Below are 216,919 nucleotides of genomic sequence, written 5' to 3' on the forward strand. Positions count from 1 at the left end.
GAGATGGTAGCTGATTTTTTTAAAGATTTATTTATTTATTATTTGAGAGAGAGAGAGCACAAGTGGGAGGGGCAGTGAGAATCTCAAGCAGACTCCACACTGAGTACAGAGCCCAAGCTGGGGCTCGATCTCACAACCCTGAAAACACCGCCTGAGCCAAAACCAAGAGTCAGATGCTTAACCAACTGTGTCACCCAGTAGCTTATTTTTATTGGACTAGTGCCAACTGAGGAAAGCATAGGCACATCATAACTTGCATAAAAATTTGATTTTTTTTTTTACTAAGAAAATTTTAGTCAAAATCAAAAATTTTGATTTTTTTAATTTTTATTGGACTATTGCAAACTGAGGAAAGCATAGGCACACCATAATTTGTATAAAAAGCAAAACCAACTGAGAAAATTATTTGTAATCAATATGGAAAATGTAACACTAATATACTTAACATATAATTACAATCCAGTCATATCATCAAAAATGATGTTGCAAAAAAACATTTAGAGGCATGGAAAGATATTCAGGATTGGTTTTAACATCAAAAGGCAGATTTCAAATAATATATAGAGTGTGAAATTATTTGATTAAAATAAAGGTGATCTATATTTTAGAATACTAGAGGAATAAACATCAAAATGTTAACAGTGAATTATCTGAGTGGTGGATTATAATAGATACTTGTTTTCAAAAAAAAAATAGATACTTGTTTTCTTCTCTTATCTGTATTTTCAAAATCTCTACAATAAACTTGCATTATATTTTAAACAGAAAAAAGAAATAAGACTTTTGAATGTTTTAAAAGCTACCACAGACATCTGCCCCATCTCTGCCAAACTAGCCTCTCCTTATTCTCTATGTTCCTTGACCCAGGACCATTTATTTTGCTTATTTACTTCATTCCTCAGTGGTGACTGGCACCCTCACTTCATGATCCTTTGAAACTTAGGTGACTTTTTACATTTCAGATATTGTGCTTTATACTTTTGGAATTTCCATTTGGTTCTTTCTTCTAGTTCTATTTCTTTGTTAAGGTTTCTTATCTTTTCCTTCACTATGAACATATTTTACTTTAGAGCAAAGAGAATAACTATAATAGCTGCTTTAAAATCATTATCTGGGGGTACCTGGGTGGCTCAGTCGTTAAGCGTCTGCCTTCGGCTCAGGTCATGGTCCCGGGGTCCTAGGATTGAGCCCCGCATCAGGCTCCCTGCTCCGCGGGAAGCCTGCTTCTCCCTCTCCCACTCCTCCTGCTTGTGTTCCCTCTCTAGCTGTCTCTCTCTCTCTGTCAAATAAATAAATAAAATCTTTTTAAAAAATCATTATCTGTTTATTTCAGGGTCAATCTTGGTTGATTATCTTTTCTCTTGAAAATGGATCACATTTCCTCTTCTTTGCATGTCAAATAATTTTGGATTGCCCTGTGAATGTTATGCAAAGGACACTCTGGATTCTGTTATATTCCTCTAAAGAGTGCTGATTTTTGTGATTGTTGTTTTGCCAGGTAATTAACTTGGTTGAGTTCAAAGCACATTGTCTTTGGAAAAGCAGATCAAATATCAGTTTCCTTCTTGTATCCTTAGCTGATCTACTTGTAGTCTTTCCTATATACGTGCGATTTACTGGTCAGCCAGAGATTTGGAAAGAGTTTATAAAGAACTTGTGGCTCCTCTTCTCTCTGACTCTTACCTTTCCAGGATTTCTCTCTCACTTTCCAGTGGCTGTGGATGCCCTCAACTCTGCCGTCTGGATTTCAGGCCAGAAATACTGTAGATTTTCTATTGGGATGTTAGACACCCTCAAATGGTACTGACTGCAGTGTGCTAAAAGCCATAAAATATTAGAAACTCATCCTGTGCCATTCTTTTCTTCCAAGTATTAACTTCTTTCCAGGATCTGCCTGCTTTTGTTTATTCTCCAGTGCTTCAGGTAAAATTCTGGGGGGTGGGGGGTACAGAGCAGAGGTTAATAGCTGCAGTCTGCAAGAGGATCAGTCTAGTTAGAGCCTACTTGGGCATGCCATAAGTGCAACTCCTCATTGTGATTTAGTGTCCTTGCTTCAATCTTCAATAGCCCCTTCTAGATAAGGAACCCACATGGCCAAGAAGACATGCCTTTCAGAGCAGCCCTTCCTTCTGGGAAATGCCCCAGGGATTTCTGGCATCTGCCTTTAGCTCTATAACATGGATTTTCGATAGGGTTGGGCACCCTTTGCCTTGGCACTGCAGAGACTGCCTAGCAGGTCTGACCCTTAAGTGGCTACCCACAACTGTACAGTAAGAACTTAAGGTACATTCTTTTGAATCATTTCAGTGGACTGGTAGCAAATCACTGAGCTTTGAGGACGGGTTTATTTTCAAAAACTGTTTAAAACCTCTTGGAGAAAACAGCATTGGCCTTAGACCCAGGGAAGAGGGTCTTCTTCCCTGGGCCCCATGCTTTTAGTGGGTACTCTGACCTTCTGCTGACCACACGCCCCTCGATGGGTCAAGGAGTCCATGGAGCCAAGGGAACATGGCCACACAGAATCTATGACATCCCCCCTTTATAAACTACACACCCAGTACCCAGAAATCACAATTCCCTGACCAAAATGTCCAAACTCACTTCCAGGATCTACACGGACCTCTCCCACAGGTGCAGAAAGCAGAATAATGGACTCCCAAAGATGTCCATTTAGAATAAATTATAGGGGCGCCTGGGTGGCTCAGTCGTTAGGCATCTGCCTTCGGCTCAGGTCACGATCCCAGGGTCCTGGGATCGAGTCCCACATCGGGCTCCCTGCTCCGCGGGAAGCCCGCTTCTCCCTCTCCCCCTCCCCCTGCTTGTGTTCCTGCTCTCGCTGTGTCTCTCTCTGTCAAATAAATAAATAAAATCTTTTAAAAAGTAAATAAATAAAATAAATTATAATCATTGGACAAGAAAGACATGGTCTAAATGCAAAGAAACCAATCTAAATTAGAACAAGGAAGCAAGACACGGAATGAGTGGGGATGAGAATGAATTGGGGATATGATGACGAGGGCACATGTTCCTTGGGAAGAGCCCAGTGGTTATAGGCAAATAAAGCCAGGCCATCTGCATTAAATGCCAGCTCCACCACTTCACCTCTTTGTGGTTCAATTTCCTCGCCTGTAAAATGGGGATACTCTTGTACCTTCCTCTTTAGGTACCTGCAAGGATTAAATTATTATGTGTAGAGCACTTAGTAATGTACCCAGCATGTGGCAATTGCTCAGAAAAGATGAGCAATTTTTATTAGCTACTCCCAACAAGAAAACAGAGACTCAGAAATGCCAGCAGGAAGGGATTGTATGGGATAGACATAATCCAAAAATAAAACAGGTCATGATTTTAAACAATTGGTGATGGGTATGAAAGAAGAATCCAATCGAAATTGACTCTGGGGGCATTCTCCTCTAGCGGCATTAAATGAGTAGAGCAGGAAATGCCATGTCAGCCCATTACTTGGTTCTACTTAAGTGACACTCATATGTAAATTCTGTTTATTGGAAGCCAAAGATAACTGCAGAAAGCTGAGGGAAAAGGAAAGAGGTTTATGCAGCTTGAATGCATGTAACATCAAAACAAGAAGAGAGGAAAGGAGGTTGTATAACCCATGACAAGAAGTCACACATCTAAAATTAATACATTGAGAAATAACCACACAACCCATACACTACATCTAAAATTAATACATTGAGAAATAACCACACAACCCTGTCTTTAGAGATGTAGGGGTAGCCACTAGAAGAACTAAAAACAGAACCATTTAAAGTGCTGCCTCCAGATTGCCTTCTAAGGAAGGGAAGCAACTAACTGCATTCAGTTTATTGAGTATGTCTCTAATACTCAGTCTCTGGGTACTCAATGCTCAATTCTCTAATCTCTGGTCCCTAAAGCAGCCTGAGGGTCAGGCTACCTGGATTCAACTCTCAGCTCATTTATTTTGGCCTAATCACTGAACCTTTCCAGAACTCAGTATTTTCATCGGCCAGGTGGTGATAAAAACATGCCTACGTACCTGGGTAACTAGTGCTCTCCATTATCAGAGAATAGCTTGCAGCAGGGCTTTGAGGCAGCTCAGCTCCCAGCAGAGCTTTCCCCATCTAACTCTGAATCCTAAATTTCAGGGAGTGTGTTTACATAGCAGATTACAAGAGCATGCAGCTTGCTGGCCCTAGAGCTCAGATCTCCCTGACAGTGGTAATTCCGCAGGCTGTCAGCTGGGGTTGGGCCAAGTAGGCAAACAGACTGGAGGGCTCAGAGAGATTTGTACCTCCCAACTTTGACCAGACGAACTGGTCAGAGCTGACCAGATGAGCTCAACATCCTGGGACATCCTTAGTTGCTCCCCACTTGCTTTTGTACTGATTTCACAGGATACTAAAGATGCTTGATAAAGTTGTTTCATTATCCATCTGGTGCTCACCACAGGACAACCTTCCAAAATCGTTTGTATTCTAGGGAAATGAAAAGAACCCTCTGAGCACCGGATGCTCTACTAGCAAATCATGTTCCTGCAGACACATGGATTTACATATATGTGCATACACACATGTATATTTCATATAAGCTGCTCAACAGATCTTTACAATTGCCCTTTGATGCATATAAACCAATTAGGGAAAGGGAGACTGGCAGTGATCTGCCAATCTACACAGCTACTAAACGGTTGAATCAAGATCCAAACCCCAGGTTGCCAGCTTTAAGACTCTTTGTCAGTGTACCATGATGTCTATATAACACCTTTCACATTCTTCAGTATTTCCCCAGAGAATTCGATACATCAATCGTTAAACTCAAATAGCTAGGTGGGGCTGGTCAATACAACAGCCACTAACATGTGGCTATAGTTCACTGGACACGTGGCCTGTCCAAATCAAGATGTGCTGAAGGATAAAACATATACCAACCTCTCAGACTTAGTACAATGGAAAGATTATAAAATAGCTCATTTAATAATTCTACATTGGTTACATGAGGAAATGATAAGATTTTAAATACATTGGGTTAAATAAAATGTTATTAAAATCAATTTCACCTGTTTCTTTGTATTTTTTTAACGTGGCTACTAGAAATTTTTTAATTCTACATATGACTCATGTTACAGAACCTGGACAGAGCCACACTAGACTGTTCAATTAACAGAGATACCTGTGGTTTAACAGAAAAAACTGTGGCAGAGAAGTTGGGGGACCGAGTTTGAGGCTTATCTTTGACAGCATTTAGCTGTGTGGCCTTAAGCAAATCACTTACCCTCTCTGAGCCTCAGACTCCCCCCCCACCTCTGAAATGAGGGACTAGCTCATACTTCAGTGAGCCCTTCCATCTTGGCAGTCTAAGTTTGTACCAGCAACCCCCTGATCTCTCAGCACTTACTTACATCTCTGTTTTGTGGGGGTTTCTCAGCCAGGAGTTCCATCTGCCCCTTCCTGATCATAAACTCCGTGAGGATAAAACAACAGTATATTCACTCCCCTCTGCCCCCACCCCTATTCTCACCGAGCCATAAGAAGCACACAATTGGCACTTAATAAGAACTCCCTGGTGGTTTGATGATACTGGTTTGGAGTCTATTACTAAAAGCTCCTGCTTCTTTTTCATCCATCTTTCCATCTTTCCCCAGGATTTCCCCCAAAGATTCACATATTACAGTTCCAAGAAGCGTGAAATGAGAATATAGGTTGGCAAAAGTCAAAGCAGCTTCTTGCCACCTGATAACGCAACAGGTGAAGCGAAAAGCTGAAAGGCGGGCGCCACCTTCTAGCCCAGGACTTGGCGTCCTCCTTGGATCATCGGAAGTGGCAGAAGCATACAAACTAGGGGGAGACTTTCCATGATCAGTTTCTTTTCACCCACTTTGAATAGGACTCCCAAGTCACACTGTCAATTATGAAATGAATTTGACTCAAATTAGAACACAAGCTAACTCCCTCCAGGAACTGTTCTTCTAGTGTCTGCTTTTAGGACAACATTCTGAATTTAATTTGATTATGAGCTGCTTGAGGACAGGTGCGGGGTCTTGATCATTTTGATATCTGGTGCCTTCATGGCACTGGGCAAACGAGAACGTCAAAAAATCTATGCTGGCGACAGAAAGGTAAACAGAAGCCAAGATAGCAGTTATGAAGGTCAGGAACCTGGGCTGTGAAGTGTTCATTGACCGCCACCACAAACAGAACTGTGATGAAAAGCTGGGGCCCCATACTAGGATGTGAGTGGCTGCATTTCATCCTCTTAACAGCCCTACGAGGTAGGTGATGAGTATGACACCCTGTTCAGTTTACCTGAGAAATGTGTTCCTTTTGAAAATACGTATTGAGCTCCTACTGTGGGTCAGACTGTTGTGGGCACTGGAGTCTGTATTCTAGGGGAAGGCAGATAATAACCATATGAATAAATAAACAATTATACCATCAATTCCATTCCTAAGTATGTACCCAAGACAACAGAAACCAAGGACTCAAACGGATCCTTTTTTTTTAAGATTTTATTTATTAATCTGAGAGAAAGTGAGCAAGAGAGAGAGAGCGCACGAGCACAGAGGGAGAGGGAGAAGCAGACTTCCTGCTGAGCAAAGACACACCCCCCTCCCCTAGCACCCCCCGCCCCGCCAACACAGGGCTTGATCCCAGGACCCTGAGAACATGACCTGAGCCGAAGGCAGATGTTTAACCAACTGAGCCACCCAGGCCCCCTCAGACAGATCCTGGTACACCTCATGGAAGCATTCTTCACAATAGCCAAAAGGTAGAATCAACCTGAGTGCCCATCAACAGGTGAATGGATAAGCAAAATGTAGTGTATCCATACAAGGGAATATTATCCAGCCTTTGGAAGGAAGGAAAGTCTGACACCTGCTATAACACAGATGAATCTTGCAAGCCAAACTCAGAAGGACAAGTATTGTATGATTCCACTTACAGGAGGAACCCAGAATAGGCAAATTCATAAAACCAAAAAGTAGGATAGAGGTTACCAAAAGTAGGATAGAGAATGGGAGGAGAAAGGAATGGGAAGCTATTGTTTACGGGTGTAGAGTTTCTGTTTGCGATGATGAAAAAGTTCCAGAAATAGTGGCGATGGTTATATATAACATCGTGAATGTAGAATGCTACTGAACTATACACTTAAAAGTGGTGGAAGTGGTAAATTTTATGTCATGTAGATTTTACCACAATAAAAAAAATCAATTAAAAACCCAACCATTTCAGATAGCAGCATGTGAACAGGGTGAAGCCATAAGAGACCAGGACAGAGAAGGGAGCTATTTTAGGTTGCATATCAAGGCAAGTCTCGAGAGGGTGACATTTGAACTGAGACTTGAAACATGAGAGGGGCCAGCCATGTAGAGAATGTCCCAGTGGAAGGATCCTGCAGGCAGAGGCAACAGCAGAGACAGGTGCTCTGGCAGCTGAACAAGCCAAGGGTAGCAGGGACACTGGCAAACGAGGGGTGAGTACTAGGAGCTGTGGAGAGGTCAAGAGCCCTGAGGCCAGGAGACCAGGTAGGAGGCTACTCCACTGTCCAAAATCTCCTCTTTCTTATCCATGCCCTCAGCCCAGATTATTCTCCCAAGTTCCATGGCCTTAAGGTGCATTTAGCTGCTGATGTTATCCAACTTATATCTCCCCATTAGTAAATCAAATTTGCACGCATCATAGATCATACTCAGGACCAAACACTACTATTTCAAAGGATACAGCAATTGAAAGACATAGGCAAAACATTCCTTCCTTGGAGAAGTCTGAGACCATCAATGTAGCTCCCCATAAACACTTCCTCTCCCACATAGGATACATTGTGATTTGGATTTAACATGTAAGTCTTAAGCAATTATACATGCCATCACTTACATGAGGGAGTCATAGTGGTTAGGGAGCATCTTCTTTTCATTGCTTCCAACAAGCAATGCCCCATAAATTCATAAATTCTGAGTTTATTTATAATAAACAATCTAGGCAGGTCAAATATATACTGATAAATGCATTTTACAGATAAAGCCTATTATCTTTCTACCAGTAAATACCATTTATTTGCTTACCAGAGCTCTGGTTACTAGAATATTTGCAAGGGGATCTGAATGGAGATCCTTTTTTGTCTCCCCAAAGGTCCTTGGTAAAAAGGAATAGGTTACAGGCCTGCTGCTATAACTGTAAATGGAAAGTAACTATGTTCTCACTGTAAAAAAAAAAAAATGCAAACAGAACAAAAATACCTAAAGTAAAAAGCAGAAGTCTCCCCTTCCATCCCCTTCTCCAGTGTCACACACTCAAGACCTCCCTTCCCAGAGGTAACTACTGTTAGCAGTTTGGAGTGTATCCTTCCAGTCCCTTTTCATACATTTGTATACATATATGTATATATAAAAATATACCCACCTGTACATTTTTTATATAAATAGAATCATACTTTGCATATTCTTCTACTTGCTTTTTGAACGTAAGTGTTGAAGATTTTTAATGACCATTCCTCGTCCTTTTTAACTGATGTATATAGTGTTTTATTTTATACCCTGAACTAAACAGTGTTTAGCCATTCTTCTATCAATAGACATTTAGGCAGTTTCCTATTTTTTCATCGTTATAAACAATGACAGTAGACATTGTATGTGACCCTTATTCACACACCATTGGGCTCATGTGCCATATTTCTAAGGAATAGAGTATGTCTGCAGGATGAAGTATTTCTGTGGGATAAGTAACTAGAAGTGGAACTACTATGTTGAATGGTAGGCATATTTAAATTTTTGATAGATATTGCCACATTGCCTCCAAGAAAGGCTATGCTGATTTATGTCCCACTGCAGGGCAAACTGTACCTATAGCCCAACACCAATAACCAATCCTTGTTATTACCAAACTCTATTAATAGTTTAGTAGTCTAATGGGTTTAAAATGACATCTCAATCATTAATGCATTTGTCTTACAAATATTTTTCATACCTACTACGTGCTAGTCTCTGGGGAGCTGTGTCCAGCAGGACAGAGAAGAGAGTGACTGGCAGGTGATTAAAAGGCATCCCTCAGGGGATAAGAGAAAGCCCTGGCACAGAGATGGCATATGCACAGCATGGGTAGGGATCAGTGGCTGAACTAAAGAATGGGGTGGGGGAGAGTTGGGAGCAACATCAGGTGGCCAAGTACAAATAGCATCCAACACCAAGGAGCAGAGTTTGGACTCCACTCAGTGGATGGCAAGGAGCCAATGCAGCTTCTTGAGTGGCAGAATGAAAAGACCAAAATGGTGTTTGTCTTAGTTTGGGTTCCCCCAAAGGCAGTCCCCAAGACTAGGATTTGAGGATGAGCAGTTTATTTGAGAGGTGATCACAGGAAGCCCCAGTAGGGGAGTGGAAAAGTGAGACAGGGAAGGGAGGAACACAAGAAAGGGTGTGTTAATGAGCAGGCTAGAGCTGTGGCTAGGTGGGCCCCAATCCCACTGGAGATCCTCTGAGAGACTGGGTGGGACAGAGAGTTGTCCACCCAAAGGGCAAGGAGGCTTGGGTATTTATCCCCAACTCCATCCCTTATTAACTGGGGCATCCATCATCTCGGGCACTAACTCCCCAACATTTCTAGTATTCCTGTGTACAAGCCCAGCAAATTCCTGCAGCTTGAGGACACCTTCAGGCAGGGAGAAACAGAAGCCATTGGTCATACAGTGACGGTCTACAAGTCATCTCCAGGGTGGGCCTAGGGAATATAAGCTGGGCACTCGTGGTATCTATGACCAAGTTCTAGGACAACTGATTGGCCCTAGTACCATGAGCACAGAAGAGCCTTGAGTGAGAGCGTGTCTTGTGCTAAAGGAAATATACTGAGAATGTGTTGTAACTTAACCTACCAGCACTTTTACATCCAAAGTCTAACCTAATAATCATAAACTGCAGTAGTTAAGACACAAATGGAAAAGTAACTCAGATGATCTTTCCAAAAAACACAATGAACTACAAATAATTAGCCATTTCCAAAAATTCACTTAACAATTGTACCTTAATTAATAATTTTCCATGTGCCTCATGAGATCCCACGTATGTAAATAACTTCGGATTCTCTATGAAGACATAAAGTTTCTTCCTGACTTCACCAACTGCCTTCTACCAACTACCAACTACCTTCTAGTTCCAAAGTGGATTTCAATGAAATATAGCAAGCATATAGGCAAGAAAACCTTGACAATCATCTACAGGTTCATGGTAAGCTTAGTATCATTGTTCCTAAGGCTAGACTGGTTTTTTTGTTTTTGTTTTTGTTTTTGTTTTTGTATTATCTCTTCTTTATTTACTTTTAGCAAAAGTTAAATTATAATAGTTTATGTGTGCCCTGTTAGATTGGTTTAAATGCTTATTTAAATGCTGAAGTATTTTTTTTCTTCTTTTTTTTAATTTTTTTATTCTTATGTTAATCCCCATACATTACATCATTAGTTTTAGATGTAATGTTCCATGATTCATTGTTTGTGCATAACACCCAGTGCTCCATGCAGAACGTGCCCTCTTTAATACCCATCACCAGGCTAACCCATCCTCCCACCCCCCTCCCCTCTAGAACCCTCAGTTTGTTTTTCAGAGTCCATTGTCTCTCATGGTTCGTCAAGACTGGTTTTTGAGTAGAGTATTAAGACCATGTTAGAAAGTCATCAGGCCGGGGCACCTGGGTGACTCAGTCAGTTAAGGGTCTGCCTTTGGCTCAGGTCATGATCTCAGCAAGGAGTCTACCTCTCCCTCTCCCTCTACCCCTCCCCCCACCCCCTCACCCCCGGGACTCATGCTCTCGCACTCAATTTCTCTCTCTCTCTTCCTCTCTCTCTCCCTCTCAAATATATAAATAAAATCTTTAAAAAGAAAAGAAAAAGAAAGTCACCTGGCCTTTGCAGTTTCCTGGAAAATTTTCCCGAGCTAGGAGGTTGATATGAGGGCCTCAGGACAAATCATAGTGACAGGGGTAAGGGTTGTAAAAACTATATTGGGACGAAAAGTCTGAAGCCCTAGATCTTAAGGCTCCATTACTTACTTGTTGCAAGTCCCCCAATTTATTTAGCTAGTATTTAATTACTTCATTCAAAAATCGTTTTTCTGAGCATCTATTCTGTGCCAGGCCCTCTACTAGGCACTAAAAATACAAAAAGTAACAAGTTTGGGGGGGAATCATATGATCATCGCAACAGATGCAGGAAATGCATTTGGTAAAAGTCAATATCCTTTCACAGTAAAAATTCTTTTTTTTTTAAGATTTTATTTATTTATTTGAGAGAGAGAATGAGATAGAGAGCATGAGAGGGGGGAGGGTCAGAGAGAGAGGCAGACTCCCTGCTGAGCAGGGAGCCCGACGTGGGACTCGATCCCAGGACTCCAGGATCATGACCTGAGCTGAAGGCAGTCGCTTAACCAACTGAGCCACCCAGGCGCCCCACAGTAAAAATTCTTAGCACACTATGATAGAAGACAAATTATTTAATCTGATCATGGATATCTATTTTAAAATAAAACCCACAGCATACATCATATGCAATGGTGAAATGTTTGAGATCAGGAATAAGACCAAGATGCCCAGTATCACCATTTCCTCTCAACATTGAACTGAAGGTCCTCGTTAACGTAAAAGGCCAATTGAAAACAGAGAAATAAGAGTTATAAGGACTGGAAATTGTCAACTCTGTCATATATTCAAGGGCCATAGAAGTTTAGGTCTGTTTCTGGGATCTCTAATCTGTTCCGTTGGTCTATTTGTCTACATATTGTATACATCAAAAATTCAAAATGACTTCTAATAAACCATTAAAGTTAATCAGAAAGTTTAGCAAGGCTGCTGGATATAAAATACATATACAAAAATCCATTTCATTCCTTTGTACAGTTACAAATAGAAAATGAAAATTTGGGGCGCCTGGCAGGCTCAGTCAGTAGAGCATGGGACTCTCAGTCTTGGGGTTGTGAGTTCAAGCCCCATGTAGGGGGTAGAGCATACTTTAAAAAAAAAAAAGATAAGAAAATGAAAATTTTAAAAAGACACCACATGAATAAACAAACAGACCACCAGAACAGATTATAGAGCCTGGAAACATACTTGAACTTCTATATAGTCTTAATAGATGACAGAGTGACATTACCCAACAGTCGGAGGACAGTATTTCAGTAAATGGTGCTAAACACTTGGCTATCCATTCAGCATTCATCAAAAACCTAAATATGAAAAACAAAAAGTATAAAGATTTTAGAAAGAGGGTGCCTGGTTGGCTCAGTCAGTACAGAACAGGACTCTTGATCTCAGGGTCGTGAGTTCAAGCCCCACACTGGGCGTAGAGATTGCTTTAAAAAAAAAAAAAGATTTTAGAAAGAATATCTTCATGACCTCAGGGTAGGGAAGGATTTTTTCAAACAATACACAAAGAGCAATAATCATAAAGAAAAAGATTGGTAAATTGATAACACTAAAATTTAAAGCTTCTGTGTATCAAATGGTATAATATAGAGAGTGAAAAAATAAGGCACAGAGTGAAGAAGGTATTTGAAATACAAAAAACCCACCAAAGACAACTAGGACATAGAATAAATTAAGGCCTCCTATAAATCAATGTGAAAATGACAGACAATCCCAGTAGAAAAGTAGGTAAGAGATTTTAATATAAGGTCACAAAAAAAGGCAATACCAATGGTCAATAAACATATTAATATGTTTATTTTAAATGCCAGTTAAAATCATGAGATACAGGGGCACCTGGGTGGCTCATTCGTTAAGCGTCTGCCTTCGGCTCAGGTCATGGTCCCAGGGTCCTGGGCTCGAGCCCCGCATCGGGCTCCCTGCTCCACGGGAAGCCTGCTTCTCCTTCTCCCACCCCCCCTGCTTGTGTTCCCTCTCTCTCTGTCTCTCTCTCTGTCAAAAAATAAATAAAATCTTAAAAAAAAAAAAAATCATGAGATACAATTACACATCCTCCAAACTGGCCAAAAATATAACCATAATAATAGTAATAAATTTTAATCTGATAATAACAAGTATTGGTGTGATTGTAGAGCAAGAGGAATGCCATCCTTTTTTGGGTGGAAATGTAAATTGATGCAACTACTGTGGGAAACAGTTAGAAATTATCTTGTGAGGTTGAAGATATCTAAATCCTTTGACCTAGCAATTCCACTTCTAAGTATGTACTGTAGAAAATCTTTCCCAGTCATACCTGGAGACCTGTTCAAAACTATTCATAGTTGCATGGTTCCTAATAGCCAAAAATTGTGGACAACCCTATTGTCCACCACCAGTAAAATGGAAACGCTCTGTGTTATGTATGAAATGAAATACTATACAACAATCTAACAAATCAGATAGAGCTATACACAATGACGTGGATGACTCTCACAAACGTGTTATAAAAGAAAACATCCAGTAAGACTGTGTTCATATGGAATTAAAAATAGACATAATTACATTGTTTGAGGGTGCAAGCATATGTACTAAAATTATTAAAAAACATGATCCTGGAATCCCAGGATCGCGTCCCACATCGGGCTCCCTGCTCGGCAGGGAGTCTGCTTCTCCCTCTGACCCTCCTCCCTCTCATGCTCTCTGTCTCTCGTTCTCTCTCTCGCAAATAAATAAAATCTTAAAAAAAAATAAAATAAAATAAAATTATTAAAAAAGAAAGAAAGAAAAGCAAGGGTAGTATCATTATAAAAGCCAGGCTAGTAGTTATCTGGAGTGGGAAGAAGGGAGCTGAAAATAGAATTGTCAATGGAGTGGGGGTATGCTGAGGAATTTCAGGATGCTTGCAATACTGTACTTCTTGACTTAGGGTGGAAAGATATGTAAATGTTGTTCTTTATCATTAAAAATTAGGGGCATCTAGGTGGCTCAGTTGGTTAAACATCTGCCTTTGGCTAAGGTCATGATCTCAGGGTCTTGGGATAGAGCCCCAAGTCGGGCTTCCCACTCAGGGAGGAGTCTGTTCATCCCTTTCCCTCTGCCCCTGCCCCCCACTCACGCGTATTCTCTCCTATCTCTCTCAAATAAATAAAATCTTTTAAAAAATTAAATTATACACATGTGGGGGTGCCTAGGTGGCTCAGTCGGTTAAGTGTCTTGCTTCAGCTAAGGTCATGATCCCAGGGTCCTGGGATCGAGCCCCGCATCCTGGCTCCCTGCTCAGAGGGGAGCCTGCTTCTCCTCTCCCGCTGCCCCTCCCCCTGCTTGTTCTCTGTCTGTCTCTCTCTCTCTGTCAAATAAATAAATAAAATCTTTAAAAAAAATTACACGTGTGTATTTTTTATATAAGTGAGAGTCTGGGGAAAGATATGTGACAAATACATAACATAGTATTAAGATTCAGAACATATGGGCGCCTGGGTGGCTCAGTTGGTTGGGCGACTGCCTTCGGCTCAGGTCATGATCCTGGAGTTCCTGGATCGAGTCCCACATCGGGCTCCCTGCTCGGCAGGGAGTCTGCTTCTGCCTCTGACCCTCCCCCCTCTCATGTGCTCTCTCTCATTCTCTCTCTCTCAGATAAATAAATAAAATCTTTAAAAAAAAAAAAAGATTCAGAACATATGAAAAATTACTAAAAATCAATAGGAAAAAGACAAATGTATTAGTCAGGGTCTAGTCAGGAGACAGAAACCGCACGGTAATTTGAACAGGGAAAGCTCATGAACTAAGAACAGGCGGCTAACTAGCCAGCGGTGAAGAGAACGTGAAACAATGGAGCAGTAGATGGCCTTGGGCCCCGGCTTTTCCCAGAGCATGCGGGCAGAGCACCCACGGAAAGAACAAATTTGAGAGCGTCAGACCTCATTGCAGAGGTGTGTCTCGGCCCACTAGATGGCAGAGAAGTTCACTCAGATGACACAGGCCAGGGCTGGCAAGCAGAAAACTGTCCCCTTGAGCACCAACCAAACTTGCTAGGAGACTACTTGTCAGAGAGGAGCAGCTGGGAAGCCAACCACTGGGTGCCAGGAGAACTCACTTAAGAAGATGCGCACAGGGGCGCCTGGGTGGCTCAGTTGGTTGAGCGACTGCCTTCGGCTCAGGTCATGATCCTGGAGTCCCAGGATCGAGTCCCGCATCGGGCTCCCTGCTCAGTGGGGAGTCTGCTTCTTCCTCTGACCCTCCCCTCTCTCATGTGCTCTCTCTCATTCTCTCTGTCTCAAATAAATAAATAAATTCTTTAAATAAATAAATAAATAAATAAATGAAATGGAACAGGAAAGATCACACTAAATCATGTAAAATAAGTGAAAGTACAGTTCTGGGGCGCCTGGGTGGCTCAGTTGGTTAAGCGACTGCCTTCAGCTCAGGTCATGATCCCGGAGTCCCGGGATCGAGTCCCGCATCGGGCTCCCTGCTCGGCAGGGAGTCTGCTTCTCCCTCTGACCCTCCCCCCTCTCATGCTCTCTGTCTCTCACTGTCTCTCTCGCAAATAAATAAAATCTTAAAAAAAAAAAAAAGAAGAAGATGCACACAGGATGCCCCTAAAACTCACCAGGAAGCCCACGGGGGTGACTTTAAGACTCACTAGGCATAAGCAGCACTGGTTGTCCCACATGCTAGTGGCCACTAGGCATCACAGGAGCAAGAAAAGAAGAACACAGGAATCAGGCAGAGAAGCGGCCCCCTTCCTCCGGCCAGTGTCCCTCCAGTGTGCTTGACACAAGGCTTAACATCATGGCTGCCGCACAGGAGAAGTATTTGCAGGGTTCCAGCTTCGACAGCACAAAGCAGGGCATTAAAGGGTGGCTTTAGTGCTGAGACGCAAGGAATTGTTAACTGGCATGACAAATAGTAACACAGACTGTCCTCAGAGGGATAGAAAAGAAGCTGGGAATTTAACCTACAGCAGGGTAAAGGCGTGTGCTTTCCACCGGCAGACCCCAAGGGAACTGCCGGGTATGAGAGGCCCAAGAGGAAATCTGACAGAGAATGTTTTCCTTCCAGAAGCCAGGTGCCATCAGCAGAAAGAGCCTGGATATTGGACCATCAAACCCAGAAGCCAAGCTGGGGTGACCAGCTGGAAGAGGCATTCTCCTCTCCATGGAACTGTAAGTGGAGGTCCTCAAAAAAAATGTGAAAGAACCTCAAAAAGAATCCACAAAATCACTTCACAAGACAGTTATCCTTGGACTTCCACCCAGAGGCACCAACACCAGATTATTACTGAAACCACCGAGAAAACCCTTTCCCTCCCCCCTACTCCCACCCTCAAGGGACCCAAACCAGCAGCTGGTGAGTGGGGAGGAAGTGGAAGAAGAAAGGAGAAGATGCCCACTAGACATTCTGACCACCCTGCAACATTCCAAGCCTGGGGAAAGAGAAACTTTTTTCCCCCCAGAGAGAAAGAGAGAGCGAGCATGCTCACACGTGCACATGAGCAAGCAGGTGCGTGAGCAGGCTGGGGGGTGAGGGGCAGAGGGAGAGGGAAAGAGAGAATCTCAAGCAGGCTCCACACCCAGCACAAAGCGTGACTCAGGGATCGATCTCACAACCTTGAGACCATGACCTGAGCCGAAATCAAGAGTCGGACACTTAACTGACTGAGCCACCCAGGTGCCCTGGAACGAGAAACTTTAAACTGGACAAGAGTCTGCAGTTTTTATATCAGATTGGACTGGACTTTTATTACCCCATCTGCCAAACCCACAATGAGGGTAAGCCCATAGAGATGGTGCCTCTTGATCCCTTCCTGCACTTCCAAATGACATTTATTCAATTTCCTAAGGTTGATTCCTATCAATCTCTTTCATAATTAAATGAGGTGGGTCTTTTTTTCCCCTCCTATGCGCAAATATTGTCTCCATCTTTGTTGCTAAGAAACTTTTTTAAGATATTAATCCCCACTGGAGACCAACCCTCTCCATTTCAAGCAATGGAGGTGCTCATTTCACTTGAGAGATCATTTTTAAAAATCTCAAAATTCTTTCTGATTCAACATAGTATATATTGTCCCTGTGCTTCTCGGAGTTAAGAAATTGAAAACTTTTTCCCAAAACACCAGTTTAGCTAAAACATGTGCCACGACAAATATTAAGTGGCCTGAGTCATTCTGCTTTGGCTAATAAACATTGCAGAAACTCCAACATGTAAATTAATCTGAGTTCGTGACATCTTGTCAGAAGACATGGAAAAAATAATCCTGGTTTACCCCTATTATTCTGAAAGAAAGAAAGAACACAAACCAAAAAAAAAGACCTTCAAAAGCACTCCTAAAGTTGTAAGCTCCTGCCAAGCTCTTATGGGTTTTGTGAAATATTATTCATAGCACCACAAAACATTTCCACATATCCCTCCTACTTCTGCCATCAGTTTATACCCTGGTTGATAGATCCATTTTCAAGACTACCAAAGGAAAACTTTAGACTCATGTCAGAAAAGACCATACCCTGCTCTCCTGAGCCCATAAACTGCAGTCAGGCACCAGGGCTTTATGGCACGGCTATATGAGTCACTCTATAAAAAGATACCTACCCCATGCAAAAACCCAGCAGACCAGACTCTATTCTTAAAGCATTTAATGGACATACTAATAATAACAGACAATGCACCAAACATGTATCTATGCGATCTCCCTATAAGTTGAAACTTCACCCTACCCCCCAAAAAAACCTGACCCAAATTTACTCAATAATCCCAATTTTCCCTGGGAAGCCAAAACTTAAGGAAATAACTCTGTGATCTGTGCTGCTAAGTAATGCATTTTCAGACTAAACTGTCCCTGAGGTCTGTGACAGTATTTACAACGCTGTAAAAGTAGACAATAAAATCGTAAAAAGAATTTTTGGAGGTCCAAACCAAAGCTCAGACTCTGAGACTAGCGAAAAGACTAGTGAAAAAATTATTTCAATGAACAGTGACTTTTTTTTTTCCTTAAAGATTTTATTTATTTATTTGACAGAGAGAGACACCGCGAGAGAGGGAACACAAGCAGGGGGAGTGGGAGAGGGAGAAGCAGGCTTCCCGCGGAGCAGGGAGCCCGACGTGGGGCTCGAGCCCAGGACCCTGGGATCATGACCCAAGCCGAAGGCAGACGCTTAACAACTGAGCCACCCAGGCGCCCCAACAGTGACTTTCTGAGCGTCCCTTCAGGATACCGTTGGATCCCAACCACTCACTTGTTCTCTGATCCCAAGGAAGACCACTGCAATCATTCTGTTGATTGGACTAAGTGCCACCGTGACTTCATGCGGTCTTGGTGTTTCTTGCTGGAGAGATTGTTCTCTCTCTATTCCTGTCCCCCGTCCCTGAGGCTTCCAACAGTGATCTTGCCCTGACTTTAAAACACTAGAGTATCCAAAGTTTGCCTCAAATATATTTTGTTAAATGTATTGATGTCCTGAGCGGACAACTGACCAGAGTAATATTCGGTGTCCCTGTTGTTAGCAGCCTTATCCTGCTTTTCTTTCTCCCGATCTAGGGGGGCTCCGCAAAACTTCGCTAGATGAAATGTAGGTCGAAATACTCGGGTTCTGGAGACTGCTTCTATCTCCAAAAAGAACATGCCACTCTATCCTATTTAAACCTCATTTTACAGTTAATATTGGCTCAGCCCTAACAAAAACCTAAATAGAAAACCCCGTCAAACAAATAATTCAAATAAAATCGTAAACCAACAACCATTCATGCAGCCCATTAACAGTGACTGAACACTTACAAAGTGTCAGGCAGTTTATTAGGGGCTTAGAATAGCTCAGCAAACACAAAGACAAAATCCCTGCCCTTATGAAGCTGCCCTCACAGTGGGGGGGAGAGGGGGGACGGACAGACAATAAACAATATACTGAATTGTTTCACAGAAACCACACCAGAGATTTGAAGAGAGAACTTAATATAAAGAATTGTTAACTAGGTACAAGGCTGTTTACCAGGTAAGTAAAGGGTTAAAATGCTAAGAGAATTTCAAGATATCCCTGAGGTTACCCCTGCAAGAAGTAGCTCCCACCCCTAGGGCAGGGGGGTGGGGGTGCACGGGGAGGAGGTTGGGACCACCACACTTGAGAGGCTCACAGGGGGCCCCCGCAGAACTACAACTCAGACCTCTAAGGAGGAGGTGCTGCCTGGCTGGGGCTGGGGTCTCAGAGGGGGTGCGGTGAAGCTGCTTCTGGAAGGGTTACAAACACTACAAAGCCTGCCCCATGAAGGACCTGCCACGCTGGGGTGATGAGCTGTTGCTGGGGAGAAGCTCAGCAAGAAGGAAACTGGAGGCAGCCAGTCCCTCCTCCTTGGCTGCCCCCGCCCTCCAGCTTCCGCAGAGTCTAACTGGGACCAGCTGGCAAAGCTGGAAGGTCCTAATTCAGGGTCCCAGCACCAGCTGCGGAAAGAATACGGGGAAGGTGAGTTAAGCACAATAATATATAGATAAATTATGTTACAAGATGGTAAGGGCTGTGGGGGAAAATAGAAAAGTTAAAAGGGTCAGGAATGGTGGGGTGGGGGAGGATGTTACATTTTAAATAGGGTAATCAGGGTGGGCCTCGTTGAGAAGGTGATGTTTGAAGTGTAATTTAGAGTAATGAGATTTACAACTAATCTAACAATGAAGCCCTCAAAGCGGCTACTGCACTGTCAGTAACTGTCCACGCCCATGAAATTCACTCCTTCAGGTTTTTCTTACCTAGATTTATATTTGAATCAGAGCTGCTCCAATTTCTCACTTGTCCCTGCTCCGTCCTATCTAACAGGATCTGGACTGAGTGTGGGATGTGAGCTTACAAAGGCCTTTCCTGAAACTGAAAAGATACCTGATCTGAGGAGTTTATTACAGGTGAAATCACCTGGCATGACTCCATCTGCCAAGAACATTCTAGAGAAAGCTTGTTCTCAGAAACAGAGACCTAGGAGGTATAAACACACACACACACACACACACACACATTCTTCAGGCTATGAGAATAGTGATGTCAAGGCTGGGAATAATCAAATTGGTAAAAGGAGTCTAATCATCTCAGAAACCGTCTTAAACAATTGGCATATTCCACTATACAAAATGTAAGGGCTTTTCAGATAAAAAGTAAAACCCTGAGTAGAGTGACCCACAGAATCAAATAGCCTTGAAGGACAAATGAAAACCACAAGGGTATACCACAACATACCCATCAGAATGGATACATTAAAAAGACTGACAATGACAAGTGTCAGCAAGGACCTAGAGCAACCGGAATGCTCATACCTTACTGGTAGGAATATAAAATGCTACCACCTCTTTGGGAACCTGTTTAGCAGATTTGTCTAAAGCTAAATACATGCCTACCTTCACATTCCACAATTCTAGCACTAAGTATACACCCAAGGGAAGTGACTGCACAGAAAGACATGCAAAAGAATGTTCCTAGCAGCCTGCACGGTAATAGCCAATGACCAGAAACAATGCAAATGCATCAAGAGATAAATGGATAAGAAACTGCTGTAGTCACATGGTGGATACTACTCAACAGCAACAAACAGCCATGTGCACACTCAACAACATGGATGAATCTCAAAAACATAGACTATTAAGCAAAAAGGAGCCACACACAAGAGCACATACCGATATACGCAAGAACAGGCGAAACAGAGGACAGAAGTCAGAATTGTAATTACCGGGCGCCTGGGTGGCTCAGTTGGTTAAGCGACTGCCTTCGGCTCAGGTCATGATCCTGGAGTCCCTGGATCGAGTCCCGCATTGGGCTCCCTGCTCGTCAGGGAGTCTGCTTCTCCCTCCGACCCTCCCCCCTCTCATGTGCTCTCTCTCATTCTCTCTCTCTCAAATAAATAAAAATCTTTAAAAAAAAAAATTTTTTTTTTTTTTTAAAGAATTGTAGTTACCTCCAGGAGGGGGCTGGCATAGACTGGGAAAGAACACAGGAAGCTGAGTGGGTTGCTGGAAACTTTCTCCATTTTCGTGTGGGTGCTGGTCACATGGATGTGTCCATATGTAAAAATCCACTAAGCACTTAGGCCATGAACTTTGTCACCTGTATGCTATTCCTCAACAGCAAACAGAGGGGAAGGGAGATAGGCCGGCATCCTTAGGAGGCATGCTAAAAAATCAAATGGTCTATAATCATCTGCTGACTACTCATAGAGGGGTACGTGCTTAAATCTATCAAATATGATGTGGCTTCATAAATCCAGATGGACACATGATAACCACATGAAAACCAATGATAAAGAGAAATTTCAAGCTGCCGTAAAACCTCTAAAGGTTATTTGAGGCAGTGCACAAACTGGACAGTTGCCCCTGAGGAACACTAAGAAAAATCCTTAGAGTACTAAAAAGGGTACAATTAGTTTTATGTCTGTTTCCTCTTTTATGACAAATAGTGATGCCCTGAATCTTCCTATGCTTCCTAAAACTGCTCCTAATCAAAAAGGCAGTTAGCCAAACATATACATAAATCCAGAAAACGGGGGTGGAAATGGTTCTGATATAATGCTTATCCAACTATAATCTGATAATTATTCTTTGGAATAATGGAGGAGAATGAACTAAGGTTCTGGGGCGCCTGGGTGACTCAGTCATTAAGCATCTGCCTTTGGCTCAGGTCATGATCCCAGGATCCTGGGATTGAGCCCTGCATCGGGCTCCCTGCTCAGTGGGAAGCCTGCTTCTCCCTCTCTCCCTGCTTGTGTTCCCTCTCTCGCTGTGTCTCTCTCTGTCAAACAAATCTTTAAAAAAAAAAAAAAAAGATAATATTCTTGCCTGATGCCATGATAACCAAAAGTTAATTTAATTGTTTTGCAGGAAATCAAGATTTCATCAAGAAGCTACACACTAGGGGCCACCTGGCTGGCTCAGTCGGTAGAGCATGTGTCTCTTGATTTCAGGGTCGTGAGTTCCAAGCCCCATCTTGGGGGTAGAGCATACTTGAAAAAAAAAGAAGAAGGAAGAAGAAGAAGAAGAAGGAGAAGAAGAAGAAGAAGAAGAAGGAGAAGAAGAAGAAGGAGGAGAAGAAGAAGAAGGAGAAGAAGGAGAAGGAGAAGAAGGAGAAGGAGAAGAAGGAGAAGAGAAGAAGGAGAAGAAGAAGAAGAAGAAAAAGCCAGGCTGAATTGAACCAGTCAGGACCAGTGACCTCCTCTTTAAGTTCAACAAGAGGAGATCAACCCTCCTTTACTTAGTGACTTCTTTTATCTGATTTTGAATCAAGTAGCTCCTCTCCCCTTCACCCAGACCCTTTTCCACTTGCCCTTAAAAAAAATCTCTGACTCTGCCCTTTGGGGAGGTGGATTTGAGGCTTGTGCCGCCCTCCCCCATCTGTTCTCCTTTTTCGGCTTTTAAAATAAACTTTTTCCTTGCTGCACCTTCAACATCTCTGCAGTGGGCTTTGCTGCATGTCCGGCACACATGAACGTGGACTAGCAACCCAAACTAGTCTATCATTTAAAATTTGGGAGCTCACGGTGTCTTTTAAGGTTTTTAAAAAATTATTGTTTAAGTATAATTTGCACACAGAAAAATGCACAGGTCTTAAGTGTACAGTTTGATGAGTTTTGATGAATATATAAAACACTAATACCAACATCTAAAACAAGTAGAAAGAGTTAGGAGTCCCCGGAAAAAGAAAGATGAGACATAGTTCTCTTGCCATAAGAAAAGTCCTGTTAGGCCCCTGGACATCTTGCATGATCTACGCCTAACCCGCACTACTTGCCCAAAGCACATTTCTTGACGACGTTCCTGGGATATGTTGAGATTGCAAAAGAATCGACCCCAGTAGTCGGTGATTTTAAGGGAACAAAAGAATATAAAAACAGCCACTATCGGGCCAGGAGATAACTTAATCATATCAAGGACAATAAATCAGTGGTAAAACTCCCAGTGCTGATGCAAAAGTAAAGATTGACCTGATACACATTCTTGAGTTATCTTTGCAGGATTTAAATCCCTTTGAATACTCAGATACCAAACCAACGAAAGCCAGGGAATTGATGGTGCTGACCCTCGCGGGCTTCATGACTTCGATCCAGTAAGACCTGGACTCTGTCACGTGAAGATGACTTTGGCCCCTACACCACACTGCATTCTCCATTGTGCACCCCCTTCATGAATCTGTGCGCACCCTTGGCTTCCAGCTTCCCCAGCTTTATTGTTGGAGGAGACACCACTTTGGGAAATATCCCCAGTGTTCTCCTTTACACATTTCAAGTAAAACCCCTCCTTTTCCTCTTCTTTGGCTCAGTTGTGTCTTTGGCTCAACATCCACCAAGAGGCAAACCCAGGTTTGGGTAACAGTAGGAACTTTTTATCAACCATGAACCTTCGTGAAGCTTTGCTGGTCGAGCCCCTTCAGAGGTGACCCCTGTTCCGACTTTTACAGCCATATATTAGTTTCTACCTGCTCTTGAACTTCAAATCAAGTGCAATATTATGTGTATCTCAGTCAACCCTAAATATATATTTAAATCTAAAAAAAAAAAGTTTAATTTTGAGTATAGGTTGGGAGGGTGGCTAAATCTGGCAGAAGCCCTTGTGTCAGCTAAGTACCATTTACTTTGGGGTACCCCACTTCACTTAGCATGTGCCTGGCTCCACTTGTCTGGGGAAAAAAATCTGGAACACCAAATCATCTTAACACAAAAATACAGAAGGAAAGATAGTTGACTGCAAATAATATCACAAACATTAAGTCCACATATAAATATTGAACATTACTCGAAATCCAGGTTTGAAATTATTACTCTTGGGGTGACTGGGTGTTAAGTCGGTTAAGCTTCTGACTCTTGATTTCGGCTCAGGTCATGATATCAGGATGGTGAGATTGAGCCCCGCATTGGGCTCTGTGCTCAGCAGAGAGTCTGCTTGGGATTCTCTCTCTCCCTCTCCCACTGCCCACCCCTAAGATAAATAAATCTTTTTTTTTTTTTTAGATTTTATTTATTTATATGACAGAGAGAGAGACAGCGAGAGAGGGAACACAAGCAGGGGGAGTGGGAGAGGAACACAAGCAGGCTTCCCGCTGAGCAGAGAGCCCGATGTGGGGCTCAATCCCAGGACCCTGAAATCATGACCCAAGCTGAAGGCAGTTGCTTAATTGAGCCAAGGCAACCCAATAAATAAATCTTAATTAAAAAAAGAAAAGAAAAAGAAATTATCACTCTTGGTCCCCATGAGGCAGGCAGGAACCTCTCCTGTCTGTAGAGCAAGGCAAAAGGGCCCACAGTGACCAAAGAGCTGAATGCAAACAGGTTCATTAAGTGACCCACTTCAAAATAGCCATAGGTCCTAACTGACCAATTACAACCAAGAACAGGTCCTAAGATTACCAAAAAAGGGAAAATTCCAGACATCCTCATACTCCCTCACTGCACCCTGTTAACTGTGGCTCCTCACCACCGCCTAGGGGCAGACAGTCTCTCCTTTGCGGTCCTACCAGCCACTCCCTGATGGTGTTTTCAGTGAACTTCCGTATCTTTTGTTCTGCCTGGGGTGAATTCTTTCACCGCCCGTGGAGCCACCTCCACCTGATCCAAGCGCCCCACATTTGGTGGACCTCATCCCAGACAAGCCCCCACATTGTCCTGGGTTCTCAGCTTCATACCCTGTTTCCAGCTCTCTTCCCCCGACCCCCATGGTGCTTCCTTAATTTCCCAAAATTCTGACCTCACCCTGAGAGCCCCCTTATATTTGCCAAGTGCAGGCAAAGCCTTCCAAATCATTTCCCATTTACTAGCATTTTCTTCTCACCATATTTTTTTCTCCACAAAAGGAAGTTTTCTCTCCTGCTGGAAAAAAGAAAAAAAAATTCTTCCAGTCAAAAGTTTAGTGACCATGACCCTCAGAAATGATACCCAACAAAGATTCACAGGTGAACAGGTATGTCCCAGAATTGCCACAGAGACACGCGGCGGGGGGCGGGGGTGGGGGTTGCTTCTGTGGTTTGTGTGCACAGATGAAATCCCATCAACAGATAGAAAGGTTGCAGGTTGGGGCGCCTGGGTGGCTCAGTTGGTTGAGCGGTTGCCTTCGGCGCAGGTCATGGTCCTGGAGTCCCTGGATCGAGTCCCGCATCGGGCTCCCTGCTTGGCGAGGAGCCTGCTTCTCCCTCTAACCCTCCCCCCTCTCATGTACTCTTTCTCGCTCTCATTCTCGCTCTCTCAAATAAATAAAGAAATCTTTAAAAAAAAAAAAAAAGAAAGGTTGTGGGTTTCACCAGCTAACACGTGTGGAAGGGCAGGATGCCAGCTGCCTCCTCTCTGGGGCTCCTGGCCCCCTACTGGATCTCTCCAGGGGCTGCCAGGGGGCGTCTCCCATGTCCTCTGCCCACGCCGACCCGCTCCGACTACACATCTTGCGGTCCCTCTTGGACCAAAGCCCCCGCATACCGTTGGAATGACCTCTAACGTAACTGCTAACGCTGCCCAAACCACTCCTGCCCTAAGGCCCCGATCCCAGTGGCCACCTCTCTGGTGCCACTACGATCACACTGACTTGTCCACCCAGCTCGGCTCTGATTGCCCCGCATCTGGTCTGCAGCTTTGAGTTCCCAGAAGCCGTTTCCACCTCCTTAGCAACTGTCAAACAAAGCTGGACGTGAGTGAGAGCGGCAGAAACAGATTCTATTCCGTAACTACTGACAGTTGGGAAAATTGCGGGGCTCTGTTCCAATTTGTGCAGAGGTGACTGGGTGTTTTAAAAGCAAGATGAAGCAGAGGGAGGGGAGAGACTGGGAGATTATCCTTTCTGACAATTACTCTTCAAAGGAATGGCTCGTAGGACCTTGGGAAAGCCACTCCTGACTTGTAGGAGATACTTAATACATCTCAAAAGGACAGAAGAAGGAATTCTAAGCCCCTTTTAGTAAATGGCCTAAGAAAGAGAGGTCAGAGTCTATGCCAGGTTGTGGCTAGAACAGTGAGTTCTTTTGACAGCCCTGAGTTTTTCCAGGCAGGACCTCAAAAGGGGGCTGGGTCAACCCAGAGACTTAGGCTTCTAGAAGCCCTGCTAGGGTTGGTCTGGACTCTTAGTGTGGGGGTTGGGACAGAGTCATCATGTCCAAAACTTCTTGCAATTCTCACTACCCATCACCCTGATCCTCCACCTTAAGCTAGTGACTAGTGACCTTGCCTTTGCTACTTGCCTACCTGCCTCCAACCTCTGTTCCTGCCCACAAACTGCCAACACCACCACCGATGGCCACTTATCTGTCTCTGCTATTGCCTGTCCGCTGCTGGCAGGGGAAGAACTCCACTTTCTCTGTGGCTTGGTCTCCTGTTCTGCAACCCTCTCACCTTTTCCACCCAGAGCGCTCTCCTTGCCCAGTGTAACCAGGAGCCACCACCAACGGGTTCCAGCTACAGCCTCACCCTGGGCAGAAAGCCACAGTTCGCATCCCACCCAAAGCCCCATGCCTGAGCTCAGAGGGGGCCAGATTCCTTCTTCCCCATTGTCGCCTCTCTCCCTGGAACATAATCCACCTACAGCTGGTATTAAGAGGATCCATCCACCCCACTACCACTCCACCCCACCCCACCCCCATCAAATATGCTCAAATAAATTCTATCCCAAGTGAGAGCGAAGTTCAAATTATTTCCCCCCAGGCTTATGTAGATAAACAGCTCTAACCACACAGCAGGTACTGGTTTTTTTTTTTTTTTCTATTTTACAATGTAATCCCATGTGGATTTTATCTTTTAATCCTTCCCCTCATCAAGACGAAGCTAGGGCATTTGAAACTCTCCCTCTGGGAAGTGATGGAGGATGTAGCAGAACAAAGAATCCATTCTTAGCTTTTGAGTTTCAAAATATACCTTGAAATTCATGGCCAAGGCCATATTTGAGGGGGGGAAAAAAACAGGGAGTAAGGCAAGGGAAGGAGGATGCTGAATTTTAAAATCTAAGTCATGGAAGATTCAACCCATAAAATTTATGTCTCAATAAATTCCGAAGAATGTGCAATAAAGTAAGAGCAGTTTTTCTAGCCCCAGGATTGCAGGAGAGCAGGGAAGCTTAGGGTTGGTATGGCACTGAGAAGGGGCCCTTCTCCCTGCCACCCTCATTCCCTGGTCCCTTCCCAAGAACGGGAATAACAATGGAATCCCATAAAGGCTCACTGAGGGTGCAAGAGCAGAGAAGACTAGGAGTGGATGCCCTAGGGGGCTCATGAAACTCAAGCTCTGGGCCCCTGACTTCCAAGGCCCTACACCTGATTTTATAGTAGTAATATTTTATTTTCTTGAGAGGGCCCCCAGAACTGCATAAACTCCAGGATCTGCCCCTGAAGGGCCTTGAGCTCGCTTCTGAGCAGAGCCAGGGAAAGCAGCAGGCCTTAGAGGACCCAAGCCTGCCATCCTAAGAAACCCAGGCAGCCTATTTGAAGATAAAACCACAAGGAGCAGTGACTCATCCTCATTGAGGCCCCAAGCAACCCACCAGCCGACTGCAGTTGTAGAGCAATCCCAGCCAAGACCAACAGAAGAAGCACCCCGCCCTGGCCCACATAGCTGACCCATAGAAGCCTGAGCCAATAAAATGATGGTTGTTATAAGACACAAAGCTTGAGAGTGGTTCATTACACAGCAATAGATAGCTGATAAAGTTCATTTGGACAAAACATTTATTGGTAAAATGAAATAAAAAACACAATCATTTCTATAGCGTGAGCCTTCTATTTTTAAAGACGTGTATACCTATGTATTCTGAGTATATGCAGAGAAAATGTCTGGAAAATCACACAAGAGACTGAACAGTGGTTGGAGAAGGGGGCTGTGGGAGAAGAAAAGACACTTTCCATAGGTTTGGGTGTTTACAAATGTTCATTACATTTAAATAAAAGGAAATTCACTGAGTACTTACTTGTCTATGTACCAGGTACTCTGCTAGGCATTAGGGTCCAAAAATCAGCTAGACATTGTCCCTGCCCTCAGGAAGTTCCCAGCTTGAGTGTGACAACATGCAAACAGACCAGTGGAGCCATGCAGACACTATGATCGTGATTGGGGGGGGGGGGAGGCAGGCAAAAGAAGCCATGGGGCAGGGAAGGAAATGAGCACCCCGAGACATATTGAAAAAGTTCACAGGGGAGACTAAAAAATGGGTAAATTCTGGTTGAGCAAGACTCAGAGAGGGCCTGAGAGTCGGGGCAGGGGGCAGGGGTGGCACTTCCCTCTCTGGGCTTCAGATCTTCATTCCAAAATGAGGGAATCAGGCTAAATTATCTCAGGGCCACTTCTAGTTCTGAAGCTCTAGATCTTCACCTTCTTTCTCTCTGCTCAGGTGGCATTCTCCTGATACAGTGTAAATTACAAAACTAATATCATTTTTAGTGGGGGCTCAACATGTGGACAGAGCTAGCAATCAGGCCTCAGGGATGTGAGCTTCTTAAACAGACTTCTGCAGGCAAATACTATTTTGTGCTTCTGTGATTCAGATGCCACATGTGTGGATTTCAGATTTCAGGTATAGTCCAGGAAACATTTTCCCTCTGCCATCTCAAGTTCTCAGCTAGGACTCTGGAACAAAAGACAGATCAACAAGAGAAAAACAAACAGAACTTTATGAACATGCATATCTCAGGTGTACATGGGAGAAACTCAGGGCTGAGTAACTCGAAGAGGTTGCTTAGAACTCACGCTTATGTAGCATCTTCAACAAAGAACAAAGGATTTCTAGAGAAATGGCAGGACACAGAACAGTGGTTTCAGGCTTCCAAGGGTAGCAAACTGTGTGAAGATAAATAAATGAAGGAAATTAATGGAGTAAGGTTTGTTTGCAGATTCCTCTGGTGCCATCTCTGGGCTGGTAAGAGTCTAAAGTAAAGGAAAACTTATATCCTGTCTTTAGACAGAAAGGGGGAAGGTATAGAGACCTTTTCCTGCATTTCCATTTTCTTAATTGCCTTCAGCTCAAAATAATTCTTATGTTAAAGAGGCATATTTTAGGATGACATATTCTGGTGTCCATCACAAGTTATGTGGACCAGGCATCCATCTGCAGATGGAATCGTTGAAAAAGTTGGAACTTACAAAACAAAAGATGATGTCTTATCCTGGCACCCAAGACAAGTTCCTAGAACTTCAGTAGGACTGAGCAATGAAATGGGAAAACACACTGAACTCAGAAAACTGAGTTCAAATCTGGATCCAGGGGCACCTGGTTGGCTCAGTCAGTAGAACATGTGATTCTTGATCTCAGGGTCATAAGTTTGAACCCCACATTGGGCATAAAATTTACTTATAAAAACTGTTTAAAATAAAATCTTTTTAAAAAATAATCTCAGGGCACCTGGGTAGCTCAGTCAGCTAGGTGTCCAACTCTTGAATTCAGCTCAGGTCACGGTCTCAGGGTCATGAGATCAAGCTCTGTGTTGGGCTCTGTGCTCAGCAGGGAATCTGCTTGAGTTTCTCTCCCTCTCCCTCTTCCACCTCCCACCCTGCTCTCACTCACTCTCTCTCTAAAAAAACAGATAAATAAAAAATGAATTAAAAAATTTTAAAAATCTGGATCCAGGTGTGTGGGATCTTAGGCAAATTATTCTCTCTCAAATCAATTATTCTCTGTTTCTCCATTTACATGTAACTCAAATGTAACTAAGCTTCCTTGGACCTACCAAGACTTAAAGTCAATCTCACACATAATCACATTAAAATATGAGCGCATGCACACACACACACACACACACATCTAACTGCAAAGGCAAAGATGAATAATGTGTGTTTTTCTTTAAAGTTTGGAGGAGGGAATCATAGTGCATATCACATAGAAAACTTCCCCAAAATCTTGGCTCTGTAGGGGAGGAAAAATAATTTTCCCTTTATACTTCTGAGTTCTTGGCTGAGATCCCTGAATGCAAGATTAACAAGAGAAAAAAGCTACCAAAGAGTTAGCTTTAGACTTCAGGATTAAATACCATCTTAATAGGGAAAGGGGAGAGGGGATGTAGGCCTCTTAGGGGAGAGTGAGTGATTTTCAGGAAAGCTGAATGGGCCCTTAGAGGGATACAGGGAGATGTGATAGCTTTCCAAGTGTGGTGTCACTTCCAGTCTCCTCTCCTGTGATAAGAGTCCGGTTCATCTTCTCTGGCTGATGAAGCTCCCAGGGAAGGGATCTATGACAATTGAGTTCCTTTTGGAAGACTTATATTTAGGCAGATAAGGGAAGTTCAGAGAAAGCCTCTCCCTGCATTTGCTGTTTTTCAAGTGCGTATAGTTCAAAATAATCACTATGCCAAAGCAGCATATTTGGGGGTGGCAGGTCCTGAACTCCCACAGTCATATATTGGGGTAGCATGTTATGCTGGCCTTCAGCTCTTTCCTCAAATTTCTCCCCTTTGGCAGTGGCCACAGTTTTTCCTCTCTCCGTCTCTGTCTTTCTCTGTCTCTATCTCTGTCTCTCTGTCTCTCTCTCTGTGTCTCTCTCTCTGTGTGTCTCTCTCTATCTCTATCTCTATCTCTCTGTCTCATCTCCCAGCCTCTCTCCATCCTCTCAGCTACTGATATCCCTCAAGCCTTACCCCCAGGCCCGGCTATCCCTTTGCTCTGAATAACAGTGACTCCACCTGGCACCCTCCTTGGAGGATTCTCTATAACAAATTATTGAAATACTTCTGGTCTCAAAAACTGGAGGAAGAACACAGATCCTACCAAGTCATTGAGAGGATTAAATGAGATAAGTATGTCAAGCACCCAGCACAGAGTGGCAAATGCATGTTGCGCTTTTTGCCTTCCTTTCTCCTGGACAGTAACTGAGAGATCAAAGTGGAAAATGGGACAGTAAAGCAAGTTGCCGTAAAGAGAACTGTTGATCACTGAAAACCAGACTTGGTGCTGAGATTTTGGTGTATGTGACCTTGAGCCCCCTTCCCTCTAGCACATCTTTCTAAAGTCCCCACGATCCCCCTTCACCCAGTCATCCCATTGTCTTCAGACATTACTTCTTGGCCACTTTCCTACCTGACTCTTACCCTGTTCTCAGCTACCTACCAGTAGGTGTTCATGGACTTCCCTAAATAAGCAGGTAGGGTAAAGGACCCACTCTCCCTTCTTGCTGCCTTGGAAACCCTTCTACATTCTACTCAGGAGCCATAGATTGTTCCAGTCCCTGGCTGCAAAACCCAACTGCCCTCCGGTCTACCTTCAAACATGCGGTTTGGCAACTTTTTAAAAAATGAAGCACGCATCTACCACCATGTGACCCAGCCATTCCACTCGGAGTATTACCCAAGAGAAATGAGAGGATATGTTCGCACAAAGACTTATATACAAATGTACATAGCAACTTGATTTGTAGTAACCAAAATGTGAGAACAACCTGAATGCCTATCAACAAGAGAAGGGACAAACTACAGTCACTCCACACAATGGAACTAGCAATGGAAAGGAATGAAGGGTCAGTCCGAGAAGCCACTCAGATGAATCTCAAAAACATCATGCAGACAAAAGAAGGCCACCGCCAAAGTGTACATGCTAGATGAGTTCATTTATATGAACTTCTAGAAAAGGCAAAACCAATCTGAGGTGACAGACAAGGGATCAGCAGTGGCCGGGGACCAGAGCTGGGGGACGGGGTCTGGGGGAGGGAGAATAACTGCAAAGCAACAGGAAGAGACTTTGGGGGTTGATGGAAAAGTTTCATAACTTGATCGTAGTGGTTATTCCTCACATGTATATATTATTAAAACTCATCAAACTGTACACTTGAATTGGGTGCATTTTGTCACAGTGAGGTTGAGCTCTTAAAAAAGTTTCTGTTTCAGCAGGGCTCTCAGTGGCAGGCTCTGAATATAACAACTGGAATGTAACAACAGGAAGAAGGCGCTGTCCCAGTAACCTAAGGAAAGCCTTTCCCCCTTCTAAATCTGGGAGGCCGTGCAGCACACTCCCCAGAGGGCTTTGTCACCTAGGGTCCAGTTTCCTAATTCAGTTCACCTTGCCAAAGTTCCTCATGCTGTGGGCTGAGAGCAGGCCCGAACTATTTCAGGCCCAAGGGCAACATCCTTGAGAAGCTCTATCTGCAAAGAGTGGGAGATCACCATGGCAACCTGTCCCGGGGCCCAGCCCTGGCAGGACTCCAAAGCACACAAATAAAGCCATAGGAATGTGGTGCGGGGCTGGGGCAGGGCAACTAGGCAGTTGCCAAGTTTCCATGAAAATCAACTGTGGGAGGCCTCAGCCTCTAGAAGGTGTCAGTAGGGAATACTGGGTCCCAATAGGATCAGCCCAGGGAAATGTAACACATTCATACATACATGTTATGCTGGCCTTCAGCTCTTTCCACACACACACACACACACACACACACACACACACACACACACCCTGCTTTCAAGACAGTACTGTTTCGTGAAAAAGAGACCTGATAAATAAGAGCACTGGCTTCTGAGCCTGACAATAGTGATTCTGGTGCCCTAGGTCATAATCTCGGCGAGTTTCTGAACTAGTTATCCACATGGCCCACTCCCTCCCCCACTCCCCCTCGGCTCACCTTCTCCATGAATCCTTCCCTGATGGCCTTAAATCAAATTGCAGCCTCCCCTCCACCAACTCCTGCTCTGCTTTATTTTTCTCCAGGGCACTAAGCACCACATGACATACCATGGTTTACTTATTTATCCGGTTTGTTGCCTTGTTAATGTCAGCTCCACGAGGGTGGGGAATGTTGTCTGTTTTGTGTATGGCATCTCCAATGCCTAGAACAGTGCCTGGCACATGGAAGGTGCACAAGGAATATTACAGGGTGAATGTGTGGACTTCTCTGAAGATGCATTTTCTCTTCAGCAAAATGGGGATAATTCTACCCCCATGGGGTTCATGTGAAGGTTAAAGGGTTTAAGACTGTAGGTCAAGAACCCAGCCCTTAGTGGGGGCACTAGTGTGATTCACAGTTATAGCTTTCCTTTGGTGAGATATAATCATGAACACGCTTCTCATTATTACCCCTTAGCACTTTGGTCCTTATTTAAAAACACCTTTCATTGGATCTTACCTTGCCTCCCCAAACCCTGAGCCCAAGAGCGTACCTGTGTCCTAGTTCTGCAAAACCACTCATTGGTAAAGACAATGGAACCAGAGATTGGGTCCTGTCTCCAAGTATTTGTTAGGAAACTGAGTGAATGAACTAATCCATTCTTAGGAAAGCAAGCTCCTAAAAACGTAAAGGCGATTTGAACAGGCAATGTTTCACCTGTAAAATAAGAGAATAGGTATTTCTCGTATCCGTTAACACATGCCAGATGGAGAGCTAGGCACCTGACATGTCTTATGTTGTTTTACCCTTGTGTCAACCTGACCAGGAAGGTATCTAAGAAGGAAGAAATTGAGGCCAAGAGGCTATGACACCAGCCTGAGACCTCACAGCACTAGGCAGTGGGGCAGGAATTGAAGCCAGAGTTGCTCAAGCCCCAAAGCCTGTGTTCTTCCTACAACCTACCCCACCTTCTCTGGAACTTCACTTGGTAAAAGGTCTCTCTGCCAAGCTAGGGAGTTTGGATATATTTTGTAGACAATTCTAAAAATAAAAAAGCTAATGAGTAGAGATAATACGGGAACTCCTAGGAAGGAAGAATTATTTTTGCCTACGATAAATCAGAAAAGAGACAGAGAGGAGCTACAAGGGACTTGTATTTCTGGGTTCATTAACTCCTCTTTGGGGGGGTTATCACCGGCTTTGGGTTCCAACACATGACAATGAACAGCAGTCTCTCTTCATACGAGTTTTCCATCGTGTCATATTTTCAGCAGGTCATTCCTTTGGGATCTTTTATTTTTATTTATAGCCTTGTGCATCATTTCAGTGCCAGCATTTAGCGTGTTCAGCTACTTTCTGAGGGGCTGGAGCCTCCCTCACTACAAACCTGTAAGAAAAAGCAGAAAGCATGGAATTTGAAGCCTGCTGGAACCAGCTCTTCATGTTCAACAACTTCATGTAGGTAGCTTGAAATTGGCCAAGGTGAAAGTCTTTACACCCCAGAAACTGACAAATGCTACAAATCAAGGTTTTTCCCCCCTTCTAGAGAGCCAGTGGTGAAACTTGGCACCAACATAGAGCTGACCCAGCTATTGTAAAAGGAGTCTGAAAACTTGAGTTTTAGCTTCATGTCTTTACTAACTCACTGTAAACCTTACAAAGTCATTTCATTTCTCTCGACCTCAATTTCTTTATCAATTAAATGTAGGGAGATTGAGTAGATTTAAAAACCAGGACAGCTTGGCAATTCGTCAAGCAATTTTCAGTAATTTAAAAAAAGGGCGGGGGGGACGACTGGGTGGCTCAATCGGTTAAGCATCTGCCTTCAGCTCCAGTCATGATCCAGGTCCTGGGATTGAGCCCTGCATCGGGCTCCCTGCTCAGTGGGGAGCCTGCTCCTCCCTCTGCCTCTGCCCCTCCCCCCTGCCCACATGCACACTCTCTCTCAGTGTCTCTCAAATAAATATATAAACAAATAAAATCCTTTTAAAAAAGAAAAGAAAACCATTCATTAATCCCCTGAGAAGCCCAAACAAGTTAACGTAATAAATAAATTGTGTCTAGTGGTGAAAATCTTTCAAAGTCTGAAACCTGAGGGAAGAGCAATTAAAGCAGTCAGCCACCTGTTGCCTTCAGCCCAATGTGCTGAGCACCTGAAATGGGGCAATCACTGCTAAACACTGATGCTATCATACTGAAGAAGACCCAGTCTGCCCCCCGGGAGCTTATAGGTGAGGGAGGCAGACAGACAAGCAGGCATGCATCGTAATAAATAGAATCTGGGCTCTGAAGGGGTAGGAACCAGGCTTTAAGATGGCATACAGCAGGGGCACTATTCAAGTTGGGGAGCTGAGCATGACTTGGGAGAAGGGACATCTAATGGGAATTAGGTCCAGAGGTCGAATACTGTAGGAACATTGGGGAGTTGCAAGTCATCAAGAGTAGGTGCAAAGCATGGTGCAAGTCAATGCTGGAATGTTGCATAGGGCCTTCGGTATCAGGTAGAAGAGTTCGGAAGTTATCTTTGCGGGCAGTAATTTGAGCTTTAAGAAAGCTCATTCAGGCTGTTATATGGAGAATGAATGGAAAGGAAGCAACACTGGAAGCTGGGAGACCCCTTCAGTGGTCTTGTAGCAAATGAGTCTGGTGACCTGAGGCAGAGCGTGGGGCCTCGTGATACTGTGATTTATAATAAGAAATTCATATTTGGTCTTCGTCCCCAATCCCTGACACAGGGCTCCTGAAACCCTTGTAAATTCCTAAGTGAGAAGAGCACTAGGAGCATCTTTTGTTTTATTGAAGGGACTCTAAGTGATCTCCCGATGGTTCTGGATAGGGGCTGCTCACCAAAAAGACCAAGCCATCATTCAAAGCTTAGAATCTGCAGCCACCTACCCCCAGCACCACTTCTCCAGATAGAGGAGAGGGGCTGGAAATGAAGTTAGTAACTGATCATGCCCATGTGAAAAAGCCTCCATAAGACCCCGATAGCACAGGGTTTGGAGAGCTTCCAGGTGGGTGAACACATCCACATACAGGGAGGGTGACACTCCCCACCTCCACCGGGACAGAAGCTCCTGTGCTCAGGACCCTCCCAGACCCCAGACTCTTTTCATCTGGCTATTCATCTGTATCTTTTATCATATCCTTTAATAAATCGGTAAGTGTTTCCTTAACTTCTGTGAGCTCTTCTAGCAAATAATCAAATCCAAGGGGAAGAAGTCATGGAAACATCCAATTTGTAGCCAAGTCAGAAGATGTGGATGACTTGGGGACCTATACTTTTGAGTGGCATTTGAAGTGGGGGGGTAGTCTCTTGGGACTGAACTCTTAACCTGTGGGATCTGACACTATCTCTAGATAGATAGTATCAAAAGTGAGTTAAATTGTAGGATACCCAGCTCGTGTCACAGAATTGCTTGGTGTTGGAAAAACCCCCACACATTCTTTTTTTTTTTTTTAAAGATTTATTTATTTATTTATTTATTTGACAGAGACACAGCAAGAGAGGGAACACAAGCAGGGGGAGTGGGAGAGGGAGAAGCAGGCTTCCTGCTGAGCAGGGAGCCCGATGTGGGGCTCGATCCCAGGACCCTGGGATCACGACCTGAGCCGAAGGCAGACGCTTAATGACTGAGCCACCCAGGCGCCCCCCCACACACATTCTTGACCAGAAGTGTCAGAAGTATTTTCTGCGAAAGCAAAGAAGACCCTTAGGTTTTTCCAATACAGGCCTTTCTGCTTTTTGGATCTTCATTTTCTTCTGGGGACTCCCGTGTCCACGTAAACAACCGTGTGCTTTTCTTGTTCATCTGTCTTGGTCAATTTAATTCTCAGGTCCAGTCGGAAACTGGGTAAATGGGGTAAAGCTTTGTCTCCCCTACAGAGCCTTTAGGGCTCCAGACCTGATTTTTATTTTATTTATTTATTTATTTATTTTTAAAAGATTTTATTTATTTATTTGAGAGAGAGCATGAGAGGGAGGAGGGTCAGAGGGAGAAGCAGACTCCCTGCTGAGCAGAGAGCCTGATGCGGGACTCGATCCCGGGACTCCAGGATCATGACCTGAGCCGAAGGCAGTCGCTTAACCAACTGAGCCACCCAGGCGCCCCTATTTTATTTTTTTAAGTAGGTTCCACACCCAATGTGGGGCTCAAACTCACGACCCTGAGATCAAGAGTCAGATGCTATATCCCCCGAGCTAGCCAGAGGCACCACTGATTTTTACCTCTGTATTCTGCCAATCCTCTTCTCAATTTAAAGGTCCTTGTCTTGATACAATCCAAAATAATAGGTGGGGGAGGGTTGGGGTAGGGAAGGAAATGCCCTTAATGCCCTCCTTGCTGGTAGACTTACTTCCTTGAACTGGCAGGTAATTCTTACAGAAAGTCCTCTTGAAAGGCCTGACCCTCTTTTTGGAGGACTTTGCTAAAAGGGACAAGAAATCACCAGTACACAGAAACTTTCTAATTTTTTTTTCTACCATTTCCTCTACTTTTGATTGTCATGACTCTGTCCCAGTGTATAGCAGAAAATTGTTTGACTAAATGCCACTAACAAGGGTCCCCAGCTTTCCCGTCTGCAGTGGTTAGGACCTCATTAACTACTACCCTGCCTCCTCCAAGTCAGTCAATTCTACAACGCAGGGTCTGGAATTTCCAGAAACTACCTTAAAATACTAAAATCTAGAGATTCCCTACTGTATGCAACAGAAACTGACTCTGGCTGATTAAGCAGAAAATGAAAGCATTAAAATGACATCAAGAGCCCATAGAATTTGTGCGAAACTAAAAAAAGAAAAAAAAAATTGGGGGTTCCAGATTAAGCTTCCAAGGAAAATATCTAAAACCAAAACCCTGGCCTCAGGAAGAAACTGCTGCTTCAGGGGCGCCTGGGTGGCTCAGTCGTTGAGCGTCTGCCTTCGGCTCAGGTCATGATCCCAGGGTCCTGGGATCCAGCCCCGCATCGGGCTCCCTGCTCCGCGGGAAGCCTGCTTCTCCCTCTACCACTCCCTCTGCTTGTGTTCCCTCTCTCGCTATGTCTCTCTCTGTCAAATAAATAAATAAAATCTTAAAAAAAAAAAAAAAGAAACTGCTGCTTCTGTCACTGCCATGATGCCCTTTTGGCCATCATTGGTGCTGCGGCCGGCATGTGCCTGACTCCAACCGTCACTGTGCCAATAATGCTGTCCCTTCCATGTCAAGAACTCAAGTCAACTTGCAACTACCGCATCCCTGAAAGCCACTCACCTCTGCCACCACCCTGGCCAGGAAAAAGGCATCCACTCCAAGCCTCCTTCCTCAGATTGCTCCCTCCTGAATCGAAGCCTCACATGGCTGGGTCCCACTGGCACAGAATAGTTCACCGACCTGAAGCCTGACCACAAAAGACACTGGGAAATACCTTTCTGGGTTCCTTGGTAAATGGGACTCATGTGGCTGGAAATTCCCCAAACAATAAAAAATGCTGAGAAGCCAGAAAACAAAGTGTCTAAAACAAGGTTTATGTGGGTCACTCAAGTGGAGCAATCCTGTAGATGATAAACATGCATATCTGTAGTTCAGGAGAGCGAGGGAGCATAGAGATGGTGTTATGGGTTCAATTGTGTCCCCTGCCCCCATATTCATATGTTGCTGTCCTAACCTCTAGTACCTCCTTACAAATGTGTCCTTATTTGAAGATAGGGTCTTGGGGCGCCTGGGTGGCTCAGTTGGTTAAGCGACTGCCTTCGGCTCAGGTCATGATCCTGGAGTCCCTGGATCGAGTCCCGCATCAGGCTACCTGCTCAGCGGGAAGCCTGCTTCTCCTCTCCCTCTCCCACTCTCCCTGCTTGTGTTCCCTCTCTGTCAAATAAATAAAATCTTAAAAAAAAAAAAAAAAAGCTATTAAAACTGTTGAATTCAAGTGAGTATATTATAAATTTTATAAAGAAAAGTTTGGGGGTAAAAGTAAATTTGGTGAGCTGGCCAGTAATAGACCTGTTTGCTGAAAATCTCTCTGAGCCTTTTATTTATTAAAAAAAAATAGAGGGGCGCCTGGGTGGCTCAGTTGGTTAAGTGACTGCCTTCGGCTCAGGTCATGATCCTGGAGTCCCTGGATCGAGTCCCGCATCGGGCTCCCTGCTCGGCAGGGAGCCTGCTTCTGCCTCTGACCCTGCCCCCTCTCGTGTGCTCTCTCTCTCTCTCATTCTGTCTCAAATAAATAAATAAAATCTTAAAAAAAAAAAAGATAGGGTCTTTCCACAGGTAATCAAGTTAAAATGAGATCATTAGGGTAGCCCTAATCTAATATGACTGGTGTCCTTATAAAAAGGGGAAATTTTGACACGGGAAGAAGGCCATATAAAATGAAGGCAGAGATCTACAAGCCAAGGAGCAACAGAGATTGCCAGCAAACCACCAGAAGCTAGGAGAGAAGGACAGAACAGATTTTTCCTCACAGCCCTCAGAAGGAAACAATCCCTTGATCTTAGACTTCGAGCTTCCAGAATATGAGACAATAAATTTCTGTTGTTTGAGCCACCCAGTCTGGTGTTTTGTTACAGCAGCCCTAGGAAACTAATAATAGATTGTGACAATGCAAGAGCATAGAGCGGGAAGGCAAGGGAGGACCAATATCTGGTGGACATAGTGAGGAGAAACCATCTCTTCCTTTGTGATAAGAGGAGGAAAAGCTGGGCGTGGATTGTCTGAGACTGGATTCCCCAGAAGCCACCCCTGAGATGAGGACGCCTGTGCAGGGATTTACTAGGAAGCATTCCCAGGAATAACCTGAAGGGAAGGGGGAAGAAGGAGCAGGAAGGAAAGGGGGGAGCAAGAATGCAATGACAGCAAAGGGTACTGAAGGGCAACCTGACGTGGGCTCACCCCATAGGGGAGCTCTTACACCTTAGCGTTGTCCCAGTCTGAGGGTAAGTTTGCTGGAGTAGCTAGCTATACTCCCAAGCCACCAGTCAGAGGTTAAGGGCTGCCCTTTGGAAGTGGGAGTGGGGTTAAATTCCCAGCCACTTCTAGTTCTCTGCAGCAAAGCGCTTCAGGCAGCCCGAGGGCAGTCCTCAGAGACAGAGGTGCAGGCTGGGCAGTGAAAGCACAGGGGGAATTGGTGTGCCCCCAGATGATCAAAGAATCCAAAGCCACACAGATATGGATTGGGAGACCATTAAGACATTAACACATGAAAGGTTCTAGATCCCCTTCTGTTCTATATAATGAAGGGGGGTTAAAGTATAAAAGAGAAAGCTGACAGGAAACCACAGAAAGATCACCAGACAACACTGAAGACCCAGCTGAGAGAGACCATGACCTTGTTATAGCACCAAACACCAACAGCAAGCAGGTGTGACGGGATAATGGGGGAAAGAGGAACTTAGAACAGAGAAAGCGAATAGAGACAACAGAGAGGCCAGGTGGCTGGCAGTTTTAGTTTTAACAAATTTGAAGAACGGGTCTAATGGGAACAAGTGGGTGGGAAAATGGGGAAGGGTGAGAGGGAGTGGCCAGAGGGAGCTGTGTGTTTTTGAAAGTTAAGAAAGGAGTCCTGGGTGATGGAAGGCCCAGGGTGTGGCCATGGCAGTGGGTACCTTAGGTGGAGCAGAGGTGAAGGTCACTGGAATTGAGGAGGTCAAAGAACTAACAGGCCACCCTTGCTGCATTGCTGCCTGCCTATGCCGCCCACTCCTCCTCACCTCTCCTCCCCCTGCAGAAGCCCAGAGGACCAGAGCGAGAAGCCAGGACCGTGTCACAACCATGTCACAACCAATTGTCAGCTTCATTTGCAGCAAAGATGACACATAATTTAGAAACTTTATTATTTAACTCAAAGACTTTATTATTTAGCTCATAGGAAATCAGACTCTACAAGACTGAAGACAGAAGTAATTTAAGAAACATCCACAGCAGTGATGGGTCCAGTTTCTTTGAAAAGTATCCCAGAGATGTTAACTGTCCTTTCAAGATTCAAGATGGCCAAGAAGCAACAGACTACCTTCTTGGTTTAGCTGTTAGACTTGAGTATGGAGATAATGCTGAAAACTACAAGGACTTGGTACCAGATAATGCAAAACATATTGACGGTGCAACTAAAAACGTGGAGCCATCTGTCAGTCTGGATGTAAAGAACCCTGGTTTTAAGGCTGATGTGCTGGTTTTGGCTAACCATCTTCGGGAAGTCACGGTGAGGACCTGGTAATGCTTCAGGCAATTTGCATTTTTGTCCAAGAGCTCCTGGAAGCAGGATGCAGTTGCCAAAGCAAATCAAACAAAAGAGGTCTTTGCCTGGTGCCTTAGTCAAAAACATCTCAGAACAGGAGATGCAGTTCTTAATGAAGTGGCTCAAATTCTGCTATTGCCGCACATAGAGGAGCTCAGAGAGCTACAGACAAAATGCATGAAGTCATAGCAGCTGCTCAGGTGATTCTTGCTGATCCAAAGACAGACCAAGGACAGGGGCGGGGGGACAGACCAAGACTGGGGAGACTGGGGAAAGTTGGAGGACGAACATTGTAGGATTTCAGCTTCTCACCTACTTCGTACAATTGGGAACCACGTACGCTCTGGCATGTGTCTGGAAATCAAATGCCACACTTTCAAGGGAAGGATCCAGAAGATTGATGAAGTTCTAGTGATTTGCCATCATTGCTTTTTCTTTAATAAAGTTCAGGAAAGCGGGGAGAAGAAAAAGGAACAGGGGCACCTGGGTGGCTCAGCTGGTTAAGTGTCTGACTCTTGATTTAGGCTCAGGTCATGATCTCAGGGTCCTGGAGCCAAGCTCCACATCTCCCTCTCCCTCTGCCCGCTCCCCCCCAGCTCACACTCTCGTGCTCTCTCTCTAAAAGAAAGAAAAAGGAACTAACAGGGTGGATTTGGAATGGATCATCTGCATGGACACTAAAGACTCAGAGGAAGGTTGAGAGCCAGGTGCAGAACACAGCAACACTGACCCTAATAATAATCACTAACATTTTCTGAGTGCTCACCATGGGCCAACGCTGTGCTGAGTGCCCCCATATATCTGTATCCCATAGAGTCTTTCTTCTCTTCCTTCGGGTCTCAGCTTAAGTGGCACCTCCCTCCCCAACATAGCCCCTCTTTATTCTCCACCTCAAGCCCTTCACAGAATATACATCAATTTATAATTATTTTAGGCTGTTTACTTTCTAGCTGAATGAGTGTTGGGTGCCAATAACTACTCTACAAGGTGGTTACTATTACTATTCCATTGTACACCTAAGAAAATTGAAGCCCAGATATTAAGTAAGTTGCCCAAGATCACATAGCTACATAGTGGCACACCTGAGTCTGGACCCAGGAATACGTGACTCCTAAAGCCTACGTTCTTGATGATACCAGCTCCAAAAAAGTCTTCAGTGAGTGAGAGGAGATAACCAGGAAGTTGGGAGAGGACGGGGCAGAGATGGGCATATTGGGTGATACAACAGTTGTAGGAACAAGGCCTTTGTGCTAGAAATGGTTCAGAAGTAGCACTGGGAAGGAAGCAGGTCTCCTAACCCACCTCCTGCCCCCAGGTGTTGGAGAAGTGGACAATGAGGACCATCCTTTTGAAAGAGCTGCAGAGAAAACTTTTAGAGGAGCAGTCAAAACCTCACAGCTTAGAGTTTAAGGACCTGCCAAGCTAGACCAAACTTCCTTTCATGATTTCACAATATTCCATTTGGATCAATCCATATTTTATGTCCCAAATGCATCTTGTATGTTTCTCCCACCAACTTTGAAGCTTGTCATTCCTCCCACCCCAAATACATTCCCCATCTCTTCTTCACTCCCTCCTCTGCTGCAAGCCTACCTAATTTCCAAGTCACGGCTGAGGTTCAATTCCTCCACTAGCCCTCTCCTAAAGGCACCAGCTTCAACCAGCCTCGTGATTCTTTCTATTCTCAGAACTCCGCTAGCCTATGCCACCGACAAAGACCAACTAGCCTTCCTGGCGTCCCTGCAGCACTGACTGGCATGTTGCTTCCCACATATCCATCTCCTGGCTGATACCTGGCTGTGGAGGAAAGGGAAAACGAATTGGCAATGCATAGCTGGCTATTAACTGGAAGTCCAAGGCACTTACTGCCCAGTATCAGCTCCCAGCAGCGTCCGATAGGCCCCACGAAGTTTCTGCCTATTTGATTCTGAATTATAATTTGAAGCAGTTTATCAATTCTTTTTTTTTTAATTTTATTTATTTATTTGACAGAGAGAGAGAGCACAGGTAGGCAGAACAGCAGGCAGAGGGAGAGGGAGAAGCAGACTCCCCGCTGAGCAAGGAGCCCGATGTGGGGCTCGATCCCAGGACCCTGGGATCATGACCTGAGCCGAAGGCAGACGCTTAACGACTGAGCCATCCAGGTGCCCAGTTTATCAATTCTGCTCAGCAAACTTCAAAGGAGTTCAGTTGGCCTCCAGAGACACTGTTCTCAGATTAATACCAAGCTAACAACCTAGTTGGGTGTATTAGTAAACTACATAGCTGGCCAACTAACATCAAGTCAAAAACAGAAGCAAGCAAGATGCTTTCACGAGCTGTTGCTCAACAGGGATTGTTTCCCGAGAAAACTTTCAAGACACTGAAGTGCAAAGACCCAGAACTAAATAAATTTCTGCTTACCTATCCTGAGTCTGTTCCTGGCAAAATTTAGAAGAAGCAAAGCAGCTACAAATCTTCTTTCTCTATGGAAGTTTTAAGATATGGTACAGCATGACAACTCCTATCAACAAAGAAAATTATTCATAAACACAAAGGGCAATTAGTAAAGAACCTGGAGACATGATTCTTGTCCCAGTTCTGCCCTGGATGATGCCTGTCCCTTTCCCTCTCTGGATCTGTTTCCCCACCTGAAAAGTGAGGAAGTTGAACCATATGATCTCCAAGGGACCTTCCAACCACAAAATTCTTTAACTGCTTTCTGCTTTCCTTATTACAAAACATCCAATTATTCATTGAAAACCATTAAACATATGTTATCCTCAAGGCCACCAAATATGACTGTTCAAGTTGTACATTGAATGAATCCAGAGGTCCACCATTCACATTACAGTCTGTGTAAACTATACCCACATATTGGGTGGTGCACAACCTAAATATCTGTACATCGCAACCTTGATTATGCTCTTCAATCTTGTAAATATTTAATGTTTCACTTTTTATTTTCTTAATACCCATTGTTTCCCAACCTTGGGTTCCTACCAGCAGGGATAAAACTACATTAATATCTGGTACTGAGCAAAGTACTCTCTTATGGATTAACTCTTACTTATGGACAGGAACTGAGGATAACAGCACTAATACACTCAGTTTATTGATCACCTACCATGTGCAATACACTTTACATGTATTACTACATATACATATTTAATCTTTATGAAATCCTATGAAGTATAAATTATCATCTTTATCCTTGGATTAAGTAAGGGAGATTAAGTAAACTGCCTAGGGTTCATAACCATAGCTAGAAAGGGGCTGGGACAAGGATGCAAATCCACCTCTGACTCCAAAGTTCATCCTTTTTTTTTTTTTTTAAAGATTTTTATTTATTTATTTGAGAGAGAGAGTGAGAGAGAGAAAGAGCACAAGAGGGGGGAGCGGGAGAGGGAGAAGCAGACTCCCTGCTGAGCAGGTAGCCCGATGCGGGACTCCATCCAGGGACTCCAGGATCATGACCTGAGCCGAAGGCAGTCGCTTAACCAACTGAGCCACCCAGGCGCCCGCAAAGTTCATCCTCTTTTAACTCCACTATCCATTTCACCTGTCATATGCTCCAGAATCCCCCTACAAACCTGATGGTCTTGTGACATCAGTGAACAAGTGCAAGTAATTAGAACATTCGGTTAACTGGAAACAGCAGTAACAGAGCATAATCACACTGGAAAGAAAGCCAGCACTCACCAAATTTCCACCTTGATGTCACTAACTAGAGATGTATTCACCTCTCTGTGGGTCTCAGTGTTCTCATCTGCCAAATAGGGGTGATGGCTTGGGTCCTTTTTAGGATATTCAAGTATCAGCAATTCCTATAGCAACAACTATTTAATTATTTGCATTCTCTGACTTTTAAAGTTTATTAGTTTTTTGGCCCCAATTAAACTCTTGTGCCACTCTTATGACCACTTTAGCCACCACGGAGAATTCCTTGTAGTCCCTGCTTCTTTGAGCCTCCCTAAGGGCATTCATTCCTGTACTTTCCCCCTTGCTCTCAAGACCCCAGATTTGAGAGTTTGTTCCATATAATTTGTAGCCTTTGAGACACTTGCTTATTATTATCAGCATCCTTGTTTCCTTCCCTCTCACGTCTCTAGGTTTTGGGAGATCTTCCCAGTGAGTCATGCACTGCATTCCTATAGAGGGTTGACGTGAGAGTTGTGGTCAAGCAGGGGTGAACTGGAAGAATGGAAACTGTTTGCTCTTCACAGACCCTGTCTTTTGACTCAACATCACTCAACAGAACTAGAAGACATCTGAATGAGCAAATGCACAAATTTCAGATCCAGACCAGGATCTGAGGTTCCTGGTTAGGATCTGAGGTTCTGAATAGTCAAGTCACTGTGACTCTGATTAGGAGGGTGGACGCAAACAGAGATCTAAATAAAATTAAAACCTGTGCATTATTTCCCAGGTATAGCTAATATTTTATGTTCCATAATACTTAGATGCAAGATATAATCCTTTCCTTTTTTCTTTTTTTAAAGATTTTATTTATTTATTTGAAGAGAGAGACACAGCGAGAGAGGGAACACAAGCAGGGGGAGTGGCAGAGGGAGAAGCAGGCTTCCCGCAGAGCAGGGAGTCCAATGCGGGACTCGATCCCAGGACCCTGGGATCATGACCTGAGCCCAAGGCAGACGCTTAATGACTGAGCCACCCAGGCGCCCCCTTTCCTTGTTTTTCTACACCAAATTATATCTAGCTCTGAACTCTTACCTATCTGGATGGAAAAATGTAATCCTTGTTGCAGGGAGGCCTGCATCCTTCCCAGAATTATACTTGGGTATCAGGGCATTCAGGCAATCCTGAAATTTGGGGGAAGATTCTCTGATCTCATTACCCAAAACCATATGGCCCATTAAAAGATGTCAGCCCAGGGCGTCTGGGTGGCTCAGTTGGTTAAGCGACTGCCTTCGGCTCAGGTCATGATCCTGGAGTCCCGGGATCGAGTCCCGCATCGGGCTCCCTGCTCAGCAGGGGGTCTGCTTCTCCCTCTGACCCTCCCCCTTCTCATGTTCTATCTCATTCTCTCTCTCAAATAAATAAATAAAATCTTTAAAAAAAAAAAAAAGATGTCAGCCCAGGGGGGTGGGGGGATGGGTTAGCCTGGTGATGGGTATTAAGGAGGGCACATATTGAATGGAGCACTGGGTATTATAAGCAAACAATGAATCATGGAACTCTACATCAAAAACTAATGATGTAATGTATGGTGATTAACATAATAAATAAAATAAAATAAAATAAAATAAAATAAAATAAAATAAAATAAAATAAAATAGGGGCACCTGGGTGGCTCAGTTGGTTAAGCGACTGCCTTCGGCTCAGGTCATGATCTTGGAGTCCCTGGATCGAGTCCCGCATCGGGCTCCCTGCTCGGCAGGGAGTCTGCTTCTCCCTCTGACCCTCTCCCCTCTCATGTGCTCTCTTTCTCATTCTCTCTCTCTCTCAAATAAATAAATAAATAAATTAATTAATTAATTAAATAAAATAAAAAGATGTCAGCCCATAGCATCCACTCCCTCCATGCCCAGCCCAGCCATGGAATGGAGACCCCACTCACTCCCAAAACTCCCATGATGCTTAGGGTTTGAACCTCGGGGCTCCATGCAGCACTTACAGCAGAGTTGCTCTCCGTCCTGGAGTGCTGAATGGTGACTGGCCAGGCACTGGTTTCTGCCACTCTTGAGACCTCAACAGCCACGCGGGAGAGTTCTCTGTGGTCCCTGCTTCTTTGTGGCTCCAGCCTATGCTGTCCAAGTCCTGAAAAGAGGTGTGTGGTGGGTGAAGCCTAGATCACAGGTTCATACCTTAGCTGCAAGTGATGCTGGGAAAACAAGCGTCAGGCTCTGTAGTATCTAAACCATGAGGCAGGCTTTGCCTCTCGCCAAGACACAGGAAGTGGGGAATCCCCCGAACAGGGCATGGGCAGGAAATAAGAACAGCAAATGTCTACACAGCTTCAACCTGTGGATCCTGGGAAAACCCCTGTCCTCTTTAAGCCTTCGCTCCCTCCACCAGAAATAAGGATAACAGCACCTACTTCCCAGGGCAAAAGTCCAGGAGACAAGGCAAACCTGGGGGTTCTGGCCTCACTGTCTCATGGGTATGGCAAGATTGGGGAAAAGGAGATTGGATCCCAGGAGGGGGATGAGCCAGCTGTAAGGAGCATAACTAGAGGTGATTATGTTTTTATCATCAGGGCGAGGAACTAAGACGAAATGCCCATTAAAAGTGGATATGGTCCAGGAGTGCCTGGCTGGCTCAGTTGGTAGAATATGCAACTCTTTATCTAGGGGTTGTGAGTTCAACCCCCATGCTGGGTGTAGAACCTACTAAAAAAAATTAATTTTTTTAAAGATTTTTTTATTTATTTGAGAGAGTGAAAGAGAGAACATGAGCAGGGGGAGGGGCAGAGGGAGAGGAAGAAGCAGACTCCCTGCTGAGCAGGGAGCCCAACTTGACTTGGGGCTCCATCCCAGGACCCGGGGATCATGACCTAAGCCGAAGGCAGATGCCCAACCGACTGCCACCCAGGCGCCCCCCCAAAAAAATTTTTAAATAAATAAAAGTGGGAGTGGTCCAGAAGTCATTCCTTTCCAACAGTTATCAGTGAGCAAAGAGCATTCTAGAAAGAGTCAGACTTAAAGAAAGGAAAAAGAGAAAGAAAAAGATCCTCTAAAGTGGGACACACTATGCATAGGAGTCAGGACAGAGAGGAAAGTCGAAAGATGGGGCAGAGGTCATCTTGCCCTAAATCAGAACCAGGTAACACCTTCAACTTCTCACCAAGGACTCCAAGTCACCTGATCATCCCACATGCCAGCAGGCTGTGCGGTAACCAAGTCATGCAGCTGTGAGTACAGTGAGAGTAAATCATTAAATCTCTGTGTCTTTGCTTTTCATGCCTAAGTTCTCTCTGTGTGGAGAAAAAAAAAAAACCTAATGCAATTTTTCCCCGTAACAGTGTGCCTCCTCTCGTGTTTCAGGCACCAACATAAATAATAATTGATTATGAAATATGGTTCCAAAAAGAATGTTAACAAACTTGTTTACTGGTATTTTTTTTAATCTCTCCATAGTTTAAGCCTAAAAATAACAAGAAAACTATGATTACTCACAATGAGTGTATACGTGTGTGTGTATATTTAAAAAAAAACTCTGCACAATACTCTGCTGCCATATATTTATATGCCATAATCAGAATATATGTAAATATATACAAATTCTATATTACATATGCATATATGTATACATACATAAGTACATGTGCATACATATACACATACATGCATATGTATACAAACTATACATTTTATTTTAAATCACTGAATTGTATATTTATGAGCATTATTTTATAGTATGTAAATTAAACCTCAATAAAGCTGTTTTTAAAAACCACCCTGCATGAGATTTGAATGCAAACTACAAACTAGCTAAATATATTTGCCACAAAAATAACTGAATAGAGGCATCCTTACAATAAAAAACCCCTCAGGGGTGCCTGGGTGGCTCAGACAGTTAAGTGTCTGCCTTCGGCTCAGGTCTTGATCTCGGAGTCCTGGGATCAAGTCCCACATCAGGGTCCCCGCTCAGCAAGGAGCCTGCTTCTCCCTCTCCCTCTGCCTGCTGTTCCCCCTGCTTGTACACTCTCTCTCTCTGTCAAATAAATAAATAAAATCCTTAAAAAAAAAGAACCCCTCAAAATACTAGGAAAAAACCTTTACATCCCAACAGGGAAATGGGCCAAAGAAGAAATACAAATGATCAATAAATATGAGAAAAACCATCTTCTCTAGCAATCAAATATTTTTTTAAAAGATTTATTTATTTATTTTAGACAGAGAGAGAGAGAGCACTTGAGTGCACACACTAGCACCAAGTGTGAGTGGGGGGAGGGCCAGAAGGAAAGAATTTCAAGCAGACTCCTCGCTGAGCTCGAGCCAGATGCGAGGCCCCATATGGGGCCCGATCCCACGACTCATAAGATCATGACCTGAGCTGAAAGCACCAGTCAGATGCTTAACTGACTGAGCCACCCAGGTGCCCCTCAAATAAACATGGTTTTAAGAAGTAAAAATTTGGGGACACCTGGCTGGCTCAGTGGGAAGAGCATGCTACTCTTGATCTCAGGATTGTGAGTTCAAGCTCCACATTGGGGGTAGAGATTACTTAAATAAGTAAATAAACTTTTTAAAATATTTTATTTATTTGAGAGAGAGAGAGAGAGAGCATGAGTGGCAGGTAGGGGTAGAGGGAGAGGGAGAAGCAGGCTCCCCGCTCAGCAGGGAGCCTGACGTGGGGCTCAATCCCAGGACCCTGGGATCATCACCTGAGCCGAAGGCAAATGCTTAATTGACTGAGCCACCCAGGCGCCCCATTAAACTCTTTTTTTTAATGTTAAAAAAAATAAGTAAAAGTTTTAATTTATAAAAATGGCAACTTCCTTTTTAAGGTTCTATCCAGAACTGGGGAGGGTGACTGGCCCAGCCTGAGAAAACTCCTGGGTCTCCCAGATATCATCTCCTTTCCCAACCAAGACTGAATTAAGTTCTCCTGCTCACATTTCCGGGTCACCCTAAATTTATATCTATTATACCTTCTCATTACTGGCTGTTACATGACTGCATCACCGAGTTAGATTTCAAACCCCTGAGACTGTGGCTTATTCTTCAGTTTATCCCCATGGCAGAGTATAAAACCCCACACATATTCGCTGTATGTTTATTGAATGAATAAGGAGGGTGAACTGATACAAACTTTGCAAAAGGTATTTCGATCAAATATATTAAGTCCTTAAATTCAAATTCTTTGACTCACCAATTCAACACTTAGGAATGTGTACTAACCAAAATGTATAGAACGTTGGATATACAGTGATGTTCCTCTCAGGGTTTTAATAATGGAAATTTGGAAAAATGCAAATATCCAGCATTCAGCAATGGATTAAATTTTTTTCTATCTTTATAGTCTGTTTTTTTAATTGTGGTAAAATATACATAACAATTTGTCATTTTAACCATTTTAAAGCATATTCAGTGACATTTAGCACATTCACAATGTACCACCATCACCACTATTTAGTTCCAGAATATTTTTATCACCCCAAAAAATCTTGGATCTGTTGAGTAGTCACTCCCCATTTCCCCTTCCCCATCCCCCGGCAACCACTATCTCCTTTCTGTATAGATTTACCTATTCTGGATATTTCATATAAATGGAATCATACAACATGTGGTCTTTTGTGTCTGGCTTCTTTCCCTTAGCATCGTTTTCAAGGTTCACCAATGTGAAAGCATGGATTGGTACTACACTTCTTTTTATGGCTGAATAATATCCCACTGTATGAATATACCATTTTATTTATCCATTCATCAGCTGGTGGACATTTGGGTTGTTTCCACTGGTCCTGGGAATAGTGCCGCTATGAACATTCACGTCCAAGTTTTTGGTTGAACACCTGTTTCCAGTGCTTTGGGGTATATACCCAGGAGTGGAATTACTGGATCATATGGTAATTCTGTGTTTAATTTGTTGAGAAATTTCCATATGGTTTTCCCCAGCAGCTGCACTATTTTACATTCCCATCAGCTATGCACAAGGATTCCATAGATTAAAATTTTAATCCACAGTTTTGCAGTGCAAGCCATCCTGGCATGAATAAAACAAAGTCCCTGCTTTTAAGAAACTGACATTTGGCCTAGGGAGTCAGGGAATAAACAAGTAAATATATATTAATCTTCTTCTGATTTTTTTCAACCATTTAAAAATGTAAAACCCGGGCGCCTGGGTGGCTCAGTTGGTTAAGCGACTGCCTTCGGCTCAGGTCATGATCCTGGAGTCCCGGGATCGAGTCCCACATCGGGCTCCCTGTTTGGCGGGGAGTCTGCTTCTCCCTCTGACCCTCCTCCCTCTCATGCTCTCTGTCTCTCATTCTCTCTCTCTCAAATAAATAAATAAAATATTTTTAAAAAATAAAAAATAAAAAATAAATAAAATGTAAAACCCATTCTTAGTATGCAGATCACACAAAAACAGGCTGCAAGCCCAGTCTGGCCCAAGGTGCTATGGTTTTCTGACCCCTGGCAGATTCCCACATCAAAGCTGACCCCTGATATGATTCCTCACAGTTGGTCACAATCTACCCTATCCGTAGGAAGAGGTAGGGTTATTATTCCACCACTGGGGGTTGGGAGGAACATGTATGGAACCCAGATGATCCAGTTAGATCCCTCTGGATATCCCTGGACAGTTGTACTGTGAAGGGGCAAGTGCTGTAACCCTGACCTGAGAAGGGCATGGTGACCAGGGGCTCAGATCACCACTGGGTAAGCCATCAGGATTTGAAGAAGCACTAGTGAGGATGAGGATAGAGGAGGAGGGAGAGGATGAGTACCAGCTGTGGCTACAGGGGCCCTGGTTCATCCCAAAAGCCTCCCTCTTCTAAGTTTTCCCCTTAGTAAGAGACACCCCTGGGACTTATGAAGGAGCTGCTATGCAATAATGTACAGAGAAGGGGATCTGCATAAGGCTTGAACTTTGACCACCACGGAAGTGTGCCACTCAGATCTCCCATCAGGGGTGACCCTACCCCAAAGGGTATAGTTAGCGGGCAGTCTCAGGCACTGTGGCTGAGATCCACTGCAACGTTTGATCCGAGGCCGTGCTCTTCCCAGGCAAACCCAACCAAAGACTGAGCACAGTGGGGATTCTAGGGCCAGGCCATTTCTCTCCAACAAAGGACTCCTCCATGGGCGATGAGTTGATAAAACTTTCTCTGAGCTGTACTTCAGTATGAGGTGCTTCCTAGTCCTTCTCTTCCTTCCCCCTTTCTTTTCACAGGGTCAGATCTGGTCTGAAGACCTTCCCTGCCCTCTCCGGCTCCCTTTCCCCTTTTTATTTCACAGGCATTAGCCCCAGGAAATCTCTTGCATTTCTCACCCCATCTTGGTAACTGCTTCCTGGAGGACATAACGTATAACCCAGCAATTGCCTTTCTAGATATTTACTCACGAGAACTGAAAACATATATCCAAAAAAAGACTTGTGCACAAATGTTCATGGAAGTTTCACTCATAATGGCCCCAAACCAGAAACAACCCAAATGTCCAGCAACAGGTGAATGGATAAACAAATTATAGTACAGCCATATGTGTTAGTCAGGGTACTCCAGAGAAATAGAACCAATAGAACGTGTGCATGTGTATTTATCCATTCATTCATGTATTCATTCATATAAAGAGATTTATTATAACAAATTGACTCACCTGATTGTGGAGGCTGAGAAGTTTCAAAATCTGCAGTTAGTAAACTGGAGACCTATGAGAGCCAATGGTGTAAGTTCCAGTCTCAGAGCAGAAGACCAATGTCCTAGCTCAATCAGACAGGCAGGCAAAATTCCCTCTTATCCAACTTTTTGTTCTATTCAGTCTTCCACTGAGTGGATGAAAGCCCACCCACATTAGGGAGGATAATCTGTTTTACTCAGTCTACCAATTCAAATGTTGGATGGGATCGTCCAAAAATACTTTCACAGACACAACCAGAGTAATGTTTGACCAAACGTCTGGCATCCCATGGCCCAGGCAAGTTGACTGTGTTTGCTTACTTCATGTGTTTCAAAGAGTGCCTGACTACAGCTCAGTGATACTCAGTGCGGAGTCTCCTTGAGATTCTCTCCCTCTCCCTCCCCCTCTGCCCCGCCCCCTGCTTGCTTGCAAGCTCTCTCTCTCTGACAAATAAATCTTAAAAAAAAAAACAACTATATTTACTAAAACTAATGGCCAGGGAAGATATTCTTTTTTTTTTTTAAGATTTTATTTATTTGACAGAGAGAGACACAGCGAGAGAGGGAACACAAGCAGGGGAAGTGGGAGAGGGAGAAAGAGGCTTCCCACTGAGCAGGGAGCCTGATGCAGGGCTCAATCCCAGGACCCTGGGATCATGACCTGAGCCGAAGGCAGACGCTTAACCGCTGAGCCACCCAGGCGCCCCGGAAGATATTCTTTATAAAATATTTGGTGGGGAAAAAAACACATTATAAAACTGTATATACGGTATGACTCCAGTTTTAACAACTACATAAATGCATAGAAATGCATAAAGGTTTAATAGTAATTAGTCCTGGGGTGCCTGCGTGGCTCAGTCGTTAAGCATCTGCCTTTGGCTCAGGTCATGATCTCAGGGTCCGAGGATCAAGCCCCGAGTCCGACTCCCCGCTCCACGGTAAGCCTGCTTCTTCCTCTCCCACTCCCCCTGCTTGTGTTCCCTCTCTCACTGTTTCTCTCTCTGTCAAATAAATAAATAAAATCTTAAAAAAAAATAGTAATTAGTCCTGAGTGGTAGGATCGCAGGTGATATTTGTTTCCTTTACAGTTTTATTTCTGAAATTTTAAAAAAATAAACACTGGACATTGATAAGTAAGGAAAATGTTATTTTAAGACATTAAAATGAGGCCAAGATAGAACAAGTGATTTTACCTTAAGCAAATTCAAGGTAGCAATCTACATGCTAATAGATCATCTAAGGAATATAATGAACAAATGCGTGTATTCACAGTGAATTCACCCACAGAGAAGAACTAGTGAAAGCCAGAGGTTAAAAGAACCTCAACTCAAGTAAATTGATAGTGTATTATGTTTGTGCTGCAAAGTTTCCAACACACAAGTAAGGAAATGTCTAAGCTGTGTCCTCCTCAGTCCAGGGAACTTGGCCTGTTGCCTACTCATTAGTGAAAAGCCTTATAGGAAACATCAGGAATGTCTTATTAAATAAATTTAAAAAGCATGCTCCTAATTGTTTGCCCATGGAGACAGAGACCCAGTGCTGAGTACTGTCTGTGACAATTGCCTGAACTGAACGGTTGTACCAGTAAAATTAATCTTGATATATGGCTCAAGGTTTTGGTTCTGCTTAGGGAGACAGGCTCAGAATTCCAAGGTTTTAACACACAGAATTTGCACCAGTGAGTCTCCCTCTAGCAAGTAGCACAACTCACTCAGGCATGATGTCTGTGCTACGGCGCATAAATTTTTAAAAAAAGCTGTTTCAGGATCAAGGAAATTCATAGTTGTTTATTTTACATTTTGGTCTTATTTGCGTGTTTCTGAGAATACTATCCAAGGCAAGTCGTTTTCTGACATAAATGCCAATGAAACATAATTTCTCCAAGAGGTGCAGTACCAACAGACCGTTTTCAGAGATTAACATTTGGCCTTGGGAAAAATTACCAGCCCTGGTATTGTGCTCAGAGTGAAATGTGGCACTCTTAACCACACCAGGCAGCACTTTGATGAGGGAGTGTTGTACTTCCACAGTTCCTCGGTGTAGCTTTCTTCTCCCCCACCTGCAGCACATCTATAGTTTGGTCAACTGCCCAACTCAAGCTCCAGCTGGCCAAAAGATGCTTGCTGTTTCTACTTTTCCCAATATCATCTTTTTCAAGGCTCTGGGATCCTCAAGCACAAGAAATCAAAGGGGCATTTGGTATGTGAAGCAGAAAGCAATTCCAGTTAGTAAATATTTGTGCGTCCCTTGTTCCTATTATTTCTCAATCATTATGAGTAATAACAGTAATTGCTAACATCTAGAACAGACTTCATGGGCATGCCACCTGTGCGGGTTACACGGGGCACCACACTCCAAACAACCCTGCATTTGGCTTAGTGCTCTGCTACTGCCATCTTCATAATTTTTGAAATTTTTCATTCTGCACTGGGCCCCAGAGATTATGTAGCCAATCCTATTAACATTGAGGGTAGACTCTGTTTATAAACCTTTACACATACTAAACTGAGTGGTTGGAGTACCACCTGTGTAAATTTCCCTCATCTCTTAAGGTAATCTACAGAAGGCTGTTTTCCAGGTACTAAAAAATGTCTAACTCAAGAGGGGGGAGTGCTCAGCAAGACCTTCCTACACAACCTACACAACCTTCTGTTTAAAAAAAAAAAATTTTTTTTTAACTTTTACACTACTGTCTTATATCACAAATCTGCAATTACTTCCGTTATTTGCTTATTTTCTATGAAAACCTAAGTTCCATGTTTTTCATCACTGAATTTCCAGCATCTAGCACAATGTCTGACACATAATGGGTAATGAATAAATGTTTTAATAGTGTCCAAAGCTTCTTGGAAAACATAAATATAGAAAAACAATAGCTCTGCCATCACCACCCATGTCAAGTCATGTAATTGCTTTGGATGCTGACTGATGCAAAAATACTGCTTTTATGGCCTTTTGTAAAATAAAAGCTCATTTAATTAAACAGTACTTGAGTCCCTGCTATCTGCTTGGCATTGTGCTACATGCCAGAGACATTTTAATAGGTGATCCCTCATCTCCCAAAAGTTGAATCTGATAGAGCACGGAACGATTCTTAATCTGTGGTCTGGTAAGGGTCCCTAGGACCCTTTCAAGGGGTCAAAATTACAGTAAACATGATTTGCCTTTTTCATGAGCAGTCTCTCCCAAATACAGAGTGGAGCTTCCCAGAGGCTACATGATGTGTGATTAAGGATAGTGGAATGTGTGCTTGTGTGTTATTACGACCTAAAACTTTCTTCATTTTAAATTCTAGTTCACCAAATATTAACAGCTATAACCCACATAAGCAGAACTCTTTGGCGTCTTCCATAATTTGTAAGAGAGTTAAGAGGTTCTGAGACCCAAAAGTTGGAAGGACCGTTAGCAACAAAGAATACCTGTGGATGACTATGGAGACTAAGATGTGAGGTCTGGGTTCCAATCAAAAGGTTGAGAGTGGCCTTTAATCAGGAGGAATAGGATGGACTGGTGGAGAAAATGACCGAGAAGGGTGTGAGCACGGGCAGCCCCGGCACGGGTCCTCCGGGAGTGCTTCCACGACGTGCAGAAAGCCCTGGGGAGGCAGGCCCACCCCTCCGCAAGGACTCATGCCTCCTTCCCTTTCACACCCAATACGAGAGGATGTAAAATTCTTCCCTTGCTAGTCAGCGATCTAATAAAAGCCAGGGCATAAGTTGGACGAGACAGGAAATCATACGGCGGTCTCTCAGATTTCTAATGTTTAAAACTCTGGTTAGCAATAACTGTAAATTTTAGCGTAGGGGTTAAAACGTCTGCTTCCTGTCTTGGAGGGGGAGGTAGGGGAAAACCGGTGCAAGGCAGAAAAGGGCGGGAAAATAAAGCACTAAAGAAAGAAAGAGCGGGCTTGGGGGAGGGGGAAGAGGCCGCGCAAGAAGCCAATGAATGAGACCGAGGCTGCGGCACGTAGCCCAGCAGCCCGCCTGCGCAGGCGCACGCCCTGTAATCTCGCGGGAAATAACCGTTGCCGGTCCCGGCGTTGAGCCCAGGTAGGAGGGGGGTGGAGGCGGGAGTGAAGTCTCGCGAGAAGAGGCGGTTTCGTAGCGGAGCCCTCTGGCTGAGTGTCTGAGGATCCGCCGCCGGATCCACGGACGGTTTCTGAGCCCGTTAGTACCCCTGCCGAGACTCACGTCGCCGTCATGTCCCGCTACCTGCGCCCCCCCAACACATCTCTGTTCGTAAGGAACGTGGCCGACGATACCAGGTGTGTACAGAGGAGGGACTCCAGGCCTACCCGGGGAGGCCGCAAGCGCTTGGGGAGGACCCGTGTGGCGGCGGCGGCGGCGGCGCGCTGGGCCGGGGGAGGGGAAGGCGAAGATGGCGGGTCCCGCGCGGGCTTTCGGGCCCCAGCTAGGCCGCGCCGCCGGCTCAACCGCCGCGTGGGAGCGAGGGCGGCTCCCCTGGTCCTTGCGCGGGGGAACGCGGGCCGCGTGGCGGGGTTTCGGCCCCCCTCCCCCTCCGCACTTCGGAGCCCCTTCCTCCCCGCTTCCTCTCGGCAAGCCCAGCCCCCGCCGCGGCCGAACATCCGCTCCCCATTGATTTGAAGTTCACGTTCTTTGGGGTACACGCCCCCTCGGCCCCGAGATTTTTTTTGGTTTTGGTAGTTAAAAAATTGGGAAATAACGGGATCGGGGGAGGGGCATGTATGGCAAAACATTCGCAACCCTTTTTTTGTCGTGTTATAGTTCTGATTTTTAAAATGTTGGGAGATGTTTGGGGCGCCTGGGTGGCTCAGTCGTTAAGCGTCTGCCTTCTGCTCAGGTCATGATCCCAGGATCCTGGGATCGGGCTCCCTGCCCCGCGGGAAGCCTGCTTCTCCCTCTCCCATTCCCCCTGATTGTGTTCCCTCTCTCGCTGTGTCTCTCTCTGTCAAATAAATGATAATAAAAATAAAATGTTGGAGATGTTTGGAGAGAGGGAATGTCGAAAATTGAAAGATAAAATTATTCCAGTTAGACGGTGCGAACTAGTTCTTCCCATTTCCCGGAAATAACTGGTAACCCTTTCAGAAGTGAGGTTTAGGAATTCTCTACCATTTGGATGTTGATAAGCTAAATTGATTAATCCAGACCTGCCTTTGTTCTCACCAATTGCCTTAATTGCTTGTAGTTGCCGTCAGAATTTTTTGGAAGAGATCGTATCACTAGGAGAGACGTTACGTTTCACAATCACTCTAACCCCCCAAAAGTCAAATTGTATTTTTGTAGCCTTGTGTTATTTACATTTTTCCGTCCTAACTATAAGTAGGAAAGTAAACATCTAGAAAATTTTTCCCTTGTCATTTTGACTTTTTATTATTTAAGGAGTTACATATATTTGTGACTTCTATTTTTCAAACCTTTATCTACCTCCTACTAAGTGTCAAACCCTGTCGCTAAAATTTTAGGATGAAAGTGCTAGGTATTTTTCAGAGTACTAATCTTGGTTTGATACTATAAAAGCAAAACATTAGTAATACTTATTCTGTGGAACCTAATGATACCATGCCTTTTATGAAAAATTAAAGATGTGGTTAGAAACAATAGATAAATTTATGACCAAGTTTCCTTAGATGTCTTTTCCTGTTGTTAATGTAAAATAGTAATAGATTTTTATTACAAACTGCATTATCTCCCAGAAATCTTGGATCTTAGCATTCCTTTTTCAAAAAGATAGATTGCCGGCATATTTTTCGTATGTTCTTACAGTTGGCTCTTGATGTTGAGATTTAGAAAGCTTGTCTGTTTCAGGTCACCGGGGGATACACAGTCCCTTTCATTAATTGATAGATTTCAGAAAGATACCTATTTCTTACAAAGAAATTATTTTAAAAGAAGTGAACATAAAAATTGGGGGTCTTTTTATGATGTTTTAGGTCCGAAGATTTACGAAGAGAATTTGGTCGTTATGGTCCTATAGTTGATGTGTATGTTCCACTTGATTTCTACACACGCCGTCCAAGAGGATTTGCTTATGTTCAATATCCTTTCTTCAGATGGCTGATTAGTGAGGGGTGTTGAAGTTTGAAATTCAAGTTTATGTAAGAGGTAACATCTAAAAAGTAGTTTACTTTTGTCCTCTAATAAATGTTTAATGTCTTCAAATTTTTGAAAATTAATTCTGACTCACACATTGCTCTTAACTATTTCTTAAAGTTAATCCAAAAATAGTAAAATATTTCAATTCCCATTCATGCTGCTGAAACTCAAATCAGTTGATTATAAAATGTGATTTAAATTTGAATACACTCTGGTTGCTACCACTTTTAATGTAAGTCAAATTAAAAGTTAATATGTTCTTGTGCTTAGCAATTAAAGTTTGGTATTGTCTGTTAATTTGAATCACTTGATCAAAAACAAATTGTATAACAATGAGGTAAACTTCTTTAATATTGTCCCCTAATTTGCTGTCCTCTGTTGTTACCTCAGAGAATGTAAAGCTGTACAGTTATGGCGACCCCAAAGAGAAAGCATGAAAGAACCTTTAGAGTAGAGTTCAACACTTAAGGCAAGTAGACAAGCCAAAGACCTCTTAAGGATCAGGCTTGAAGAGAAGGGAGAGTTTGGGAAAAGAAAAAATAAAGAAAAGCTGGAAGAAGGACAAGCCTAATGGGAGACAAAGCCTCGCTTTATCTACAAAAGGGGGAAAAGGTTGTTTTTCAAAGTTAAAGATAAAGCCATCTGTCATATTTGGCCAAGCATCTCATGACAAGTCCTTCTGACAAGCACTTAAAGAGTTAAAGGTCAAGATGAAGTTGAATGATGGCCAAGATTAAAGGAGTCATACCTGATGTATCCTACAGAATAACTATTTTCCTTTTTGTTTTTTTTTAATGTTTTGTAAGCAGTTAATTTTCAAAACTATTCTGGTTTGGTCTAGTGACAAAACCTGTAACTTAATTTATGTGGGCCTTTGATGTTGTGATTGTGGTCTTGTATAAATGCACTCTCTCTTAGCTTGTCAAGTTAAAGTGTACCAGGATATAATGTTGTTAAGCTTAAACTCAGCATATTTCTGTTTTGGACCAGATGGTCAGATCCCATAGATAGTAGGCAGTGCTCTTTGGAGTAGCATGAGGTTCTGGGGTCAAGCTGACTCCACAGAGCCTTGCTTAAAGTGGGGACAGGTGCTAGCACTGGGAACTACTTAGGAACAACTCTGGTGGTCTTGTAAGGTCAAATCCACTGGAGATACTACCTGTTTATAGATTTTAAAGTGGCTGTGGTGGGGGGGTGGCCACACACATATTCCAGACTTCTAAACTTAGCTCTGTGAAGCCTGCTGGTCCTGCACTGCTTTAGCACATACCATTAGTTTGCCCTGAGTGGATTGCAGAAGGCCTTATCCCTTGTATGGGTACCTAATCAGGATCTACGGGAAGTCATTTCGTGACCCAGAGTTTGAGGTGACATCTTCAGTGAGACAGCAAAGGTTTGGGCTGTTGGCGTCGGCCTAGGAAAAATTGTTACTGCTTAAATTCAGTGGGTCTCTTGAAACTTAGCAGGGGTCCTAGTGAGACTTAGGGAGAATGTTGAAAGCTGCTACTTCAGCAAAGCTAGTTATCAAGGACAGTTGGGGGAATTGGTTGCAAAGCTCTGTTACAGAGAGGATAAGAGCAATAGATGGCTTGGTTTAAAAAAAAAAAAAAAACGATGCTTTCTGGCTTACAATGTTGACCTGATTTTACTGGTTTGGGGTGGCCTGGGAATCAAGATCAACAGTAGTTTGACTCAAGAGTATGTGATAGTTGGGCCAGAAGAGAGTCGTCATCTAAAGGCGATCTATACTTCTTATATATATATAGTCTTTCTATGGTCTTAAAATAGTTAAAAAGAAGTAGGTCTCAGGATTTTGCAAAGATCCCGAGTACAAACTTCTCCATAACTAGCATCTGAGTGATATTTGACCCTGTTCCCAATTAGCCTTCTCTTGACATGTATAGAACTTTGCCATGGTTCATCCAGCCCAGGATTCTGTTTTTGAGGGTAGATCCAGAGAATGAGTTAATCTCAATAGTTTTTATACCTTTTAGTTTTAATCCTCTAAAAAGTAAATTATATTTTGCCTCTTGGCATAGTAAGTAGTATACCCATTAAGTGAACTTTTTCTTTAATATTTTAGAGCCCAACTACATTACCCTTGAGGGGTATTCAGTTTATAGCACTCAAGGTTCTAAACTCCCTATCAGCCTTGGCCTTTTCATGTTGAAAGCCCCATGATTTAGGACTTGGGGAAACCTGTCTTTCATTAACATACATATAATAGCTTCAGGAAGAGAGAGCTAGGAGCTTGCTGTGGTCCCTAATTCCTTTCAAAACAAAAAATAGGAAATCTGGTGAGGCAGACCTTTTAATATCTGGAATAAACAGTAGTATCAGTCTTAAATGGAGTGTGTCTCTTCAGGGGTGTTGTTTAATCAGCTCAAGATCGGCACTCTTGTCTCTCAAATTTGAGAAATATAAATGGACAAGTTAGAAGAGTGATTTTTAGGATAGAATGAAAATCTACACCCAGACTTAACCCAGTCCCCTTTCCAAAACTTTTATGTCAAACACTGCTCTGAATATTTGCTTGGCTTCCATCAGAATGGTGGATTTAGGAAAGGAGCTAAATTTGGGCAGAGTAACTTTGTAAAGCCAAGAGTTCTCATAGTATTACACTGACCGTGAAGGAAGAGGGCAGGCAAGGCAACAGCCTCTCCAATCAAAAACCAGTACCAGCAGTTCCTTTGTCAGGTTTATAAATGTTATCTTGAAATTCTCAAGTTGGAAACGAGTCCCAGACCCACTTCTTTGCAGGGAGCTGAATGTTTAGTATTAGGATAGGGCTTTCCAGTCCAGGAATATTTAGAAATGGTCTGTTATTTCTTGACCGCATGCTTTTATAGTCTGTGCATGGGTGTAATACGCTTTTGGTATAGTGATATCTTCAGTATTTATTGCTTGATTCTATCTTGATATCCTCAAGTGGATAGCATACCAGTCTTCCCCGTATGGTAAAAGGAAGACAACTACATAAAATAAAAGTGTTAGATATATCGGAGAAAAACAGCAAAATAAATTTGAAGTTAATGCTTTATCTCTTGTAAGGTAAGGTATATTCTGCTTGCTTACACAAGAACTATTGGCATTTTCTTTTTTTCCTTTGAAACAAAAATATGAGAAACAGTTTTGGTTTTATTTTAAGAAATTTTTGTTTTAGTATACAACATAGAACTGACATGTTTTTCTTTTTTGTTTTGTAAAACTTAAAACTCAGGAAAATTTTTTGATAGGATTACTTGGTAGTTCAGCTATAACAGATCTTATTTTAATAACTTTATAATATGTAATCACATGTGTTTTCAAATGTATGCTGAGGAAATCACAAGTGATTTAATGCTGTGAAGTGTCTATAGCTGAATCAACCAACCTAAGTAAGTGAGGTCTGGATGATTTTCTAGAATAATACTGAGAGACTGGATTGTTCCAGACTTACCAACTGAATGTTCATTCATTATCAAAGTATGCAAAACTTCCCAAGCCCCTTAACATTTAGCACATTTGAGGATGTCCGTGATGCCGAAGACGCTTTACATAATTTGGACAGAAAATGGATTTGTGGACGCCAAATTGAAATACAGTTTGCACAGGGGGATCGGAAGAGTAAGTACCCTTATGCTTAATATATGTATATGTATGTCATTTTTAAACAGTGCTTTGATACCTCTTTTTGGAAGTATTTGCAATTTGTCCAAAATCTAAAAAGAGTTTTTGAAAAGATAGAGTATCTCACATGCTTTGCAAAAACGTAGAACGTGAAGATTAGAATGCCTGAAATGTGTTGGACTTTTTAAGAAAGTGGTTCGATACTATCTGCTGTGACATGTTTAATATACTGGGGGTGAAATGAAAAGGGAAATAATTTGGAAAGTATGGGGGTCTTTTCAGCCATTTCTTTTCATACAGAGATCTTCAAGGTATAATTGGGTATTTGGATGCTTGGCTGTGGAAATGAACAGATAGAATTAAACTGAGAAGGATTATGGGTGAAACCTAGAATCGGTTTTATATTAGTCTGTGGTTTTTATTATGCAGGCAAGCACCAGGTGTTAGCCGCTAATGAGGCAGGAGTACAAGCTTTGGAGTCAGGTAGACCTGGGTTTGAATTTGGGCTCAACCATTTTGTTACCTTAGGCAAGATACTAAAAGATAGAGGTGAAAATAGCTGCTGAAGAGAGGAGGAGCATAGAGGTAGACACTAGCTACCAGTAATTCTCTGGTTCTTGGGTTGGGTGATGGGTTCTTGGATATTTGCTGTGGTATTTATATAAACACACACACTTCCAGTATCTGCTTCATAGAATCGAATGAGATAACAGGAATTGAGGACTGTCCAGGGATGCTGGTATGTCTAAGGCATCCAATAAGTGCTCTTTTCTACTTTTGTTGTGATCTCTCAGACCTGTATAACCATATATCACTGCATTTTGATACTAAAACATTGTTCGTAGGCTACCAGTGTTTTGTCATTGTTAATTGTGTTCCTAAAAAATGAAAACCAAGCAGAATAATTCCAAGTTAGCATATGGTTCATTCATATTTTAATTTGGAAATTTTAATGTAGTAAATTTTCTTAATGTTGAAGTAGTTGGCTTATTTTTGGACAACAAGCTAGACGGTGAAAAGGTCTCTGAAAAAAATATTTGGGAAGATAATTGAGAGTATCATTTTTAACATAAAACGGTATTCTCATAGACATCCTCAAAAACAAATACCTTTTCCAAGATTTAGTCACCTTGACACAATTTGGGGGTATAAGGGAAGAGAATACAGAAATTTTTCCTATAATTTGAAGACTTAAAATAGGTTTTAATGTTTCTAAATATTTCTGTTCTATGTATTTCATTAGCTCCAAATCAAATGAAAGCCAAGGAGGGGAGGAATGTATACAGCTCTTCACGCTATGATGATTATGACAGATACAGACGTTCTAGAAGCCGGAGTTATGAAAGAAGAAGATCAAGAAGCCGGTCCTTTGATTACAACTATAGAAGATCTTATAGTCCTAGAAAGTAAGTGTGATGTGTAGTACAGTAATCTGTCAGAAAAGATTTATGTTTGTTAGCTTTTAATTTTTTTAATCTTTTTGTACACTTTAATTACATACGTTGTATGCTTCATTGAAACTAAAAATACTTTAGTGCTTCATTTAAAAAGCATTATGGCTCACTTTTTTTAATTAGAAACTTTAGAAGACTGTAAATAGACATTTGTCACTGTTTGCTCTTTCTGATGTACTTTTTAGCAGTAGACCGGCTGGAAGACCACGGCGTAGCAGAAGCCATTCCGACAATGATAGGTAAATAATTTTGCTTTGAAAAAGACTTAAACGTTTTTCAATTTCAGAGTGAACTTTTGCTCTAAAAATAACAAATTTGATTAATATAGAATCTAATTTTTACTCTAATTGTATTTCTCCTCTGTTTTGAAAGATTCAAACACCGAAATCGATCTTTTTCAAGATCTAAATCCAATTCAAGATCACGGTCCAAGTCCCAGCCCAAGAAAGAAATGAAGGCTAAATCACGTTCTAGGTCTGCATCTCACACCAAAACTAGAGGCACCTCTAAAACAGATTCCAAAACACATTATAAGTCTGGCTCAAGATATGAAAAGGAATCAAGGAAAAAAGAACCACCTAGATCCAAATCTCAGTCAAGATCACAATCTAGGTCTAGGTCAAAATCTAGATCAAGGTCTTGGACTAGTCCTAAGTCCAGTGGCCACTGATAGTATAAACCTTGATATTTTTAGGCATGTATCATTCATTTACTCATAGTTTGGTTTACTTAAATTATCAGGAATACAATGTTGCAATGATGCTTAAAAAACACTTGTCAGTTTTCCCTGTACCAGGCAAATGGTTATAATTAAAATGATATGCTGTTGAGAAGCCACTCTTAAGAGTCCAGTTTGTTTAATGTTATGGGCAGCTACCAATTTGTGGTGTCTCTGTATATTTTTGTAAAGATTCTCATTTTTTATGCTTGAAGTATTGGTGAAAAGATGTTGGTTGACCATAATTTGCAACATTGTCTTATTAAAAATAAACTTTCATATCCATATTTGGTAGAACTGTTAACTAGAAATGTAGCTTGCTAATAAGATAGAATGATACAAAAGTGAAGTTGTAGCCACAGTACAACACTGACTGATCAGACACATTTAGGTTCAGGGTGGACCTTTTTGTCTTGTTAAGATGTCTAGGCCCGTGATAATAGTTAATTTATAACAGAGCGTGGAATAGTTCTTTTGTTAACCCCACTGTCTTGGGGAATGATGCCAGCTGGGTTAAGTAGGATTTGGGGGAAGATTGAGTTTTTGACTGAAACATGGAGCCTTCACTGCTTTTTTCTGGTTTCTTTGAAGATTTGGAACATATAAACATCAGAAGATCTCACCTTAAAATTTGAGCAGGTCAATGATGGCAGAAATAATTTTAAGGGGGGAAAAAAATGCTCTCATGTAGTTACTCTCAACTTTAAGGAGCATTGTTGGTCATATTGCTTAGTTTTCTTACTGCTGTTAAAAAGCAGCAAGTAAATTGTTTCAAAGTAGATTTTGTTTATGCATATGCATAGTGTAAAAGAACTGAATTTTGATGCTTGTAGCACTCGGTCTGTGCATTTGTATCAAAATTTGCCTACCACTTTATGAAGGAGGCTTGTTCTTCACACCTCAGCTTATTTCACGTGAGGCAAGTTGAAAGAGAACACTCCCATTCTAGGTGATTCTGTGGTGCCATGAAATTTAAAATATTTTGGAAAAAGATTAATTAAGAGTCACATCTCTGAGTTTGATTATCAATGTATAGTACCTGGCAGTACCTAACTAAAAAAGAAAACAAGACCCTAACCATTTATAATTCCTAGCATTTCTCTGAGAGATCGTTTGGGGGGAGCAATAAAAGGGAAACGTCCAATCTCATTTCAGAATAAAAGCTAGCATCTTTAAAATTTTTAGATTGCTTGCTTGCAGGTATAAGTAAGAAATATTGTGGGGAAACGATTCCTTTTAGAGGATTACTTTTTTTCAATTTTGGTTTTAGTAGGCCTTGCCTGTAAAGAACAAAAAGATGGTTTTTAAATACTGTTTGTGGAATGTGTTTAAAGGATTGATTCTAGAACCTTTGTATATTTGATAGTATTTCTAACTTTCATTTCTTTACTGTTTGCAGTTAATGTTCATGTTCTGCTATGCAATCATTTATATGCACGTTTCTTTAATTTTTTAGATTTTCCTGGATGTATAGTTTAAACAACAAAAAGTCTATTTAAAACTGTAGCAGTAGTTTGCAGTTCTAGCAAAGAGGAAAGTTGTGGGGTTAAACTTTGTATTTTCTTTCTTATAGAAGCTTCTAAAAAGGTATTTTTATATGTTCTTTTTAACAAATATTGTGTACAACCTTTAAAACATCAATGTTTGGATCAAAACAAGACCCAGCTTATTTTCTGCTTGCTGTAAATTAAGCAAACATGCTATAATAAAAACAAAATGAAGGAAATAATGATTAACTGGAATTATTATAGTTTTGAATGAGATTCTAAAATAACAATGGAAACAATTCTTTGTAGATTTAGGAATATTTTTAATCAGTGTTGCACTAGGCACAACTAACTTTTCTTTGGAAGCGATAGAACTTGCCAGAAAGGTACATCTTTTATATACTACTTAAAAATTCCTTATGTAATGTCAGAGTTGTTTCATGATTGCTTATTAAGCCCCTTGGGTTAAATAACATAGAGATTATTGGTAGTATTAAGATAAGTATTAGAATGAAATTTGAGTCAGCTAATTGTAAATTTATATTTTCATTATTGGATGGACCAGTAATTCTGCTCTTCCTGTCCTAAACAAGATGCATTGGGCCTTATATTTATGGCTTGATTTAAAATACTTTTGCATTGAATGTCAGTGAGCAGTTAATACACTAAGTGATAACCACTTTGGGGAACTGGTTTAGGTATTTTATGGTTTGCATTCTAGCCACTTTATAATGACAACAATTATAGCTAATACTTCCTGAGTATTTATGATGTGCCAGACACAGTCCTAAAACTTGATGTGTTAACTCATTTACTTTTCACAAAACCCTAGGAGAAAGATACTTTGGTTTACCCCATATCACAGAAAAGGAAATTGAGATACAAAGAAAAGGCTATAAAAGGCAGATCTAAGTTTTGAGCCCAGGCCTGGTCCTTATTGATTTTTTTCTTTTAATGGACTATAATTTGAGGAAAGTAGATTGAGGAGATAGCCCATTGAAATTGTTCTCAGTCTTTGTGTAGAAACAGAAGGCCTGATGACTTCATTTTTATTTATGTCACTTAATATGACTCACCCTGTTTCCTTGAGAACTTTATAGGTTACTTCTAAAGTGACATACCCAACAGCTTCAAAAGAACTAAATGATAGTTGAACCCGTGATCGATAGGATCCTGCTCATACTTGATGAGGATCCTTATACAGTGCTTTAATTTTGGGCTGCATAGTTCACAATTACGGAGTATCTACTGTGTGTCTGGCACTGTTGTCAATATTAGAGTAGATCATATGAAGACTCAAGTGAGGACTGACACTTCACCTCTATTTTTACTTAAGATCTCTGCATTTTGTTTTGTTTTGTTTTGAAGCCAAGTAAGCAAGAAGAAAAATGACAGATAATGCTTCAGTGAGAAAGGAAAGGTGCTACATAGAGTATGAGCTGTTAAGTTTACAACCCGGGGAAAAGACCTGGGAACTATTGTACTATTTTCTTGAAAATTTGGCCCAGTAAGCTGCTACATCCAGTTCAACTAACAAAATCCTGTATACCACAGAGAAGAATAAAGAAAACCAAACTGACAAACATCCTTCTTTTATTTAAGACCAAACTGCAGCTGGAATACCCAGTACAGTTCTGCTTACTACACTTCAAGAAAGATCTGAGAAAGCGGAAAAAGAACCAAAGAAGGGCAGTTCAAGCGACCAAAGGGTGGGTGGAAGGTGCTGCAGTATGAATACTGTACGAATATTTTGACTCTGGTCTGAAAAGATAAAAGAATGTTATCGAAACTACATGGAATAATTGAAGTCCCTTCAAGTTTGAAAGTAAGCATTTTAGGACAAATAAAAGGAAATTCAACTTTGTACTTGTGGAAACTAATCCCTAAATCTGAATAGGTTTATATTGATTCATGGGTAACAGGTCCATAATAAATGAATGGAAACTAGGATGTCTGAATATCAAGGAAGACAGCCATAGTCTCTTACAGTGCCTCTCTTGGTCTGTCTCAAACGGAAGTGGGTGAGAAAAGGCATGGTCCAATATAAACTTTTTCTTGGTTGTCTCTTAAAGTCAGTTCCATTTTTGCTATTGGCAAATCTTGCCTTTGTTTATTCCAGTGCCAGTGTTTTTCTGCTTAATGATTTGCTTTGTTGGCATCTAAGTTTATTTACTTGTATGCCATGTGCAGTTTACATCTTCCTTATGTTCTCTTTCCCAGGTAAATTCCAGTTATAATACTTGACATCTAGCTAAGAGGGTCCATCTTGTCTCACCTCTGTCCTAAGTCAGTATATTCAGCAAACATTTATTTACTGAGCCCTTACTGTGGGCAAAAATTTTACTGGGTAATTGGGGAGAAAATTCACTTACTTAATGTCTACTGAGCACAATCTAGTGAATCATTACAGTATGGCCTCATTGTTTTGAGGTGTATTCGTAACTGTTTTACACCATTCATATCTTAATGTAATTATAAAACCCAGAATACTATCAAAGATAATTTTGTGATTATCTGCCATTTAAAAGTATCCAGTATTTCTGTTTGCATCCCATTAATACAAATAATGAAAAAATGTTTTAATCTGTAATAAACTGATTTATTGTGCAGTGACTGTAATATACTAGAGTTATATTAAATTGTTAACTCTGCCTCCTCAAACACATATTAGGAAATAATCCCCAAAATAAGTATTTAACTTTGCATTAGATATAAAGGAGACTCTGGGTGCTATAATTAGATTATTTTGAGGCAGACAGAGAGCTGTTATCCCAACTGATTTAGTATGTTCTGTAATTGAGAAAATGTTCACCAGATTATACTTTTTAGTGATTTACATGTACATTTTATAGGGGACATGTTCTGTGTATAGTGAATAAATAACTTTTATAGTATCACGAAAATGTTTTGGATTCCTTAGTTCCTTATTAGGATATGAAGTTTATCTATACGTTGACTCTTCCATCACTCACACTTGATTTTTGTCCTATTTCTGCCACATATTTTAAGCTTTTCGTGTAAAGTTATTCATCTAAAAGTACGGAAGTGTTTAAGCCTTTGTTAAAAATGTTGAAAATATTGCAGAATACACATAACTATGGGAGATACGAAATGGAGGCATTTTTACCCCCGTTTGATTAAAAAATTTTTTTCAAACCTGCCTAAGATCAACAGCAAATAAGTGGCAGATGCAGGTTAGAGTTCATGGTTTTTTTCATTTGGTGGTTCCTGTTTACTGTTTTGTGCCTTTTTTTTTTTTAATCAAATGGGAAATTTTTTATAACAAAAGTAATATAATGGACTATAGAGTTCACGACGAAGGAAGATTTAATAGATTTATGAAAAATTTAATACCAAAAATTGTTTGTAATCTTTCTGGATGAAAAAGAGGATAAATAGAACACGAGATCTCACAGCTATTGTGACTCAGGCTCTCCATCCTGGCTTTCCAAATTTCAATCTCCTTGTATTGCTTTTTGGCCATATGGTTTACAAAATCCTGAGATACTTTGAAAAAGGGAGGCTATGATTTAAGACAGCGCAGTGAAAGCTGAGGAATAATCTTAACCGCATTTCTGCCAGAAGGTCAGAGCTTTTTAGGAGTAAACGTTTTCATTGATAAATGAAGTAAGCAGCCTATTTTCATTCAACTATTGACATCTGTAAGATGGAAGTAGTTGCTATAGAAAAGTTTCCTTCTCTCGGGTTTTTTTCCTCTGCCCCTCTCCTCCAACAGTGTTGGTTATGTTTATTGCATTCTGTTTCTATGTATCCCTAACACTTGTTTCACCCTATTGAAGTCGGGACTCTTATTTGGAATAAAAAGCAAGGCATGTAAAAATTCCTTTCATTGATAACTGACAGAGTAGTTTGTAAAGAAGTGAAAAAAAGGCCTTTGTGTCTAGTTTTTTGTAGATCCCACCTCTTTGAATGCTAGAGTGAAATAAACTTGGTCTAGGAGCCAAAAAATTTGTTTTTTTTTTTTGTTTTGTTTTTCTTCCCTTAGTTTAGCTCTGCCTTCCATGTTTGTGGCTGGGTAGGCTTTCCTCATTTGTGTTAAGAGGCTTTTGAGATGTACTCTCCCTCCTGTTTTACAGTGAATTGCCAATGAGAATGCAATTAAAGAAACTAGAAAACCAAAACCCTTCAGTTTTTTTTCCACCTTGTGCTTGCTTTTGGGAAGAACAGAACTTAACCAGAAATTAAATCTAGGATAGGTCATGGACCCAGATTCCATCATACTATACACTGCCATCAGAAAGATAATGACAAATTAAAATTCTAACACTGAAGACTCACGCTTTGACTTCACCTTAGGTTCTCTAATAACTTTGGTTCTCACAAGTACAATAGTTTGGGAAATTCCTGTAGGCTAACCAAAACTATTAGTACCTCTCCAAGGAATGAGATGTTGATCTGATGGTTGACCTTTTCTTTAGGTTATCCCTAGGTATTGAAAACTTTATGGTTAGTTAGCTTTTTGTACTCCCATCCTCAAGTCTGAACACTTTTATCACTTGAGTCAATCCCAAACCAAAAACCTAATATATATTGTGTCAGTCCAAAACTAACACACATGGGCTGCAAACTTAAATCCAGTGAAATTCCAGTGCAGTTACAGAAAAGAATTTAACAGTCCTTGGCACTGTTCATAGACCTTACACTGGGAATAGGACAGGGAAAAGACTCAAATTTTGGTTTCCTCCAAATTATTTCCTATGGTTTGCATGATAATGTAATGGCCTTGCCTTGGGGTTCACCACCTATTGAACAAGTTGGAACGTCTTAGCAGGTGTGGTTCTTGTTACACGTTTTTTCCCCCCAAAGCCCCCTGGTGGAAATTATGCTTTTATATATAACATACAAACATCAATCAAGGGTTCTTGTCAATTTGAGGAATTCTTTTGTTTTCTATAAACCTCAGTCACCTTAGAATGTAGAAAAAGGGAGGAGAGGCAGGTAATTAAACCTGCTTTATTTGACTTGATAATGAATCAGAAGCTTAGTTTCCAAAGTATTCTGTGGCCTTTTACTGTTAAACCTGCTGGGGGTGGGGGGGATCATGATAGAATGTCTCTTATCAGGCACATTGGTTGCCTCGTAAAAACCAACAGTCCTTCCATTTTTCAGTTGGGTTAAGTATGCGCATTCTAAGAATAAGATAGTCATAAGTTTTTTATAAAATACAAATAAGCCACTGGGGGGGAAGAAGCAATTTTATTTTAATTTCATGCTTGAAATTCACATGTGTACATTAAGTACTATGTAAACTTGAATTTAGGATAGCATTATTTGACTTGAGCAATATTATTACCTCATCTAAGTTTACTTGGAGAAATACAACTTGGCCATTCTGCTTTAAAATGTCAAAAAGCTGCCAAATTAGAATAGGGCACTTATAATCAGAAACTTTAAATTGACTCGCCCACACACATTTGCAATTTACTGTTGGGTTAGCTGTTATACTTAGGTAAAACATGGTATCAACAAGGTATTATGCAAGAAATTACATCTTTTGCATAAACGGTCCCCTGGGTTGCACTTTGACTAGTAACAAAAAATATATATACTGACGTACACTATATTCGTTATAGATTACAAAAGTTATTGAAAGCCAAAATGAATCTTTAAGGTTGGAGGGACCCTTTAATAGTTAATCTTTGGGCTTAAGGAAGAAAAATTAAAACAGTCCCATACTGCATTTCACATCTCTTAAAAATAGGAAGTGTTTTAGCAGCTTAAAACCTTTACAGTTATATAAACTTATTACACTAGGATTTACTTTGAAATATAGTTTACAACCAGATCAATTATACATACACTGGCACTTTAGCACAAGGGCAAACTTTAAAAACAAATTATTTTGGACCTTTAAAATCAGGCCATAGTATAAAAGCAGAGTCCATGGTCTTACATTCAGCAAATTCATACTAAAATATTCTATTTTTGTAGGATAAATGCCAACAAAACTTTACATATGCTACAAGTTTATTACATATATTTACATGGCTCTTTCCTAGGTACTTAAAACTTTCACATTATATAGCTCCCCACTTTTAAGCAAGCTTTGCGGGGAATGATTTGAGACCAGATCACTGTCAGAATAGCTTATGCAGTGCTGTAATACAAAAATGTATTTTGAAAGCTACTCAGTGACCACCAAATACTGTCTCTGTAAAAAATGGTTTTGGTGCTTTAGTTGGCGGATACCCACTGCATGAAAGAAAACGGCCATTGGGGTATATGGTCTCCTTCTAAATGAGATAGCCCCTCGTGCCCTTTCCACATTCACCAGCACACAGTTTACTAAAATGCAACCGTTCTCTAAGAAAAATTCACATTTTCTTTTTGGCAGTGCATCAGGTTGTTGGCATTATTACTGGTTTGGGTGGTTCTAGGGCTTTAAACTGTCAAATATTCAACTACTTTTCAATCCCTGTATGTCTTTTAACTGGATGCTTATAATCAGATTGACTAGCTTTCAACAAGTAAATCTGATCCATGAATGATATTCTTAAATTAGTACTTTTGCCCAACAAATAGGAAAAGCTGATTACCATTCCCCAAATCTAAACTTGACAGGTTTCATTTAAGAGTTACTCCATTGAGAACACGATATCAAGTACAATTACCAATAATTTAGTTAATTTTAAGTTGCACTGATACTATCATTACAACACAGTGCACACAACATGTAAAACAGGTAAAGATGAAGTCTATATTTTCTACATTAATTAGCAGTTTTACAGATTAATACCCTAGTGAATTTGGTCTGGAACAATGGACAACTACCCTTAAATATAACTAAATTTAAACATTAGTATTTTATCTTATTTTATACCTGTACTTTAAGTAAGGTTTTAAGTTGAAATGTCATTATTTCCTTATCAGAAGGATTAAAGGAAACTGGAACCCAGTGGCTTGGTGGTTTAGGAAGAACACTTGGTGATGGTGGCTCACTAAACTTGGCTCCAGCGTAGTTCTGATTAGTTTGAGACTTAAAAAGTAAGCTAGGACTTGATAAGCTAGAGTTCCAGTTTTGACTATTTGAAAAATTTTTGTTCTTCCCCCCATTTTGCATGGCCTGCCGTGCAGCTGCTGATGAGGTATAAGTATGTCCTCTTTCTTTTTTCTTATGAACAATCTTCATTTGGGAATTCTGATCCTTGGTCTTCTGTCTGTTAAGCTGTTGCTGGTTCTTACTAACGTTTCTTGATTGAGGGGCTGGAATGTTATACCTCTCTCCGCCACCCATCTTCAGCTTCTTTGTCACCTATAAGTAAGTGGGAGTGAAATACTGAGGAAAAAACCAGTAAGAAAAGTTCAAAACTTTAAGAAGGTTCTGCAGCCCCAACTTGTAACTCCAGAATCGTTTTTGAAAAGACTCAAAACTGCTATTCAACTGCTTTAACTTCACTGTACGTTCACAATTCTATGCACAACCTTTATTACCTTCTTTAAAACGCTTATCTGCAAATTTGAATAATCACCTTAAAAATAAAAACAATTAGTTTAGGATGTTTGCCCCATAACATGAATTTTATACCTTTCAGTCTGCTTTTCGGATTGCAGGATTTCCACTACCTGTCCCCTTCCTTGCCGCCAAGCCCAGGATAATAGATGTTGCTTTCTGCCGGATCCTTTCCTTTGTCTCAAAACAGAAGTTTTCATGGGCCGATCTGCTGAGTTCAGCCTAGGAGCTGAGGCCAACATCTGAGTCTCCTCAGCACACAAGTTTGAGAGAAGTCCTAGCTAGAAAAGTGAAGATTATTTCATTACTTCAATTAAAATAAAATTTTAAAAAAACGGGGAAAAGCGATCATTTATATATATTTACTACAGAAATAGTTTAGAATGGCTACTTCCTGAACGAAGACAGAAAATAATCTTGTAACTGTCATCATTTAAGAACTCTTCTCAGCCTTGCGATCCGGGAGCTGGGGAACTGGGGGACGGGGGTTTGCAAGTGCCACAACGAGTTACCTTTTTCCCGGGGGAGGTTTTCAGAATTTCACGCAGATTTTGTCCCCAAAATGTTCAAACCAGGGAAGCACAGCTTTCACAGCCATGCCAAGAGACACTTAAAATGAGTTTCCTAAGGAGACCACGTTTTAAAAATCTTACTCGAAGTTTCCAAACTTGCGACACATTACATATCCTTTTTCAAAAAGCCTCCTCTCCCAACACGTCTACGTCATGAAAAGTGTCTCCTTTAGTTACTCTCGACTCCTCCGCATCTTAAAAGTTTTCACAGGCCATAACCTAAGCCGATTTTCCATCTAAAATATACCCAAAAATGCCTCCTTTGAGAGAGGATTAAACATTCCAGGTTTCATTTACTATCCCAAGAAATCGGTTTACCAAACAAATAAGCCGCCTTCTTTTCGGAAGGGTAAGGGCCTTGCAGACTTGTTTTAACAGCCCTGGAGTCCTCCACCGCGCGAGCCCAGAAAGTTCGGGGCTTCCGACGGGGCCTGGCTTCCGAGCGGCTCACCGTTCTCGAGCCCGGCCGGGGCCCGGGGCCCGGGTGCCCCCCGGCCGCCCACGCCCGACCCGGTTTCCGGATCTCGCCTCCCCTCGCCTCCTTCCAACAATGGGGAGCGCGGCCGCCAATATGGCCGCACCCGCGGCGCCGCCGCCACTCACCGACTTCAAGCTCGGACGGCGGCGGCGGCGGCGGCTCCTGCTCGGCGTCGAAGCCCCCCTCCCCTTCCAGGGAGAGACGAGGCACGGAACGAACAAAGCCCACGGGCACCGATGAGCTAGCTGCTGACCACCTCGGCGTCCCGACCCGACCTCCTCCTTCCGCCTCTACCGACAAAATGGAGGTGGCGACGAGGGCCGAAGCAGGGCCGGGAGGCACGGCGGCCAATCAACACACGCCGACGCGCCGCCCAGCCAATGATACGCGCGCCACCGCCTGTTGCTGGGGCCGGCCGGGGCGAGGGAGGCGAGCTTGTGGCCTAGGGTTTGAAATCCTCCCCCGAGAGGAGCATGTCGGGAACAACTGCTGCGGCGCTGGCGGCCGCCCGCCGGTCCGCGGACGCGCCCGCCCCGGGGCTCCCGGCCCCGCAGGGTGCGGCGGCGCCCGCGACCCCCGGGGCCCGCCTGGCCCGCGCGCGCTCGGCGCCCCGGAAGGGGCGTCAGCCGCCCTCCCGGCCCCAGCTCTAGCCCGGGCGCCCGGCGCGCGGGCCCTGCGGCCCTAAGAGCCCGACTGGTCCCCAGCCCCCCGGGGGCATTACCGAAGCAGCCTTGGTTCCCCAAGTGGGTTCGCTGGGCCGCGTGACCAGTTTTTACAGCCAGAAGATCCTCAACAAAGTTGCCTCCCGAGGCCTGGCCCCTGCGCACTTTGCTCCTGGCGCCCCGCTCATTCTCCTCGGTCGCGAGAACTTCTTTGCTGCCCCCAAAGCTTGCGGTTCCCCCGCGGTTCCCTCTTGAGTCCCCGACCCCCGCCAGAAACTTTCCGAAGTGGCCTCTCCTGTGAAGGCGTTTCCCACACATGCGCGGATCAAGCCAGTCAGTTCCCCCTTTGTGTCCCCACTGGTCCTTAACTTCAGTTAGAGCCCGTCGTCGTCCCGCCTGGTGACTGCTGGTGTCCGTATCTGTCACCACCCCCCGCATCACCACACTCTCGAGGGGCGAGGCCGGGTTTTATTTTTCTGAACACAGTATGCCGTACATTGTCAAGTGCGCAAGAAAAGTTTGTTGAGAGAACGGGGGCTCCCTTACTCCCCTTTCTGCCCAGTTCTAGGTGGAAAGGGGGAGTAAAAGCGATAGTTCCGTTGATTATGCCAGCGAGGTGCAGGGAAGAGGGAAAGGGCAACTTCTTTTTTTTAATTTTATTATGTTATGTTAATGACCATATAATACATTGTTGGTTTTTCATGTGATCCACGATCCATTGTTTTCGTATAACACCCAGTGCTCCATGCAGTATGTACCCTCGTTAATACCCATCACCGGGCTAACCCATCCCCCCACCCCCTCCCCTCTAAAACCCTCAGTTTGTTTCTCAGAGTCCATAGTCTCTCATGGTTCATCTCTCTCCGATTTTCCCCCCTTCATTTTTCCCTTTCTTCTCCCAATGTCCTCCATGCTATTCCTTATGTCCCACAAATAAGTGAAACCATATAATTGACTCTCTCTCCTTATTTCACTTAGCATAATCTCCTCCAGTCCCATCCATGTTGATGTAAAAGTTGGGTATTCATCCTTTCTGATGCCTGAGTAATATTCCATTGTATATATGGACCACATCTTCTTTATCCATTCATCTGTTGAGGGGCATCTCGGCTCTTTCCACAGTTTGGCTATTGCGGACATTGCTGCTATGAACATTGGGGTGCATATGGCCCTTCTTTTCACTACATCTGTGTCTTTGGGGTAAATACCCTGGAGTGCAATTGCTAGGTCATAGGGTAGCTCTATTTTTAAATTTTTGAGGAACCTCCACACTGTTTTCCAAAGTGGCTGTACCAACTTGCATTCCCACCAACAGTGTAAGAGGGTTGGGGAAAGGGCAACTTCTTTGGGGTAAATGGATAAGCCGCCCAAAATGAGTGTTTTAAAAGAGACGCCAAATTCTATGAACATAGGAACATGTTCAGTGCAGGATTTATATATACTTTTTATGGGTCCCACATAATTCGTTTTTTAATCTTCAGTTTTTTGCTACCATCATCCCCCACCCCTATGTCTTTCTAGCCACGGACCTTAAGTTTTCTTAAGAAACCTTCCTTAAGCTACTGCATTTTTAAAAGAGAAGTTTGTTAATCAAATTAATTTGGTAAAATATATAGAAGAGATATTTTTGAGCATGGGGCTTTCTGGTGCTAATCATATTGTAGTCAAATAAGATGTGTATAATAAGCAACTGCCAGCTTACTGAAAGTGTAATCTGTTTCCTAAAACTCAAGAAGCTGGCTTAGACATCTGGCCAGATAATAGCCAGGCTGTATTTAATGAGTTCAAGACTTTAACTTCAGAAAAGACCCTTACTATGACTTTTTTTTTTTTTTTAAGATTTTACCTATTTATTTGACAGAAATAGAGAGAGCACAAGTAGGCAGAGCGGCAGGCAGAGGGAGAGGGAGTAGCAGACTCCCCCCTGAGCAGGGAGCTGACTCGGAACTCGATCCCAGGACACTGGGATCGTGACCCGAGCTAAAGGCAGACGCTTAACCGACTGAGCTACCCAGGTGCCCTGCTATGACATTTTTTTAAATATAAGGGCTTGTAAAGTGAACAGTCTGGTTTCAGTCTGAGCACTTTCTTTTTCTAATTCTTTTTTTAATAGCAAAGATTTATGAAATGCTAAGGGCTTATCACTGCATTTTACATATTCTATCTCATTGAATACTTACATGAAAGTGTATTTTATATTTCTAAATGTGTTCTTTTTTAATTTAAATTCAATTAGCCAACATATAGTACATCATTAGTTTCAGATGTAGAGTTCAGTTATTCATCAGTTGCATATAATATCCAGTGCTCATCACATGCCCTCCTGAATGCCCATCACCCAGTTACCGCATCCCCCCACCCACCTCCCCTCCAGCAACCCTCAGTTTGTTTCCTATAGTTAAGAGTCTCTCATGGTTTGTCTCCCTCTCTGATTTCTTCCCATTCAGTTTTGTCTCCCCTCCCCTATGATCCTCTGTGCTGTTTCTTATATTCCACATATGAGTGAAATCATATGAAATTGTCTTTCTCTGACTGACTTACTTCGCTCAGCATAATACCCTCCAGTTCCATCCAAATCAATGTAAATGGTAAGATTCTATCCTTTTTGATGGCTGAGTAATATTCCATAGTATATATATGCCACATCTTTTTTATCCATTTACCCATCGATGGAGATATGGGCTCTTTCCATATTTTGGCAATTGTGGACATTGCTGTTATAAACATCAGGGTGCAGGTGCCCCTTCGAATCACTATGTTTCTATCCTTTGGATAAATACCTAGTAGTGCAATTGCTGGGTTGTAGGATAGTTCTATTTTCAACTTTTTGAGGAACCTCCACAGTTTTCCAGAGTGGCTATACAGCTTGCATTCCCACCAGCAGTGTAAGAGGGTTTCCCTTTCTCCGCATCCTCGCCAATACTTGTTTCCTGACTTGTTAATTTTAGCCATTCTGACCGGTGTGAGGTGGTATCTCACTGTGGTTTTGATTTGTATTTCCCGGATGATGAGTGATGTTGAGCATTTTTTTTCATGTGTCTGTTGGCCATTTGTATGTCTTCTTTGGAGAAATGTCTGTTCGTGTCTTCTGCCCATTTTTGAACTAGATTATTTGTTTTTTGGGTGTTGAGTTTGACAAGTTCTTTTTAGATCTTGGGCACTAGCCCTTTATCTGATACGTCATTTGCAAATATCTTCTCCCATTCAGTAGGTCTAATTCTTTTTTATTTGTATCATCCAAATATCTTTCAAATTCATCCCCATCACACTCCCACTCCTTTCTCTCTACACCAATTTGATTGTGTTACTATTTATTTGTTTGTTTGTTTTAGAGGGGGGTGGAGGGGCAAAGGGAGAGGGAGAGAGCATTTTAAGCAGCCTCCACACCCAGTGTGAGCCCCACGCAGGGCTCGATTTCACAACCCTCAGATCATGACCTGAGCCAAAATCAGGAGGCTGACACTTAACCAACTGAGCCACCCAGGCACCCCTGTGTTACTTAAAAAAAAAAAAAAAAAAAAAAAAAAAAAAAAATCATTGGCTCCAAATTGTATTACAGAATTCAGTCACCTGTTCTCTGACTCTTACCTGTGTAAGACACTTAAAACACACACAATGTTTTGGATAGTTTCTCTGCCTTCCCCTTCCCTGGGCTAACATTGCTTTTTGCTTATCTGCACAAATTACAGGGTAGGTGCTATTTTGATCTCTACTGTGCAGATGGAAAATGTGAGGCCCACAAAATTTAAAGCAGACAGCCACATGCTAAGACTCCAGAGCCCAGGCTCTGTGTCTCCTGCGGTATTTGTGTCTGAGTCGCCTCTGTCTTCCCGTGCCTGAAAGGCGCTCTGCCCATAGCAGACACTGAGTGGCTGTTGACGGACTGGCAGGGCTGCTAGGGCAGTATGAAGCCTCCGTTCCTGCCCGGTCAGAGTCAGGCTGCTCTCAGGAGAGCACTGTTAAAGCCTTTACCATGTCCCAGACTCCCAGCAACTTTTCAATATAGCTCCAGCCTCATCCTTCATTAATATTTACCAAGTGCTGGTAACAGCTCAGAACTGGAGAGCAGGAGCCAAAAACATACCCTCTTCAGGACATCTGATGCAGCCTCTGCCTATCCCCTGCCAGTCTTTAAAGTCGATGCCACCAACACACTCCAATTAGTGGTTCTCAGTTCAAATAGGAAAGTGGTGGTACAGAGAAACAGCGCTCAGGATGTAAATCAGCCACCAAAACTGGGAGCCAAATGCATAATAAATACGTGGGTGTTTAATACAAAACATTTATTTAACCAAGATTTATCTGGTACCTTCTTTGAGGCAGGCACTCTGCCAAGCCCTGAGGATACAACAGTGAATGAGGCTCCATCCCAGCCGTAAAAGACTCAAAGGCTCTTCCCCTGACAATTTATCAGGGAAGAAACCTGGGTGTCTGGGAAGATTCATTTCCTCAGTTCTTCCCCTGAGAGTCAAGGACAGACTGCCAATTGTAAACACAAAAATTGACCTGCTAACATTGCTACAGAGTTCAGGTTACAAACATTGAACCTGGGCTCCCGGGAATGGAGGGGAAAAGGAAAGGGATCTGCACACTCTGAAATCCTTTCCCAAGGAGGATACATTTTGAATTCCATACCAGTGGGAGCCAAAATCAACAGAATCTGTTACGTAACGTTTACCTACCTGATCTGTAAGTACAAGTGGGGCAAAAAGGTGTTTCAGAAAGTCTGGCTTTGCAGGATCGGCAAGTTGCAGGCTGATACTCGTATTTTAAACCCCACGAGTGGCCAGGCAGTGAGGCAATCATACAGGTTTGCCACACCTTCCAAGCACGTCTCTAGTCTGACCCACTGGCTTTCAGGCTGGATCATGCACCTCCCAGTTTGTCTAACTCAAAGCAAGCAAGTTCTTGGAACTTGCCAAGAAAGCAAAGTAGAACACCTGTCTGATGTTTTGATGTGCCTTAGGGCTTTAATCTTGTTGCCAGACTGGTATCAAAACACACACCCCACCACACACCGTGAATGTGTTTCCTGGGGAAGCATCTGCCTCGCATTCCCCAGTTGCTCACCCATTCCCGAGCCATTGCAAATCAGTTCTCGGCCATTACAGCCAATTCGGTGTAATCACTAAATGGGGTACAGGAAGTCATACTAAACTCCCACACTTCCTGTGACTCTGACTCAGGGCTCCTCAACCTCTGGGACCTTTACAGGATTCTGATGCATGGACTCCCACCCCAGAATCAGAATCTTTGAGGATGGCTACTTGGGTGCTCCAGCTCCAGCTAAAGGGTGGCAGAATCTGCCATGGTGGCATAATAATCCTTATTTGGAACTAAAAGTACTTGAAAAACAACAGGTGCAGAAGGTCACTCTGACCTCCCCTCCCTTTTTCTTCCTGAAAACAAAAAAGAACATTTCCCATGTGAAAGATGTCCTCCTACACCAGGAGGAGAGAAACATTATTATCACCAGAGATGGAGACGGAGGCTGAGAGAATTCTGTACAAACAGACCTGGTCAAAATAACTCTTACCTTCCTTTAGATTCCCCATATATTTTAGTTACTTTCCCACAATTGTACCTCTTGTTCAACCTATTATAAAAGCATTTAGGCTTTGCCATATCTTTGGGTCCTCATGTCCTTATCACTTAAAATTTACATGAAATTAATCTGTGTGCTTTTCTCCTGTTAATGTCTTCTGTCAATTTAATTCTCAGGCCAGAGACCCTAAGAAGAAGGTTTTGCTTCCCCTACAGAACTACTGCTCTTAAGTTTTTCTTTTTCTTTTTTTTTTTTAATTTTATTTATTTATTTGAGAGAGAGAATGAGATAGAGAGAGAGAGCATGAGACAGGGGAGGGTCAGAGGGAGAAGCAGACTCCCTGCTGAGCAGGGAGCCCGATGCGGGACTCGATCCTGGGACTCCGGGATCATGACCTGAGCCGAAGGCAGTCGCTCAAACAACTGAGCCACCCAGGCGCCCTGCTCTTAAGTTTTTCTAAGAGGAATCCCCGATGTGGGAGTGTATGCATGAAGGGGACCCCCTTTATCCTCTGTAATCCTCAAAGGTGGTGATTATACCAAACAACCACAAAAAAAAAAAAAAATGAGCGCCCAGAGTTACTTTAGATCAGCTTTGTAAAGTGTTCATCACACAGGTGGGCTCCTGGGGTGTACCCTCAGTTTCCTTGCTAGTCTGTTCCAAGCTTTCCATTTCCTGGCCTGCTCCAAGGTCTGAGCTCTCAGTACTTCAGGCCAGCAGCTGTGTGAACAGAAAGATGGGTGGCAACCTTGAGAAGAACAACCCAAACAGGCTGAGGCTGGCAACCGGATTGATAAAGAAAGGAAATCTGGGACACCCAATACTCACTGAAAAAAAGTAGTGGAACATGGGAGCCATCTACTTCTATGTAAGACCGTGACTGTCCCTGTCTCCCAACTACTCACACCCATGGCACGAAGAAGAGGCACACTATCCTTAGGTTTCATGGAAGGCTCTAAAGTGAATCCAGTGAGATATGAAGCCACTCAAACTCCCACCATGTTCTCTCAGCTTGACAGTCGTTGAATTCCTATAGACATTTTTCTCTTACGCTGCCTTCTTTTGCAGCATCTTGCATTTTTAACATATTCCACATCTACAATAGCAGAGTTTTTTCACATCCATTATCTCACTCAATCTTGGCATTCGCTCTCCGGGATAAGGCATTATTACCATTCTATAGGGGAAGAAACAGACTCAGAGAGACTTGTTCGGGGTCTGCAACAAATCTCTTCTATCTTAAACATTTTTATTGGAGTTTGTCTTGTTACATAAGTGACATGTATCAACTGCAGCAAATGCAGGTCAACAACAACCCCAACAACCAAAAACCACTCCACGTCTTACCTCCCAGAGATAACCACTGCTGAGGTTCTGAGGGAATGTCCTTCCAATCTTTTTTCCATACTGAGAGGCAGTGTGAAGTGGGAAGAGCACAGACCCCGGAGCCTGCCCACAGGCTCAGCTCCGCAGCTCACTAGCATACGATATCGGCAGGCTTTCCAACCCTCTGCGTGGTAGTTTCTTCATCTGTAAAATAGGGATAATAACCGCACCTAACAGCGTAAGGACTAAACAAATCAACATCTTTGAAGTACTTAGAACAAGTACTTAGAAAGCCCTCAATTACTGAGCTTTGGGTTTTGTTTTGGGGTTTTTTGTTTGGTTTTTCTAAAAAATGGTAATGGTAAAAATGGTACATATTCTTTTGTTACCTGACTCTTATTTTTCATGTTTTAAACTCAATATATTGTGAGCCTGGTTCTGTATATATATGCCTACATACCTACATCACCAACCGTATTTTATGTTACGGCTTATCTGTCATTAATTTTACCATCCCTGACTGCTGTTTCCAATTCTTTGCTATTATATGCTGAGCTGAATATCCTTACAGATAAATCTCCCTTTTCTCAAAAAAAAAATTTCCCTTCAATAAATTCCTAGAGGTGAAACTACTATGGTAAATATATAGTTAAGACTTCTGACTTACCCCACCCCCACCCCCACCATCAGGTGTAAAAGTCAAATCTCAGGCCTCTGGCTCTACTGTTCTCCCTCCTGATTACTTGTAGCTGCTTCTCTAACATCGGCTTTGTCAGAGGAGTGGGTGAATTAACGTAGAAAAGAATTAGTCAAAAGAATTTCTGAAAAGTTTGGTTTTATGGACCACAAGTTATGTATTGCCCCCACTTCTAAGAAATATGCCTTTGGGCAGCTCTTTCTTCAGGGAAGCCTGATGCTAGTAAGATCCACTTATTCAAAAAAAAAAAAAAAGATCCACTTATTCATCGCAGCTGACAACCTCCGTAGCTGTCAACTTGACAAACGTCTGGATTTTTCCATTGACTCAGGCAGGCCAATGTTTGTCCTCTGGCTGACTGGGTTTGGGCAGACTGCAAGTTGAGCTTCTGTGGCACAAGAGACTACGTTTGGCCACAACTGACAAAAACGCGCAGCTTGACATAGTTTTAATAGATGATTAAAAGCGCTTGGTCTAGTTGACTCCATGGGGTGACTCCCACTCGTGAGAAGAGCAGGCACGAAGGGTGTCTCTGTTAAACCCACAGCTTCTAAGGCATGGGGACAAACAACCTGCCCAGGGACAGCCTGATCTCTTGACTCCAGTTCATCATGGCTGAATTTTTATATCATCTCCTTACCTTTAACTGATATATCTTTATTTTATTTTGTTATAACTGTCACCTTGTAGGATTCAAAGGTATGATCTTTTGCATATTCTAAATGCGCCCCTCATTAGATAATAATATTAAGTATTGAGCACTTTGTTATGAGCAAGACACTGTGCTAAGCAATTTATATGCATTATCTTATTAAATTTTCACCATAACCCTACCGAGGTCAGTAGTATTTCTATCCCCATTTAACAGATGAGAAAACTGAGGCTCAGAGAAATAGGTTAAGTGATTTGCCCAAAGTCACACACAGAGAACACAAACCTGGGTCAGGGTGATACCAAAACCTCTGCTCGTGGCCCTGTTACTGCACTGCATAGTCTCCAGGGCCCATATTCCTAGGAAGGGCTCAGAACAGAGTTTGCTGTGGGATGGGAGCCTTTCTGAGTCCAGGCTATCAGCAGCCCAATAAACTTGCATATATATTCTTAACGCCTTTTAGAAAAAAGAAAAAAGGGCAAAGAAAAACCAGAACATTTATATTCCTCCATATATGGGGTTATTTTCAAAGGCATCCTGCCCACGAAGGTACATCCTGCTACGAGAGTATATCCTGCCATGAAAGGATACTGCGAAGAGACAGCTTAAGGAGCTTCTGCAGCAGTGAGCTTGAGGGGAAACACCACCCACTGCAAAGAAATTGTAACCAGGTGAACTCATGAAGAGGAGTTGCTGAAGAACCCCCAAAGGTGCCCATGATAGAAAGAGGCAGCTTTAGGTATCCATCAAGCAAGGAAAACACAAAGCCATCTGACAAGATTTTTGGTCCAGAAAGAATTTCTTGCTCTCCTTTACCCTTCTTCCCTGACTGCAATCCCAGAGATGTCAAAAACTAGCCAGCTGCGGAAGGCAGAATAAGGAAGCGCAGAGCATCCAACTGTCAATCAAGCTTAGAGTTCTGATTATTACCTGGGCTGACCAATTTTAATTACTGAATCAAAATTGAATTTAAAATTTAAAGTGACATGGGGCGCCTGGGTGGCTCGGTCAGTTAAGCATCTGTCTTCGGCTCAGGTCATGATCCCAGGGTCCTGGGATGGAGCCCTGCATGGGCTCCCTGCTCAGCAGGGATCTTGCTTCTCCCTCTCCCTCTGCCCCTCCCCCTCTGCTCATGCTCTGTCTCTCATTTCCTCAAATAAATAAAATCTTTTTTAAAAATAATAAAATAAAAAATAAAATTTAAAGTGGCATATCCAAAATCTATAAAGAACTTATCAAACTCAACACCCAAAAAACAAATAATCTAGTCAAGAAATAGGCAGAAGACATGAACAGACATTTCTCCAAAGAAGACATACAAATGGCAGACAGACACATGAAAAAAATATTCAACATCACTCATCATCTGGGAAATACAAATCAAAACCACAGTGAGATACCACCTCACACCGGTCAGAATGGCTAAAATTAACAAGTCAGGAAACAAGTATTGGCGAGGATGCGGAGAAAGGGAAACCCTCTTACACTGCTGGTGGGAATGCAAGCTGTACAGCCACCCTGGAAAACTGTGGAGGTTCCTCAAAAAGTTAAAAATAGAACTATCCTACAACCCAGCAATTGCACTACTAGGTATTTATCCAAAGGATAGAAACATAGTGATTCGAAGGGGCACCTGCACCCTGATGTTTATAGCAGCAATGTCCACAATTGCCAAAATATGGGAAGAGCCCAGATCTCCATCGATGGGTAAATGGATAAAAAAGATGTGGCATATATATACTATGGAATATTACTCAGCCATCAAAAAAGGAATGAAATCTTGGGGCACCTGGGTGGCTCAGTCAGTTAAGCATCTGTCTTTGGCTCAGGTCATGATCCCAGGGTCTTGGGATTGAGCCCCGCATCAGGCTCCCTGCTTAGCAGAGAGCCTGCTTCTCACTCTTCCTCTGCTGCTCCCTGTGCTGTGCTCTCTCTCTCTGTCAAGTAAATAAATAAAATCTTTAAAAAAAAAAAAATGAAATCTTGCCATTTGCAATGACCTGGATGGAACTAGAGGTATAATGCTAAGTGAAATAAATCAGAGAAAGACAAATACCATATAATTTCACTCATATGTGGAATTTAAGAAACAAAACAGATGAACAAAGGGGAAAGGAAGGAAAAATAAAATAAGAGAGGGAGACAAACCATAAGCGACTCTTAACTCCAGGGAACAAACTGAGGGTTGCTGGAGGTGGGGGTGGGAGGATGGGGAAATTGGGTGATGGGGATTAAGGAGGGCACTTGATGTAATGAGCACTGGGTGTTATATGCAACTGATGAATCACTAAATTCTATCCCTGAAACTAATACTAGACTGCTAACTAACTTGAATTTAAATAAAAATTTTTTAAAAATTTTAAGTGACCACAGGATTTTATTACCCAAAAGAAAGGGTGGTAATGAAAATATCAACTAGTGGGGCGCCTGGGTGGCTAGTTGGTTAAGCGACTGCCTTCGGCTCAGGTCATGATCCTGGAGTCCTGGGATGGAGTCCCACATCGGGCTCCCTGCTCGGCGGGGAGTCTGCTTCTCCCTCTGACCCTCCTCCCTCTCCTGCTTTCTGTCTCTCATTCTCTCTCTCTCAAATAAATAAATAAAATCTTAAAAAAAAAAAGAAAAGAAAAGAAAATATCAACTAGTTTAGTACACACAAAATCCAATCAGACATTTGATTAGTCAACATTAAACAGCCAGTAGGGCCATCAGGAACATACTGGTTAAATGTCAGCCCTCCCTAGGAGTAAGCAAAAAAGTCACCTGGCCATGAAAATGGATGTTTTGTCCATTGGCTGGAGAAGAATTATCAACCTTGAGCATATTTAAAAGAAAAATAGGGGTGCCTGGGTGGTTCAGTCAGTTAAACATCTGACTCTTGGTTTCAGCTCAAGTCATGATCTCATGGGTTGTGAGATTGAGCCCCCCTCAGTGCAGAGTCTGTTTGAGATTCTCTCCCTCTGCCCCTCCTCCCACTCACACTCTCTCACTCTCTCTCTAAAATAAATAAATAAATCTTTAAAAAGAAGAAGAAATTTGTGGCACCTGGCTGGCTCAGTCAGTAAAGCATGTAACTCTTTTTTTTTTTTTTTAAGATTTTATTTATTTATTTATTTGCGAGAGAGAGAATGAGAGACAGAGAGCATGAGAGGGAGGAGGGTCAGAGGGAGAAGCAGACTCCCCGCTGAGCAGGGAGCCCGATGCGGGACTCAATCCGGGGACTCCAGGATCATTACCTGAGCCGAAGGCAGTCGCTTAACCGACTGAGCCACCCAGGCGCCCAAGCATGTAACTCTTGATGTCCGGGTTGTGAGTTAAAGCCCCATACTGGGTATAGAGATTACTTAAAAAATAAAATCTTGAAGAAGAAGGAAACGGAGGAGGAGGAGAAGTTGTTTATGAAACTAGTGACAGATCATTAAATGTATGAACCAAAAATTGATAGAACTGAAGGGAAAAGACATTTCCACAATAATCATTTGAGACTTCAATACCACACTCTCAATGATGGATAGAACAACCAGATGGAAGGTGAGTAAGGAAATAGAGGATTTGAACAATATAATAAAAGAACCAGATCTAACAAATATGTAGAGGACACTCTACCCAACTACAGCGTATACTTTCTTCTCACATGCACATGGGACATTCTCCAGGATAGACCATCTTTTAGGTCACAAGTTAAATCTCAATAAATTTAATAGTACCACTGAAAGTATCTTCTCTGACCACAGCAGGATGAGGTTAGAAGTCAGTAACAGAAGGAAAACTGAAAAATTCTCAAAACTGTAGAAATTAAACAACATACTTCTTTCAGAAAGTGCAAAATTTATTTCAACTGTACATAACAGATTTTTTTAAATAAAACAAACTCTTCATTGCCATAAGCAACCACTAACAATAATATGCATACTGTACAACATGATGCAAGATTCAGGTATACACCCAACTGAGTCTTCAAATGGTAGTCACCCACTAAAAAACGGCTCTCCCTTTCACAGAGGAAAAGCACAATATATAGATTTTTTTCAAGGAAGGTCTTATACCACTATATACCATTACTGTATTTTGGCCATTTTATGCGAAGCACATAATTAATATAGCTTATATACTATGGCAAGCTTAAATTCAGTGTTAACACCATGTAGGCCCCCTGCAAAAGGCCTGGAGATGGTTTACACCTACCTTCTGGCTCAGGGTCTTCACCCTCGCACTACAACACTAACTGTACACATGGCCACGATAGATAAACAACACACTCTTAAACAACTAATGGGTCAAAGAATATATCATGAAACAAATTTAAAAAATACTTAAAGTTGAATGAATATGAAAGTACAAGCTACCAAAACTTCTGGGACTCGGTGAAAGCAGTGCTAAGGGGGAAATGTTTAGATACATTGTTAAAAAAACAAGACAGATCTTAAACCAACCATCCAACTTTACAACTTAAGGAAATAAAGAAGAACAAACTAAACCCACACCTAGCAGAAGAAAGGAAATAATAGAGATTAGAGCAGAAAAAAAGAGAGAGAGAAAATCAATGAAACCAAAAGTCGTTTCTTTGAAAAAAAAAATCAATAAAACTGATAAGCTTTAACTAGATTGACTAAAAAAAAGAATACTCAAATTACTAAAATCAGGAATGAAAGTGGGGACCTCACTACCAATTTTACAAAAATAAAAAGATTATGAGAGAACTATGAACACTTGTACTCCAAGAAATTGTATTACTTAGATGAAGTGGAAACATTCCTAGAAACAGAAAACCTACCAAGACTAAATCATGAAGAAACAGAAAATCTGATTGGACCTACAACTAGTAAGATTTAATCAGGAGATTGAATCTCCTGAGAAAGAAAAGCCCTCCACCTAATGGCTTCACTGGTAAATTCTACCAATATTCAAGAACTAACACCAATCATTCTCAAACTCAAAAAAAATTGAAGAGGGGGGAGCAAATCCAAACTCATTCTTTAATATCCTGATATCAAATCCAAAGACACTACAGGAAAGGAAAACTGCAGACCAATTTCTTTTATGAACATTTCTACAAAGCCCTCAACAAAATACTATCAAACTGAATCCAGTAACATAGTGAAGCAATTATACACCATGACCAAGCAGAATTTATTCTGGGAATACAAGGATGGTTCAACATACAAAAATCAATCAATGTAATACACCACATTAACAGAATGAAGGAAAAACACATGATCATCTCAATTGATGCAGAACAAGCATTTGACAAAATTCAACCCTTTTTCATGATAAAAACACTCAACAAACTAGGAATAGAAGTAAACTATTTTTAACATAATAAAAGTTATATCTGAAAAACCCACAGCAAACATCATACTCAATGTGAAAGACTAAAAACTTTTCCTCTAAGAGCAAGAACAAGGTAAGGATGCTCACTTTCACCATTTCTAGTAAACATAGTCCCGGGAGTTCTAGACAGCCTGGGAGTTCTAGACAGAGCAATTAGAAAAAAAAAAATTAAAAATAAAAGGTATCTAAATTGAAAAGGAACGAGTAAAATTACCTCTGCTCACAGATGATATGATCTTATACATAGAAAACCTTAGGGTTTCCACCAAAAGACTATTAGAACTAACAGATAAATTTGGAAAAGTAGCAGAATACAAAGTCAACACTCAAAAATCAATTGCATTTCTATACAGTAATAATGAAAATATGAAAAGGAAATTAAGAAAACAACTCTATTTACAATAGCATTAAAAAGAATGAAATACTAAAAAAAAAAAAGAATGAAATACTTAGTAATTAAGTTAACCAAGGAAGTGAAAGACTTGTATAATGAAAACTACAAAACATTGCTTGAGGAAATTAAAGAAGACATAAATGAATGAAAAGATATCAATGTTCATAGATTGAAAGATTTAATATTGTTAATTTAGTATTGTTAAGATGTTAATACTGCCAAAGTGATTCAATGCAATTGTTATCAAACTCCCAATGACATTTTTTTTCAGAAATAGAAAAATCCATCCTAAAACTTATATGGAATTTCAAAAAACCCGGAATATCAGCTAAAATAATCTTTCAAGAAAAGCAGAAGAATGAAGCTGGAGATCTCACACTTTCTGATTTCAGAACTTAACTATAAATCTATAGGATTCAAACAATATGATAGCAGCATAAAGATAGATCTGCAGATCAATGAAATAGAATAGAGAGCCCAGAAATAAATCTTCACGTATATGGTCAAATGATTTTCAACAAGGGTGCCAAGACCACTCAGCAGGGGACAATCTTTTCCACACCTGGTGCTGGGAAAACTGGAGATCCACATGCAGGAGAATGAAGTTGGACTCTCCTCTTATACCATAGACAAAAAATAACCCCATAGATAGATAGAGTTAAACAAAAGAGCTAAAATTCTTAGTAAAACTTGGAATAAAAGCTTCACCATATTAGATTTGGCAATAATTTGTTGGATTCTGACATCAAAGCCTCAGTTGGTTGAACTTCTGTCTCCTGATTTCAACTCGGGTCATGATCTCTGAGTCATGGGATTGAGCCCCATGTGGGGCTCCACGCTCAGCTCGGAATCTGCTTGAGATTCTCTTTCCCTCTGCCCCTTCCCCGCGCACTCTCTCTAAATAAATGAATAAAATCTTCAGAAAAAATAGCACAGATAACAAAAGAAAAAATAGGGAAACTGAACTTCATGAAAACTAAAAACCTCTGTGCATCAAAGGACACTATCAGTAGAGTGAAAAGGCAACCTATGCAATAGGAGAAAATATTTGCAAATCATATATCTGACAAGGGCTTCATATCCAGAATATATAAAGAACCCCTAAAAATCAACAACAGAACAACCTAGTTCAAAAATGGACAAAGAGGGGCGCCTGGGTGGCTCAGTTGGTTAAGCAACTGCCTTCGGCTCAGGTCATGATCCCGGAGTCCCGGGATCGAGTCCCGCATCAGGCTCCCTGCTCAGCAGGGAGTCTGCTTCTCCCTCTGACCCTCCTCCCTCTCATGCTCTCTGTCTCCCATTCTCTCTCTCGCAAATAAATAAAATCTTAAAAAAAAAAATTAAAAAAAAAATGGACAAAGGGCTTGAATAGATATTTCTCCAAAGAATGCAGATGGCCAATAAACACATGAAAAGATGCTTATAATAACTGATCATTAGGGAACTACACATCAAAACCACAATGAGATACCCCTTGACAACCATTAGGATGACTATTATTAAAACAGAAACACAAGCAGAAAATAACAAGTTTTGGCAAGGATGTGGTGACATTGGAACCTTTGTGCATTGCTGGTGGGAAAGTAAATTGGTATGGCCACTGTGGAAAACAATACAGTGGTCCCGGAAAAAATTAAAAATAGAATTACCATATGAACCATCAATGCCACTGCTGGGTACACACCCAAACGAATTGAAAGTGGGGTCTTGAACAGATATTTGTTCTCAGCAGCATTATTCACAACAGCTTATTTGTGGAAACAACCAAGTATACATTGACAAATCAATGGATAAGCAAAATGTGGTATATACATACAATGTAATATTATTCAGCCTTAAAAAGGCAGGAAGTTTTGATATATGCTACAACATGGAGAAAACTTGAGGGCATGATGCTAAGTGAAATAAGCCAATCACCAGAAGATACATGCTGTTTGATTCCATTTACATGAAGTTCCATAAGTAGTCAACATCAGAGAGAGAAAATAGAATGGTGGTTACCAGGGACTCAGAGGCTGTGGGGGGTTTGGGGAAAGGGCAGGAATGGGAAGTTATTATTTAATGGGTATAGAGTTTCAGTTCTACCAGATGAAAAAGTTCTGGAGGTGGGTGGTGCTGATAGTTGTATTTAAAAATGTACTTAGGGCGCCTGGGTGGCTCAGTTGGTTAAGCGACTGCCTTCGGCTCAGGTCATGATCCTGGAGTCCCTGGATCGAGTCCCGCATGGGGCTCCCTGCTAGGCGAGGAGCCTGCTTCTCCCTCTAACCCTCCCCCCTCTCATGTACTCTCTCTCTCTCTCATTCTCGCTCTCTCAAATAAATAAATAAATCTTTAAAAAAATAAAAAATTAAAAATTAAATAAATAAATAAATAAATAAATAAATAAATAAATAAATAAATAAAAATGTACTTAATCAGGTTGCCTGAGTGGCTCAGTCAGTTAAGCAACTGACTCTTGGTCTTGACTCCAGTCTTGATCTCCAGGTTGTAAGTTCAAGCCCCGAGTTGGGCTCCATACTGGGCATGGAGCGAATCTTTTTAAAATACAATACAATGCAATACAATACAATACAATACAATACAATACAATACAATACAATACAATAAAATACTTAATCACTGAACTGCACACCTAAAAATGGTTATGCAGGTAAACTCTATGCTATATGTATTTTGCCACAATAAAAAAAATTGAAAAAAAAGTAAAATAAAGATACGTTTTCTTTTTTTTTTTTAAGTTTTATTTATTTAAGTAATCTCTACACCCAACGTGGGGCTCAAACTCATGACCCAGAAATCAAGAGTCGCAGGTTCCACCGACTGAGCCTGCCAGGTACCCCAATACTCCTTTATGCCATGGATCTTCTTTCTCAACATACCATTACACATGCTTGACATATATGGGGTCCGAGGTAAAGGTACAAATGGAGACCCACATATCATTTGTCTAAATATTTAAATGGGACAAGCTAAATTAAAGCTATTCTATATTCCTACCTCGTCAAATGGACGTTTATAACAACAAAATCAACCTCAAACCTTCATACCATTGGGATGAAGTTGCCTTCTGTTTCAAGGCGATGGGGCTGTGGAGAAGCATTTCCCTGGGTCCTGCACAGTGCTCATCTGAAGAGTGGATGCTGAGGTTTGGCTTGTCCTGAGTCCTGAGTACCAGAAGTGCCCACGTGCTGTTTTCACGTGGAGCAACCCATGTGGCCACACAGCCATTCAACCCCTGGCCGACAGAAAGGTTTACTCAGATTTCCTGGTTTGCATTCCTGTATTCATTTCAGAAAAGGGTGATAATGACCTGCTTGTGTACTTCATTGTTAACGATTATTTTGTGTAATTTGACTTTGAGGGGTGCCTGGGTGGCTCAGTCGGTAAAGTGTCTGCCTTTGGCTCAGGTCATGATCCTGGGGTCCTGGGATCGAGCCCCACATCTGGCTCCCTGCTCAGTGGGGAGCCTGCTTCTCCCTCTCCCTGCCCCCAGCTCGTGCTCTCTCTTGCTATCTCTCTCTCTCTCTCTCTCAAATAAATAAAATCTTTTTAAGATTTTGATTTTGATATTTCAGTTTTACCTCTTATTCAATAAATGTATTTTATGCATGGTTGTGATACAGGGCCTTCTAAATTGTGGGGCCCAGAGAAAGGGTCTCTCTTGCCTGAAATAGGAGGTGATGTATCTGCTTATATATCCCTAAAATCTAGTAGAAAGGCAATCGAGATCTACGGGGATATCCGATAGTCCTGTGGCCGCTATGTCCATCAGAAGGGCCCTGGAGCAGGCAGTGGGCACCTAAGGGCCTTGGGTTGCCTTTTCACTCTGTTGATAATGTCGTTTGATGCACAGAAGTTTTTAGTTTTCATGAATTCCGATTTGCCTCTTTTTTCTTTTGTTGTCTGTGCCTTTCGTCTCAGAATCCAAAAAATCATTGCCAAATCTAATGTGGTGAAGCTCTTATTCCAAGTTTTCCTAAGAGTTTTAGCTTTTATGTTTAGATCTTTATCCATTTGTGGTTCTTTTTTGTCTATGGTATAGGATGACAGTCCAACTTCATTCTCCTGCAGGTGGATCTCCAGTTTTCCCAGCACCGTGTGTGGAAAAGATTGTCCGTCCCCTGTTGAGTGGTCTTGGCAGCACCCTTGTTGAAAATCATTTGACTGAGGTGCCTGGGTGGCTCAGTCAGTTAAGCAGCTGCCCTCGGCTCAGGTCATGATCCCAGGGTCCTGGGATTGAGGGGAGCCTGCTTCTCCCTCTGCTTGCCGCTCCCCCTGCTTATGCTCTCTCTCTGTCAAATAAATAAAGTCTTAAAAAGAAAAAAAAGCAAGAAAGCAAGAAAGCAAGAAAGCAAGAAAGCAAGAAAGCAAGAAAGCAAGAAAGCAAGAAAGAAAGAAAGAAAGAAAGAAAGAAAGAAAGAAAGAAAGAAAAAATCATTTGACCTTACACGTGAGGATTTATTCCTGGGCTCTCTATTCTATTCCACTGATCTGCAAATCTGCCTTTATGCTGGTATCATATTGTTTTGAATCCTGTAGTTTTGTAGTAAGTGTTGAAATCAGGAAGTGTGAGACCTCTGACTCTGCTCTTCTATTTTCAAGTTTGTTTTGGTCCTTCTGAGTCCCTAACACCTAATCCCTTTCGCTATATTCTGTTTGTTAGAAGCTAGTCACTGAGTCTGGCCCACAATCAAGAGGAGATTACACAAAGGTTGGGAATACCAGGAGGCAAAGATTACTGGGAGCCATTTTAGGGGCTGCCTACCACAATAGCTAACATTTATTGAGGACTTAATACTTAAGCAATATGTATATCTACTCATTTCATCCTGACAATAACCCTGGGAATCCGGAACTCTTATTATACCTAATTTTTACTAGAAAGAATTGAGGTTTGGGCGCCTGGGTGGCTCAGTCGGTTAAGCGACTGCCTTCGGCTCAGGTCATGATCCTGGAGTCCCGGGATCGAGTCCCGCATCAGGCTCCCTGCTCGGCGGGGAGTCTGCTTCTCCCTCTGACCCTACCCCCCTCATGCTCTCTCTATCTCATTCTCTCTCAAATGAATAAATAAAATCTTTAAAAAAAAAAAAAGAATTGAGGTTTAAAGCGATTAAATCATTTTACATGTGGCCCCATGGTTACAAATGATGGAGTTGGGATTCAGACCCAACCTGTCCAAATCCAAAGCTATACTTCTAAGTGTTGTACTTACTATCCACACACACTTGGCCGCCTCAGTATTTCAGATGAGTGTAAAATGTTATTAGTTCTAACTTAGAGCTTACATTTACAATTGGCTAAATCTCAGATGACCGCTCATGAGTAGAATGAACTCTTTTAGCTCTATTTAGCACTAGTCAAATGAATTTGAGAAATAGTTCTATTTTGGTTCAGTGTCAGCGTGTTATGGAAATTTGCTACCCACTGTGGAAAAGGAAGGACAAACTCGCTAACACAGACATGCTGAAGAATTTCCCTTCTTGCTACCCTGGAAACTAGATTCCCCAGGCTTCTGGAAGCAGGACCTCAGCTTAAGGGAAGCTTCTGGACCTGACTTCATGGGCAGCTGCTTGAAAACATCAAATTTCTCTTGAACTTCCCCAGAATTTCTGGGTCAGGCCACACACAAGAGAACTCTGTGAAAACAAGTTTCCACAGAACTTCTTGGCCTAAGAGAATTCTGCTTTCAAATAATCCCACACCCCCCACCTCCCCAGTCAGATGCCGCCGCCTGCGATGGAAGACCTCCTTCCCAGCCTGGGGAATGTGTTGGGGAGTGTCTGATGGAGTCACGAAGACCCTTGGCTTCTCGCTCTCCCCTTCTTTTGTGACCACATCTGAGAACTCTCAGAAGGAAAACACTGGGTTGTGTTTTAAAGCCCAGGATAGAAAGCTTGAGTTAAAAATGTTTCAGGGAGGGGCGCCTGGGTGGCTCGGCTGGTTAAGCGACTGCCTTCGGCTCAGGTCATGATCCCGGAGTCCCGGGATCGAGTCCCGCATCGGGCTCCCTGCTCGGCAGGGAGTCTGCTTCTCCCTCTGACCCTCCTCCCTCTCATGCTCTCTGTCTCTCATTCTCTCTGTCTCAAATAAATAAATAAAATCTTAAAAAAAAAAAAATGTTTCAGGGTGGGACGCCTGGGTGGCTCAGTCGGTTAAGCGTCTGCCTTCGGCTCAGGTCATGACCCCAGGGTCCTGGGATCAAGTCCCGCATCGGGCTCCCTGCTCCACGGGGAGCCTGCTTCTCCCTCTGCCTCTGTCTCCCTCTCTGTCTCTCATGAATAAATAAATAAAATCTTAAAAAAAAAAAAGTTTCAGGGGAAAAAAGAAAAAAGTGTTGCAGAAATGTTGAGAATGTTTTTAAACTTGTTTTTAAAAGGTGTTCTTGTTTTCATTGTGTTTTGGGGAGCAGGTGTAATTGCCTTCATGCTTCAGCTTAAAAGGGGATCCACGTTGTCCCCATTTTTATCCCAGAGGCCCAGTTCAGTCCCTGGAGCTGGGTTGGATGCTGTGCAGGAACAGAGACAAGTTAAGACATCGGTCTTGCATTTAAGGAGCTTTGACAGTAGTATCCAGACCTTGATCGACTAGTCCTGTCTACCACTGACATGTCACTAGGAGACTTGGGCCTTGCGTGCACCTTCCCAACCTCAAGTCACACCTCTTTTCACATGGGAGGATATCTGGATGCGAGCTGGGTGAGGATTTTTGTCTATTTTGGTCACTGTTATATCCCCAGCACCTAAAACAGTGCCCAACAGGAATTAGGATCTCAGTAATGAATGAGGCAGTTATGGGATACAGGTTAAGTGGGCTCAGTCCAAGGGCGTCACCATTCTGGGTTTGAATTTCAGTGCTGCCCCTTGCTGGCTGGATAACATCGGGTAAATTATTTAACCTCCCTCTGGCTCAGCTAATTCACTCATTCATTTCTTCATTCAGCAAATATTAGCTGAACAACTAATGTGTACCAAACACTGTTCTTGGCACCAGGTAGGTAGAAGTGACCAAAACAGACACGGATCCCTGTCCTGGGGGTAGTTTCTATTTCAAGGAGGAAAAACAGACAAATGCACTAATAAATGCAATACATAGTGGTTTCAGATGATAAGTGCTCTGGAAAAACCGGGAGACGGGGACTTCTGGGGTGAGGTGGGAGGAGCTTTGCCTCCTGGCCTATGGGACCATGAGAAGGTGAGAGTGCAGGGCACAAAGGACTTACCAAAGCACCTGGAGCTTGTCCTACCTCCTTCCTGGGGAATACTATGCTACGTTTCCATATATAACATCGCATGGGTAAAAAAATCCTGACTGCTAAGTGTTGTGAGGATGAGATGAGAAAACATCTGTGGTGAGTCTAGCTCTGTGCCTGGTACAAGCTCACCACATGGCGATTACTATCATTTTCCTCTCATGCACTCCATGAACTCCATGCACATTTCAGTAACAGGAGAAAGTCAGACCTGGATAGCCCATCCCATTCTCTAATTTTACGGAAGAGGGAGCTAAGGCCTAGACTTGTTCAAGATCACATGGCCACGACGAGGCCAGAACTAGAACTTGGTCCCTCATCCCTGCACTGGGATTCCCCACCCCACCCCCCACCCCCGTTTGTTGATTGTCTCCTATGTCCACTCGTGGGTCTTGCAAGCTATTGTTAAAGAAAATTATTCACAACACTTATTGAAGGTGATAAGGGGCAGCAGGGTTGGGGTCCATGGGTAAAAAATGGCAGAGAAGAGGGGCGCCTGGGTGGTTCAGTCAGTTAAGCATCTGCCTTCAGCTCAGGTCATGATCTCAGGGTCCTGGGATCGAGCCCTGCATTGGGCTCCCTGCTCAGTGGGGAGCCTGCTTCTCCCTCCGCATCTGCCTGCCGCTCCCCCTGCTTGTGCTCTCTCTCTCTCTCTCACTCTCGCTCTCACTCTCTATCTCAAATAAATTTTTAAAAAATCTTTAAAAAAAAAAATGACAGAGAAGAAACAGCAGGAGTAAGGAGGGATTCTGGTTAACCTGGCCTAATGAGATTCTTACTGCAACTGGACAATGCAGGAATGAGCACAGAAACCCAAAAGTCAAGGCCTGAGAAGTTCAGGGGAGCCTGAATAGAGTTTGGTCAAGGGGAGGGTGTTTGTCACTATTCAGTTGATGATTTAATACTATGAAATAACTTTGTTTTCCTGGAAGGCTCAAGATAAACCAATCCATACTTCTCGAGCCAACTCGGGGTCAGGAGTATTCAGCCGACTGGACACTTTGGCCTCTGCCCAGAGTGGAAACGGCAGCTGCTGACCTCAGGGTTGCTTAATCACCAGGGGCCCAGCCAGCCAGGCGGCAGGAAGCGCCTCCCTCTGACCCATTTCCTTTGACCCCTGCACTGGGACCTTGGATGTAGGCCCCTCTTTGTTCAGGGGACAGTTCTTCCTGCTCCTCCTCCAGCCTAGCGGCTCATTTTGTCCCCAACCCTTTGTTTCCCCTTCCTCCACTCCCCTGAATTCTTTCAGGCAGGGGTGCAGCTGGGGAGTGAAATGAGGGCTTCCTCCACCTCCAGGAGGTTGTCACCCCCTCATAAGCTGCCTTCTCACCGTCCCTATTCACTGAGTCTTGCTCACTCCAACTCAACACCTGGACCCTGAATGTGTCTTTGGCCTTTTTAACTCCTCCACTGTCCCAAGAACAGGTGGAGACACCTGAGCACAGAAATGGTAGATAGGACCCTTTACGAAAAACAAGCCAGACTGAGAACTGGGACTGGTGCTGTGATAGAGAAGACCCCCTGTGGGAGGAAGGACTTGGATTAGGCCTGGAAGAGTCAAGATCAAAGAGGTAAGCAGGAGTGATGGGCCTGCAGGCTGGCAGAAGGGCAGAACCCAGACTCGGAGGCAGGAATACGTGGGCAGCCTCGAATTCAGATGGAGACCTGAGGCCCTCTAACGAATGGTTTGCAAATTTCAGATCGTGACCCTGCAGTGGGTGATCAGAATTGTTTCTTTGGCTACAAAGAGCATTTTTTAAAAATGAAATAGAGTAGAAGTAAAGAAGATAGAAATGAAAATGTCAGAGGGTATCCCACATCATAAGGATTATTACCATTTCCTGAAATTGACCTTGCAATTTTAGATACAGTATGTAAGTAATAGAGGTGGACTGGGTCATGATGTAAAACGAATTTGTCATGGATTACACGTAAAAAGAATTTAAAAAAAAAACAAACCTCTTACCAACCCCTCCTCATTTTACAACTGAGAAGACTGGGGCTCAGAGAGGCAGCTCAGGCAGAACAGGGACCTGGACACCGACCTCCTGCCCACAGGGCTCCTTCTCTACACTCCGTCCCACCTTCCCCCGCTGACGGAGCAGACCGAACTCGGTTCTTCAACACTCTGGCCCCTATTAGTTTTACCATCCCAAGGACACTCCACTTTTTTTTTTTTAAGTTTTTATTTAAATTCCGGTTAGTTACCAGACAGCATAATATTATTTCAGATGTACAATATAGTGATTGCACACTTCCCTGCATCGGCCTGCGCTCACCACAAGTGCACTCCTTCATCCCCATCACCTATTTCCCCCATCCCTCACCCACCTCCCCTCTGGTACCCATGAGTTTGTTCTCTAGAGTTCCGAGTCTGTTTCTTGGTTTGCCTCTCTCTCTCTCTCTTTTTTTTTTACCTCTGCTTTTTTGTTTTGTTTCTTAAATTCCACATATGAGTGAAATGGCATTTGTCTTCCTCTTACTGACTTATTTCACTTAGCATAATACTCTAGCTCCATCCACATCACTGTACATGGCAAGATTTCATTCTTTTTTGTGGCTGAGTAATATTCCATTGTGTGTGTGTGCGTGTGTGTGTGTGTGTGTGTGTGTCACATCTTCTTTATCCATTCATCAGTCGGACACTTGCGCTGTTCCCATAGTTTGGCTACTGTAGATAATGCTGCTAGAAACATTGGGGTGCATGTATCCCTTTGAATTAGTATCTTTGTATTCTTTGGATAAACATCCCCTAGTGCAATTGCTGGATCACGTGGCAGTCCTATGTTTAACTTTTTGAGGAAACTCCATACTGTTCTCCAGAGCGGCTGCACCAGCTTGTGTTCCCACCAACAGTGCAAGAGGGTTCCCCTTTCTCTGCATCCTCGCCGACACCAGTTGTTCTTGATTTTATCCATTCTGACAGGTGTGAGGTGGCATCTTATCGTAGTTTTAAATTGCATGTCCCTGGTGATCAGTGACATTGAGCGTCTTTTCATGAGGGACACTTCACTTTTATTCATTCCATGAACCCTTGCTGAGGGCCTACCCTGGTTTGGGTCTTTGTGCCAGGTACCGGAATAGTATGGAGTTTACAATGCAAGTGTAGGATTTACTGACTGATACCAGTTTTCTCCTGAGTTAACTTTTAAATTTTTGGTTTCAGATTGGGGATGTTAAAAAGTATTCTGATAGGGGCGCCTGGGTGGCTCAGTCGGTTAAGCATCTGCCTTCAGCTCAGGTCATGATCCCAGAGTCCTGGGATCGAGCCCCGCATCGGGCTCCCTGCTCGGCGGGGAGCCTGCTTCTCCCTCTCCCTCTGCCTGCCTCTCTGCCTACTTGTTCTTTCTCTCTATCTCTCTGTCAAATAAATAAATAAATAAATCTTTTAAAAAAAAAAAGTATTCTGATAATTGTTTAAATAGTAGGGAAGGGCGCCTGGGTGGCTCAGTCAGTTAAGCGTCTGCCTTTGGCTCAGGTCATGATCTCAGGGTCCTGGGATCGAGCCCTGCATTGGGCTCCCTGCTCAGCAGAAAGTCTGCTTTTCCCTCTGCCTCTGTCCCTCCCCACCTCCTGCTTTCTCTTGCTCATGTGCTCTCACTCTTTCTCTCAAACATAAATAGTCTTTTTAAAAAATAAAAAAGAGTAGCGAAGACTTGATTGAAGAATACTGCGTTAGGGGTGGGAGATGGGGCTCTACTCCCAGTACAGGACAGACAGCTGGGGATTCACAGCCAAGGAGCAAGGTGAGGGGTCGGTTACAGGAGACCTCCAGCGTAGGGGCACTCTAAACCACCTAACAGGGTTCTTGCTGAAGGCAGGCCAAGGACTTGGACATCAAAGGTGAGAGATGAGGAACTTAATGAGCATCAGGGGTGGGGGGATGATTTAGCAGGATTCTTTGCTAAGACCTGGCTGGGCAGACTTAATACAAGACAGGGGCCAACATCAAGGCCAACTTGGAAAAAGGGTTCAGAGGAGCCCAACTACAGTTCCATCAGAGTCTTTGTCAGTGACAAGATCTCTCTCTACCTTATGTATCTTGTGTTTCCACTCGTCCCTGGTCCCTGATATTTATATGCTATATACCTAGCATGTAAATGCTAGGTAGTATCAGTAGGTGGGAAAACTGAGATTTAAGGAAATCAAGTCCCTTGACCAAGGTCACACAGCTGTTCGCCGGGAGAACTGGGAATAGAGGCCCAGGTCCATCTGTGCTTAGAGCCCAGATGTTTAACCGGTGTGCTATCCTGCTTCTCAAAAATCCATACCCAGCGTTCTGTTACTGAAGATGCCGGGGTGTTACCCGCCTATGCTTGAACCGCTGTCTGAGCCCGTGATGAGCGCCCAGGCTATTAATGAATGCTTTGAGAGTCTCGAGGCTCAGATCTGCACTCACCCCAGCCCACGCTGGTTATTTATAGCATGGGTTGTTTACTGCTAGGGCTGGGCTGGCCACAAGGGCAAAGAACAGACTGAAATACCCCCCTGCGGGGGCTGAGCACCCAAGCCCAAAGTTTGGCTCCAAAGTCCAGTTCTGTTGATCACCGCTGTAAGGTATCTCTTCAACTGTCCTCTCTCCTCTGTCCCCAGGGCCCCCCTGGGCATGCTGAGTCCCTCAACACCCCTGGCCTGGATGCATGGCAGCTTAGAAAGAAACACAGTTAAGAGTTAGTGATGGCCACCTCCTCCCCTGTGGCAGGTTCTGGGGGCATTTTTGTCTTCTTCCTTATATTTTTCTAAATTTCAAAAAATGTCTGCCTTGAAAATTATTACTTGTTCTGGGGGACCCTTGGGCGAGTTTACTGTCTGAAGCAGGCCCCTTCGGTCTGTAGCTCACCATCATTGCACTCTGGGCAAGGGCCCTCTGCTGTATCAATTTTACTGATGTACTGAATTTCTTTTGTCTCCTTTCCTCCCTCCCCTGTCACAGGTAACCCCTCTGCGTTACCTCCTGGGTCCCTAAGTCTCCTTGACTTTAATGTATCCTTGTAAACTGTGCTGCACTGCTTTGTAGGAGCAGGTGTTTTCTAATCTACAAAAATAGTCCTGTCCTACCTGTCTTACTCTGCGTCTTCTCTTTTGTAACTTGACAACTCTGTGGACATTGTTTGTTACTGTTTACTTTCATAATCAGGAAAAAAAAAAAAACCCTCACAACTAACCAAGGTTGAGTCTGAGGGATGTCAGGGGGAGCTGTGAAGGGATGTGAAGTCACATGTTTCCTTCTTCTGAAACACAAAGGCAACGCCTTGGAAAAGAGGAGGTACCCCTGGGGAGGGGAGGTATGTGTATTCATCTAGAAGTTTCCAGCTATCCTCGCTGGGAGGGGCAGGAGGGGGAGCAAATGGGCCCAACAGGAAACGCCAGAGCCGGCAGGGCGCATAGGACAGATCCAGCCCCACGGACGGACGTGTGCTGTTTGCCCCTCACCGTGTTCGATTACAAAATCAAGGAATTCCACTTCTTTTGAGAAATCCTATAGTCTGGCCACTCCACTCTGAAGTTACAACCAGCTCTCCACCTGCCCTTGCACCAAGCTGCGTTTGCCATACTGGCCTTAAATTTTATCAGATCCTTAAACCTCTTTAAGGGTTTAAACCCTGACCCCCTGGACACCTTAAGAATTACATCCCAAGGATGACAAAACCTGGCCTGCGGACTACTGTGACCCCTCTTACGCCACTGCAGACCTCATTAATTGATTAATTGATCAGACACATTTTCCTACTGAGCTTGTACTCAGCTTCAGAATCCTTCTCAACACTATGGTTGGGTAACAACCACCAACGTACCAGACTTGGCGCTGAAGCTAAAATCTATCTGTCGTTCCTGGAAACCCTATCATTTCATCTTTTAGAGGAGACTAAGACCCAGAGAGAGAAAAGGACTTGCCCAAGGTCTGCAGAGCTTGAGGACAGCATTGCCTAAGGATTAACATGATGCCCACCAAGTCTTCCAACTTGCCTCCCAAATAAAACTTGAGTGACCTCATCAAAGTCTACTTGGTCACAATATTTTATTGAGCACGTACTAGGTGCCAGGCACCACAGCCAATTGCAAAGGATACAGCAGTGAATACGATAGGGAGACCTGTGCTGTGATGGGGTGGACAGCCATGTGAGAGGGAAGGACAAGAATTATAGTGTAAGAAGTGCTTATGACAGTGGGGCTTAACCTTGCCTCGGTAGTCAGGGAGGGCTTCCCAGGGGAGGCAATGGCATTGCAGTTCACATCTGAATGATGGGGGGAAGCCATTTCTAGTCGAGAGAACAGCAAACGGTCCTGAGGATGGAGAAAGTGGGGCATCTTTAAGAAACTGAAATAAGGCCCCAGACCCCAGTGGCTCAAATATAGAAGGGAGAGGGGAAAGGACCTGACCCCCTACCCCAAATCCCTACCTCCCACCCCTGCCCCTGTTGAGCACCTCTTCATATATTTAACATGTAGATATCATCTCATAATATCCAAGCTTTTGCTGTTTTCTCTTAATATTATATTGTGAGCATTTTCCAAAGTGATTGTGATTTTTTTAAAAACAATTTCTAATAGCTGCATTACATTTCAGCACAGGACGTACCATAATTTATTAAATAATTCTTCTATTATGGAATGCTTAGAATGGCTCCTGGTTCTCACTATCATAAATAATACCAATGTAACCATCTTTGATCATATGATTAATTTCTTAAAATAGATTTCTATAAGTTAATTACTATTTCAAATGCTATGAGCATGTTTAAGATTCATGAGAGCGGGTGCCTGGGTGGCTCAGATGGTTAAGCGTCTGCCTTCGGCTCAGGTCATGATCCCAGGGTCCTGGGATCGAGTCCCGCATCGGGCTCCCTGCTCAGCGGGGAGCCTGCCTCTCTCTCTCTCTCTCTCTCTCTGTCTCTTATGAATAAATAAACAAAATCTTAAAAAAAAAAAAAAGATACATGAGAGCAACGACAGCTTTGTGCGGGGCTGTCTCACATAATACCTGCAATCACCCTTTGAAGGTTCCCAGGTGAGGAAGCTAAGGCTTGGAGGGGCACACGACCCAGGTGTCACATAGGTGACAAGGGAGCTGATTAAGAAATGTGGACTGTGAGGCCCATCTGGACCTGTCAAATCAGCATCTCTGTACTTTGAGCGCTTGAAGCTCTCCTGCTGATTCCGATGAAGTTAAAGTTTGAGAAACATCGGGCGCCTGGGTGGCTCAGTTGGTTAAGCGTCTGACTTTGGCTCAGGTCATGATCTTGGGGTCCTGGGATCGAGCTTCTTCGCGCTCCGGGCTCAGCAGGAAGTCTGCTTGTCCCTCTCCCTCTACCCTTCCCCCCACTCATGCTCATGCTCTCATTCTCTCTTTCTCTTTCTCAAATAAGTAAAAATCTTTAGAAGAATAAAAATTAAATTAAAAAAATAAAGTCTGAGAAACACCGACCATCTTCAAGCTCCTTGTTTCCAGTTGAAGAAATTAAGACCAGAAAAAGAAAGTGCTTTGACACACAGAACATAGGTTCTCCCCGGGCCAGCAATGAAACCTAGGTCTAGACCAGTTCCAGAGGCTCCACTCAAACCACCAGCCCTCACTGTAAAACCTGCTGTCGGCTTACTTTCAGGTCACGCTCCCACTAAGTGTCCGAGCGTGTCTGTCTCAGCACATGCTTGCCGACGGTGCTATTGGTTTGGGTTCTTTTCTTAGCTTGATAAGTGAATCACCACGTTTTAAACATGCCTTAGGCAACCACCTAAAAGAGTACCTGTAGTAGAACTTTGTAAAGATACACAATCCTTTTCCATATACGCATCACCACCAGCATTTGCCTTTAGTAAATTCAAATAGCTGGACATCGGGTTTTTAAAAGTTAAAAAGAGTAACAGTTTGGTCAAAACTTATCCCACGTGCTTGCAAGTGCACATTGTTTTCATGTTCCTAGGTTAATTCAGGCACCAACATGCATATGGGAAACTGAGTCATCTGAAGGGGTCAGATGGCCCAGATTTTAACAAAGGCTGCTTCCCCGGGGCCTGCTGGGAGAGACGCCACCCTGAATGTTCCTCCCTCCCTCAGGAGCTAAATATAGCACAGCCTGAGGCCCAGCATGGGATAGATGCATCCAGTAGGTGGCAGAGTCTCACAGGGCATGGGCTGGTGAAGCTGGCTGTCCACACTGGAAAAACCAGCTTGAGAAAATCAGCTCCGGGGCGCCTGGGTGGCTCAGTTGGTTAAGCGACTGCCTTCGGCTCAGGTCATGATCCTGGAGTCCCGGGATCGAGTCCCCCATCGAGTCCCCCATCGAGTCCCCCATCGAGTCCCCCATCGAGTCCCCCATCGGGCTCCCTGCTCGGCAGGGAGTCTGCTTCTCCCTCTGACCCTCCTCCCTCTCATGCTCTCTGTCTCTCATTCTCTCTCTCGCAAATAAATAAAATCTTAAAAAAAAGAAAAAAAAGGAAAAAAAAGAAAATCAGCTCCTGGGCCCTCCTGTGCAGATGCACCTAGCCCTGTCTGGGGAAAAAGAGAACAGACTTCCTGAGCCACCGGCCGGGCTACCCAAGGTGTGTCCAAGGACCAACAGCATCCCCTGGGAACTTGTTAGGAATGCAGATTCTCAGGCCTCCCGGAGCTGACTTCAGCCAGGAATCTAGGGTGGGAGAGGCAGCAATTTATGTGTTAATGAGCCCTCTGGGTGATTCCAATGCATGCAGAAGTTATAGAAACACCAATTAACTCCAACTTCCTCATTTTAGGAATGGGGAAATACAGGTGAGACAAAGGAAGTGACGTCACAGCCGGACAGGAGCCGAGACCCCACTAGAACCCAGATTCCTGGTGTTTGTTCCCCCTTAGTCTTAAAGTATCTTCTTTGTTCCCTTCATTCATTCGTTCATTCGAGCATCATTCATGCATTCAGCCCGCCATTCCCCACCGCCGGCTGCGGTGGGGCCTCGGCATCCAGCACTGTGGACACTGAGCCTGAGCACACCCTTGCATGTTTTCTAGCATTCTCTGCCGCCACTCCCTGGATGTCAGTAGAACCCTCCCAGCGGTGCCGCTTCGGATGGTGCCGGACGTCGCCTCTGTGTAAGTTTGCCAGAGAAAATACAGAATGCCCAGTTAAATTTCAATTTCAGAGAAACAACAATTAATTTTTTAGTTTGTGTGTGTCCGGTATTGTCATCCTATATTGTTACTTGCTGAATCTGGCAGCTCTGCCTCAGGGGCAAAATCTCCCTTCCTGAGAACCACTGGCCCAGGTCCATCCCTTGGGGTCTGGGATAGGGGGGCAGTAAGTAAAAAGATCTGACGAAATAATCAAATGCCATTCACCAGGGAGGGCAGGAACCTTATCATACTCATCTCTGTACCCCTAGGAAGAAGTAGGTTTTCATGTTACCTATCTGATAAACCATAAAACAGACTCTTAACTATAGAGGACATACTGAGGGCTGCTGGAGGGGAGGTGGGCGGGGGGATGGGTTAAATGGGGGATGGGCAGCAAGGAGGGCACTTGTAGTGATGAGCACTGGGTGTTGTATGTAAGTGAGGGATCGCTAAATCCTACACCTGAAACTAATATTACACTGTATGTTAGCTAACCGGAATTTAAATAAAAACTTGAAAATATGTATTCTATCTGATAACAGGTCTGAAAACACTTTTATGTGGACCAGGTACCTGTGTATTTACTAAGCCCAGGACTGGGCATGAGGGACAAGATCCCTGCCTTCAGGGAGCCCGTGGTCTAGCAAATATAAATGAAAAATGGGATTGGTTTTGACCCACATAGCCTTTTTAAAAGATCTGACTTTGTGGTCAACATTCTAAAATTGGAAGCCATTACATAAAAGTCGGGATTTCTATTCTCTCTTGGAAAATGGGGCACATGTTCCAAATGCTCGGAAACTGGCACTTGGGTCTGCATTCCCATGCAGCAAGTCTGGCTGTCCTTGAGAGATGCCAGCGCCTTTGACTGGGTCACGTGTCCCCGTCCCCCCACAGTCCCCACCGCTCTCTGTTGCACCATACCAGCACCCTTCACCCATCTCTGTTATCTGGCGGGCGCCTATAGGCATTGGATTTCAAAGCTCTGATCTGATAGGCAAGAGGGATCGGAATGGAATGTCCTTCCAGGTGGTCTGCGTAAGGCTGATGCAGTACCTCCATTTTGCAGATGAAGAAACTAAGGTTTAGGAAGATGAAATGAATTGCTCAGGGTCACAACAGCTCCGCTGGAGTAGAACCCAGGTCCCTTGACTCCAGGACCTATACCTATGCCCTGCCCTGGCCAGAGTTCCTTGTGAGAAAGAGCTCAATTACAGGCACAAGAAGCCTGTGGCACTGGGGCGACCCAGAGGGGAAGTGGTGACAGGGACGGAAGGCCAGACGTCCTCATGCTCACTCATCTGTGAGAAAGAGTAAAAGCGAGAGAAAGCTGCCTTGGGGTGGCTGTTGAACAGGAGCTCTGACCGGGACCCAGGGCCAGCTCCTAGACACACAACCACCAGGACTCCTCAGCGCCCGGCAGGGTCAGGGAGCTCAGCCACAGACTACCGTGAGTAGCTTTCTGTTGTTGCTTTATTTGGGGCCTCTTCCTCATTTCAGAAAACCTGTGTTGTATGAAACCTGTGTTCCTACTTTACCCCGTCCCCCTGCCGGGATGTAAGAAGCTGGGGGGCCTGTCTGGGACCAGGAAAGTGATACCATATGAGGAGGACTCCTAAGGTGTATGAGGACAACTCACAGGATGGCTCGGGGCTGGTGCGGTCCTCGCCCTCGGACAGGACCATGAATCAGCACGCACAGAAGGAGGTAGTCACCGACATGCAGACAGCCTGATGGGGCAGCTTGGCATTAGCACCACGCTAGACCCAGGAGGCCAGGGCTCCGCTCCATGGAGGTTCTGCTCAGCAAGCCAGTAATGTTTACGAGCGTGCCCTGCACCAGCACCCAGGGGAATCGCAGCACTGGTAACCCCATGGCCTCAAGAAAATCAGTCCCCCTCTTTCCCATTCAGCTCCCTCTTCTGAGAACCTTGGGCCCGAGACCAGCACTCACGGGCCCGTGGTGAGGGCTGGCTGGATAATGCTGGGGCCAGATGGGCTCCCGGGCTCGGCAAACGGCTACGGTGGAGATTCTGATCCTCACACCGTCTGCCGCTGCTGGCGAGTAGAGATAAGGATGACAAGGCTGCAAGCTGTTTTTCCCTCAAATGGGTGGCAGGTAGACACCTTGAGGACACAAAGGCCAGGACTGAGGCAGAGGAGGGGCTCGAGAGGAATCTGGGTAGGCCTTGGGAGGCAGTGCCCCAACGACCCTGGCCCCAGCATTAATTTCTACCAGTGAACCACATTTTGGTGGGTTAAGACCAGATGGTTAAGGTGGGCAAAATGGTAGCACGGCTCAGCTGAGCAGAGCCCTCCAGTGGGTCTCTTCTCTTCCCTCCACATCTCGTTGCACCTGTTACTCTTACCCTGTGCTCTCAGATGTACACAGAATGTTCTTTCGTTCATTCTTATTACAGCACCTTCAATGGGACTCAGAGCTCTCACCCTACTGGGCTGGTCAGAAATGGAGTCTCAGTGTGTAGTGAGCTTCTCTCACTCTCCAGCATTGCACATCGAATCCTAGGGTCTCATACAGAGCACAGAACAAGGGAACGCACCTGGCCTTCGTGCCACCCTGGCTCCCCCTATAAGGGATGCCCATTGTCCAAAGGGATTTGACCCCTAAAGTCCAGCCCTGTCCACTTCCCTAATGTGCCTAGAGTCCAGATTCTTTGCCAAGATTTGAAATCACTGTGCCTTGGGTTTAAGCTCAGGATTGGGTTACCAGCCGGTAACTTCACCCAGAGGCCCCACCACCTCCTCAAGGCAGCAGAGCCCAGGATGTCAAAACTCAAGGGACCTGTGACCCTGGGACCCTCTCTCCTGCATCCTTGGCTTTGGATCACTCTTCTCCCCAGCCACCTGAGATTCTGGCTTTAACCTTCTCACTGAACTCAGGTTTTCACAAAGAACCGAAAAAAAGGGCGGTCTTCAGATAGCTTCTGCTTTCAACCCCTGCAAAATGTCCCTGGGCCAGGAGACACCAAGGCTGCTCTTGGAAGGGAGACAGGCAGCCGTATCTTACAGAGAGGAAAATCAAGGCTCAGAGGCAATGGTGACTCATTCAAGGTCGCCTGGCCAAGGAAGAGTGCATCCAGTGTCAAGTCCAGCTCTGTGGACTCCAAAACTTGTGCTATTGATCACGGGATCCTGTGGAAAACCCAAGTCTCCCTCACCAAGGCATCAGGTGAACCTTGGATGAGCCACATCACCTTTTTTTTTTTTTAGATTTTATTTATTTATTTGAGAGAGAGAGAGAGCACGAGCAAGGTGAGGGGCAGAGGGAGAAGCAGACTCCCCGCCAAGCAAGGAGCCCGATGCGGGACTCGATCCCGGGAATCTGGGTAGGCCTTGGGAGGCAGTGCCCCAACTGCCCAAGGCAGGCGCTGAACCGACTGAGCCACCCAGGCATCCCTCACATCTAACCCGTAGTTTCTCCAACTCCAAAAATGAAGCAAAACATTACCAACCTGCCTCAAAGGGGAGCTCATTTATTTTCTTAAGTTCACGTTTACGGCGCATTCACTACGTGCTGGAGCTCAGTTAGCACTGCTGCCTTGTCCAGTGCTCTCAACAGCCCTGAGAGAGACACACTGTCACCACCCACATCTGAGAGGTGAGAAGATGAAGCTCACGCAGGATTAAGACCTTGCCCAAGGTCACACAGCTGGTGGTAAATGGCAAAGCCAAGAGTCAAACCCGGGGCTGTCTGAATGCAGAATTGGCTATACTGCAGTGAGAACCAGCTAGGGACATGGGCGTGCAGAGCTCCTCGAAAGGGCTGTGGTGCAATGCACGCTCCAGGAACCATCAGCCCTCTTCCAGCTGAGCTCAGGAAAGAATTTAAGACCATTATTCCCTCTTCCCTCCATCTCCTCTGGAGAGATAGGGTCCACAGAGCATGGGGTGTATCCTGCCCCACCCCCAGGCAGTGAAGACCCCAAATGCCAAGGAAAGAAAAGGACAGATCAGTGGGGTAGACCAGAAGGGGAGGATCCCCCCGTCTCATTAAAGCCAAGTGTGGGAAAGGAGGCTCCATCCAAATCAGGAGAGTGTTGGTGAGACTTCTGGGCAGAAATGAGTTGGTTTGGGCGTCCTGTGGGCTTTGCTGCCTCTCTTCTCCTCCCCTACCTGCTCCTACTCTTACAGATGAGGCCTCCAATCTTCTGCTCACACAGTGACTCAGAGGCAGCCCCTCACACCACAGCTCCCCCCTCCCCTCTGCCCTTCTCTCCCTGGGGGGTTGGGTCCACCCCAAAGTTCCTCTGAGAACTACAGCTGCATTCACGATGTTGCCTCTGCTAGACAGTGAATCCGTCCTCTGTGTGTCTCCGTGGATCTGTCTGGGTCCTGGGGGGATCTGACAGAGCTGAAAGCAGGAGACGGGAGCCTGCTGAGAACCGGGAGGGGGTGCAAGGTGTTTCATGGACCTTCTCCAAGACTTCACATGAGTCCTATCTTAATAGTACCCACTTGGCAGATGAGATCACCAAGGCTCAGTCACAGCAGGTAAATGGCAGAGATAAGACTCAAGCCCAGGTCTGTGTTTTCACTACTTTCCACTAGCTTTGCCCAACAGGGAGGGAAGTGTTCCAGAAGGTTCACACCATTAGAAGGTCATGGAGCTTGGTTCCATTCTTTTGAAAATTAGTGAATAATTATTTTGCTACTTAAAAGATATTTTTCTCAGTGTGAGAGCGTCTTAGGATAAACAGAAGAGTCAAAAGCAGAAGTTAGTGGTAATCAAACAAATGACAATCTAATTTCTCCCAACCAGGATGTTTATCATTTGGCCACTGCAGTGGCTTTGGCTGATACATGCTTTTACGTTGGTCTTATTCTTCATCGTTTATTATTTAATTTATACCCTTAATGAACCAGTGATTAAAGTCAGGATGCAAAAGGAACTCTGATGTCAGAAACACAAGGAAATAAGGAGAAGGAAGCTGATACCTCCCCTGCAAATTTCCCTCAAGATTCATAAATCGTGTTTATCTGATCACATTTCTTACATAGCTTATCAGGGAAATTCTTGCACTTCCCAAAACTTCAAACAGTGTTAAAAAGAGAAAATAATATGTGCTCTTTCATCACCTGTGTCAGACATATAGGTGATCTACACCTGCAGGGCTCATGCAGAGAGATGCTTGCCCGCAGGGACCTGAGATCTATTTTCTCTTGCATAAGACAAACATTAAGATTCTTCTAAAAAGGTACATATCGGCTTTCTAAGCATCAAATGCCAGAATTTAAACCCTCTGGTCCTGAAAGTGATTTCCCTTCTCTTGTTACATCTCAGCCTATTTTAATGTCCATTTGGTCCCCCAATAAAACATCACTTCAAAATGTGTTCACCAACCATGCATTCTCTTCTGTCATTTATGTAAAGTAGAGCAAGCACAGAGGCCACTTGGAAAGTGAGGAGAAGTTAGAATTTATCTTCACGGGCGCCTGGGTGGCTCAGTTAGTTGGGTAAGCGACTGCCTTCGGCTCAGGTCATGATCCTGGAGTCCCTGGATCGAGTCCCGCATCGGGCTCCCTGCTCAGCGGGGAGCCTGCTTCTCCCTCTGACCCTCCCCCCTCTCATGTACTCGCTCTCTCTCAAATAAATAAATAAATCTTTAAAAAAAAAAAAGAATTTATCTTCACACATCATGCATATATTTTATTTTTTTTAAAAGATTTTATTTATTTATTTGAAGAGAGAGACACAGCGAGAGAGGGAACACAAGCAGGGGGAGTGGGAGAGGGAGAAGCAGGCTTCCCGCCGAGCAGGGAGCCCGATGTGGGACTCGATCCCCGGACCCTGGGATCATGACCTGAGCCGAAGGCAGACGCTTAACGACTGAGCCACCCAGGAGCCCCATCATGCATATATTTTAAATGGTTTAAAATAAATGTGAGGGAAATTTTTGAACTGATACGCTTATTGAAAATAGTACATTTGACTTAAAATTGCTTCCTTCTTCACAGGCCATACAAAATCATGAAATGGCTCAACTAATTCCGCTTGGGGTTTCTAACATGATATATTACTCTGAAGCAGTTCCTGAGTCAGAAGAGACTGGAGACATTCCAGTCCGACCCCCTCATTATATTTTATTTTACTCTTTCGTTTTGGGCATGATCCTCAGAGAGCTCAGCACATAGACAATAAACATAATGGTTAACATTTATTGAGGGTAGATTAAGTGTCAGCCAGGCACTGTGCTACTCATCTGCTACATGCCACCTTCCCCATTTACTCCTCACAATGGTGGAGGTACTTTCATTATACCCATTTTACAGATGAGGACGCTGAGGCTCAGGGAGGTGTGGCAATTGCCCAAGAGACCACGGATGCAGTAAGAGACAGAATCAGAACTCACAACTGTGACTTGAGGCTGCCTCTTAAACCTCTGTCTGTAAATTCCTCTTTTTTTTTAGATTTTATTTATTTGAGAGAGAGAATGAGCAAGGGAGGGGCTGGGGAGAGGTAGAAGCAGACTCTATGCTGAGCGCAGAGCCCGATATCAGATTTGATCCCAGGACTCCGAGATCATGACCTGAGCTGAAGTCAGACACTTAACCGACTGAACCACCCAGGCTCCCCTTCTTATTCTCAGGCGCCCCTTCTTATTCTCAGTTGATCCTTATCTGTTTACTACCTGTCTTTACGGAAGCAGGAGATGGAAATCCAGGTCTCCTTGCAAGTTAGTGTACCAAGGGAATCAGTACACTGGGTCGGATCCCAAATTCCAGGCCAGAAATGGTAACATGCTTTCCTCTTCACTGCCCCAGGCCCCAAAGCAAACAGATGCACAAGTGCACATTAATTCGCTCTATCACAAAGGGGTAGGGGAGTGTGCATGAGCATCACCTCCCCAAATGTCTGACCCATCTCTGGCTTCTCCTCATCTCTCCATGGCCTGACTGCCCACACCAGGTTTAATTCATTCATCAGCCTGCATCCAGCTGTCCCTGTGACCTCTAGCTGCGAATTTGGGGTGATGTGCCTTCTCTGAACCTGTCTGCTCAAGAAATGCTACCTGCCTCAGATAACAGTCACGAGCCCTCCCCCACTGTGCACACTGTCGAATATGATATGGGCATTATTAGCTCATTCTCTAAAAGGGAAGTTGCTGGAGTATAAGGTAGCTGAAAAAAGGAAGAAGATACTTGAAAACACTTACAAAACTGCCCTGTGGGGAGATTTCAGATTAGTTAGTTGATTACCAAGAATTAAAGAATGTAAAACAACAGGAAAGGAATGAACAAGAGTGCTGGTTCCCGGGGCCCCCAGCAAGTTTCTTAAATCTTTGGACTGCAATTTCCTCATCTGTAAAATACAGAAAATAATAATGCCAGCTTTGCAGGGTTGTTTTGAGGTTTAAATGAGAAAATGTGTGGAGAGCGCTAGTCCAGTGTCAAGCCTCATCATCATTATCCTCCGGTCGTCTTTTCAGATAGCAGTGCTGGGGAGAGGGAGAGAAAGTGACTTCTCCATAGAACCGAAGGGTGCCAGAGCCAGGCTCAAACCCTGAGCATCCAGTTCCTAACTTGGGACCCTTTTCTTTCCACCACATCACACACAAACACACTACAGTTCACTCGGGCACCCACACTACTGCTTAATTATTTTACATCATTATTTAATCAGCACATCAAGAATTCGGGTAGTAATAATTTCCCCAGTCACAGATGAAGAAACTGAGGCTCAGAGAGTTTGAGTAACTTGCCCCCACGTCACACAGCCCACCCAAGGCAGGGCTGGGATGTGAAGCCAGCGAGGTTTCATTCCAAAGTCTTGGCCCTTAACCTTTGCTACAGTGGAAAGAGGCCTCAGGCGCCATTTGGCTTAATTCCTCCCAGGAGGGAGGCTGGAGATGATACAGACAGATGAGGAAGAAAGGTCCGGGGAGAATGAATGTCCAGACAGCAGGCGGTGGCCCCAAAGACTCCTGGGTGGGAGTGATGAATGGTGAGTGGACAGCAGACTTGGGATGGAATCTTCCAGCCCCACAGGACAGATTCATGAGGAGTGAGTTTCTTTGCCAACCACTAGACGTTTGAGAACGGCCTTAATGATGATCCTTTGTAGGGGCACCTGGGTGGCTCAGTCGTTAAGCATCTGCCTTCGGCTCAGGTCATAATCCCAGAGTCCTGGGATCGAGACCCATGTCGGGCTCCCTGCTCAGTGGGAAGCCTGCTTTTCCCTCTCCCACTCCCCCTGCTTGTGTTCCCTCTCTCACTGTGTCTCTATCAAATAAATAAATAAAATCTAAAAAAAAAAAAAAAGATGATCCTTTGTGCCAATTCTATAAATTACAAATTCTTTCCTTAAAGGACTGAAGGTGGCCTATATTATGAATTAGGGCAATAGAAATAAAAGCAAAGCATTAGAAACCACTAAAAAAAAAAAAAGAAGAAGAAGAAATGAATCAGGAACCAACCTTAGTTCTGAGCTTCCTGGCAGTGGACGGAAAAGAAAACAGAAAGTCTCTCTGAAGAAGCCTGCTTTTTTCCCAATGGACATTTGTTCATTCATTCATTCATTTATTCATTTATTCAATAAGTTGATTTTAAAATATCTAAGAGCCTACTTTATGCTAGGCCCTGTACTCAAATGCTGGAAATCCCAGGAAAAACGTATTAAAGAAATTGGTCTCGGGCGCCTGGGTGGCTCAGATGGTTAAGCTTCTGCCTTCGGCTCAGGTCATGATCCCAGGGTCCTGGGATTGAGTCCGGCATCCCGCTCCCTGCTCAGCGGGAAGCCTGCTTCTCCCTCTGCCTCTCTCTCTCTCTCTCTCTGTCTCTTATGAATAAATAAATAAAATCTTTAAAAAAAAATTGGTCTTGGGGGCACCTGGGTGGCTCAGTCAGTTAAGAGTCTGCCTTTGGCTCAGGTCATGATCTCAGGGTCCTGGGATCGAGCCCTGCATCAGGCTCCCTGCTCAGCAGGGAGTCTGCTTCTCCCATTCCCTCTGCTGCTCCCCCTGCTTGTATGTACTCTCTCTCTCTGTCAAATGAATACATTTTTTAAAAATCTTAGGAAGGAAGGAAGGAAGGAAGGAAGGAAGGAAGGAAGGAAGGAAGGAAGGAAGGGGAAAGAAAGAGAAAGAGAAGAAAGAAAGAAAGAGAAAGAAAGAAAGAAGAAAGAAAGGAAGGAAGAGAGAGAAAGAAAGAAAGAAAGAAAGAAAGAAAGAAAGAAAGAAAGAAAGAAAGAAAGAAAGAAAGAAAGAAAGAAAGAAAGAAAAGAAATAAATCAGTCTGGGCGGCCCTTTGCATCTCTCCCCAGGACAATTTCCGTATTTTGCCTCGCATCAATAAACTTCTCCTGAGACTTACACCACAGGAGAGATTTTAGGTTCCTCCAGAGTACAAGGTCAAGAACCTGGACAGTTGCCAATCTTTCAGTTCACTTTCTGCTTTAGACCTGCTGTTCGTGGTTCCCACCTCTTTCCAGATATCTGGTTCCCTGGGTAAGCAGTGTTATGGTGAGAAGCTCATGGTGAGGCTCAGGATGAGAGGGACTGGGACCAATTGGCAATGTCTGTCATGGCTTGGGAACAGGGAGTGGTGGCTCAGAGGCCATCTAATTGTCTTGCTTCTTGGGGCTGACTTCCACCTCCGTAAGGGCTGCTTAGCTTAGCTTGGAACCCCTCATTAAAAGAACTTTGTTTCAGTGTGAGGGGGACTAGAATACAAAGATGTCATCACTCTCTGACCCAGATTCTACTCTCAAAACTAGAAGCTCACAGTCCAGGAAGCAAGATGAGACAAATATTATTGATACAAAGAATAGAAGGTAGGGGCACCTGGATGGCTCAGTCATTAAGCATCTGCCTTCGGCTCAGGTCATGATCCCAGAGTCCTGGGATCGAGCCCCACATCGGGATCCCTGCTCGGCAGGAAGCCTGCTTCTCCCTCTCCCACTCCCCCTGCTTGTGTTCCCTCTCTCGCTGTGTCTCTCTCTGTCAAGTACATAAATAAAATCTTTAAAAAACACACACACACAAAGAATAGAAGGTTGACGGGGATCCATGCAGCAGGACTCAATGAGTTTCATCCACCTGGATGGGTTGGGGGAAATCAGAGAAGGCTTCCTGGAGAAGGTGGCCTTAATATAGGACCTGAAAAAAAAAAAGATAAGATTTGGGCAAAGGACAATAGCCTATAGCCCAAAACTCCAGAGAATTTCCTTGCAACTTGCAGCCAAGTGCTATTAAGCATCAAGGGGAACTGAGAGAAGAAATGTGGAAGGAAGCCCCCATGATTCCCTTCCTACAGCTGGACACAGCACCAAGAGCCCAGCCTGCTGGGAAGCAGGTCAAGAAGGTCATGCAGGTTAAACGGGCTTTTATTTTTATTTATTTTTTTTACAGTTTTGTTTATTTAAGTAATCTCTACACCTGATGTGGGGCTCAAACTCACCACCCCGAGAGCAAGAATCACCGCTGCTCTAACTGAGCCAGCCAGGCGCCTCCAAACAGGTTTTTGTGTTTGTGATGGCTTGGCCTTCATGGTGGTAAAATGTCAGGCGCCCACTACAGCATTCATTTTCACTTCACACTTTCAGTTCAGGTAGGAAAACCCCCCAGGGGCAACCCCCTACGCCCTCCCACCCCCCACGCCCTCACCTGAAAGTTCCCTTAACACGCCCTCAGCCTAAGTCAGGCTGCAGGCTGCAGGGCACCCGCCGAGCACAGACAGACATGCTGTCTGAGCGGACCGTGTCTGGTATTTCTGGGGCTTTGGCATTGTTCTTAGGTGGGGATGGCACTTGGTTGGTGGGTCGGTTCTCTTTTAATCATCCTTTTGTACTGAGCCAGGTCACAAAAAGGTTTTGTGTGCCCCGGTGCTTCCTACTATTTGGAACTCCCCTGACACAGGGATAAAAAATATGAACCCTCTCCCCTGACAAAGGCACAGACGTAAAGTCTTTTGCACACCTGGGAAGGATGGAGACCCCATCACAGCTGACCCAGTGAAAAAGCCCTGGGAGAGGCCATCCGCCAATTGGTTTCTCCAAGGAGAATGGGACAGGTATTGTCCTTGTCATTTGGTATGTGAGAAAAGGGGCTCAGAAAGTTGAAGGGACTTGCCCAGAGTCACATGACCAGCCATGGCAGAGGGTGGAACTAAGTGCTCCTTGCAGAGTCTCCCTCCGTGCTGGGTACTCAGATGCGTCCTTGCCCTGGAAGGAGGCCCATCTGAGGAGCCAGATACTCTGATTCCAGAAGGTATTTCTATCTGCCCACAGGGAAACCAGGCAGGGAGCTGGGTTTCCTGGTGCTCTGTGCATCCTGTTGCTGTCGGATGTTGTCTCGTTAGGCCCTCCATCCAAAGGCCTGCATTTCCTGCCCTTACCTAATTTGGACACCACACAGGTCGGTGGCCACACCAGACCTGGGTGAAGCTCAACATGCCAGCAGCCACCACGCTGGCATCCCTCTTCTAGGCTGGACTCTGCGTGGGGTAAGCCATTCCTGGATAGGAGGGGGCTGTTTTCTAAGGGAATTATGGAGAGAGGGGGAGTTTGGCTGGGGCAGCTGGGTGCAGGGAGGAAGCTTCCAGAAGTGGCAGGGTGGGGACATGGGAACTGAGAAAGCCTTGCACTGTCTGTCACTCATTCGTGACCAGGGCTGAGAACTAAACTGGCACTGTTTCCTGTCTCACCTCAGGTATGACTTTGGCAACACTCAGCCATTGCTCTCTGTCTCAGGCCAACGCCCCTTCTCAGCTTCTGTGGGCAGGGTCACCTCTGCGCCTACAGAGCAAGGGTCTCGTCTTCTGATTTGGGGGATGTGAACTCTAGTTCCAGCTCCCCTGCTGTTTTGTTGGGTGACGTCAGGAGACTACATCCCCACCCCTGGACTGTTTTCTCGATGCTAAAATGATGGAGCTGAATTAGATGAGAGGTTTTCGATCTGCTCCTCAGACTGCCTGGAAGAGAGGGCATGGGTGATATGAACGCAGATTTTACCTGACTTAGGAATAGGGGTTCCATCGATTGTAAAAATTGTTCTGCTCTCTTAAAATTTTTAAAAACAGGGGCGCCTGGGTGGCTCAGTTGGTTAAGCGTCTGCCTTCGGTCAGGACATGATCCCAGGGTCCTGGGATCGAGCCCCACATTGGGCTCCCTGCTCAGTGGGGAGTCTGCTTCTCCTTCTCCCTCTGCCATTCCCCCTGTTTGTGTGCTTGCTCTCTTGATCTCTCTCTCTCTCACTCTCTGTCAAATAAATAAATAAAATCTTTTTTAAAAAGTTTAAATATACTGGATTATAATAAGCACTGCCATTTATCGAGCTCTTGGGATATGCCAGGTGTATTACTCTTAATAACCTCACACAGTAGGTGAATTATCCCCATTTGAAGATGCTCATAATAATAATAATAAGCACTTCCAGGTATTACATTAATTTACTTAAATCCTTACGAAACCCATCTTACAGATGAGAAATGGGAAACCCGAGGCATTTGGTATCTTGAACAAGGCCACCAGGTTGGAATTTCAAGCTACAGGATGTGCTGCCCTCCCCCTTACACTCTTACTTGGGGTCCACTCCATTTGAGGCAGCCTCTTTCCATCCAAATGGGGTTCATTCATTAGCGAGTTTTTGAGCACCTACTACGTGTAGGGACTGCGCAAGGCACTGAAGACCCAGGAATAATGAAGGCCCAGTCTCTGACCTTGACAAGCTGTGGGGCCTTTGCCAAGTGGTTTAACATCTCCGAGCCTGCTTTATCTGTGAAATAACAATACCCATAATTTTTATTTTATTTTATTTTATTTTTTAGATTTTATTTATTTAGAGAGAAGAGAGAGAGCACAGCCAGGGGTGGGGAGGAGTGGAGAGAGAGAATCTTAAGTAGATTCTGCACTGAGCATAAAGCCTGCCCTGGAGCTAGAACCCAGGATCCCGAGATCATGACCTGAGCTGAAGTCAAGAATCCGCTGCTTAACCAACTGAACCCCGCAGGCGCCCCTTATTTTATTAAGTGAGCTCTACACCCAGTGCGGGGTTGGAACTTTCAACCCTGAGATCAAGAGTCACATGCTGGGGCGCCTGGGTGGCTCAGTTGGTTAAGCGACTGCCTTCGGCTCAGGTCATGATCCTGGAGTCCCTGGATCGAGTCCCGCATCGGGCTCCCTGCTCAGCAGGGGGTCTGCTTCTCCCTCTAACCCTCTTCCCTCTCGTGCTCTCTGTCTCTCATTCTCTCTCTCTCAAATAAATAAATAAAAATCTTTAAAATAAATTAAAAAAATAAAAAAAATAAAAAATAAAAGTCACATGCTGTATTGACTGAGCCAACCAGGCGCCCCAATACCCATAATTTTTATATTATAAAGTTGTATGGATTACATTAAATTGTGGCTGTGGACATTATTCTGTAGAATTTAAAGTCCATACAAATGTTGGTTAGTTCCATTATTAATCTGGTTGGAGAAAAGCCTAGTGCGGAACTGGTTACAAACTAAGCACGGTAGGGCGGGGAGCTTCCTGAGAGACGGGGCATCGGGAAGCCTTCACGGATTGAAAGAGGAGTCCAGACGGAAGTTCAAGAAGGAAGGTCTGCCAGAGAAAGGAAGCCTGGGGCGAAGGTGTGAACAGAAGGGCAAGCAAGTAGAACTATCTGGGAAATGGCGGAGCATCCGGTGGAGCAGGGGAGCTGGGCGGGGCTTCCGGCAGCGGCAACTGAGCCGCATGCGCCGCCCTGGCTGTCCCCGCCCAGTACACCATGTTGGCGTGGGCGGACCAACTGAGCCGCATGCGCCGCCCTGGCTGTCCCCGCCCAGTACACCATGTTGGCGTGGGCGGACCAACTGAGCCGCATGCGCCGCCCTGGCTGTCCCCGCCCAGTACACCATGTTGGCGGGGCGGGCGCTGACCCTGGAAGACACAACGGGAGACACCTGTCATTTACAATTTCCTAGTCGCCACAGAATGAATGAATGAATGAATGAATGAATGAATGAATGAATGAATGAATGAATGAATGAATGAATGAATGAATGAATGAATGAATGAATGAATGAATGAATGAATGAATGAATGAATGAATGAATGAATGAATGAATGAATGAATGAATGAATGAATGAATGAATGAATGAATGAATGAATGAATGAATGAATGAATGAATGAATGAATGAATGAATGAATGAATGAATGAATGAATGAATGAATGAATGAATGAATGAATGGAATAAGAGAATGAAATGAACACTCTTGTAGCCGTCTCTTCGGTCACACGTGTCAGGGTCCCTCGGGAGCACATTCCCAGGAGTGGAGCTGATGCCTCCAAGGGCGGACGCACGTGGACCGCACCAGATTTTGCTGAACTGCTCTCCAGAGTGGTTATGCCAACTTACCCCCTCCCCGGGCAGCGCTGAAAGTCCTCGTTGGTCCGCGCCTTCTCCAACACTCTATCATCAGGTTAAGCTTTTTTACCAATCTGATGGGAGTGAAACTTGCATTTCTGTGGTTGCTACGGAGGTTAGACATCTTTTCAAAGGATCATCGACCATTTCTTTTTCATGCCGTTATTATTCTTCTGTGTGGGTTCTCTTTTTTTCTTCAGAAATGTAATGGAGGTTTGCCTGTTTCATTATTTTTTCAAAAAACTGGCTTCAGTCTTTCCAGTTTTTTCTAGTCTTCATTGCTTTCCTATGTCATTAATTTCTGGTCTTATTATTTCTGTCTTCTTCCTTCTTTGTGTTTACACTGTTGTTCTTTTTCTAATTTTGTGATGTTTAGCACATTCGTCTTTTTTCTTTTCTAATATGAGCACAAAGGGCTATACATTTCCTTTTCGGTGCTGCTCAGATATATCCCACAGATTTTGTTACAATTCTAAGTATTTCCTAATTCCCTTTAGGATTCTTTGACCCAAGAATTATTCAGGAGTGTGTTTTTAAAGCTTTGTACTTATGAAGTTTGTTATATTGTTTAAGTTCTTGATATTTTTAACAAATTTGCACTGTGGTCAGAGAACATGGTTTGTATGTTACAGATTATTTTAAATTTATTGAAATCTACTTTTCACCCAAGACTTAGTCAGTTTTGATAAATGTCCGCATTTGGTTGAAAACAGTGTGTATTCTCCAATTATTGGGTGCTGAGTTCCATATATGACTATTTAATCCAGGTTGTTAATTGCATGTTCAGATCTTATACACTCTATTAATTAGTATGTTGTCTGCCTAATCTATCAGCTTCTGAGAAAAAAATGCTAGAATCAGTCACTATTCAATTTCATTTCACTTCAAGTCCAAAATTCTTTATTGAGTACCTATTATGTATCAGATACTATTCTTTTTTTTTTTAATATTGATGTCCCTTTATTTATTTATTTTAAGATTTTATTTATTTATTTGACAGAGAGAGACACAGCGAGAGAGGGAACACAAGCAAGGGGAATCGGAGAGGGAGAAGCAGGCCTCCCGCTGAGCAGGGAGCCCGATGCGGGGCTCGATCCCAGGACCCCGGGATCATGACCTGAGCCGAAGGCAGATGCTTAACAACTGAGCCACCCAGGCGCCCCTCAGATACTATTCTAAGACCTTATATCAGAGGACAAAATAGTTCCTTGACCTCACGGAACTTAAATTCTAGTAGAATATACAGACAACAAACAATAAAACATAATAAATAGGTAAGTTACATAGGGTATGTCAGAAGATAATAAGTGATATGGGGGGAAAAACATAGAGCAGAGTGAGGGAGACCAGAAGAGCAGGAGGGTGGGGTGAGTTACTGTATTAGAGTGGTAGGAAAGATGTCATTGAAAAAGTAAAACTTGAGCCAAGACTTGGAAAAGGTGAGAGCCTGAGTCAAGTATATATCTAGGAAAAGAGTGCTCAGGCAGAGGGAACAGCCAGTGCAAAGGCCCTGTGGCAGGGGGTTGGACCCATCAGGCAGCCAATGTGGCTAAAGCTGGCTGACCAAGGAAAGCATGATATTAAGGAGATCAGAGAGGTGATAGGGCCAGAACACATAAAGCCTTCTAGGCCACTCTAAGTACCTTGTTTGGCTTTTACACTGAATGAAATGGGCCCTACACACAGTTTTGGACAGAGGAGTATTTTAAAGGAATCAGTCTAGCTGTTGTGTTGAAATTAGACTAAAGATGGGTCTGGTTAAAAGCAGGGAGCCCAGTTAGTAAACTATCAAAGTCAACCAGGTAAGAGATGATGCTTGATTTTTAAAAGCCTAAGGTAGTCTAAATAAAGCTTCATCTCCATCTCTTTCTTGGCTTATGTTACTGTTTACTGTCATTCACAATTTCACTTCCATTTTGTTTTTATACCCTCTGAAAGAGTCATTAGCGTTATTATTATTGCTTTATATAGACATCTGTTTTTACTTACTCATACATTTAGAAACTTATTTGTTCACAATTCCTTCTTGCCTTTCTGTTCTTCCCTCTATGAAGAATTTCCTTCTGCTGACGGCATACCCTTTAGATGTTCCTTCAGTAAAGGTCTGTTCGTCGACAACTCTACTTGTATTTCTTTAGTCTGAGTTATAGTTTAGTTCCACTCCCCCTGCCTTTCTTCTGGCTTCTGTTGTTGATGTTAGAAAATGTGGTTTTAAGTTTCATTATGATTCATTTGCTGGTATTGTGTCCTTTCCCTCTGATTGCTTTTAATTTTTTTCTTTGTCGTTGGTGTTCTGAAGTTTTATTATGATATATGTGAATGTGGAATTAGTTTGTTTTTAAAATTCTGCTTGTAGGGGCGCCTGGGTGGCTCAGTTGGTTAAGTGTCTGCCTTTGACTCAGGTCATGATCCTGGGGTCATGGGATCAAGCCCTGTGTCAAGCTCCTTGCTCAGCAGGGAGCCTGTTTCTCCTTCTCGCTCTGCCCCTCTCCTCTGCTTATGTTCTCTCTCTTTCAAGTAAATAAATAAAATCTTTAAAAAAAAATAAAATAAAATAAAATTCTGCTTGTAGTTCACTGTGATTTCTGAATCTAAGGAAAATTCTGGACAATTCTCCACTCTCAGCAACCCCCTCTATGGCCTCCCCAATGCCCACACCCACTTCTATTTTTCCCTTCTGAAACTCCAGTTAGGTATATTTTAGGACTTTTCATTCAATCCTTTTTTTTTTTTAAGATTTTATTTATTTATTTGAGAGAGAGAGCACATGAGAGGGGGGAGGGTCAGAGGGAGAAGCGGACTCCCTGCCGAGCAGGGAGCCTGATGCGGGACTCGATCCAGGAACTCCATCCAGGAACTCGATCCAGGAACTCCATCCAGGAACTCCAGGATCATGACCTGAGCTGAAGGCAGTCGCTTAACCAACTGAGCCACCCAGGCGCCCCTTTTCATTCAATCCTTAACCTCTCTTTTATCTGTCCCATCTCTTTGTCTTTTTGTGCTGCATTTTAAGAAATCTCTTCAGATCTTCCTTCTGGATCAATGCTTTCCAACTAATCTGTTCTGTTCTTTCACCTACATTTAAGAGTTCTTTTTCCAAAGACTTTTTTTTCACTTCTAGAAATTCTACTTGATTCTTTTTCAAATCTGCCTAGACAGTCTCCCATTATGTACTCATGGTTTTGATTCCTTATTGTTTAATTATATTAAACATATTCCCAAGAATGACATGAAGTCCTTGAAAGTCTCATTCTACTGTCTGACATTTCTGTGAACTCTTGTTCACATGTCCTTTTTTTTTTTAAAGATATTATTTATTTATTTGAGAGAGAGAATGAGATAGAGAGAGCATGAGGGGGGGAGGGTCAGAGGGAGAAGCAGACTCCCCGCTGAGCAGGGACCCCGATGTGGGACTCGATCCGGGGACTCCAGGATCATGACCTGAGCCGAAGGCAGTCGCTTAACCAACTGAGCCACCCAGGCGCCCTTGTTCACATGTCCTTATACATTTTGTTATTTTGCATTGAGAGCTCAAATTCCATAGGCCGCTTCATGTGGGAAACTTGTGTGACCTGGCTAGAAAGTATATTCCTCTGGAGAAATTTCAAGTTTGCTTTCTAATCGTATCTAATGATGTCCCATACAATATTTGGGTGCTCTGGTTTGGTGTTTCTCAATATTTAGAACATACTTATTAAAAAAAAAGATTAGTCATCTGACATTCAGATTTATCTGGATTCTTATATTTTATCTGTCAATGCTGCTGGTGTGAAGCCAAAGTCTTGTCTTTGTTGTTAAAACTTCAGCATCTTACTTATCAAGATGGGCACACAAAACAAAACAGAACAGAATACCAATGGAAAAATCCCCTCCATCTCATCATTCTGGCTTCCATTTTTTTCTTGGTTTTGATTTCCTCTTGGTTTTTGGCCCTTGGGTTTTCTCTTACTTTCAAAGGGAAGTCTCAGGATTGGTCTTTTTGGAAACAAAAGACTAAAAACCGCACAGGCCACTTCTGCTTCTTGAATTCCCACATACCTCTACTAAGGCAACCAGAAAGATCTAGTGACCCAGTAGAATGGAAAGAGGGCAAAATATAAAGGAACAAAATATAAACTGCTATTTCAGCATATGATTCATCTACACAGGTAAAGGGTTTGTCTAGAGCTATTGATTGTGTGAAGTCATTATTGCACTAATTGAAAAAGACTCCTTTCTTCTCATTGTACTACAGCAAAGCCTTCTTGGCAAGCTCAACAGGAGCCAAGGGACCCTCCCCATGGAGAGACGCTGGGTGATGGAGGCAGCCAATGGCTGTAAGGATGGCTTGGACTTCAACCCCATGAAAGAGTACATGGTCCTGAACAATTCCCAAAGGATAGCTATTGCTGTGCTGTGTACCTCCCTTGCCCTGCTAAGTGCCCTGGAGAATCTGGCTGTGCTCTACCTGATCCTGTTCTCCCACCGGCTCCGCAGGAAGCCCTCATACCTGTTCATTAGCAGCTTGGCTGTGGCTGACTTCCTGGCCAGTGTGATCTTTGCTTGCAACTTTGTGAATTTCCACGTCTTCCATGGCATGGATTCCAAGGCTGTCTTCCTGCTGAAGATTGGCAGTGTGACCATGACCTTCACAGCCTCTGTAGGCAGTCTACTGCTGACCGCCATTGACCGCTACCTCTGTCTGTGCTACCCACCTACATACAAAGCCCTACTCACCCGGGGGAGGGCACTGGCAACTCTGGGGATCATGTGGGTCCTCTCAGCATTGGTCTCCTACCTGCCCCTTATGGGATGGACTTGCTGTCCTAGTCCCTGCTCTGAGCTTTTCCCCCTGATCCCCAATGACTATCTCCTGGGCTGGCTCCTGTTCATTGCCTTCCTCTTCTCTGGCATCATCTACACTTATGGGCATGTCCTCTGGAAGGCCCATCAGCATGTAGCCAGCTTGGCTGAACACCAGGACAGGCAGGTGCCAGGAATGGCACGAATGAGGCTTGATGTGAGGTTGGCCAAGACCCTGGGGGTGGTGCTGGCTGTGCTTTTCATATGCTGGCTCCCGGTACTGGCCCTCATGGTCTACAGCCTGACCACCACCCTAAGCAACCAGGTCAAGAAGGTCTTCGCCTTCTTCTCCTTGCTCTGCCTTGTCAACTCCATGGTCAACCCCATCATCTATGCCCTGCGGAGTGGGGAGATCCGCTCCTCTGCCCATCACTGGCTGGCCCACTGGAGGAAACATCTGAGAAGACTCGGACTTGAAGGAAACAAAGAAGTCCCAAGGTCCTCAGTCACTGAGACAGAGGCTGATGTGAAAATCACCCCGTGGCCAGATTCCAGAGGACTAAACTTTTCTGAATGCTGATGAGTCCTCTTTCACAGTTTTAAACAAACTGAGTCAGAATCATTTCGCTCCCTGGAGGAGAGAGAGCAGCCTTGATCCTATTGTCTTATTTGAGCCAGGCCCCAGGGCTTGGACACTTACCCCTTTTCACTGATGACTGATGGCAATGACCCTGGCAGGTAGCCTGGCCGTGCCTATTTGCACACAGACTGTTGGATAGCTAGGCCCTGTGAGAAGTGGTGCTCAAGCGAGAGGCTTGAGCAGGCTCAGTGCACGTTTGGGTTAGGAGAACCTCCCCGACAAGATGGCTTAGTGCTTGCATCCTCCAGAGACCACAGGAGCCAGATGGAGCCTTCAGGCTCAGCAATGAGAGACTCAGAGGAAATCTGAGATGAATGGATTATTTTCCTGGCATCTCAAGATGTCAGATGGGATGGCTGGCCAACCCCGTTCTTGCTTGATTCTTGGGATCTCCTTGGCTCTAAGGCAATGAAAGACCCCATTTTCTGGTCACCTTTTCCTACTGAGGATCAAAAACTTTGATACAATAAGGATCAAGAGTGTTGATCCACCTCTTTCACAGCTAATTGACAAGCCTCTAGTTCAGGGAATCTTGTTATTAGGGCAATGGCCCCACTTGACATTCTGATAATCTCCATTCACGGCCGCGGTGACCTCCTAGGTTCCTGGGGAATACAGGGGAGGCTGGGACTGGTTGAGACACAGAATTTTCAGAGAATTTTGTGGACCCTCTGAAGTCCTTCCACTGGAAGCAGGCAACAGTCTAACTCCAAGAAAAAGGAAGACATTCACTAAGATTTCATAAACCCCCAAATTGTTCCCAGTTGCCCCTCAGTTCAGCTCCTTTGTCTCCTCCACACCCATATAACAAAAAATAAACAGAGCAAGTGGGAGGAGGGGGAAATTCCCTTACTACGTGCCAGGCATGGGACTGACATCCCACAGTCCATTATCTCCAGCAAGAACATAGCCCCATGCTTTTGAAGATTCCAGGACATCCATATTTTACTTATCAGGGAAGGTAGGTTCCTACCAAAGCAGCTTACTTAAAACAATAGACTAGAGAAATTGTTGGTGCAGAGGATAACAGGAATTCTAATGAAATTTGTGGGACCATAGACAGAATAAAAGGAAAGATATTGATTAAACAGGAATATTAAAAATATTCACTTACTATTTACAAGACAAGGTGTCCACTAATGCACCCCTCTCACAAATACGTGCCAGGCTTTGTGCTAGGTCCTGGTTGTGCAGCCATAAACAAGACTCTGCCCCTGTCTAATGGGGCTTACATTCTACATTCAGGTGGGAAGACAGCCACTAAAGAAGATAATTCCTGGTGGTACAATGAAGGAAATCATCAAAGTCATGTGATAGGGATTCACTGAGGCAACTTTAGGTAGGGTACCTACTATGTGCTCTGGTCGTAAATGCCACAGCTGGCTTTTATAGAATCTTTACTATGTGCCACACACTGGGATAAGTGCTTTCAAATGAAGTATTTTACTTAGTCTCCACAATAACCTGACCACAAGGGTCCTGGTACCCTCATTTTATGGATAAGGAAACATTTAAGAGGCAAAATCACTTGTCTGAGATCACACTGCCGATATGTATCCAAAGCTGGGGTTTCCACAGCCTGCCGCCTTTACCATTAACCTCCTGGCCTAGTTCAGCCAAATGCTGCTTGATTAGGAATAATACTTGATTTCTATAACATCAGATTGCTGCAATCTTAACTCACCATTATTTCTCAACCTACTTCATTTTATGTCCTGCTCAGTTGGTGGAACATGCCACTCTTGATCTCAGGGTTGTGAGTTCAAGCCCCACGTTGGGTGGAGAGATTACTTAAAAATAGAAACCTTTAAAAAAACATTTTTCCACCAAGTGGCCTAAAACGACAGAAACTTATTCTTTCATGGAAGCTTCTGGAAGCTAGAAGTCCAAAATCAAGGCATGACCAGGGGCATGCTCCCTGCAAAGGTTCAAGGAGAGTATCCTTCTTTCCTTCTTCCAACTTTTGGCAGCTCCTGAAGTTCTTTGGCTTGTGGCAAGATAACTCCAATCTCTACCTCCATCTTCATAGGACACTCCTCTCCCCACCTTATCTCTTGGTGTCCTTTTTTAAGGATGTCATTCATTGGATTAAGGCACATTCTAATCCAGTATGACCTCATCCTAATTTAACAAATTACATCTATAAAGACTATTTCCAAATAAGGAAACATTCACTGGTTCTGAGTGTACATGAAATTTGGGGGGGACATTATTCAACTCAGTACAGCCCCCAAGGACAAAGTCAACTACTCAATTACAGCCCATATCATGGACTGTGTTAAGTGGCAGTCACTTGCTAGTCTTTCCCCATGAGATGAGCTCCACGTTCATCTCTTGGTCCCCAGTGCTCCTTGACAATCCAGCATAGAGCCTTTTTTTTCTTCAAAATTTTTATTTAAATTCTAGTTAGTTAGCAGATAGTGTAATATTGTTTTCAGGAGTAGAATTTAGTGATTCATCACTTACATGTAACACCCAGTGTTCAACATGACAAGCGCCTTCCTTAATACCCACCACCCTTTTAGTCCATCCCCCACCCACATCCCTCCATCAGCCCTCAGTTTGTTTGCTTTTGTTAAGTCTATTATGGTTTGCTTCCCTCTCACTTTTTTTTTGCCTTCCCATATGTTCATCTGTTTTGTTTCCTAAATTCCACATATGAGTGAAATCATACCGTATTTGTCTTTCTCTGACTGAATTATTTTGCTTAGCATAATACACCCTAGCTCCATCCATGTCATTGCAAATGGCAAGATTTCATTCTTTTTGACGATTGAGTAATATTTCATTATATATATCCCACATCTTTATCCATTCATCAGTCGATGGACACTTGGGCTTTTTCCATAATTTGGCTATTGTTGATAATAGCATAGAGTCTTTTTTTAATATATTTTTTAAAGATTTTATTTATTTATTCATGAGAGACAGAGAGAGAGAGAGAGGCAGAGGGAGAAGCAGGCTCCCAAGGAGCAGGGAGCCTGATGTGGGACTTGATCCCAGGATCCTGGGATCATGACCTGAGCCGAAGGCAGACGCTTAACCATCTGAGCCACCCAGGCGCCCCTAATATTTTATTTATTTTTGAGAGAGAGAGAGAGAGAGAGCATGAGCAGGGGAGAGAGGGGTGGGGAGGGGCAAAGGGAGAGCAGACTCCCCACTGAGCAGGGAGCCCGATGCAGGACTCAATCCCAGGACTCTGGGATCATGACCTGAGCCCAAGGCAGACACTTAACTGACTGAGCCACCCAGGTGCCCAACAGCATAGAGTCTTAAGAGAACGGGTCAATATCTGTGGAATCAAACTGCTCCCGAAAAGCATTTTGGAATATCAAAATTTATTTTAATCCAGATACCTATATTTTTGTAAGGCAAAGACATGGCATGAGTTTTTAAGGTAAATTTGTGATTCCTTAAAGTTTGGGCATACCCTTCTTTATTCATTGGTGGGGTCTTTTTTTCCTTTTCTCAAAGAAAATGCCCAAGTGCCTGGCATATATCCATACTCAGTAAATATTTAATGTTTAATGAATAAAACTAGAGTTTAAAAATCATTGAATTAAATGCACTTCCACACTTCCTCTATTTCTCTTTTCACATTCACACTCCATTTCTGCTCTAAATAGAGAACTAGTTTATGGAGGAGAGCAAGCAGAGAAAGGGGACCCTGGATGTGACAGAGAGCTGCCCTCATTGTTCAGATGAGGGAACGGACCCAGACAGTGGACAAGACTTGCCCAAGAAGCCCCAACAAGGTGGTATCCAGTGCTAGACATGCGTGTTTCCCAATTTCCAGCTTTGTCCACTCTGTTGTCATGTCTCTCATCTGTCCCTGCAGATTTACATGTTGGTTATGAGGATAAGGAGAAGTGAAGGTCACAGTGTCCCATTTTATCTTCCCCATGATGAGTTCTCTAACATCAAAGACCATTAGTCAGTCTGATCGCTAGAAGGTGTGTGCAAACAAAATGGGTTTTGTTTTGTTTTGTTTTTTTGAGGTATCCCTGCTCACTGCTCTGGGCACTATTTCAACATAATCTTGGGGAGAAAGAAACACCGAAAATAAAATAGCTGTTCGACGAGCAACAGCTACTGTGTTTCCTTATCACTCCTAAAATGAGGAAGTGCTTGGTTCTGTCAACACAGGGCCCAACAACCTCCGAGGGTGCAAGAGGGAAGGGCTTTTTGAGAGGCACAGATTGCACACCAGGATCCTTGGATTCTGGTCCCAACCCTGCTCAAACTAGCAGTGTGATCTTGGGCGCCTCCAATCCCCTCTGTGGGTCTCAGTTTCCTCCTCCGCAAAATGGGAAGAGTAGGGAAGGGGATAGTGTCGAGGATCGCCAAAGTCCCTTCAGAGACTCTGACATGCTGCAGTTCTCTCGCTGATAGGTGAGGACTGGCTGTGCCAGGTGGAGTCATTAGACCTTCCCCACCTGATGACCTCACTTCCTGTTTGAGCACAGAGCGTGTACAAATTGTAGAGGAACCGGTGACCTCCCTGGCAGAGAAGGTTGACACGGGCACTCCTTGGGCCTGGGGCTCTCGATTTTCTCACCCTGCTACTATAAATACGTTCTTTTGTGGCAGTCTGTGCATGGGTCTTATTTTCCCAATTAGACATTAAGCTCTTTGTATTGCCTCAGAATTCCCAAAGCAAGCTCAGTAAATATTAGACAGGCAAAATGATCACAGAGGCTCTTCCTCATTCAGTGCCCACCTTTCTCCCTCCGCTCCCTGGTAATACCTCCTTCCCCCATCCCTCCTCCCCGTTATTTCTGCCAGGACTGTCACAATGCCTTTCCATCTGGTATTCCTGCCTCCTTGCTCTTCTATACTACAGTTCAAGATGTCCCCTATGGCTCCCAATAGCAAAATGGACTACCCCCAGCTCTCGGCACGCACTGGGCCTTTCACACCCCCACGACTGAACCCCGCTGTGAGGTCTCTTCCCCAGTGTTCGTTCATCCCTCCGCGGAGCGCGGTCAACGACGCTTTGTGTTTTTCTCCCTTTGAGCGCCAGGGGGCGCTGCAGGAACGGCCGAGCCGGAGGGGAAGACCGTCGCCAAGCAGCCTGGGTTGACACGCCCCCTTTCCCTTCCGAGCCAATCATTAGTGAGAGTGGGCGGAACCGCGCGGCCTATACCTGCGCGTTAAGAGGCGGCGGTGGAGGCTCGGAGGCAGCGACGCGGACCTCCGACATGAAGTCGAGGGCGGTGGGCCCCGGGCGGCTGCTGCTGCTGCTGCTGCTGGTGCTCCGAGCGGCGTACGTGCGCGGGGCCCAGCGTCCGCGCCGCTACACCCCGGACTGGCGGAGTCTGGACGCCCGGCCGCTCCCGGACTGGTTCGACAAGGCCAAGTTCGGGGTGTTCGTTCACTGGGGCGTGTTCTCGGTGCCGGCCTGGGGCAGCGAGTGGTTCTGGTGGCACTGGAAGGGCGAGGGGCTGCCGCAGTACGAGCAGTTCATGAGCGACAACTACCCGCCCGGCTTCAGCTACGCCGACTTCGGGCCGCAGTTCACGGCGCGCTTCTTCCACCCGGAAGCCTGGACCGACCTTTTCCAGGCGGCCGGGGCCAAGTGAGTGTCGCCGCGGGGACCGGCGGAGCCCCCTTCCCGGCTCGGCCTGACGTTAGGCAGGTGGGGACCGAGTGGGGGCGGAGTGGGGGAGACGAGCCGGCTCGCCCGGGGTCGCTCAGCTGCCGGTCTGACTTCGGGTGCCCGCGGGTCCTGTGATTTGCCTCCCGAAGGATGCAGACCTGAATGTGGCACGACTGATCGATCACGCGAAGGAGGCGCGTCTGCTTGAGGGTTAGAAAACAGTAAAGGTTTTCGGGGAGGTGGTGGGCTGGAAAGCCCTCGGTGTCTACGCCTGTATATCGAGACGGTCGAGCTGTGTGATACCTAATGTCCCTTCCAGGTCATCAAGACAATCAGGATTCCAGAATTTTCATCCACTGGTCTGGCGTTTTGTCACCTCCCTGCAGCCTCCTTCCATGGTGATACAAAGGGGTTGTATTAGTTCCTTTCAGCTCTAACGTCTCCCAGAGGAAAAGGGAGGGAAAGAAAGTGCGCAGTATATTTGGACAACGGGACCGATTCTCACTCACCTGCTCTTCTCAATGCCTTGCACACAGAGAGTGCCCAAGAGATGTTTGAACTATTTTGAGAGCTGTCTAAGCTTGCGTGCGGAGGATTCAGAGAAGAAAGTGTGGCGTGGCGTGCTGAAGTGGGGAAGGGAGAGGCTGTTGAAGGCTGGGGCCAATCCGGAAGGACTAATCCTCGAGGGCAGTATGTTGTCAGATGTGAAGTCGGAGAATGGTTGCCCCCAGCTTCTAGAAGAGTTAGCTTGGCGGCCAGGAGGGAAGCGGGTTGGAGGAGGGTAAGAACGGAGGCAGGGAGGTTTTCCAGCTCCTGGCTTAGAGCGGTCTTCCACCCTTACCTTATCTCCTCAGTCACCTCCTGGGTTTTAGTTTCCCTTGGACAAGTTTTCTTGTACTAAAGAAAATTTACAGCTGATGTTTAGTGTTTGCCGATAAATGAATGGGAATATAAGACTCAAATAAACACAGGTGGTGGTCACTGTCTAATAGGAGCCTTAGAGATCCCTAATTTACAAATTAAAAAAAAAATTGAAATCTGGGAGACCTTTGTCCAGGCCCCTTATTTTGTGGCCCAGGTGACAAGCCCAGGTAGAGGAAGGGAACTAATGTCCTATGTCCAAATCTCATGACTCCAAGGCAAAGGTTCCTTTCACCATACCAGGGGTTTGCAAACTGGCCAGAGAGATAGGTCCTCTGCCTGTTTCTGTAAATTCCATGAGATGAGGACGATTTTTACATTTTAAAAAGGGTTAAAAAGAAAAAGAATATGCCACAGAGAGGAATGGAGCCCACAAAGGCTGAAATACTAACAGGCCCTTAAAGCTTTGGAGCTCCCCACACCAGCCAGTGATTAAATTATCATGTGCAGGCATCATGGGGTTTTCTGCCATATGAGCAAATGAAATGTTGAGTGTTATTTCAACACTGCACTTTTCTCTCCAGCTCTTTTGGTCTTTTGTCACCTCTGTAAATGAGAGGCAGTTCATATGACCTTTTGTTTTACTTTTCTATCCTCTGCTATTTCCAGAACGAGAGAGCTAAGGTGCACTTCTTTTCCCTTACTCCTTCCTTCCCTCTGGGCCTCCTCCTTGGCTGGGGACTAAGGACTCTGGCTTCCTTAAGTTTGCTTCCATTCCTGGAACAGTACCCACGGGGCGATGTGACTGTAGCGACTCCTTGGGTATCACCAACACAGTCACGCATGCAAGGACATTTCCTGTGGTCAAGTTCTCCCAACCTTTTATAAAACCTCAGGCATGCTGGGTAAGCTCATGCTTCTGGCCCACCACCTGCTTCCTTTGCTCATGTAGTTCTGCTGTCCACAGGTATGTAGTCCTAACGACAAAGCACCACGAAGGCTTCACAAACTGGCCAAGCCCTGTATCTTGGAACTGGAACTCTAAGGATGTGGGTCCCCATCGTGATTTGGTGGGTGAGTTGGGAAAAGCCCTCCGGAAGAGGTAAGTATCTACAGATGGTTACTCTTGTCATCTCTTTTGATCTATCATTCCTCTGTGCTCTCGTGTGTTTTCTAAGTTTGCATGTAGTGAGTAAACCTGAAGGTTTCTGGCCTTTGCATTAGCAGTGTTTGATGCTCGGCACTTTTCATGTGACCGAAGGTGGTATCATCAGAGAAGTTCATGGCCCTGTTTAGGTGAGGGATACCCAGTGTAGACCACAGTGCCTCATATGCATTCTGTGAAGGATTCTTTCTGGAAGGCCTTCCAACCCAAGGCCTTTTCCAGTGTCTGATGAAGGACTGGCTCTGTCATCTTTGTGTCCCCCTCAGCTGTCAACATGCAGCTCTGTGGGTATTCAGAGAAAGTTTGGATGAATCCTAGGTCAAGAGGGAACTGACAAAGGTGGCAGTTAAGGGAGCCAGAAAGTGAGGTAAGGAGCAGCTTGGTTGATTCTAATTGATGCTCCCTAATGTTTGCCACTTAATAAGAAGTAACTTCCCAAGATCAAATAGCTTGGAAGTGGCAAAGGTGGGATTTGAACCAGTTATTCTGGTTTGGGACCTTACAGCTCTGGGTATGATTACCTATAGAGAGGAAAAGTGGTATTTGTACTTTACCCCATCTCAGCTTTATTGTGATTTGGTAAACTTGATGCCTTACTTAAGGAGTAGGCCAGCTACCTGTTTGTATAAATAAAGTTTGATTGGAACACAGTTACACCCACTTATTTGTGTGTTGTGTCTGTGGCTGCTTTCAAGTTACAATTTCAGAGTTGGAATAGAGACCGCAAGGCTTGCAAAGACTAAAATGCTATGTGGCCCATAAAGAAAGCATCTGCTGACTCTGGTCACCTGGTCAATATTCAGTTTCCCAGTGCTGTGCACAAAGTCCTGCAAAGCAAAAACAGTCCTGCTATAAAAGTCAGATGTTGATTAGACTGGACTTTATGATCCTTGATTTTTACCTTCTTTGTATCTATTTAGTCCCCGAGTCTTATGATGAAATATCTAACTCTAATTCTTTCTGTCTTATCTGTGCTGTTGCAATGTTATCCTTACTTCTCACTGCAGGGTGGCGTGTCTGTGACACTCACCATTCATAACTCCAAACAAGTTTTATTGTGTACAAAAATAGGTCACTTTGACTCTTTTTCATTTTGGTTGAGAATTCTTAACATTTTAATGTTAAGAACTGTTAGTAAATCTTAAATGAAACAATAAACCCATGTTCATTAATTTCAACTATGTAGAAAATGTTACTAATGATTATTTCCGAGTGATGAGATTTGGGATGTTTTATTCTTTATACTTTTTTCTATTTTCCAGTATCTCTACAATATGTATTCTTACGACTGACAGAGAAAACAGTTTTTAAAAAGGACTGTGTATTATTACTGAGATAATGGACATAGATAAAAGATGGTTTAAATGACATTTGAGGGGCTCTTGGGTGGCTCAGTCGGTTAAGCATCTGCCTTCGGCTCAGGTCATGATCTCCGGGTCCTGGGATTGAGTCCCGCATCGGGCTCCCTGCTCGGTGGAGAGTCTGCTTCCCCCTCTGCCCTCCCCCCACTGCTTGTGCTCTCTCCCTGTCTCTCCAAATAAATAAATAAAATCTTTTTAAAAAGTGACATTTGATGTTAAGGTATTTATGTATAGAAAGTAATCCTGTGTGTGATCAAAAACCCAGTCCTTTTGTTTAAGTTAATGATAAGAGATAATTTAAGGAAATGGTTGCGATCCCACTTGCCCCTGCACACCCTTACTGGTGAGTTTCACTGAGATGTAAAAATGCTGCCACTGGTTTTTCTTAAACTACATTATTTTTTCTTTGTTTAATGGACATTTGCTGTTCTGTTTTTCTGTTTAAGGAACATACGTTACGGACTCTATCACTCACTTTTAGAATGGTTCCACCCACTCTACCTACTTGATAAGAAAAATGGCTTCAAAACACAGTATTTTGTCCGTGCAAAAACAATGCCAGAGCTATATGACCTTGTTAACAGGTAAAAAAAAAAAAAAAAAAAAAAAATATATATATATATATATATATATATATATATATATATATACACACACACACACACATGTTTTTGTCCTTATGACTTTTATCAGTGAAATCAGAGCTTCCTATAGGATACTGTTAAGTTTGGGGGAGGGGGAAAGGAAGGAATGTGGACAAAAATCTGTAAGACATCAAAATGAAAATAGTGGTTTGCATTAAGACAGAATATATTTTTTCCTCCTACTGTTCAAAACTCCCCTAATGTGGTCATATTGCTTTTGTAGATTGAAACAAACAAACCGAGGGTGGGGGTTTTAAGTTTTTAAGTCAAAACTTCAGTCCCTCCTTGCATGCTGGTTTCTTTGTCAGGACCTTGGAGAGGGGCAACAGGGCCCCAAGGACCCAACAAAAGATTTGGCATCTGGCAAGATTTGCATTTGAATCCTGGCTCTTGTTACTCACCAGCCTTAAAGAACCACCCTTCTGAGCCTCAGGGTCTCAGTCGGTAAAGTAGGGAAATAATGCCTTCGATACAGGGCTCAGAATAACATGTGAAAAGTATCTGTCACCTTGCCTGGTACAGAATAAGGGTGGTGTTATCATTTTTTTTTCTTAAAATGATCACTTTCACATTGGGATTCATCACTAGTCTTCACCATGCTTTATTTCTAATTTGCCCTTGCACCTGGGGGCTGGCTCATAGAGGATGGTGGACCTTTAAAGCTCTAGGCAGGCGCAGCCATCTCTTCCTGGATTTTCATTTTAGACCAAACCAAAACAAAATTCCTTGCATCCAGGTGACCTCCCTAGGGAAATAGTAGGTTGTAAGAGACCAGCAGAGGCTTGGAATTAGACAGAACTGGATCTGAAGTCCACTTCTTTCTCTTGCTGGCTGTGTGGCCTTGAATAAACTCCTTAATCTTTCTAGATCTCAGTTGCTTTATCTGTGAAATGGGGATAATATACACCGCAGGGTTGTTGTGACAACTAATGAGGTAATGAGTATAAAGTGCCTAGTACAGTTTCTTGTCCACAGTAAAACACAGACCATCTGCATTATACTTGCCTCTTAGACAGGTAAGCTTTTCCCTGGAGTCCACTTGCTGTCCTGATTACAGAGGACAGCATAGGATCAGGCATCGACAGATATGCATTTGAGTTCGAGCTCCTATTGCTTGTAAATTTTGTCACCTAAAACAAATTGCCCTAAAAAAAAAAAAAAATTGCCCTGCTGAGCATCCAGTTCTTGCTCTCTAAATGGGAATAATCATGCTTACCTTATAGGTATGTGTGCGTGCACACACACACACTCATGCCACATAGAGGTCAGAATGGAATATGTGAGGGGCGCCTGGGTGGCTCAGTTGGTTAAGCGACTGCCTTCGGCTCAGGTCATGATCCTGGAGTCCCTGGATCGAGTCCCGCATCGGGCTCCCTGCTCGGCAGGGAGCCTGCTTCTCCCTCTGACCCTCCCCCCTCTCATGTGCTCTCTCTCTCTCTCATTCTCTCTGTCTCAAATAAATAAATAAAATCTTTAAAAAAAAAAAAGAATGGAATATGTGAAAGGTGCAGCTGTTGCTTAGGTGGACTGTAGAGATCCCTTATAGTTGAAGCTTTGGGTAGTTGTCCAAAACAATGCATTTCCTGAAATAGTTCAAGCTCTTAAAACATTTTTTTCAATTAAAAATACAGATAATTTTTTAAATTTAAATTGTAGTTAATAAGTAATGTATTATTAGGTTCAGGGTAGAGTTTAGTGATTCATTAGCTGCATGTAACATCCAGAGCTCATCATAACACGTGCCCTCCTGAATGCCCATCACCCGGTTACCCCATCACCCCACCCACCTCCCCTCCAGCAACCCTCCGTTTGTTTCCTAGAGTTAAGAATCTCTTATGGTTTGCCTCTCTCTCTGTCTTTAACTATTTTATTTTGGCTTCCCTTCCCCTATGTTCATGTGTTTTGTTTCTTAAATTCCACCTATGAGTGAAATCATATGGTATTTGTCTTTCTCTGACTGACTGACTTCACTTAGCGTAATACATTCTAGTTCCATCCACATCTTTGCAAATGGCAGGATTTCATTGTATTCGATGGCTCAGTAATATTCCTCTCTGTGTGCCTGCACGTGTGTATGTGAGTGTATGCCACATCTTCTTTATTTTCCGTATTTTGGCAATTGTGGACATTGCTGCTAATAAACATTGGTGTGCACATACCCCTTCAAATCACTATTTTTGTATCCTTTGGATAAATACCTAGTAGTGCAATTGCTGGGTCATAGAGTAATTCTATTTTTAACTTTTTGAGGAACCTCCATACTGTTCTCCAGAGTGGCTGCCCCAGTTTGCGTTCCCACCAACAGTGCAAGAGGGTTCCCCTTTCTCCACATCCTCGCCAACATCTATTGTTTCCTAACTTGTTAATACATCTTAAAAGCAGGAAGCTTAATTCTATAGTTCTGGAGCACCACTCTTTTCATTGGAATTAGCTGGTGCAAGGAAACCAAATTGTTTATATACTGATTACAACCCTATTTTTTTCAGAAGACATCGAAAAAAGATTAGGAGGAAATGTTCCAAAATACTGTATATTAAACAGTGGTTATGTGAGCGACCTTAACAGAGTTATGGTGTTGTTTTGTCTCTTTAGTTTTCTACATTGTCTGCACCATGGTAATTATATGGTACTTTCAAAATGGGAGAAAATCTTAAAATATCTGTTACAAAACAGATCCATAAGACTTTATTGTGAATAGATTCAGATAACAAACTTTGTCCTAATCACGTGTCTTTCAGGTATGAACCTGACTTGCTTTGGTCTGATGGAGAGTGGGAATGTCCTGATACTTACTGGAACTCTACGGTGTTTCTTTCTTGGCTCTACAATGATAGCCCAGTCAAGGCATGTGATTACATGACTTCTTTCTTATTTATCTGTTATGTGAAAAGAAAGAATAAGGAGCCAAGATCTGGAGTAATAACAGTGACAACAGCAACAATAATAAATACCAGTAGTGACACGGAGGTGGTAGGGACCAGGGGACTTCGTGGATGTTAAAGGTTTCTCCTTTAATTCTTTTCCCCACCTTCCTTAGAGTATAAGCTTTCTTTTTCTCCTTTAATTCTTGATTTCGACAACAGAGGTATACAGCTTGTTAAATTTAAGTAGTAGAATAGAAGCAGTACGTAAAAGTCCCAGAGACTTAGAGAAAGTAAAATAAACTATTAAGCACGCAAACATTATAAATGAGAAAAACATCCAAAAAATTAATATACAAAACATCTACAATGAAATGATAAGAATAAGATGCAAATATTTATGACCTCATCCAATCTACACTGGTTATGCAGTTTAACTCTCAAGAAGGAATTTCATTTCTCTTACATCCACCATAGATTAGGTGAGATCACACCTGGATCCTACCTACCCGGATCAGTGTTCCCCATTTAAGTTAGATAAATAACTCTGATGTGATGTCATATTGTCCACATACCTGTCTACTCAGCCAGTCTGTGCTGGATCTCTAAGGGCAAGAACTGTTTTATTCACCTTGGATACCCCAGTACAAGAATCATAGTAGTGTTAATCATTAACATTAAGATATTCTGAGGGGCGCCTGGGTGGCTCAGTCGTTTAAGTGTCTGCCTTCGGCTCAGGTCATGATCCCAGGGTCCTGGGATCGAGTCCCGCATCGCGCTCCTTGCTCAGCGGGAAGCCTGCTTCTCCCTCTGCCTGCTGCTCCCCCTGCCTATGCTCTCTTTCAAATAAATTTTTTAAAAATCTTTAAAAAAAAAGATATTCTGCATAATGATTTCTCATAGTTCAGCAAAGATTTGAAGGAAAGAAAATATTTGCTGACTTTTCTTTACCTAGGAAAAGAAAGTCAGGGCCACGTAGTGGAAAGCATCCTGGGCTGAGTTCACATACCTGATTCACAGTCCCAGCCTCCTGAAACTCTGCCCGGGGGTGTGACCTCGGGCACGTCTTCTTCTCCCCATTTCTCCTTTAATGGAAGAAGTGGTTTACCAGATGATCTTTAAAACAGGCTCTCCCAGCTCTGACATTACATGTGGCTTGACTAGGGTTTCTCAGCCTCAACGCTATTGACATTTGGGGCTGGATAATTTGTTGTGAGGGGACTGTCTTGTTTGTCCTCTGACGTTTAACAGAATGCCTGGCCTCCACCCACTAGATGGCAGTAGCACCACCCCAACGGTGGCAACCAAAAATGTCTCTAGACTTTGCCAAAAGTCTCTTAAGCAAAATAGCCCCCAGTTGAGAACCGTTCTAGACCAGGTCTCTTCATTATATCCAAATACACAATTTACCAAACTGCATTATGTAAGGAAACGAAGTGGTTTCACCCCAGATGACCCAGTACTCTCTTCTTTTAGGATCAGGTAGTGGTAAATGACCGGTGGGGTCAGAATACTTCCTGTCACCATGGAGGATACTACAACTGTCAAGATAAATTCAAGCCAGAGATCTTGCCAGATCACAAGTGGGAAATGTGTACCTCCATAGACAAGATCTCCTGGGGCTTTCGTCGTAACATGGTGATGGGGGACATTGCAAGTGACTGTGAAATCATTTCGGTAAGAGCACCTGTGAGTTATTTGTTAACTACTGTCTCAAATTAGCCTTCTAACTAGGAGTGATGGGAGCACTCTGGATGGAAGTGCAGGTCGATAGAACCCCCTGGGGTCATTGAACATACCCATAGAAACCTGTCCTGGGGCATCTGGGTTGGTTAAGCGTCCAACTTCTGGTTTCAGCTCAGATCATGACCTTGGAGTTGTGAGATTGAGCTCCACATCAGACTCCGCGCTCAGCGTGGAGTCTGCTTGGTATTCTCTCTCCCTCTCCCTCTGCCCCTCCACCCCCCTCAAATAAATAAATAAATCTTAAAAAAAAAAGGGGGGGGTGCCTGGGTGGCTCAGATGGTTAAGCGTCTGCCTTCGGCTCAGGTCATGATCCCAGGGTGCTGGGATTGAGCCCCGCATCGGGCTCCCTGCTGAGCAGGGAGCCTGCTTCTCTCTCTGCCTCTCTCTCTCTCTCTCTCATGAATAAATAAATAAAATCTTTTAAAAAAAAAAACTGTCCTAAGGAAATAATTGTAATTACAGAATAAAGTCTTACATATAGAGATGTTCTTCCCAGAATTATTTGCAGTTGGATATGTGGGTTGTTTTAATTTCTTACAGCCATAAAGGGATATTTAAGTAGATTTGGGGATTTTCCTTAACCATTAAAATTTTTATGAATGTAATATAGGTCAATGCCTAGGGTTTGAATGAAAAACTAAGTTACAGATTATCACAACTATATAAAATATATTTCCACTGCACAGGGAAAAGACCAGAGGGAGTATCAAAAGTTGATGGTGTGCTGTCTTTGGGGGTCCTGTAACACAGTCTTTTTTCAGTTTTTTGAATGTAATTTTTCTGGGTCCACTTGAAGCGTACCCGTTTGAGATCACAGTAAACACGCACACACATGCACACACCATGCACACCACACCACTCCAGAAGCCTTGAAGAATATATCCCTTTACAGCATGTTTTTCCAAAGGGACAGCATACACATTTATGTCACCCATTTCATACAGAGTGTCCCAAATTCTGCATATCTCTTCCATGTCCCCCAAGTCTCCCTGGCACCCACTCAGAACCTCTGTCCTCGGGGCGCCTGGGTGGCTCAGTTGGTTAAGCGACTGCCTTCGGCTCAGGTCATGATCCTGGAGTCCCTGGATCGAGTCCCGCGTCGGGCTCCCTGCTCGGCGGGGAGTCTGCTTCTCCCTCTGACCCTCCCCCCTCTCATGCTCTCTGTCTCTCATTCTCTCTGTCTCAAATAAATAAATAAAATCTTTAAAAAAAAAAAAAAAAAGAACCTCTGTCCTCTGACCCCCATACTCTCCTCACGGCTCCATGTGATCACAGCCAGGTGCTTTGTTCTCAGCTTCCCCGATCACACTCTGTGCTGCCGACGCACGGCCCATTCCACTGCACGCCACCCCCGGGGAAGCACAGGCCCGTGATTACTCCATGGAATTCAAATTAATGTATTTCTCCACTTTGTAGCAGGATTTTTCAGTTTTCTCATATAAGCCCGTCCTGCTTTTATGATGACAAAAAATAGCCTTTTCAAAAGGGTAAAGGATATTCACCAAAGGAGAGAATGTGCCCTAGATTCTTTTTCTTCTCTTAATACCTGTGTGCTGTAGGCGTTATGCTGGGCTTGGCAGTCGTCACTAGGATTTCATTGTTTCTTTTCTCTCCAGGAACTGGTTCAGACCGTGAGCTTGGGAGGCAACTACCTTCTCAATATTGGACCAACTAAAGATGGACTGATTGTTCCCATCTTCCAAGAAAGACTTCTTGCTGTTGGGAAGTGGCTGAACATCAATGGGGAGGCTATCTATGCCTCTAAACCATGGAGGATACAACTGGAAAGGAACACGACGTCCGTGTGGTGAGCTTGTCCTCTGCTGCGTGCGGGAACAGGACAAGCCCCTCCCCAGCTGGCGTCTCCTCGGGTCCACAGTGTTACAAGCCAGGGTAGAAGCCATCTTGAGGAAACCCCAAAGCTGTGCTTCTCCTGTTAAATTTGTACCCCAATTTATGTATTAAGCCACCAAGATATCTTTGACTAGTGAGAGGTATGGTTGGCTTGGTGAAAGGAGGAGCTACAGAGTGTCTGTGAATATACTTGACCTGTTACCCTGCCTCCTAAAAATAGTAATAGCCAATGCTTGCACAGCACCTCCAGTGTTTAAGGCTCCAATCCAAATTCTTTCCACTCACTGAATCCCCTCAACAATCCCACCAAGTGGATACTGTATCCCCATGTTACAGGTGAGAAGGGGGACCCAGGGCAGCTCTATACCTTGCCTAGAATCACAAAGCTAACTCATGGAGAAGTCGTGATTCAAACTTGGATTTATGGATCTAGTTATTTGACCTTGGGCCTGTGTTTTTCAAGTGTGAAATGGGGTGATGATACTTAGCTTCCTGTGGTTGTTACGGAGGTGAAGTGTGTTAATTTATGTAAAGCGCCCCAAAAGAGCACCAGGTGCATGCAAAGTGTTCGGTGAAAGGCATCTGCGCGTGTGGTACCATCCCACATAGCTCTTTGCATCAGGGGAAACCCGTTCATCCTTCTGTTTGGGGTGGATTCCTATTTAGTGATTTTCACCCTCTTCTCTAAGCATGGTGAACTCTCAGAACAAATCCATCTTCACTGCACATCTTATTGGGTCCTCTGTTATTTTCCCATTGATCTAGAGTTGCAAAAAGATTTGAATAAAAAGGCAAATGGCTTCAGTGTGAAATAACTAGTGCGAGCGTTAAAAATGTTCAAAGAAAACTTATAACCCAATAGAGAGAGAAAATGGAAGCGATCCCCAGAAAGAGTCTTACAGGGCTGCTTTCTTTTTTTTTTTTTTTTAAGATTTTATTTTATTTATTTGACAGAGAGAGAGAGAGAGAGACAGCTAGAGAGGGAACACAAGCAGGGGGAGTGAGAGAGGGAGAAGCAGGCTTCCCGCCGAGCGGGGAGCCCGATGCGGGGCTCGATCCCAGGACCCCGGGATCATGACCTGAGCTGAAGGCAGACGCTTAACGACTGAGCCACCCAGGCACCCCTTTTCTTAATGTCTATTAAGGTCCCACAGACCTTAATAGGTATTGAGTTCATAGCACTGGCAGACCCAAGGTGTTGGGATCGGTAGATAATTGTAAGGGGGATATATGAGGCTATGTGTCAGGGTCCCAAGCCAGGTATTTCTGACACTGACCTTTCTTTTCTTCCCAGGTATACCTCAAAAGGAACAGCTCTTTATGCCATTTTCCTGCACTGGCCAGAAAATGGAGTCTTAAACCTTGTATCCCCTGTAACTACCTCGACTACACAGGTGAGGAGCCTCTGTCAGTCCGATCCGAGAGGTACCTTTCCTAAAGGAATTGGAGGTCTTTTCTACTTCTTCCTTCCTGCCCCAGGTCTCCCCTATATTGACAACCCCCCCCCAGACTATCTGCCCTGCCCTGGCCCAGTGTGGCTGTCTTCCATCATGTTCAAGCCATATTCTGTACTCAGTGCGACATCCCCTTTTGCTTTCTGCAGATAACAATGCTGGGGATCCAGAAAGATCTGAAGTGGTCCACAGGTCCAGAAGAAGGTCTGCTCATTTATCTGCCCCAGTTACCACTCTTTACTCTGCCAGTTGAGTTTGGTTGGACTATCAAGCTGACAGGAGTGCATTGATCATTGGAGTTCAGGCAGAACTGCCTCCTATTTGCTGCTTTGGTTTTCCTCTTATAGCACCGTCATTGTAATAAACTACTTCTCTACTCAGCGATGGCTTTTCCAACACATTTTAATCAAAGGAACTGAGTGCATTATACTGATGTCTCAATGGATCAGAGATCTGAGATCCATTGCTAGCATACCTCTCCCTGATCAGCAGGAGGCATAACCAGTTAAGCTCTGAATTCATCCTTCTATTCCTAACCTGGGAAATTATCTATCCCGGAAACTTCCCTCCATTTTCTATGTTTGAAACCTGTCTCCTTAATCAATGACTTCAGATAAGGAATGAGCCAAGTCACCCTATTGCCTATGGAAGGAGGTGAAAAGGATTTGGCAAGTTCAACCATACGCTGTGTTTTTAGCATCAGTTGTCACCAGCACCACTCGGAGAGGAAGAGAACCTGGAAGGGAAGGAAAAGGCTTGCTAGGGCTGCTAGTGATCAGCCCTTTGGAAGTTTCCAAAGCAAACTAGGGGCTCAGAAAGTCAGTCTGTTTACAGTGATCTTATGAAGAAAAGGAATGTGATTCTGCCCTGCTTTTTAAAATATCAAATAAATAAATTTTTATGTCAGATCGTTTCTACCAAAAAGCATGTTGTAGTTTTCTTCTCCCAGTTTCTTATGGACTGTTTATGAAAAGATTTGTTTCTGTTTAAAAAAAAAAAAAAAAAGGACTTGCCAAGTCTCCTTAATGCAGAACAAAGAACAAAATTCCTTTGGTTTTCTGCTTCTCACTTCTAGTACCATTCTTTTGAGTTGGCTATCAGTTCAGCCCCTTTAATTATTATAGATCTAATCAGATTTTCTATTTCCTTTTTATTTAATAGATATGTTTATACATTTTTACCCAACATTTGAGGAATATTTGTTTTTCTCAAGCACATGGAATATTTACAAATGTAAATACCAAAGGAGCATTATCATACAGACTTGTATGTCTGCAACATAATTAAAGGACCATAAAGAATAAAAACTTGGGAGGAAAAAAAACTATATGGAAATTTTAAAACACACTTCAAAATAACTCACTGATCAAAGAAGGCACCATACAAGGAATTAGAAAATACTTAGAATAATAATGAGACCACTATGTACTGAACTTTGTGAGATGGAATGAAGTCTTTAAAGAGGATCCAGGGAAGATGGCAGAGAGGAGGCACCAGGAATCTGTCTTCCGACCTAGACGACAAGTACACTGGCAGGATTTGGTGGAACTCCTATAGAAGTCCGGAGTCTACGAAGGCTCCAGCTTCCAGAGGAAGATTCGGATGATAAATTATGGTTTTGGTCAATTCACCTACCTATCCCCCAGCCCCAGGCATGTAGCAGGCAGACATGAACATGTTCTGGAGCAACTTGCACACAGCTTGTGGGAGCCAACGTGGGCAAAAAGGACCCTGTCCTCCAGATATCTGGGATTTGAGCCCTGATCTCTAATTGCTGCTTCTGATCACAGAGCTATAGACAAAGAGGTGGGCCGACTTTGTTGTACCCCTCCCCCCCCACTGCTGCAAGTTCCTCCTCTGGCTGAAGTGACTTCCAGTGGATTTAAAGGGCTGATGCCCCCCCCATCCAAATATTCCCCCTTTTGGGAGCAGACATTAAAAACTAGGACATTCAAAAACAACTGCATGGGGCGCCTGGGTGGCTCAGATGGTTAAGTGTCTGCCTTCGGCTCAGGTCATGATCTCAGGGTCGTGGGATCGAGTCCCGCATCGGGCTCCTTGCTTAGCAGGGAGCCTGCTTCTCCCTCTGCCTGCCACTCCCCCAGCTTGTACTCTCCCTCTCTCTCTCTCTGGCAAATAAATAAATAAAATCTTTTTTTTTTTTTAAGATTTTATTTATTTGTCCGAGAGAGAGAGAGAGAGAGAGCACAAGCAGAGGGAACGGCAGAGGGAGAAGCAGGCTCCCCGTGGAGCAGGGAGCCCGATGCAGGACTCGATCCCAGAACCCTGGGATCATGACCTGAGCTGAAGGCAGACGCTTAACGACTGAGCCACCCAGGCGTCCCTAAAATCTTAAAAACAAAACAACTGCGTGTATGAGGAAAATTAGAAAGTGACCACGCATGCCCAGGGGAAGGCCTAAGTTTATACCTCTGGCTCATCTGCAACACAGAGACCGCCTACAACAATCAAAATGCAAAAATCATAACAAGCCCAGCAAGCCCTGGGAAGTGGGGGGCGGGGAGGAGGGGGAATCTGATTCGCAGAGTTACCCCATTATTAGATTCCAATGTCTAGATTTCAACAAAAAAACATCACAAGGCATGCAGAAATACAGGAAAGCATGACCCATTCAAAAGAAAAAAGTAAATCAACAGAAACTGAAATAAGCCCTGAAAAAGACCTGGTGGCAGATAAACTAGATGGACCTTAAAACAGCTGCCTTAAAGATGCTCAAAAAACTAAAGGAAGCTGTGGGGGAAGTTAAGAAAATGATACATGAATGAAATGGATATGTCAATAGATGGCTAGATAACCTAAGAAGAAACCACACACATACACAGTTCTGGAGCTGAAAAGTACAACTGAAATGAGAAATTCACCAGAGGGATTCAAAGGCAGATTTGAGTAGGCAGAAGAAAGAATACTGCACTTGAGTCCCAGGAAAGAAGAAAGACAGAAGAAAAGACCATATGTTAGAGCAGAGATAAACAAAATAGAGAAAAACAACAGAAGATAAATGAAACAGTTGGTTTTTCGAAAAGATCAGCAAAATGACAAACCTGTAGCTAGAACGGACTAAGGAAAAAGAAAAGATTCAAATTATTAAAATGAAAATTGGGACATTACTACTAATTCTACAGAAATAAAAGGATTATAAGAGAACTAAAGAGCAATTGTATTCCAACAAATTGGATAACTAGATGAAGTGGGAAATTTCCTAAAAACATGAAACCGACCAAGACTAAATCACAAAGAAATAGAAAACCTGAATAGATGTATAACTAGTAAGGAGATTGAATCAGTAATTTTAAGATCTCCTGACAAAGAAAAGCCCTGGAACCAATAGCTTCTTTGGTGAATTCTACCAAACATTTAAAGAAGGACTAACTTTTCCAGAAGAGTAAAGAGGAGAGAAAACTTCCTAACTTACTCTATGAGGCCAGCATTAACGTGATGCCAAATCCAGACACACTACTAGAAGATTTATGATCACTGATGCAAAACTCTTCAACAAAACACTAGCAAACCAAAATCAGCAAATTCGAAGTATTACACACCATCACCAAGTGGGATTTATTCATGGGATGCAAGGATGGTTCAAGATACAGAAATCAATCATTGTAATAAACCACATTAACAAAACAAAGGGAAAAGAAACACGATCGTCTCAATTGAGGCAAAAAAGCATTTGACAAAATTCAACACCTTTTTGTGATAAATACACTCAAACTGGGAGTAGAGGGGCACCTGGCTGGTTCAGAGGAGCATGCAACTCTTGATCTCAGGGTCATAAGTTCCAGCCCCACATTGGGTGTAGAGATTACTTAAAAGTCTTTTTTAGGGAGGCCTGGGTGTCAGTTAAGCATCTGCTACAGCTTGGGTCACAATCCCAGGGTCCCAACATTGGGCTCCTTGCTCATTGAGTCCCACATTGGGCTCCTTGCTCATTGGGGAGCCTGCTTCTCCCTCTGCCTGCTCTGCCTGCCGCTCCTCCTGCTTGTGCTCTCTCTGACAAATAAATCTTTTTTAAAAAAATAAAAAAGATTTTATTTATTTATTTGACAGAGAGCGCATGTGAGTGCACGAGCAGGGGGAGGAACACAGGGAGAGAGAGAAGCAGACTCCCTGCTAGGCAGGGAGCCCAATGTGGGGCTCCATCCCAGGACCCCAAGATCATGACCTGAGCCAAAGGCAGACACTTAACCGACTGAGCCTCCCAGGTGCCGCTAATTCCTGTCTTCTTTAATTTCAGGAATTGTTTATAGTTTTCAGTGCACAATTCTTGAAAGTCAAAAATAAATATGTCATAATAGTCATGAAAATCATACAAAAATATATTTTTTAAAGATTTTATTTATTTGAGAGAGAGAATGAGAAAGAGAGAGCACGAGAGTGGGGAGGGTCAGAGGGAGAAGCAGACTCCCCGCCGAGCAGGGAGCCCGATGCGGGACTCGTTACCGGGACTCCAGGATCATGACCTGAGCCGAAGGCAGTCGCTTAACCAAGTGAGCCACCCAGGCGCCCAATACAAAAATATTTTTAAATAAATGTCATGCTAATAGTTTTGGGTCATGTTCAGTCCTCTAGCTGCGGGTTTGAGAATTCTGTGAGTACTGCTCTATTATGGTGGAGAAAATTTGTGATGCTGCCAAAGCATAACAGAACACTTACCAGGTCTTGTTCTTTCCCTAGCTAAAATATGAGGCCCCTGAAGGCAGGGACAGACAGTGCCCTCTCTGCCTCCCCTGAGAATGCCAGTCAGTACACCTACCATTTGGATATCCACCCACCCAGTAGCCACAGTGACTATTCACAAAATGCAAATATGATCATCTCTTTTTGCTTAAAACCCATCAAATGCATTGCTATGTGTTCTTCAAAGTGGGTGGTATGGTCCCTGTCAAGCTCTCCCATCTTAATAGGAAGTCTGTCCATACTCCCTCGCAGCTCCGCAGTCATTCTGGCTTTCTTTCCATCTTTCTAAAACAAATTTTTCCCAAACATTTCTAATTGCAGCCTACAGTAAGAAATTTATTTTACATTGCAACCTGGTTGACATATATAAAAATAAGATTTGCAAAGCAATAGCTTTATTACTTATGCAATACACTCCAATGCCTTTTTTTTTTAAGTTGGCACCCACTTGGGGCGCCTGGGTGGCTCAGTTGGTTAAGCGACTGCCTTCGGCTCAGGTCATGATCCTGGGGTTCTGGGATCGAGCCCCGCATCGGGCTCTCTGCTCAGCGAGAGGCCTGCTTCTCCCTCTCCCACTCCCCCTACTTGTGTTCCCCCTCACGCTGTCTCTCTCTCTATTAAATAAATAAATAAAATCTAAAAAAAAAAAAAGTTGGCACCCACTAGATTACTGTTATGACCAATTAATGGGGTATAACATGCATTTTGAAAAACACTGCTCTAAGCATTCAATTTCTTTGCCTCAGGGTCTTCGCATATGTTATGCTCTCTGGAAAGCTTTTCTTGTGTCCTCTTCACCTGGATAAATCTTACCCATTTTAAAGGTATGAAATCAAAGGATGCTCTCGCTCACCAGCGCGCGCGCGCTCTTTCCCTCCCGTCGACTGCCTACATTTGAATCCTGGAGATCGTGATGGAAGAGTTAACACGGGCGAAGAACTCAGAACAGCGCATGGCAAATAGTAATGCTTCGTCTTTTTATTGGGAAAGATAGTAATTATACAACTATTTGTGTGATTATTAATGTCTTCCAAGAGCTCCCAAACTCTAAACCCCTTGATTATTTTTTGTTCATTTTCATAGTCCTAGCCTCACTTTTCCATGGCAAGTAGAAAGCACTCAGAAGGGCGCCTGGGTGGCTCAGTTGGTCAAGCGACTGCCTTCGGCTCAGGTCATGATCCTGGAGTCCCGGGATCGAGTCCCGCACCGGGCTCACTGCTCAGCAGGGAGTCTGCTTCTCCCTCGGACCCTCCCCCCTCTCATGCTCTCTCTATCTCATTCTCTCTCTTAAATAAATAAATAAAATCTTTAAAAAAAAAAAAAAAAAAGAAAAGAAAAGAAAGCACTCAGAAAAAAACACAACGGGTAAGGAAGAACTGGCCAGAAGGCATAAAACCCTCGAAGCTGGAAAGAGAGCCCGCGTAGGGCATCATCACGTCGCTCCAGGAGCCCCGCCCCAAAGGCGGAGCCCCGCCCCAAAGGCGGAGGCACGCCCACCTGGCCTTCGGCGGTCACGTGAGACGCAGCTGGGAGCTGCGGGGGAAGCTGGGCCAAGATGGCGACCATGAGGAAGGTGCTGCCGCAGAGACTGGTGGGCTTGGCGTCTCTCCGGGCTGTAAGTGCCCCGGCCCGCCGAGGGGTGGCCCTGCAGGCACCGTGACGGTCGGGGTCGGGGCCTTGGCCCGTGGCGGCAGCTGAGAGGCGGAGCCGGACAGCTGCTCAGGCCACTGTCGGGAGGGCTTTGGAGTCTCAGATCTACTTTGTCCCGCTCAATTCCCTTGAGGGGCATGGGGAAACAGGCCCATAGATGGGGAACGACTTGCCCGGGTCTTGGAGACCTGGGGCGCCATCCCAGGTGTCCTGATTCCGTCCAAGGCTCTTCCCGGCGACCCTGGCACCTTCTCCCTCTGAGCTTCCGAGCTCTCCAAGCTCCTCAGTAGTGAAAATCACGAATGATCTTCCATTTTCCGAGGGGAAAAGCAAGGCCCTCGCCCTCCCTCTGCCTGCATTTCCAGCTCTTGTTGCGTTTGGGGACGCTAGGAGAGGTATCCTAGTGTGCCAAGTAGGACCGGGGTTGCGTAGAACCATGTGTGATTGATTCCCTTGGAATTGTACTTTGGTCATGTTGGATCCTGATGTTTCCCCCTCCCCTGCTCGAGTGGAGGGAAAGTGTAGGAGACCTAGTTGAATGAGGGGTTGAAGAAATTGTTTTGGTTAAAGCTGAAGCTGTGGTGTCCCAGTGGTTCTGCCACTTTCTAGGTCGAATGACAATTATTTGCTCTCTAAACCTCAGTTCTTCTCATCTATAACTTGGGTAAACATTACCTCAGAGTTCTTTGGAGGTTAAGGGAAATGTAGGTAAAGCATCTGACATTGTTTTAGCTCATAGTAAGTGATAAATCAGGTGCGTTATTTTTGCTTTAAGTTTAGAAGGGGTTATAAGTGTGTAGTGGGGAAATTACACTATCTTGGCAAGTGGACCCCTCAGAAAACCAGTTTGTTTTTTTTTTTAAAGATTCTTTATTTATTTGTCAGAGAGAGAGAGCACAAGCAGAGGGAGTGGGAGAGGGAGAAGCAGGCTTCCCGCCGAGCAGGGAGCCGGATGCGGGGCTCGATCCCAGTACCCCGAGATCATGACCTGAGCCGAAGGCAGACTCTTAACGACTGAGCCACCCAGGCGTCCCCCTCAGAAAACCACTTTAATGTCTACTAGGCCACCCACCCCTACCAATTATTAATGTGTAAAATAAAGATGGTACTTCCAGCTTGGAAAACTACGTGAGATGGTGGGTATTAATGTGCTTTGAAGAAATTCCTGGTGTAATGAGGTGGTGGTCATAGGCTCTCCATGGGGTTACTAGCAGAGGCTTGGTATCAGAAACAGATGGTTCAAGGCCAGACTTCTTCACTTGCTAGCTCTGTGATTTTGGAGAATCTTTCTGAGGCTGTTTCTTCCTGTATGGAGTTGAGATAATGATAGTCCCTGCCATGTGGGTACTAAATGAGTAACTGATCCTGAAGTTAGCACTGGGCTTTAGCTGGTATTAGCTGTTGGTATAGATATACCATAGCTCAGGCTTGGCCCAGGACTTCTGTGGTTAGAGATCATCTCTGAGCAGAGCTGTGCAGAGGGAACCAACTGGGTGTTAACCAAGACAAGAGAAGACTTTGGGGGGGGGGGGGGGCGTCGGGGAACGACAGAAAAGTGGCAAAGAGGCAACGTGGCCCAGGGGTTAAGAGCCAGCGCTGTAGATCAACACTGCCAGGTTCAGATAATGACTCATGACAAGCTAACTGTGTGACCTTGGGAAAGTTACTTAATCTCTGGGCTTCATATTTTTCACAGTAAAATAGAGATTGTAATAGTTCCTACCTAATAAGGTTGAGAGGATGATAGGGTTAATATGTAAAAGGCTCTTATGAGTGCCTGGCAAATATTAAATGCTTAATAAATGTGATTTATTGTTTTATTATGTGAAGAGTTGTTATGGGGAAGGACGTGGAATTAAGTTTGTTCTGTTCTGGTAAAAGGAACCTGGAAGCAGGTCTTGCATGCTTTCAACAAGGCCCTGTTATGTCCCAGGGCCTTGGAATTACAGGAACGGATAAAACAAAAGTCCCTGCCTCATGCAGTTTACATTCCAGTGGGATCGACTTAGGGCAATGTACCAGCATAGGTTGAACATCCCTGTTGTAGTGACATTCAACTTGCAGGGACCTTCCAACCTAGCCTGTTGACTTCATGAAATTCAGTGGCTCCTCACCTTAGTCTCTAGGAAGTTTTGCTGACTGAAAGCAAGGCCAGTTCAGGTGAGTTGTTCAAGTTCCAGCTGATTCATAGCAGGGAATGTTTCCTTCCTTAAGGGTTTCAGGAGTTTGGGATCCTTAGCAGATTACCCAGTGCACTTCTCCCCTTGCCCCATTACAGTATGTTTATCCAGATTAAATCTGGTAAAACGAAGTTATTTTGAAGAGTTTCAGTATTAAGAACAGAGGAAAGAGGGAAAAGAAGCCTCATATTGCTTGGTGGCAAGGAGGGGAAGATTTGGGGCAGACTTTAAATGGAGAAGATTCAAAGCCTTTTTATACTGTCTTCAGCTGTTGGTGTCCTCTCTCCCTGGACCCACTCCTTGTCATCACCCAGCCTATGACTGTAATAGAACAAGTCCTCCTCCATCCCCCAAACCCCACAAAGTGCAAGGCTAACTACTCCTCTCCTCTACCTAGGAATTGCCCTCCCCCCGGGGTGGCTATACCCGTCATGCATTTATTTGTTGTTTCAGTGACTTTTTAATGCATGCCTGCTTTGTGCCAAGCGCAGGGCCACACATGAGGGATGGAGCAGAGGTGGAGACAAAGTCTCGTAGAGCTTATATTCTCCTAAGGAAACTGAGTAGGCATTATTGTCAGGGCTCTGAAGGAATTAGAGTTTTATTTTTTTTAAAGATTTTTATTTATTTATTTGACAGAGGGAGAGCCAGAGAGGGAACACAAGCAGGGGGAGTGGGAGAGGAGAAGCAGGCCTCCCACAGAGCAGGGAGCCAGATGCGGGGCTCGATCCCAGGACCCTGGGATCATGACCTGAGCCTAAGGCAGACGCTTAATGACTGAGCCACCCAGGCGCCCCTGTTTGTTTGTTTTATAGCGGGGGCAGAGGGACAGGGGGAGAATCTCAAGCATGCTCTACGTCCTGTGCGGAACCCAGTGTGGGGCTCAATCTCACAACCCTGAGCCGAAATCAAGAGTCGGACGCTTAACCAACTGAGCCACCCAGGCACCCCAGGAAGTAGAGTTTTGAGATAGAAAATAATGAGGGTCAGGGGATTGGCAGCTTTACAAAGGGCAGTCAGAGGAGGCCCATCTGGCTGAAAGGTGAGAAGGAGCCAGATGTGGAAGAGCCAGGTGAAGAGCATTCTGGGCAGAGGGAACGGTAAGCCTTGAGGCCCTGCTGTGGGAGGAAGGCCATTGGGGCTGCAGTACAGGGACCCCAATGGGGGAAGAGGGGGAGTCGGGACAAGTAATGAGTTCACTGGGGGATGCGGGATGGTAAAAACAAGTCATGAGCTCTCTGAGATCAGCAGGAACCAAATGATAAGAACCTACTAGCCCATGGGGAGTGGGGTAAGGGGATGAGTCAGGTTTCTGGCTTAAGCAATAGAATGCATGTGTTGTTTTTTTACTGAGAAAGGATGAAGCCAGACGGAGCCTTAGAATTTAAACAGTTCTGTTGAGGGACTTCTAAGTTTAGGAGGTGCGAATAGGTTTGTGTAAGAAACAACCTAAATGCTCAGCTGTCAGACTGGCAGTTAGAAATGGGCCGGTACAAGGAGCAGGAATCTCTTGCCCGTTCCTCAGTGAAATGCTTCTGTTCTTTTTGTTCTTCCTTCTAAAATAAACCAAATGTGAGAGATACAGAGTGTTTACAGTGAGAAATACTGCTTCCTGTCTCAGTGAAGGTGGGTCCATTCTTTTAGATTTGTCCCCTTGTAGAATTGTGATAATCTCCTCCCATCACTTTTTGTTTCCTCTTTTAAATCGAAGGTCAGCACCTCTTCTGTGGGTACTTTCCCAAAGCGAGTGAAAATTGTGGAAGTTGGTGCCCGAGACGGACTACAAAATGAAAAGGTAAAGATGGAATTCAACCAGAAGAGGTTTTTTGAACAGCAAGCGTTGCCTGTGGTGGGCGCCGCGGGGATGGACAGAGCAAGATATGATCGCCCCTCCCCCCCACGCAGAGCAAAGTCGAGAAGGCCAGGCAGTCGTGGGTGACAGTAAAGCAATCTAAGACGCTGGTGCCCCAGGTGTGGAGTCCCCGGTCCGTCTCAAGATCCCCTGCGGCAGGGCGGATGGGAAAGGCGGCAGGAGAGGAGAGGGAGGGTGAGGGCATGCCTGTCATCTGGCAATTCCAATTCTGTGTAAGGGGACTTAACTTACCCCAAACGTCATGAAGGCCACATGCAAAGATTTAGCCTTAGAGACGTTCCTCACAACCTCGTTGTAATAAAACAGGTGGAAACCACCTCAGTGCTCAGTGTGGAGAAAGTTAGCTCAAATACCTTTTTTTTTTTTTTTTTAAAGATTGTATTTATTTATTTGACAGAGAGGTAGAGAGCACAGGTAGGCAGAGCGGCAGGCAGAGGGAGAGGGAGAAGCAGGCTCTCTGCCGAGCAGGGAGCCCAATGCGGGCCTCGATGTCAGGACCCTGGGATCATGACCTGAGCTGAAGGCAGACGCTTAACCGACTGAGCCACCCGGGCGCCCCTAGCTCAAATACTTTAATGACTTCATTAAATGGATTAGGAAGCTGTACTAATAAGGAACATGTTAAGTGATTGAAGCAGATTATAAAATAATAGACTTTTTTTTTCATCTTACACTTATATGTAAAACAAAAAAGTTTATATATCTGTGGGAACATCTCCCTAGAAAAGGATCTAGAACAGTGCTGTCCAGTAGCACTTTCTGTGAGGATGGAAATGTTCTAGATGTGAGCTGTCTTGGACACAAGACTATTGAGCACTTGAAATGTGGCTAGTGTAGCTGGGGAACTGAAATTTTGTTTTTATATAATTTAAATTAATGTAAATTTAACCATATATGGCTAACGTCTAATATATTGGACTACACAGATCTGGAAAGTCACATTATCAGGATGTTACCAGTGTTACCTCTGGGAGATTTTAAGGATGGTTTTCTTTTGTTTGGGGCATGTTTTCTGAAATAATTGTGCATTATTTTTTCAATCGGAAAAGCTCTTTCTTTTTTTTGGAAAGCGTAGCTTTAATAGTGAGAGCTTATTGATAACAATAAACTATAAGCTCTGTAAGGGCGGAATCATGTCTGTTCTGCTCACTGCTGTATCCCTAGCACCTAGCACCATGCCTGGAACATGGAGGGCTCTCAAAAATTACTTATGGGATAGATTAAGGTAAAGCAATGAAATTGAGGGGGTTGGCGTGAAAGGGCCTGGTGAGAAGGACTTGGAGTTCCTAGAATTTTTTTTTTTACCTAATCCTGTAAGTACTAGGGAGCCATGGAAGGCTTTTGAGCAGGAGAGTGAAACAATGGAGACTGTTTTAAAAAGATTCCTGCATGGGATGAATTGGTAGAGTGAGACCATGCCATAAAATGCAGGGGAGAATAATAGTAGATTTGGAAAGAGGAATCCATAGAATCTGGTGAGCAACTAGGCATGGTGGGGGAGGGAGAGAAAGAAGCAGCAGGCTGACCATGTGAGGATGAGGTCCAGTGCCAGTTGGGAGACAGAAAAGGGGACAAAGTGATACTTTGGGGGCCCCATCTCATGGACGCAGACAGAGGGTTAGTCATCTCTGCCCTTTCAGGTCATGGCACATTGCTCTCAATTTGTTTATGATGGGGTCATAAATTCACAAACAGTTAAGAAAAAGCCTTTATGATAGAAAAATATTGTTTCTATGTAAATATTAACTCCTTTTCAGGCGAGAAGCTGCCTCCATTGCGAAATGCTATCTGTAGAACTTGGACATGTCCCCCACCTATTGGCATGAATTACATATGAATTCGTGCTCGTGTTTGGAAGTCGAGATAGTGAAGTGCATGCTGTAACAAAGCTTTGAACTAACAGGCACCGGGTCTGAGACCATTTTATTCCCACTGTTGCTAACCCCGTCTTTTCTGGTGTTTCTTTCTTCATCACAGAATATCGTATCTACTTCTACGAAAATCAAGCTGATAGACATGCTTTCTGAAGCAGGACTTCCCGTTATAGAAGCCACCAGCTTTGTGTCCCCCAAGTGGGTTCCCCAGGTGAGCCCCGGCCCTCAGTAATAAATGTTTCTCAGATGAGAGAGATGTGAAGTTTTGCATTTGCCCTGGAAGTAAGTAGAAGCTGGGAACATAGGTCTCCAGATCTCTGGCTTGCTCTTGTGACTTGTAGGAGCATGGAGCAGCAGAAGACCATCACCTGGAAGGCAGGAGGCTTGGATTCCGTCTTGGCTTTGCCCCTGACTTGCTTGGGGACCTTGGGGAGGTCTTCCCCTCTCCAGGCTGAGAGTGACCTCTCAGGCCTCTTCTGGCTCTGGAAGTCTGGAATCTCTAGCCTTGTCTAGAAAAGTGGTGTCTGTGTTTGTAAAAGGGAAAGACGGATGATTGCTGTTTCACAGAAACAATCAAGTGGGAAGAAAGATCCTGTTTCAGCCGAGCATTAAGTAACACAGTCGGGCGCCTGGGTGGCTCAGTCGTTAAGCGTCTGCCTTCTGCTCAGGTCATGATCCCAGGGTCCTGGGATCGAGCCCCACATCGGGCTCCCTGCTCAGAGGGAAGCCTGCTTCTCCCTCTCCCACTCCCCCTGCTTGTGTTCCCTCTCTCGCTGGGTCTCTCTCTGTCAAAATAAAATAAAATAAAATAAAATCTTTAAGAAAAAGGAAAAAAAAGTAACAGAGAGTCTGTTCTCAGTAAATGCCTGGTAGTGTTGTTACTGCTTGTGTGAAGCTGGCGGTATTAGCTCTAGAGAGAAACTGGGGGACTTACTGGCCCCAAGGAGCCTTCAGGCCCATTCTCAGTCAAACAGTAAAAGCACTGGGGAGACATAGCTCTGCAAAGGGACTCATTCTTCAGGGGTTCTGGACAAGGGATTTCGTGATAAAAATGTTTTCTCTACCTGAGCTCTCTGCCTGACTCGGCAGTGACCTGGCAATGTCTCCTTTGGCTCCCAGATGGCTGACAATGCTGAAGTCTTGAAGGGCATCCAGAAATTTCCGGGCATCAACTACCCAGTCCTGACCCCAAATATCAAAGGCTTCCAGGCAGCGGTAAGAGACTCGCTTGATGGCGGGCTCTCCTGAAATGAGATTGATGACATTGGTCCCTGTCTTGTCACTGGGCCCTAGTCCCTATCCTGGGCTGTCTGTCTCAAGGGCTCATCTCCAGTAATGATGAGCGCTGTCAGACAGACCCAGGGCAGTTCTGGCCCTGCCACCCCCAGCTCTCTGACCTTGACCAGCTATTTAACCCCCTGAGCCTCAGATTCTGCCTATAAGGTAGGCCTGATCATAGTACCTAATGCTGGGAGGATTTCAGAGGATAGAATGCGCTTACATTACTTAGCAAGAGCCTGGGAGAAAGTAAGTGTTTAATACATATTAGCTTTTGTTGTTATTATCCATTTCCTCTTTAGAGAAAGGTGATTGTGCTCCTCACGGTGGTTGCTAGTATCTGCCATCTTTTTAGAGTGTCGGACAAGAACGTCATTGGGGATGCTGACTCTGAATTTAGGCAGGAAGCTGTTCTTAAGAGTGATGTCCAGGGGGTGCCTGGGTGGCTCAGTCGGTTAAGCGGCTGCCTTCGGCTCAGGTCATGATCCTGGAGTCCTGGGATCGAGTCCCGCGTCGGGCTCCCTGCTCAGCGAGGAGCCTGCTTCTCCCTCTGACCCTCTCCCCTCTCATGTACTCTCTCTCATTCTCACTCTCTCAAATAAATAAATAAATAAAATCTTAAAAAAAAAAAAAAAAAGAGTGATGTCCAGGGCAGTGATGTCCAGGGCAGTGCTGGGCCTTGGGGGAAGGCCAAGGGTGGTGGTGTTTCTTTAATGGAGGTGGAATTCACTGTGTTAATTTCCTTGGGCTGCCATAAGAAAATACCAAAAGCTAGGTGGCTTAAAACAACAGAAATGTATTCTCTCACAGCTCTGGAGGCGAGAAGTCTGAAATCCAGGTGGTAGTAGGGTTGGTTCCTCCTGAGGGCTGGGAGGACACAGCTCTCCTAGCTTCTGGTGAAGACTGGCAGTCCTTGGCATTCCTTGGCTTGTAGACGCCTCACTCCCATCCTGCCTCCGTCTTCGCTGGCCTTCCCCTCTGTGTGTGTCTTCACATGGCCTCCATCTTAGAAGGACGCCAGTCCTATTGGAGTCAGGACCACTGTGACCTCATTTTAACTAATTTCTTCTGCACCCACCCTATTTCCCTATAAGGACACATTCTGAGGTGCCAGGGATTAGGACTTCTACAGATGTTTTTTGGGGGGACACAGTTCAACCCATGATATCTGTGTGTTATAAAATTCACTGTAAGACAAGGGTTTTTGCCATGCTGGTGTTCCTTGAAGAGACAAAGGCTGAAAGGAATTCACCTGGCTCTTGGCAGGTTGCTGCTGGAGCCCAGGAGGTGACCGTCTTCGGAGCTGCCTCAGAGCTGTTCACCAAGAAGAACACCAATTGCTCCATCGATGAGAGCTTACAGCGGTCCGACGAAATCCTGAGGGCAGCTCGGGCCGCCGGTATCCCCGTGCGCGGGTGAGTCGCACCGCGTCGGTGCCGCCTGCCTCCTCTTCAGTACCGTTCTGGAAGGGGGCAGGCTCTGACTCAAGCCACCGTCCCCCTGCATACTTCTTATCCTGGGCGCAGACGGCCCATGCTCCACACCTTGAGATCTTTCCTCAGATAGCTGTGCTCAAGAAATCCTGGCAAGTGCTTTCTCCAGACTGGTTTTGGGGTCAGTCCCCCAGAGGAATCCAGCAGGACAGGACACTCACCAGGGTCTGTGGGGTCAGATGAATCCCAGCTCCAGCAACCCCTCTCCACACATGTCTGAGGACCCCCATCGGCCTCTGGGTCTCCAGGCACTGTCCCTGTGTCATCTGTGACCTCACAGTCCCCCAGCAAGCAGGGCTCTCCCTGCTTCCAGAAGACAGACCCGGCTCAGGAAGGCCGAAGAGTCGGCTGTGAGGTCGCACCGCTGTCCACAGCGCACCCAGTGTGCTCTTTCTGAACGTGCACATGTGATCACCTCCCTCCCTGGTTAAAACCTGTCGGTGACGCCCCGGCTCTGGGCTTCTCACCCGGCTTCCGAGACACTGCCTTTGTCCGCAGCCTCGTCCACTGCCACTCACCCCCCCCCCCCCCCGCCCTGCTTCCTCAGCTCGCTGCGTTCCAGCCCGACTGGAACTTCATTCCTTATGTCCATGCTCCCGCTCTCTCTCGCCTCTGGGTGCTTTCCATAGACTCCGAACTCTCTTGTCCTGCATCCTACTTGTCTGGGCTAGCTCCTGCTCATCCTCCAGCTTCTCCGGGAAGCTTTCTCTGGCCCCCAGCTGGTGTTCGTGCCCCTCGTTGGGCTCTCATGGCCCCCTGGACATCCTCTGACAGAGCACTTAGCTGCATGTTAGCTTCTCCCCCGCCGGACCCTGCGCCCCATGAGGGCAGAGCCCACGTGCCACAGTTCGTGGTGGGCTCCCTCCCGCGGCGCAGGGCCAGCACGCTGGGGTGCTGGGAATGCGAGGGGCCTGGGGAAGCAGGGGCCCATGGGGTCTGCCCGACTCCCAAGCCTGTGCTCGTTCCTCAGCACCTCCCTTCTCTTTGCTGAGCAGCGACTGGAGAACAAGGGGGAGAAGGAAGTTGGGAAAACACCCTGAGATCTTTGAGCCTGAATGATGTATCCAGCCAACATTTGTGATGCCTGTCACATGCCGAACAGTGTGCCAGACTCTAAGAGGTCTCAGTGGGGCCTTAGCGCCAAGAGGGCAGGTGGGAACAGAAGCCCACCAAGGTCCAAAGCCAAATTCCCCGCGGCTGGCAGGTCACCGGGTCGGCCACGTGCTGTGCGGTGCAGACGCCCTGGGCCCTCAGAGGCCCTCAGGGCCCTCCGTTCTTCTGAGGCTTGAGCACCCTCTCCACCACCTCGGGGGCTCCACGCTGCTCTGCTCTCTGCCTGGAAGGCTCTCCCAGGGGCTCTCCCGCCACCTGCCCCCCTCCTTGGCTCCCGTGTCAGAGCCTTGGAGGTCTTGCTGGGCCGCCCTGGCTTCGGTCAGCCTCCTCTTCGTCACTCCCGCCACATCCCGTTCTCCCCTCCAGAGCACATCACTCCGACGTCACCTCACCCACTCCTTCGGTTGCCCTCGTGTCGGCGCTGTCTCTAGCTGGAAATAGCCTCCACGGGGGCAGGGACCTGTCGGCCTTTTCACAGCGTGACCCAGCACCCGGCACGTCATGGGCAACTCCGTCAGTGTCTATAGAATAAAGGAGCGTCTGGATCGTTGGGCAGCTCACCGGAGCAGCCGATCCTTGGCCCGCAGGCCAGCCCAGCCCTTCTGTTCCCTGCTTGGGTTTCATCAGTCCTTGCCCCCCCCCACCGGGAGCAGGGGCCCCTGCTGCCTGTGGCAGATGTTCTGCTCTATCTCCCTGCCCCAGGGCTCAGATGCCTGCTCACTTTGCCCTCTCTGGCTTCTCCCCTCAGGCCTGGGCAGCCCCGCTTCCCTGCCCCGGCTCGCCACTGCCCCCTCCTGGCGCCACGCGGCACCCACTCCGTTCTGGCCGGCGGTATTGAATCTGCCTTTCCCCCAGGCATTTGACCTTGTCCCCCTTCAGGGATGGCTGTCAGACTTCTGCCCTGCGTCAGCCCCGCGTCAGCCCCGCCGGCCTGGGAGCCTGGGGGCGCTGACACCATCCCTCCCCTGTCCTCCCACAGGTATGTCTCCTGTGTGCTCGGATGTCCCTATGAAGGGAAGATCTCCCCGGCTAAAGTAGCTGAGGTGTGTGGGTATCGGGCCGAGGGTTTTCTGAGGGTTGTCTGCCTGGCCTGCCCCTGAGGTTCCCCTCACCACCCTTTCCTGGCGGGTCACTGATGTCACTCGTTCACGCAGCTCCCAGCACTTGCTCCCGGAGGCCCACTTCCGAGTGCGCTTGAAACCTCTGCCCCAGCCTGGAAGCCTCTGACTCAGTTTGCAGTCTGGTCAGTGGACAGGTGATAGTTGAGGGGATCTGTGGAGGGGCTCCCCAGCCAGGCTCCCCGCAGTTCCTTGCTGGGGTTGGAGAGGCCAGCACGCCCTTGGTGTCCCCCGAGCAGGAACCAAGTCCACACCGAGGAGAGCGCAGTGTGGGAACAGAGTCTCAGCAACCCGAGAGTTTATGCCACTTAGTGTCAAAGTCACCCTGCGAATTTGGTGTTATTATTGTTAGTCCGTTTCTCAAGTGAGGAAACAGACTAGATAATTTGCCACACAGGTTGCAAATGGGGACACTAGGTCTCAGTCCCCAGTCTGTTTACCTGCCACCGCCCTGCTCTTCCTGCCCACCCGGGAGCCCCAAGGAGAGCACGCTGCTGACGGTGGTGGTGCTCCTGTCCCAGCCGCCCGCCCCGCAGCCGCCCCGCCAAGTCCCACCACTGCTTCTCGGAAGGGGAGGTGGAAGCTCCGCAAAGATCAGCCCTTTGCCAGGGCCCCCCAGCCTGGGAGCAGCCGAACTGGGATGGTGACCCAATGTGTGTCACTCCAGAGCCCACTCCTTTGCTGCGTCTGTCCCCCCCCCCCCCCCCGCCGGCTGTCCTCAGTGTGCCGCCTGGGCGGTGGGGGCCTCGCCGGTCCATCTGCCTGGCAGGCCTCTGAGAGTGTCACCTGCGTCCCTGGCCCTGTCACACGCCCGCCGTCTGGCAGCGCAGTGTGGGGCAGCATCTCAAGTGGGGCACACGCTGCCCTGGCTTCTCAGTGACTTTAGGGATTTGCAGATGAGCTTCTCAAAGTTCAAACAGTTAGGTACTTCTATTAAAAATACGTAACTAGCCCCTCAGACCCATGAGATTGTAGATCTTACTGAGGGCAAAGTCACGTGAGAGGAATCCATTTTATTGATTCCAGTCGTTGGCTCTGCCCCGGTGTGTGGAGGTGGCACGTGAAGGCCTGAAGTCGGGGGCACAGGGGCAGGAAAGGGTGGGAGGAAAGCTCGGGGTTGCAGCCCAGGGTTGCTCCAGGGGCCAGCTCTGTTCCCTTACGTCTCCGCTTCCTGGTGAGTAGAGTGGGGATCGTCATTCCCACTAGAAAGTTGTAAGGAGCCGATGATCGGACAGGAACGTAGCGTTTCCGACAGGGAGATGTTCGGCACAGGCCCGGGACCCCTGCTTCTGAGGTGTTGGGCCCCTGGCTTGAGGAACCTGGTGTCCTCCAAGTGCTTGCTTGCTTGCTTCCCCAGGTCACCAAGAAGATGTACTCGATGGGCTGCTACGAGATCTCCCTGGGGGACACCATCGGTGTGGGCACCCCTGGGATCATGAAGGACATGCTGTCGGCTGTCATGCACGAGGTGCCCGTGGCTGCCCTGGCTGTCCACTGCCATGACACCTACGGCCAGGCCCTGGCCAACACCTTGATGGCCCTGCAGGTAATCGGGGCAGGTCCGAGGAGGAAGGCACGTGTGCATTCTCCAAAAGGACACGGTGGCAGGACAGCTAGGTTCCCGCCTTCTTTCAGTGAGGATTCACGGATACCTGTGTGCCAGGCCCTGGGGTGGCCACAGAGGACACAGACACGTGACCCTGGCCTGTAAGGGTGTGTGTGGGGGATAGTCAGGGGAGTTTTGTGGTAGTCCCAGTGCGTGTGACAGATCACCTGCAGGGAGGAAGCACGGGGCTGAGGAAGGCCTCCATCCCAGCTGGGGAGGTCCGAGAGGATATGCCAGAAGAGACCTGAATGAGGCCTGGAGGATGTGAGGAAGTTAAGCAGCTGGAAGAGGGAACGGGAAGCTGACTAGGCAGCCCTGCGCTATAAGGCTGAGGTGGGGTTTGGGGAGAACACACACCGGGGGGCCCAGGGAGTAGTGTGACTGCGCATGCGCGTAGGGAGCGGGCAAGGGGGGTGCTCGGAGAGGCCAGCAGAGGTCACTCCAGGGGGGTCTTACCTGCTGTTCCCCCAAGACTGAACTGAGCGTTCAGATTGGGTTTCCCTTGAGGTTTGCTCCTTGTGGACTGGCCACCCCTTAGAAAGTTCTGAGTGTCTGACCACAGGTGTGTCTGCGTCTTGTGTCTGACCTTGCTGTCGCGTTGGTTGAAGTCTGGCCTGTTGTCTTTAGGTTTGCTAAAGCAATCCTGGGCTGCCTTTGTTCTTGTGGGGTTTTTTGTTTGTTTTGGGGTCTTAAGTTATCTCCTAGAGGCTCAGGTCTCTAAGCCACATGATTCTGTAAGCTGGGTCTGTTTTCTCTGTTGTAGCTGTCCAGGTTAAGGTCTGTGGGAGGTTTGAGGGGAGAAGAGAAAGGGAAACAGTCATTAGGAGAGTGGGCGGTGCTGACCCAGGGAAATGGGATAGGCCCCCTGGGGTTAGAGGCCCAACTTGAAGTGAGAGCAGCCTTAGGCTGGGGTGGTGGGAAGTGGGTAAATGAATAGCAGTAAACAACAGGGGCCTGAAATCTCAACTGTGGGAGGTACTTCCTTTAGGTTTGTGGCCAGGAAGCGCCTGGGGAGACCTTTCAGGGTGAGGAGTTGAGTGTGAAAGGAACGGGGGAAGATACCCCTGGCAAAGAAACTGTCCACAAAAAAGATTCACACTGTTCCCAGGAACTAAAAAGAGAAACATTGACAGAATCCTTAGCCAAAGGAAAGAGTAACTCTCAGTGGAATTTCAGGCAGCAGTTGATTGGGAGGTTTGCAAAGACCTCCTGGCTTTGTAGGCTCTGGTCCCCACAGTGACACCCATGTTTCCCCATCCTTGTGTTTCCAGATGGGAGTGAGTGTCGTGGACTCTTCTGTGGCAGGACTTGGAGGCTGTCCCTATGCACAGGGGGCATCCGGAAACTTGGCCACTGAGGACCTTGTCTACATGCTGTCTGGCTTGGGCATTCACACGGTAAGCGCACCTGCCCCCTGCTGGCGACAGCCCTGAACTGACTAGAACCCTCCTTGAAGCCTGAGGACAGAAGCTGATGGTTTTGTTTAGGGGTTTTTTGGTGAAAGGGAGGACAGTTAAGAGGTAGCAGAGGAGGCACCAAGGAGTAGGGAAAGGGCCACATCCATGACCTGAGCCAGTTCCCTCTGGACCTGTACTGCTCCCTGTAAAATGAGGGCAGGAGAAGGAGACAGCCATCCCCAGGGCTCTGTTAGTGAGGACCCTCAGTGGTGGCTTGGAAGCAGTATCTCGTCTGAGCTTTGGGACCAGATGGATCTTGGTTTAAAACCTAGTCCTGCCACTCACAGGCTGTGTGACCTGACAAACGACTTCACCTCCCTGGGCCTAAGAAACGGGAATGCTGACAGCTCCCCTTTGTGGGGCTGTGATGAGGACTAGGTAGGAAAATGGAGAGTGCCCAGCCCAGAGCTGAGCACACAGTACGCATCAGTACACGTGAGCTCCTGCCACGAACAGGTTTTCAGGGTGGCCCTCTCGGGTGGTGTTTCCCTCCCGGCTCACTCTGCCTGGCAGTCTTTATTACTTCAGTCTGCACTTTTTGACTGCTGCAGGCCAGGCCCTGTGCTGGGCGCTGGAGATGTGGACTGAACGAGAATGACGAGATCCCTGCCGTGGTGGCAGCAGTAGAAACCATTCCACAGACGGAGGCATCTTATACAAGGGGAGCCCCCAGGGTAACCCCAGATGGCAGAAGGCTGCAGCCTTGCAGGCAGGTGCTGTCCTAGCACAAGAGGAACGAGAAGGTCTTCACCTTTACTCTCTTAGTATCGGTTTTCTGTCCAGTCCGATGTCTCCCTGGGTGTTGCAGGCATGTCATGACCTAGTGCATCCTCTAACTTGTTTCTCAAAGGGTGTGAACCTCCAGAAGCTCCTGGAAGCTGGGACCTTTATCTGCCAAGCCCTGAACAGAAAAACCAGCTCCAAAGTGGCTCAGGCTACCTGTAAACTGTAAGCCCCTTTGGGGGACTCAGTGGGAATAGGGGCTCACGTGAATGATTTGGGGAAAGGGCACATGGAAATGGGAATGAAATTAACAGGAGTGGGCACCTCCCTGGCAGGTCCACACATAGGTCTCCTGCAAAAGGGAGGCAAGGGACAGGAGCTGCTTGGCCTCAGGCCCTCCCTGCCGGACCCTAGTCTGAGTGAGAAGCCTGGGGGGCTGCGGGTCTCCCTGCCCTATGGACCCACCGGCCCAGGAGCTGAATGCCTGGGGTCCCCCTTGGAACCCAGTTCCCTGGTGCTCAGGCCCCATCTCTGGATGAAATCCGTCAGCTAGCTACACAGCCTGACCTGCTGTGGCTCCGGGGCCGTCGCTGACTCCACAGAGCAAAGCGGCCTGGAGTTTTTCCCCAAGCTGGCAAGGGCATTTGGAAGGGGTGACGGCTGAGCTGTCTTGGTGACCACCTGCCGCCTGCAGCGTCTTTGGAAAATGTGCCCTCTGAACATGATTTTTGAACACAGCTTATGTAATTAAAGGTTTAATGACATAAAAGCACGTGCCAGTATCGTGCAGCTGTGTGTGTATGAATGGGGGAGACTGGTGGGGAATAAAACATCTTTACAGCATGGCATTCTGAGAGGAACGTGTAGACTTGGAACTAGCCTATGCATCTCTGATCTCCTCCGTTTCCCCACCTGATTCCCGAATTTTTTTTTTTTTTAAGATCTTATTTATTTGATAGAGACACAGCGAGAGAGGGAACACAAGCAGGGGGAGCAGGAGAGGGAGAAGCAGGTCCCCAATGAGCAGAGAGCCTGATGTGGGACTGGATCCCAGGACCCTGGGATCATGACCTGAACCGAAGGCAGACGCTTAAGGACTGAGCCACCCAGGCGCCCCCTGATTCCCGAATTCTTAATGACTGCAAACCAGTGGCTTTGGGCCGGCTCAGACCTGGCCAGGACAGCCCGGTTGCTGCGGCTCCTGGCTCTGTGGGCAGGGAGTCCGCCCGTCAGTCGTCCCTGCAGGACTCCGGGCCCACGGCCCTCCGGGCTGGGCACGCACTTTGGCTCATCGCTCAGGATGCCATGACTCTGCCCCACCTTCCCTTTAAACAGGAGCACCAGAGCATTTTCTAGCCGACTCTGGTAGGCGGAGTCCGGACCGACCGACCACCCCCGGCGGTTCGCGTGGGGGCTGAGCGCAGTCAGTCGCGCGATCTCTCCCTGGGCCTCAGCTTCCCCGGCTCTCGGGGGCGGGGGGGTTGCAAACCAGACCTCCCAGAACCAGCTTCCTTCGGTCAGCGCCGCCCCCGGACTGCCTCTGCTGCTCGCCGTCGCTGATTTCCTGCGGGGCTCGGCGGGTGCCGAAAGGCTGGAGAGGCCGCGGGGAGCGCGGCACCGGGCTCGTCCGCCCCGCCCTCGGCCTGCGGCTCCCGCCGGGAGACAGCTCCCGGGCGCGCCGCTCGCCTCCCGGCTCCCAGCCCCAGCCCCGCCCCCGCCACGCCGCGCAGGCGCCTTGGTGCCACAGCGCCTTTGGTCCTCGCGGCGCCCCGTAGCGCGCTCCCCGGCGACACGTTTCCTTGGGGGCGTGGAGGGGGCGGAACCAGGTGGGACGTCGGCTCTTAAAGTGACCCGGACGCGGGGCGCGGGAGGCGGGAGGCGGCGCCGCTGGAGGCAGCGCGGGGAGCGCGGTCTGGAGCAGGTTGGCGAGGCGAATGGGTGGGGGCCTGGCGGGCTCGCGAGGGGCTGCGTGGTCTGCGGAGAGCGAGGGAGGGCTTCAGGGGTCCGGGCCGCGTCCTGGGCAGAGTCCCGCTAGGACGGGCTCCTGCAGCTCTCAGCTCCCGCCGCCTTGGCTGGGGCGGCCCGGGTTCATTCATTCCCGACCCGGAGACTCCGAGCTCGGCCCCTTCGGAGCCACGGCCCAAATCCCAGCCCGCCGCTCACCGCCTCCTCCCCTCCATTTTGCAGACTGGGAAGACCGAGGCGGCGACAGCCGACCGAGGTCACCCCGTCGGTCCGGGGCGAGGCTGGCTTCACCAGGCTTCCTGCCTCCTGGGGCCCATCCGCGACCACTTTTCGGGCTTCCGCACGGCGGGGTGAGGGTGGGGGCGGCCTCGGGGTCCGGAGCGAAGTCCAGCTGGAGGCGGTGGTGAGGGGGAAGGGTGAACTGCTTGGTGCGAGGTTAGCGGGCTGTGAGCCTGGAGATCCGGATTCTAGCCGGGCTGTCACAGCGGTGTGTCCTCAGGCAAATTACTTAATCTCTCTGACCTTAGTATCGTTCTCGGTAAAGTGCCAGCCATAACACTTGGCTCATCGGGATGTTGGGGGAATCCAGGAAAATAATGCAGAAGTGCCCGGTACAGAGCCTGGCACGCAGCAAGCGCTCAGCCAAGTGGGTGGGAGTGGTAAGCCGGGAGAGGGGATTGAGGCAGCCAGGAGGAAGGTGGCTGCGGGCCAGGCCGCACCGAATGAAAGACCTGAGTGTCTGGAGCCTCCTCCCCCGCCCCCCACTCTGCCCGCAGGGTTTGTTCAGGGCGGAGGTGCACACCTGGCAGTGGAGTCGGGACCAGGGCCACGTCTACACCGCCCGGCTCCGTGCCGCCTGAAGTTGGGCGGCGACCCAGCTGGCCCTGGCATGCATTGGTAGAGGCTGGGCCAGCCGGACTGACCCGGGGTGGGGTGGGGCCCACTCCAGGACGTTGGTGCTGCAGCTCCAGAGCTGGGCTCAGCCTGCCTGGCAAAGCACCCCACCCTGGGGCCATTTGGTGTGTTTCCTGCTTCCTCCCAGCTGACGGGAGCTACCCAGAGCAGGAGGTGTTAATCACTGGCCAGTTTACACCCAGTGATAGCAGAGGGATTGGAAAGGCCTGAATTTGAGCAGACAGAACCTCTTCCTGGGCTCTTGGGAGTCCCGGGGCTGCTGCCCTGTTTCCTTCTGGCCAGGACTGCTTAGTCCCCAGACACCTGGGAGGTTTTAGGTTTCCTCTTCAGTCCCAGGTAAATTGGGACTAGAGATTGTGGTGCCTGCACATCAGTCTCCCCACCGGTGCGGTGTGGCAGGGCCTTTCAAGTCCCCTCGTTTAACTCTCACACTACCACATGACGTTTGTACAATTACAAGCTCCAGTACAATTACAAGCTCCAACTTACTGGATGGAAAGTGAGGCCAGGAGAGGAGAAGTGATCTCCAAGGCCTATGGCCACAAAGAGGTGGTCTCCAGACGTGCAGCGGGGCTGATTCCAGGGCCACCCTGTTCACTAGGACACGGTACTGCCTCCGACGTGAGCCGGAGGCCCTGAGCGGCCACTCTCAGCCCCCTCTGACGCCCTGTGTTCTGGGCCAGGTACAATGGCAGAGAAGGTGCTGGTGACCGGCGGGGCTGGCTACATCGGCAGTCACACGGTGCTGGAGCTGCTGGAGGCCGGCTATCTGCCCGTGGTCGTGGACAACTTCCACAATGCCGTCCGTGGTGAGCATGGGGGGTGTGTGCCTGTGTGTGTGTGTCTGTCTGTCTCGTCCCTTGGGAGCCCAGGACCCATGTCCTCTTTTGATGGGCTCCCTGTGCTCAACCAGGAAGGGGCTCCATGCCCGAGAGCCTGCAGCGGGTTCAGGAGCTGACAGGCCGCTCTGTGGAGTTTGAGGAGATGGACATCTTGGACCAGGCAGCCCTGCAGCGTCTCTTTAAGAAGGTAGGTGCTAGGGGCGCCTGGGTGGCTCAGTCGTTAAGCGTCTGCCTTCGGCTCAGGTCATGGTCCCAGGGTCCTGGGATCGAGCCCCACATCGGGCTCCCTGCTCGGCGGGAACCCTGCTTCTCCCTCTCTCACTCCCCCTGCTTGTGTTCCCTCTCTCGCTGTGTCTCTGTCAAATAAATAAAATCTTTAAAAAAAAAAAAAGAAGGTAGGTGCTAGGCAGGCAGGCAGGGGGCACCGCCGAGGGCCGGCCTGTACAGTGACCTCTGACCCTGGCTTCGCCCCTGCAGCACAGCTTTACGGCAGTCATCCACTTTGCGGGCCTCAAGGCCGTGGGAGAGTCCGTGCAGAAGCCTCTGGATTATTACAGAGTTAACCTGACCGGAAGCATCCAGCTGCTGGAGGTGAGCTGAGCGGCAAGGTCCCAGACACCAGGAGATCCCAGCCAGGCGGGCCGTGCCAGGCACAGTGGATGAGAGCCTGGAGGGGAGAGTCAGGCGGGGCCCAAGCTGTACCATTTTAGACACACGTCCCTCTACGTCTCCCCACCTCTCTGCCTCAGTCTCCCCATCTGTAAACAGGAGTGCCCAAACCTCAGCCCCTCTCACCTGTGAAGGAGGAAGGGGGTGAGAATACGTGGGAGGCAGAGGCCACTGACGCCTCCCCTCCGTGGCCAGATCATGAGGGCCCACGGGGTGAAGAACCTAGTGTTCAGCAGCTCAGCCACCGTGTACGGGAACCCACAATACCTGCCCCTGGATGAGGCCCACCCCACAGGTGGCTGTACCAACCCCTACGGCAAGTCCAAGTTCTTCATCGAGGAAATGATCCGGGACCTGTGCCAGGCAGACAAGGTGAGGGCCCCCCTTGACGCAGCCCGCAAGGCCTCCCATGAACCTGAGGGTGGGATCCCGAGCACCACCCATCCAGGAGGAAGCGAGGACTCTGGAAGCGGCAGTGACTTGCCCCACGTCACAGCACTGGGTGGGTGGACTTTCCAGGGATAGAGCGATCAGGCGTGGCTGGGGGGCGGGGGTGCGGGTAAAGAGCTCTGGATTCCGCCCGGGCACAGCCCGCACCCTCACCCCACTCCCCTGACCCGTGTCCCGCAGGCCTGGAACGCGGTGCTGCTGCGGTACTTCAACCCCATAGGCGCCCACGCCTCGGGCTGCATCGGCGAGGATCCCCAGGGCATCCCCAACAACCTCATGCCCTACGTCTCCCAGGTAAGGGAGAAGGGGAAGGTCAGGGTACAGCTGGTGCCAAGGGCCTGGGAAGAGCTGACCTGACCTCCACCCCAGGTGGCGATCGGGCGACGGGAGGTACTCAGTGTCTTCGGCAACGACTATGACACGGAGGATGGCACAGGTGAGCCCAGGACCAGGAGGATCCAGGAGCCAGGGGGAGAGTGAGGTCCCACAGGCACGGTCCTGAACACCCCCCACACCCAACCACCTCCCCAGGTGTCCGGGATTATATCCACGTCGTGGATCTGGCCAAGGGCCACATCGCAGCCTTGAGGAAGCTGAAGGAGCAGTGTGGCTGTCGGGTAGGGAGAGAAGGGAGAAGCGAGGCTGGCGAGGGAGACGGGGCTCCAGAGGGGGTAGTTAGTCCAACCCGCCCCACCACCTGCTCTCCTCTCGTGGACAGATCTACAACCTGGGCACGGGCACGGGTTACTCGGTGCTGCAGATGGTCCGGGCCATGGAGAAGGCTTCTGGGCAGAAGGTAGGCCGGCTGCAGCCCAGCCCCGCGTCGACCCCCTGCCCCGACTTCCGAGGCGGCCTGGGCCCCTCCCACTAGCCTCCCTGACGGGCCGGCACTGCCCGGCTGCTCCGCCCGCCTTAGTGCTGGCTGCCTGCAGCTGCGTTTCTGAGCCCGGTCGGCAGCCGGGTGGGCGAGGCCAGGGCCAGCTCAGCTAAGCTCCGGCTGCTTCGTCTCTCGCAGATCCCGTACAAGGTGGTGGCACGGCGGGAAGGCGACGTGGCGGCCTGTTACGCCAACCCCAGCCTGGCCCTCAAGGAGCTGGGCTGGACAGCGGCCTTAGGGCTGGACAGGATGTGTGAGTTTGCGCCCCCACCCCTGACCCTGGGTGCTGGCTTGATCCCTGGGACGGGGTCTGGGCACGCCCACCCGGGGCTGCCCGAGATGGTGGCGGCCCCGCATTCCGATGTGGACCCTCGCTCCACCCCTCCCCCCATCGCAGGTGAAGATCTGTGGCGCTGGCAGAAGCAGAATCCTGCGGGCTTCGGTGTGCAGGCCTGAGACCCTCCCCTACCACACACCAGAAAAGGAAAGAGAAGCTGGCTGCTCTCTCCAGCCTCTGGGGGGAACCCAGGGGCCTCAGCCTCCCCTACCTCAAACCCAAGCTGGGCCTTCTCAGCCCACCAGGCATGAAGCCAAGGGCTCCCCTGACCAGGAGTTGGGGGTATCCCTAACTCTTCTCTGCAACAGCGTCCAGGAAGCCATCAGGACCACCAGAAGTGAAGGGGGGAGCAAGGGTCCCGAGACAGGCACTAATTTATACTGCTCTGAAGCGTTTTACGAAGTATTTAAAATAAAAGTTTTCTAACACTGGGGCAGATTCTTGCACGCGATCACTCTACCCCTTGGATAGAATCATCCAGCCTGAGAGTTGAAGCAATTTAATTTTATCGGAATCCAGGACACAACAAGAAAAACACCCAAAACCACATGGAGACAGAAGACAAGACACAACTCCTCCCCCACCTCTCCCCTGGCCCTAGAGTGGGGACAACGTGGGGGTGGGACAGCTGGGGGAGACCTTGAGCCTCAGTCCAGCCCTGCAGGCTCCAGGCCTGCAGGGGAGCAGGGTAAGAGGGAGGCAGGGCCCAGCCCCCACGTTGGGGAGGCTAAGGGAAGGCCCCCTTCGAAGGACTCTGCCCCCCTCACCAACACCCCTGCCCAGGGGCAGGTAGCCCACAGCAGCACGGGGGCCCAGGGCCACGGACACATTCATGATTGAGAAGCAGCTGGAGGGAAGGAGGAGAGACCCACGATTATCTGGGCAGAATCACTTGGGGGTGGAGTGGTAGGTGGGGCCAAACCCTGAGGTCACAGGAGGGGGCCCAAAGCGGGGCTAGTGAGTGAGGTCCTGAGTGAGTGGGTCAGCGGCTGGGCCCCTTTCTCCCGCTGCCTACAGCCCGTCCAATACTGCTGCCAGGGGGGCCGCCTCCAGGGCCACGGGGGAAGTGGGCGGCCTGCCCCTGCTGCAGACAGCCAGGCCTCGGCCTGCCTGCCCCAGAGGCCTATGGGAAGAGGGCAGGTCAGGGATGGTGGGGACAGGGGCTCGACCGGCTCAGATCCAAGATGGTGCCGCACGTGCTGGACCCCCACGAGCTGGGGGACTGCGCTGGGGGCCGTTGCCTCCGGTCAGACAGGAGGCAGCAGCTTCTCAAGGAACTCCTTCACAGCTGCCATCTCCTGGGGGTGAGGAGGGATTGTGAGAGGCTCCAAGTTGGAGGGAGGAGGGAGGAGGGAGAGGGCTGGGAGTAGGACGGGGCCCCTCATCACTGACCTGAGGACAGGAGCTGTGCATGACCCCTGGGTAAGTCTTGAACTGGACCCTGGCGGGTGTGACAACGGACCGGAGCTTCTCAGCCGTCAGGGCCCCAAACCGTACTGGAACCATGGGGTCCAGCTCCCCATGGCACTGAAGGATGGCCAGGTCCTTGGCACTGCCATTGGCTGCCTGTGGGCCAGAAAAGACCTCCAGGGCAAAGCCGATGCTTCGGCACAAGCCCCAAGCCACAAGGAGACTCAAACGGCAGGAGTGGGGTCGTGGAGACACTCACCTGGGGGAAGGCCCGGTGCAGAGGCAGCCAACAGCTCAATGCCACAATGCCAGCCAGAGGGTGGGGACAGGTAAGGGCCGTGTAGAGGGACAGAGCCCCACCCTAGAGGGAGGAGAGAATGAGCGTCATGAGGGCACAGCTCACCTACCAGCCCCCACCCCCTCTCCCCCCTCACCTGTGAAAAGCCTCCCAGGACGATTCGATTGGCAGGGATCCCGTTCTTCATCTCGTGCTCAATCAAGGCCTTGACTGGGGGGAGGGGACATGACTGGGTAGGGGAAAAGCTGCTGGGGGGCCCAGGGAAGGGAGCCAGGTACTGCCCAACGCTTTCGCTGGCGGCGGGGGATGGAGGGGGAGGAAGGCAGATGCTGAGGAGGGGCTGGGGCCTTACTGTTCTCCGCTGCCTTCTTGATGCCAGCCTCGTCCTCTGGGGCATCTGGACTCAGCCCCATCAGGTCAAACCTGGGGGAGGAGAGGTGTTGGCTCCTGGAAGACTCTGGCCAGGCCCCTGCAGCTCTCTCAGCTCCCATCCTTCCCCCACGCCCCCCCCCCCCCCCCGCCAACTCACCAGGAGGGCATCACCATCTTCATGTTGAGTGTCACAGGGATCCGGGGTCTAGGGAGGGGCAGCGAGAAGGGCCATCATGCGCAGAAGGGATGAGGAAGCCACAGCAGAGAGCCAGGAGGGGGCAGAGTAGCCCCTGGGGGGCCCCTCCCAGCAGGCAAGGCCTGTGTTTAAGGTGTTGCCAGGCAACCTGCCACGTGGGGCTGGAGGCTGTGGTTGGGGCACCAGCAGAGAAGCAGAGCCCGACACTCGGTGTGACGGGGTTCCAGCTTAGTGGGTGAGTACTTGGGGGAAGGGGCACAGGATCTCCTGGTTCTAGGGGATCCCTGGTCTAGGAGGGCCTAGGGCTGGGGGCTGGGGCTGCGAGCTCCACCAGAGTGAAGGCTGAAAATGGCACCTCCAACTGCCCTGGGCTCAGGCCGCAGGATGCAGCTGACAGGAGAGAACAGGCCCGAGACCACAGGACCACCCCCCAGCGGATCCCCAACCTCAGCCCCTCCCTTGCTGGGGTGACACTCACGCATGGGGACAGATGTACTTGACGTGAGGGAGCCGGATGGTGGAGAGGGCGTCAGCCCAGCTGTGCCTATAGGAAGGAAGGGAAAACCAGCACCCATGTGGGGAAGAGGAGAGGGAGGGCGCAAGCCCCCTAATCCTGCCCCCGGGCCCTTCCCCACCTTCCCAAGGAAGTACCTCCTCCCTCTCCAACTCACTCACCCTGTGTCTCCAAGTCCATGTAAAAAAATAACCTGAAAAAGGGTCAGACATGGGGACGTGGGAAGAGGGCAGTCACCACCACCCTGCTCTCATTCCTCCTCAGTCCTCCAACTTTGGGCCATCCCCCTGCGCCCCCAAGGACCTGGGGGGGGGGGAACCGTTGCAGCAGCCAAACAGGCTATTAACCCGTTGCCGCCTGGCTTCAGGTTGCTCCCTTCTCAACTGTGCCACCTCCATTCTCCCCCACACCCCTTCCAGCCAGTTTCCCCAGCTGGGCCAGGGGCTGGGCCGGGGGCTGCTGAGGGCAGGGGAGGACCCTTACCGCGGCCGTTTCCCGCTCAGCTCCAGACACAGTGGCAGCATCGGTGAGCAGGGGCACAGACATGGTGTTACCACACATACACTGCAGGCTCCACGGCTGGGGCCTGTGCAAATTCGGGGGAGTGGTCACGAGCAAGACCAGGCAGGGGAGAGACTCCTGACACAGGAGAAGAGCCTCAAACCGAGGGCCCTCTCAGAATGTCAGCGCCCCATAACACCCTGGTTCTGTCCTGGGCACCAAGAAAAGGCAGGCAAGAAGTCTCGGGCCAGAGCAGGGAGGAAGTTTGCCTCCATTCCAGGGCTGAAAAGCAGAGGAAGCCACCCTAGTGTCCCTGGTTCCGGCCTGAGCTTGCTGGAGACCCAGAAGGGCAGAGAGAAGGCTTAGGGGCTGTGGGGGAGGGGAGCCAGGGCATCCCCTGCTGTCGTCCCCCCGCTAACTGCCTCCTCCCTGCTCTCCAATCATCATGCCTCTAATAGAGCCCCGGGTTCCCTCCTCCCCAACTCCCAGCCCTACTGGGAAATGAAGGGGAGAAAAATGCCAGAAAGATATGCTTTTAGCCCCTACCCCCAACCCCCCCACATGCACATTTTCTCCAACCCCCACCCCGCCTTCACAAGCAGTTTCTGGCTCAGCCATTCCCAGAGCCCCCAGGGGCTGCCCATGTCCCCAGAAGGCACACAGACTGCGGCCCACTACCCACCCTGTAACTGGCGCCCCACGCCCCACTGAATGGTGCTCCCTGCTGCCGCTAGCGCCCACCGAATCCAACCAGGTCCCCCAGTTTGACCATGCTCTGGGACTCCCGAACACACAAAAGAATGTGAGGCTGGTTGGCTCCTCCCCATCCTTCGCATCCTCCCAAGTCCCCAGAAGCTACCTGCCCCTAAGCGCCTACCCTTCAGAGTGGTGCCCACCCCCCAGCACCCTCCCCACCTGCTTCAACCTTCCATCTCTGACCCTGAGTGCACCACTCCACGTGGGATCCCTCGCCTCTGACCTCGGGGTCCCTCTTCCCACACGGGGATGCATCTTCCGCCCTAAGCTGGGATTCCCTTCCTTCCTGGCTGGGAGACTTCCACCTCTCACCCCAGGATCTCCCTCTCAAAGTGATGCCTCCCCCCGCCCCCCCGACAAGGGAAGGAAGCTCCTCAGAGTAACTACTTCCACCCTAACCCAGGGTCTCCCACTCTCCACACTAGGAACGTCTGTCCTGACCAAGGGTCGCCCCCTCCCTACTGTGACATTTTCTACCCTGAGCCAGGACCCTCTCTCCCGCCCACAAAGGGGCGTTCTACTTTTGACCCCGGGGAGCCCCAGCCCCACCATGGGATCTTCCACTTCCGACCCTAAGTCCCTCCAATCACAGCCGGACGCCTTCTTGCCCCACTCTACCCCCAAAGTCCCCAAGACCGGCCAGCGCCTCTTCGCCCCTGACTCCCCACCCCCATCCCTCACAACTGCGGTCCCCCCCCCACTCGCCGGGACCCCCGCGGAGGTCCGGTCTCTCCTCCCCCCGCCCCCCGCCCGTACCCTCCCTCCGCCGGCTGGCCCCGGACGAGGGTACCTCTACTCCCTGGGGGTTTCGAGACCTCTCGGGCGATTCTCCTCTTTCTCCTGCACAGACACACACTCTTCCCCCTCGGCCGCCCCCGCCGGAACTTCCGTTCGAGTCCCGGGAACCCAGCCATCGCGCTGCCGGAAGTAGCCTGGCCAGCGGTACGGAACCCGGAAGTGGGCGTCGGCGATCCGCCAGATAGGAGCTGCCATGTTGGATACGGCGGGGCCACTCCCCGTAAGGAAGCCACGGAGTCACCTGCAGAATCTAGACAGCGCGTCGGTAATTCCCGCCTGCTACCACCACCCATGCGCCTCCTAAAGGGAAGCTATCCGGAGGGAGAGGCACCCCTCACACTAGCATAGTTTCGTATGGATCATACACTGGCTGGATGGCCTCATACACTGAAGACATCCTTAGAGCCCATCCAGTCCTCCAGTCTTAGTCTAAAGATGAGGAAACGGACGCTCAGGGAGGGGAAGGAAACAGCAATCTCAGGATGACACTGTAATGCTGCCTGTCTGCACCTGCTTCCTGAGCCATGTAACGCGGTGATAAATACCACCCTGCCTACTTCACAGCTCTGCTGTTAGGCTCAAATGAGGTCGTGTGGATATGCTTTATACCCTGTAAAATTACTGTGTGGGGATTTAATGACTAAAAAGAACCCCGGGAAAACAACACAGGTCACAGCAGGACAGCTGGACAGGCAGTGTTGTCTTAGCTCTGCCCTCAACAAGCAATGCCACATGGACAGTGAACAGAATACCATCAATGAGCTCCAGTTTGTTAAGAACAAAAAGACCTTCGTTTTGTCCCCATTTTCCTCCTTGCTGCACTGATAAAGTGGAAACGCGTTCTGGGTCCACAGAAAGGCTGGAAGGGGAAGCAAACTGAGTTGAAGGACTATGTGGGCATCTGCAAACAGGAAATGAGTGATGCTGCTACCTACAGTAGTTTTCTTTGAACTGAAAGAAATCAGTAAACTTGGGAACTCCAAGCACTTTTCCAGGCTGAGAGGCAGTTTGTCTTAAGTGCTCAACAGGTCACAAAGATAGAGCCTAAAATACCAGGATCTGAGCAGGAAATCTCTGGGAGTCCTGAGGACTGCAACAAGCCAAAGAACCAGACTGGATGTCAGAAAGGGATGAGTGTGCCCAGACCACATAATTGCCAGCCACCGCCCCAGGAGCCCTGCTAGGTCTGCTTATAGAAGAGTAAACAATTCCTCCTGCACCCCCAATCACCTGGGACCCTGGGGCACTTCTTCAAGTTCTTGAACAAATTCTTCAGAGTGAAGCTTCAAATTCAGAAGCCCAGTCCCAGGGCCTGCCTGTGATTAGGCTTTAATTAGTGGAACTAATGAAGGGATAGTCTGCTCTAAGATTTCTAACTTTATTTTTCCTCCTACTCCAAATTTTAAAACATAGCCTTTAATCTCCAAAATGATCCAACTGAAATAAAGAGGCTGTGGCTGAGGAGTAGGACCTTTAGTGCATCAAGAATTGCGTTTGCACTCTGGTTGATTTCAGGTTACATTTTAGAAATCTTGGGGCTTAACAAAGCTTGGTGGTGGCACGCTTTCCCTTGGACAGGCTGGAGAAAGTGTGGGCCAACACTTCAGAGGAATTCTCTCAAGAGGATGAGATTCAACACTAATTCCCATTATTCACTGTTTCTATTTCTGCAAAGGAGAGAACACTGACCATCTCAAATCCCCTCATTTTAGATACTTAAATTGTCTCCAGTTGCTGTCTTGACTTACAAAATTTAAGTCCAGTCTTGGGTCCACATGTGCTGCTCACTTACTTTCCTTGCTCTCATTTCTTCTGGTGAGCTCAGGAATCTGTTCTCCCTTGTTTTGTAAATGTTCCTCCATTTTGTAAACGCTACTTCCTCTCATGAGAAATGGAACATCAGTTTGTAACCTCACCTTCCTCTTTACAAAGTGTGGGTGGGTGTAGGAGTTTTTAGTCCAATGTACCTTTCCTGAAGAAAATGATCTAGTCTTAAGTATCATTGTGGCACTATGACCTACCTAGTACAAAACAACAACAAAAAATTTCAAAGTTCCATACTAGTTCCCAGTAAAGTGAAAGTTTCATCAGTACTACCAAGAAATCAAAAGAATATACAAACATTAAGTCCGGCAAAGATTTATTAGGAAGCTTATTAGGTACGGTGAATAAAAAGCCATGAACAGAAGAACTGAGATCTCCAATTTCTGGCATTGCGCTTACGACACTAGTTAGAAGCTAATAAACATTAAGGATGTCCCAAGGGGAATCTTACCTAAGTCCCACTCTTATCCAACCAGGGTAACTCACAAACACAGAAATGATGCCCATGCTCTCCCCAGACTGCTTACCCAGGCAGTAAGAAAAAAAGACCTCCTCAAGCTATTAAGCATCATCAGGAGATTCCTGCTCTTCTAGCTATAACCATGGGACACTAGTACATGACAGACAACTCCAAGCTGGGCAACTTGACAAGAATGCTGAACGCTGACAGGAAGAAGGAGCAAGCAGGGACAAGTATTTCTAGTTGGAGACCCTCCTGATGGCTAATAGAAACACAATGCTGAGGCTTCAGAAAGTTTACTGCAGCCCAGGAAATAGTTTCCATTTAAAAAAAAAAAAGTCACACAAAAATCCTGCCACAAAGCAACAAGACACTTGGGATCCCATGGCCACATTGACTGGAAAGGCAGACATTATCCAATGACTGCCAGATGCTGCCCAGCCCAAGACTCAATTTCTAGGCCCTAGAGAACCACGATTGTCCCTCAGCACCCACACTACCCTCCCTGGTGGTGTGGTATCTTCCATAGGCCAGGTTTCTGCAGCAAGCCCCAAAGACAAAGCTTGGCAAAGGCTGTGGCACCAACTCTCTCTGGAACCCTATCTCTTTGTCTTCCCCAACAGGATGCTGTACATCTTCACCGACACAGCGCCTCTGTGGGAGCCCTGGCCAGTCTTAGGAAATGAAGTGTGTCTGTGGGGTAACCTGATGGACCCTGTGGTCTGCTGGGTTGGCTGATGCTTCATAATTGCAGATGGTCACCTCATGTCGGCGAAGCTGCAAGAAAAGTGAGAGGCTGGGTCAGCTGGCCATTTCCCAGACCACACACTGGAGTAGTCCTTATTCAGGTTCATTTCTGGAAGTCATCTCTTCCCCCTTTTGACACTTTTATCCTAGGAAGACTGCAAAGATCATTATCAATGATTCACCCCGTAACTTAAAAGATTCATTCCCCCGCTATTATGGCGCCACCACGAGAAGAGGACCTTATCTGTCTTGTTTATTATCTTATCTCTGGGTGCCTGGAACAAGAACAGTTATCAAAAATGTCAAATGAAGAAAAGAATCTCCAAGTGAAAGAAGTGAATTGTTATCAACTGTATTATTTCAACTCCCTTAAAAATACCTACAGCCTGTCAAGAGAGATGGACTGTTTATAGTAATGAAACCAAGAAAAATTATACACAGACTGGAAGTAAGTAGTATCTCACTTGCTCTTTTTTCCTTTCCTTGGAGTGCCCATATCACAGCATACAGACGTATACACACACATATGTACGTGCACGGGGGAAGGGGGGTTGGGGGGTAGTCATGCTTCCCGCCCCTTACCTCAGTCCATTCTCCTCTCAGACCAATATACAAGACCTTTGTGGTATCAGCTCCGAAGTTTTTTGAAATATGGATTGAGAGATGATAGACGTTTGAAAAACGAGAAATTCTAGAGAATGAAAGGAATGGGGAGAGAAAACACAGGTTAGAGTTCAATGACTATCTCACCACCAGGACAAAAACAATTCTAGCTCCAACTTGTGGTAAAACCCAGGTAAATGTCAGAGAACACTCTGGCTCTTCTGTATCACTCTTCTCTTTTGCACAAGAATTGATTCAGTGGAAACTGCCTGAGCATCTACCAGGTCCTGCTCCAGGCAATAGGAATAGAAAAATGAGTCAACACTGCCCTGCCCTCAAGGAGCAAGAATGAGAAATGCTATATGACCAAGCAGGGATTCTAACGCAAGTTCGGTGTTGATCTCACCAACCTTACCATTAGGAAAAAGAACCAGTGAAGACATAAGGTGGTCTTGGGTAACGTGGCCTATTGTAAGCCCACTACGCAAAGAGGAATTCTGAAAACATCTTTCCTAAGACCATCCTAGGAGATCAATCAGATGTCAACTGCTTACAAGTTTAACAAGTCTATGGCTTGCACTGCATCTCTGCCCAAAATTGACCAAGCCAAGGGTCAAGTTTCCTCCACTGTTTTAACTCGTTTCTCATGCTAAGAAAGCAGGAAATGGGCCAAAATTAAATTGCAAGCTCAGTAAGTGCTAATGCATATATGTTCACTGCAAATGAACACCTGCTGTTCCTCAGAAGCCAGAGAGTGGAGACAGGCCAAGTGCTTACTTTGTAGCATACTCTAATTCTCCCGTAAGATCCCGATTCAGACTAAAGGTCTGATCTGGCTCCCTGTCTGTATCATCAAAGGACATCTGTGGAATGTTTTTGTACCTGAGAAAGGAAAGGGAAGAAAAATCAAGAAATGTGCATTATCACGTTGTGCATATTTTTCAAAACTTCTTATTGACTCAACTGCCTTCCATTTTATTAAAAGGAGATCAAATTTTAGGAATGGCATTTTAATGGCATTTATACACAAATATCTTTAAACCAACAAGGGCTGAGAACTGCAACATAAGCCAGTGGCATCTTTGAGTGGGTTAAGATCACATGAGAAGCAATACACAAAGAGGAGGCTCAAATCAGGTCACGTGCAGCAAATGCATGGAGAGAATCAGCAACTCAGCACATTCAGACCAAGCTGAGGAGGTTAAATAAACCAGCTTACTCATGGGAGAAAAAATACGTTTGGCAGAAACCTATTAAACAGAGTTAAGAGATAAGAGCAGGTAACTTAACGCTCAAGCAATTTTTGTGTTCAAAATTAGCCTGTATATTGAGTTCTCTTCAGTTTTTTTAAAAAAATAAAGAAATACAATTTGGGGGTTTCCATTTTGAAGAGAGCATAAAGCGCTGCCAACTCACAACGAGCTTTGGAAAGTCAAATAAAACTGCTAATGAAGAAAAAGGTTTTCAAAGAAATATCTAAGAAACAGCTGTCTCCTCTGTAACTCAAAGATTCTCAAGCCCTAAGCCACACCCCCACCATCTCTAGAGTGTTTTATTAACACACCCACACAGGAGGGGCCTAGACATTAGGGGCAGCAAAATGCATGTAATTTAAGAAAGCAAATGTTTGCTTCAAAGTGTTTCTAAGAATGATGCACAGAATAATAACAGTGAATATTTATGAGTAGCATTATGAGAGGCAGTGTAGCACTGTAGTTAAAAGCAGTGTCTCTGGAGCCAGACTTCTAGGTTTAAAGCATGGCTCTGTCACTTACCAGCTGTGTAATTTTGGGCAAGTGGTTTAACCTCTCTGTATCTGTTTCCTCATTTATAAAGTGGGGATAGTGATAGTACATATCCCATACAATGATGGGATTAAACTGAATCAATTCTAAGATACATATACTTTAAAATTTTACCATGGAAAATTTCAAATATATACAGAAGCAGAGAAAAATACAATGAATCTCCATTTATTTATCACTCAGCTTCAACAATCAACATTATGCCTATTTCCTACCACCCCCATTTTGTTTGTGCTTGATATTTTAAAGCAATCCCAAACATTTCATTTCACTCATACTTTAGTATGTATTTCTAAAATGTAAAGACTTCTTAAAACACCACTCTTAAAAGGATATCATTTTACAAAAACTGACAATTTAACAATTCCTTAAAATCATCTAACACATAGTCTGTGTTTAAATTTCATTAAGTACCAATTTAACTTTTCTAGATGTGTCAGTGGCATGTCACAGTTGAATAAGCAAAATTTTTTTACTTAATGGCATAGATCTAATAAAGTATAACGTATGTAAAGCGCTTAGAACCAAGGGCTATGTATTTGTACCTGCCCTACCAAATTTGGGCATTTATTATGTTCCAGACTTATTCTAAGCTCTTCACATGTTATGTATCATTCAATTCTCTCCACCATCTTATGAGGTTCATACTATTACTACTGTCATTTTACATACGAGAGCACTGAGATAAAGAGATGTCCCAAAGTCATTCACCTAACCAGCGGTACAGCCAGAATTTGAACCCAAGCAGTTTATTCCAGAGCCCACTCTTAAACACAATGCAACACAGATTTCTAGTTTTCTCAAGCCAATCCATCTCCCCAGTAAACAAGTAAACATATGGTTTCCTTAACATGATTAAATATGTGGGTTTGCTTTCAAATTCATGTTTCCAACTTTCAAAAATAGTATCAATTTCTTAAATCTCTCAAATTGACCAATTTTTCAGGAAAAAATTTTTTTTTTTTTAAGATTTTTTTTATTTATTTATTTAACAGAGAGATAGCGAGAGCAGGAACACAAGCAGGGGGAGTGGGAGAGGGAGAAGCAGGCTTCCTGCCGAGCAGGGAGCCCGATGTGGGACTCGATCCCAGGACCCTGGGATCATGACCTGAGCCGAAGGCAGACGCTTAACGACTGAGCCACCCAGGCACCCAGGAAAAAATTTTTTTAAACATAAAGTTCTTCTGGTATTTTTTTCTCCAGCACTCAAAAAAGTTTTCCCCTTCTTTTAGGAAGGCTATGCTGGACTAAGGCAAGCTGTCAAAAATGGAGTATTAACCCTGCTAGCAACAGATCCAGTGTTGCAAGAGGTATACAGAACTCTGCCAACTAAAGGGCATTCACACTCAGTAATTCCATGTCAACAAAACACACGCAAAGATTTTAACTGTGTGAAGTAACAAAGGTAAATTTGGAAACTAACCCCAAAAGTAGAAACCATCATTTGAGATCTGCAGTTGGGTTACTAAGAAAACTGCAAAGTCATCGACAATTGGCATCTATAGGATGCTCTCTGGATGAATGGTGCCAAAGCAAGTACTTTGAAAAGACACAAGCTGTTGGCCCTAAAGATGCTTAATCTAAAAAAGTCGTTAATTCAGGAAGAGATAAGTGTATTCTGATGAGGAACAAAACCAAGATTTTTCAGGGGGGGAGGGAATATTTAACCCAGTAAAAAGAAAAAAGTGTGTCATTCTGGAATAAAGTGCTACCACAGAAAAGAGAACTAGCTTCTTGAGAGCCTCAGCCCTCGCGCCACTTACAGTCTCATCTCAGAGGGGTGTGAGTCATCATCCTCTCCCATTATAATGATGCCTTTGAGTTTGACATTGCCTGTAAATCTGCCAGAATGCAAAAGAAGTTGTCAACTTGGGTATGAACTTTTGCGTAGCTGTGTGACCCTGGACAAGACCCTTCCCCTTTCTGGGCTTCAGTTTACTCATGTGTCAGACTTGTACCAGAACGTTTCTAAGATCCTGTCTGCCTCTGGCATTCTGCAGTTCTAAGAAATTTACCTTGACTCCTCAGTTATCTTTCAACAGATACATCTTTATGCTTTCCTCCTCAAAACCACCACACTGTAATTTCCCCCATTTCTAGAAACAGATGTGTGCCCTTGACACACCAATGAATGAATCCTGAGAAGACAACTGGGTACAGCCTATCTAGCCTGAGGCAAACACCAAGGAGATACTTACGGAATATTAAACAGAAGCTCTTCATCTGCATCACTTTCAACAAACTGGAGGGGATGGGGAATGGGGAGGAGAAAGCAACAAATATTTGCTGAGAGCCTACAATTTCAGGCATCTTCCAACCCTGTTCTATGACCGGAGTGCAAGGCAAATAGTCAACCTCCCTCGGTTTTCCAGCACTTACTAACTTGATGCTAATAAGTTAATAGTCCTTAAATGGGGAGCCCGTGAATGAACTTCCAGACCCAACTAGCCTCCTCAAATTGTGTGTAAAAATCCGTGCCTATGGGGTCCACAGCTTTCAAACGGCTCTGTGACCCCATGGTGGTAAATGCTCTAGAAAGGGTAACACGCTTCATCTGCCTAGCCTGTCTTTGGTCTTCATCAGGTGATTATGATCAGGCAGCCATTGGGACTAGCAGTCAAACAGCGAAAACGCCCTCATGGCCATCCTCCGCTACCCCCTGAAGCTCTGGAAAAGAATATTGGCGTGTAAAGCCAAACCACCCCTTCCCCTCTCTGGGCCTCAGTTCCTCTATCTGCAAAATGGGGAGACTCGACCCTGTTTTCTTCCCAGGGGGAGGGCAGGTGATGGGCACGGGAAAGCCCTTGGCAAGCGGGCTGTCGTTATTTTTAACAGCAGGACTGAGGCCGACAGGGCACACAGGAGGCCTGAGGCCCCGCGCGGGTCCCCGCCTCGCCCTCCCGCCCCAGGCCCCGGAAGGCCCACCTTGGAGCGGTCGGTCCGCTCCTCCCACGGCTTGAAGACGCCGCGGCCGCTGCCCTCACGACTCTCGTTGAGGCACTGCAGCCGCTCCAGGTCGATGCGCAGGTAGAGGCCGTAGGCCAGGCCGCGCTGTTCGGGCGGCTCCTCCCGCTCGGCGGCGCAGCGACAGCCGCCCCCGCCGTGGCTGTGGCCGTGCGACATGGCGACACCGCCCCCCGCGCGTCCCCTCGGCCCTGCCGCCGCCGCCGCCCGCGCCGCGCTCGCCCTGCTTCGCTCCGGCCGCCAAGCGCGCCGCCGCCGCCGCCGCGTCGTAAAAGGCGCCCCTGAGTGGCGCATGCGCCCGGGGAGAAAGGGGGCGGGGCTCGGAAAGGGTTTGACGCTTGACAAGCGCTTGCAGGTGCCAGGGAGTCAGTCCTGGAGTCGATGCTATCGCGCTCCCCGCTACTGAGGTCTGGAAACTGAAGCGCAGAGAGATTAGGCAGGCGTTCCGAGTAAATGATGGGGCTGGGATTCGAATCCTCCTCCTCATTAAGCTAAAGTCTATGCTCTTTTGCCACCAGCGTTTTTTGGGAGTTGGTCGAGGAAAGCGTGCGCAGTGATAAGGCCCTGAAGGGTTGGGAGCACGTTATCGCTGCTTCACATGTGCAACTGCAGGCATTTAGAGCTCACAAACTCACTTTCATAACCACTCTCTTCATAGTGCGCTTAGCGGTCGAGCGCAGGCTTCACGGACGACCGGACCTGGAGACAAGTCCTGGGTCTGCCACTAACACTGTGACACTCTGAATAAGTCATTTTCCCCACCCCGAGACTTCGTTTTCTCGTCTGTAAAGTAGGAATGATAATACATTTCATAGGATCACAGTGAGTATTACATGAAATAATGAACTTAGAGAACTCAGCACAGTGGCTGACACATGGTAAAAGTTCAATAGCTGAGTCACGTCTTGGTTCAAATCTAAGCACCGCAGACTTCCTAGCTATGTGGCCTTGGGCAAGTGACTTACCCTCTCTGAGTCTCAGTTTACCACCTGTAAAGTGCAAGGATTGGAGTAGATGATCTTTTAAATCCCCTTGCCATGGGACATGTCAGAGCAGTTTTTTCAAATGGCTGGTTGTGACCCATTAATGGGTCTTAAAACCCATTTAGAGGATTGTGACTAGCATTAAAAGATAAAATAGTATATAATTTAAAAATTCAGAATGTATCACACTTTTAAGTCTCAATTTATAGAACTTTTGTTTCAGTTTCAGGTTTGTGTACTCAGGTGCAATATAAAGTGTTTTTCATATCTTGGGTTGAAGTCAAAAGAATTGGAAGCCAATGTTTAGAGTTGAAATGATTTTGTTTTTGTTTTTTTAAGATTTTATTTATTTAGGGCGCCTGGGTGGCTCAGATGGTTAAGCGTCTGCCTTCGACTCAGGTCATGATCCCACAGTCCTGGGATCGAGCCCCACATCGGGCTCCTGGCTCAGTGGGGAGCCTGCTTCTCCCTCTCCCTCTGCTTCTCTCCCTGCTCGTGCTCTCTCTCTCTCTATCTCTGTGTCTCAAATGAATAAATAAAATCTTACCAAAAAAAAAGATTTTATTTATTTGACAGAGAGAGACACAGTGAGAGAGGGAACACAAACAGGGGGAGTAGGAGAGGGAGAAGCAGGCTTCCCGAAGAGCATGGAGCCCGATACGGGGCTCCATCCCAGGACCTTGGGATCACGACCTGAGCCAAAGGCAGACACTTAATGACTGAGCCACCCAGGCACCCCTAGAGTTGAAATGATTTTGGATTCAGAGTAGAATGTGTTCTTAACTGCTGGTGGGGCAGGGGAAAGACAGAGGATGTAGAGAGTGTTATGGGATACTCTGGATATCCCTTGCCCTTCATGTCTGGCTCTGGAGTGTCCAGACAAGACTGGGGGCTGGTGAAATACAACCCAGAATATCCATCTGGTTAAGTTCCACTCTAAAAATATTTTGAGGGGCGCCTGGGTGGCTCAGTCGTTAAGCGTCTGCCTTCGGCTCAGGTCATGATCCCAGGGTCCTGGGATCGAGCCCCACATCGGGCTCCCTGCTCAGCGGAAAGCCTGCTTTTCCCTTTCCCACTCCCCCTGCTTGTGTTCCTGCTCTCACTATCTCTCTCTCTGTCAAATAAATAAATAAATAATCTTTTTAAAAAAATAAATAAAAATAAAAATATTTTGATGTCTGGGGTGCCTGGCTGGCTCAATCAGTAGAGCATGTGATTCTTAATCTCAGGGTTGTGAGTTCAAGCCTCACATTGGGCGTGGAGCCTACTTAAAATATTTTTTTTTAAAGATTTTATTTATTTATTTGAGACAGAGAGAATGAGAGACAGAGAGCATGAGAGGGAGGAGGGTCAGAGGGAGAAGCAGACTCCCTGCCGAGCAGGGAGCCCGATACGGGACTCGATCCCGGGACTCCAGGATCATGACCTGAGCCGAAGACAGTCGCTTAACCAACTGAGCCACCCAGGCGCCCCTACTTAAAATATTTTGATGTCCTAGTTCAATTCTTTGTGAAATAGGCGAGCTTGGTTCTGATTCAGAACAGCACAATGTCACGAATTATTTCTACTTTGCAATCACGGTTTCAGGCCAGGAGCATGGCACATAGTAAACGCTTGGCAAATATTTGTTTAATTGAATGATACACTTAGAAGCCTTTCTTTGGGAAGACGATGTCCCACTGCAGGACTAACACAGGCCTTACCCAAGACAACTACTCACTTTTGGCTTCTTTCCTGTCATTCTCATCATTGTCATCCTTTACTGATTTATTGAGCACTAGGTTCCAGGCATTATACTCGTAATTCTGTAAACTACCTGGGCACTTCTTTTCTGGGCCAGTTTGGCTTGGGCTGGATAATTTGGAATGGCCTCACTCACATGTCTGGTTGATGCTGGCTCTCCGCTGAGGCGGCGGGGCTATATGCCTCTAACAGGCCACCTGAGCTTAGTCACGTGGTGGCAGTTACGGATTTTTAGGAACAAGAGAAGGAAGACCCAACTGCATGAGCACTTTTAACTGTCTGCTCCTGTAATCTTTGCTAATGTGCCATCAGCCAAAACAAGTTTCATGGCCATATCCAAACTCAAGGGTGGAGGTATTGACTGCACCTTCTGATTGAGAGAACTACAAAATGCTGTGGCTCCTTTCCCCGTCCTCCCCAATATATCTGTATTAATTATCTTTTGTTGTGTAACAAATTACTCCCAAACGTAACGGCAAAACAAGTTAGTATTTATCTCAGTCTCTCTGAGCCAGGAATTTGGGAATGGTTTAGCTGGGTGGTTCTGGCTCAGTTCTCTCATGAGACTAGAGTCTTTCAAGGCTTGACTGGGGCTGGAGGATCCACTTCCAAGATGGCGCACTCACATGGCTAGCAAGTTGGTTCAGGCTGTTGACTGGAGGTTTCACTTCCTTATCATATACACCTCTCCATGGGACTGCTTGAGTGTCCTCAGGACATGGTAGCTGGCTTTCACCAAAGCAGAGAGAGCAAGGTAGAAACCACAATGTGTTTTATGCGCTAGCCTTAGAAATCACATATTATCAATTCTGGAATATCCCATGATTCCATTGGTCAGGCATATTTGAAGTGTGAAGGAACTGTGTCAGGGTACAAATAGCAGGAGACAAAACTCATTAAAGGCTGGCCACCACACTACCATACATGCTAAGTGACCATTGACAATGTCTTTATTTTTCTCATATGCTTAATTTTTTTTTAAAGATTTTATTTATTTATTTGAGAGAGAATGAGATAGAGAGAGAGAGCATGAGAGGGAGCAGGGTCAGAGGGAGAAGCAGACTCCCTGCCGAGCAAGGAGCCCGACGCAGGACTCGATCCCGGGACTCCAGGATCATGACCTGAGCCGAAGGCAGTCGCTTAACCAACTGAGCCACCCAGGCGCCCCTCTCATATGCTTAATTTAACTGGAGATAAAATTCATTTAGAATTTTGAAGATATTGCTGTTTTCTTCTAGCTTTGAGAAGTACACTGCCACTCTGATTCCTGATTCTTTGCATGGATGTCCCCCCTGCTCCCTTTCTGGAAACTTTTAAGCTTTTCTCTCGGTCCCTGGTACTCTGAAATGTGATGATGTTGTGCTTTGTTGTGGCTCTTTTGTGATTCACTGTGCTGGATACCTGATGGACCCTTTCAGTTTTGAAACCTTAGAACAGAATGTGAGCATACAGGTTAGGACATCTGCACACATGTGCACAAGGCCCCTTGCAGGGAAATGCACTTAGGAGTATAAAGAGAAGCAGGCATGGGGCTACCGTCCTGCTTTTCCACCCTCCACTACCTTCTAGTGTAGAGCTCTGAGAAGCCCAGAAATTTGGATGTGGCCTTCCAGGTCACTGTGAAGGTTTATTTTTCAAGGTAGCCCAACAGACTGTATTTTATATAACAGTTCATGAACTCCATTTATAACTTTTTTTAAAAAAAAGATTTTATTTATTTATTTGAGCGAGAGACCCAGAACATGAGCAGGGGAAGAGGGAGAGGGAGAAGCAGACTCCCCACTGACCAGGGAGCCTGATGTGGGGCTCGATCCCAGGACCCTGGGATCATGACTTGAGCCAAAGGCAGACGCTTAACCGACTGAGCCACCCAGGCGCCCCTCATTTATAACTTTCTAGGTATGCCTCAATGCGTACTTTTGCCCCAGTCCTGGAAATCTTAGGTGTGGCCTGCTGGGCAAGTTGCTTAGTTACTTTCCTCAGATTTGTCATATATAAAATGGGAATAATAAGAACACCTACTCTGTAGGGTTTTACTGTGAGGGTGATATGAGATCATGCATGGAAAATGTTTGGAACAACATCTGGTCAGTAGGAAAACAATTAAATAGTGACTTACTGTTGCTAAGAGCAAGACTTTTGACTCAACGCCCCCATCTGGTTGGTTGGGAAACTGCAATTGCTTAAAAGGGGGGCCGGGTTTGGGGGAAACCAGCAGTTGCAGAGTAATTTAGCTCTGATTTGGAAATGATGCCCTTTTGCCTCTGCTTACTGGACTTACTCTGCCTCTCCCTTCTCTTGAACTCCTATGCTGCAGGGATGACTGAGAACAAATGGAAATTCTCACTGACTTCTAGGACTCCTGAGGCAGGTAGGAAAAGTTTCCAATTTTTTTTTTCTCTCATTCCCAGGTTCATTGGCAACATTTCTGTGGTTCAAGGACTGCTAAATTTGTGTCTTCTCACCCATCTTAATTAGGCTGGGAGAAGCGAACTGTTTTTCTTTTACTTTTGGTTGCCTCTGTGTGGAAAGCTGAGAGTGTGGTAAGATAATAGCTAACAACCACATGGTGCTGATAATGTGCCAAACACTTGGCCACAAGGTCCCTAGGGCTTTACTTATATTGTGTTTTAATCTTCATAATTGCAGGGGTCCTATTATAATCCTCATTTTATAGATGATAAAACTAGAGTGCAGAGAGGCTTAGCGACTTGCCCAAGGTCACACAGCTGATGACTATTGGAACCAGGATTTAAACCCAGGCAGTGTCCATACTCTTAACCACACTGAACCTTCTCCAAATATTAATTAACATTACTGTTAATTACTGTTACAAAATAACAATATTTCTGAGTGCCAAGGTGAGACCCCAGAGCTCAGTCTCTTAACCACCATGCTAAACTTACCAGCTGGGTTACCTTGGACATTCATTTCCCTCAAAGCTTCAGTCATAACAACAATCCTTTACTAAAAGCCCATTCCATGTGGGGTACTTCCCCTTATTCATCAACATCTTGGCTAACATGTCCTGAGCACTTTCTATGTGCCAGGCACTGTCTTAAGCGCTTTATACGTTTTAACTCATTACATCATTGTATAATAGCTCTGCAGGGTTGATCTATTTTCCCCATTTTTGGAGGAAGAAACAGAGACACAGAGAGGTTAAGTGACTTGGTCAAGGGCACACAGCCAGGAAGTGTGGGATTTGAAGCTGGGTGGCCTTGCGGATTACCTGAGGGTCCAGGCTGTTGTAAATGCTTTGGGAGTCTTTGGTGCTGTTAGCAAATATTTCCAGTTCTCTGTGTCCAGGCATCTGGAGGGATTGTACTTCCTTATCCCCTTGAATTTAGGTGCAGTCAGTGAAACATGGAGGAAATGATGGCTGTCACTTCTGGACATAGCTTAGCAGCCAGTGCAGTATTCTTCACTTGTCCTGAAAATCTTAGGAGCACAGGTGCTGTCTCCCTTCGCCCGGGTCCCCGAGTGCGGATGACATAAAGCAGAGCCCCATCAGCCCCACAAAGGACATGTAATGTGAGTGAGAAACAGACCTTGTTGTTTTGAGCCACTGAGATTTGGAGCTGTTACTAACACAACCAAGTGCAGGGTTTCCCATCCTCAGCACTATTGACATTTTGGGCCCAATAATATTTTGCTTTGGGAGGCTGTCCTGTGTGCTATGGCATGTTTAACATTTTTTGCCAAGTGTCTTGTTAGGGGCAAAATCATCTCCGGTTGAGAATGACTTCCCAGCCTACCCTAATAGTCTGAGTATCCTGCCAGTCCTAAGTAAACCCCATTTAGGCATGATTTCTTTGTTTTTTCTTTCTTTCTTTCTTTTAAAGATTTTATTTATTTATTTGAGAGAGAGAGAGAGAGAATAAGCCGGAGGGAAAAGAATAATCTGAAGCAGACTCCATGCTGAGTGCAAAGCCCAATGTGGGGCTTGATCCCATGACTGCGAGATCATGACCTGAGCTGAAACTAAGAGTCGGACGCTTAACTGACTGAGCCACCCGGGGGCCCCTATTTGTTTTAATATGCTGTTAGATTCTGCTAACATTTAGGATAATCACGTCAATATTCATAAATAAGATTGGTCTGTAATTTTCTTTTTGGTTCAATCTTTATCCAGTTTCCATGTCAGTGTTATGCTAACTTCAATAGCATTTTCCTTCCTTTGCATTGCTTGGAATAGTTTAAGTGGCATTGCTATTATCTGACTGTAAGGGGGGAAGAATTTCCCTGTGAAACCATCTACAGGGGAGGCCCTACAACTGCTTTCCTATTTCTTCTGTGGTAACTAGTCTGTTTAGACTTGACATCTCTATAAGAGTCAATTTTGCTAAGTTGTTTTTTTTTTCTGGAGAATTATCCACTTCATATAGGTTTCCTGATCTGTTTCATACAGTTGTGGCTCAGGGTTTTAAAAGCTGGGAAGTTTTATAAAGAAGTCTAGATTTTTGGGGTTATTTGGGTGGCTCGGTCGGTTTAGCTGGGATCGAGCCCCGCATCAGGCTCCCTGCTCAGCAGGGAGTCTGCTTCTCCCTCTATCCCTTCCCCCTGCTCATGCTCTCTCTGTCTCAAATAAATAAAATCTTAAAAAAAATTTTCTAAAAAAAAAACCCAAACAATTCTAGATTTCCATCTTTTCTTTAAAATTCCAAGGATGTGGCAGCACTGGGCCCTGCCTTCCACCTTGAGACAATCTGGTGGATCTAGGTAAATAGCTTTCATTTCCTGTTTCCACCCACCCCCGCTATTATCTTCTACCAAACTCCTGGCATATGAGTTTGTGATTCCTGAGATAAGGAATTAGGTAGAGTCTGCTGTTTTTGTGGTTGTTAGGGGCTATAGTGTAAGGGACCTGAAAGAATAGATAGGAGTCCAAAAATAGAAAAGTTGAATGACCCTGTCTGGGGCACAGACTAGGATTTCAGTTATCAGGAAGGACTTGCTGACCTCAAAATAGTGCTCAGCTTGTGACCCTAAGCTTCAATTCACATCAATAGGAAATAAAGCTTTTCCTTTCATTCCACATTTCGAGGGAATGAAGGAAGGACATTAAAACGTATTGAGCTCCCTTTCTCTCACCGAATCCTTACAAGAATTCCCATGGGGTGTCATTATTCCCATTTTACAGGCAAGGAAACTAAGTCAAAGAGGTGTCACAAAGCTAAAGGATGGTGGAGACAGGATTTGAACCTGGACCTCTCTTCAAAGCTCATGCATAGTTTTTCCACTACACTAGGCATTTCCAAACCAGGCTGCTCATCACTGGGGAAGGCCCTCTGACCTATTTGAACAGATTTCACAGTGGGGCCCAGAAGAAATCTATGTTTTAGCTAATGCTTGGTGCAGTAATCTGATTACTGCCTCCCCTACTAGAGGGAAGATCCAGGAAGGCAGGGACCATGTCTGTCTGATTCAGTGACACAGGGTGGGGGGCAAAGTGTGTGCCGTGCGACCGAATGTACAAACTTCCCAGCACTGACCCATGGGCCAGCTGCAAAGGGCTTGTAAACTATTTGTGGCAAATCAGCCGGAGCAGTTCTCGAACTTTTTAATGAACATTTTAAGAATTTTTTTTTTTATTTTTTTTAATGTGCATGTTGGGGCCCCAACCCCAGAGATTCTATACTTGAGAAACACAGGTATAGTGATATACAATTTTAATGGCTTGCCCTTTCCCCAGAGGTTTTGTTTTTTGTTTTTTTAATTTTTTTATTCTTATGTTAATCCCCATACATCATTAGTTTTAGATGTAGTGTTCCATGATTCATTGTTTGTGCATAACACCCAGTGCTCCATGCAGAACGTGCCCTCTTTAATTCCCATCACCAGGCTAACCCATCCTCCCACCCACCCCAGAGGTTTTTGAAAGGGGTTGAGACAGCAGGCATCACAGAAAGAGAAGTCTGGGGGTCTGTGAGGACAAACTGCCTGTTTCACCATTTGGGCAAATCATCAGAGACTGAAGTGGATGTGGAACCTTAAGGGAGAAAGTCTGTGAAGGGGGGCATCTGCCAAGGTGATAAGCCAGCCAGAGGGTTCTTCTGGGCATTAATTATGTGCAGCAAAGAGAAGAAATCATTGGTCGCAACAATTAGGGCATTTTTTTGCATTGGCGTTCGGCCTAACTCGGGTGTGTGTGATTGTAGAGATGGTTTAATGTGACTGACAACATGTGCTTGGGAGTTGGGCCAGCACACAGCACCCTGCTCACCGACTGTGTGAGCTTGCAGGCATTCTTGATTTCTCTGTGCTTCAGTTTTCTCATTTTTAAAAATGGGGCCCTGACCACCTACCTGCAAAGATACCGTGATAACCGAGACAATGTGGATGAGTCAGAGCGGTGCCTGCCAAGTGGTGGGTTCAGAACCAGTGAGGCCAGTTACTCTTACCTAACTGCCTGCCAGACGTGTGTGCTACTCTGTATCCCAGGGTCTAATCTAGGTTCTGGCTCAGCAAATGTTGAATTAATGAGTAAAGGACAAGGTGCTAACTTACAAACTCCAGGTAAAATCATCCATCAGATACCATGTTCCATAATTTACCTCAAATGCATTGTAACTTCTTAGAGTGAGTATTCGATCCAGTAAAGGCTGGGGAAAGTTAAGTCCATACACCAAGAATGCCCTCGTTAGGAGAGAATAAAAATGTGCTTCTGGGAGATGTTGTAGGTTTGATGTAAGATCCAATCCAATATAGGGGCACCCGGGTGGCTCAGTCGGTTGAGCGTCTAACTCTTGGTTTTGGCTCAGGTCCTGATCTCAAGGTTGTGAGATCCAGCCCGGTGTTGGGCTCCCTGCTTGGCGCGGAGTCTGCTTAAGATTCTCTCTCCCTCTGTCCCCCCTCCCGCCCCCAGTTCATAATAAAGATACAATCCAATGTATGCAGGGGCTGCAACCAAGCCCTGGGCTCCACTAGTGAAAGGCTGAAGCTCCTGCAGCTCAGCCAGGGCCTTAAGTTCTTGCTGACATGACCTTTCTGCGTTAATTGTCATTATGCTCTCATTGGCAAGTCCGTGTAAGACTGAAGAGACCTACCTGGGTCCTTCACACCCCCCAGGGACTGGCAGGTGGAGTGGCACCCACTTTGCAGCCAGAGAACCTGGGTTTCACATCCTTACCTTCGCTGCAGATTGGCTGCATTATTTCACCCCTGAGCCCCAGCTTCTGGCTTGTAATATGGGGTTAATGCCTCAGTGCCAGGAGGTACTCCTTGTCATCTGAGGTTCCTCCCTTTGCTCAAGGGTTCTTCTCCCCAGATTCCCATCCCCCAGGCCCGCTTTGCTACAGAAACCCAACGTCCTTTATGAAGCCCGGTCCAGGTCCAGGGATTAAGCTCTCCACCTCACAGCCCAGGAACCAGACACTTGGTGACCAACTGCCATTCTCAGACACAATAAGGGAGATAGGAAAGAAGAACACAGTATATGGGTTTGTTTGTTTTTTTTATTTAGACATGGAATTTTCCTTCCTTTTCATATAACTTATCTAATTAAAATATTCATCTTGGTAGTTACCACAAAAAAGTAACATAGAAAATTGTATTTACATTTTGGGACCAAAATACAAATGAAGAGCAGGATGATACCTTGCTCCTTTCCCTCCCACTTCCCGGAAAGAGAAAGCCCCAAAGAAACTGCTCATTACACCAAGGATCACAAAGGGTTAATTTGTAATTTGGTGATTTGTATGTAGTGTAGCACAGGAAGAAGATTGCACACGTTTTCACAAATGAGACCAAAGGTTCAACATCATCCTGTGTGTCTGCTCTGCAGCCATTTCAATAACCAGGTAAGAAGGTTGTTCAGAAATTCGGCTTTTTCTCTTCCCTCCTTACCCTTCTCACCAAGTCACATCCCTGATGCAGACACTCTTGGAGGGGGAGGAGGGAAAGATCTGGCTCGAGGCAAACAGGGCTGATCAGAAATCTGTATGTGCTAAAAAGGGGTGGTGATGTTGGCATGAACAAATGTGTCCTTCCTTCCCTGCCTGCCTAAAAACTCCTAATAAAGGAAATGAAATCCTACACAACTGAATCTGCAGTATGAAAAACTGGTTTCAATGACCAAGACTTGAACACACAGCCAAGAGACAAAGTCCAGCTGGCGGACACTTACAGGAGGAAGTGTCTGGCCCCTGACCCAGACGTTCACTTGGCTGTTACGGAAGAGGCTTCCTAACACCAGATCTGCAGAGCAGGCCAGGGCTGGGTGGGGGTGGAATGGGTAAGACAAAGACCGAGAGAAATAGTGTTTTACCCAACTAAAAAACACAGCAAATGAAAACACAGCGACACTTGTGTCCTGTTGCAATAGGCAGCCTGCACAGCAACGCACACTGCGGGTTCTGCCGCACAGAGTCTCTGCTCGCTCTTCACAGTCAGCCTGAGGTCTCCAGGATGGTTAAATGCAGTGCACTCCCTATTCTGGGCTTAGAGGGAGCTTGTCAAGGGGACTAACTGCCAAGCTCCTGAGGCTGTCCTACGAATCATGCCCGCCGTCTACCGCGTAGGTATCTTAAGGACAGGCACCTCAAATGTCTAGCATCTCCTTCCCCCTGGGTCCCAACCAAGTGGGTTCCTGTGAGATCAGTGCTCGTCAACAGCCGAGAAAGGCACCGACGCTGCCCTCCTAAGTGCTGATCTTGCTCCTATGTCAGCTTGAAAGGGAGATCCTCCCTTCCCCAACCTGGCGGGTGTCCTGGCGGCCCTCCCCCATCCTGACACTACAGCTCAGACACTTCCCCTAAGTTGGCCGTTCCCTCCAAATTCTGGTTTAAACACTCAAAAAGTAGAGAGCGCTTCAGCTGCAAAGTTCTCTGCAAAGCATAGCAAATTCTTGTGCTCTTCCAATCACATGATCTTACCTTTTAAAAAAAGGCAAAACAAAACCAATTTTGAACACAGCATTACAACTTTTAAAACCACTCACTTCTGTTAGCAGTTCACAGGGAACCAGAGATTAAAGTGCTGGCTTCTTAGACTCTGAAGTTGAATGGGGGGGTAGGGGCACAAAAAGCCCTGCCTTGTGTGTTCCCCCCCTGCTAGTGGGGAGAAGGAAAAACAGGGGAGGGGGAAAAAAACCCTAAAGTTTTGAATTAGAAATTGTAAATCGTAAAAATGTTGGGGTTCTGTGCAAATCGATCCCCCAAGGCTCTGTGTCCTCTAGTGAGCCTCAAAAAAGTGGCAACTGGCAAAAAGGATGGGCAAAGACTCTAGACCTTTACAAATAACCTCCTTTAATAAATACTATTTAATGAAGAAAGAGATGCACCTGCATAGGAACTCAAAGCAACACTGGGAAGGGCCTCAGAGGTGAGAGGTCTACCTTAAACACTTCGGGTCTCCATGTCAAGGCGCCCCAGTAGGACAGACAGCCCAGGACCCACTCCTGGCCCTCCGTGCAGAAGGCACCACACAGGCTCTGAGGACACCCAGCCCTCCCTCTGGACCAGAGTCCCCTCAGAAGAGCTGAACTGTGACAGGGGAATGGCTTTCACTAGGTTTTTATCTAAATTTAATAAAGGACCCTGAAAATAAAAGGCTAAGTATATGGTAGAGGGCCTTAAAAAAAAAAAAAAAGGAAAAAAAATACTGGGGTAATATAAATACAATCTGGGGGCAATATTTATTAATTAAAACTATGTCTTATAGTTTACAAAGAAGCTAATTAACAACAAAAGTATAATTGACCTTAAAATCCTCAGTAAGACTGAGGCTTCACATCTTCTTCAGAGTTCTGAAGTGTTCTCCAGGCCTCGGCCAGCAGGCTCACAAGGGGCAACACCTGCGGGCCGTGTGGGGTTCGGAGCCCGCAAGGTGCCTCCAAGCAAAGGGTCCTGGTCTCCTTTGGAAGTTCCATTCCCCAAGCCCCAGTGTCCCAGTACTCCTCTCCACAAATTTCATCTCCAAGGCAAGTCCTCAGTTTATCGTCGGGAGAACCTGTTCTTGAAAGCTTTAATCGTCTTGGCCATCATTGGGGCGATTTCTGTGAGAAGGGAAATAAGGCAGCTGCTTCAGCTCGTGGCACTCTGGCCACGGACCGTGAGCGGCTGACGATCAAGGCCCAGCCCTGCTGCTCTGGGGTCCGTACCGGCAGACCAAGGGGGACACGCAGGCGCCCTGTCTGGCACCACAGCAGAAGAACGGCCTGTCGGAGCACCGCTGGAGCGCCTGCCGGGCCCGTGACCACCTCACCAACCCCGAGACCCAGGCTGACCACCCCCGCCCGCCACCCCCCAGGCTGTGCAACGGGCGGCAGAACTGCGATTCACTACCTCCAGATGCTCAAGGCCGTTCTGAGCCAGTTTCACTCTGCCTCCCCAGTATCCAAACCAGCAAAAAGCAGCCCTCTCACTCCCGTCTGCCCAGGGCAGCAACAGGGCCAAGACCAGCTCCACGTAGCCGCCACCTAAGGATGGCGAGCCTGCCCTCCTGAGAGATTAACCCGAGCACGGCCGAAGCTTACGCCACGACCTCTACCCGCCCAGGGGCCCTGGAGTGCATACAGAAGCCTGCTCTTAGGGGAGGACGCCCCCTTAGAATACCGAAGATAGTCTACGGTAATACACCTAATACAATACAAAATACACACAACTAGATATAAAAAATAAATACTTGGAAGCTGGGGGTTATAGGTTTTAAACCCTCCACACGGACTGTCATTGAGCAGTTAACAGTTACGAACCCCACGTTGTTATTACTCGGAAAAACAGGTTTACATTTAGGTTTTAAAAAAAGGGGGGAGGGGGCAGAGCGCCAAAACGAATATTCAGTACGATCATTACTCGGAAGATCCTTGTGTATGACGCACAAAGCGGGGGAAGGGGGCACCGGCACTCGGACCAGCTCCGTGCAGAGCATCGGACACGTGCCTCATCTAGCCCACACAACGTGACGCAGCGGCCGGACGTTAAAGGCTGCAAACACCAGTTTTGAGGTACGTGAGCATGAACCCCGAGCTACTTACTCTTCACAGTCGGCTTCCTAGGGTCATAGGACACAGTGCTGAGCACGGGAGCCAAGTGGGCACCGCTGGTGCTCGGGCCATCGTAGGCTGGCTCCTCGGGGCTGCCGCTAAAGCTGTTGCAGCTGCCACTTGCCGAGGGGGCGGGGCTGTTTCCCGTGGGGTACGGGGCTGGCTTAATCCTGCAACACAGAGCCAGCTGGTTAGGCCCAGGTGTGCGAAATGTGCCCTCGGCCGCAGCAGCCTGGGGCTGGCCTGTCGGAGGAAGACCCCGTTCTGTGGCTCTGCCCGGCCGACCCTAGCGCCCCCGATTCTGGCGACGGCTCAGAGATGGTGCCGTTCGCCCTTCACTATGGAGGACCTCAACTAACCTCACCCTTCGAGTATAAATCTTTTTCTGAAAATGCTAGTATGACTGAGCTTAGGTAGTCATCACAGTAGCGTGGTTCTTATTTTTTGTTTAAAGTAATCTCTACCATCCACCGTGGGGCTCAGATTCATGACCCCGAGACCAGGAATCGCATGCTCCAATGACTGAGCCAGCCAGGCGCCCCAGGCGCATGGTCTGTTTAAATGGGGAAAGGGAAAGCACAAGGGAGTGTCTCCCAGAAGCCAGGTCCTGTTCTCCATTTAATCTTTACCCTCCCTGAGAGGCAGGAATAATTATCGGCCTACGCTGCAGTCGTGGACACGGAGGCTCAGGGTAGGTCAAGTGCTGAGCTGGTCAAGGTCGGCCTCCAAAATCCACTCTGCAAGGCCATGCTCTCACCCCCAAAATGAACTGCTTCCTGCCCCTGGGCTGCCTTGTAGGGCTGAATGACAAGCTCCTGGGGCTCTTTTCCCTGAGCACATAGAAACCCTGAAGTTGCCGAGCGCTTACCTAATTTTCTCAGGCACAGCTGCTCCTCCGGTTCCAAACTTCTCCTGTCTCCGTCGAACATCACGAGGCGGTTTGGCCACAGAGTTGACAAAGGCCATCTTTGCTTGTCGGCCTATTGAGAAATATGGAGATCAATACCTGCCTTTTTGAGCAGAGATCCTACTGTGATTTTAATAATCTACACTATTAAGAGATAAAGGCTTTTCAGGTGCCCCCAAAGCCAGGGGATTATTAACCCTGAAAACCCCTACAGATAGTATGTGTGGTGGCAGAAGATACAGCCCATCCCTGCCCTGCTTCTGCATAAGCAAGACAGATTTAGGAGTTGGAGGCTACATCAGCCCGGCCCGCTAAGGCCCTGCAGTCAACCAGAGCACAAGGCTCACTGTTTTGCCAGGTCGCCCCATCCCACCAGGGTCCCCCCCGCCCCGGGGACCCTCCCTCCCCCGTTACCTTTGGGCTTATTGGCATGTGCAGATCGGATATTCTTGGTCAGCACTCGTAGCCGCTGCTCCCGGGCATCCTGAAGCCGCAGGTACATCTCCCGCCACGACTCATACTCTTCTGGCCTTTCTTCCTTAAAGTCTCTGTGACAATGAACTTTCCATAATTGATCTGTTTCTTCAATTAATACCTAAAATCAGAACCAGGGCATCACGTATATGCAAGCACTCTGACATATCTCTTTTCCATCTTAATTACCTCAGGGTGACCACTTTTCTCATGGTTTTTTGGTCCTCATAGTAGTATTATATTAAAATACCATGGTTCTAGAAAGTCACTATATTAAAACAATGTTAAGTGTGAGGCATTGTACTAGCTGCTTTTGGGGGGTTGTGGGGTTAGGAGAGAAGACAACATAGAAACTAGTTGAAGACCAGGTTTTTGGGGCACCTGGGTGGCTCAGTCCGTTAAGCGGCTGCTTTTGGCTTGGGTCATGATCCTGGGGACTTGGGATCGGGCCCCACATCCGGCTCCCTGCTCAGCGGAGAGCCTGTTTCTCCCTCTCCATCTGCCTGTCACTCTGCCTACTTGTGCTCTCTGTCAAATAAATAAATAAAATCTTAAAAAAAAAAAAAAAAAAAGACCAGGTTTTTGCTTGAGGAAACTGGTGACCGGTAGAACTGGGATGATGACACACCCAGGCAAGGGGACCACCTAAGGATGATCCCTCAGAATTAGAGACAGCCAGCTAATGCAATCAAATGCCTATGTGTCCCAGCATTATAAGAAAGACATTTGGTCACACTGGAATGTCTCTAGGAGACACCTAGCCCATCTGTGCTCTTTTTTCTTTCTTTCTTTTTAAAGAGGGGAGGGGCAGAGGAAAAGAGAATCTCAAGCAGGCTTCACGCCCAGCACGGAGCCTGACATGGGGCTTGTGACCCTGAGATCATGACCTGAGCTGCAATCAAGAGTCAGATGCTTAACCGCTTAACCGACTGAGGCACCAGGTGCCCTTGTGCTCTCTTATATTCACCAGACACCTGAATGTCCACACAAAGCTCTGTCCCTGCCCTGGGTCCCAGAGGCTGGGCTGCCAAAATTCTCCCCTGCCCTCTGTGGCTAGGCAAGCTCAAGAGAAGGGTGGGCAGTGGGTCCTTTTAAAACCCATCTTGAGGGCGCCTGGGTGGCTCAGATGGTTAAGCGTCTGCCTTCGGCTCAGGTCATGATCCCAGGGTCCTGGGATCAAGTCCCACATCGGGTTCCCGGCTCAGCGGGGAGCCTGCTTCTCCCTCTGACCCTCTCCCCTCTCATGCTATTTCTCTCTCGCTCGCTCTCTAAAAAAATAAATAAATAAAATGTTTAAAACCCATCTTAATTTGATGCCAGAGCAGGTGCTAAAAGTATGCATGTTTCAAGGCCCGCAGGCAAACCAACATGCCCAGAACAGTGAACCGGCCACTGCCACCTGCCCTTCACCCACTGCAGACTCAGAGACAAAGCTATTTCTGGAGACACGAGCCAGAAGATGGCCTTCTCTGCACCCAAACAGGATACTCACGTGATTGTACTCCTCTATGCGGTATAGTTGATCAGGCGTACACCTCTCCAAAACGGGTTCAAGAACAGAATATGGGACACCACCCACTTCAAAGATTGCTGCAGAAAATCAAAGGTGAAAGTGTTGAATATTGGCCAAGCCACCCAATGGTGAGGTCCCACTGCCACAATGTGTTTTAGAGCACGAGAAAAGCATGTGACTTACAATCAATGTTGTTTTTAAGTACCCGGATGCACTGTTGGTGCAAGGTCATCATTTTCGGGAGATAGGCACATTTGGAGCCAGAATACACCTGCATCTTAGAATTCATTCTTCGTCCAGTGAATCCAGCTTCTTCCTCTTCCTGGGGTGAGGAGAGCGCTACAGGGCAAGGAAGACAAGACTGTTTGTTACAAAGGGCACTAAGTTCTACAGGGAGAGCTCTCCTTCTCTCCCCCTTCCTCAGCCTCCCAGTGCCCTTTCTCAAAGGCAACCAATGCTACCAGTTTTGTGTATTCTTCCATCAAGTCTATGCAAAAATAAGCAAGTATGTATTTTATTCCACTTTCACCAATAACACCCACTATCGTTGTTCTTTCATTTATCACATTTTAGAAATCATCCCATATCCAACAGACTTTCCACATTTGTTCCAGCTGCATAGGAGGCCACTGTGTGGACGAACCATGGTTTAGTGATGGTCTCTTGTGAGGGACACTTAGGTGGCTTTTAGTTATTTTTCTATTAAGAACAGAACTTTTTTTTTTTTCCAGATCAAAAGCTCACGGAGAACATCAAATAAAGGGCAGCTAGTAACGGCAGCAGCTAAGATTTACCGAACACTTAATATGTGGGAAAACCCAGAGTTAAGAGCTTGACCAGCATTATCACTTTTAATCCACTTAACAGACTTGTGAGGCAGATACCATTATTGTGCCCACTTTTAGTGTATGAAACTGAAGTCCAAGAAAATTATTACCCCAGTTCACAGAACTTGTAGCCAGAGCTGGGATTAAACCCAAGCCATCAAACTCCAGAGCCTGGAAGGCTAGGAAGTGCACCAAAATCTTAGGACATCGTGAATAAATTATCATCTTTTTTTCCATTTAAAAAAAATGCTGAAAATTACCTTTTCGCTTTGGTGCGAAGGAGGCCATCAATTCCAGGGTAGAAAGTGGCCGGTAGTTGGCCTGTATCATGGGTAATGGGAGGTCTGGCAACACCGGCAATGCGTCCGCAGGGACCTGCAGAGACAAGACCAGTGAGTGGACAGCCCCCGCGTAGGAGCACAACCTTCTGCCCTACAGCCCGTTCTCAGCAATGCTGACGAGGCAGACAACTTCACAAGCAGATCCAGGCTGCAGGGGGGCCGCCAGCCAGGTCTGACACCACCAAAGGCAGGAAACAGAGACGGGCGCAGCACGATGGGATGTAGGAAATACCCATCTTGGGTGCTAGCTGCCCTGGCAGCTAGAGAGGCCTGGAAACAAATTCAACAGGCCACGTAAAAGCCAGCCAGGGAGTTCGGCAGGGCCAGATGCTCCAGCTGGGAAGCCACCAAGTGGCTGAAGGGCTTACCTTTTTCGGCTTGGCTGAATCAGCTCCAGCTGGCTGAAACTTCTCTGACTTGTTTTCGTTCACTTTAGGTAATTTCTGAACTGAGTCCAAGTTTTTATTAGTGCTTTTCGAATCATTTTTTTTTAGTCCTTTTTCTCCAACAGTCGTGGCTGAGGTTTTCACAATCTTTTTCTTTTTCTTCCGGGGCTGGTCATAGCTGAGGTATGACTCAAAAGACATGGTGGGCTGCTCAAATTCATCATCCATATCTGCCTCCTCAACCTTAGGGAGAGAGCTCACTGACTTTCTGTCTGAATGAGAAGTTTTTACTTTCCCTTCTGAAGTCTTTAGGTTGTTAGAAACCCTGTCTTTCACCTTGGGCAGCGGGTCTCCCGCCCCCTTTCCTACGTCTAAGCTGTCTAGACTCTGCTTGTTTCTGTCCGATTTGGTTTTCTCTGCGTCTTTGTGCTTTGGCTTGTTTTTAAGGTGGTTGTCTGAAGCGACTTCCAAGGGGGGTAAAAACTTCTTCTTGGTGCTGCCCTCTTTCTCCTTCTCTTTTTTGACACCACTAGAGGGCGGTTTCTCCTTTGTGCCATCCCCTGAGAGTGGCCTTCGGTGTTCCTCTTTGGAGATGGCCTTGTGTGATTTCTCCCTGCTCAAAGACGACTTCCCATCTCCCCTGGCATCCACCAGACGTTTTTCCTTATAAGATCTGTGTTCCTTGTTCTGACTCACAGGCCCTTTCCCCTGGGGATCCCCCAGGTGTCGGTCCTGACTAATCCCCAGTCTGTCCTGAAAGGCATTACTATGGCCTTTCCCAGGCTTCTGGTGTGGAACAAAGGGCTCGTGGTCGTCCTCCAAGGATCTGTAATGGTCCATGGACATCTGATGGGGACTGGCAGACGATGGAGGGGACTGAACATGGCCATAATCAGAAGATTCGTGGTCTGAAGAATAAACTGGTGAAACTCTATGGCACCTCTTTCTCTCATCTCTCCTCTCCTGAACGTGAGACACTTTGTGAGTTCTCTCGGGTTCCGAGAGTTTTCTGTGTTTTTTCTGCCTGTGATCAGGGCTATAGGATTGGCTGCTGGAGGCTTTCCAGTTTTCCTGGTAGTCCCCCTCTATCTCCTCCTCCTTCTGAACAGCATCCCTGGGGCGCTTTCGGGAATTGCTCTTCTCAAAGTCCTGTTCATCAGGCTCAGTGTTTCTACAATAACAGAAAAAGCAGATAGAGCAGATATAAATTGCAGTGTAATCCTTGTTCAGAGGACAAAGTCACAGAACCTGAACTCACAAAAAGAAATGAAAAGGATGCAGAGTTAGAAACAAGGTCTTGGGAAGAGGATGAATATCCTGCTCAAAGATACTCAACTAAGGTTTGAGATTGGGAAAACTCAAATAATTCCAGAAACAGAAAATGATGCATTTAACTGCAGGATACAAGATCAAATACCTTGAGGACATGAAAAATGCCTAAAAAAATTTCAACACAGGGGTGCCTGGGTGGCTCAGTTGGTTAAACATCTGCCTTGGGCTCAGGTCATCATCCCGGGGTCCTGGAATCGAGCCCTGCATGGGGCTCCCTGTTCAGCAGGGAGTCTGCTTGTCCCTCTGGCCCTCCTCCTGCTCATGCTCTCTCAATAAATAAATAAAATCTTTCAAAAAAAAAAAGATAAAAGATTTTATTTATTTATGGGCACCTGGGTGGCTCAGTCGTTAAGCGTCTGCCTTGGGCTCAGGTCATGATCCCAGGGTCCTGGGATTGAGCCCCGCATCGGGCTCCCTGCTCTGCAGGAAGCCTGCTTCTCCCTCTCCCATTCCCCCTCTCTCGGCAGTGAACACAAGCAGACCTGAGTCGAAGGCAGACGCTTAACGACTGAGCCACCCAGGCACCCCAATAAAATCTTTAAAAAAATTGAAAAAAACATTTTTTTTTTTCCAATACGGGGACATATTTAACTTGTTACATAAAAAAAGGGGTGGTTGTTTATATAGTTTGTTCACAATTATATAAAAATGTCTTTTATAAAGAGGATAGGGGGCCTGAGCGGCTCAGTCAGTTCAGGTCATGATCGCTGGGGTTCTGGGATCAAGCCCCACATCTGGCTCCCTGCTCTCTCGAATAAATAAAAATCCTAAAAAATAAATTAATTAAAAATAAATAAAAAGAGGGGAGAAAGAAACATATCAAAATGTTAATAATGCTTATGTTTGGATGGCAGAATTACAAGAAATTTTTATTCTTATTTCTATTTTTTAATATCTTCTAAAATCCTATAATGATCACTGATTATTTTTATAATCAAGGCAAAATAAATATTTTATTTATTTATTTTTAAAGATTTTATTTATTTATTTTAGAGAGTGAGAGAGCACGAGAAGGGGTGGAGCACAGGGAGGAGAGGGAGACAATCTCCAGCAGACTCTGTGCTGAGCACAGAGCCAGACAGACTCGGGGCTCGATCCTAGGACCCTGAGATCATGACCTGAGCTGAAACCAAGAGTTAGACGCTTAATGGACTGAGCCACCCAGGCACTCCCAAAATAAATATTTCAAATAAGAAGGCAGAGAAGGAATAATAAAGAAAACGTATCTGTCTGTAAATATTCCAAGTGCCAGCTTTAACCATGACGCTGAACAGACCTACAGAATAATGTTCTTACCGTTCCACAGGAACCAGTTTCTTCCACTGGGCCACCAGATCCCTGGCAAAACTTCCGACGTGCTCGTGTTTTCGCAAGCTATTTACTGTTTTCCCAACTCCGGTCTCCTACAGATTTGACAAAAGAATTGTTAGCGGTAGAACTAGGCTCACAACTTTCTAAGGAAATAAGGCCTCTTGCTTTGAGAAACTCCTTCCTAAAACATACCTTGCAAGTCTCAGTACAGAATTACTTTGTGTCTATGCCTCAAACCTCTAATGACACACAGTAGCAAAGCACACCAACCTCAGAAGAGGAAAACAGTGTATGAAAACACTTCTACAACTATAACAATAAATAACAAGAGCGATTACAGCAGGTGTCAGGCACTGAGCTGAGAGCTTTTGCATACAAACCTCAATGAGTCCTTACAACAACTCTGTGAGGCAGGAATCTATTCTGTTTTACGTCGAAGAACAGCCTAGTCATAGAACTTGGATTTGAATCCAGGACTAGTTGATGGCCAAAGTTAAGGTGTTTTTGTTTTTTTTTTTTAATTTTAAGATAAAATTCACCATTTTAACCATTTTATTTTATTTTCAATTAGCAATAATCACACCTCGGATAAACCTCATTGGCTACAATACTGTCACTGAGCAAGGCTCACTTTAACCTTTTTAAAGTATACAGTTTATTGGTTTCCAGGACACTCACAATACTGTGCAACCATCACTACTAATTCCAGAACATTTCCATAACCCTAAAAAACCCCATTCCTCCCAATTCCCCCCACCCCTTACCTTCTGTCTATAGATCTGCCTATTCTGGACATTTCACATAAATAGAACCATACAATACATGGCCTTGTGTCTGGTTTCTTTCACTTTCAAAGCCCATGCTTTTGATCTTATTGTACAACCTTTCCAGTGGGAAGGGGATGGAATGTAGTTATATAATATGTAACGCTTCTTACCGCAAGAATGTCTACTGTAATAGGCAAGGTGGAGAGTTTCTTCAAATATTTCAAGAGCTGCAGAGAGAATAAAATAAACACTAATTTCTATAAAATCATAATCACTCACTGGAACAAATAAGAATAATATGATGGTTAAGTGCTTAGTAAGTTCTATGTGTTGTACAGTAAGAAGTATGGTTATTATCTCTATTTTACAAGTATGAAAACAGGCTCAGAAAAGTTAAGTTACTTGCCCCAGGATCCAAGGGCCAGATGTACTCAGGTCTGTGACTTCAGATCCCCTGCTTTCAACTACTATGTAACACCAGGGGGAGGTAAGACTTAGATAAGAGAACCGAACCTACCAACTCTAACAAAAGTCATCAACAACTATCATTGCCCCAAGTTGAGAGAGAATTTCTGAGAAAGGTGCCAATTTAGGGAAATTACCCATGGACCCAGCACAGAGGAAAGCGAAATGGAGAAGAGGTTTCTCCAGGAAAAGGGTATCATGGTTCCAGGAAGAGTCACAGTTTAATAGAACTGTTTTTTTTTAATACAAGTGGGAATTTCAAGACCAATTTCAAGTTACCAGAATCAGAGGTTTGCTGGTACAAATTGTGAACACAAAATCTCTGGGTAGATTAGACAAGTGATCTGGGTTTGGCCACACTTCCTTTCTATAGTTCTAAAACTAGGTCAGAATCAGGATAGCAGAGCTGTTGAGACAGAGTTTCGGAGTCAGAGACAGGCTTCAGTTTGGTCCTGTCATCCCCCTGCCAGGTGATCCCGCGCAAGTCATTAACCTCCTTGAACCTTAGTTACTTCATCTGCAAAATAGGAACTGATCCTGTCTCTTTACAATTTTACAAGCTGTGAGGATTCACACAGACAAACCACGTGCAGTCCTTGGCCATAGTGCCTGGAACACTGTAAAAGCTCACTAAAGGCTTTTTTTTTTTTTTTTAATAAATGATTATTAATCATTTCATTCATCAACTGCCAGCTCTTTAAATGTCTACCCTTGATCATCAACCAGATATTCCCCAGCTAATGCCTACTTACTCCATTTCTACCCAAAGTCATGACTGGCTATGCTTCTTTTCAGGAAATGTTTACATGTATATAAACATACTTACCATTCAAGGAGTGGTGCAAAGTACAAATAGTTCAAAATAGATTAACTGTGACTACCTTCACATTTAAGCACCAGGTAACAAGATCTGTTCTTTTTCCATGTGTAGCCCGGGCTATAATTAGTTTGCCATATTGCTATTAGGTAGAGTAGCAAATATGTTTTTCTGGTCATTCTACTTTAATAATTACTGAACTTCGTCTCTAGGCAGAGCAACTGGATCACAAGTGATAATCTTGTTTGGCTGGGAACAAATGAGAAGACAAGTAGTGTATCCAGGGAGTTTCACCTTCATTGTTGAATGAAAATTATCCTCCACACTTCAAATGTGATCACCATCATCAACCATCATCAACCAACTCAGGATAAAATTTATGAGTGTTTCTTGTCACCCAAGCAATAGGTGCAAAAATTAATGCCAATTCCTTTTCTTACAGGAAAATTTAGGATCACTGTAAAGGTTAAAAACTGGTTGTCTCCGCTAATGCCATTCCCTGGAAGGCATTTACAGACCATCTACTCTGTGTCTGTGACTATGCTAAGTTCTTACATGTGTTACCGTATTTCATCCTCATTAGCCAACTCTATAAAGTGGATAGTTTTCTCCCCACTGTAGATATTAAAACAGTCCAGTAAGGTTAGGTAACTTGCCTAATGAGTAAGTCAAGTGTGTCTACAATAGCATGAACTACAAAGACAGGAGAAACATCCAACACAATTAACACTGTCCTTAGAAAATAGGAAAAGAAAATAGAACAGGAGTTCATGTGCCTGGAAACAAAGCAGAAGAGCTCTTCCTCAGTATTACATCAGTAATAGTTTAGAGTCCACAGAGTAAAGGAGGTCACTATGGGGACAGAGAGTCCCAGGACCTCTACAAAGCCAACATATAAGGATGGGGCCAGAAGTCATGGAGGGAGTGTTCATCTCAAAACTTAACACTAATTGGAAGTGTAAATGCTGCATTTCTGCTTTGCTTTGGTTTAGCAGGGGTGACTTGAAAGCAGACAAAACTAAAACCCTGGAGATTTCAAAGTGACTTAGCACAACATAAGAGGAAAAGGGCTTCAGAGCCCCTCTATTTTCAAAGAGGTTCAAGAAAGTACAAAGTAATAACAAGGTAAAAGCACTTTGGGCATCCTCAGGTAGGTGGGCACTTGCTGTTATCAAACCAAGGGACCAACTGCAGAGTTTGCAAGAACTGATAATAGCTCATTGAGAAATGCCAAACATTTGCATGGTACACACTTAGGAATCTCAGTTGTCCTTTGCACACTCCTTCAACCCAAAGAGCAAAAGATGTTCATAATGTTGACCTCTTGTTCTCTACTTGCCATCAAACTGTGTTCTTGGTAGTTTTCACATTCAAAATGTAACATAGGGCAAGTAACTTTACCACCCATGAAAACTGGTTTCCAATTAGATAGTAGGAGCCAAGTGACCCTGGTCTGATACCTTTTCCCCAAGTAAGTCCAGATCACTGATGGACTTAGAGCTAAAACAAAGTTACAGTTAAATACCGATACTTAATGCGAGGAAATCCATGAACATAGGTCTGGAATCAACCCTCTGGCTAATAATGGTTTGAAATTATGAGTTAGTTGCAAATTCAATACTGCCATATAATCATCTTGCAATTTCAAGAACAACCTGTGGGAGCTTGTTGGGTTAACAGAAGGTTGAGAAGAAGGCCAGTGTGCCAGCTTGCAGTTTTCCCTCTGCAGTTAGCTCATTTCTGAATGCCAACTATTGTGCCCTTTGCAAAAAGAATCTCCCAACATTTTCTCATCTTGATAATGCAAAACCAGAAGTTTAGGGTGATTTGCTACCTGGGAAGTGAAAGCCCAAACACTCACAATCATCACTAACAGTTCAAGTAGGATGAAATGCCAACAAAACCTTTTCCTAATTTGGGATTTCATGCACATCAATTACTATAAATGCTACTTCAAAATTTAAATTGTAATGGGAAAATGACTATGGATACTACATAGTCCTTTTTTTTTTTTAACCTTATAGTAATAAAGACCAAACTGGTGGGGGAGGGAGTAGAACATAATACTGCTTTAAGGTTTTAAAAATCAGTCACAAACCTAAAGTGTTAAGGAAAACCAACTAGTGCTCAAAAATAATGACCATTTATTAGATGTCCACAAAGGGTTATTGTAAAAAGAAACTTGTAAATATGTCTGGCCACTAGGTACTGGAGCTGCAATGAAATATAGAACATAAACAATGAAAAGCATTTAAGTTTTCACAGATTTAAAACTAAAATGGCTTCCTGAAGAAGTGGCTCTAGTTATACGTGAGAAGAGTTAAAGAGTGGCCTGATGGTGACATGCTTTGCACAGCCTTTAGGAGGGAAAAAAATCTCATCTATGACAGGCTGGGAACAAGGTGAAGAGAGAAAGGAGCCCTTCAGGAAAAACAAAACAAAACAAAGACCCTGTAAAGAGTGGTGATTAATATCTACTGAGCACTTCCTATAAGCCTGGCCTTCCCCCTCTGACTTGGGTCCTAGGAAGAAGCAGGTGAGCAAACACACTCAGCGAAGTGCGTCCCCAACGTCCATGGCTGGTAAATGGATTAGAACTCAAATCTCACCACCACTTTATCTCGCCTGGCTCCCTCCATTACTTCCTCTTCAAAAGGCACTCTGGGGCTCAGAGATCCAACTCTTAGGAACTGCACACTGTGAGCTAGAGTGCTCACAGAGAATGTCTAACACCTAAGTGTTTTCATCAGTGTATTTGAGTTAAAAAATTTTTTTTTCTAACATCCACTCTCCCAGACACTGAGAAGCTGGATAAAACAAAGTCGAGAGGGGAGAGGAATGCGTTCAACTTCACAAAAACAGTAAAAAGGTTAACCAAAAAAAGCTTAGCACAATTAAAAATGGTGCCCATCACTCGCAGCAACGAGAAAAGGTAGCTCTTACCTTTCTATCAAGGCCAAAAAGAAATCGAACTGCAACTTCTAACCTTTTTGTTTGTTTGTTCCGACTGCAACCTAAGTTTTTAGGTGTGCGTACAGCTAGGGGACGTGAGGTTTATTCTGTTTTGTTCTGAACGGGATTTACTGAGAAAGCGCAAAGGTCCACGTTCTGATATCAAGCCGGAAAGCCATAAAAACGTCTCTCAGAGACGCAGGACCGCACACTGAGCCTAGACCCCATCGGAGCGCAGGCGGAACCGGCTCCTTTTCCCTCGGAACGAACATCCGAAGACACTAGGCAAGCAGGCACGTTTCGCGGGGAGAGGATCGGCTCCAGCGGGCTCGCCCCGCGGGAAACAGCTGGCCCGGGACGCCGAGGGAGCGGCTCCGGGGGCCCGGCCGGCCCGCCGCGTCCGCACCGAGCGCGCCCCAGCCGCCGGGAGCCCGCGGGCGCCCCGGGCCCGGGCCCGCCGAGGCCCCGCGCCCGTCGTGCGCCCCCCGCCCCCCTGCCCCGCGCGGGCAGCGGCCCATTGCCGCGAACTTGCCCACCCAGGCCGCAGCCCGGCGGGGCCTGGCTCCGGGTCCGAGCCCCCGCGGCCCCGGCCGGTCGGGAAGGGGCCGCGCCCGGGCCCGCGACCGTTACCGGGCCGCGCCGCGCCCAACGCCCGTCCCTCTCCGCGCTGCGCACTCGCTCACCTTCTTCGGGTCCGGGTTCGCGGCCAGGCGCGCCTGCAGCTTCTCCACAACTTGGAGCGCCGACTCCGCCGCCATCGCTGTCACTGGCGCGGCCTCCTCGCCGGAACTGGGCTCGCGTCGCGTCCTCGGGCCGCAGCTCCGCCCTCCGTGCATCCCCGGCGGAGACGGAAGCGACTGGCCCCTTCCGGGCCTCGGCGGCGGGCGCGGCGGGGGGGCGCGGGGCGCGAGGGGAGGGCGGGGGCGGCCGGCTGCAGGCCCCGCCCCAGGGCCGGGGTTGGGGAGGGTGTCGGGGGGGGCGGCGTTCCCAGCGCCCGCTCGGCGGCCGCGCGCGAGGAGCCGGAACGGGTGGTCCGGGCGCGCCGGCTCCCCGCTAGCCGCCGCCGGGCAGCTCCGCTTCGGTCCTCGGCGCCCGCAGCCCGAGCCGAGCCGACCTGCCCGCCGTCCAGTCAAGACGGAACGCGGCCGCCGCGCCGGACACACTGGCTTTATCTGTCCTACCCTCGCCACGCCCCCGGGCCGGGGGCTGGGAGCCACGCCCAGATTCCCACCTGTCGGCGGGTCTGGGGCCGACCGGCCCACCCAGCGTCGGCCGAGGGGAACCTCAGCGACCACCCGGGCTGAGCGCGCGGAGCGCCAGGGGCTGGCTGTCTTTATTTCACCCTGAGCGCAACGCGATGGGACGAGTTCTATTATCCCCATTTTACAGATGAGAAAACAGGCTCGGGGAGCCCAAATTAACCTGCGTGTGGTCACCCAACAGGAAAGAGATGAACTTGAAATTTGAATCTAAATGGTTTAGGTCCACTGTGAGGGCACATCTCTGAATAGGTCGAGGAATTGGGAGCCGGAGGGAGAAAGGGATTTGCCAAAAGTCAAACAGCTTAGCTACGTGAGATAATATCATACGTGAGCCTGTGTGTCTCACTTTCCCCCAGAATAGTGTCTGGTACATAGGCACCAAATAAACACTTCTCGAGTGAATGGATGAAAGGCTGTTTCATCTGAAGCAGTAGGACCTGAATCACACCAGCCCAAGACATCATCCAAGAAGCACTAAATAATACTATAATTACTAATAAAAGAACAAGGAAACAGTTGAAAACTAAAAATATCAGCATTGATTACATCTCAGTTGACTAGATCAGATTAGATCCTAATCCAATGTCCAGCAGCAACCTGGCAATGTAGTTAGCCTGACCTCTCACCCTCTCAACCGGTGTGGGAAAGCCCAGATCCCAGTTCTGGGCAAAGGAGGGGGGGAAAATATAGTTTCTTCAAATGAGCTTTCATTCACTCACTATGCTGAGAAGCCCTCCCTACTGTGTTCCCACCACTCAAGCTTGGTGTCCCTCCCTCTGCAACTGACCCCTTTCAGCGTGTAGATAGTCAACTGTTTCTTCTGTCTTGCCACTGGGCTGTTTATCAAGTGCAGTGACCAACCTGTCCAGCTTTAAATCTCTGCTGCACAGCACAATACAGATGATATAATCAACACTGGATAAAAAGTCCATACAAGATTAATGACCACCCACTTGGTGCCCTAAGACTCAACTGTGGGGTGTAACAGAAAAGGCATCAAACTGGGTGTGAGGAGACTTGGATTCTGGCCCTGGTCCTAAAGTCTCCCTCTTCTCCACAGCAAATGCTTTTACATTTTAAATTCCTTCCATTTTGAAAATGGACCATTGGTGTAATGGAAAATAGGCCGATTCTTGAAGCAGAATTGCTGACTAACCGACCTGGCATATACTCGGGGCACATGGAACATTTTGCGCATGTTACCTAGGGAGATCTCAGCAACCAGACTGAAAGGAAACAATGCATGCTGCTAGGGATTACTGGAGAGGGTGCACCCCACTCCTCTGCCCCATCTGTGTCAGCCTGAGTCAGACTTACCTGCAAAGTAAAGAACTCTTACACTTGAGTATATGAATACTTCCCTGATTAGTAAATTATGTGTCATTCTGATTAAAGAGAAAGTTTTTAACCAGTCCTAAAAATGGTATTCTGTATATGTTCACTAGGGATTACCACTGCAATCCTTGGTTTACACAAGGGTGTTTAACACCAAAATGAGTTCCCTAAAGTCAGAGGCTATTTTGTCCATCTTAGATCAGCAACACCTAACACACAGGTGACATTCCATGAAGGTTTGTTGAAAACTAAGGCCAGCCCAGATTATCATCTGAAAACTTGTGGGGGACTCCCTAACTCTCTTACCTACACTATAGGGCCCCCTGGGAGAGGAATTAAAAGACCCATCTTATTCTGCTCAGAAGGCAGTTTAAGGCTATACTATGGGAGAAAGATGGGAATCTTCTGGTGGGCACACTTTTGAGTTTTTACAACAAGTATGGTCTACTTTTAAACGAAAATAACTTTTTTTTTAAGACTTTATTATTTTTAAGTAATCTCTACACTTAGTGTGGGTCTCGAACTTACAATCCCAAGATCAAGAGTCATATGCTCTACCAACTGAGCCAGCCAGTCACCCCATGATGAAAATAACTTAAAGGTATTTTAATTTTGGAAAAGAGCAATCTCAGGCTGACTGGTACTAGAGTCATTTCAAACACTGAAAAACAAATAAAAAAAATAAAAAACAACCGACCATCTTGTCCTCCATAGCAGAGGAGGCCTCTGCTGTTCATGGAATGGTGAGGTGAGGTTCCGTGGGCTGAACCGTGTGTTGAGGGAGGACTGCTGGTGGATGGAGGGCCTCCCGCTTGGACCTCTCCTCGTCTGGGCTCTGCCACTCCTCTATCTTACCAAGCAGGCAGCATCTGAGGTTGGTTGGATGGTGGGTGTAAAGGATGCAGGGCTGGGGCTCAGGTTGTCACTGAGCCCCAACCCCCAACTCTGCCAGTGCTAACAGTGACTCTTGGTCAAGTTACTTACACCGGCTGAAATTGTTTCCTCCTACTTCATATATTTCTTGTGAAGCTTATTAATATGTTATGTTAAGCAACTGGTATACAGTAGGTTTTTTCCCCCCTTTTTTAAAGCAGCAATTATTGGGGGAAATTCATTGCTTTGGTAAAGAGAATATTGTGTTCTGCTGTAAAGGAGAATATAAAACCCTCCATCTGGGCAGTTTTGTTCTGCACAGCTGTAGCCACTGTTTTCTTCCCCAACGGGCTCATTTTTTCTGAATTGACTACATTCATCTTTGTTTCACATCCTTCAAACATGCTCAGTTGGTTATTTACTTAGGGATGGCATCTTTCTTGGTTTCGCAGGCTGGATTTGCCTTCCTCAAATACAGCAATGAAAGTGGAGATTGCCAGCTCCAGGAAATGGTCTGAGATTCTAAATCCACACCTCTCACAGACTGCCTTGAAGGTGGATTAAACTCTACTAACAATTTCAGAATATCAGGCCCAGAAACTCTCTGAGGCCCTTTGTCTAAAGAGGGCCAAGCAGCATTCTGTGATGGCCTCAGAGAGAAGTCCACTGAGAATCTGTATTTACCAGGAAAAGAAGCTACCATAAAAATTTTAAAGTAACATGTTTATACTTTGATATTTTTATACTATATGAATTTATATAAATTATATCTAGGTAGTAACCTAAATGCCTCCTCTTAGCTCTTTATTTTTGTTAGAGCATTTATCACAATTTGAAATTACCTTATTTAGTGGCTCATGTTTTTATAATCTCTTCCCATCGTGCTGTGGCTAAAACAGTACTTAGAACATAGTAGGCACTCAGTAAATATTGATGGAGCTGCATGAAAGATCTGCCTCCCGGCACCACTGTCTTGTAAATTAAATGAGATTGTGTGTGAACATACCTGGCAGAGGGCTATCAACCAGTAATGTTATCTTTAATTAATCCTCACTATACATTTCACAGATGAGGACATTGGTGCTTAGAAAATGTAAGTGAACCCGTGCCCTCAGCCCCCGAAATTTAGAATGTGGTTATGGTCTTTGCTGAGAATGCCCTTGGAAGGAAGTTGTTAAAAAACATAACTCCAAAGGCAGTGAGCCTGGAACTGACAGGGCTGGACAGTAAAGAGAGAAAGGGGAGGAGGGCAGGCGAGGAAGAAAGAGATACACTGATTGGATTAAGTCTGGATTGATTAAATTATAAATAAATAAAACCCACTGGGTTAAGTGGAGATTAAGAAGGCAGCACCACCTCAGGGGCGGGGCGGGAAGAAGCGCTACTTGCCTTCTAGGTGGGTGGGCCCAACTCGGTGTCACTCTTACACATGTCATCTCTCCACCCGCCAACAATCTCCTGAGGCTTTTTAAGGAGGGAGAACCCTCTGAAAGGTTGAGCAATGAGCTCAAACACAGTAAACGACAAACCCCAAAGGGCTCTGCTCAGCACCAAAGCCCACACTGGCCTGCCCACGTGTCTGAATACCTAATGCTGGTCACCTCTCCTCCTGACTCACTGTGGCCAGCCCTGCTTCCTTATCTGTTAACTGAGGAGGGCTGATCAAAGTAATAACAATGATGATGATAATAATCCAAATTCTTGGCACTTGCAATATGCCAGGCATCATGCTAAACAATTTGCATGAACTATCAACTTTATCCTTATTCCTACAATATAGATCTCATGCAATCTCCATTTCACAGATGAGAAAACTAAGGATTTAGACCTGCGAAAGGTCATAGAACATGTAAGCAGCACTGCCAGGTGTCAAAGCCATGTTTGTCCAGCACCAAGGCTCAAGCTCTTTGACCTTGATGCCCATTGCCAGAGAAGCCACCTGAGAAGACACTATCCAACTGGCACACTTCATTCATTCAATCAATCATGCATTCAATCAATTTAGCTTTGGTGAGTATGGCTGCAGTGGAACGGGAAGGAGAAGATGAATTTGATGAGGAAGGCAGATTAGGATTAGAGACCATGGCAAGGAATTTGTATTTTATTGTAATCTTTCATGGATTCTAGGTAGGGGAGTGATAAAACCTATAATTTAAGTATTTTAACATTGTAGACAATGTACCAAGAGTTAAGGACTACAATTAATCTGATATTGTCCTTTAAAACAAACTCAGCAATCCCTTTTAAAAGTCACTCGATTGGGGCACCTGGGTGGCTCAGTCGGTTAAGCATCTGCCTTTGGCTCAGGTCATGATCCCAGGGTCCTGGGATTGAGCCCCACATCAGGCTCCATTCTTGGTGGGGAGCCTGCTTCTCCCTCTCCCTCTGTCTGCTGCTCCCCCTGCTTGTGCTCTCTCTCTCTCTGCCAAATAAATTAAATCTTTAAAGAAAAAAAGTCACTCCATCAGAGACCTTATCTAATCACCTGATATAAAACAGCGCATGTGCACACACACACATATCTGTCACTATTTTTCTTCAAAAAACTTACATCCACCTGGTATGTTTCTATATAGTGTCTCTCTTTCTCTACCCTTAGAATGTAAGCTCCACAAAGCAGGGACTTTTTGTTCACTGCTTTATTCATGACCACCTAGAATCGTGCCTGGCACATAGTAGCTGGTTAATAAATATTGAGTGAATAAGTAAGAAAGGTATGTTATACCTCCCCAAAAATATAGTATACATTTGATGTCTATGTTTGTTCATCTCCTCAGTGCAGTACGAATGTTGGTTTCTATTCTCACCACTATACTGAAAACACCTTTTCTAAGGTCACCAGTAAAATCCCAATTGCAAGCTGTTTTCATAGTGGCAGACGTCTCTGCTGTATCTGACATCAGTGATTTCTCCTCTCTGGGAAACTCCAGGCTACGGGCTTCCACGACACTTCACTCTCCTGAATCTGTTCCTTCTCTGTCTCCTTAATGGTCTCCTTTTCCACCACTTCTCTCCCTTAAATGATGTGGTTCCTCTTGGTTTAGTCCTGGGTCTGCTACTTTTTTGGTACTACACTCTGGGTGTTCTCAGCCACTCTCATGGTTTCTACCACCCCCTATAGGCTGGTGACTCTCAAATCTATAGGATGACTCAAACTTCAGAGTGCCTGGATGGAGTTCAGAATTTGTTTGGATGGGCATTTCCCCCTGGATGTCCCCCCTCCCCCGCCCCGTGGCCCTATGACTCAGCAGGCTCAAGATGGAACTTGCCATCTTCTTAAACCTCCTCTCCTCCCCCTCTTCCTCCTAGGAGCTCTTGAGGCAGAGATGACTAAGAACACTGTTGCCCCCCGGAAACTCCAACGCTCTTCCATCGGCGAGGGCAAAGACCTATTCTCAGGCTGGGAGGATCTGCAGCAAAGCACAGCCACCCAAATGGCTGCCTCCCTAGCTCCTCTATCAGAGGGCTTACATTCTCAGCTTCAAGGGCCGTCTGCACCCAACAGCTCTGCTCCCAAACCTCACCCTGCTGTTTTGTTGGGTATCTCAAATGCAAGATGCGCAAAATTTACCTCATCCACCTCCCCTCCTAAATTATTGTTTCCCACATCTAGCTGGCACCACCATCTACCCTCCGCCTTCCAGGCTAGGCATTTGAAGGCCATTCTTGATTCTCCTTTTCTCTTCTACCACATCTCATTAAACATGGTGATTTTCACTCCCAAATATTTCTCAATTCCATCTTCTTGAAATCCCTGCCATGAACTTTCTTGGGTTCTTAAATGATGTCCTCTCTCTCAAACTTTCCAGCGGCAAACTTCTCTAACAATTGTTTAGACCTCTTTCTGGGGGACTATTTTTAGCCAGAGCATGGCAGGCAGCAGGATCTAGCAAGAGTTTCGTTTTCAGAGCTACTTTTTATGTCAAATGATACATTTTTTTCCATTTTGACATAAAGTTTCCTTTTAAAATAAATTTATCTAAGTAAAAAAGGGAGCCTCTTTATATAAAAATCAACAGGATACTTAGTAGCTAGGAATTCCTGGAAGGTTAAAATCATGAAGTTGGTTCAAGAATGACAGAAGTTTGAGAAACACTAAGATTCAAGACCCTTAGGGTAACATATTAACTTGAACCATATGAAATTGATGATATCTGACTATTTTTGTTTTGACCCACAGAAATGACAATTTCATATGGTGCTAGAAAGTATCCTACATTTTCTGGCTCCTGCGTATGTTCTAGCAAAACCAACTGCTTACCTTTGTTCTGCACACACCACATTATTTCTTTCCTCTGTGCCTTTGCCTGAGCCAGTCCCTCCACCTGTATACCCACACACTCTTTTTTTTTTTTTAAAGATTTTATTTATTTATTTGAGAGAGAGAGAATGAGAGACAGAGAGCACGAGAGGGAAGAGGGCAGAGGGAGAAGCAGACCCCCTGCTGAGCAGGGAGCCCGATGCGGGACTCGATCCAAGGACTCCAGGATCATGACCTGAGCCGAAGGCAGTCGCTTAACCAACTGAGCCACCCAGGCGCCCTACCCACACACTCTTAAGACTTAGGTCACCACCTTCAGGAAACTTCCTTATCATCTGTCCCCCAAGGCCGGTGTGGTGCTCCTCGCCGGTGCTTCCCTAACACAGTCAGCTTCTCTGCATGTTTGCGTCAGTCTCTCCTCCTAGCCTGTGAACTTCTTTAGGGCAATGACTTTTTTTTAAATGAGTCCAATAGCCTCTGCCTGATACACAATAGACCCTAGTTAGCCGTAGCTAACTAAGTGAGGGAGTGAATGAATATGGACCGGGAAGAGAGTTCTAACTGCGCTGGAGGGCCAGCAGAGACCTCAGAGAGTGATCTTTTGATCTAGCTCTTGAAGGATGAGAAGGAAGGAATTTGTGGGGGGAGAAGTGAGTGGAAGAACACTCCCCGAGAGACAACAGCAGGTATAAAGGCACTGGAGTTCTCATAGAATCTGCAGTATTGGAGGAAATGGAAGCATGGCTCGAGTGGAGGGTAAATGAAGGAGAGCCAAGGGAAAAAGCAGTGCTCACAGTGTATTTCCCCCTTGCCCCAGTCTTGGTCCAGACACCCTGAAATTGATAAACACATCCACAAATACTTCCAGTGGGTACTGATGAAAAGGTTGTGAGACAGAAAGCCTTGAAAACAGAAAGCAGGTCATCTGAGCACAGGCGCAAAACCAGCCATACAGAACCACCATGTTCAAACCAGCATGACCTCCAGCCGTACAGAACCACCGTGTTCAAACCAGCGTGACCGCCCTGCAGCC

At 45.7% G+C, this 216,919-nt stretch overlaps 9 protein-coding genes and 2 pseudogenes across 33 annotated transcripts; 6 read left to right on the forward strand and 5 right to left on the reverse strand.

The window, feature by feature from the left end:
- The first annotated feature begins 40,097 nt into the window (after nt 1–40,097).
- LOC123860425 (RNA transcription, translation and transport factor protein-like) lies at nt 40,098–40,904 on the forward strand (annotated as a pseudogene).
- A 14,999-nt stretch (nt 40,905–55,903) lies between these two features.
- Nucleotides 55,904–67,053, forward strand: SRSF10 (serine and arginine rich splicing factor 10). Of its 8 annotated transcripts, XM_064589757.1 has the most exons (7): nt 55,909–56,108; nt 57,759–57,863; nt 61,424–61,527; nt 62,774–62,936; nt 63,170–63,223; nt 63,357–63,458; nt 66,792–67,053. In XM_064589757.1, the coding sequence occupies exons 1-7, from the start codon at nt 56,044–56,046 to the stop codon at nt 66,850–66,852; spliced, it is 654 nt and encodes a 217-aa protein (XP_064445827.1). In that variant the 5' UTR covers nt 55,909–56,043; the 3' UTR covers nt 66,853–67,053. The 8 variants fall into 8 exon arrangements, with proteins under 8 accessions (XP_064445826.1, XP_064445827.1, XP_064445825.1 ...); XM_064589756.1 differs by lacking the exon at nt 66,792–67,053 and having other exon boundaries at nt 55,904–56,108; nt 63,173–63,223; nt 63,357–64,058; XM_064589755.1 differs by lacking the exon at nt 66,792–67,053 and having other exon boundaries at nt 63,357–64,058.
- A 3,334-nt stretch (nt 67,054–70,387) lies between these two features.
- Nucleotides 70,388–74,043, reverse strand: PNRC2 (proline rich nuclear receptor coactivator 2). Of its 4 annotated transcripts, none has more exons than XM_064589761.1 (3): nt 73,836–74,043; nt 72,736–72,941; nt 70,388–72,486 (listed from the first exon to the last, which is right to left on the reverse strand). In XM_064589761.1, the coding sequence occupies exon 3, from the start codon at nt 72,442–72,444 to the stop codon at nt 72,025–72,027; it is 420 nt and encodes a 139-aa protein (XP_064445831.1). In that variant the 5' UTR covers nt 72,445–72,486; nt 72,736–72,941; nt 73,836–74,043; the 3' UTR covers nt 70,388–72,024. The 4 variants fall into 4 exon arrangements, with proteins under 4 accessions (XP_064445831.1, XP_054369044.1, XP_045754403.1 ...); XM_054513069.2 differs by having other exon boundaries at nt 70,388–72,462; nt 72,736–72,937; nt 73,836–74,041; XM_045898447.3 differs by having other exon boundaries at nt 70,388–72,462; nt 73,836–74,041.
- A 22,680-nt stretch (nt 74,044–96,723) lies between these two features.
- Nucleotides 96,724–129,555, forward strand: CNR2 (cannabinoid receptor 2). 5 transcript variants are annotated; one of them, XR_008507903.2, is made up of 3 exons: nt 96,724–97,134; nt 115,896–116,110; nt 116,317–118,674. XR_008507903.2 is itself a non-coding variant. In XM_045898451.3 (3 exons), the coding sequence occupies exon 3, from the start codon at nt 123,297–123,299 to the stop codon at nt 124,377–124,379; it is 1,083 nt and encodes a 360-aa protein (XP_045754407.1). In that variant the 5' UTR covers nt 96,731–97,134; nt 115,896–116,110; nt 123,252–123,296; the 3' UTR covers nt 124,380–129,555. The 5 variants fall into 5 exon arrangements, 4 of the variants coding, with proteins under 4 accessions (XP_045754407.1, XP_064445834.1, XP_045754406.1 ...); XM_045898451.3 differs by lacking the exon at nt 116,317–118,674 and adding an exon at nt 123,252–129,555 and having other exon boundaries at nt 96,731–97,134; XM_064589764.1 differs by lacking the exons at nt 115,896–116,110; nt 116,317–118,674 and adding exons at nt 120,018–120,291; nt 123,252–129,555 and having other exon boundaries at nt 96,731–97,134.
- A 17-nt stretch (nt 129,556–129,572) lies between these two features.
- On the forward strand, nt 129,573–142,908 carry FUCA1 (alpha-L-fucosidase 1). 2 transcript variants are annotated; one of them, XM_045898453.3, is made up of 8 exons: nt 129,573–130,017; nt 131,867–132,001; nt 133,872–134,009; nt 136,808–136,913; nt 138,407–138,607; nt 140,293–140,483; nt 141,825–141,924; nt 142,134–142,908. In XM_045898453.3, exons 1-8 carry the CDS (start codon nt 129,641–129,643, stop codon nt 142,272–142,274), a joined length of 1,389 nt encoding a protein of 462 aa, XP_045754409.2. In that variant the 5' UTR covers nt 129,573–129,640; the 3' UTR covers nt 142,275–142,908. The 2 variants fall into 2 exon arrangements, with proteins under 2 accessions (XP_045754409.2, XP_045754410.1); XM_045898454.3 differs by lacking the exon at nt 129,573–130,017 and adding an exon at nt 130,161–130,819.
- Nucleotides 142,909–148,143: 5,235 nt separating this feature from the next.
- Nucleotides 148,144–163,819, forward strand: HMGCL (3-hydroxy-3-methylglutaryl-CoA lyase). 2 transcript variants are annotated; one of them, XM_064589765.1, is made up of 10 exons: nt 148,144–148,297; nt 152,224–152,307; nt 154,363–154,470; nt 155,379–155,474; nt 156,804–156,952; nt 159,123–159,186; nt 160,619–160,807; nt 162,139–162,264; nt 163,175–163,272; nt 163,383–163,819. In XM_064589765.1, exons 1-10 carry the CDS (start codon nt 148,238–148,240, stop codon nt 163,459–163,461), a joined length of 1,053 nt encoding a protein of 350 aa, XP_064445835.1. In that variant the 5' UTR covers nt 148,144–148,237; the 3' UTR covers nt 163,462–163,819. The 2 variants fall into 2 exon arrangements, with proteins under 2 accessions (XP_064445835.1, XP_064445836.1); XM_064589766.1 differs by having other exon boundaries at nt 163,597–163,819.
- GALE (UDP-galactose-4-epimerase) lies at nt 163,175–169,528 on the forward strand. 4 transcript variants are annotated; one of them, XM_045898456.3, is made up of 11 exons: nt 163,175–163,272; nt 166,611–166,736; nt 166,841–166,956; nt 167,247–167,360; nt 167,634–167,810; nt 168,069–168,182; nt 168,258–168,324; nt 168,420–168,505; nt 168,607–168,684; nt 168,904–169,018; nt 169,163–169,528. In XM_045898456.3, the coding sequence occupies exons 2-11, from the start codon at nt 166,616–166,618 to the stop codon at nt 169,219–169,221; spliced, it is 1,047 nt and encodes a 348-aa protein (XP_045754412.1). In that variant the 5' UTR covers nt 163,175–163,272; nt 166,611–166,615; the 3' UTR covers nt 169,222–169,528. The 4 variants fall into 4 exon arrangements, with proteins under 4 accessions (XP_045754412.1, XP_064445837.1, XP_064445838.1 ...); XM_064589767.1 differs by lacking the exon at nt 163,175–163,272 and adding an exon at nt 164,742–164,873; XM_045898455.3 differs by lacking the exon at nt 163,175–163,272 and adding an exon at nt 164,869–164,968.
- A 59-nt stretch (nt 169,529–169,587) lies between these two features.
- On the reverse strand, nt 169,588–175,926 carry LYPLA2 (lysophospholipase 2). Of its 4 annotated transcripts, none has more exons than XM_045898461.3 (10): nt 173,940–175,926; nt 172,376–172,478; nt 172,054–172,085; nt 171,857–171,922; nt 171,340–171,387; nt 171,163–171,233; nt 170,947–171,020; nt 170,772–170,873; nt 170,495–170,668; nt 169,588–170,400 (listed from the first exon to the last, which is right to left on the reverse strand). In XM_045898461.3, exons 2-10 carry the CDS (start codon nt 172,451–172,453, stop codon nt 170,350–170,352), a joined length of 696 nt encoding a protein of 231 aa, XP_045754417.1. In that variant the 5' UTR covers nt 172,454–172,478; nt 173,940–175,926; the 3' UTR covers nt 169,588–170,349. The 4 variants fall into 4 exon arrangements, with proteins under 4 accessions (XP_045754417.1, XP_045754416.1, XP_064445840.1 ...); XM_045898460.3 differs by having other exon boundaries at nt 170,495–170,686; XM_064589770.1 differs by lacking the exon at nt 172,054–172,085.
- Nucleotides 175,927–176,070: 144 nt separating this feature from the next.
- Nucleotides 176,071–182,612, reverse strand: PITHD1 (PITH domain containing 1). 2 transcript variants are annotated; one of them, XM_045898462.3, is made up of 6 exons: nt 182,312–182,611; nt 181,585–181,628; nt 181,150–181,227; nt 178,359–178,463; nt 177,561–177,669; nt 176,071–177,008 (listed from the first exon to the last, which is right to left on the reverse strand). In XM_045898462.3, the coding sequence occupies exons 1-6, from the start codon at nt 182,507–182,509 to the stop codon at nt 176,907–176,909; spliced, it is 636 nt and encodes a 211-aa protein (XP_045754418.1). In that variant the 5' UTR covers nt 182,510–182,611; the 3' UTR covers nt 176,071–176,906. The 2 variants fall into 2 exon arrangements, with proteins under 2 accessions (XP_045754418.1, XP_045754419.1); XM_045898463.3 differs by lacking the exon at nt 181,150–181,227 and having other exon boundaries at nt 182,312–182,612.
- Nucleotides 182,613–194,694: 12,082 nt separating this feature from the next.
- On the reverse strand, nt 194,695–210,827 carry ELOA (elongin A). 2 transcript variants are annotated; one of them, XM_045898464.3, is made up of 11 exons: nt 208,839–210,827; nt 204,092–204,148; nt 203,140–203,246; nt 200,494–201,682; nt 200,045–200,159; nt 199,141–199,296; nt 198,937–199,034; nt 197,385–197,565; nt 196,932–197,043; nt 196,055–196,233; nt 194,695–195,073 (listed from the first exon to the last, which is right to left on the reverse strand). In XM_045898464.3, the coding sequence occupies exons 1-11, from the start codon at nt 209,535–209,537 to the stop codon at nt 195,012–195,014; spliced, it is 2,955 nt and encodes a 984-aa protein (XP_045754420.2). In that variant the 5' UTR covers nt 209,538–210,827; the 3' UTR covers nt 194,695–195,011. The 2 variants fall into 2 exon arrangements, with proteins under 2 accessions (XP_045754420.2, XP_054369047.2); XM_054513072.2 differs by lacking the exon at nt 196,055–196,233 and having other exon boundaries at nt 194,893–195,073.
- On the reverse strand, nt 203,671–203,782 carry LOC123860576 (U4 spliceosomal RNA; annotated as a pseudogene).
- Nucleotides 210,828–216,919: the final 6,092 nt, after the last annotated feature.

Source organism: Mirounga angustirostris, unplaced genomic scaffold, assembly GCF_029215605.1.
Source record: "Mirounga angustirostris isolate CCGP_5_RB_7025 unplaced genomic scaffold, mMirAng1.0.hap1 SCAF_4, whole genome shotgun sequence".
Lineage (NCBI taxonomy): Eukaryota > Metazoa > Chordata > Mammalia > Carnivora > Phocidae > Mirounga > Mirounga angustirostris.

What these genes read in the sequence shown, in the direction of transcription:
- SRSF10 (XM_064589755.1), top strand. Translation starts at nt 56,044, where the DNA reads ATGTCCCGCTACCTGCGCCCCCCCAACACATCTCTGTTCGTAAGGAAC. An exon ending in AACGTGGCCGACGATACCAG is followed by an intron (nt 56,109 to 57,758) that starts GTGTGTACAGAG and finishes ATGATGTTTTAG; the next exon opens with GTCCGAAGATTTACGAAGAG. An exon ending in AGCCATTCCGACAATGATAG is followed by an intron (nt 63,224 to 63,356) that starts GTAAATAATTTT and finishes CTGTTTTGAAAG; the next exon opens with ATTCAAACACCGAAATCGAT.
- PNRC2 (XM_064589761.1), bottom strand. Translation starts at nt 72,444, where the DNA reads ATGGGTGGCGGAGAGAGGTATAACATTCCAGCCCCTCAATCAAGAAAC.
- CNR2 (XM_045898451.3), top strand. Translation starts at nt 123,297, where the DNA reads ATGGAGAGACGCTGGGTGATGGAGGCAGCCAATGGCTGTAAGGATGGC.
- FUCA1 (XM_045898453.3), top strand. Translation starts at nt 129,641, where the DNA reads ATGAAGTCGAGGGCGGTGGGCCCCGGGCGGCTGCTGCTGCTGCTGCTG. An exon ending in ACAATGATAGCCCAGTCAAG is followed by an intron (nt 136,914 to 138,406) that starts GCATGTGATTAC and finishes CTCTTCTTTTAG; the next exon opens with GATCAGGTAGTGGTAAATGA. An exon ending in AGGAACACGACGTCCGTGTG is followed by an intron (nt 140,484 to 141,824) that starts GTGAGCTTGTCC and finishes TTTTCTTCCCAG; the next exon opens with GTATACCTCAAAAGGAACAG.
- HMGCL (XM_064589765.1), top strand. Translation starts at nt 148,238, where the DNA reads ATGGCGACCATGAGGAAGGTGCTGCCGCAGAGACTGGTGGGCTTGGCG. An exon ending in ACGGACTACAAAATGAAAAG is followed by an intron (nt 152,308 to 154,362) that starts GTAAAGATGGAA and finishes TCTTCATCACAG; the next exon opens with AATATCGTATCTACTTCTAC. An exon ending in CTGGCTTGGGCATTCACACG is followed by an intron (nt 162,265 to 163,174) that starts GTAAGCGCACCT and finishes TGTTTCTCAAAG; the next exon opens with GGTGTGAACCTCCAGAAGCT.
- GALE (XM_045898456.3), top strand. Translation starts at nt 166,616, where the DNA reads ATGGCAGAGAAGGTGCTGGTGACCGGCGGGGCTGGCTACATCGGCAGT. An exon ending in CTTCCACAATGCCGTCCGTG is followed by an intron (nt 166,737 to 166,840) that starts GTGAGCATGGGG and finishes GTGCTCAACCAG; the next exon opens with GAAGGGGCTCCATGCCCGAG. An exon ending in CTTAGGGCTGGACAGGATGT is followed by an intron (nt 169,019 to 169,162) that starts GTGAGTTTGCGC and finishes CCCCCATCGCAG; the next exon opens with GTGAAGATCTGTGGCGCTGG.
- LYPLA2 (XM_064589769.1), bottom strand. Translation starts at nt 174,240, where the DNA reads ATGGGTGGTGGTAGCAGGCGGGAATTACCGACGCGCTGTCTAGATTCT. An exon ending in GAAACCCCCAGGGAGTAGAG is followed by an intron (nt 172,479 to 173,939) that starts GTACCCTCGTCC and finishes GAATTTGCACAG; the next exon opens with GCCCCAGCCGTGGAGCCTGC. An exon ending in CAAGAAGGCAGCGGAGAACA is followed by an intron (nt 171,021 to 171,162) that starts GTAAGGCCCCAG and finishes CCCTCCCCCCAG; the next exon opens with TCAAGGCCTTGATTGAGCAC.
- PITHD1 (XM_045898462.3), bottom strand. Translation starts at nt 182,509, where the DNA reads ATGTCGCACGGCCACAGCCACGGCGGGGGCGGCTGTCGCTGCGCCGCC. An exon ending in AGCGGACCGACCGCTCCAAG is followed by an intron (nt 181,629 to 182,311) that starts GTGGGCCTTCCG and finishes CATCCCCTCCAG; the next exon opens with TTTGTTGAAAGTGATGCAGA. An exon ending in GAGCTTCTGTTTAATATTCC is followed by an intron (nt 181,228 to 181,584) that starts GTAAGTATCTCC and finishes GCATTCTGGCAG; the next exon opens with ATTTACAGGCAATGTCAAAC.
- ELOA (XM_045898464.3), bottom strand. Translation starts at nt 209,537, where the DNA reads ATGGGGATAATAGAACTCGTCCCATCGCGTTGCGCTCAGGGTGAAATA. An exon ending in CGAACCCGGACCCGAAGAAG is followed by an intron (nt 204,149 to 208,838) that starts GTGAGCGAGTGC and finishes TTCTCTCTGCAG; the next exon opens with CTCTTGAAATATTTGAAGAA. An exon ending in ACTTAAAAACAACATTGATT is followed by an intron (nt 199,035 to 199,140) that starts GTAAGTCACATG and finishes GATTTTCTGCAG; the next exon opens with CAATCTTTGAAGTGGGTGGT.